We start from the raw sequence: 243,365 nt of genomic DNA, 5'->3' as shown, positions 1-243,365 counted from the left end.
GTTCCTCTTAACCAGGAATAGAACCTGTGCCCTTAGCAGTGACAGCACAGAGTCACAACAACTGGACCACCAGGGAATTCCCTGCCTATTGATTTTCTAACAGAAAATACAATGCAAAGAAAACCTCATCTACAGGGGCATAAGATCTCTAGCACTAACATTAAAGAGACAGGAGCCTCTTAAAGAAAAATTTTTAAGTTTACTAAGAGAAAAAGATGACTTGAATATTCCTGCTAGAAAGACAATGCTCTAAAGATGTCAGTTATCCTCTGTTAGTATTTATACAGATTGAATGCAATCCCAATCCATAGGTCAATGGATATTTGAAAAATGACAAAATATTGTCAGTGTTTTGAAAAAGAATAAACAGATGATAATAGCTAAGAAAAAGGGTTGCAACTGAGGGGTATCTGTCCTGCTGAGACAGTAGAACATTATAGAGCTATAATAGTTCTATAATATGTGTATGCACATGGCTGTATGACTCTGAATGTATATGCCTGTACAATTCTGAATATATTTTTAAAATCATTGAATTGTATGATTTAAAGTGGTGAGTTGTATGGTACGTGAATGGGATGCTGACTGCAACTAACAAGAGGCTGACCTGACAGTGAATCCTACTCCAGGGTGAGGCAGGCTCTGCATGTCCTTTCTTGTGTGAATGGTGTAAATAATCACCATGAGGTCAGCAAGGCCAGAGAGCCCGGGTGGGATGCCCAAATGCAACCATTCATGTACCCTTCAACAAAAACTTGTGGAGGGCCTACTGTGTGTCATGTACTAGGAATGTAGCAGTGAGCAAGACAGATGAGAGATGACCTCAGGATGCTCACAGTACAGCAGGGCCAGGACTACAGTGAGGTGAGTGTCTGATGGCTGCAAAACTTAAGAGAGTGTCAAAAAAACTCAGTATTTGTCTTAGTTTGGGCTGTTATAACAAAATACCACAGACCTCATGGCTTAAACAACAGAAATTCAAATTCACCCTTCCTCCACCTTTTTATTCTATTCAGACCCTCAAACGATGAGATGACGCCCACCCACATTAATGAGGGTGATCTTTATTCAGTCTACCAATCCAAATACTAATCTCTTCTGGGACATCCTTACAGACATATCCAGAAGCTACCTGGGCATCCCTTACCCCTGTCAAGTCGACATATAAAATTAACCATCACACCTTCTAAGAGTCCTCTGAGACAAATATGAATAACCTCCTTTTGCAAAGGAGCAAGATATAGATCTGAGAAACCTAGTAACTTGCCCAAGATCAAGGTTACACAGCTAGTAAGTGGTGATATCAGGTACACACGCAAGCCAGTATTCTTAAACACTGTGCCAGATGCTGGGAAAATGTACCCAGTTCTCATTTAGCAGGTTCTGGCATCATCAGAACAAAAACCTCGCATAATTTTCTCTTTTCTATTCTGTTTTCTTGGGCTACTTTTAAGAGGTTAAACCAGCATTTTGCAACCATCTTAGTAAACACTGCATCAGGCTAGAATCCTCAGTGCATACTGATTCCAGGGTAACATTTTGATGAGGTACAGAATATCTTCCAACAGACTGCATATTAACGGAAAGGAGGAAAAACAGTAATTATACAATGGAGAAATCAGACCAACACCTCCCCATGGGTGGCAAAAGTTAGCATCACCGACAAGGGGCAAACGGACACGGTGAGCTTACAGATTCGCTTCTCTGAGGAGGAAGCAACATCATCTCTGCAGTACTGTGGACAAGAATGCATAACTGGGGACTCCCCTGGTGGCGCAGAGGTTAAGAATCCGCCTACCAGTGCAGGAGACACAGGTTCAATCCCTGGTCCGGGAAGATCCCACATGCCGCGGAGCAGCTAAGTCCGTGCACCGCAACTACTGAGCCTGCGCCCTAGAGCCCACAAGTTACAACTACTGAGCCCATGTGCCTAGAGCCCGTGTTCCACAACAAAAGAAGCCACCCCCCTCCTTGAGAAGCTCGTGGACCACAATGAGGAGTAGCAGCCCCCGCTCACCGCAACTAGAGAAAGCCTGTAGAGAAAGCCTGCGTGCAGCAATGAAGACCCAACAAAGCAAGGGGGAAGGGGAGGGGGAAGGGGAGGGGGAGAGGGAGGGGGAGAGGGAGGGGGAGAGGGGGAGAGGGGGAGGGGGGAGAGGGAGAGAGGGAGAGAGGGAGAGAGGGAGAGAGGGAGAGAGGGAGAGAGGGAGAGAGGGAGAGAGGGAGAGAGGGAGAGAGGGAGAGAGGGAGGGAGGGAGGGAGGGAGGGAGGGAGAGAGGGAGGGAGGGAGAGAGGGAGAGAGGGAGAGAGGGAGAGAGGGAGAGAGGGAGAGAGGGAGAGAGGGAGAGAGGGAGAGAGGGAGAGAGGGAGAGAGGGAGGGAGGGAGGGAGGGAGAAAGCATAACTGGAATCAAATCACCAGGAAGCATCAGACAAACGCAAGATGAACAAGGTGCTATTAATCAAATGGGGTGACAGGGACTGTATTCTTCCCACATGTCAATGTTATAAAGACCAGGAAGTCTGTGAAAAAGTTCCATGGTAAAGAGGCTAAAGAGTCGTGACAACTAACCACAAAACCTGACCCTCGATTAAATCCTGCACTGGAGGGGAAAAGATGCTGGAAAGAAGATGATTTCAGGGTAAAGGAAGCATGAATGATAAAGCAAATGACATAAACTGCTCACAACAGGGGAATCTGGATAAAGGGTACACGGGTCTGCTTTGCACGACTCTCATTCTTGTATGTAACTTTACACATTAAGAAAAAATATATAAAATCATTCTTCCTTTTGACTCCGGGTTTGGTTTTAATATATATTTTTTTAATTTTTAATTAATTAATTAATTTTTTGGCCGCACAGCGTGGGTGCACGTGCGCCGCACGCGGGATCTTTCCAACCAGGGATGGAACACCTGCTCCCTGGAGTGGAAGTGGAGTCGTAACCACTGGACCGCCAGGGAAGACCACCGGTTTCAGTATGTTTCTGATAATTACAAGGCTGATTATACGGGTAATATTCCTAAAGAAATTCCTCAAGACGCTTTCAGTGTTCTGGTCACTGAATTCCAATGTGGGGGGTGGGCTTCCCCCACGTACCGTACAACAAGCAATTCTCAGGGCGGCCCCTGTGTGTCCTACAATTCGTCAGTGCTGACACTATCTACTCAAATCCTACAAGTTAAGGGCTCACCCCACACACTCACACCCCACTTCCGATGCCAGCCCCAAGTTCAGGCTGTTACCTGTACTTCTGGCCAACTGGCTATAAACCGCAGGTTCCCATAACTCCCTCCTGAGGTTCAAGTAACTTGCTAGAGAAGCTCACAGAACTCAGAGAGACGTTGGCACAAAGTCTCCTAATCCAGTCAGTCTCTAAAAGATCATTTCTCTTCTGTGTCTAAAAGAAATTGTAGACTAAGTGATACAGCATATAAAAATAACAAAATGTCCATGGACTGATAAATGGATAACAAATGTCGTATATCAATACAATGTCATATTATTCAGCTGTAACGAATGAGGGAGTTCCCTGGCGGTCCAGTGGTTAGGACTCTAGGACCTGGTGCTTTCACTATCACGGCCCCAGGTTCAATCCCCAGTCAGGGAACTAAGATCCCACAAGCCATGTGGCAAGGCCAAAAAAAAAAAAAAAAAAAAAGAATGAAGTTCTGATACATACTGTAATGGATAAATTTTGGACACACTATGCTAAATGAAATATGTCAGGCACAAAAGGCCACATATTGTATGATTCTATTTATATGATGTGTCCAGAACAGGCAAATCCATAGACCGTAAGTAGATCCTGTGGTTGCCAGGGACTAAGCGGAGAAGGAAAAGAGGAGTGACTGCTAATGGGTACAGAGTTTCTTTGTGATGGTACAAACATTTGCCAGAATTGCGGTGATGACTACACAATTTTGTGACTATTGTAGAACTCACTGAACCGTTTGCGTTAAAAGGGCAAATTTTACGGTTTTCAAATGATAGTAAAGCTGTTATGAAAACAACAGCGACAAACAGGGAAGAAAAAATGAACCACAGAACTAACGAGAAAGCTAAATATAAGAAGATGAGGGAAATGTCTATAAAATGAAACAGAGGTTTCTAGATACGTGGCCAAGAAAACATCCTGCTAAAAAACAGGAGGCGGCTTGAGGTGGTAAAAAAACGTACTAGCTTCAGCTGGCGTTTTCAGTGGATCTAGTCTTAGCTTTCCTCATTGTTTGATTTTTCTGAGCCTTATTTTCTCATCTGTGAAAGTGTGGATAATGATATCTACTTCCCAGGGTTGGCATGAGGGTTCATGAGGTCACATAGCCACAGGCCTTGACACACAGTAGGACCGCAACTCACGTCAACCACGATCGTGTGTATGTGTGTGCTTCCGGCTGCTGTCTCAGTTTATCTTGAGAAAAAGAATAAGGCAGCAGTGACTAGACTGAACGGGCAAAGGTTATAAGGGAAAGAACATTATAGGAGACTGGCGCCTAAAGAGAGGGAGAGAAAAGTAGGAAATGAATCAGTAAGAAAGAGAAAGTGGTGGATAAGCAAATGGGTGGATGAGTTGTTAGAGATGGCGGGGTAAACAGAGAGTAGCTAAGGCATCTAGGTACCACCTAAACTCGGGAGTTGGCTTAAAAAAGACTGAGGTTCATGGAACTCCTACAGCTCTTTGGTAACAGTAGCAAATTCTAACACAGTACTTACTCTATGGCCAATATTGTTCTAAGTGTTTGACACATTTTTAAGCATTTACTCCCTGCAAGAACCTACAAGATAGATCCTGTTATTGTTCCTGTTCTGGAGTTGAGGAAACAAGGTTCAGAGATTAACTTATCCAAAGTCACAAAGCCAGAGTCAGCTGTAGTACCTGGTTCTTCCATACTCCACATTTTCTTAATTATGCCTTCAAAATGTTTGCTTTATGACGTGTGATAAAACCAAAATGTCATAGCAACATGGGTTAGTAACAGACGGAAATAATTTTTCTTTTAAGAGCCATGCAATTATCATAACTGATTTTTCAAACATGTTGTGAAAATGAAGGTGAAAAGATGAAAGACATACACTAGCTTGGGGGAGTGATCCTTGTTGGGGAATTAGACCCTGGGGCTCTTGGACGGGGGCAGCGAGACTGGCATCCCTCCCACTGAGCTTTCTGGGGAAATGAGGAACAGGACACCTTCTCAGGGAGAAATATGGCCAAACACCTCACATCCAATCTTCTTCCAAAAAGTGAATTGAGAGGTATTGGGACCAAAGCCACCAGATATAAGGTCTAGAGAATGTTCTCAGTGAATACTTTTATCGCGATGTGAGCAAAATATTTTCCCATAAATTAGAGACCACAGGGTTACATTTTTTCCTTTCTGCAAGGAGACAAATTTCCCCAGACAAGAGGCACGTGGAGCTGATTTTCGGAGCCATAAACATCTTCTACAGGCGTTGAGGGAAAACAGTGCCTATGCTTGTAGAAGTTAATGACTGCCAATTCGCTGTTACCTCATTGTCTTCTTCAGCAGTAAATGTTCACTGAGTGTCCACAAAACAAAAACTCAGGAAGATCTATGACAAACCCCTCTACTTTATATGGGTGAATCTGCCATCAAAAGACATAGTGCTGGGACTTCCCTGGTGGTCCAGTGGGTAAGACTCTGTGCTCCCAGTGGAGGGGGCCCTGGTTCAATCCCTGGTCGAGGAACTAGATCCCACATGCCACAACTAAAGATCCCAAATGTCGCAACAAAGATTCTGCATGCTACGACTAAGACCTGGCGCAGCCAAATTAATTAATTAAAAATATTTTTTTTAAAAAAAAGACATAACACCAATTCTGACACGTCTACTGGAGAGAAAAAGAGATTTCAGAAGGGATCTCAAACAAGAGAGGATGGCAGAAAATCCTTATCAGGTTAGGTTGTGTGTCTGCTACAGAACTACACTATTAAACAAAAGCAACTCATCTTCAGCTTTGAAACAGGAGCTACACTATACAACAGAGAGTGGAGGAGAGAAATCCCTGCAGGGGGACTGAAGGAACTGACCCCTGCAATACCCACCCTTTCCCATCGCATGGAAGGCCCGTCTCAACCCTTTTCTCTTTTCTGGAAGGTCTTAAACGTTCTCCTGGGGAGGCAAAGCTCATAAAAGCTTCTCCTAAGAATCTTCCTTCCAGGGTAGGCTACCTTCTTCTCAAGAAGCTCTTGGCTCTGAGGAGGGCCTAGACTTTGTGTCTGAATGTTTGGCCAGGCATCTGGGGGCTTCAGAGACCCCCACCCTGCGTGGGCACGCAATCTCTCAAGAGAGATGACCCAGGCTGGATCTCAGACCTTCTTCCTCCCTTGAAAGCAGTCTTCAAAAGGCCCTTCGGAGTCAACTGAGCTCAAGAAGGAATTGTTTGCATCTTGCATTGTTAAAATGTGAAAGCTGGGGCCACCGAAAACTCTAAAAATCACCAGGAGACAGACACTCCTGCAAATTTTCTAAAATGGATTTGCTACTGCAGACGCTGGCGGGTAGTTTAGTAACAGCAGCCTAATAACAAAGAAACACTCACGCAAGCTATGCGAAGGATTATTTCACAGCAAATTAGAATAATTAACAAAAAATGAGTCCCTTGCAACCAGGAAGATTTATCCGTGGCATAACGCCATGCCCAAGGCAGCATGTAAATGATACTTAAGTGAACAGTCTGTCATGTCCAGTATTATAATATTCATTAATTTTGAAAGAAAAACTTCTACTACTGCTACCCACGTTCAAAAAAAAAAAACCAAACGACAGCAAAACAAACAAAAAAACCAACCCTCTGACACAAACAGAGACTGTCCCAATCCAGCGATTATTTTTGGTTTAACAACCCAAGACCACAACCATAAAGCTAGGTGAAAACAAAGGGATGAAAATAGTGTGATTTCCTGGAAATCCCACAATGCAATTTCACTTTGAACTTGCAAGCAAATACCCAGGCATGATCTGCATGCAACTGGGTGGCGTTTTGTTCTAGAACGATGGGCCCCAATTAAAAATAATGAGGCTTGTCTCCAGCCGCCAGACCCAATTAGAAATAATGAGGAGTGATAGCTCTTGAAATAGATTCATTTTTCTCTGATAGACGAATTGGGACAGGGGTCTTGGTAGGGGTCACTGGGATAGGCCTGGCAACAAAGCATGGGTCACTCAGGCTTAAGAAGCCCTTACGAATCCAGTTATTAAATAAGGAAGTAGGAATAACCCCGCAAATCATTCATTCATCAGCCACTTACACCCCACCACATTCAGATCTACAGTGTTAGCCCAACAGGGTGACTATTGATATTAAAAAACTTTTTAATAATGACCATATCATTTAAACAATTGTTTAAAAAAATTCTGACGTGGAAATCTGGCCGACTTCACATGCGTGTGTGTACGTTTATGCTTGCGTGTATGCGCACACACACACGTTTGCGCTTTTTATTTGGAATAATTGTAGACTTGCAGAAAAGCTGCAAAGACAGTACAGGGAATTCTTACATAACCTTCACCTAGTCTCCCTTAATGTTAACGTCTTACATACCCTGCCACGTTCATCACAACTAAGAAATGAAATTAACATTTCTGTCAACTAGACTTATTAGCCTACGACTGGGAGAAGAGAGACCAAGATGGTGTGATGGGATTGAAGTAGGGGGACAGGGATGCAGCAGGAAGTAATGCAGAAACATAAAAACTGCTGGGGCCCTGGGCAGAGTCTTTACCCTGTGATGGAGAACAGTCATCGAGGATGCTAGTCTTGCGAAAGCCTTAAAGAAGAGAAAACTAAGGCACACTCAGGATGATACAGCTGGAAAGATTCAGTATGAATCTATCATCTTCACTCCTGGTTCCCTGACCAAGATTTTAAGCTCTAACAAAACAACAACTTTAATATCTATATAAGAGATATATTGAAAAGGTATTGTGTTTTGTCAAAAATATCATAAAGAGGAAAAACGTTTTAAAAATAAGTTTGGCAGATGGGATTTTCCAAAGATGGTCACAATAGTGTCTCCCATTCCACCTGCTCTTCTAGATCTTCCCATTCCTCTATCAAAAGGTGGAGTTTAAGTCTGCCCTTGAATCTAGGGTTTGTGACTCACTTGTAACCAATAGAATGCGGCAGAAAGGACACTGTGTGGCTTCCGGGACTAGGTCAAAGACACAGCGGCCATCGGAGCAGCCCGGCTCCCCTGAGGCCACCATGTTGTGTGGCAGCCCCGCTACACGGAGAGGCCACCTGCAGCCCTTCTGGTCGGCAGGCCTAGTCCTCCAGTCTCCCCAGCCAGGGGCCAGACATGAGAGTGAGTGAGTCTTCGGATAGTTTGAACCCAGCTATCAAATCACTCCTATCTCAGCCTTCCAGTCTTCCCAGATGAGGACCCGGACATCAAGGAGCAAAGACAAGCCCACCCCACTGTTCCCTACTGGAATTCATCACTCACGGAACTGGTGAGCATAAAAAAGGCATGGCTGTTTTATGCCACTAAATTTGGGGTGGTTTTTTATTCCCCAATAGTAACCTAAACAACGAGGCATATACTCTTTTTTTTTTTTTTTTTTAAGGTACTCAAGTCTCAAATTTTAATAAGATCCTCTATAAACACATTTGTTACTGAAAACTGAAACAGCACATCAAATTTTTTAAATTACGATTCAACATACTGTTCTCACAATACTGTGGCCAAGCCACCCAAATTCTTCAAGTTCCTTCCACACAAGTTAATTTGTTTCACAAAGTGGAACCAAACTAGGTCCAAGTCATTCAAGTGCAAGGTAGAAAGGACACATAAGAAAAAAAAAGACACAGAACTGAAAGGTATTCAAAATACTGGTACACAGTCTTTCCCAAGCTGCTTCATAACGATCTTAAAATTACCAGCAAGAAAAAAAAAAGAGTACAAGAATAAGATTTATGGCTCATTTGACTCCGTGTCATAATTACTATAATACTTCATGTTGCAATAATTCTCATCACTGTCCCCAGAAGGATCTCTATGGAACTGGCAACCACGACAGCTACACCTAAATCTTTGCACTCTTGATCGAGTCTCAACGTCATTCTGCTGTGGTTCTCTTTGAGAGTCAGACTGGGGAACGCCTTTGCCATAGCATTTTTTTAAATAGATTGAATCAGCAGTTCCATCTTATCTCTCCGATCAGCTAACACTGTCCTCACCCCTCTCCTACAGGGTATGTTTTCACCAAGTAACTGCCCAGTAGGTGGAGGTAGAAAAAGTGGCAATTTGATACTGGGGTTGAGCGTCCACTTACTGAGATTCTTGATTAACACCTCAGACCTAGCATGAGAGGCAACTGGAGTTGCCTGGGAATTTTCATAGATGGACATTTGAGGAGACTCCAGGGTCCAGGTTGGGTTAACCTCAGATGCATCCACTGGGAATCTTTTCACAGCTTGAAGCTCCTCTTAGATCTTTGGGTTCAGGTGGAAGGTGATGCTTTAGACTCAAATTGCTACAAAGCACGAGGCATATACTCTCTTGATGGACCTCCATGGACCAAATTCCAAGACTAGTCATTGCTTTCCATCCTCTGTTGATACCTTGAGGACACCCAGGCTTTCTGAACTCTCAAAAGCAGCAGGAGACCTTCTAGAACCTTGCTACATAAGGTCCAGGAACGAGCAGTCTCGGCACCATCTGGGAGCACTTAGAACTGTACCATCTCACGCCCTATCCCAGACTTACAGAATCAGAATCTGCCTTTTGATAAGATCCCCAGGTTAAAATAAAATACAAGATTCTATTTGAGTATTCCAGAATGCATGGCAGACACTGTGCACCAAAGACGAATCAGAGCTCCTTCCTCCCTTGCCTCCTGCCAGGTTGGAAATGTAAAATGCTGGGTTTTCCAGGCTCCCTTGCAGCCAGGGGAGGCAACATGGCCCAGATTTAGCCAAAGAGCTACAAGTGGGAGCACTTGGGAGAGGCTTTCAGGACATCTTTTTAAAGAAGAAAGATCCAACTTATGCGTAGATCTTTCAACACATCACGAGACATTTTAAAAACATATCTGGCCATCTGCTTTTAACTGTCATACGATGTTCCAGGTATAGATCTGCTTTACTCAACCCATCCATTTCCCTAATGACAGATACTTAGGTCACTTCCAGCTCACCACTGCCTCAAACACCAGCGTGACGAACATCTCAGAGATGTTCTCTTTTGAACATATACACAGTTCTCTCAGGAGTGTGTGCCCAGGAGTGAGACTACTGGGTCATAAGGCACACACATACATAATTTCACTGCCTTCTGCAAAACCCCTTTCTAGAATGATTGTAGAAGTCAGTTTGTCCTTCCTTCAATAGAGCATTACAGTTCCTGTTTCTCCGCATCATTGCCTTTCCTTGGTACTTTCAGGCTTTACAGTCTTTGCCAGTCTCATGGCATAAAGTGGTATTCCATTGCTGTTTACTTTGTATTACTGATTACTTGTGAAGTTAGAATGATTAACCACAAATGTTTATTAGCTAGTCAGTTTCACCTTATTAGCCAGTCAGAGCAACTTTTTTCACATGCATGAGTGCATTTCAGGGTCTCCATTCTTCACTGTTCGTGTGTGCTTTCATTACGCCTTAAGAGTATGAATTAATAATTTTGATTGGAATTTTATCAAATGGTTTCATTAAGGAGAACTGACATTTACAATGCTAAATGATCACATCCAAATTATTAGGGAAATGCAAATCAAAACTACAATGAGATATCACTTCACACCCATTATGACAATTATTATTTTAAAAAAAACCCACAAAGCAACAAGTGTTGGTGAAGATGTGGAGAAACTGGCACCCTTGTGCACTGCTGGTAGGACTGTAAAATGGTACAACTGCTATGACAAATGGTATGGAAGTTTTGCAAAATATTGGAAATAGAATTACCATACAATCCAGCAGTTCCATTTCTGGGTATATATCCAAAAGAATTCAAAGCAGGAACTCAAACAGATATTTGTACACCCATGTTCCTAGTAGCATTATTCAAAACAGGCAAAAGTAGAAGCAATCTAAATGTTCACTGACAAAGGAATGGATAAACAAAAAAGTGGTGTATCTACACACACACACACAGAAGATTATTACTCAGACTTAAAAATGAAGAAAATGCTGACATATGCTGAAACATAGCTAAAGCTTAAAGACACTGTACTAAGTGAAATAAGCCAGATTCAAAAGCACAAATGAGGTATACAGTACTCAGATTCATAGAGACAGAAAGTAGAATGGTGGTTGCCAGAGACTGGGAGCAGTTAGTGTTTGATGGGTATAGAGTTTCAGTTGGGGAAGAGGAAAAGAATTCTGGAGATGAATGGTGGTGATAGTTATACAACAATGTGAATGTACTTAAGGATACAGAACTATATACTTAAAAATGGTTAGGATGATAAATTTTATGTTATTTATATTTTACCACCACAAATAAATTATCTCATGCATGAAAAACTGTATCTCTCTCCGTTTATTCTCATCTTGTTTCTAGATCTTTCAAAGTTTTGAAACTATTCTCCATTAAAGTGTTTTGCAGCAATGAACTATTAGAGAAATTAAGAAAACAATCCTATATACAATAGCATCAAAAATGATAAAGTGCTTAGGAATAAAAGTAAGCAAGGAGGTGCAAGATCTGTACACTGAAAACTACAACACATTGAAGTAAATTAAAGACACAAATAAATGGAAAGATATTTCATGTTCATGGATTGGAAGAATTAATAGTGTTAAAATGTCTGTACTACCCAAAGCAATCTACAGATGCAATGCAAAATTCCTATCAAAATCCCAATGGCATTTTTTTACAGGAATATAAAAAAAAATCCTAAATTTGTACAGAACCACAAAATACCCTGATAGCCAAAATAATATTGAGAAAGAAGAACAAAGCTGGAGGCATCATGTTTCCTGATTTCAAATATATCACAAATCTATAGTAGTCAAAACAGTGTGGTATTGGCATTAGAACAGACACATAGATCAATGGAACAAACAGAGAGCCCACATATAAACCCATATGTATATGGCCAATTAATTTATATCAAAGGTGCCAAGAATATATAGGGGGGAAATGACAGTCTCTTCAATAAATGATGTTGGGAAAACTGGAGAGCCATGTGCAAAAGAACGAAACTGGACTTCTATCTTACACCATACCAAAAAAAATTAACTCAGTATGGATTAATTTAAACATAAGACCTAAAACTGTAAAATTCCTCAAAGAAAACATAGGGGATAAACTCCCCGACATTGGTCTTGGCAATGATGTTTTAGACTTGATACCAAAAGCCAAGCAACAAAAGCAAAAATAAATAAGTGAGACTAAAACAAACTAAAAAGCTTCTGCACAGCAAAGAAACTAGCAAGAAAATGAAAAGGCAACTTACAGAATGGAAGAAAATATTTGCAAACCTCCTATCTGATAAGGGTTTAATATCCAAAATATAGAAGGAACTCATAAAACTCAATCCAAAAAACAAAACAAAAAACTCAATTAAAAAGTGGGCAAAAGACCTGAATGGACATTTTTCCAAGGAAGACATACAGATGGCCAATAGGTACATGAAAAGATGCCCAACATCGCTAATCATCAGGGAAATGAAAATCAAAACCACGATGAGGTATCGTCTCACACTTGTTAGAACAGCTATCATCAAAAAGACAGATAATAAATGCTAGCCAGAATGTGCAGAAAAGGGACCCCTTGTGCACTGTTTGTGGGAATGTAAACTGGCACAGCCACTAGGGAAAACAGTATGGAGTTTCCTCATGAAATTAAAAATAGAAGTATATGAGGCCGCAATTCCACTTCCGGTTATATATCTGAAGGAAATGAAATCATTGTCTTGTTGAGATGTCTACACCCCCTTGTTCACTGAAGCATTATTTACAATAGCCAAGGTATGGAAACAACCCACATGTCTGTTGACAGATGAAGGGATAAACTCAGTGTGGTATATAGAAACACAATGGACTAATATTCAGCCTTAGCAGAGAAGGAAATCCTGCCATTTTCAACATCATGAGTGAAGCTAGAGGACATTATGTGAAGTGAAATATGCCAAAGACAAATACTGTATAGTATCACTTATATGTGAAATCTAAAAAAAAAATTTTTAATTAAAAAAAAAAAAGTTAAACTCAAAGAAACAGAACGAAAAGTGGTTGCCAGGGGTTGGGGACTGGAGTTAATAGGGAAAGGCTGGTAAAGGGTACACGTTTTCAGCTACAAAATGAATAAGGTCTGAAGATCTCATGAAAAAAACACGGTGACTATAGTTGATAACACTGTCTTGTATAATTAAATTCGCTGACAGTAGATCTTAGATGTTCTCACATACAAACAGGTAAATACGTGAGGCAGCTGGTTAATTAACTTGATGCGGGGAGTCCTTTCACAACGTCTATGTTTATCAGATCATCATTGTACGCTTTAAATCTTACAATTGTTAACTATACCTCAAAAAAGCTAAAAAAAAAAAAGTTTTGGATTATTTTCATTCTTTTTTTAGTGGCATAGAACATGTGTTTATTGATTGATTGAAGTAAGAACATTTAACATGAGTTCTACCCTCTTAAATGTTTAACTGTATAATACAGTGTTAAATGTGTTTTACTGGCACGGTGTTCTACAGACACCTTACCCCATCCTACACCTTTCCAGGGCCCTCTCCCACAAGGAGCCCAATTCTTTCTTGTTATTTTCCAGACCAGAGAAAATCAGGTGGATAAACAAGGTATTGGTGATGTACCAACTGAGTTTTAAAACACCAACAAGCAATGAGATAGAGCATGAAAGAGTGGCTTCACAACACCCTGGACAACTGGGAGAGAGATTATTCGGAAAGAAAAACAGGCAACTAATGGGACTGCCCTTGTACCCAGGATCTCACCAAGTCTCAGATCCCAGGGAGCTGACAGAAGACCCTATCTTAATGTCTTGGAAAAGAGGAGGAGGAGGAAGTCTGCATTTCCTGATTCTGAGACCTAAAGGTATGTTTGAATAGCAACAGCTAGTTTTTATCTGTCTCACTAAGAAAGGAGAGTAGACATACAGTCCATCATCATCCCAGAACCCTTTCTATGTGCTTATAGGATGTAATCAGCAACATCCAACTACATGCACATTCATTCTACCCTCTGCCCTTGGGACCAACAGACCTTGGCTTCCATCTGCTTGTCTGCTCCTTAGACCCAGCTGGGTGGGAAAGATACCAAGATGGCCAGAATTGGGATGGACTGCTAATCAGGATTATTTTTCAGCGGATGGGGTGGGGGTGGGGCACTCTGTTCTAATTTAAGAGAGGCAAGGAGGAGCTCAGACTGTGATGTGTCCTATGATCACTGACAGGTGGGTAATAGTTTTCTGCTGACTAGGAAAGCGGTGAGCAGGAAATGAGGGGCAGCTTGGTTACCAGTTACCGGCGGGGCTAACGGCGAGTCTGTGCTGTTGTTCACAATCAACAACACACACGTGGATAGCCTGGAAAGGACCTAAAAGTTACACACCCCAAATAAATGAGAAATAATACAGTGAATAAGCTCAACATCTAGATCAGTGCCACCAACAGAACTTTCTGTGATGATGGTGATGCTGACGGTCTGTATCTGCATCGTCCAATGTGGTAGCCATCAAGCACTTGATATGTAGCTAATGAACAAGTCACAAATGTAAATTTCATTTTTAACTATTTAATTTTACACTTAAACAGCCCCATGTGGCTACTGACTACTATACGAGTCAGCGAAGGTCTGACAGTTTTGTTTTAATGGGCTCCTTTCCTCCCCAGTCTTACAATAGCCCAAAGGTTCTCAGCCAGGGGCAGCTTTGCCCCTGAAACTCAGGAGTCATTTGTCATTGTCTGAAGGTATTTTTGGTTTCATGGTGGGGGGTGGGGTGTTACTGGCATCGCATGAGTGCTAAGCATCCCACAAGGCACAGGACTGCTCCTCACCCCCAAACAGAGAATCCTCAAGCCCACACATCAGTGACACCAAGGCTGAGTGTCCTTCTCTAGCCTTCTCTAGGATAAGCAAAGCTTTTCATAATTTGTACAACTGTTATATTCATTTTCTTAATTTTTCAAAAAATGTATTAAGTTACGGTAAAACACATAAAATTTGTGTGACACAAAATGGCAACTACCATTCTACTTTCTGTCTCTATGAATTTGACTGTTTCTAAGTACTGCCTATAAGTGGAAAGATGCAGTCTTTGTCTTTTTGTTATGGCTTATTTCACTTAGTATACTGTCCTCATGGTTCATGCATGTAGCATTGTCAGAATTTCCTTCCTTTTTAAGGTTGAATACTATTAAGTTCTGTTTATCCATTCATCCATTGGTGGACACGTGGGTTGCTTCCACCTCCTGGCTATTTTCCATAACGCTGTGAACATGGGTGTGCCAGTTACTTGATTTAAAATAAACTGGGGGGACTTCCCTGGGGGCGCAGTGGTTAAGAATCTGCCTGCCAACGCAGGGGACGTGGGTTCGATCCCTGGTCCCGGAAGATCCCACGTGCCTCGGAGCAACTAAACCCATGTGCCACAACTACTGAGCCCTCGTACCTAGAGCTCATGCTCCACAACGAGAAGCCACCATGAGAAGCCCGTGCACCACAACAAAAAGTAGCCCCGGCTCGCCACAACTAGAGAAAGCCCGCGTGCAGCAACGAAAACCCCATGCAGCTAAGAAATAAATGTATTTAAAAAAACAACCTGGGAATGATTTTAGTTCACAGAAAATTTGCAAAGATTATACAGAGAGCTCTCATCTACCCCTCACCTGGTGGCCTCCATTACTATTTCATATTACCATGGTACATTTGTCACAATTAAGAAACCAAAAGTGGGGCATTTCTAGTAACTGCACTCTAGACAATTCAGATTTTTACCAGTTTTTTCCACTAACGCCCTTTTCTTCTTCTATGATCCAACCCAGGACACTGTACTGCCTTTGGTTGTCATCCGTACCCAGTCCCCTCTGGGCTGGGACAGTTTCTCATTCTCTGTTTTTCACGACCTTCAGTTTTAAAAGGGTACGGTCAGGTATTTTGTAAAATGTGCCTCCGTTTGGGGTTGTCTATGTTCTTCTCATGAGTAGACAGACGTTAGATATTTTTAGAAAGAATACCACGGGGGAGAAGTGCCTCTGTGCCTTCTCGTCCCATCCCATCCAGGGTTCATGAGATCCACACGACATCACTGACGTTAACCTTCATCACTTGGTTAAGGTTTTATGTGCCAGGCTGCTCCCTGGAACGTGACTATCTTTCCCTCTCTATACACTGTTATTTGCAGGTGAGTCACTGAGACCAGTCCAAAAGGGAAGGGGTTGGAAGGAAAAGAGAATATCCACCTCCTGGTGGAGAGAGTATGTATATACATTATTTGGGGTCTTCCATTAAGAATATTTCTCGTTTCTCCCCCATTTATTTTCTTTTCAATCATTTATTTTATAGTGTCAATTATAAACCAATTTTTTTTTTGTCTTGGCCATCCCTTGCTTTTCTAAACAGTGTATCAACAACGATACATTTTGCACTTGATACTTTAACATGTTTCAAACCTGACAGGCTTTTTCCAAGGAATGAGTCTTGCCTCAGTCAACACTACTAATAGCATTGATATTTATGACAATAAAGGCCACACTGACAAGCTCCCATCCAACCCAGCACCTGAGAAACAGAACTGAAATAAAGGCCAGTTGCCAAGCACCTCTAGAATAATCCTGAGAGGCTTACAAGCATCCCCTGAAGGTGGGGCTGCCAAACCCTTCTGGGAGCGTAAATTAATTGGTCCAACAGAGGACCTGGTCATTATCACTCAGATGGCCCATCACTGTCACAAATCCCTGGGTTCAGGAAAAGCTATGAAACCCATGTGGGGTGCACACGCCTAAAAGCAAGACGCTTTCTGGAGTCAGACATACACAGCATTCACTTGTACTTTTGTTCTGAGCTCTGCAACAAAACGATGTTTGGAAACAATATTTAGGATAAAAAGTTCATTTGGATAAAAGGTTTTGCTTTGTTTTTGAGAAACAAATCCTAAACACCCAAGAGAATTGTCTTAAGTTCTTTTAGGCATTCAGGCTTTTGGGATTTCTTCCGAGACAACTTATTCTCCTGATTGGAAAGTTATTTCTCACCTTTACATCTGAAATCAAACCAGAGATTTGAAGAACTTATGTGGCTTTATATAGACATTGCACGTGAATCTTAATTACCCCTGAAGTGGCTATGCTCTGATTTTAAAATTTTGTGAACAGTTATTTTAAAAATATAAATAGTTTAAAAACAAAACAGCCTTACTTAGTTCAGAGTCCCAAGAACACGCTGGCTGGTGCAACGTGGTCTGTATTCAAGACTGTGTACAAGGGTGTCCTTTTCACGCTCAACCTTACACATGTCATGGGGTTGTTGGTCTGTGGCTCTGTGGACTGACAGTTTCAAAATCAGGGGGATTGTATTGATGTTCAGGAGTCCTTTTCATTTCTGGTGCACATTAATTTCTGAAGCAGAGAACCCTCCCCAGCCCCCAGCCCATGCAGCACAGGATGACTTTCTTCCAGGCAATTAGTGAATAGCAGGTATTGGCTTTGATAATGAGCTCTTTGGGCTGAGCAGCGCTCTCCGGGCTGGGCACGTCTGCCAAATTCCCGCTGCATGTCCCACTGTGAAGTTGCTCTTTCCATGAATCCTAATGGAATTTACAAGAGTTAAAGCTAGGCACACTGAGAGGAGGCTTCTACATATGTACTTGGTAGGTTTCAGAGCACACAGAAAGCACTGCAGAATCGGCACAGGCGAGGTAATGAAACACAGACATTCTCAGGGACTGAGCATCTCAAACAAGTCAGGCGCTAGGACCTCCACTGCATTTCTCCAGGCTGAAGTTGTGGAGGTCTTTTTGTCCGTTACACCCATGCATGTAATCAGCGATTGTTCCTATTGTAAATCCCAGATTCACCATCTGTATGCTCCAAAGGGCTGGGTGATTGTTAATACCCTGTCCCTATGGGATTAATCTGCAATTTCACACTAAATGATTTTTAAGTATAATTTGTTACAATGATACAACATTACCATTTCTAAAACAAATAGCCAGGATCGTTACCTTGCAATAAAAAGCAAAAAGTTTGTGTGCTACTGTTTTACATTCACTTCGCTTTAGACACAAACAGAAAGAGATATGAAAAATAAAACCCAGTCCAGAACCCTGGGAAGGGGTTTTTAGTAAGGGAACACACTGCTTTTTATTCCTGAGGAACAGGATCTGAATGTGCAGTAGCGATAAAAGTGAGAGAGTTCTCTGAGCAGTCTTTAAAAACCACTCAGGGTTGTTTGGTGTTCACAAAATAAAGGAGCTTACAGTGAAAAATCTGAGTTTGGATTCTCTGTTGAGCAAAGAACTGTTAAAAGCTTTTTGTAAACAAATGAGAAGCCTCTAAAAAAAATCAGTCTGTGATATTAAAAAGAGTTGGCTTTAAACCTACAGAGAATATTCTTTCTCATGTCTTGGTTTGTTACACAAAAGGTGTTACTCCTAAGTTTTAATGCTATGAATTTCCAAACAGATCATCCAAAACAGCATATAATTTGAAATCAAGTCTAACCACAGCCAGGATACCAAATACTGAGACATTTTTGTATACTTTACTAAGAATGAAGCCTTTCCACTAGATTGAAACAAATACAGCAATTTTATTTTCCCAATTTTTTAGGCTGATTTCAAATGTTCCCTTTTGCAGATCAGATGGTTGAACTGTTAGAACAAGTTCAACAGCTACAAAGCTTGCTCAATGTCATTTTTATTATACTCTACCCCATAAACTAAATGTATGACATCTATGGGACCTGTGTGGGGACCAGCAATTCCCTGGGATGTAGCTTCATCCTTCTCAGTGGGATGTGCTTTGTCAAGCCATGCATTATTTAAAAAGATGCCTAAAAAGGTCTGCCCATCAGAAACCACTTGTGCAGAAGAGTAGGAAAGTGGGTCCTGCTACCACTTCTTCCCCATCCCCTGACACGATCAGGTAGAACAGATAAACTGAGCCAACTCTGAGTTACTTCCTCATGTCTTATATGGGTGCGATCACACCCACCTCACAGCACTGTAAGGACCAAGAAAGACGTACAAAGCACTTAGCACAACATCCAGCAGAGTAAGTTTCCCAAAAGCATAGATTATTTTTAATAGCTACTGATAATATTTCTGAGGTTCTAACAACATCATGGGCACAAAAACCATTCTGCTTTTGTCTTCAAAACAAAAGCCCATGAAAAACATGGTCAGAGACCAATGGCAAAGACCTTGGCCTTGGGGTCGGACTATAAGGAGTGGTGGAGCCTGTGGCAAACTGGAAAAGCACATGACCATCCCTCTGAAGTGGCGGGGTGGGGGGCAGGGAGGCAGCAGCATTCAGTCCCAGCTGAGGGCTCCCTTTTGGGATTGTGGGCCTACCATGGCCAACTTTTCAGATTTTTCAAGAAAAGCTGGAAATCCCAGCTTGAAGGATTTTAAAATGCTGGCTTCTAATTCAAGTTTTTAAAAAGAAAGCCCATGAGCCAAACAAAGCCTGTCTGTGGCTGCATGTGGCCTGCAGACCCCTGGTAGAGGATGCCTGCTAGAAACCAAAAGAAAAGACACACAAAGAAAATGGAATATAGACTAGAGTGATCACCACAGTTCTGTCTAATAATGTAGACTCAGATTAGATGTGGAATTGTATGTTAATTGCACCCATAACATAGATCTAGAGGCTGTAGCAATATACCCTGTACAATATGAGAAAATATATATACACATGACAAAGAATGCAAAGTGGCCAGCTTAAATCAGTGATAGAATTCAGGGGCAAGGGCTTTCCCCACATGGTGACTGCTGAATGGGATTTCCTGGTGGAGAAATGAAAGTAAGGGCTTAGATTGGGTCAAAGTATGGATTGGGGCAGAAGATAAGGATTTTGGATAATTTTTCATTGAACAGGAAACAGCTGTCTGACTTTTCAGATTATGAGAGAACTGCAGTAACTCCAGATTCTGTTGATTTAAAGGGTTGAGAGAGCTTCTCAGAGTAACTCAGTTGATTCCTTATTTGCTCCAGGAGAATCTAGCTACAGAACAATAAGAACCTTTAGCAATACAAACTCACCTGGAAACACAGCCGTTGTTGGTTGAGCATCTTCTATACATCGGGTGCTATCTCCAAGCTTCACACAGCCCTGAAAGATAGGTGGTGTTTGTTTTTTAGAAACAGGGAAACAGTGGGAAGTTGTTGTATAACAAAGGGAGTCCAACTCGAGGATGGAAGATGCCTTAGAGGACTGGGGCAGGGAGGGTGGGGGGGAATCGAGGGGGGGGGCGTCAAGGAAGGGAGGGAATATGGGGATATGTGTATAAAAGCAGTTGATTGAACCTGGTGTACCCCCAAAAAAATAAAAAAAAAAACATAAAACTCATTAAAAAAAAAAAAAAAAAAAAAGAAACAGGGAAACAAAGTTATGGGAATAACTCACCCCAAAGCTACTCAAAAGGGAGGGGCAGTGCTAAGACTTGAACCCTGGCTGGCCTCACAGCTGAGCCATTACAAAGCCCTCCTAGGGTGCTGTCACCACATTTACACGCAGGAAATGGGTGGTTCTAAATATTCTAATTCGTATGGAATTACTATGCTAAGATGGCTGCGATTATTTACTTTCCAAAAATAAAATATACTTAAGGTCAAGATTATGCTAATTAGATATGTCTGTTTTGATTCAGACAGTATCTCAGAGTTTTTCAGGGCCAGACAAATATCAGTGAGCATTATAATAATGTAGATAGTCATACCAGCCAAGAGAGAACCCAGCTTTTTAAAATATTTTTATTCTAGGAGCTGTTTTAGTCTCCAAATTCTGTTTGTTTTTAAACTTAAGCCAGCTAGAAAGACAACTGCCCAGTAGTTTCAATGTGGTCATTGCCAAGATACATACATTGAAATTGATACCAGATTTTAAGTTTTCTTTTCAAAGCATTTATTTTATGTTTAATCTCCTGTGCATTATCACAATTAGATGTACTTATATTTTTTAAAGCAACAGAAACTTGCCTGTCCACGTTCAACAGAAAAACTGCTACTTGTGTACATGGACTTGGCACTGACATTCAAGGATGAGGTGTAGAATTCCATGGAAGTTCGGCACTCCGTGGGCCTCAGAGTTCTAATCCAGCTTGTCTCTGGTGTGTAAATCCCCCTTCACCTCTTCTCAGTCTCCGCATCAACAGCTGGGTGGAGCCTACTTTCTACCATCAGAGGAGACAGGCCAGCCTAGAGGTGCTCTTACTGTTAGAAAGTTTTTCCTTAGCCTGGTTAAAATAAGCCCTGGAACCTTACAACCCAGTGATCTCAATTTGGCTTGCGGGGAGTCACAGACAAAAAGTCCTCTGGGTTTTACTCTTTCAACACTCAGATTCTCAAGAGAGAAAACAAAACCACTCAAAAATTTTTTTTCGTAAAAGAAATGCTTAGACATTGCCAAAACAACTAAATTAGGTCATTGTAAAGGGGAGGAAAAAGCTCCAACAACCTGCTTGGAGCACATTCAAGGGTCCCACTCATTAAAAGCTTGACTTTATTAGCTACCAACCACCTTTCTGAGGAGTAAGATAGGGCAGTGATTAAATTGGATCTAGGAGGAGGCAATAGGGTATCATCAAGATGCAAAAACCTTAGAGTACTCCCTTCCTGGAGACATCCAAGGGTTTAACACCCTTTTATTAAATAAGACGTATGCCAACAATTATAAGCACTGGTTCCTCTACAAACGTGCTCCCAAAGGACCACAATACACTTATCAGTCATGCTAACAGGAGCAAACGAGATCAACGGCCAGTGAACTTTCATGGTCTCCCACAGAAAAAAAAACCATTCTGTCCTCACATCTGCAAAAGCTGTGTTTTGCTATCAAATAGGGGCTTCGCAGTGCTGTGGAACCAACATTTTTGGAAATCAATCAGAAATTACTTTTGGAGGCGGCGTGAACCTTGGGGAGTGAATACTGGGTAAGCTTTCGTTTGAGAACTTCCTTACGACAAAATACCACCTGACTAGTTTTTTTTTTTTTTTTTTTGCAATTGACAAAGCAAGAAAAACATTTTTTAGGCCTGTAAGAATCCTTGTGAACCAGACACAGCCCAGGCTGCTGTGGCCTAGGGAGGTTGTTCTAGTGTAATCATTCATGAAAAAGCACCTTGACATTTCTGCTTCATAGATATGCGCTGTGGTTCACTATGCTCACCAGTGAATCAGAGTGGGAGAAAAAGAAGTGATTATTTGTGGCTATAAATCATATATTCCTGACCATACTCCCTTTGCCCCCTCACTACCAGAAAATCAAAACAATAAGCAAAGTTAAAGTCAAGAACTTTAGGAAAAAGAAGAAATAGTCATAGCCTGTAATAAAACGGAGCTGCTTCTTGGTCAGAAAAACCTGCTTTAAACTTGCTGAGTGAGTAATTTTTAATCCTTCAATACCTACACTGTTCCTACACACTGACTATGAGGAACTGGTCTTCCCAGTTATGACTGAGTTGGTTTTCAGCTCATCCACAGCATCACAAACAAACATTTCTTACATAGCCATGGGCACCCTAGCTCTGAACAGACCAGGCAAATAATACACCGCTTGACTACCAAAACTTCAGAAATACCAGCCCAAGTTGGAACATTCTCTGCTACATCGAACCAGAGAGTAAGCAGAAAAGCCATATACCTATTGTTTTTGCTCCCTTCTGCCTTTCTTGTACAATCAGAGGACTGATGAACTGTTGAGCCTTTTGGAAATCTTGCTAGCAGGGAAGCAGCTCCGTTTGCAAAATCAGAATGGATCTGAGGCTTTCCTCGGATTGATGAGGTGCTATATAGCCATGGAAACAGGTGAATTTCACATTCTTTCATTTAAAAAAGAAAAAAGGGCAGTATTGGCCATCTTTCTGTAACTCAGTGAGATCACCTGGTACAGGTGCCCACACTTACTAGATCATAGAATCACCTGAGACTCTTGTTACAAAACAAGGATTCCCCAGCTCTTCCCTTTTATGGTTCTAATTTCACCCCAGGTGACTCTTATAATTCAGCAGGCTTGAGAAATACCATACATTTATAAAAGGGAAAAATACATTAACCTAACAAAAGAGGGATTTCTACTAAGTTACCTGGGTTTTCTGAATACCTCTAACAGTAGGCGTCTGACTGGCAATATTTTCACCAACCAATCCTGAAGCAAAGAACTCAAAAGCTCAACTGTTTAGGGAAATGATACACTTGCCAACCAAAAATCCCTACAGAGAGGCCAAGTTCCTGAGGAAAAGGGGGCTTTTGAGGACTGCCCAGGACATCCTGAATCTCCATTTTTAAAAAATGTTTTATTTTCGTGAAGGGTCTTTGCTCTTTTTCTCCCATAGTACATGAGTCTAAAGAACTCAGATTCCCTGCCTTTTATTTTAAAAGCTTTACTGAATCCACCAGTTTTCAGAAGAAAGACTTTCCTCCCAAACCGCTCTAAAGATATAAAATTATACCTGGATGAAAAGGGCTGTTACTTCAAAAGGAGGTTGTCAAGCACCCCCCCCCACACACACACACACAATTTACTGACAACTCCATTAAGGATTAACAGAAATAAACCCAAATGCTTTGAATGTTTACAACTTAACCTCTGAATTAATTGTAGGTCATTCGGGGACATTGAAAGCAATGTAAACTACCCGCAGAACCGGTCAAAATACACATTGTCAATATATGCAGGTCGGAGAGAGATGAAAACCGAGAAGTTTCATGACCATGACCTTAACTAACATCTGTAAATTACACCCCCCCCAACCCCCCCCCCTCCCGCCCCGAGAATGCAAGCTGATCTATTTACTCCTGGCAGAGAAAAAAGGCGCAAGGGCGCCCAGGTGCTACAAGAAAACCATTCGGGACATGGAGCAGCGCCAAGCGCACAGCCCACCTGAATGAAAAATGAAATCCAGGTACTGCACACCCCAGCCGAGGGAGTCCCGGCTCCTGCTGGAAAGTAAACAGCGGGTCGGAAAGGCTTCCTAGCCGCAGGTGCGGAGACGCGTTTCCCCTGCCCGCCACGGGATAAAGAAACCACGTGACGAGAGCCTCGAGAAACCCAAGAAGCATTGGATGCCCGGCCTGACACGGCCAGAGGCGCAGACTTGGGTCGAACATGCACACGCAGGGGCAGCGGCCGCGGAGCCGCCGCGGCCTGGGTTCGAATCCCAACTCTGCCCGTGCGCCCTTGTCCACTCATTACCGCCCTGAAGAGGGCTTCAGGGTCCCTCTGTGCCGAAAGGGGACCAACCATCCTATCCCCGCAGGGGCTGGTGTGAAGGATACACGAGGCGGCAGAAATAAGCAAATAAAGGATGCCCGTGCCTCTCATTGTGATCCTTGCAAATTATCCCAACAGGGGCTCAAGAGGGAGGGAGTCGAAAATGCAGACTTTCTCGGGGGATCACGCCTCACTCCAGCCCCACTGCTACGGCGCCTGGGGAGACCTTTGTCCGCGCTCGACCCCGCCGCCGCCCGCGGGCCGCGCCACCTTTCCCGCGGCGGGCACTGGGCGGGGCGGGGCAGCCGGCGGCGCGGGCCGGGCGGCGGGGAAGGCGGGAGCGCGGGCGCACCGGCGGGCCGCGCGGCCCCCAACGGCTCGGCGGCGCTGCGCTGGGCTCCGGCCGGCCGCGCGGGACCCCGAGCGCCGCAGCCTCCAGCGCGGCCGCGGGGGACAGGGGGGCGCGGCGCGCACCCCCGGGACGCCCCCCCCACCCCCGCCCCGAGCGAGGCGGGCAGGTGGAGGCGCCGGGCGCGTGCGCTCCCGGCCCCGCGAGCCCCCTCCGGCCGCGCGCCCCGCCGATGCGCGCGGGCGCAACTTTCTTAAAGAGACAGGTGGCCCGAATCCGCGCCTACCTGAGGCCCCCCGACTCGGCCTCCTGGCCTGTCCCCCCCGCCCCCCCCGCTTTGGTGGAGAGAGGGGGCTGCTGCAACAGATCTCCACACCCACCCACCTCCTTTTCCCCTGGGCAGGGACGGATTGCACATTTTAACGCACCCTGCATCCTTTTGCAACTTAATTCTTTTGGGCCCAAATCACCCTCCCACGGCGCCTCAAAGCAGGCTCGCGGGCGTGCAGTTGGGGCCACTGCTGGCCAAGTTTGAAGAGGGGTGTCCCTACCCCTGCGCCACACCCCACCCCTAGCTACGGGGCGTGCAAGGCTCGCTGCTGTCGGGAAACGCCCGCTGCAATCCCCTTGACCCTGCCCTGTAACTGACCCTTGGGGAAAAGCCCCCCGCACAGCTACTGCGCATGCTCTGAGCTGGACAGCTCCAGAGAGGGAAATTTAAAAACGGTTCGAGCTGCGACGGCGGCCAAATTGCAGGACGCGAGGGGCGAGCGCGAGGGAGCCCCCCTCGGAAACCCCATCCCGCCCCAGGAGCGCCTGCGGCGGCGGCCCAGCGAGGATCGGCTCCAGGTACCGCCTTGCAGGGTCGGCTTTGCTCCCTCCTCCCGGGCAGTGTCCTGCATTGCGTATCCTGGGGGTGAGACCCGGGGCAGGGGCTGCGGGGGCTGCCTCTCTCTGCTCCCCCTTTCTCCTTTCCAGGCATCCTTGATGACTTTGGGAGAGGATCTGAGAGTCTAGTGGGTTTCTGTGTTCGTTTCAGGCTCAGAGTTTGAGAAACTTAGGGAAGATTTCTTTTAAAGGTTATGTTTGTGTATAGCGGGGGTGAGGGGGTGGAGTGGGGAGTTGGATGGGTTTCCAGCAAGGGCATGTGGCATTTCTGAAGGCATTTCCAGGGCGGAAACCCTGAGGAGATTATTCCCTTTACAAGTGGGAATTTGGCTCCCCCAGAGAAATGTACATGACACATCAAGCTGTCCTTTTTTGTTTATTTTTTCCAAAGTGGTCATACCCAAGCTGCGGTTGAAAATACTAGGCTTGGAAAGGAATCGGGTTTTTCTGATTCCTAGTTTGCAAGTCCACATTTTTCAAGACTTGACATTTGGATTCTAGAGGCTTCCTCTGCCCTTCCCCCATTAATTTGAAAGAACCTGGAATTTCATTCCATTCTCTTCATTTGCTTCTAAAACCCTGTAGAATTGCCCTGGGAAAATGACCTGTGACGCCCAGGAACCCTCTAGCACTTTTTTTTCCTTTCTTTTTTTTTTTTTTTAAAGTGTTCATTGAGCTCCTTCTTTCTGAATTGTTGGAAAACTATGAGTTTCCTGCCCTGTCCACATCGTTGCTGATGGGAGCTTTGTTTTCTGCTTGTCTTTTCCTCAAGGAGATGATAGAAAGTGACATCTCATCCATGATGTCAGGAATTATTCGAAACTCAGGGCAAAATCACCACCCCTCTGCACAGGAATACAGGTGAGGGCTTCAATGATAACAAAGGATATCTTTTGAATTGTTTAAAGTGTTTATGTGCTGGTTATGGTTTTTGAAACTGCCCAAGAACTATGGTTACATTAAATTCTGTGATTTTGCAGGAGAACTAGAAGATCTTGGTTTCAAAGGTGGTCTCTCTCTGAGAATATATGACTTGTGGCGTGGGGCAATGGGACCACTGAAAGCCTGCAGTTTTTCTTTTTCCCCTCCTGGGTGAGAGACTGGGCATCTGCATGGATGTTAAGGTGACAATAGCAGTTACTGCTTCTCCTCCAGTGGTCTTAACCGGACTCCAGGAAATACCCTCCAAGAAAGGAGAAAGGGCTTGTCCAAGGTCACTAGCAAAGGGAGAGAGGAGGAGAAAAAGGAAGGATCCCAGCCTCTCTCCCTGGAGCCACTGAAGGCCTGCTCTGGCTCCCAGTGCCCCACCCCCAAGGCAAACACAGTATCCACGGGTGGAGGGGCCACAGCCCAGATTATGGAGTGGGGACAGGACATGGGGTGCCTGGGAAGAGCAGGCTGTCACCTCAGATCAGCCCTGTTTACCCAGGGGCTGTCTGGCCTCCCGGGGCCACTGCAACTCACCAGCAGTGCGTTTGGAGAAGACTGAAGCCCCCAATTAGAGAGCAGCTGCTTTCAGAGGGGTGTGGGCCTGGAGGCTGCCTTCTGAGACCCGAATGAGGCCACACATTCAAACAAATATTTGCTGAGAGACTACTGTGGGCAGGGCTGGAACCCCAGATGTGGGCAGGCACACAGCAGTGTGTGGGCACCTACTGTATGCCCAGCTTGGGAGGCTGCTCGGATGAGCCCTCATCGTACAATGAGGAAAGCAAGGCTCAGAAAAGTGAAATGGTTTTCCCAAGATCACACGACCAAAGACCTCTGGGCTTCCTTCCTGTGCTGAAAGGGTTTACATCATGGCAAGTAGGCTGGGGGCAGCCTAAGGCTTAGGAGCTCGGCTCTGGAGTCAGAATCCCAGCTTCTCTGGTTGTGTGGACCTCTGAGCCTCAGTTTCCTCATCCATGAAATGGGGACAGAAATAGTACCCACTGCATAGAGTTGTTAGACAGATTCAGTAAAAATTTCAGCTCTGTCACTTGCCAACTGTATGATCCTGGGAAAATCCTGGGGGTCCAGCCTTTCCTTTTCACACGGATTCAGGGCTGCTTTCTTAGGTTAAACAGCATAAACAGAAGGCAGAATAACAAAATAACAACAATTATAACAGCTACTGGTTTCTTAACCCTTTATCACCTGCCTGCCCCGTGCCACGACCACCCTTTGAGAGCAGCACTCTTGTGCCCATTTAGCAGATGAGAAAACCACGGCTCAGCCAGATTAAATGAACGTGCGAGAGGACGCAGCTAGTTATGGGGACAGTGGAGACTCAAACCCTAGGCTGTCCCACCCAGAGGGGACCACGGCTACCATCCCCATGCCCGACTGCTGAAGAATGCATGCGGTTGGAACAGAGCAAGTTGCTCCACCACCTCACAGCTGTGTGACCCTGGACAAGTCACTGCCCCTCTCTGTGCCTCAGTTTCTTCATCTGGGAACTGGGAGCAATGAGAGAGCCCAATGTGCCGTCATTGGGAGGATGCTATGCTTCCATCTAGAAAAGGTGTTCAGCCAGGCCTGGGGTAGAGTGCTTTCTCATGGAGGGGAGATTTTATGATTAAACAGTGACTCCACAACCCCTTCCAACCACTCCCATTTTTTCTCCCCAAATAATAGCCCAGCAGAAGTTTATGGGCTTCTTATTCCCCCTCCCATGTCTCCAGAGAATGGCTCCGGGGACCACTCAGGCTGCTCACTCAGGCAGCCTGGTTCCAGCCCTCTTGCAGCCCTCTATGCAGCCGCCTGCCCCTCCATCCCCAGGGGCTGAGTTTGGCCGTTAACTCTCAATGGTGGTGTGCAGGGAGGGTGGGGGCTGGGGTGGGGTGGGGGGCGTAGCAGCTGGAGGCGGCTGCCCTGTCCCCAGGGAGCTGTCGGGAGTCAGCGGACAGGCCTAGACAGTAAATTGGCAGCAGCATCCTGGCCGCCTGGGGCGGAGGGATGCAGGCAGCCCTGACCTCCTGAGCAACGGCTAACAGCTCGCGCTCAACGTGGGTTAGCTGGTTTCCCCTTGGCTCAAAACTAGGAGGAAATCCACTCTTAGGGGTGCTGGGAAATGATGAGAGTTATTAAGAACTTATTGTGTGCTAACTCCTTATTCTAGAGGTCAGATCCTACAACCTCCTTTTTATAAATTGGAAATCTAAGGCCCAGAGAGGCAAGAGGAGGTAGGCTGCCAGTTCCTCGGACCTTCGGGTTCTCCCAGGGCCATGCAGCTCAGTGGGTATCCTTACAAAGCCTTGTGTGGGATGTTTACTCCCCAAACCCTCAGTCCCTTGTCTAAGAAAGGGGGTGATTTGGGGCAAAACCCTTTCCCTCTCTGGACAGTGGTTTTCTCCTTGGTGAACCACAGTGCTGGGCACCCGGTAGATACTTAATAAACATGCATCAGATGGAGAGATGATAGATAAATATCACATGAGAAACAGCACATCCATGGAAACTCACGGAAGTTTCATGCTTAAGTGATGACAAAATCCTGTCCTGTGGACCACGGCAGGCAGACACCACCTGTCTTTCCTCTTAAGCCTCCCACTGCATTGAGTGTGGGGGATGCTTTATCCCCATTCCAGAGTGGCTCCACCCATCAATTGTAACCTCCTTGGGTGAGGGGCTCACTCTGGCCGGGGCAGTGACCATTTACAACCCTGCACCCTTCAGGGCGTTCAAGGTGGCCAGAATAGCTCCTCAGCCTACCCACGGACAAGGAAAGAGGTAGCCTTGCTGGGGTTTTGTGTTTCCACCCCCAGAAACATGCACACAGCACACGCACGCACACCAAGTCCCGAGCCAAGTTCTAAAAAGGAAAGAGCCTCTTTTCCAAATTCCTAATCAAATCATTTCACATTACCCTCACTCTTGGCCCAGTTGGGAATTTCTGAGCTTGCTAAAATGGCATTTGATTTTCTTTTTTCCTGTAAATGGTTACAAAAGATATTGCAAATATGTTCACTAAATAAACAGCTCCATGAAATGCTTAATCCCTTTTGTGTAAAGGTCGGATTGGAAACAAGAACAGTTGGTAACGATGTAACAATTTCTTATTAACCACATCTGGAGAAGGCAGGTAAAACCTCCCAGTTATAATCATAGTGGACAGACATGCCTCTGCACTGCAGGGATGGTGATCTGACACCCCACTCCCCACAGAGACAATATTTTCTACGCAAACCCCACCTAGTAACCATGAAAGGCCAGAGGAGAAAAGAAAGAAATGTAGTTTTAGCACCTGCCTGGTGCCCTTTCTTACAAGTTATCTGATCTTGTCCTCACAACTGCCCTCTGTGGCAGGAATTCTTAGTCCATTTTACAGATGGGAAAACTGAGGCACAGAGACATGAAGTGACTTGCCTAAGGTCACACAGCCACAAAGGGATTGAGATAGGACTCGAGCCCCAAACAGATGTTCCTGCCACTGCACAAGTGCTGCATCAATTCTAAGAACCTCCAAGACAGGAAACAAAAGGTTAAATATGGGCTCTGGACTGAGAAGGCAGGAGTAGATAAGAGAGTTAAAATTAATGAGTGATCTCAAGAGTCTATGCCATGGGTAGACAATAATGGCACTAGTCATTCCAGGGGATGGAAAAACTGGGAGATGCTGGACTGGTCTGGGAGGGCTTCCTGGGTGAGGTGGTGTCTAAGCTGGGCTGGAAATGGATCGAGATTGGGGAATGCAAGATGTGTTGGGGCTGGACTGGGGGGATCCTTCTTCCCTTTCCTATGCCAGCAGTGTGCTGGGCCGTTTGGTGGGTGCTGAACAAAATAGAGGACCTCTCTATCCTTGCCCTTCTACAGTGGAAAGACTGGAAACATGTATAAATGAATACCTCATGGTAAAACGCTCAATGTTCTGCAGACACTACACAGGAAGGACCACGAGGGGTGGGGGTAACCAGGGAGGACCTCTCAGAGGAGGGAAATTTTAGGCTGTGGCCAGAAGCATGAGAAAGAGCTAGCTGTGAATGAGTGCATGGAACAGCATTCCAGGCAGAGGGAACAGCATGTGCAAAGAGAACATAGAATGTTTGGGGAACTGAAAAATGGACAGGTTTGCTAGTGCAAAGGGGAGAGGGAAGGAGATGGCCAAGGGCCAGATCATGGAGAGGAGCTTGACTCTCACTATCCTGATGGATTTTAAGGACAGTGACAGGTTCTGATGTCCCTTTTGAAAGGTCGCTGTGAATGCTGGGTAAGAAATCCACCCATTCCACAAACACTTGCCTAGCACTCGAGCCAAACACTATACCACACCCTGCGGTGATTTACCTACCCTGAACCAGGAAGCAGGCCAGGGCCTTTTATCACCTCTATTTTGCACATGAGAAAACTGAGGTTCAAAGGCATTGAGTCACCTGCACAAGGGCCCCAATTAGGAGTGGAGCCAGGACTGGAATCCAGGTCTCCTCGGGCTCACCCCAGCCAGTGCCCTGCTCTCCTGGCTCATCTTCCATTCCTCCACGGGATCAATTACCACGGCTGATCAATTAAGGATATTGTTAATTAATGATATCAGCCTGGTACCCTGGCCAGTGCAGAATGGCAGCCACGGACCCCAGTGATATCTCACTTTGCCCAGGGCTACCACAGAGTCCCCTGACCAGTGGCCCCATCACCATGGAGGCACTTTGCAACCTGATCCTTCTAAAAATGACATGATGATGGTTTGCCCTTCCTGCTTACAACTGGATTTATTTCAGCCGTACTGGCAGAGTATCTGAGTGAAGAGGCTCCAGGGTGGGTGGTTAAATCCCAGCTCCTTTGCTGACATGTTGTGTGGCTGACAGGTATCCCTTCCTCTCTCTGGGCCTCAGCTATCCCATCTGTGAAATGGGTATGATAAATAGCCATCCCACAGGCTGTCAGGCGACGAGGGAGATGCAGACCTAAGAGGGCTGGCAGGAAGGTGGGCATGCCATGAGGCAGACCTCCCCTCCTTTGCATCCCTAGGTCAACTAGAAAGTTCTCTCCTTGGACAGAGGGAGATTTGTCTGCCTGCCCAAACAGGGTCTGGCATGTAGGAGTTCAGGAAATATTTGTGGAATAACAGATGCTTCCTGAGTGTGAGATACTCTGCAGGTGGCCATCCCCATGGAGCCCACTTTACACTGAGTCCATACTCTTCGGAGGATGTTTAAACCCTAATCTAAACTGCAGCCATGCAATGCACATTGATGTGCTGGGAGCCCTACCTGAACTATCTCATTCAGTCCTTACCACCCCCTATGAGATGGGTACAGGTGTTAGCTAGCATCCCAATTTTATTTTTTAATGATATTTAATTAATTAATGTATTGGCCACAGCACGCAGCTTGTGGAATCTTAGTTTCCCAAACAGGGATTGAACCTGTGCCCCTGGCAATGAAAGTGCAGTCTTAACCACTGGATCGCCGGGGAATTCCCTAGCACCCCCATTTTACAGATGAGCAAACTGAAGCTCCGAGGCAGATGACTGCAGACCAATCTCACAACTGCTAAGTGGATTCAAAGCCAGGTCTGGCGGACTCCAGCGCCTACACTCGAAACCAACTACACTGAAATGCTGTAAAAAAGAGAAGCCCTGGTAGCCCTGGCCCCAGGTTTTCCAGCTGAGATGGGCTCAAAATGTACCATTACGGAGGGCAGGCCTGGGCCTCCTGATAAGCCTAGAGCCTTCAGAGCAAAACACGTGAGGGCACACAGGGAACACGTGTAGAGCCATAGCACAGAGAAAGCACTTGAGAAACGGCAGCCCCATTATTGCACTGATAGAGAGGGTTATTATTCTCAAGTCGATTTTCCCAAGGTACCACCTGGCTCCTAACCAGGGTCTGCCCCCTCTCAGACACTCCATGCTGCGACCCCCTCAGCATGGGACTGCACCCTTCAGCATCCCGTTTCCCGACAGAGGTGGGCTGCCCACCTCTACAGTCCCCCACCCTGGGTGGCCCTGTAGGCTCTGTGTCCCAGTGGCCGCCCCATGGAGATGGAAGGGGCTCAAGCCCCTTGTGTTGCAGTTGGGGAAACTGAGCCCCGGGGCGGGGCAGGGCAAGCGGGACGTGCGCGGGCTGGTACCTGGGGCCACTGCCAAGAGCTGCTGAGGTGAGTTCACCTGGCTTGGCCTCACCTTTCCTATCTGTGAAAGGGGGTGATGTGTGGGTGTATTTTAACCAGGAGAAGATGGGTGTGGCCGAGCTTTGGAAAGAAGTGCCTCCTGTATGGGCGGGGAGCTGTGAGGGGACTCTGGAGTGCTACCTAGGTCTTTTTCTTTTCTTTTTGCCCCCAAAGCTTTCCATTAACTAATGAGGATCCCCTGCTGGTGACAAACCCCCACTTGGTTTGAAAAGGATACATTGCCAGGGGTCCCCTTTGGAAACCCTGGACTAATGGTTTAACGTGCTTTTTCAGTAGAAAAATAGATGCTTCATCTGATCTGATGCTTAAATGAACTCTTAATGTGTTCTCGACAGCCCTCTTAGGGTAGGTGCTATTATTATTATTCCCATTTTATATACAGGGTAACTGAGGCCCAGGGCAGGTGACGGTCGTACAGCCAGGAAGAGGTCAGGCCCAGGCCCGCCTGCCTTGGGATTCACACCTGCTACTCTGCCTTCCTAGAGCCCTGGGGCCAGTGGGAACATCTACTCTGCCAGTAATGCTTCATAGATGGGGAAACTGAGGCCTGGAGAGGGAAAGGGACTTGCTCAAGATATTAGAACTTTGGAACTGCAACCAGAGATTTACCTGCAGGCTAGCTTCCCTGAGTTTCAGAGTCTTTGTATCAAAAGGAAACTTGGAGGTTGCTTAGGCTCAGCTTTCATCCAATAGGGACCCGATAGATCATCCCTTGGCTCCTACTTGCGTGCTCCCAGGACGGAGAGCTCACTACTCATGAGTTGCCTTAGTACGGGGCTTCCATTTTTACAGAGCCCTTCCCCGTAACTTCCTCACTGGTGCAGGGTGGGGTGGAGGACTCTTTTATATGCAAATCTAATAACACTGCAACTTCCATGAAATCAGCTCCTTAAATGTCCAAATCCAAATCAAATGTCCAGTTGTCTTCAGGCAAGGTAGAAACACTACAGATTGTTCCATCAAGATTGAAGAATGTTCCAGAAGGCTGCCACCTCGTAGGACACTTTGCGATGATGGGAACCTTCCACATGTGTCCACTATGGCACCCACTGGCTACATGTGGCCACTGAGCACTCGAAATGTGACTAGCACAACAAAGAAACTGAATCTATCATTTTATTTAATTTCAGTGAGTTTAAATAGCCACTTGTGGCTTCCTATGCCTGGATTTCCTAGAACTCACGGAGCACATCTCTTCAACCATTCCTGGCAGAGCAGGGAGAGGGTTCGGTGGGGCTGTAATCAACGCACGCGCTGGCTGGGGCATCCTGGACAGGCCTGTCTCTCCCGGGCCTCAGTGTTCCCATCTGGCAAATGGGAGGGTAGCAATGGTAACACACCTCCCTGACCAGACTCTTGTGAGGATGACACGAGATTAGTCGTGTACCCCACTTCTGTTCAGGGCGGGGCGCACCCCAGGAACTCCCTCACCCCAAACCGTGTCCACAGGTTGTAATAACACCCAATTTTATTTAACTCTAAAATTAAATAAAGTTAAGTTGAGCGCCTTTCATCCCTGCCTGGGCCCCAGGTCAGCTGGGGCAGGGCATCTGGACAGCTGGATCTGTTTGCTCACGTGTCCAGTCTGTGAGTACTTATTAAGCACCCACTGTATGCTCAGCCCTGTGATGGGCCCCGCGGCTATAGCTCCTCCCTCAGGGGGTGGTAGGTGCCTGCTTCAGCGATAGGCTCTGCTGGAGCCGCCCGCACCCATCAGTGCATTCAGCCCCTGTCCTAGCCTCCTCCCTGCCTCCACCCCCAAGATCTAGGGGTGCAGCCCCTACCTCCCTGGGGACATCAGCCAGGTTCAGGAGAAGGCGCCCCTTGTGGCCCACTAGGGGGCTCTGAAAAACAGTAGCTCAGGTGGGGGGATGCTGACACGTGCAGAGAAGGAGAAGGGAAGGCATCCTTTGTGAAAGAAGAGAAGGTACGTAGGCGCAATGGAGGCGTGGTGGGGGTGGGGAGAACAACATTTGGTACCCCGGACCCCAGAGCTCATCGCATGCTATGCCGATATCAGAGCATGGGGTCACCTGAGCTGGCAGAAGGGTGCGGCAGGGGGCGCAGCGCCCCAGCCCTGGGTGTGTGGGGATTACCTGGGCACAGGAGCATGGGTTAACTGCTTTCATCCCCTGAAAGCCTGGCTTAGTGTCTTTAAGTAGCGCTGGGGCTGGGGACACAGGAATGATGGGTGGGTGAGTGAGTGTGTGGGATAGAGACGGGTCTGCGGGAGATCTGGGGAACCCGGATCCTGCATCACAGAGAGAAGGGACAGGAGGAGAGGACGGGCATTTACTGAGAGCCTCTTGTGAGCGCTTTGCCTCTGTCATTGTTGCCCCATTCTGCAGGGGAGAAAACTGAGGCTCAGGAAGATTCAGAAGCACATCTGATGTCACCAGACAGGAAGAGTAGGGCCAGGACTTCATCACAGGGCCCTCAGACACACAGAGAGACAGAGAGACACACAGAGACAAGCAGAGACACCAGCAAGGAGAGAGTGGGAGAGAGAACAGAGGGACGGGGTGGGGTGAGATAGGACGGGGGAGTGGGTGGTAGGGAGAATAGAGGGAGAAAATGGAGCTGGGTCTTGGAAGTTTCATAGTTTCATTCTCCTTGTAGCTTCCTCTGGAGGTGACCCTGGTTGGGCAGGCATCAGTGACATGGTGACCTGGGGCTGACTCTCCTCCTCAACCGGAGATGCAGAGAGTGAGCAGGACAGGTCTTGGGAGACCCCAGGGTGATTGGGTTTGCCTCTTCCTTTGCATTGCAAATGTCCCATGATTTTCCAGCAGATGAGCAACCCACTCAGGAGACTGCCACAGGGACAGGGATGGACACACACATACACACACACACACACACACACACACACTCTCCAGGGAATAATCCCAAACCCTTGCAGATGGCAGGATGGTTCACAAAACACTTTGCCTCTATACCAGCATGCCAGTCCTGGGCAGGGTATAAGATATTGCAGCTCTTATCATTTGTGCCCATTTTACAGGTGGGAAAACTGAGGCTGTGGATTAAGTGCCTTTCTGGCGGCCTATGACTCAGATGGCATGGTGGTTCCTGAGCCAAGAAGTCTTTCTCTTATCACAACTGGCAAAGATCCCATGGTTTATGCCACTTAAAATGAAGCACTAGGAGTGAGCAGGGATGGGACACATGGGGGCACCTTGAGTGAGGGAACTCTAGGCACTGGTGAGGGAGAGTTTTGGGGGGCCTTCACGTGCCACCATGGAGAGGGGGCTGTGTGCCTCTCGGCAGGGGACAGAGGAGGCAGGGAGAGAAGGGGGCAGAGATGATCAAGGCCCCGGGCCTGGCAGTGGGAATGGGACACTGCCATTTAGGCCCTAGAGCATCACCTCCTGGTTCCTGTGACACACAGTGAAGAGGTGCCTGGATGACTGGTGAACCTGTGGGCAGCGGGATGTGAGCCAGGCTCCAGGGCGTCCACAGCCATCGCAGGAGACCAGCAGGGCCAACTGGGCCACGCGCCAGGCACACAGACGCAGGCATTCTAGCCCAGGCAGGGGGGAGAACGGACCACCCTGGGATGTGGCAGGGGGAGCAGGGCCCGGCTGCCCACCCCCAGAATGAGCAGCAAACCCCCAAGAAGGGAGAACGGGGGCCAGGCCTGTGCATCTGATCCCTGCAACAACCCAGGGAGGCGTAGTCTGGTCCTCTCCCGTTTTCCAGATGAGAAAACGGAGAAGTGACTTGTTCTAGGTCACACAGACGGGGGTCATAAGGACTTGAACCCAGCTCCGTCCAATCAAAGCCTGAGCTGTGCCGAAGCCCCTGCTACACCCCCTCAGGGCTGTCCCCCCACCGGAGCTTAGGGAGGCACTAAAACACAGCTTCCCGGGCCCCACGGCCCCAGGGTGGGACTCCAGGGCCTGGGCTGCACCTTAGACTCTGCATTTGAACCAGCTCCTGGGTGACGCTGGTTCACACAGCTCCGGCCTCAGGGTGGGGGCATCTCCCCCAGAGGACATCCAGTTCTCCGCCTCTGGTGCCTCAGGTACAGCCCAAGATGGCAGCAGACAGACCCAGGTTTGAGTCCTGGTTGCGATGTTGCTTTCACCAGTCTGGCCTCAGTTTCCCCTTCTGTAAAGTGGGGCTGCCTGTTCCCTGTCCCTGTCCTGAGGCTGTTGAAAGGTCTCAAGGGGGCAGAGGACGGTTAAAAGTGCTGGACGTGACAGTCATTGTCAAGCAGTTCTCTGCGTTGGTGGCCTGGAGTCAGCCTATTTCAACTGGCCAAGCAGGCATTTAAGTAGCACTGTGTACCGGGACACGGGGCAGCCCTCAGCAAGCCGAGAGGCAGGATGCAGGCAGAGACATGGCAGGGCAGGACTCGCTGGCTCAGGGAGCAGTCAGGATGCAGAGGGGTCCTGACTGAGCTTGGGGTCTGGGTGGCAAAGACTTCCCGGAGGAGAAGGTACTCCTGGGCTGGAAGGGGCCCACACGGGGAGCCAGGAGCCCCCGCCCTGGTCCTTTCCTGAACTATGACATTGGAAGCAAATTGCTTCCTTTCTCTTGGCCTAAATTTTCCCAAGGGTAAGATGAGGGGTGGGGTCATGTGATGTCTGAGGGGACTTTGGCATTAAGAGGCCAGAAGACAGAATTTGAAGTGAGCCTCCAGGGATGGGTGCAGTTTGGGTGGGGGAGGAAGAGCCGAAAGGACTTTCCTAGCTAAGTAGTTAAGTGATTCTCAGAGCATTTGTGAGCTCAGGGCCTCAATTTCTCCATCTGTAAAATGGGCATGTCTTGGAGCCCAGGGTCTGGCATACACGAAGTGCTCAGTAAATGGAAGCCACTCGCGGTAGCAGCAGCAGGGGCAGGTCTATGTGACCCCAGAGCCCAAAGCTTTGATGTACCTCCAGTACCCTGAGGAGCTGGCTAATATTATCATTAACATTAATATTGATATTGAGGGCAAAGTCAGACACGGTTCTAAGTCTTTTCACGCAACAATACATTTAATCCTCAGCATACCCTACGTGATAGGAACTATTATTTTGCCCCATTTTACAGATCAAAAACTGAGGCTCAGAGAGGTTAAGTCAGTGGCTAAGGGCACACAGGTAAGTGAAGATCAGGGTTAGAACCCAGAGTCCAAGCTCTTAACTGACATGTAACCTGACTAACAGATTCACCTGCCACCAGAGATCCTGCTCCACGGTGATGCCCAGGAAACTGGTGTATTTACAAGCCTCCCCCCCCATTCAGGGGGCTCTGGTGGGGCCCCCGCCTTGAGAAACCTGCCACCAGGGCCTCATCTCCGCTCCTCCCAGCAGCCCCAGTGCCAGGCAGAGCAGCAAGGGCACTGGGGAGCCACAGCAGGTTACTGAGCAGGAGGGGAGCGCATACCACCGGATGCTGGGAGGTCAGCGGGCCACGGGCTGAGGAGGGGGCTGGGTGGGGGCCGGCCAGGCTCCCCCGGCGGCGGGTGGCACATCACGCCCTGCCCCTCAGCCTCACGCCATGGTCTCCACGGGCCTGAGGGGACAGATGGCATCGCCCAGGCCCGGCCCGTGGCTGTCACTCGTCCAGATGAGTTATGAGCGGGTCGAATGGGCGGCAGCCGGGGGGGCCGTAGAAACAATTGCAGGGAGACCCCAGGACAATGGGAGCCACGTGCCATGGGGGTAACAGTCGTTTGTCACACAATGGGCCGCCGGGGGACAGGAGCCAGGCCAACTGCTGCCACCGACACGGGCCGGCCGAGTTTTCAAATCCTTTCCAGGCCCTGTTTTCCTACGAGGCAGCCAATCGCCAGGGCGGCCAGGCGGTCACCTGATGCCAGCTTGGTGGGCTGAGGGCCCAGGCCCGGCGACAACCGAGCAGCGGGTGCCATGGCAACACTAATTGTGGCCCTAAAACACAAGGAAAGGGGGAGCAGGGGAGATGGGAAGGAGGGGGGGAAGAGAGACGGAGAGAGGGAAGGAGAGACAACACGGGCTTGAGGCGGCCACGCAGATGGCAGGAGGGGGTGGGTGCCCCAGCTGGGTCCACATTCACATGCACGGGAAAGTCACAGGCTGCCTCTCTCTCTTTGAGGACCCAGGACACCTATTTTTAAAACTTGGAGTTTAGAAATTTGGACAGGGGGCCTCTGGGCAACAGACCAGAAAGCGCCTGGCCTGAGGGGCGGCAGGCGTGGTGGGTCTGGCATGGGCCCCTGGCGGGTTTGCAGCCACATTATAACACGGACAGGATGCTGCTGTGAGGCTCAGTGCCATGGAGGCAGGGGCGAGCGTGACTTCAGGGGTACCAGGGAGCCCTGGTTACCCCAAATTGGGGTTCCTGCCCGGTGTCCTCAATGGGCAGACTTTGTCTTTCCATAGAAACTGATGTTTTTGCTTGTGAACCAGTTGAGGGGTGGTGGGTGTGGGTCCTGAGTGAAACCTCCAGGGACTGCCTGGGCTTCCAGCCCCACCACTTCTTGTTCCATGTGGCCTTGGGCGAGTGACTCAGTGCCTGGAGCCTCAGTTTCCCCATCTGTGAAATGGGAATAATAATAGCTTCACCTGCCTCATCAGGTGACTGGGGGTGTTCTGGGGGTTAATACCTGTGAAGGACTGGCCCACAGTAAGTGCTCAACAGACATCAGTGTTTATTATTTGGGGGTAGGGACTAAGTAAGACGTGTTAAGTGAATAAAGGAAGGGAAGATTTAAGGGTGTGCGATCTGGCTGCCAAAAGGGGGTCTCTGGGGGTGATTGGAGGATTAGGGTGGCTTGGGGGAGGTGAGAGGCTAAAGGGGGTGATTCCAGAGGCAGGGGAGCCCCCCAAGAGCTGGCCTGAGCTCCCCGCCCCCGCCCGAGCTCCTGCCCCTCCCTGCAGGCTCCTGGCCACCACTGGCGATGATGACCTTCCCGGGGACCTGCAGTCGCTGTCATGGCTCACGGCTGTGGACGTGCCACGGCTGCAGCAGATGGCGAGCAGCCGGGTGGACCTGGGAGGCCCCAGTGCGCCCCATCTGCACCCAGGTAGGTGCAGGGGTGAGGCGGGGTGGCGTGTGGGTGGTGCAGGGGACGGGCGATGCGCAGCACTGCCATCCACTGCTGTGTGGCCGTGGCCAGCTCACCCTCTCTCTCTGGGCCTCTGTTTCTGCCTCTGTAAAATGGGATTAATTCTACCTTCCTTGGAGGGATATGGTTCTTTCATTTGTTCATCACCACGTGACAGGCCCTGCGTGAGCTAAGGTTTTAGCGGCGAATAAAGACAGACCTTCCCTTACCCCAGCACATCTTGAACACCTAGAGCAGCTGGCAAACCGCGGTCTCCGGAACCAAATGCAGCCTGTGGTCTGTTTTCGTACAGGCTTTGTGTTAAGAATGATTCTACATTTTTCAAGGGTTATAAAAAAGAAGACGCAAAAACCAAGATCACCTGGCTGGCAAAACCTAAAATACTTGCTGTCTGACCCTTTACATAAGTTTACTTCCTTTCCTTCTAAAAAGTAAAGAAGTACCTTGAGGGCGAGAAGGGGAGGAGAGAGAAATTACGAATTTGGGATTAACATATACACACTGCTATGTATAAAACAGATAAACAACAAGGACCTACTGTAGAGCACAGTGAACTATACTCAATATTTTGTATAACCTATAAGGGAAAAGAATCTGAAAAAGAACATATATAGGCGACTCGCTTTGCTGTACACCTGAAACTAACACAGTGTTGTAAATTATACTTCAATTTTTAAAAATAGCTCTAAAAAAGTTTTTAAGTACTTCGACATCTTCAAAGAAAGTGCTAAGCACAGGACCCGGCACACAGTAGGTGCTCAATAAATGGCAGCTGGTCGCAGTCATAGCAAGTGGATTAAATGTTTAGGGACACAGAAAGTGTCGAAGAAAAAGAATCAACAAAAATAACCACCGCATCGCATGTGCTAAACAGTTCCTGTGATGGAGGGTCAGATGTACACAAACGCTGGGTTTACTCCTGTCTTCCGTTGAGTGGTTCTCAAGCTCCAATATTTTATAAAGCTGTACTCTTAAAATAAAACACAGATGCTACAAGAAGGAATGTATTGTTCTCACAGACTTTTGTATTTCTGTGCGAAATTAATGGAACCAGATTTTTTTTAATTTAGATAAGTATAATTTTCTCTCCAGCAGAACAAGTTGTTAAATCTGAATTGAATGCCTATCAGTGATCAAAAGAAACTTGAAAAACGGACCAGGAAGAGGCTTTTGGTATTTAAAGATAAATATACTGTGGTAATTTTAAGCCAGAAAAAAAAAATCACCAAGGTACATTAAAAGTAAGACCCATAGTTGAAAAATGTATGCCTAAGAGTATTTCTTTTTTTCTTCTTTTCTTTTTTTTTTTTGCGCCATGCTGTGCGGCATGTGGGATCTTAGTTCCCTGACCAGGGATCGAACCCGTGCCCTCTGCAGTGGACGCTCAGTCTTAAACACTGGACCGCCTGGGAAGCCCCCGGGAGTATGTCTTTCATCGCACCAACTGTTCTTGGCCAAAACATCAGTAGCAGGGGTCAGCAAACTTTCTGTAAAGGGCCAGTAAATATTTTACACCCTGTAAGCCAGATGGTCTCTGTTGAAACTTTTCAACTTTGCCACTGCCATGCAAAACCAGCCATGCACAATATGTAAGTGAATGGGTGTAGTTGTGTGCCAATAAAACTTTATTTACAAAAACATGCTGTGGGCCAGTTTGGCCTGGTGGCCAATAGTTTGTCAATCTCTGATCTAGAACCCCAGGGGACAGCTGTGTGACCTTGGGCGGGTGTCTTCCCCTCTGAACCTCTTTCCTTATCTGCGATGAAAAGATAATAGAACTGCCCTCATGAGGACTCAATGCACAAAGTACCTTGCACACAGTAGGTGTTCAGTAGATGGAAACTGTGAAATAAGAAAGCCCCTTCCTTCACTGCATCACTGCACACCTCCTGTGTGCCTGTCACTATGCCAGGTGTTTGGAGCACTGTGTCACATAAAATATGGTCGTGGCTCTCAGGAAGCTAAGGATCTGGTCAGAGACAGAAGGACAAGGCAGACAGACCAAAGCACAAAGGATGAGCTCAGGTAGCAGCCAGAACTCAGAGGAGAGCCGAAGGCCCCCGGGCAGGATCATCTTGTACCTCAGCTTTGCGGTGATCAGCAGTGGCTACCTAAAGTCAGGCTGGTGCAGTGAGAGTCTGTGATAGATTAGCAATGTCTGTCACAGGCCCAGCACAGGAGAAGGGGGTACATCTGCTATCCCTGAGCTAATGCTTGGCAGAGAAGCAGGTAGGAACCCACAGCTGGTGGGAACCCACTCTTTACCACTATACCCAGAGAAGTGATTTGCCAAGTACCTACGATGTACGAGACCCCAAGGGTGGGCCTTCTGGAGGTGCCCAGGGACTGGGCTGGCCCTGCCCGCAGCCACTCCTCCTCCAGCCTGGGCGTCTCTGTGCTTCCCTTTTCCAGGTGCCTTGGCCAGGGCTGCTGACCTGCACGTGGGAGCCGCCCCAGGTCCCCTGCTCCACAGCCCAGCTAGCATGGCCCCCCAAGGCATGCTGGGTCTGGGGCACCTGACCAACCATGGAGCCAGCGTAAGTGCCACCACGTGGGTCGGGGAGCCGGGGGGTGTCCTACAGGGCCGGAGTCCCCCTCGACCCTCTGTCTCCTTCTCTCCCGGCCCCAGCAAATGAGCCAGTTCCCTGTGGGGGGCCAGCCCTCTTCCCACCTGCGAGACCCACCACAGCTGTACTCTCCCGCCTCCCAACCACAGTTCCCGCTGCCCCCGGGCATCCAGCAGGTACCGGCCGGGAGCTTGGAGGGGCCCTGGACTCAGAAGCAGACACGCTTGACTTGGGCTGGCTAGGGACTGCTCTGAGCCTCAGTTTACCCACCCGGAACATGGGAATAACATTCTTCACCGCGTCATGGGGGGTGTTTCTTCGGTTCCCCGCGAAACCCTGCGGTGGGCGGAGACAAGATGGCCGGGGTTGTAAAGCCTGCATCGCACTCTTTGAGATGGGGTGGGAGTGAGGTCATCATGAGGGACTGATGCTCTCTCTCACCGTCTCTCTCTCTGCCGCCCTTCCCCGTCCCTGCCTCTGGGAAGTGCGCTCCGGTGGGCCTGTATGGCTCCCCGTTCGGGGCACGGCCTCCCTACCCCCAGCCCCGCATGGCTGTGCATTCATCTCAGGAACTGCACCCCAAACACTACCCCAAGCCCATCTATTCATACAGGTGAGGTCCGGGGTGGGGGGGGGGCTGGGCCTGTGGGGCACTCAGGGAGGAGAGGGGTGAGGGCTGCCCGAGGGTACCTCAGACAGCTGGGTGTGGTGGCCCAGGCTTCCAAGGGGGAGGTTTTGGGGAGTAGGGAAGCCCCAGGTGGGACCTGTTCTTAGGAAGGACCATCATGCAGTCGGTCAACCCGCAGGGCTGAGAACCCACTCCAGACACTGAGCCCAGTGCTCCACCCTGTCACTCACAAGCTGTGTGGCCTTAGGGAAGTGGCTTGGCCTCTCTGAGCTTCAGTTCCCTCTGATGTAAAAAGTCATTAAATAATAGTATTGTGTGCCTCACAAGACTTTGGGGAGGAGGGTCAGCAGCCTAGTGAAAGTCTAAAGGCCCATTAATTATGGGAAAGGGATAAAAGCAGGAAAAGACAAGTGCTCTCAAATTGGTACCAATGGCTGAGCTCGGGGTCAAGGGCAGGAGGCGGGAAAGATGTAGGGCAGTGAAGAGGTATCGAGAGCTAACACTGTGAGCGTGTAGGGGCTGGAACCAGCGGGGTTAAGCAGAGCCAGCTTCCTGGCAGAGGGGACCTTGGGCCGTCAGCCTGAGATGCCTTCACTGCCGTACATTTTGCCTCCAGCTGTCTGATTGCCATGGCCCTGAAGAACAGCAAGACAGGCAGCCTACCCGTGAGCGAGATCTACAGCTTCATGAAGGAGCACTTCCCTTACTTCAAGGTGAGGGGTCCCAGCCAGGGTAGGGGTCCTGGAGTGGCTCTGGCCTCTGCCTGGCACTGCCAGAACCCAGGACTGGTCCTGGGCCAAACTGGGCCACACTTTTAGTCCCCCAGTTTTGTCCATAAGACACCTGCAATGTGCACTCACACAGACGTGGGCAGAGACATCCAGCAAGAGAAGGGGGCATTTGAGCTGGGCTCTGATGGATGAAGAGGAGTTCACCAGGCATCCCAGGGGGCAGAGGGTAGAGGGCCAACCTAGTTATTCAGTACAGACTCAGTAACATAATGATGCAGAACACAGACTTGGTGAGAACCTTCGCTTCTCTGAGCCTCAGTTTTCCCCTCTGTAAGATGGGGAGAATGATACACAGCTGGCAAGGTTAGTAAAGATCTGCATGAAAAGGCACCAGCAGCTCCTGGCACCTGGTTGGCCATTAGTAATGTTATCCTCATTGGCATCAAAGTAAAAAGGGAGCAAGTGATCAGAGGGTACCAAGCTGTGGGGTCCCTGGCCTGGACAGTGTCCTTAGCAGAAATATTACAGCACAGTGGCTGTGTGTGTGTGTGTGTGTGTGTGTGTGTGAGAGAGAGACAGAGAGGGAGCATGGGGCAGGGGGGAGGGGCTGGAAATGGGAGTGAAATGAATAGGGTATGAGGTACATTGCAATATCCGGTTATAACAGTAACTATAAACATCTAAAAAACAATGGGCACTTAATATGCTTGACCAGTTATTCACATATTAACAGCATCTCGCTTACTTCCTGAGTGGGAGAGAAAAAGCGGGAGATGCAACAGCCCTGGGCCTCGCCCTCCTGTCTCAACCACTGCCCAGAGCTGAGATGCAGCTGCCCCTCTAATCAGGGCAGAGACCCTCCTGTTTGCCACAGTCTCCACCGCTCTCTCTCCTCTTCCCAACTCGAAGCTGAGCGTTGGACACCGATATCGTCCCCATGCCCCTCTAGACCTGAGTCTGAGATCCCCCTGAAGAGAGAGGGTTTAGAGGGACGTCCCTGTAGCGGTCTCCCACGTGCCCAATTCTCCCCACAGACGGCTCCCGACGGCTGGAAGAACTCGGTGCGGCACAACCTGTCCCTGAACAAGTGCTTTGAGAAGGTGGAGAATAAGATGAGCGGCTCCTCGCGCAAGGGCTGCCTGTGGGCCCTGAACCTGGCCCGCATCGACAAGATGGAGGAGGAGATGCACAAGTGGAAGAGGAAGGACCTGGCTGCCATCCACCGGAGCATGGCTAACCCTGGTGAGGCCCAGGCGCCCCGCCACACACACACACACACACACACACACGTCCTTGCCTGCACCCTGCCTATCCGGCAATGAGCCCAGCCTCCATGGCAGGGATTCAGGCACCTGGTGACCATCCCCCCACCCCTCCTGTGAAATACACCTCTCCTCCCCACTCCTGCACAGTGGCCGATCCATTGAAGGGTCTGGTCAGAAACATATAAAAAGCTGTACAGTCTTGTTAACAACCCTGGTTTCTCCCACAGACATATGGGAGAACATGTGGGAGAACACGCATAGGAAAGCAGACGTGTGGGAGAACAGACATGTGGGAGAGCAACCACGGGAAAGTGTGGCTTTCTTACCTTTCGTACCACATCGCTACAGATTCCCAAAGTAATAAAACAATAACACCCAGTGTGGGCTATGATGTGGAGAAATTGGCATCATCACGTGCTATTGGTGGGAATGTAAGCTGTGCAGCTTTTCCAGGGCAAAGTAATATACCAAAACCCTGCAAACTTGGTCCCTCAGTTTGGTCCACTTATTCTACCCTGGCAGTTTATGCTGAAGAAATCAAAGATTTGAGCAGAAGGTTTATGAACAACGTTCGCCACCATGAAGTGATTTTTTTGTAGTAAAAAATTGAAAGCAATCTAGATATCCTGCAATAGGGGATTATTTAAACAGTTACAATGTTATACCGAGACAGAAATATTTTTTGAATATAAAGAAATGCTCCCAGTACAATAAGTGAAAAGAGGCAGGTTATGAATCAATATACACAGCATGGTCACATTCTAAAATGCATATATATCCACACCCATTTGTATATATTGATGTGTGTGTATACATATATATATACACACACACACATACACTCACACATATTATATATCTATATAGATATATATGTATACATACACACATGCAGACTGGAAGAAATATACCAACATCTTTACTATGAATGGAGAGACTACTGATAATTTTTATATTCTTCACACTTCTCTATTTTCCAAATCTTCTACCCTGTTCATGAATTACTTTTAGATTAGAAAAAAAATATTGCACCTGCTTTTTTTTAAATTAAGAGATGTGAAGCTGGGGACATACAAGTGACACATGAATGGGAAGAGTGACTTGAGAGGGTAATGCCACCCAGCCTTAGGAATATTCGGCCTGGCCCTGTATCCTCATGCTTGAGGTTTGGGTATGAAGGGGGATGGGAGTCTAGCTCAGAGATGAACAATAAGATGAGGAGTAGGACCAGAGCCAGATTCAGGAGGCCCTCAGCTGAGGACTCTGGGATCTAGCTTAGATCCAGTGTCCGTCCTGACATATTTAGTGTGAGATCTTGGGCAGGCCATTTCACCTTCCAGATTCTAAGTGTCCTAATTTCTAAAATGGGTGCAACCCAAATAGATCCTGCGACCCTAGTGGTCCAGTCTCAAAACTGTTATAGTCAATGAGATAAAAGCCAACAACCAAAAATAACTTAAGAGTAATTTCCATCTTGTTTCTATCCATGAGCCCTAAGGAGGGTCCAATTTTCAATCCACAGCAATGCTTCACATCTCTTTAGTAGCAGGGAGTGGCTAGGACCCCTTGTATGTTAATAAATTTTGTCCCAATCTCAGGGGATTTGTAACCTCTGCCTTACCTCCCTCTCGCAGGGCTGTTATGAGGTTTAAGTGAAGTCCTAGAGTTGCAGGATTGTCCTATAAAGCACTGTCCCCATGAGAGAAGCCAATGTTACCTGAGGCTTCTTTCACTCCTCAAAGTCCCTATGTAATTTGTGATTTCATTCCATTTCCACAATCCCATGCAGAGTGTGTAATGCAGTCTCACAGATGAAGAGACTGAGGTTCAGAGAGTCCAAGAGGCTTGCTAAAATCACTGGGATTTGAATCCAGGCCTGGGCTGGGCCCCGGGAACTGGAGGGTGGCTTCTGATGAGTGACCTCTCCCACTTGCCTGCAGAGGAGCTGGACAAGCTGATCTCGGACCGGCCGGAAAGCTGCCGACGGCCTGGCAAGCCAGGGGAGCCTGAGGCCCCCGTGCTGAGCCACGCCACCACGGTGGCCATGGCCCACAGCTGCCTGGCCGTCTCTCAGCTCCCGCCACAGCCGCTGATGACCCTGTGTCTGCAGTCGGTCCCCCTGCACCACCAGGTCCAGCCCCAGGCACACCTCGCCCCAGACTCTCCTGCCCCGGCCCAGACCCCACCCCCGCACGCCCTGCCGGACCTGAGCCCCAGCCCCCTCCCCCACCCCGCCCTGGGAAGGGCGCCCGTGGACTTCATCAACATCAGCACCGACACGAACACCGAGGTGGACGCCCTGGATCCCAGCATCATGGACTTCGCTCTGCAGGGTGAGACCGGAGGTGGGGCGGGGGGAGGGGAACAGAAGGGAGAGGGCAGGCTGGCGGTGGGGCCGGGGGTGGGGGGCAGCCAGAAAGATCAGGGCGGGCACAGGAGAGGAGAGCATCTGCGTTTACCCCACAGCTCATCCCTTCAAAACACCCTTCCCAGCCACCTAATCCTGGCAAGTTACAGCAAGCATTTAGTTAGCACTTACAGTATACCAGGCCTCATGCCGGGCACCTCAGAGGCATCATCCCGTCTCGGCCTGCAACAGTCCTGGGGGCCACTGCCATTTCCTGTTCCCATTCTGCCCACGAAGAAACTGAGGCCAAGAGAAGTGAAGTCACTGGCCTGAGGTCGCCCGGCTAATAAGTGGCAGAACCGGGATTTCAACCCAGGCCTCTCTGACCCCAAACTTTCAACCAGGAACTGCTTCCACTTGCATGTGCAAACCTCATGCCGGGTCACACCTGGCCCACGCGGTCATTCTCAGTACACGGGCAGTGAATGAATGGATGAACACGGGAAGTTCCCGAGTCATCTGTTCACTGACCCTGGTGCACCTACTATGTGCCAGCCAAGGGCCCAGAAATCCTCTGCCCTCGAGGAGTTGCACGTCTAGTGAGGGAAATGGACAAGTTAGCGGGTTAGCTGGTTAGCAAGTTACTCATAGCTGTGAAATGGGAACGTTTGAACCGCCCTGCCTGTCCGCCTGGTGATTATACTGGGGAAATCAAGGTTTCATCCCCTGGCTCTGACCACGACGGTATCACTTAACCAGGGCCGAGTGCTTCCCAACTCATCCCCTAGTTTGTCTCACAATCCTAGCAGGTGGGTTCGCTGAGCATCTCATTTCCTTCCGAGGAGCCTGAGGCTCTGAGATGGTAGTGACGTACCCAAGGACGCCCAGTGGGGAGGGAAGGGCTGGGGCTGGAAGGCTGGCTCCCCCAGGCTGCCCTGTGACATGTGACTTTAAACCCCACACGTGGTCTTTGCCTTGGCCCTAAGACAGGCTTTGAACTCGGGTCTGTTTGACATGAACACTCTTGTCTTTGAAAGGGAACCTCTGGGAGGAGATCAAGGATGAAGGCTTCAGCCTGGACACACTGGGGGCCTTCGGAGACTCCCCACTGGGCTGTGAGCTGGGGGCCTCGGGCTTGACCCCCGTCTCCGGCGGCAGCGACCAGTCCTTCCCAGACCTGCAGGTGACCGGTCTCTACGCCGCCTACTCGACCCCGGACAGTGTGGCCACGCCAGCCGCCACCTCCTCCTCTCAGTACCTGGGCGCCCCGGGGAACAAGCCTATAGCCCTGCTTTGAGCTGACAGCCTCGGCCGCCCCAGAACCTGGGCCCAGGAAGGATGCTCACCGAGCTGGGTGTTCCCGGAAGAAAGGCCCCCCACCCTCCCACAGGCCTCTGAACCGTCAGTGGGGCTGCTGACTGACAGGGAAGCAGTTCCTCTCCTCTCTGACCTCCACAGGAAGCTTCTGGGGCCTCCCCAAGTCAGAAGGACAGAGGAGAGTGGACAAGCATCCCCATCTCCCCTACTCCCTGATGCTCCCCCAAGGCCTGAGATGCAAAGCCTGGCCGAGCGGAGAACAAGGTCTCTCCAGCCTGCTTCCCCACGGGCTCCCGAACAACCTGTAGCCACTTTGGGACACATTGCTGCACCATGGAAACACCCCGGGGGGAAGGCCTTTAATTTATTATTCTCCTGGGATGAAACACCGGCCTCAGCCTCCAGCAGACAGGCCTTGAGGCCGGGAGTGGGGCTGGCAGACCATCCAACTTCCCTTGGACCAGAGTAGGTTGAACTCTGAGCCGGGCACCCGCCCCACCAGGCTCTGGGCCCCCTTGTCCCGTAGTTTGTTAGGGTTTCATAGTGCAAATCTCTGGGCCACGCCGGGCACTGTGACCCTGCGTACATTTATTTATATTTATTGGAGCCCATCCATGCCCCCTCTTCAAATCCAGCCCGTGGCCCCTGGAATGAGACTCCGTGGTCCCTCCCTGCAGCCCGGCAATGCTAACTCCTGAATTATCCGTGCATCATGTCTCCAACTGGCTCTTGAGCCCTCTGCAGCCTTGGGCTGCTTTTTAGAACAAGCAAGCACTTTTGATGCTGTGAAACATCCTACTTTGTAAAATTAGAGACCAGATATTTTTCTAACTATTCAGTCATAATTCGAATCTCTTGCCATGTGCACCTAAGAAGGGAGACACCCTAGTCTGGAGCTCTGGGGGCTTCAAGTTAGGATGGGAATGGGAGGAATGGCGGGAGGGCTTTTTGTACTGGAACTGAAGACACCCCTGTCGGAAAGAAAGTAAACTGTGAACCGGATAAAGCTCGACCCACATAGTGAGTGGGGCTGTCGAAGCCGTAATGCAGAGTATTTATGGGCACTTGTTGGCCTGTCTCATTGCCCCGTGAGCTTTTGTATTTTTCTTTCTCCCTCTTGTTGCCGATTACTGACTTTCCAGGTGGCAGGTTCTGCAGACAGTTGGGTTAGAGGGGACCCAGGCGAGTGGGCTGGGCAAAGAGGTGGTAGCCCGGGATCGTCCAGCTAAGCCTGAGACGAGAACCTACAGCAGCAGCTTATACCGCTGTCCTCGCTTGACCAACTGGATGTTGGGTTCCTATGTCTGGGAGTTCCCGAACCCTAGAGCCAGAATTTTCTGATTAGTTCACAGGTCTGCCAGCCACCCGGGAGGCTTGGTGTTCAGGCCTGTCTCGAAGGACTGTCTCTAACTTCTTCCTAATTCTGGAACTTTCCACCGAGCATCACCATCATTACACACAGCTCAGCGCTGCCCGTCTGACCGGCACCACTCAGCTGCTTTGTGTGACGTGACCACCCCTCCCCCCAATAAGTTAAGATGTTTGAGTTAATGCAGGTTGTGTTCGGGCGATGCCAGGACTGTGTACCTTAGTGTTGGAGAACTGTCTTCTGTCAATAAAGGCTGAACACAGCTCTGTGGCTCGGGGGTGGGGGTGGGGGGTGGATGGGGGAGGGAGAGGTAAAGGACAATAGTGCCACTCGCCCCTCACAGCAGAGACTCCCCCCTTACAGACGGGAAAACCGAGACCCAAAGAGGGAACACTGAACCCAGGTCTTCTGATGCCAGGTTCCCGTCATGACAGATACTGGGGGGACTTTCTCATTGTTGGTAAAGTTAGCCCAGCCGCCAGTCACCGTCCTGCAATGCCAGACTCTGGATGGGCATTCGCTCAGGCAGGGATGTGAACCCTGCTTATTGCTCAGAGGGCGAGGCTCAGAGAGGCTGGGTAGGACTCGGGTCCAGTGAAGAGGTGGGACTCCAGGCACCGGAGCCAGAGCTCAGCGGTGCTCCTCGGAGCTGCCTCTCTGGTGTCCATCCGGGGTCAGAGAAGGCAGCGAGGTTGGAGGAGGCAGCCTTTTCAGCACCAGACCCTGTGCCAGTCACGGCTGTAAATTAGCTCATTTTGACCCTCCCTACAACCCTAGAAGGTGTCTCTTATTAGTTACTGAAACTGTTTTGCAGATGGAGAAACTGAGGCTCAGAGGACTAATGGAGGTGACTGGCCACCCAAGATAACAGCAAAAGGGCATATTAATTAGGAGTTGGTCTGACTCTTAAGCCCACCCAGGAAGGGGCTTGCTACCTCACTGGGAAGACCAGATTCACACACATGCGACAATTAGCAAGTAGTGAACAGGGAACGCAGGGGATGATGGGGCTGTGGGTGGTTTCGGGACGTGCTGAATGGGGCCCCCCCCCCCGAGTGGAGAACAGGCAGGTGGCAGGGAGGGAGTGTTGCCGTGGCCTGGTTTCTCTCCCTCATTTCACTCCCAAGTGCCCCTATTCCTCGGCTTGGTTCCAGGGTGGCCCTGTGACTCAGCCCTGACCGATGAGAGCATCACAGGCCCCAGGCACCCCCGGTGATTGACTGGGGGGCAAGTGATTCAGGCCATATTGGTCACAGCCAATGAGTATCGCCTGGGGGTTTTGTAGAAGCTCTGAGATGCAGGGGTGCCCTCCTTCTGGGGTGCTGAGCTGGGCGGATGGAGCCTGAGTGACTGGGTCACCACGTGGAGAAGGCCAGAGAGCCCTTTCTGGAGTCTGACATCCATTCCTTACCACAGGCAAGTGGGGCCAGTATGTACAGAGTCAAGGCAAAAATGCCAAAGTCACAGGGTCATGGGCTCTGGGCAAGAGCCCCAGTCACAGCCAGAACCCCACCTGTGCAGGGACCACACTGATGCCGGAAGAAGGCATGGAGGAGATATGGAGGAATGAGGCTTGAGGGTTTCTCTGCAGCTGGCCAACTAATAGGTGAAACATACTCATTGCCACCCTTTGAGGACCTGCCGCGTGCGTCATGGAGTTAAACACTCCCCTGGCATCATCTCCCTGAAACAGCACAACTGGCCACCCAGCCAGTGAGACGGTCCCATTTCCCAGATGAGAAAACTGAGTCTCAGATTGTAATCACGCAGCTTTTCTTCCCCATCCATGAGAAATCACCCACAGTCTAACAACAAAAAGAGCAACACCACCGGCTAAGGAGTAGAGGGGGCTTACTCCACGCTAGGAGTGCACCATGACACAGTGTATCTTATTTTTCCCTGCTACTCCCCATGTAAAGCTGTCAGTCCCTGTGGTGGGCAGAACAATGGCTCCTAAAGGCGGCCACATCCTAATCCCCAGCACCTGTGACGTTCAGGTAGCAGGTGGAATGACTGTTTCTCATCAGCTGCCCTTAAGCTAGGCAGAGCGTCCTGGATTACCTAGGAGGGCCCAATGTAATCACCATCTCCTTAAAGTAAAAGAGGGAAGCCAATGTCAGCTCCAAAAATGAACAAAGTCTCTAGAAGCTTCAAAAGGCAAGAAGACAGATTCTCCCTTAGAGCTTCAGGAGGACTGCAGCCCTGCCAGCACCCTAATTTTAGCCCAGCGAGACCTATTTCGGACTCCTGACCTCCAGAACTCTAAGAGAATAAATTTGTGGTTTTTTTTTAAAGCCACTGTGTTGGTACTAATTGTTACAGCAGCTGTAGAAAACACACACACCCCCATTGTACAGAAGAAGAAACAAGGCTCAGAGCAGCCGAGCAGCTTACCTGTGATTACAAGGGGTAGAGATGGGATGCCCACGGCACCCTGCTTCCCCACGGTCAATGGTCAGTCCCAGAGGGCTCAGGGGACACTGTCTGCTTGCCGGTTTAAAAAGGAGCATAAAAGTCGGAGGTTACGCAGCTGGGGTTTAACCCGGGGTCTGCAGATCTCCTGGCCCCTTCCATGGCGGCACACTGCCTGGTGGAGGGTTTGCTCCTGCAGGGCAGCTGGTGGAGGTCTGGGGGAAGGATGAAAGGTCTGAAGCAGGAGATGAGGTGGTGCCTCTGGATGACGCTGGTCGTATCAACGCTGCTCTTCCTCTGGGGACGGGTGCTGAACCCTCTCCATCCCCCCCTCAAGTCCAGGGTTAGCAGGACAGAGACCAAGCTGGCAGCTGAAACATGGGAAACATCACTGGTGGAAGGAAGGGAGGCAGGGCAACCAGGGGAGGAGCTGCTGAGTGGGCAGTGGAAGCGGAAGGCAACGGAATCGGGAATTTAAAGGCTCGCTGGTGGGGTCTGCACATCCTGCCCATGATGTCAGAGGGATGCAAGGAAGAAGCTTCCATGTCTTTTGAGTTAAAATGACTTCTAGGCTCCACCCAATAGGATGGCTACCATTAAGAAAACAACAGAAAACAACACGTGTTAATGAGGATGTGAACAAATCGGAACCCTGGTGCCCTGATGGTGGGAATGTAAAATGGTGCAGCCCCAAGGAAAACAGTGACCATTCCTCAAACACTTAAACACGGAATTGCCACGTGATCCAGTAGTTTCCCTCTGGATATACGCCCAAAAGAAAAGTGAAAGTAGAGACTCGAACAGATATTTGACATCTGTGTTCATAGCAGCACTATTCACAGTAGCCAAAAGGTGGGAGCAACTCAAGTGTCCATCGATGGGTGATGCATAAAGAAAATGTGGTCCATACACACAATGGAGTATTATTCAGCCTCAAGGAGGAAAGGAATTCTGACACCTGCTGCAACATAGATGAACCGTGAGGGTATTATAGTAAGTGAAATACGCCAGTCACAAAAAGACAAATACTGCACGATGCTACTTATATGAGGTACATAGATTAGCCAAGTTCATAGAGACAGTCGTCAGTGGTTGCCAGCGGCAGAGGGAGGGCGGAAGTGGGGAGTTAGTGTTCAAAGGGGACAGAGGTTCAGTCTGAGGTGATGAAAACGTCCTGGAAGTGGATGTCAATGGTGGTTGCACAGCAACGTGAATGTACCTAATCTACTGAACTGTACACTTCAAAATGGTAAATTTTATGTTACGTATATTTTACCACAGTAAAAAAATATGAAACATGACTTCTAGGCTCTTGGCCTGCTTCTTGCACACAATGCTGCTCGGAGATATATTTACACACGCGACAGGGTAGCAGGAGATACAGAACATCACTGGACTCGGGCTCTCCTCTCACCTTCCAGAAGGGGGCCACCTCTCTACCAATACGCTGATCTCCAAAATCCCTCCTCAACTCAGCAGCCAGAGGGACCTAGGGATCCTCAGGTATACATTTCACTTACAAATCCACATTTCAAATATGTTGCACAAAAGGGGAGCACAGGGGCTGTGGGACCACAGAGGAACAATCCCTAACCCACTGGAGAGGTAGTTAGGGAGAGCTGCCCAGAGGAGGCACCATTTGAATTGGGTTTTGAGGGATGAATAGGAGTTAGCCAGGCAATGGCCAAGAGGGAAGAGTGTTTCTGGCAGAAGAAATCGTCTGTGCTTACTAGGAAGTGAGTAAGAGGTGAACGGACAGTTCGGTCTGGCTGGTGCATGATGATGACAGGCTCGTTGGGTGGGAGGAAGGAAGGGAGGAAGGGGCTGGGATTGGCTCACACCAGCCCTTATATGATCAGGGAGAACTTTGTCCCAGGGTTGTTTGGAGCAGGGAAGGGGCATCTTGGAAAGAGGATGCATTATGGAGGGTAGACTATTGGCGGAGGGTAGACTATTGGCAGAGGGTAGACTATTGGCAGAGAGTCTCGGCGTGGCTTGGGGCATCAGCTGCACGGGCAATGCCCATAAGAGGCTGGGTCTGCCCAACTGGTTGGGCCAGCGGAAACCACAGGGAGGCAGCCTTTCCTGAGCGTGGTGGTCCTTTGGGGAGACTCTCTGTGGTCTGTGTGGGTGAGCCTAGTTCCCTTCTCTCTTGCTTTCCTATCACAGTGACCCTGAAACGTGAACCCAACTCCGAAAGAAACAAGACATTAAAATACGACAAATCCTGGGAATTCCCTGGTGGTCCAGTGGTTAAGATTCTGTGCTTCCCTTGCAGGGACTGTGGGTTCGATCCCTGGTCAGGGAACTAAGATCCCACATGCCACACGGTGCAGCCATACATACATAAATATTTTTATAAAAATACAACAGATCCTGAGCATTTGTGAATTGAACACTTTTAACTAGTTCTAACCCCTTATGGTTAACCACTTGCAATTTCTACCTGTTGGGGATGCCAGATGTCAGCTCCCAAGGGCAGGAGTGGGCTGCCTTGTTCACGGCTGTGCCCCCAACACAGTGCTTGGCACATAGCATATGCTCAATAAATAGTTGACATAAATACTTGGCTGGGGCCACGTGCACGGCGAGGCCGGAGATGCCCTCACCAGCCACACAGCTGGCCGCTTCATCTCAACACAGCTCTGCAGTTCTCAATGCACCCTTGGCTGTAAAAAAAAAAAAAAATCTCAGGAAGTGGCTGAGAGAAAAAAGCTGGTTTTGAAATGCAAAAACAACCCCAGAGCAGCATATGAATGTCTGCAATGTACTCTGAAATGTGTCAAAAGAAGATGGATTCACAAACTGAGAGAGGAATGGGCTAGACGGACAGAAAGGGGCTAAAGCAAATACAAGCTCAGGAAAATAATGGGCGCATCGAGTGTGTGGGGGGTGGTCATTGCATGTTCGCTGTAAATAATTCAACTTCGGGGAGTCTGGGGAAGATTTTCGTAAGAAAATGTCAGGGAGAAAAATGACCCTGGAAGAAAAGGCCCACTAACTACTGGAGCGGAGGAGTAGAATCCGGTGGGGCAGCTACAGGAAGGGGCAGAAGCTGGGGTGACTCGAGCAGCGTGGGGGGAGCCTGGCACCTCACATCCCTGACGTGGACGAGCCTGCTGTTCGTGCAGGGACACGGGGTCCGTCCCAGCGGTTCAGGGGGCTCCAGGATCTGCCAGTCCAGGCAGGGAGAGACTGGAGTGGAAGGAGAGAGGGCAGCTTGCTCCCAGGCATAAGGACTGGCACGAGATACTCAGGTTCTTGATGAGGATCCGGATGGTGACACTGGCTGAATTAGCCGGGGAGGGGATGCAGACGGGTTCTCACATTTCCTGCTATAACCCTCGAAACGCATTTAGGGAACGTATAAAACACTGCAGGGGGACTTCCCTGGTGGTCCAGCTGTTAAGGCTTCACCCTCCCAATGAAGGGGTGGGGGGGCCCGGGTTTGATCCCCGGTCAGGGAACTAGATCCCACGTGCTGCAACTAAGACCCGGAGCAGCCAAATAAATAAACAAATATTAACAAAACAAAACACGGTAGGATTGGGTCTGGGTCAGCCTGGCCCCACCTCTTACCAGCTGTGTGACCTTGGACATCAATTCTGCTCACCTCTGAGCTGAGGTTTTCTTGTTTATGAAAATGAGGATAGGATGGTAGCATCCAGCTCAGAGGCTCATGGGATTGCAGGGGACGAGGCCAGGGCACTGTAGGTGGCCATCACCCTGAGCGTTCAGTTTAGACCCGGGCTGCCCACCCAGGCCTCTGGCCACACTCAGTGGTCCGATCCTTTCTCCCTTCCCTGGAGGCGGCTGTGCTGTCTCCCGCAGGAGGAAAGTTGAGCTCATCAGGGAAGGTCCGTTCAGCATCACCAGCCGGCAGACAGCAGCTTGTGTCCATGTTTGAAACTGAGCTGCAAGGATGACGTGGCTCCCCCCTCCCCTGGTGGCCTTCGGGAGGGGAACTCACATCCGAGCTTTGTCCTCCTGAGATGGGGGCTTGCACAAGACCTCCGTGGTTGTAGGAGCATGGAGAGCACTGGGGAATCACCCAGGGAGGCGGCCTGCCTTCCCTGGTCCAGAAAATAAGCCAAGGCCAAAGTGCTTCCTTCAAAAAAGAAGTTATTTCACACAATTTGTGGTAGGTTCCTCTGCCCACTGTGCCTGGGTAGCAGCTAGTCAACAACTTAACGTCACTCCCAGACCAGCAGGGCTTCCCCCACATAGAAAGCATTCGGTTCCCAAAGCAGCATGGACTCTTCCCCACCCCCACCCGTCTTAGGACGTGACAACGGCTAATTTGTCTTTCTCCCACCCTTCACTGCACCCACACCACCTTCACTGGCCAGGGCTGTCATTGGCCGATGGCCTCAGACATCCTCCAGCATCCCAGCTTGTAGGGGCTTCCCTGGGCAACCCCGCTGGCCTCCCAGTGTGGCCAGGTGTACTGTCTGGTGTCCTCAGACAAACTGCCCGTCGCGGAAGGTAGCCAACTCCGCCGCTGCCATCACCGGCACCCAGGGCCAGATGGACGGGGCCAGCAGGATCGCAGGTCCGGACGCGGTGCAGCCTTCAGAGCTGGGTGCTGGTGGACGCGTCACAAAGCCCTCCCTGAGCGAAGCAGCGTGGTCCTCGTGGTCCACCTTCGGCGATCAACAGCTCTGCCCCCTGGGGGGACAGATCCCACCACGGGCACCGAGGCAAGAGGTGAAAGAGCGAAGGTGACCCAAAGGCGCCCTCCGAGGCAGGGGACGGCAATCACAGGGGTGACACCTAGGAGCAAGCTGCGCTGTGGGTCTGGAGAAGGCCCTCCCTCTCTTCTCTGTCCTCCCAGCCCTGGCTGGAGTGTGTGTGCTGGGGGAAGGCTCGTCCTCTTCTCCTCGGAGGGAAGGGGCAGGCAGAGAGGGCTGTGGACCACGGGCAAGAAGTCTCCCAATGCCCTCGAACCCAGCGCTACGAAATTCTCTGCTAGTGAGAGAACGAAGCCTGGTAACGGGACATTGCTAGTGATTCACGAGGGGCCACGTGGGGAACAAAAGACCATGCTATACTCGATAAAAAATCATTCATACCCTTTCCGGGGTGACTCGACAGGCTCTGAATAAGCATCATTACAAAAGTAGGTTTTCTCTCATCTGGTCTCTATTTTTCTTTGCTTGTTCTGCTACTGAAATCTATGAGATGCGTACCTCAAGAGCTGGTCTTGGAATAACAAAATAATGAGATTCCATGCTCTGATACAACATGAACCTAAAAGAACACCCGGATCCCGGCAGGCAGGCACCAGAACGTGGCTGGAAACGGGGGTGTTTAGGTTCAGTTCAATTCAGGGAAGCAGAAAAATGTCTTAAGAGACAAAAAAACGGACTTCCCAACCACGGAGAAGAGGTGATTTCTGCCTGGAAGGGGGCATTTCTGAGGCTTTTATTGAAACGGGAGGAAGCCGGGGGTCAGCCGCCCTGGAGCAATTTAAAAAAGCAGACCCCCAAGGTCCTGGCGAGGGCCTGCAGCCAGCAGGTCGGGGTGGTTTCCCTTGCTCGTGGTCCTCCGAGTGACGGGGAGGACTGGGGTCAGCTGGAGGCCGGGCCATCCATGGTGGACAGGAGGTGAATGACCTGGGCCCGCTCGGCCGGGCTGATGTGCTGGCACACGTACACCAGGCAGTCCGCAGCCACCTCCGGGTTTTCCTGAACCAGGCTGCAGGGCAGGCAGAGAAGGGTGAGCTCATTCCTGCTGCCGAGTTCGATGGGCCCCACGGCAGCCCCAGATCCCTGTGCAGGGTCCCGTCCCATTCCTGGGTGGGCCATCGGCCACCCAGAGCTCCCGACCCTCTTCCTGCTGCGGTCACCATGGAGGCGACGGTCCTTGGGGGCAGGAGAGAAATGGAACAGCCTCAAGGAACAAGCTGGTCACAAGCTGTGTGACCCGAGACACAACACGCCCCCTGAACCGCAGCTTCATCCCCCAGTGGGGTCCCACATGCTCTGCTACCTAGCCCATGGGGACGTGGCAAGCAAGCTCTCCAGAAAGGCTGATACAGCATGGGAGCCAGCAGCCTAAGGCCTAGGAGCTCAGAGTGTGGGTTCTTTAACCAAACATGCTCTGGACCTTGGACCAGGCGCCCTATATATTCCAACTAGGATGGTGACTTGAAATCGTTGCACACCCTCCTGATAGCATCCCTAGGACCCTGTGCCAGGAGACCTGGCTCGGGGGAGTGGTGGCCTGTTTGCTGGGGGGCTGGGCTGTGGACCTCGACACCGAGGCTGAGACCACGGACCGTGAGATGCGGTGGATTCGAGTGGCCACTCTGGGGTCAGGTGGCTGGACACGAATCCCGGTTCCGGCACTGGCTGACAGATCTGAGGTGGGTGGGCCCGCAGGGCGGCCACTCACCTTCGGATGCTCTTGAGGGCAGAGTCTCGCTTCAAGCATTTGATGTTCTCTCGGATGGTGGAGTGCAGCCCCTCCTCCACCTGCCAGTGCTGCTCCAGCCACTGCACCACCATCTGGTTGTTGTCCCACAGGTAGGCCTGGGGAGGGGGCAGAGGCTGCATCAGGGAGGGACCTTGTGCCGGGCGGGGATCACCCTCACCCCTCCTCGGCCCCTGCCCGCTGGCCCACCCGCGCATCTCGGGCCCAGGCCCACCTTGACAGCCCCCTCTGACTCCACGAACCAGCGGCGCAGCATGGACTGGACGTGCACATGGCTGAGCTCACAGCAGGCCTGCAGGACCTCCTGCTTGACCTGGTCCTCCAGCAGCAGGCGGCGCAGGCGCCAGTACAGGAAGGTGCGGGCGGTCTTCCAATCCACGATGTCCTGCAGACAAACCCCAGGCCTGAGCCTCCGGAAACAATGGAGGGGGACTTGGGAAGCTGCCATAGGCCCGACGCTACTCTGAGGAAGGCTCTGTAACCATTCCCATTTTACAGGCCAGGAAGCTGGGGCTTGGGGAGGATGCAGAGGCAGGACAGTGCCAGGTCTCTAGACTGCCTCCTCCCCCCAGGTACAAACATGCTGCTTGGGACCTCCCTGGTGGCACAGTGGTTAAGAATCCGCCTGCCAATGCAGGGGACACGGGTTCAATCCCTGGTCCAGGAAGGTCCCACATGCTGCAGAACAACTAGGCCCGTGTGCCACAACTACTGAGCCTTCACCCTAGAACCTGCGTGCCACAACTACTGAGCCCACGTGCTACAACTACTGAGCCCACGTGCTGCTACTACTGAAGCCCATGCGCCTAGAGCCCATGCTCCCGTAACAAGAGAAACCACTGCAATGAGAAGCCCGTGCACCGCAACGAAGAGTAGCCCTCGCTTGCTGCAACTAGAGAAAGCCTGCTCGTAGCAACGAGGACCCAACACAGCCAAAAATCAATCAATTAATTAATTAAAAAACAAACAAACAATCTGGAGCCCACCTCTACCTCCAGACACAGAACATGGGCTCACCAGATGTACAGTGGGCTTAGGCAAGGTGGGAAGGAGCACGGGACACAGAGGTAGCAGGACTGGGGATGTCCTCTTGGGGACAGGGCAATAGAGTAGGGTTCTGATGGTCAGCGGTGAGTGAATGCAGGGTGGGAACAATGGTTCCCAAACCTGGCCCAGCGGTTCTAAACACACAGAGGTTAGACTAGTGATTCCCAAACTTGGCTACCTGCCGCAATCTCTTGACAATCTGAAAAAAATACTGGTGCCTGGCTTCCCCCTACCCTGCATATTCTGATTGAATTGGTCTGGAGAGCCACCTGGGCACTAGGATTTTTTTTTAAAGCTCCCCAGGGACTTCTCTGGTGACGCAGTGGTTAAGAATCTGCCTGCCAATGCAGGGGACACGGGTTCAATCCCTGGCATGGGGGGATCCCACATGCTGCGGAGCAACTAAGCCTGTGCGCCACAACTGCTAAATCTGTGCTCTAGAGCCCACGAGCGACAACTACTGAAGCCCGTGCGCCTAGAGTCCGTGCTCTACAACAAGAGAAGCCATCGCAATGAGCAGCCCACACATCGCAACAAAGAGTAGCCCCTGCTCTGCTCAACTAGAGAAAGCCTGCACACAGCAACGAAGACCCAATGCAGCCAATACATAAATAAATAAAATTAAAAATAAAATTAAAAAAAGCTCCCCAGGGGGACTTCCCTGATGGCGCAGTGGGTAAGAATACACCTGCCAGTGCAGGGGACATGGGTTCGATCCCTGGTCTGGGAAGATTCCACATGCCACGGAGCAACTAAGCCCATGCGCCACAACTACTGAGCCTGCACTCTGGAGCTTGCGAGCTACAACTACTGAGCCTGTATGTTGCAACTACTGAAGCCTGTGCGCCTAGAGCTTGTGCTTCACAACAAGAGAAGCCATCGCAATGAAAAGCCCATGCATCACAATGAAGAGGAGCCCCCACTCGCTGCAACTAGAGAATGCCCGCGTGCAGCAATGAAGACCCAATGCAGCCAAAAACAAAAAAAAGAAAGGAAAGAAAGAAAAAAAGTCCATTATTTAAAATAGATAAAGCTTTCCAGCTGATTCTAACTCATCCTGAAGCCCTGAGCCAAAATATCCTCTGTGTGTTGGGAACCAGGTGACCTTAGGGCCATTCACGCAGACCCTAGAGCTGCAGGTTCTTACGGAGATGACGCCCTTCTCCAGCATCCTGGCGGGCTTGTCATGGAGGTCGGCAAACTGCACTGCCACCTGGTGGTAGATGGGCAGCAGCAGGTCCTCCCGGGCCTTCAGCTGGCCCTCCAGCTCCTTGCGGTCCTTGTCTGTGAGCCCAGACATTGCTGTGGGTGAGGGCAAGAACCAGGGTTTGCAAGACAGGCCTGATCTTTAACTATGATAGTGCCCCAAAGTCAAGTCGCTCAAGCAGCCTCAAAAATGCATCCAGATTTGCAAGACAGCATTCAACACACAACTTTAAATTTGTCCCCTTTTATCAGACCCACTACGCTTATAGGACACTATCAGTTACCATTTTTAATATATACGGTAAAATCTTATAAGGGAATATTATAAACAAATCTATGCCAATTTGATAATTTAGATGAAACAGACAAATTCCTTGAAATATACAAACAATGAAAGCTCACCTAAGAGGAAACATATTAAAGTGAACAGTCCTATATATAATAAAGAAGATGAATTTGTAGTTAGAAACCTGCTATTAAATTTAAAGGAAGAATGCCAATTCAAACTCAGAAAATAGGAGGAAACACTTCCCAACTGGTCCTATGATATCAGCATTACCCTGAGACCAAACCAAAGAAATTATACACCCATCATCACCATCATCATAAATCTTGTGAATTTATGATGGCTTAGATCAGTTATAAACACACTGACACCTAATATGGACTTTTAAAGATAATTACACCCGGTTTCCTCCACAAGAGGGCAGACAGCAGTATCAAGCTGTATCAGCAGTATTTCCTCTTGTGGAACTGAAAACCACAGCCACAGAAAGATAGAGAAAATGAAAAAGCAGAAGACTTTGTACCAGATGAAGGGACAGGATAAAACCCCAGAAAAACAACTAAATGAAGAGGACATAGGCACCCTTCCAGAAAAAGAATTCAGAATAATGATGGTGAAGATGATCCAGGACTTTGAAAAAAGACTGGATGCAAAGATCGAAAAGTTTACCAAAGACCTAGAAGAATTAAAGAGCAAACAAACAGAGATATGCAACACAATAAGTGAAATGAAAAATACACCAGAAGGAACCAATAGCAGATTAACTGAGGTAGAAGGGCGAATAAGTGACCTGGAAGACAGAATGGTGAAAATCACTGATGCAGAAAAGAATAAGGAAAAAAGAATGAAAAGAACTGAAGACAGCCTAAGAGACCTCTGGGACAATGTTAAACGCACCAACATTTGCATTATAGGGGTCCCAGAAGGAGAAGAGAGAGAGAAAGGACCTGAGAAAATATTGAAAGAGATTATAGTTGAGAACTTCCCTAACATGGGAAAGGAAATAGCCACCCAAGTCCAGGAAGTGCAGAGAGTCCCAGGCAGGATAAACCCAAGGAGAAACATACCAAGACACATCGTAGTCAAACTGACAAAAATTAAAGACAGAGAAATGTTATTAAAAGCAACAAGGGAAAAACAACAAGTAACGTACAAGGGAACTCCCATAAGGGTAACAGCTGATTTCTCAGCAGAAACTCTGCAAGCCAGAAGGGAGTGGCATGATATATTTCAAGTGATGAAAGGGAAGAACCTACAACCAAGAATACTCTACCCAGCAAGGATCTCATTCAGATTCGACGGAGAAATCAAAAGCTTTACAGACAAGCAACAGCTAAGAGAATTCAGCACCACCAAACTAGCCCTGCAACAAATGCTAAAGGAACTTTTCTAAGCGGGAAACATAAGAGAAGAAAAGGACCTACAAAAACAACAACAAAACAATTACGAAAATGGTAATAGGAACATACATATCGACAATTACCTTGAATGTAAATGGACTAAATGCACCAACCAGAAGACACAGACTGGCTGAATGGATACAAAAACAAGACCCATATATATGCTGTCTACAAGAGACCCACTTCAGACCTAGGGACACATACAGATGGAAAGTGAGGGGATGGAAAAAGATATTCCATGCAAATGGAAATCAAAAGAAAGCTGGAGTAGCAATACTCATATCAGATAAAATAGACTTTCAAATAAAAAATGTTACAAGAGACAAGAAAGGACACTACATAAAGATCAAGGGATCAATCCTAGAAGAGGAGATAACAATTATAAATGTATATGCACCCGATATAGGAGCACCTCAATACATAAGGCAAATGCTAACAACTATGAAAGAGGAAATGCAAGGCAGAAATAGAGACACAGATATAGAGAACAAACATATGAACACCAAGTGGGGAAAGCAGGGAGGGTTGGGGGGGAATGAATTGGGAGATTGGGATACCAAATTGTACACTCTAAATATATGCTGTTTATTGTCTGTTAACTGTATCTCAATAAAAGTTTAAAAATAAATAAATAAATAAAGAGAATGACACCCAAAGTTACAAGTGAAAGCTATCACTCAAACAAAATTAGTAAAATACATCTGATGGAAAAATTCTACAGGGTAATTTTGCTCCCAAAATTCTAATGTTTCTTGGGACTTCCAATCCAGGGGGTGTGGATTCAGTCTCTGGTGGGGGAGCTATGATTCCACATGCCTCGTGGCCAAAAAGCCAAAACATAAAACAGAAGCAATATGGTAACAAAATTCAATAAAGACTTTAAAAAATGGTCCACATAAAAAAAATTCTTATGTTTCTTACTGACTTGAGATACTTCAACTATTATATCTTGTGTGTGCTGAGAAATACCTTCACTAAGGCATTGTGTATATTTTTTAATGTTAAAGGGGTTGATGTGCTATATGTAAACATTGAAAATATCTCACAATTTTTGTTGCTGTGTTTTGGTACGTATTCACTATTTTGAACATCCTAGAAACTTCCAGCAAAGAGTGGGCTGAGCCTCTCTTAACCTCTGAGAGGTGATACACGTCAGACCCACTCACCTAGCTGTTCCACGAGCTTCTTGGAAATTGGGTCGATTCTTCTCATGGTCTTTACCAGATCTTTCTTCCGGTACTTAATCTCCACAGTTCCCTCTGGCTCCAGAACAGCAGCTCTGAAAAAAACAGCAGTGGAGGGTGGTGTATGAGGTGTCCCCCAGCAAGCAACAGCCAGAGGACACGGCAGGGGAGGCAAGACAGCCAGGAAATCTGGTGTCAGTCCTCCGCTCTTTCATTGACTCACTGTGTGACCTTGGACAAGTCACTTCCCCTCTCTGGTCATCTGCTTCTGTATCCACAGAACAAAAAACTAAACCACCTTTTAAAGTAAAGTGTTGGGCTTCCTAGGTGGTGCAGTGGTTAAGAATCCGCCTGCCAATGCAGAGGTCACGGGTTCGATCCCAGCTCCGGGAAGATCCCACATGCCACGGAGCAACTAAGCCCGTGTGCCAAAAATAAATAAATAAATAAAGCAAAGTGTTCTGGGACTCCCCTGGTGCTCCAGTGGCTAGGACTCCATGCTTCCACTACAGGGGGCACGGGTTCGATCCCTGGTCAGGGAACTAAGATCCCGCATGCCAAACAACATGGCCAAAAAGTAAAACATAAATGAAATGAGATGAAATGAAATGAAATGAAATACAGTGTCCAGAAATCTGGAAGGCCCTTTCAGCTCTAAAAGTGTATGATTTTCTCCAGGACAGCATAACCCTCCAGCTCTTCAGCCACATTCTCTCTGGCTTTCCTAATCTCTGCTCTCCTAGGGCCAGGGTCCTGCTTCTGATCCACTTAAAGCCCACAAAGGCACACTGAAGCGTCCAAGGTATGAGTGGCCCTCCCATTTCCAACTCTCTCACTCACCCCTGTCTCCCCCTGCCCCTTTTTCTTTTGATAGCTTGGAAGCCCTGAGCAATACTATATGTAGCTCTGAGCTTCCTGGTGTCCAGAGTGAAAAGTGAATGATGACTCCATTCAAGGCTGTTCTGGTCCTGAGTCTTCCTGGAGGGTGACCTCAGCAGCCTCCCATGAAGGTCTAGGGCTGCCAAAGGCAGGGCAGGTTTGGCTCATAGTGCACCATATCACAATGCCTAACGTAACATCGGAGACATAGGAGGTACTCAATAAATATTCACTGGATTAAGGAGCGAACGAGGGAGTAGTCACAGGAAGAAGGTGGCTGTCTATATTTTGGGCAGAATGACTCTTGAGGCATTTACATCCTACACAGCATTTGGCATTGTCTTCATTTTGAAGGCACTCAAGCACTGAGTTGCAGGTATTCTTGTCATTACCCTTTCTGCAAGAGTTCCTGGGATGAGTTCCTGCTTTAAAAAAAAAAAGTGCCCAGAAGTTTTCACTCCCCTGAAGAACTGGTATCCTCTCATGCAAGTACTCATTCGGTCATTTGTTGGGTCAGTATTTCCCAAGTACCCACTAGGAGTCAGGCACTGTACTAGGCCCTGGGCTATAAAACTGAAAAAAAAACACAGCCTTTACAGGATAGCTTTGGAGAGACTCAGAGTCTAGTAAGAACTAGATGGCTGGTCAGATTTCCCTTTTCATCCTGGCTGCCAGGAAGCTCAGGTGCTTTTGATCTTCCCTTCTTCAACTGCAAACCTCCTTGGGAAGCAGGTGAGTATAAGTTATGAAAGAACAGACAATTCCTCCACCACCTCTGGGCTTCAGCCACTAATTCTACTGAGAAAATCCAATTACACACTGGACAGGAGTTTCAGATTGGTAAAACTGGAGGCTCTCTGTCCCTTTGGAAACTCAGAACACCCCTGCAATCCCTAGCCAGTGGTTCAAAGCCTCAAAACTGGGAGTGAGAACAAGAAAAGTCTAAGCTGGGTTGGGGGCGGCACACCTACCTGCTCTCTTTGTCCACGTACATTTCTATGCACAGTGGGTTGATGCTGGTGTCCATGACTGCCCAGGAGCCTCCCCGGACCTCCGCGAAGGGCGGGATGTAGATCAGGATGGGTTGTTTGTACTTCCGGAGGCTGTCCACGATGTAGGCTCCAAACTTTAGCACCTGGTCGTACATGTCTGAAAAGCAAGGCAGCCACCTAGTAAGGTGACTTCAGGCCCAGCCTTTGCTCTCCTGGGGGTTCTGGGAGAGCACAGTCAGCTAGGAGGCTGCATAGCGCCATGGGAAGACTCTCACTGGGCCAGGAGGCAGGAGCCGGGTCAGGCACAGATCGCTCCCTAAGTGCCCAGGTGACCCTGGACAGGTCCCCCTCCCTGCCTGGGCCTCGGTAGCCCCACCTGGAAAAGGTGTAGGGTGATTTCTAAGATTTCTTCCAGCTCTGACTCTGAGATGCCCGCGGCCTGTCCCACTATTCTTGGAACAGAACCCTTCCCAACAATAACACCAGCCCTTTCCTCCTGCCCACAGGCAGATGGTCCTTATTTTCTACCAAGACGCATCCATCCAGTACTGGGCACCCTATATGGTAACCACAGCCCAGTAACAGAATCCACTGCAATCACACTGAGAGTAGACACCATGTGCCAGTGATGGGCTCAGCGAGTCCTCACCTTGGCCCTCGGGTTGATCCTACTCTTACCCCCCTCACAGAGGAGGAAACTGTGGCTCAGAGCCCACCCAGCAAGGGTTCAGAGCAGGTCTGCCCGGCCCCTGTCCGGCTCTTTCCTCAACACCCCACTGATAGTCACTATATCTTGAAATGAGCTCGGTGGCTTGAAAAACACTTTCGCGACTGTCAGGTCCCTGAGGCTCACAGCAGCCCCCTGGGGAGGGCAGCCACCTTCTCCCCCTCTTACCAAGTGGGGAGGTGACCGCCCAGATCACTAGACAGCTTCCCGGGACCGCCCCTGCCTCCCCTGACACTCAAGGTGTGACCGTGCCCTCCAGCAAGTCACACCGGGAGCCCTCAGTTCCTCATCCGTAAAATGGGCGGCATTACCTGAACGGCACCTGTCCTCAGGGTTGGGGGGCACTCAGCTAAGATGACGATGGGGCCCTGAGGGGGCTGTCCTGGGTGCTGACCCCGAGGCTTCAGGGTACCCACGGGAAGGCCACTTTACCTTTCATGCCCCCTGAGAACCCCCTCCAGTTGGCAAAGATCATCAGGGGCAGCTTCTCCCGGCTGAAGTCCTGGATGGCCTGGGCTGTCTTGTAGGCCGAGTCCGGGAACCACACCTGGCCCGCCTGCTGGATTATCTGAAACACAGGGTGGCCTGGGTCGGACCCATCCGTGCAACGGCGGCCCAGGGACACAGGACAGCCACCCGCACTGCACTGCACTGCGCCCTGGAGGACAGGCACTCTGATCCGAGTTGGCGCCAAGACCGGAGCCAGGGCTCACGGGGAAGGCCCAAAGCTCATCTGCAGCCCTCAGACGTGTGACCCTCATGCTGCAGCCCAGGGAGGTTCCCGCTGCCCGTTGATAGGCGCCAAGCTGGTAGAGGCCGCTCTGAGTGGGGTCCTAGGACCCGTCCTCTGACTTCTGAACTCCTCCCAGTATGCACTGTGCCCCACCCTAGAAATAGCAGCAGCGAAGGGGGCCGGAGGCGGGAGGGATTCTTGGGACACGTCATCCTCCGAGGAAGACAGTGCAGGGCACTACGCAGCCTGCAGAGGGCGTGCTGGAGCCCCCCCAGGGCCACGGACTCATCTGAGTCTCGGAGCTGGGAAGACAGGTGTGTGACCACTCAGGACCCAGCTAAGCCAGCCAAAATAGCAGCCCCAGCAAAACTACATGTGATATCACCTCACACCTGTCAGAACGGCTATCATCGAAAAGTCTACAATAACAAATGCCAGCGAGGATGTGGAGAAAAAGGAACCCTTGTACGCAGCTGGTAGGAATGTTAATTGGTGCAGCTACTATGGAAAACAGTATAGAGGATTCTCAAAAAAATAAAAATAGAACTACCATACGACCCAGCAATTCTACTCCTGGGTATATATCTGAAAAAAAAAAAAAAAACCCACTAATTTGAAAAGATACAGGCACCCCAATGTTCACAGCAGCACTATTTACAACAGCCAAGACATAGAAGGAACCCAAGTGCCCATCGACAGATGAATGGATAAAGAAGACGTGGTATATATATATACCAAGGAACATTACTCAACCATTAAAAAGAATGAAATTCTGACATTTGCAGCTATGTGGATGGACCTAGAGAATATTATACTTAGTGAAATAAGTCAGAGAGAGAAAGACAAACACAGTATGATATCATATGCAGAATCTAAAAAATAACACAGGTGAACTTATACGCAAAACAGAAACAGACTCACAGATAAAAAACAAACTAGTGGTTACCAAAGGTGAAAGGGAAGGCAGGAGAGGCAAATTTGGGGTATGGGATTAAGAGGTACAAACTATGTAAAATAGAGAAGCAACAAGGATAGATTCTATAGCACTGGGAACTATAGCCATTATCCTGAAATAACTTTTAAGGGAGGATAATCTATAAAAATGCTGAATCACTATGCTGTACACCTGAAAGGAATATGTAAGTCAAGGACACATCAATTAAAAAAAAAAACCAGCAGGAAAATAGCAGCCCCAGCTCCCTGGCCCCTAACCTTGGCCTCAGAGTCCAGGTTGGCAGGGTCTGCGGGCACGGCCACCTCCACTGTCCGCGTCTCCGCAGCGATCACTCCGACGGGGATGCCCCCTAGCCTGCAAGGTGGAGCATAAGTGAGCTGGGGCCCCGGGCAGCACCCCAGGCAGATTCGGGGGCAGGTGGTCCAGCCAGTCTGGGCTGACATTCTACAGGTGACAGTCTACGGGCATACGGGCTGGGTCCTGGGTGGCCGGGATGCGGGCATACAGAGGAGAATCCTGATTTTAGTCTGGCAGGTTATTCTATTGGAAGGCAAAGCAGCAGCCTCCAAGCAGTGAAAAGCCTCACAAACTGGCAGGCTGGCAAGGTCCTTTGGGTGCTCTTGTTGGGGCAACATCTGCCGTGGTTGGGGGGAGGGTCAGGCCAGCACAGGGATGGAAGCAGCGCTGTCCACTAGAACGTTCCATGATGACCTGTTCTCCACCTGCCGGGCCAGCGCGGCAGCCGCGAGCTGCACGTGACCGTGGAGCGTATGCCATGTGGCTGGGACAGCTGAGGAACTGAATACGTGTCGTGCTCTTTCACTGTAACTCATCTGAATTTGAACTGTCACACGCGGCCAGCAGCTACCACGGTGGACAGCGTGGGTCCAGACACCGCGTTATATCTGGAAGAGGCCTGAGGGATGCTGAGCCTGAAGGGGTTTCAGTGATGGGGAGGCCACGGCCAGTATCCATCACCGGCTGCCCCCGGCCACGTGCGCCCCTTAATGACTCTCATTTACACTCCCAACAGCTGTACGAGGCAGGGCTGGGGAGAGCCGTCTTCAAATAAAGAGCTTCCTTGTGGAAGAAGGAGTCGATTTCATCTCAGGTTTTAAAAACATATTTAATGCGGGGGACTCGAGGGAGGGTGGGGGGGGGGGAGTTGAGGGAGGGAGGGAATATGGGGATATGTGTATAAAAACAGATGATTGAACTTGGTGTACCCCCAAAAAAATAATAAATAAAAAAAAACATATTTAAAAAAAAACATATTAAAAAAAAAAACACCACTTAGGGAGAAGCAACTAAGGTCCAATACTAGGCTTAGTATTTTCATACTTATTGCAGGGAGGTAAATCATAACAGCAATCATGACAGTAATGGCAGCTGCCACCACTTGTGGAGCATTTATGATTTTCTTAAACGCTTTTTATTTATTTTCTTAAATTTTTTGGCTGCGCCATGCGGCATGCAGGATCTGAGTTCCCCAACCAGGGATCAAACCCATGCCACGTGCAATGGAAGCTCAGAGTCTTAACCACTGGACTGCCAGGGAAGTCCTTGTTTATGATATTTTAAGCGCCTAACATATGTTATCACTTCTAATCAAGACAACAATCCTTTGGGGGGGGGTGCGGTGTAGAATTATTAAGAATTATTATCCCCATTTTACAGATGAGGATGGAAAGGCCCAGAGAGGGTGAGTGACAGAGCTCAGGTCTGTCTCCAGAACCTGGACTTGTAGCAACTACACTGTGCTACAATCTGAGTGGTAAATTACGAGGATGCTGCTTTGGGCTCCACACAAGAAGGAACTTTTGGGCAGCTGGAAAGATCCAAACAGATGAGAGCTACACCGCTAAGGAGTGAGCGGCTCAGCTCTGAAAGCATTCAAGCATGTAAGCCTTCCGCCAGCTGTGGCCTACAACAGGGGTTCCTGCCCGTGGCCCTCCTGAAATGGAATTCACAGTTCTGACTGCCTGTGCGGTTTCCCGGAGAGTACCAGGGCCACCATCTGATTCCCAAAGGGGTCCATGACCCCCCTGTGTAGGGAGCCCTGCCCCGGGGGCAGACACAAGAGGCAACGGTCCTGGCCTCCAGCAAGAAGTTGGCTGAGATGCCTTCTAAAGCCACAGACAAGTCCAGACTCTATGAAGAAGTCCATCATCCACAAAACCATCCCCCCCACCCTCCACTGGTTTTTCTTTCAGAAAATCCTGGGCCCAGGAAGAAAGAATCCTTAGGGGCCACCTGGGAGGAAAGAATCCCTGGCTTGGTGCCCGGGAGTCGCAATGCCTGGGGCGGCCAGACGTGTGCTGCCTGCCCCGTCCTCAGGGTTACCTTGCTCGTCCCGTCACCACGGTCTGGGCCCAGGGCACCATGATTTCCTTGAAACTGCCCTGGTCGAAGAATCCACTCTGCCAGGATCCCTTCAGAGCTGTGGGCAGAAAGCAGAGGCCCAGGCCAGGGGCTGGGTTGATGGCGGCCCCCAGCATCCGCCTGGAGGGGCAGACTGCTGTGCCGTCTAAGGACAGCCGGACCTTGACAGCCCAAATACCCCTTCTCCCGGAAAACTACACAGATACCAGCCCTCCCCCTGTCCCCCAACACACAAAACCAGGGCTGCAAAAAATACACCAAGTCAGGAACTCAGTCCACACAGAACATCCAACTACATCAACTCCCGTCAATGCCAAGCACAAGGAGACCCTAACCACAATCTCTGTCCTTTCTTCCCCAGAGGCAAAGATTGCGGATGGACGCCTTCGGAAGGCAGGATTTCAAGAAGGGACCACCTGCCCCGAAAAACTTATCCCTGACCTGGTGGCTGCAGCTTCAAAACTATTTAACTGGGAAGAAAGGGTGCACTTTTAGAGACAGAGAGAAAGAATGAATGTGAAGATATCAACTGCAGCCACCCCTAGAGAGGACGTGGTGCCTGGAATCCACAGCACGATGTTAATGTCTGCAGTTTGGACACGAGGAGCCAGGGAGCATGAGAGATCTTAAGGTGCAGGAGTGGGAGGCTGGGCTCCTGGGAACTAAGCTGCCCAACCGCAGTGCTTGCCTGGGGGCTGGCCCGACTAGCTGGAGAAAACTGTCAGTAATACGTCAGGCATTTTTAAAATCAAGATAAAGCCAGTGCTTGCAGGCGAGAAAGCCCAAGGGACATGGTAGAGGGACAAGCAGGCCACAGGGCTACTTCTGCTGGCAGAGCCTGGCACGGCCTGGAGGCACCTCCCTGCCCCACGCAGCTGGATGGGGAGGTGGAGTTCTAAAGGGGGCAACGTGTGAAATTCTAGACTTGGGATTGTGGTAACCGGGTGGCTCAGCTTTCCTGTTGTGTCCTGGTTGCTTAGAATGTAATTGAATACCTCCAGGAGGCCAACCTATCCCTTTTAGACAGAGGCAGAGAGAGAGAGAGAGAGAGGGAGAGGGAGAGGGACGGAGGGAGAGAGAGGGAGAGAGAATGTGTACGCGCAAGCATGCAGGTGCCCACAGGTGTGTCTGAACATGTGCGCATATCTATACTTGTGTGTCTGCAACCATGGGTGTGGAAGAGGCTAAGTTGCTTGTCCTGGGTAAACTCATGGAGAGTTACTTTATTAAGATTTAGCCAAATAGATAAAGAAAGAAAGTAAGAGAGGGAGAGAGGGAAGCATTCTTCTCTTTGAAACCCTGATGTTTCAGCACCAGAGTTTCCACCTATGTAACCCCATTTGGGATAATTTGGGGAGGGAGGCTATGATCTCTGGTACCCTTCACCTCCATTCATCAGCTCTAGAAACCGGAGGCTGTTTCCGTGCCTTGTTGGTCAATAGCTCAGGAAAAGCGCAGAGAAAATCTCCACTCCGCCACCCCCTTTGCCTTCTATCTCAGGTGTATCCCTCTGTGCTATCTGACCAGGTAACAGCGCTTCTACCAACACGTTCCTTTATCCCAGAAGCAGAAAAGAAACCCCAAGAGCCAGGTCTCAGGCAAAGCCCTTCAGGACTTACTTGGGTGGGGCCTTCCTGCAAGCAACCACCGGGGGTCGTAGGGCCCGCGAGACGGTTGGAATTCAATCTCTCTGTCAGTGGGGTCAGTGGGTGTGATGATTGGGACTGGGCTGCGATTATCCTAGAAAAGGAAACCAGGTCTCCAACTCAGTCCTCCGTGCTGGTCAGTAACATGTGCGGTCTGCTCTTTGCCCTCCTCTCCTCGCCTGACTATGGTAACGCCTGGTTACATGGCAGAAGCCCAGCCCAAAGCAGCTCATCATCACAATTACGAGTAGCATTTGGTGAGGGCCTACCAGGCACTGGGCTCTACACATCATGCCACTTAACCAACATAATAACACCTTGGGGTAAATGCTATTGTTATTCCCATTTCACAGATCAGGAAACCGAGGCTCAGAAAGATTAAGAGATGGTCCTGAGGACTCATTACTACTGAGGAGGAAGCCAGGAATCAAATCCAGCCTGACTGCAAAACTTGAAGATTCTCTGTTGTCCAATGTTACCTCTTTTGATGAGAGGCAATGTCACCTCTTTCTAAAGGATTGACAGATAGCATCCTTTCAATGGCAAAGAAAAAAAAAAAAGCAAAGAAGAGCAAGTTACAGGGCTTGATATCAGAGAGGGAGGGAGGGAAAAGTAAAGAAAAATTAACCCCAGCCACATTTTCGGTGCTCCAGGCTCCCCACATCTCCACACCACCTGGCAAATGAACTTGATAACAGAGTCTTCCAGGCTCTAAGCTGCAGAGGAAGATACCGCACCTTTGGCATATAGGACAGCCACTCCAGGATGGTACAAACACCCTCGAAGTCATCCAGCACGGTGACATGGGAGACGCCATTGTAATGCATGATCTGCACGCCGCCCAGCTGGTTGTTGGAGGTGTAAACCTCTCTGCCCAGGACCTGCTTTGACACGGCATGGTTAGCAAGGCCCTGCCTGGCCTGGGGCCCTTCCACCTGTTCAGAAGTCATCTCCCGCGGGGGTCCTCGACCCTGGCTGCGTGTTCGTATCATCTGGGGCCTTTCGAAAGTCCTGACGCCCTGGCTGCACCCAGACCGATGACATCAGAATCTATGGTGTGTGTGTGTTTTTTTAACTTCCAGAACATTCCAACATGCAGCCCAATGATCCAGCTGACTACTCTGGTCATCTCCAAAGCAAAACCCTACCTCCTGTTTCTGAGGCAGCGGGTCTGCCGTGGGGCCTGAGAATTTGCGTTTTCATGGTGATCCCTGGTGATGCTGCTGCTTCAGGGGCCGGACTTTGAGACCCTCAGTGGGACTCTAGCAGATGTTAGGTTATGGAGGCTGTATAGCAGTGTGGGAAGCATTTTACTACAGTGAAAAAAGTCGAAACTGCACTCACTAGGAGTCTACCCATGTTAAGACATAAGGTGAGGAGAACACACCAAAATTATAGTAGAAGCAAAATTACTTTTTTGGGGGTGGGGGAGTGGGGTCTTTTTCCAATTTTCTGCAACATGTAATGCCATTTTAGTAATTTTTAAAATCTCAATAATATTTAAAAATTTAAATTACAGAAATACAGAGAGTTAGTTCCACCAGAAGAGCCTACTATATACATATATGTATATATACACACACATATATATATACTCTTTGGGTCATAAGAGGGCCATATAAGTGCAAAATGGAAAAACAGCTCTTACATCACCAGGGATGGAAACGGGTCTCACGTTGAGAAAAATCTCCCACCAGGGACACTGGGAGTGTGAGCATGACCCCTCCCCCGCCATCCCTACAAGTCCACCCCCCGCCCCTCCAAGGTCACCTTGTTGAGAGCCGCTGCCCCCGTCAGGATGATGTGGGAATTCTCCACCTGGATCACCCGTTGGCCCAGCCTCACCAGGTAGGCCCCGATCCCAACGGCTCGGCAGGTCACCTGCGGAGACAGGATGCCTCCTGCATTCCTGAGGGCCACGTGCCCCGCCCCCCCACAGCGGGGACAGCCCAGGAACCCCCTGGGCACCCACGGAAGCTAAGCTTGCCCACTGGCCACCCGACTGGGGGCCAAACAGTGCGGCACGAGCCTGTCCTGCAGGGTGCCCGACCTCAGCCTCCTTATCCAGAAAGAAAGGGGTTAGCGAAGAAGTGTCGTAAAGGCAGACAGCAGACGTGGAATGTTCTGGTGCTTGCTTCAAGAGGCACGTCTGTGACTCTTCTGAGCTCAGTCACTCTCGAGCCATTGCAGCCGTTCACACAACCAAAGGACGCCTAGGAGGGCGTGTGAAACTGCAAAAAATCTGAGCGAGGTCTGTGCTAGCAGTATCGTGGCAACGTCATGTTCCAGTTTTGATCACATCCGATGGTTACATACGATACCATCAGGGGGAAGCTGGGTGAGGGGTAGAGGACCTGCCTGTGCTATCTTGTAACTTCTGGTGTGTCCAGAACTACTTCAAAATAAAAAGATATACAGGCAGATCTTGTTTCATTGCACTTCATGGATATTGTTTCTTTTTTTTTTTTTAACAAATGGAAGGTTTCTGGCAATCCTGTGTGTCTGATGATGGTTAGCATTTTTTAACAATAAAGGGTTTTTTAATGAAGGTACGTACATTTTCAAAAAATATTAACGCTACTGCACGCTTAGACTACAGTATAATGTAAACATAACTTTTACGTGGACTGAGAAACCAAAAAATTCGTATGACTTGTTTACTGCGATATCCACTTTACTGCAACGTTTGCTTTATTGTAGAGGTCTGGAACCAAACCTGCAACATCTCTGAGGTGTGCCTGTCTATATATATATATATATATAAAAATAAAAGATACATATATTTCTATATTTTTGGAACATATAAAAATATACATATCTTTTATATCCTTCAAAATAAAGACATATCTGGGGATAAGTAAATACATGCATAAATCTTTTCATTATGAAATATACATGAAACATATATAAATGACATAAGTAGAAAACAAGCCTAAGGAAGACACTCATGGCCAGCATCTTCTACCTTGGGAACTGAAGATTCAACACTGACGGTAGAAATTAGGCCTTGAGTGACAGTTTACCATTGAAGAGTACTATTACGACGACTCTACCAGAAACAGAAAATATTTTTGAAAAGGTCAGACTGGGGAGTGGGAAGATGGTCACTTAGGACCCGTTAAAACCAGACAGAAATTCTTCTAAATACTTGGTATCTTTTAAAGATAAGGTGACTGGACCCTGATTCAAACCAACCAACTATAACAAGATATTTCTGAGATAACTTCAAAACCCAAACTGGGTTCTGAGGATATGAAAGAATTGCCATTGATATTGTTGGGTGTAACAGTATTGAGGTTATGTTTTTAAAAAAACAAGAAGGGGGACTTCCTAGGTGGCGCAGTGGTTGAGAATCCGCCTGCCAGTGCAGGGGACACGGGTTCGATCCCAGCTCCAGGAAGATCCCACATGCCACAGAGCAACTAAGCCCGTGCACCACAGAAAAAAACCCAAAAAAACACAAGAAGGGGAGCATTTATCTAGTAAAGAGCCACACTGGGGTACTTACAGATGGAAATATATAAGTGGGGGTTGCTTTAAAATAGTCCAGAACAGGGGGCAGAGGGACTGGGGACACAGGAATGGTTACACGCTGGTAATTGCTGAAGCTGGTGACGAGCACACAGGGCCCATTATCAATTCTCTTTAGACCATTTGAAAGCTTCCATAATAAAAAGTTAAGATGGAAAAGGAAATAGGAGGGGACTCACCAGGCTGATGGTGATGATCTCGTCATAATCCAGGGAGGTCTCCCCAGCAATCATGCCAGAGCCCCTCAGATTCTCTATGCCCAGGCCTTCCTCCTTCCCAATGATGTCCGTGATGACATACCTTCAAGAACCAAGCACGAGTTAGAGACTGAGCTCCAGCCCAGAAAAATCCAAGGCTGATGCGTTTCCCAAGGACCCGAGGAAGGAAGGCTGAGCAAGGTGAGGGGCTGGAAAGTGATAAAGCCGCCAGAGGTGAGATGAAGGGAGGGCTCTGGGACCATCATGATTGGCCCTAACGTTTCTAGGAGGGCCGGTACAGCATCAGTAACTACCACCCCTCCAACCGAAGATAAAGTTAGCCTGTTCAGAGGCTGTCCTGATGAAATGTCACCCCCACCCTGCATTCCTCCGGAAGCAATCTAGAAGAGCCTGTGGTCTACAGAGACATGAGGGAATACAAGGAGAAGCCACTTGGTTCATAAGCAGACAATCAAGATTCCACAGCCACGTAAGTACACAGCACAGCCTAACGCATTCGGGATTCACAAGGCATTTCAGTGCATTCGATGTTCTGAGAAGGCCTGCAGCAAAGATGCTTGCTGGACCTCATTTAACCCAATGTTTCCCAAACTTACTTGACTACTCCCTCCCATCCCTCCAAATTACCAACGAACATTCCAGGAAAACTCAGCCTGGGAAATTCTGATTTAAGTCAGAATCTGATTTAAAAAACCCCCACAACCTCCCCTGGAAAAGACAGCCTGTATTGCCCTTGACGTTCTCATGGAGCAGACCCTTGGCCACATCTTCCCAGCTCACCAAATCACCGCTGACTCAGTTTGGCTAATTTGGTCATAAAATGTGAGCCTGCAGCTCGGGGGACACTTGTAGGAATCCGATCTAATTCTCGCTGCGTGATGTGTTATTTTTGCGAAGGACGTGCCTCATTTGGGGATGACAAGGATGGGTTCAAGCTAAAGGATGCCCCAGGTGTCTGAGCTATCAGTGCCCACCATGGAAGCTTGGGGGTCCCACTGTACGACCACCACCGCCTGCCTGATATACTGTCACAAGCCCAGAGGCAAAGAGACAGATGCCCCGTGAGTAGCTGAAATTCACCACAGGCAAAATGAGGGAGCTGCCTGGTAAGTTATTTACCTGGATTCTCCTTCTTCCTCGATGTGTTTACAATGGACGGAGTTCAGGGAGCTGACTGTGGTGTAGTCTTGGGGAGTCAGGTACAGGTATTTAATTCCCTTAAAAATATATACTTCAGTGAGGCTGTGAGTCCAGCTCCGTGCACTCGACAGCCACTGTTTTGTTTTAATGTCAACACTGTGTCGGGGGAGGGGATGTTAATAACACCATGTTAATAACACAGTCTCCTGTCTGATGTTAACACCCTATTAATAAAAGCAATCAACTGAAGGTCTGCTCTGCACTTTCCATTCATCCTTATAACACAACCTCACTTTTTTCCTGGTCTCTCTGATTTAATGTTTTTAAATCATCTTTTCATTCTCTCTCCCCTATAGAGCCTTTTTTTCCCCTTGTTAGGAAGCCCTCAATAAAATTTTATTACAGATACATTGTTTATATAATGTGTGTGTATGTATACATATATGTGTGTGTGCATGTGTGTGTGTGTGTGTGTGTGTGTGTGTGTATTCTTTTAACATGAAAAGAATAATTTTTGCTGCCTTTGGGAGAGCAATACCACCACCTTGAGAACACAAATTCTGATTGCAAAGAATGACTCTGTCTCCTGCATTTTCACATCACAAGATGTGTGCTTTTCTCTATTCATTTTGCCTTTTACAGTAGCTGGTGTCTCTCGGTCTCCTGGATGGTTTTTAAGAACTTCCAGAGGCCAGGGATTACGTATCACTCACCTTTGCCCCCTTGGTGTGCACTGTGTTCAGGAGATGTTCAGTATGTCTTAACTCTGTGTTTATATAAAAAATAACTTTTTCACTATTGTCTCCCTAAGGATCCTTTTTAGACACTTTTTCCTAATCGTCACCCCCTCCCATGAAATTTTAATGCCTGTTTATGTACTTTATGGATATCTATGCTTCCTACACAAAGAGCAAGGAGATTTTTTCCACCCCCTTGCATGTGCCGTCACCGCCACAGAAAATACAACACGAGCTTAGTGGAATCACACTGTCACCCCGGCTTCATGATGTACCTTGTGGGGGTCTTCCCGGTCCACCCAAGCCACCTGGAACATGTGTTTGATCTCCTCTGCAAGGCCTATACAGGCCCCACTGTTGGCAGCGAGGTAGATTTTGGGGATGCCCTCTGCCCGGGCCATCTCCGATGCCCGCAGGTACAGAAGGTCTTCTCCGAGGCCAAAGGATCCCATGTGGAAGGTGATGTCATTGCCGACAAGGATAATGTCGCGCCCTTCTGGGTACTCGAGAGTCTTAAACCTCATTTTGAAGGCCACCATGCCCACCTGGCGAGGAGACAAATGCACAAGAAAACGGGTTTGTTTCTTCAGGGGGAAATTTTTTAAAAGGGTGATTCCAGCCAGGGGCTGGGCTGGGTGTGATTTTTCTTTTTCTTTTTTTAATTGAAGTATAGTTGATTTACAATATTGTGTTAATTTCTTCTGTACAGCAAAGCGACTCAGTTCTTTACCTCGTTTCCTCCAGGAAGTCGGTTCATCTCCACCAGCTGGCCTTGCAGGTCCAGCACTAGTTCGGTGTATGTCAGGATGTCTTTGGGGTACTTGTCTGGGGAGCCCCACATTTTAAAAAGAGCCTACAGAGAGGAGAGGAAAGAGAAAAACCTGAAGTCATCTGGAAGGAGGTACATCTTCTAATGCTTTCTCTATTTTTCAATCATGAACTATTTAAAGCATACAGAAAAAACACATATAAAAATAAATACCTAAACACCTCTCTCGTGGCTTTGCCAAATCATGATTTTTCCATAGTAGCTTAAGATTTTTTTTTAAAGAAATAAGAAAAACGAAGTTGAAGCCCCTGGTGTACCCCTCCCCATCCCATTCCCATCCATCCTCTCCCTTGCTCCCCTCAGGTAACCACTATCCTGAATGACTGTCCATCAGTCCTCTGTGTGTTTTTGCATTTTTATTTCATATGTGCACACATTTGAAACATATAGCATTATTTTGCATGACTTACACTTTAAATAAATGGTATTGCACTGGACACGTCTTTCTACAACTTATTTTTCCTACTCTCCAATATATTTGAGAGATTTCTCCATATTGATAAACTTAGCTCTGGTTTATTCACTTTCCCTGCTGCTCAGTTTTCCATGGCATAAATATATCGCAATTTATTTATTCATAACCCTTGTTAGGAACATTTAGGTTTCCAATTCTACAGTATTGCCAATAATGCTGTAATGAACATTCCTATAGTCTTTTTTTTTTTTTTTAAATAAACAGAGATGAGTGTTTCAATGGGTGTATACCCAGGAGTGGAATTGCTGGGTCCTTCACAGGCTATGTGAAAATTCAGCTTTACTGGATACTATCAAATGCCTTACACTTCCAGTATGAATGAGTACAAGCTCCTTTGCTCCATATACTTGTCCACACTTGGTTCCATCAAATATTTTAATGTTTACCCATCTGCTGGGTGTGAAATTGTACTGTGATTTTTCTTTTTTGTACTGTGACATTTATCTGTACTTCACTGATTATCAGTGAGGTGGGCACCTTAGAATATTGATTGATCTTGTAAGTTTCTTTTTTTGTCAATTTCCTATTTATAACTCTTGCCCATGCTTTTGTAGTTTTGCTTGTTTTTTCTTTTTTTCCAATTGATTTATAAACGCTGTGTAGATAACATTGCTCTAATCCCTTGCTGGAAACAGATATTTAAACATATTCTCTCCATTTGGGGTTTGTCTTTTCTCTTTTACATAAATAACTTTTAAATTTTAATGTAGTCAAATTTATGGGGTTTTCCTATGCTTATGCTTTTAACTCACGCCACGTGGTTTTTATCCTCTTGAAACTTATTTTTGTATACCATATGTGGTAGAAATCAAAATTTCTTTCCCAATTAGATATGAAATTTCTTTGTACCTTTTAGTGACATTTATTCCCTTGATTCAGAATCCCTCTGTGTTCTATCCAGGTTCTGTTTATGAGTGGCTCTGATTCTAGATTCTGTTCTGTTCCATTGGTCATTTGCTTAGCTCCATGACAATAATATTACACACTGTAGTAAGTAGTGCTGCTTGAAAATAATGACTCATTTTAAAGGATGGCTAAGACAAGCCCTCCTGATCTTGTGCTTTATCAAAGGTGTTTTTGGTATTCATGAACTTTTGCTTTCCCTATGAATTTTTAAGTTGCACCAAAACTCCAGAATTATACTGAATGTATTAATTGGGGGGGAGCTATTATCTTTACAATACTGAATCTTCCCATCGTTCATAAGCATGATATATCTCTGTTTATTTAGGCTTAAAGTATTTCCATAAAGTTTCAAAATTTCCTCCACAAAGGTCTTGTATGTTTTTTGTTTGATTTATTCCTAGGTAAACTTAGAGCTGATTTAATATTGTAAATGGCATTTTTTTCCAATTAGATTTTACAATTATTGCTGGTCTATGAGAGTACAATGAGTTTTTGTATATTGCTCTTGTATCTAACAGTCTTGCTATATTATCTAATTGGTTCTATAAATTCTCTCAGATTTCCTGTATAGGCATTTTATCATCTACAGAACACACCACTTTGCTTCCTTCTTTCTAGTCTTTATACCTTTTATTTCTTTTTCTTATCTTATTGCACTGGCCAAGAACTCTAGTAAAAAAAGTTGAATAGAAGGGGTGATAATGGATATTTCTACCTGTACCTGTCTTTGAAGCGAATGCTTCTAACATTTCACCATTAGGTGCTATTGATTTTAGCTTGATATCTTTTATCAAAATAAGCAAATTCCCATCTAGTCCTAGTTTACTAAAAGCTTTTATGATAAATAGATACTATCTTTCCAAATACACTTTTTGCACCTATTGAGAAATTCAAGTTTTTTCTTCATATATTAATATGGTAAACTATATAAATAGACTTCCTAATATCATACAAGCTTCAATAAGATAAATACTAGAGTCTAAATTTTAAAAAAAAAACATTACTGGGTTTCATTTACTAATATTTTCTTTATGATTTATTATGATTTTTGTGTCTGTGTTCATAAATGAGAGAATAAATTTCCCTCCTCCTCATGTTATCTTGGATTAATATTAAAGTAATAATAACCTGATAAAATGAAGCATTAAGAAGCATCCTCTTTTCTTCTATTCTCTAAACAATTTGTATACAAAGGGAATTATTTGTCCCTTGAAGGTTTGATAACAATTGTTGTAAAACTGGGCTCCATTTTAGTAGATGGATGTTATTGAACTATTAATTCAATCTCTTTAATGCTTATAATCTATTTATATTTTCTATTTCTTCTTGAGTCAGTTTTGATAAGATATAGTTTTCTTGGAAATTTTCCTTTTCATCTGTTTTCAAATTTATGGTTTGTGGGGTGGGATGAACTGGGAGGCTGGGATTGACATAAATACACTAATATGTGTAAAATAGATAACTAGTAAGGACCTGCTGTATAGCACAGGGAACTCTATTTTACTTCGCTGCACAGTAGAAACTAACACAACATTGTAAAACAGCTCTACCCCAATTTAAAAAAAGAAAAACAAACACAAAAAACAAAAACAAATTTATGGGTTGCCCACAGTACTCTTGTTTCTTTATCCAAAAGAAAGTGGATGGATTTATTCCTGATGTGTCTGTTTCTTATTCTTATGGCCTGGGACATACATCTGAGGCAAAAGGATACAGACAATGACATCCTTAATTATAAGAATTCCCATTTATTAAGCATCTACTGAATAGTTTGTATATATTTCTTTCCATAACCTTGGGAAATAGGTACTATTATTATCCTCATTTTACAGAGGCGGAAAGTGAGGCCCAGAGAGGTGAAGGAACTTGCCTAGGGGCACACAGGAAGCAAAGGACAGATCTGGGATTCAGGCCCAGGCCTTACGGATGCTTTCCTGCCTACAGCAGAAGTCCACAACCTCACTTTCATGAATGTCATTCACAAGGCAATGGAGAAGACACACACAGGCACCCACATCCCCAGTGCCAGTGTGTTCAGTCTCCTTGAAAGGCCCTTCAATTTAAAAAAAAAAATAACAGAAAACATACTTAAAGGAAATTTGCTAAAATATTGTTACAGTCCTCAATGGTAGACAAATGATTACCTATGAGTGAAATTTTATCTGCTTATTCTTATTTTTCTGTATCCAGTGTGTAGTCAATAATCATAAAAACATTAAACAATTTTTTTTAAGTAGACCAAAAAGTCCTCAATGGCAGTGACCCCATCCTCTTCCTCATGGTCTATCTATCCTTAGAATGTTGCCTGGCATGTAGCAGGCACTTAATATAAGCATTAAAAAGACCAGAAGGAAACAGTAAGTCATTTGTCTTTAGTACATGGAACTAGGAGTCATTTTTTATTTCTTTCCACTCTCCTTTATTTTCCAAAGTTTCTATGTTATATTCTTTTTTATCACTGAGATGAAATTAGGTTTGTTTTAGAAAAATATACTACAAAGTCATCCCCAATATTAGCTTCTTTTCTTTCATGAAGACCATGTTCTTTAGAGTGGGGTCTTCAGAACAGTAACTAAGGGGAGCCCCCTGGTGGTCCAGTGGTTGAGACTCTGAGCTTTCACTGCCGTGGGCCTGGGTTCCATCCCTGGGTGAGGAACTAAGATCCCACAAGCCTCACAGTGTGGCCAAAAAAAAAAAACCCAAAAGACGAAGAGTAACTAAGTATGGCAGGTGTGGATGCTGATGGAGCCTCTACGGGGCCCCTGCACGGTGCTGAGTCTCAGCCTCAGGACTTGCCTGCCTGAACATTTCCGGGAAGTCATACACATAGGTGGTACCCAGAGACTGGGCCTGGAATCGCTTGGCCTGAAGCAGATCCTTGGTGACGTAGGGAGTGTTGATCAGCATTCCGTGCTGTGGCCCTTGTTTGTTGCCAAAGGAGTGAAACATGATCTGGACCAGAAAGAAAGAAAAACAGAGAGTGAGGGAGGCAATTCTCAGAGAACCATGCTCACGCCCAATTGACTTCTTCCTGGTTCTTTTTTTTTTTTTTTTTTTTTGGCACACGGGCTTAGTTGCTCCGTGGCATGTGGGATCTTCCTGGAGCTGGGATCGAACCCGTGACCTCTGCATTGGCAGGCAGATTCTTAACCACTGCGCCACCTAGGAAGCCCTTCTTCCTGGTTCTTAATGAACATGCAATGCGGGAACACTACTCAGCCATAAAAAAGGATGAAATGATGCCATTTGCAGCAACATGGATGGACCAAGAGATTATCATACTGAGTGAGGTAAGTCAGATAGAGAAAAACAAACACCATATGATATCACTTATATGCGGAATCTAACATACGTCACAAAGGAACTTTGAGGAAACAGAAACCAAGAAGAAACATGTACCATAATGTTCATTGCAGCACTATTTACAACGGCCAGGACATGGAAGCAACCTAAATGCCCATTAACAGATGAATGGATAAAGAAGATGTGGCACATATATACAACGAAATAGTACTCAGCCATAAAAAGGAATGAAATGGAGCTGTATGCAATGAGGTGATAGACCTAGAGTCTGTCATACAGAGTGAAGTAAGCCAGAAAGAGAAAAACAAATACTGTATGCTAACTCATATATACAGAATCTAAAAAAAAAAGAAAAAAATGGTACTGATGAGCCCAGTGACAGGGCAAGAATAAGGATGCAGATGCAGAGAATGGACTGGAGGACATGGGGTTTGGGGGGGCAGGGGGTGAAGGGGAAGCTGGGACGAAGTGAGAGGGTAGCATAGACATAAATACACTACCAACTGTAAAATAGATAGCTAGTGGGAAGTTGCTGTATAACAAAGGGAGATCAATTCGATGATGGGTGATGCCTTAGAGGGTCAGGACAGGGAGGGTGAGAGGGAGCTGTGGGAGGGAGGGGATATGGGGATATATGTATAAATAAAGCTGATTCACTTTGGTGTACCTCAAAAGCTCGTACAAGAGTGTAAAGCAATTATATTCCAATAAAGAGCTTAAAGAAAAAAAGAGAAAGAAACAGACCCACAGGCATAGAGAACAGACTTATGGTTGCCAAGGGGAAGGGTGGGTGGGAGAGGGATGGACTGGGAATTTGGGGTTAGTAGATGAAAGCTATTATACATAGAATGCATAAACAACAAGGTCCTAGTGTACAGCACAGGGAACTAGATTCAATATTCTGCGATAAACCACAATGGAAAAGAATATTAAAAAAAAAGAATGTATCTATGTATGTAACAGAATCACTCTTCTGTACAGCAGAAATTAACACAACACTGTAAATCAACTATATTTCAATAAAAAATGCAAAGAGGGGAGGCAGAGCATGTATCACACAACAAAGTGAGTGTCTGGGAGAGTAATCTCAGAATTCTCCGCCCCTGTGGGGAACAGATGTGGGGGCACAGCTCCACAACTGTAACTACCATACCACTAGTGCACACACACACGCACACCCCGCCCCCAAACAAAGCAGAGTGCGTGTCAACACCGGTGAAATCCAAATAAGGTCTGCAGTTGAGTTAACAGACTGGACAAGTGTCAACCTCCTGTCTTGACAAGGTCTCTGGTTAAAAAAATGTCATCACTGGGGAAAGCTGGGTGAAGCACACACGAGAACTCTCTGAACTACGTTTTCTCCTCTGTGCTCGTTTTGCAACTTCTTGAGAGTCTTTAAATATGTCAGAAGAAAACGATGATACATATATATGTAATCTACTACACGTATATACAGTAGTCAACAGGATACCTGATTCTCTTTACAAAAGGCTACTCCAAAACACAGTTGGGGAAAATACCACTTCCCTAACTGAACTAACCTGGGAACTGTATTATAACCAACCACAGTACCCTCAGACACATCTTCTCCCAACCATGGTTCTAGAATAGATTAAACTTTGGATTCATTCTCCTTCCCAGGGGAATGAACACCCGGGATTCAGAAGCTACCACGTGTATCGTAAAACTCAGGGGAGCTGCCCCAATCCAACACAGCAAAGCTTCCAAGTGCCATTTTAACCTACATCTCGCTCTCCGGGCAGCCTGCCCCCACCTTGACTTGACTCCTGTGACCCAGCCCGGCCTTACGTTTCCAGATCTGGGGTCGGTCACTTCCTTGTAGAGGCTGATGTCCAGGTAGTAGCCTGACTCATTGGTGATGAACAGGCGGATGGGAATGGCGCTGTCGGTGGTGGTCTGGCGGATGTTGATCTTGACCTCGGCCTGCAGCACACGGAGTTTCCACAACCGGCTGCCGTAGCGTATCACCATGGCCTGCACTGACTCCTCGATCTGCCGCAGATCACAGTGATTCAGTTTCAGAACCCATTCTGCACAGACTCATACCAGTTCCAGCTCTGATTATAACAGAATGGTGAGATATGCTGAACGCGAAATGCACTGCATGTATACAGGAGAACAATACGTAGCATGTACCCACTCGCAGCTGATAATAATCAAAGGCATCGTCCTAAGCATTTAAGCTCATTGTCTCACTCTGGCCCCATCATTACTCAGAGAGGGGGGCATTTTTGTCCCCCGTTGACAGATGACGAAACTGAGGCTGCTAAGAGCTGGCGCTCCTATGTAACACTGCCCTTCTCTCCATCATGCATCCCAAGTCTAGGCATTTTCTCTCCTGGGAACCATGTGAACTGGCAGAGCCGGGGGACCAGCCTGGGCCTCTGCACCCCACACTTGCCAAGCTGATGGACCAGAACTTCTTTCATCCCAGAATCACCACCGCAAACTCCACCTGCTCGTGAAGAACCAGGCGATGGAGAACGGACCTCAGGCTGGGCCACAGACATCAGGTTCTCACCTCCCTTCCCCCACCTGCATGCAGCCCCCCACAGAGCCCGGAACCAGGGAGAGGACAAAATTTTGTTTTGCAAAAGACATCTTGGGCATCTGTGTTTTCCGAAAAGTGAAGTGTGCCCGTGGCGGGGGGGGGGGGGGGGACACATCCTTAGGGACAGTCCTAAGGGTGGTGGCTGAAATACGGCTCCAGAATTAATCGATGGAAGGTTTGTTCTCCACCTGCAGCAAGTGAGGCTCAGACACGCACATATGCATCCTGGAACTCGGGTCTCAAGCACCAGGAGACAACACCCCGAAGCAGGAAGGTCCCCGTGAAGGTGAACCCAGAGCCTGGTGAGAGCCCCAGCCCCAGAGGGGAGACCTTGGAGGGGTCCATGATGACGGTGGGCACGAAGTTGAGGAAGATGTGGTTGCAGTCGGTGCGCACGCTGGTGTTGTTGAACGCCACCTCCAGCTCGTCCATGGCCTCCAGAAGCAGCCGCTCGCCCTCGTTCTGCAGGTACTCGAAGGAGGCTTCCTGTCAAAGGGCGGAGGGGCAGCCGCTAAGGCCAGGCGCACAGAGCCCAGAGAGCAAGGGGAGAGGAGAACATCTCCCTCCTCCAAAAGGTGTGCCAGGTAAGACAGCAGAGCCCTGCCTGCACAGGTAAAGGGATGGCCAAGGCTGTCGCGTGTATTCAGCACCTCTTTTATTTTCTGTATTCTGACGCTTTGACAGCTGGGCCTTGCTAACCCTGGAGGGACTCCCCCTCCCAGGATTAGCCAATTCCTAGAGATTATAAACAGCTCACCCATGAGCACGCTCTTCATCCAAACCATCCAAACCAACCAATCCAGAGCCCACACCTCAACTACCTCCTTGTCAGGCTCTCACCCTCCAGGCCACTATCCACCGGCCCTACTCACCCCAGGGCCAGATGTCAGACAACTAGAGCCAGTCCCCATGCTCAGAGCCTGCTGAAATTACTCAAGCTAGCCAATCCCCAGCCTGCTCACCCTTCCTCACCCGCTCCTTCCTGCAGAATCCACAATAAGACTCCTGTCCATGTGCCCTCCCCTCCCTCTGCCTCCGGAGCAGCCCCGGTGCTTCGCCATGTGGCCCCCATGGTTCAGCGTGCCTCCTCCTCTTGGGGTCGATGATAACAAACAAACCATCTCTTCAATGGCAACTGTCTCCTGATCTGTTGGCCTTATCATACCTGGGTAATCATGAAAGCTATTAAAATATTTAGGTGACTGAGGCAGCAAAACACTGAGATTAGCTTAACATCCATCGCTAGAGGACTGGTTAAAAAACATCACACACACATGATACACCCGTGCAAGGGAAATGCATGAAGTAAAGCATCTTCATTAACACGGAAAGAGGTCTACAGTAAAAAAAACACACACACACAAAAAAAACCAAGCAAAGAAACAAACAAAACCCGAGTCTTTAAATGATTTGTCCAGCCTGAGCTCCCATCTGTAACATTACACCTACAACCTAATCCCAATACATATATGGAATTAGGCCTAGAAAGGGTCACCAACAGGGCTGACCCCTGAGTGGCAGGATTCTGCGTCCTTTTCCTTGGTTTTTAAAAGCATTTTCAGTATTGTCTGCAATCTTCACAATATAATCATGAATTACTTTTCTAAATGGAAGAAGCAATAGGACATGAGCACGCACTCAATCAGCAAATACAAAAAAACTAGGATCTTTCACAAACTAGGATCTTTCTTTTCTATCCTTCCGATTCTCTCCTCACGCAGAGAGATCCCTGACAGAAGAAAGAATCCACGTGCCACCCCATGAAAACAGGCCACCTCACCATCCACCTCCCCCCCTCCTCCAGATGGGCGTGTCAGTCACAAGGGCAGGGCCGAGTGTGCCCCGTGCACCCTACGATCCCCAGCGTGCCGCCCAGGGCCTGACCCAGAGCAGGACTCAACGAAGGCAAGGCCAGCACGTGCGTGACAAGTTCAGGGGGAGAAAGAAACACCCGGTGACGTCCTACCTTGGTGATCAGGTCCGAGTGCCTGATGATGACTCGGATGAAGAACCTGTGGTCCGTGACCTCTGTGCCCTCTTTCACTCTGGCGGCGCCCAGGTACAGGTGCATCTTGTGGTTGGCGCAGGGCATGGCGGTCACGTCGAAGTTTCGCAAGCGGCTGAGCTCCAGCTGGAAGGCCAGGGCCGGCTCCAAGTGACGGTAGATGCGATCTTCTGCAAACTGTGGGCCGACCGGAGAGAGAAAACAGACAGACACACAGACACAGGCAGAGCTGGACAGTGGTACTGCGTGCCTGCTTGGTCCACGCCCCGTCCTGCATACCCCCTGGTGCTGCAGGTTTAGCGCTCAGGAACAAAGCACTCATGGTGTCCTCTAATCATGAGCTCAAGAGATCTGGGATTTTGTGAAGGTCCAGAGGAGAGCCTGAAGCTGGAATCTCGTGCTGGCATCAGCCTCCCAGCCTTGGGGGAGCCTAGCTAGTCCCCAGCCCCTGTCGGCACCACCAGGCTATTCTCTATCTACCATCGCGGAGTATTTCTCAAGAAGTCGCTAAGCCTTAGTTTCCTTGTGGAAATTGTTCCCCAGAAGGCGGCAACTGACAGTGCTGGAGACTGAGCCCAGGAAAGAATGAAGAAGCTAAAGAAAGGATGGGTCTTAATGGGAATGAAACTTTTTGGTGGTGTCTTGGATCTGTGCTGGGAACAAGCCCACCTATTCTAGAACAGGGATGAACAAACTTTCTCTTAACAGGCTAGAAGACTGATGGAGTATACAGTCGGTCACAACCACAGTCTGCCCTCCAGTTCCACATCTGCGGATTTAACCAACCACAGGGATCCCATCCGCAGTTGGATGAATCTGAGAATGCGGAATCCTCGGACACAGAGGTGCTGACTGTACTTGATTCAGCCGCTGGAGCGAGAGAGCCACGGGATACAGTAAGTGATTGATGGGTGTGGCCTGTGTCCCAATCAAACTTTGATTATAAAAACGGAGGCCAGCCTGCAAGCCACAGTTAGCCAACCACTGTTCTAGAAGGACATAAGAAAAAGAGGTCGGGAGAACCATCTTACAGAGTCACACCAGCAAGTACAAGTATCCAGGTGAGACGGAAACATGCAGTGAAGGCTCAAAGGGTGGGAAACACGAAGTCTGAGCTCCACACAGAAACAGGAGGCTCTCATTGGAAATATCAGCCCAGAGGAAGGCTGGAGTCTACACAAAATTGCATGTTCTAGAATATGGGGGTACCACAAAAACTAGGGACTATACTCTTGCTGAATATCAAAGACCCCCAGGGAAGAAAGAAGCAATTCACCGCTCTTTGTCATACCTCGTCTCTGGCTCTGAATGTGAAAAACTTGGGAAATTCTTTCTGCAAAAAGAAATCCATAGGAAAGACAAATTAAGCAAGACTCATTTAAATATCTGCAGACCTGTTCTGCGATTTTTAAGCATAACCCAGTCCACGTCTAGAATGAATCATTTGGAAAGCCATCTCTTCTCCACCAATTGGTCTTTCCCACCCCAATCCACAGAGTCAACGTCAGATACATGGCACAGAGTCTTGAATGTGAAAAACTTGGACGCACTGTGCATTGGACTGACCTCTTGGGCAATCAGGAACGTGATTCTTCGGAGTCCGTACTCCACAAGGATGTTTTTCTGCATCCCAAAACCAAAAACACAACGGGGTCATATTTGGCAACAAAAAGGAATGAAGTCCTGATACATGTTACTACCTGGGTGCACCTTGAAAGCATGCTGAGTGAAAGAGGCCAGTCCCCAAAAACCTCATATTGTATGAGATTCCATTTATCCCATTTATAGGCAATACCCAGAATGGGCAAAACCATAGAGACAGAAAGCAGATTAGTGGTTGCCTAGGGCACGGGAAAGGGTGTCGGGTTGAGAGAAAATGGGGTGACTGTTAATGGGTACAGGGTATTTTGGTGGGGGTGGTGAAAATGTTCTAGAATATATGATAAAGATGGTTACACAGCTCTATGAATATATAGTAGTCCCTCCTTATGCATGGGGGATGACTGGAACCTCGGATAGTACCAAACCCTGTACATACTATGTTTCTTCCTACATATACATACCTATGATACAGTTTAATTTACAAATTAGGTATAGTAAGAGACTAACAACAACAACAGAATAGAACAATTAGAGCCACGTACTGTAATAAACGTTATGTGAATGTGGGCTGTCAAAATATTTTTGTGTACAAATTTTTTTTTAAAGATTGATTGATTGATTGATCTTTGGCTGCGTTGGGTCTTTGTTGCTGTGCACAGGCTTTCTCTAGTTGCGGTGAGTGGGGGCCGCTCTTTGTGGTGGTGTGAGGGCTTCTCATTGCCGCAGCTTCTCTTGTTGCGGAGCATGGGTTCTAGGCGTGCGGGCTTCAGTAGTTGCAGCACGTGGGCTCAATAGTTGTGGCTCGCAGGCTCTAGAGCACAGGCTCAGTAGCTGTGGCACAGGGGCTTAGTTGCTCCACGACACGTGGGATCTTCCCAGCCCAGGAATCGAACCCACGTACCCTGCATTGGCAGGCGGATTTCCAACCACTGCGCCACCAGGGAAGCCCCGTGTACAAATTTAATGCCTTTTCCATCTTAACTAAGCACTTATCTCTCACTGTGGCCATAACGTTTGCCGTTTAGGGTGTGACAGCAAAAACAGCATGCATTTCTTTTTCCTTCGTCACAATTTCATGGATGGAAGATTCAGTCTTACCATAGATCTCAGCAACTCAGCATACATTTTGTTTCCTTCCTTATCAAGTCAAGAACTTTCACCTTTTCACTTAAAGAAGCACTTTACAGCTTCTCTGCGGCACATCCAACTGCCAGCATCGTTCCTCTTGCACTTTGGGGGTGTAATCAAGTAAAATACGGTGACAACATAAGTACTGCAATATGACAGTTGATGGGCTAACCGAGCTGACTACTAAGTGACAAAGGATGGCTACGCTTGGACCAAGGGATGATTCACATCCGGGCAGGATGGGGCAGGATGGTGTGAGATTTCATCACGCTATTCAGAATGGCATACAACTTAAAACTTACAAATTGCTTATTTCTGGAACTTTCCATTTAATATTTCTGGATTGCGGTTGACTGCGGGAAACTGAAACGGTTGAAAAGGGGACTACTGTACCATGAAGCACTGAACTGTACACTTTAGATGGGAGAATGGTCTGGTAAGTGAATTATATTCAGTAAAGCTATTACAAATATATATACACATGTTACATATATATATCTTAACATTTCATGAACTTTTTAAGGCAATTGGTGGAAAGGGGAACTGTTATTTTTTTTTTTTTTTTGAAAAGAAGATATGCTGAGTAGAAAAGCCTGACACAAAAAAGTTCAAACTGTATGCTTTCATTTATACAAAATTCTAAAATACACAAAACTAATCTCTACTATTAGAAGTCAGGATAGTGGCTGGTCGTCTCTGGCGGGGGAGGGGTAGTGATGAGAATGCGCTTGGGAAGGGGCTCAAGAAGGAGGCAGAATATCCGTTCCCTGATCTGAACACTGGTCACACTTGGGAATTCCCTGTGCAAATGCATCAGGCTGTACACTAATGACGTGTGCACGTCTGTGTATATTCAATTTCAATCCAAAATTACCCAAGAAAAGTACTAAACTGTTTTTAGTTGCTCCCTAAAAGAAATAAATATGAGGGTGGGTTAAAAATTATCCACACTCTGGCTGTAGAATTTACAGAAGTTTTAATATAATCAGAGTGCAGATAATTTCTGAGTCCCCCTCGTGCTGGTATGTATAGTTCTCTGGGGAAAGGGAAAAAACCCAGAAGACCAGAGAATAGGGATATTTAATTTGTCCTTGTGATAAGGAAAATTATTAGGGGAAATGAATAGTCTTAGCCCATTTCAGAAGGAGGTAAGGAGACATACACAAAAAAATACTTAAGAGAATGCAGGTTGGAAAGAAAACAGGATCAACTGGAAAATGAAGAGGATTCTACTGGGAACCTGAGTACTGTTCTCAGTTAAAGGTGTGCGTAAACGTACAAGTGTGTGTATGTGTCTGCAAATGTGTGCATATGTATCTGCTGAGTGTAAAAATTTGCAAATAATATAGAAATATGTAACATTCAAATGTCTCTCCACTCCCTCGTAGGTGTATATCCTGTTAACGCTCCTCTCTTTGGCATGTTGTATATATACTGCAGACACTTACTTGTACAGAGACACATACATTGAATCTTTTCTAGCTCATAGCTATCCTATCTGGTTGATACATAGAGGGCTGTTTCCTTTCCTCCCACAGCCACCTGGCCCCCCAGGGCACAGCTGTTTGCAGGTGATTCTGACACCCCGCCACTGCCCCCTCGGGGGGAGGACCACCAAATATTTTGAGCATCATTTGATTTGGTTGGGGGCAGGCAAACTGCCAACTGCTCAAATGTCACCTTATCTAAGCCATGGGATGCCAAGCTCAAAGTCCAGGAAGGACGTCAGCTGCATTAAGAAACAGGCTGGAGGGAAATATGCCAGGATTCTCACAGTTGCTGCCCTGATGGTGAGGCAAGTGCTTCAGATCTGCCTGTCCCTTCAATATTTTCTTCAATATACATCAGTACACTGTGGATGAATCACGTACGGCGAAGTACATCCCTAACAATAATATCCCTGCGCTTTCACGGCATCATCCGTGCATTATTCACCCAATACCTCCTGCCTAGGCCAGGCCCTCTGAGGGATGCCAAGTCAGAGGAGGTAAAAGGTGTCCCTCCCACCAGGCCAATATGGGGGTTACAACACATATACAGACAAATGCACTAAAAAGCAACAGCTGAAAATTTCCAAGTGTTCTTAAAGTTGAGACCAAGTCAGGAGGGTAAAGAACTGACAGCCATACAGTGTGCCTGGCAGGTGTGATTAATTTATGAGCTTAAGCATCCTATTTTATAGATGTGCAAACTTAAGGATCAGAGAGGTAAAGTAACCTGCTGGAGGTCACACAGCACTTTCCCATTAGTTCTACTACCTACACTTGCCAAGCTGCTCCACATCTGTTTGCAGCTGGGGTCACTGAGCATATGTAACAGCTGTCCCTACTGCTGGGTAAGAATCCATGCTGGCAATGGCCACCACATGTTTATAAAACCAACCCACAGTTATTTGCACACGCAGTTGTTTATGTAAGTAACTATTTTAAAATTGTGAGTTTTCTGGCTTATTCCAACAGAAACATTCCCCCAAACTCCAAAACTATTGAATGTGTGTTCCGTGCTAAGCAGTGTATATACTGTGTCATCTCATCATGGAAACACCCGGGGAGAGAGAAATGCCACGCTCGTGTTATTGGGGAAGAAGCTGAGGTTCTTCCACGTTCAGCCACCTTTGCCCAAGGTCACCAGTGGAGCAGAGCTAGGATGGAGCAGAGCACAGCCAGGTCTGTGGCTCTGAAGCACTCAGCCGAACTCGGGCAAGTGGACCCCTCACCAAGACAGCCCCTCCTCCTTCTCCAGGGACCGAGAACCAGAGGCTGCCCAGTGTACCTTGGACTGCACAAATGTCCGGAAAATCGGCACCAGCTGCTCATCCTCCAGGTGGTCCGCATACTGGAGGGCCACGTTCAGGATGTGGATGGGCTCCTCTCGGGGGCTCTGGGTGAAGAAACCAAGAGCAGGAAGTAGAAGGGCCAGGGCCCCAGCCACCCCCTCCTTGGCTTGCTCCCTGTTCAGACACTCACCTTGTTGTCGTCCTCAGAGTACAGGGAGGTACGGGCCTTGCTGAAGAGGGGGGTGTCCCTGGGCACGTTGGCAAAGCAGGAGACGACCTCGTCAAAGTTCCTGGGGGCATGGGGCAGAGAGGGAGGGCTGAGGGGCCACAACCCCACGAGGTCGTAGGTCAGACCCTGACCCTCCCTCTTTCCCAACCACCACTCTGCACGCTCATCCAAGTCTGTGCAGAATTCCTGTGATTCCTGATTAGGTCCAAGGCCCCACCGATGGGGTCTTTCCCAAAAGGGAAGAACGAACCTATGTGATTTGAGATGGTGAATAAAAGAAATGATTCCAGCACTTTGGGGACATGGCTGGGGTCCCCCTTTTACTAGCTGGGAGACCCCTGCAACCCCATCTCACTTCTCTGAGTCAGCTGAGGCTGACAAAAGTAATCACTACCTCTCCCAAGGCTGTTGTGAAGATATAATTCAGGCATGATGCATAATACACGGGACCAGGTTGGAAAAAAGGGCAACGATGCTGACATTTTTGAGCATGTTATTTAGACATCAATTATAGTTTAAATACAATATTTTATATATATTATCTTGTTTAATTATCCTGGTGACCCTATGAAGTAGGGCCTTCTCTTATGCCCATTATACAGATGAGAAAAGGAAGGTACAAAGAGAAATCCTTTGTTCAGTCTTACAGTCAGGAAGCAGGGCAGAGCCGGATTCAAAAGCAGGAGGCGCTGACACAAAAGCCCACACTTTTGATGATATTATTATTCTATTACTATTCACTCGCCGTGCCGTGTGTCTGGGCCACCCCCACTTGTGTGTGCGACGAACGGGTGGGAGTCAGGAGAAGCTCACTCAATGCCTGTGCATGGGGTGTTTTGGGGAGACTGAGCCACGCTGGGTACCTGATGAAATCCTCGAACCTCTGGAAGGCAACCATGGCCCCCATCCGCTGGGACTTGGGGGAGAAGCCACTGTCCATGAAGAGCTCCGTGCTGTGTCTCAGCAGCTCAGGGTTGGTGACACTGATGGGCACGGTCATCCTGCAGGGGGGTGGGAAACGGGGGTGAGGCAGCGGCCCACAGATCTGGCCCCAAGAGCTGTTCCTGCCCTGGAAGCGTCGGGGAGCCAGGCCCGCACAAGAGCCTTCCCAAAGAGCGTGGCTTAGAACAGGCGCGCAGGAAGGGCCAGGGCTAGAGGCCAGGGGCTCAGGAGTCTCGTCTGATTCCTCAGGACCTGGTACAGACGAAAAGCTCAACACATGAATGAATGAATGAATAAATGATACGGGCATGCATGCAAGTCTAGTCCCAACATGGTCACCCGATAAATCCAAAGTCATGAACTCAGCCACAGAGAAGGAACGCTCTCGGCCCCAGTTTCTCCTGGAGAGCCCCAGCCCTGGGTGGCTGGTGAGGGGTCGGGTTCGGTTCAGAAAGGTACTCCAGGCCTCTGCTCCCCTAACCCCTCCACTCCATCAAGCCTGCCCTACAGACAGGGTCAGAAACCAAAACTGACACCCGGCCAGCAGTCCACTGGCGTTGAGGCAGCCACGGCCCCCAGGCCTGGCTGCGCGCCAGGAGCAAATCCAAACGGGTCCCCTGGGCAGTTAGGATCAGGCCCTGGAATCAAGCAAAGGAGGTGCTGTTTATCAAATGGGGGCGGCAAAGAGTCAACAGAGCAGGCCCGAGGCTGGTCTCCTGGAAAAGAGACCTGCTTGCAAGGCCGGCCCTGGGCTGGTGTCCAGGAACTCGGGGATCCCCCCATTCCCTAAATGACGACGGAGGCTCACTGTGCCCAAACTGTACTATGCGGTTTATGCTGAGCTTTCCTTCTGGACACTAGGATTTTAGTACGTGCTCAGCAGCAGGTGCCCACGTGACCGGCTCCCAGTCGAAACCCTGGTGTGGAGTCTCTGACCAGCGGCTGGACGACACTGCACACACAGCATCACGACGCCCCGCTGGGAGAATGAAGCCTGTCCTGGGTGATTCCACTGGGAGAGGACTGTTGGGACCTTGCGCTGGGCTCCTCTGAACGTGACCCCACGTCCCTTTTCCCTTTGCTAACTGGGCTTTGTGTCTTTCGTTATAATAAATCATAGCCGTGAACGGGACTGCACGGAATCCCGGAAATCTTCCTAGCGAACTGTAGAAAGCACAGATGCTCCTGGAGACGCCCGGTCCAGGTGGGGCAGGGCCTGTGTGCGCCTTCCTGTTGGATACCCCTGACATCATCAGCCAGGCCCCCTGAATGAATGAATCCCAGACAGCTGAATGCAGGGGTAACAGGCTGCTGTGGCGGCACGGGCTGAGCTGGACCCACAGACGGACTCTGCGGCTCCAGACAGACTCTAGTCCATGCAGCATTTTTAATATACTCCTTATACGTGATTACCTGTGCACACTGAAAAGTTAAGGATCTTTTTTTTTTAAGTCTAGATTTCCTGCTTCTCTTAGGAAAAACACGGAAAGGGTTGGCTTCACTGAGCTTTTCTGGAACTAGAACAGCAGCCGCTCCGGCACTGCCATGTTCTCAAGTTCCCCCCTCTTGCGCCCCTTGGGTTTGGACCGAAGGCCTGCTGGCCCCTCGCCTGACCTCCCCCTGGTCCCACGACCCAATCCACAACGTGCCTGGCTCTACAGACCCAGGTGTGGAGGGTCTAGCCAGGCCCTGCTGGGAGGTAGGACCTCACCCCTCATGACCTCCCCAGAGGCCTTGAAGAGCAGGGCTGACGGGGCAGCCGAGGTCACAGGTCCCGAGTAAGCTGCTGGCCCTCCCAGCCAACAGCAACGGTGAGGGCCTGAGACAGCCAGGGGAGCCCTCCAGGGTCCTCAACGTCTCCCTGGCCGATAATAACGCCCTGTGTCGATACTGAGGGTCACAACCAATAGCCCGGACACCCATGTAGGTTCTTCCAAGAAACAAGGCGTGAGTGACCCCCAGCCTTGAGAGAGTGGCCCTCCTTCCCTAACCGGGTTGAACAGCTGTGACAATGAAATCCAAAGGCAAAGAATTCTTCCTCAGGGGCAGACAAGTCCAAAAACTCTTACACCACCCCTCCCACAGACCCCAAAATGATCCCAGGCCCCCAAAGAGTCAGTCCCTTTTTCTCTCAATTGAGCAAATGTCACAATTTTTTTTTCAAAGAAGGCTGAATGAAATAGAGTGTGGAAGCACTCAGCGTAGGTCTCAACCCACGTCATGCCATCAGACAGTAATAATAGCATCAGTCATGACCATCAAAGGGATCCTTAATATTCATCCACTTTCTGCCTCTCAGGCACGGTCCTAAATGCTGTCTTTTACCTTATTTCATTTACTCTTCACCATGGTCTTGGACAACTCTGTCCAACAGAACTTTCTGCAGTGATGGAATGTTCTAGAACCACAACATCCAACATGGCAGCCACAGGCCCATGTGAGCTTGTGACTACTGCACACTTTAAATGCAGCTGGTATGACTGAGGAACTGAATTTTTAATATAATTTTAATGCATTTTAATTTCAATATCCCACAGGCGGGTAGTGGCTATCAGAACGGACAGGGCAGGTGTAGGAGGTAGGCACTGGATCACCTCCATTTCACAGAGGAGAGAGCAAAGGTGTGGGGAGACGCCAAGGTGGGGAAACAGTGTGCCTGACGTCTCCCAGCAGTTCCCAGACATCCCTGCTGAGTCCCTCCAGAGACAGGACCATAGTGGTCATGGAGAAAAGGAACACAAGCTGCCCCTCCCCCGGGGGTGGATACCACTCTGTACCGGTTTGGGTGGGAGGAGGGCAGCATGAACTGGAATTCCACCACGCAGGTGCCGTCTGGGAGCTGCCGGTGCTGCAGGCTGGTTAACTCATAGGCAATGTAGCCCCTCCGCACATAAACCTAAGGAAACAGAAGCACGGCAGACAGAGTGCCCTCAATACCTGAGAAAACTCAGGCTGAAGGGTCCCAGAAACAATCTCAAAAGATGATCCTTAAAGTAGTAGCTAAGGGCAAATTTGCTCACTCTTCAGGATGCTACTTTCTCTGCAAAGGGCTAGACAGTAAATATTTTAGACTTTTGTGGAATATATCTTTATCACAACTACTCAGTTCTGCTGTTGTAGCTCATTTGTGCCACAGATAATATGTGAGTGGGCATGGCTGTGTTCCAATAAAACTTTATTTACAAAACCAGGCAGTAGGCCAGACGTAGCCCACTGACTATAGTTTGCTACCTCCTGCTCTAGAGGAACGCTGTCCAACAGAAATATAACACAGGCCACATAGGCAATTTTAAATCAATCTCAGATTCTCTAGCAGACACTTAAAAAAAGGACAATAGGTAAAAATAATTTAAAAAATATATTTCACGTCATCCGCAATACCTAAAATATTATCATTTCAACATGTGATCAATTTTAAAAAACTGAGATTTTAAATTCTTTCTCCATACTAAGTCTTTGGAATCCAGCATGTACCTTACACTCTGAGCACAGCTTAATCAGACTGACCACATTGCAAGTGCTCAAAAGCCACGAGTGGCCAGTGGCTGCCATACTGGACCACACGGTTCTAGAGTCTAAGCACTGGGAATTTTTTTAACTGAATAGGGAAGCCAGGGACTGTGCGGCAAAAGTTAACACAGCAGACCTAACTGCTATTCTTTGAAAGGCCTGCTGGCAAGGCTGGTCCTTGGCTAGCATCTGAGAACTCAGATTTGGGGAGGATTCCCACCATGCCCAGGTAAGAATGGTTGACGGTGCCTAAACTATGCAAACAATATGATTTATGTTGAACATGTGTTTCCTTTCTGGGAGTTTAGAACTTTGGTATCTGCCAGGCAGAGGGTGCCTATGTGACCAGCCCCCAGTAAAATCCTGGGTGCTAAGTCTTTAACGAGCTTCTGTGGTAGACAGCTTTTACATGTGTTGTCATCATTTGTTTACCAAGGAATTAAAAGTGCCTAGAGGACCACAGGAAGCCTGTGTGTGGTGTCCTCTGGCCTTCACCCCATGAGCCCTTGCCCTCTGCTGACTCTGCTTTGTATCCTTTTGCTGTAATAAATCACAACCGTGAGCACATCTATATGCTGAGTCCTGGGAGTCTTCCTAGAGAATCAATGACCCTGGGCGTGGTCTGGGGGGACACCGGATACATTGCGAGCAGGGACGAAACTCTACACAGCTCAAGAGTTGTTTACAATGCTCATCTTGAGTCAGGAAAAAAAGGTTGGATTCTAGTCAACGAAACTGCCCAACAAAGTGAGGGAATGTGTAAAGAAAGCATCCTAGAAAAATCGCTCCCAGAAATAAATGGGATTTGGCACTTTATTGAGTGGGAAAGGTGAGCTGCTTCTTTCCATCTGACTTAGGACCCCTCGACCTAGAACCCCCGCAATTAGGACAGGTGTTTGGATGCTGGGTGACAGTGCTGATTGATACTCACATCTGGTGCTTACTCATTTACCTTCAAACCACCCTGTGAGGTCGGCATTACTATTCCTATCTAAAGCACAAGAATCTAAAAGTCCAGAGATGGAAAGCAACTTGTCACAGGTCACGCAGCTCAGACCTTCGCATATGTTGTCCCCGTTGACGCATCTTTCTGCCTCTCCTTCCCACTAATTCCTATTCGCTCTTCAGAAGCTTTCACATCACTTTCTCACCAAAGCCTAAGTTGAACCTCCTGATAAGGTTAAGTACTGCCATGCAATTTTTTTTTAATAAATTTATTTATTTATTTTTATTTATCGGCTGCGTTGGGTCTTCGTTGCTGCACACGGGCTTTCTCTAGTTGCTGCAAGCGGGGGCTACTCTTCATTGTGGTGCGCAGGAGGCTCCTCATTGTAGTGGCTTCCCTTGTTGTGGAGCATGGGCCCTAGGCGCGTGGGCTTCAATAGTTGTGGCACATGGGCTCAGTAGTTGTGGCTCACAGGCTCAATAGTTGTGGTGCACAGGCTTAGTTGCTCCGTGGCATGTGGAATCTTCCCAGGGCGGGGCTGGAACCCGTATACCCCGCATTGGCAGGCAGATTCTTTACCACTGCGCCACCTAGGAAGTCTTGCTATGCAATTTTTATCACGGCCTGCATCTTCCCTTTGTGGCCCTATCACGTGTATAACGAAAGAAATACTAAGTTTTTATTTATTTGCCTTTATTTGTCTCTCCCCAACCAGAGAAGCTCCACCAGAGCAGAGACTACAGTTATTTTCTGATGTATCCCCAACAACTGGAATACAGCAGGTCTCAATAAATATTGGTGAAAATTGGAGAGAGAAAGAAGAAAATTGGTAACTACTTAAGAGTTGTATAAGGTCTCACTGCTGAAAACAAAGAGCAGGGCCTGGAGGGCTTCTTGGAATTGAAACCGGTGGGAAGGGTAAAAATTGCAGGCCCAGGAGACAGTGGCTAGAACATGCTCACAAGCCCAAAATGGTCTCCTTGGAGACCCACTCAACCTTCCGGCATCAGGATGTGTGACCCATGGGGTCTAAAAGATGACAGAAGAATGGGGACCACAGGGGGACTGAGACTCCAAGATCGGAGGGTAAAGAAATGAGGCGAAATCACCAGGGGAAGAGAGTCAAGTTGAAAACACCCATCATCTCATATCTCCTTGAAAGGATTCTAAGACAGACCTAATGCGAATCCTGGTTCTGCTACTTTCGAGCTGTGTGACCTTAAGCAAGCCGCTTCACCTCTCTGAGCCTCTGTTCCCCTCTCCCTGAGATGGGTATACGTAACAGGACCTACCTTGTAGAGAGAATGATAAGACTGCGTTTGCCAGGCACGCGGCCCGGGGTCAGGCGTGTGGCGGGTGAGCAGTGGATGCTGGGACCGGCATGGCCAGTATTGGTGCTGTTATGGGGGCCTCTCTCCTACATACCTCCAAGGATGCCATGCAGACGACTTTGTTAGTGTGATAGAAGAAAGTGGGCAGGACATCAAATATGGTCGTTTCTGAGAGTATTAATTTCTACAGGAAATGGAAAGGGGGAGAAAAGGAAAAGGGAATGTCAACAAGTTCTAACCAGCAGTCGGATAAGCGGCAGGGATGGGGGCAGGGTAGAGAGGCTGGTCGTGTTGTTATCATGAAAGCTGCCCACTTCCCAGGCCCACGAGACCTGAACGTGGAGGCAGTTTTGGGGTGACGGGTCCCAGGGCTCCCAGCTCCAGATGCAAAGGAGCTTGTGCATGAGGCAGATGTAGGGGCTGGTGAGGGGCCCTGGGAAATGAAGCCATGACCCAGCCATGTGAGTTTCCAATAAGCTCCATCGCACGTGAATGTCTAACACCACACCTCCTGGGAAAGCCTTACTGCCTCAGGCTCTGTCCATCCTGGAGGACTCAACCCCTCCCAGAGCCTCCCCTGGACCCCCTTGGGCAGCCCCAGCCACGATGGATTAAACCACTGGTGTCAGCGACTGCGCCCTGCACCCAAGCACCAGCCATCGAGGGCAGGGGGAGCCAGCTTCCCCACCCCCATGCCCCACTTGGGCCACAGCATGTGCTCTGTGCCAAGTGGACGGATGGAGACAGCCTCACCTTGAGGTTTTCCGGGCAGAACTGGTGGCCATACAAATCGATGGCAGACAGGAAAATGGACTCCACCTGGTTGTGCCTCAGCTCATAGGAGGGGAGGTGGGAGGCAATCAGGACCTGCAGGGGGAGGGGACGGGGGAGGGCTGGGGTGAGCCACCCTCACAGGGGAGAAGCCGAGGGCCGGGTCCTGCAGCGGAGGGGCCGTGCACGGTGGGGGCCGAGCGTGGGGGAGGACGGCAGCCCGTGACCCCATGCCCAGTGCAGACCACAGCCGGTGACCTACCTGCCTGGCTCGGAGAGCCACCTTGCAGTGCTCGCTTTTGCTCAGCTGAGTCAGCTCATCGAGGATGGAGATCAGCTCGTCGGACAGGGAAGGGTCTGGGCCACAGAGCTCATCCTTTGGGGGACAGAAATAAAATCCAAATGGCTCTGCTCCAACCGGAAGGAAACAGGTGAGCACTCACCCTCGGCTGGGGGTGGGTGCGGCTGCCCCAGCAAATCTGCACAGCGTGATACACATACCCTTAGCCACTCTCCACCAAGTACCCCCCTATTCATTCATTCACCCATTCATCCACCCTGAAACATGCCCTAAATTCCTGGCATGAAGGAAAACAAAACTAAGACTCTGCCTGCATCACCATTAATGGCCAGCACTTAGCAGGTACTTACTATGGCTGGGCAAGCAGCTAGACCCTTTCCATTCATTTCCTCAAATGCCCCCAACCCACCAAGTTACTATATGATCCCCATTTTACAGATGAGGAAACTGAGGCTCAGAGAGGCAATGTGCCTTGCCCCAAGGCTACCAAGCATGTGCAAGACAAAGCCAGATTTCAACCCAGGGCTCTCCTGTACCGAAGGCCCCTCACTCTTTCCCCTGCACATCACTACCTGACTTAAGGGGTTCAGTTTGAGAGAAGAGGGATGAGGGTTAATAGAGGCAGGTATGAACAAAGAGTAAGGGCCACATGGGAGTCTCTGGTGAGGGTGTGTAAGCCACCCTCCGGGAGCCCCGGCATTGGGGGAGCACCCAGAGCCTGGAGAGGTCAAGGGAGGCCTCCGGCCAGAGAGATCTAGAGGCGAAACTTGCAGAAGAGGGAGGGATGAGGGTTCCTGTGTGCATCCTTCCTCTCTGCTTCTGAACAAGGGACCTTTCTGCTGGAGACCAGGGCTGCGTGCAGCTGGTCTTTGCATCTCCTCTTATGTCCTAAGTGCAAGAAGGGTTTGGGCATGGCTCAGAGCTGATGCTCCCTCAGTACCTGCTAAGACAGAACAATGACTGCTGGGAATCTGAATGCCTGGGCATCACGCCCCCCCACCCCTGCACCAGGCCATTCTCCAAGCAGTCACCAGATGGTGGGGTCATTCTTTTCTACATCTGCTTCTGCATTTTCCTAATTAGAATGAGCCCATACTGTTTTTACACTCTGTTTTTATAACCAGAAAAAAAATTTTAAACATATTAATATTTCACACTTGTACACAAACACACAGCATGTCAGTGCCGAAAAAAGCTCGTGGGAAATTATTCTAAACCTTCTCTCCCTCCCGAATTCTGATCCGCTTTGTGTTATCAAACAGCAGTGTTGTTACTCTCCAGCCTTCCACCAGCCTTTGGCTCCAAGGATAGCACAGAATGCAAGTGCTGTCCAACAACCAGGCTAGTGGTTTTCTAAGAGAGGAAAGACTCAGGAGTTCCCTGGTGGCCTAGTAGTTAGGATTCTGGGCTTCTGCTGCAGTGGCCCGGGTTCAATCCTTGGTCAGGGAAGAGTATGCAAAAGCCATCTGGGTGGCCAAAAAATAAAAAACAAATAAGAGAGGAAAGACTCAAGACAAGTTTTGTATGAAAAATTACTAAATCTGGCCACCATACTCTACACACAAAAGTCCAAAATACTCTCTTTCTTGTTAACTTGTGTGAAGTGATCCCATTTTAGTTCACAGCATCCCGTTTTGTTTTCTTTGTTTTGTCACTAACAAAGTCCTATGACCAGTGAATTGACATTCAGAAACCAGGTTCCCTGTAAAGACTCAAAAAAATTTCAAAATTTCCAAGTAATCACTCAATTAACAAGTCTTTGCTCAAAATCTCTGAAGCATCAACTACCATCAAATGCAAAAAACTCACCATTTTCTAGCAAATGGAACCAAGAGATCCAGAAGGACAATGGACCTCACATATAACCCCAAACCATACCTGCTACAACACTTTTAGCCTCCTTCACCAAGAAACCTCCAGCAAGGGGCTTCCCTGGTGGCACAGTGGTTAAGAACCTGCCTGCCAGTGCAGGGGACATGGGTTTGATCCCTGGTCCAGGAAGATCCCACATGCCGCAGAGCAGCTAAGCCCGTGCGCCACAACTACTGAGCCTGCACTCTAGAGCCCATGAGCCACAACTACTGAGCCCCCGTGCCACAACTACTGAAACCCATGCACCTAGAGCCCGTGCTCTGCAACAAGAGAAGCCACCACAATGAGAAGCTCACACACCACAACGAAGAGTAGCCCCCGCTCACCGCAACTAGAGAAAGTCCCTGCGCAGCAACGAAGACCCAACATGGCCAATAAATAAATAAATTTATTAAAAAAAAAAAAGAAGCCCCTGGCAACGTTCTAGTTCTTCAACCTGGGGGCCATTCCACTAGGCTGTCCTCTTCCCCAGGCCATCACCATCTGGTGAACATTATTTTTAAGAACTTCATGCCCAGGACTTCCCTGGTGGTGCAGTGGTTAGGACTCTGAGTTCCCAACGCATGGGGCCTGGGTTCACACACATCCCACAGCTAAGGAGCCCGCGGGCTGCAACCAAGACCTGGTGCAACCAAATAAATAAATTAAAAAAAAAAAAGAACTTCATGCCCCAAAGAGAGTTATTATGTGCACAAAGGGTAGCCAACAGCAGAACAGCCCACAGACCCAAGCCCTGGCCTTCGACTGGTGAGCCGACTGTAAGAAATTACAGGCATCGTTTGCATTACAAACACTCACAGTTAAAAAGACTCTATGCAAAGGAGGTACTTTGAAAAGGGTTATAATTACTTTAGTAATGAAATTCCCCCCTGAGACTAGATATGTCCTTGGTCATAAGTTCCCAGTCCTGGCTGCCTGTTGCACTCACCTGGGGAGCCTTACCCCCCAATTTAATTTTGAAGAACTTCAAAAATATGGGAAATCAGTACATTGAAAATTATCCAGATTCAGCAATTGCTAAACTTTTACCGCATTTGCTTTTCTAGTAAGCAGACAGGTATGCCTGTACACATACCACACACGCACACTCGCTCTCTTTTTGAAAGTCAGTTGCAGACACCATGATCCCTCCCATTACTTCAGGATGTACCCCCTTAAGAAAAAAGATCTTTCCCCAGCTAACTGCAGAACTGTTAAAACACCCCCAAAATTGAACACTAAACCAATAATATTATCTATTATACAGAACCTGTGTAAACTTCCCATAGGAGAAGCTTTCAGAAAGTCCTAATCCCTGGGCCCCACCCCCCAGAAACCCTGAGTTAATGGACCAAGGGTGAGACCTGGGCATCTCTATTTTTTAAAAGCTCCCCCACCCCCACCCCCACCCCAGGTGGTTGTCAACTGCAGTGAGGATTAAGAGACTCTCACATTGCACTAGCAGATTTTTAAATGATCCTTTACAAAAATATCAACATTTGCTTAGGGTGTTAACTGCCCTATAAGCCCAGGGCCAAAACCGCCCCGTTTTGTAACGAAAGTTTGACGGGCACATCGCCACGCTCATTCATTCACACACTGTCTCTGGCCACTTTCACACTACAGTGGCAGGGCTGAGTAGTTTCAACACAGGCTGCATGGCCAAAGCCGGAAATATTTACTCTCTGGCCCTTTACAGAAAGAAAAACCTGCCAGCCCCTTCTGGCTATAAGCCAAGGCCAAGTCTCCGCTGCTGTCTGCTGATCCTGCCTTTTCCAAGTCATGTCAAGGAAAAAAAAAACCTCTAGCTATAAAGCATTGCTAATTATTATCTGGTAGGAGGAGAAATAAGAACAAAGACTCTCCATGCTTCACCAAGAAGGCAAGATGAAAGCCCTACCAGAAGACTTGGAATCCAACATCCCCTGACTAATCACAGCTCGTGACCCTGGAGCCAGGCTGCGGGTTCAAATCCCAGCTCTGCACTTATAAGCTGGGTGCCCTTGGGAAAGTGACTTCACCTCTCTGTGCTCTGTCAAAGGAGGGTGAGAACAGGACCCACCTCCTAGGGCCGCTGTGAGAATTAAGCGAGTCAGTATTTGTAAAGCATGTCAGGAGGGCCCGGCACGCAGCAGGTGCTTAGTCACGGTCCTCCCCAGGGGTCAACAAAACCTACCCACTGCCTAGTTTTGTAAACAAAGTCTTATTGGGACACAGCCACGCCCATTTGCTTACACTGTACCACGGCAGCCTTGAGAGGTCAGGACAGAGACTGTATGATGGGCAAAAATCTAGAATGTTTACTCTCTGACCCTTTCCAGAAAAGGCCGGTGGAGCCCTGAGCTACCCCCAACCTGGGGAAAGGGCGCCTTTTCCTGCTTACAATCAGCATAATCACCAGCTGGTTCTTCTTGGCCACCTGTGCGTGGGAGAAGATGCAGTCCAGCACCTGGGACATGTCTGGCTTCAGCTCCTCCCGGAGGTTTATCACGCACTTGTCGTAGTGGGCTGCAGGGAGACAAAAGGCCACGTGGAGTCAGGCTCGGGGCCCCGTCTGCCCCCGTGGGCTTGTCACCAGTGCCGGTGGAGGCGACTCTTGCCTTGTTGGAAATGGTGCTCGACTAGTAAATATCTTCGCAGGAGATCCAACACCACCGCCTTCATGTAGCCCCGGGTCCCGCTGCGGTATCTGGGGAGGAAGGGAAGGCTGCCTTAGTGATCAGCTCCACTTCCTGGGGCGCCTGAGTGATCCACAGCCAGCACTTTTATGATTTGAAAAAGGAGAAAACACTAATAAAGAATCTGGCAGCTGCGCCCTCTAATCCTTAGGGCTGGAGGGATGTGTGAGTTGGTTCATTTGTGCTAACTCTGCAAGCCGGAGGCAGCAATGACTTGCCCAAGGTCACATATCCAACCAGAGGCCAAGCCTGAGCCTTTGGGTGATGCCTGCCCGTCCCCAGAGAGAAGGAAAAACACTTACAGAGTTGGGATGCTGAAAGGGGTCAGCCTTGCATGCATGGTTGAAAAACAAAAATTTTCAATTAATCACCCAATGGATAAAGACAGATTGGAAAACAAAACTTGAAAGATTTACCAAAAGATCTCTGTGTGAATTTCACTTCCCTTTTAAAACCAAGTGGTATCCTGGATGCTCCTTAAGCCATTTCCTTTTCTAAACAATTTCAGAACACAAGGAATTGAGTTTCTAAGAGAATGGGATGCTGAGTTTTAGGAACATTGAAACCAGCTTTGCCCCAGCATCACCAAATGACAACCAAAGAGTAGGACTAAAATATTCTTTTATTCAAATGTGGTTTTAAACACACACACACACACGCAACATAGGGCAGAGCTTTGGGAGTTATGTTTAACACACAAAAAACCTGCTAGGGAATTTGATCTGTCTGTTCATTTCTTCTAGGCGTTTCCATTGCCAAAGGATGGGTTAGGGTTAGCGGTCAAAGTGTTCTGGGGAAGGGATTCCCCTCCGAGCCCTTGGCTGTGACTCTCACTTTGTGGGGAAACCAAACTCAAATCTCCTTCCTTGGCTGCAATCCTATATTGTCAGTGTGAGTCCCCATGAGCCAGGGGGTGCCCCGAAAAGGACGGCATTAGCCTGTAGTCCTATGTCCTCTGCACCTCTGAGAGTTTCTGGCACTTGGCTAATATGCGCTGAGTTAATTCACTGCAGTCTGAGAATGTGTGGATTCTGTCCTTAGAGGCAAAGCTTTCTTGCTAGGTAAAGTTTTCATGCAAAAGGGCAGTTCTTTTTACCATCAGAATAGTTCTCCCTGCTCAAGAACTACTTAAGATACAATACAAATTCTTCACCAACTCCTCCTTTGCAAGATCCCCAGACCGCAAGGATAATTTGTATAATCCTTTACAACCTATAAAGCCATCTCATCCCATTGTCTCACAATCAAAGCTACCACAAGGACTCCCTGTGTGTCAGCACTTTACAAAAATTAATCTGCTCGTAGCTCAAAATGATTTATGGCATGTGAAGTGTTTTTATTCTCATTCCAACCTCAGACTGGCCACCTGAGATGCACAGAAGTAAAGGGTGTTGCTTTCTTCTGCTGTTAGGAAGGGCTATGCCGGGGCTGTAACTGGGGTATCGGACCCCAGGTACTGCCTCTCGGCTTGAGTCTGCCCTTAACGTAGCACCACACTGGGGCGATACACGGGTGTGACCACCACACCCCACAGAGGGCCCGGGACTCACTTCTGGACCAGCTGGACGATGCTCTGGGTGTTCATGAAGAAGACCTCCCGTTCGGCCTTCCGCTGCAGGGTGGCCGCGTGGCAGTCCAGGATGGTGGCTATCTGGAGGGGAAAACAGGACAGGTCTGGCCACTCAAACCACACAACCTGATCGCCACACAGCAGTAACCAGAAGGACCCATCACAGGCTCCCTTGGCGATCCCACCCGAGACGCATTCAAAATAAAAAATTCCAAGAGCCCTCTGGCCACCCAGAAAGAGCTCTGTGAATCTCGCTCAACCTCAATGTATGGCTTGAGGACTCAGGAGCTCAGAATTACAACAATCACAGAAAGACATGCACATGCGTACCATCCCTCTCCACAAATACAAATGCCCTGGGAAAGAGGAGAAGGGAATTTCCAACCCCAGGGAGCACTGAGGGTATTGGGTGGGGTGGGGTTCTATTTTCACAATTAGACAATGCAACTGGCATATGGTTTGTGGCAACAAAAATATGTTTAATGGAAATCTTTATCAATGACAAATTCCTAAAAGGTTCTAACATGTATTTTTGTCAACTGGGGTCCTTGAGAGATTTGTTTTCATTGTTTTTTTAATTGAGATAGAATTTATATACCATCATAGGTCCCTCTCTCCTTTTAAAGTGTACAGTTAATTCAGTGCTTTGTAGTATACTCACAGAGTTGTGCAACCATGGCCACTATCTAATTTTAGAGCATTTTCAACACGCCCCAAGAGAAATCCTACAGCCATTAGCAGTCACTCCCCATGCCCTCTGCCCCCAGCCCCTGACGACCACGAATCTTTCTCTTCCCCATGAATCTGCCAACTCTGGATGTTTCATATAAACGGAATCAGGCAACATGTGGCCTTTCACGACTGGCTTTTTTCACTGAGCATCACGTTTTCAAGGTTCATCCCTGGGGTAACATGAATCCGTGTTTCATTCCTTTTTACAGCCGAACAATACTCCAACTCTGGGAATAAAGTGACCTACACTGACCTCGAGCTCCCCAAATTACTGACACGTGGGGGGGCTGACGGTGATACAAAGTCCTTCCAGCCAGAAGGCACAAGAGTAAAAGAGAGGGCTCTTCTAAATGCAGGTTTCCTTTAAAATGCCTGATAAAAGCCACCCCTGAAAAAGGAACTAAATGAGGCCCATGTAGATTTATTAGAGATTTTTGATACTACCTGGGAATGGCTTCCATTCTTAAAAAATAATATATGTAGGTATAGCACCGAGATTATGACCTTATACAAAGCAGAGGGGGAGAATCAGGGCTACACACTGGCAGGAAAACCTCACTATGTCCTCTATTAAGTCAGCCAGCGTATTTTTGGAAAATGTTCACTCTATTTGCACAAACTGCTTACTCCTGTTCCAAATCTGCGTTTTACAGAGTGACACCTAATAACTGTTTATGCTCTTCTAGACAACTGCTGCTTTGGGGGAAATGCAGGGACTCTGCAGAGAAGGCATGAAGGAAAGCTCTCAGTCCCCAGCATCTCAGGCTGTACGTGTGCTCACAGAGCCCGGCTTGATCAGAGGCCAGATGCCCACACCGCCCGGGAGCCGAGTGTGGGGCTGCAGTGGGGGTGGGGGTGGCACCCACCTGCTGGCTGGGGAACTGGCACAGCATCGAGGTGATGTTGCTGGCATACTGGGCCATCACCCTGCGGACGGCCTTCTCCACAGGCACGGGGATGCGGCCCGACACGCTGGTCATGATCTCCTGCAGCTCCAGCAGCGGCAGCGTCGGGTGCCGGAGGGCTGCCAGGAGCTTCTGCACCCAGTCCTTCAGCTGCAGTGGGGAGCATGGTGTCGGCCCGAGGCTGTGCTGGGGGCGCGGGCACAGCCCCCCACCACGGGGCACCCAGCACGCTCAGCTTGCCCAGGCCCCACGCACGCAAGAGGCCAAAGGTCTAGACCCAGCGGCCTGTGCAACAGTCCAGAGTGGAACAGCCCCCTGACCACGGCAGGAATGGACACCTAGCTCCCCACCCAGGAAGGCCCCACTCCTCTCCTGGTGCATCCAAACAGCCAACCTGGTGTGAGGATAGAACATCAGGCCCTGGGGACGTCCCTGGTGGCGCAGGGGTTAAGAATCCGCCTGCTAATGCAGGGGACCCGGGTTCGATCCCTGGTCCGGGAAGATCCCACATGCTGTGGAGCAACTAAGCCCGCGAGCCACAACTACTGAAGCCCGAGCGCCTAGAGCCCATGCTCTGCAACAAGAGAAGCCACCGCACTGAGAAGCTCCCACACCACAACGAAGAGTATCCCCTGTTCGCCACAACTAGAGAAAGCCCACGTGCAGCAACAAAGACTCAATGCAGCCAAAAAAAAAATTTAAAAAAAAAGAATATCAGGCCCTGGGAAAAGCGAACGTTTGCGGGACACGTGCTTTGTGCCAGACACTGTTCTAGAAGCTGGATTTGCATGTTCTCCTTTGATCCTCAGAAACAACCCTATGAAGTAGGTATAATCATTATTCCCATTTTCCAGTTGAGGAAACTGAAGCACAGAGAGGTTAATTAAGTTACCCAAAGTCACCCAGCTAGTAGTATGCAAAGCCAGGATGCAAACTGAGGCCGACTCAGAGACTCTTAACAGGTACACTGCACTGCTTCCAGGTCATCCGGAAGCAGAACTGTTGACGGTCTTTGAATGGGGAGGATAACGACACCAACCCCGTAACGTGGTTGTAAGGTTTAAAAATGAAACCATGCACACACAGGCAAGTGCAAAGACTAAAAAATGTTGTAATTCTAGCAATTAGGCAGCATAACCTAGGGGCGAAGTGCATGGACTCTGAAGCCAGAGGGCCGGGGTTCAAGTCCTCAATTTGCCTCTTCATGGGTAAGACAAGGCAAATTTTGTAGCCTCTCTGTGCCTCAGTTTCCTCACCTGTTAAATGGAAAGAATAACAGTTCCTACCTCCTGGGTTGTTGGGAGGGTGAAATGACTTAAGGTTTGAGTACTTAGAGTAGGAGCCCGCACACAGCATGGCCCAGACAAGGCCTGGCCGCTAGTACCTGGACCACCATCACTGCGCTTGGCTTTTCTGGGATGGAATGTGATGTAGCACAGTTTTATAGCCACGGATGTTGAGTGTAGCAGGATGGGTTTTTCACAGAGGTCTGCATATTTGAGGACTTATTTCTCTACAGACAACGGGATCCTGGGGTGATGAATGGGGTTATGTTTCTGGACAAAGTCCCTTCCTCGCTGTCTCTTTAAGAGGGTGGCCCACATCGACTCCTTTCTTAACTTACTACATGAACATTCTCAGTGTTGAGCTGAACCAAACCCCCCAAAACAATGTCACCTTTACAATGGTTTATAATCAGAGAGAAATGTACACCGATGTTTACAATGGAACTGAGGAATTTCCTGAGAACAGGTCCTTGATAGAAACAACAGAGGAAGAATCATTTTCTCATATCTTACTTCAGTAGAGATCTCTGGGGGGACTTACCTGGCAAAGCAGTGGTTATGACTCTGTGCTCCCAATGCAGGGGGGCCCTGATCAATCCCTGGTCAGGAAACAAGATCCCACACGCCTGCCACAACCAAGAGTCTGCATGCCACAACCAAGAGTCTGCATGCCACAACCAAGAGTCTGCATGCCACAACTAAGGAGCCCGCCAGCCACAACGAAGACCCGGTGCAACCAAATAAATTAATTAAAAAAAGAAAAAAAAAGATCTCTGGGATCTTCTGGCTCTTCACATGGACCTAAGCGTGTGTGTGTGTGTGTGAGAGAAAGAGAGAGAGAGACATACCTACCCTGCACACGTGACCCACCTTGATACTAAAAATAGGTTCTGGCAGGCAGTAGCCATTCATAATGTTGGTCAGATTTTCCAGGACACTGTGAAAAACCTGGTGCAGTTTCTCTCCGAGGATGGGCAGCGTTGGCTGGGAGGGGAGCTCTCCTGTGTACGGCTCAGCCTGACGAAACACAACAGGACTCAGAGGTCAAGGCCACTGTGGCCTCTGAATGAGACAGACAAGCCAAGGGCCGAGGCAGATCTACCAACACACAACACACACAACATATACAATATACACGATATACACAAGGCGGTTAGGATGAAGCCTGGTGGGGAGGGGGTAAAAGAAGGAATCATTATTGGAAAGTGAAAATGGCTACATTCACACCCCTGTGTGAGGTTTCCAAATCTTCCTCTTTGCAAATGTCATAGTCAATTATGTACCCCAAATAATTCTGGAGGGCATTAGATGTGATTAAAAAAAAAAAAACATTCCCATGTTGAGATCTGGGAAGTCATTCTGGCTCCTACATGAGTTAACTTGAATTTCACGCTAGCTAGAGCAGCTTGTTTGTAGCCAAACGTACACTGTACATCTGCTTTAATTATTAAAGCAAAGGGCGCACGGACCAGAAGTCAAGAATGTCCATGTTAAAAATAAAGATGCAGGGGCTTCCTAGGTGGCGCAGTGGTTAAGAATCTGCCTGCCAATGCAAGGGACACAGGTTCGATCCCTGCTCCAGGAAGATCCCACATGCCACGGAGCAACTAAGCCCGTGTGCCAAAAAAAAATAAAAATAAAAATAAAGATGCAATGCCTTCCTTCCTGGGATGCCAATGCTGGTTCCCCCTTTGACGACAAGATTCCGTTCCCAGGTGCCTAGGCCATACTGACTCGCTGTGTACATGCTGATCTGTTTGTGTGCACGCACGTGTGTGTGTGTGTGTGTGTGTGTGTGTGTGTGTGTGTGTGTGTGTATGCAGTTTTGTTTTGTTTTTGAAACCTTGAAGGAATGTATCCCTGACTTGTTCCATGTTCTTTGTTCCAGCAAGACATAAAACTGTGCTGAAAACCATGTTTCTTGAGAGCAGTTCCTCACAGTTATCTGAGAGGTTGTCTTCTGGGCTATGGTCCTCAGTTTGGCTCAAATAAAACTCTTTTCTATCCCTAGTAAAGACTGTTTATTATTGTGGTCAACAGATGTGTTTGTTTTGTTTTGCTTTCTAACCAAGATCAACTTCCTATTTTTTCTATTTATTTTCAGTCTCGCTTGAATCCCAAAGATGAATGCCTAGCAGGGTGAAAATTTACGAAACTTTCACTACAAGTGTACATGCTTTTTGTAAATCATAAACATTTAGCCTTAGAGGGTCCCCAAATAAAAAGCTCCCCAAAGGGGCAACACTGACAATGTATTCGTTCATCTGTTAATTCATTCTATAAATATCCACTCAACACCAACTGTGTGAGGCACTGGGACCCGGAAGGTGGGGGCATGCTATTCTGCTGGCCCAGAACCCTCAGCTTCCTGTCCCCTCCACTCCACTCCCAACCCTGCAGGCCCCTCTCACCCTTCATGATTAACTGGAGGGTCTCCATTCCCCACAGTCTGCTGCTGGCTTCTCCACCTGGGCCCCCACAGGCAGCGGCCAAGCGCGGTCCCTCTGACTGCACTTACAGGGCTGAATTACAAAAGCTTATCTGCCTGTCTCTCTCACGGGCATCACTGAGCCTTCTGGGACCCGTGGCCAGGCCCCGTCTCAAGAACCTAGCCCAGGAAACATTTGCTAAAAAGAATCACATGGCAGGCACAGACCTGCCCGGAGATCTACATAGAATAATGAAAAGAAGGAGGAGAAAACAAATGAAACTCATAGAATAGCCTGGAGTAAAAAGACCATTTGATTTTTTTAAAAAATGCTTTTCTAGCTTTTTTTCCCCCCTGGACATATATACTAATTATTGTAGAGGAAAGAAAAAAACACATTACATGCATAAATGGCACGCCACCTCCCCACAGGCCTGCCTTACACGAGGGGGGACTCTAGGAGGGTAAGTCACATCATGTCACAGAGACATGACCGCACCATATAATGCACTGGGAGGATGACATTTGTGTCACAGTTCACAGGAAGTACCTTCTCTCTGTAAATGTCTGGGGGAAGGTTCTTCCGGCAGAGGGAGCTGGCCCCAGGGCAATGGGTCCAAAGCATTCCATTAAGGGAGGGGGAGGGGGAGAGAGGATGAAGCCAGGGAAGAAAGCGGGGCACAGCTCAGGGGGGTTCTTTGAGCTCATTGGAAACACATGGGTTTTATGCTGCGTGGGATGAGAGCTGCTGGGAAGGATATGCGCACAGGCAGGCACTTCCTGCGCCCACCGTGCTGGCTGCTGGGGGCGGGTGGGGTCGGGAGAGCCGGAGCCGCAAGCCTGTCTGGCTCACGGGGCAGCCGTGCCAGTTGCCACGTACCAGCTGCACTTTATAAGGGTTATCGAGCTCCAGCCTGGCCACCACACAGCCTGCTTCCAACATAGCTCCCGGGCGCCTGACATACTTCACCCGGCCACTTTCCTGCACGTTCAGGGTCGTAATCATCTTCATTACCTGTTTTACAGAAAGAAGAAATTAGGTGGAGGCCACCAGGATTGCCCTGTGTCACCCCAAACTAGCAACTCTGGAGCAGGGACCGTGTCATTTACATAGAAGGACTCTGTGGGCAGAGTTCAAGCGGAGGGGAGAGAGGGAACCAGCGTGTATGTACACAACCTGCTGTGTGTCAGGCACACGGATGGTCATAAAGCTTTTCCAGCTGCAAAGCCAGCAGGGAGGCAGGTGTTCATTGTGCCCATTTCACAGACATGGAAACTGATCTTTATTTCCAAAGAAAGGCCTCTCTCTTAGAAATACAGCTAAATCATATGATGTAGGATGACTGACACACATATTCCTAAAATGCAGTGTATTTTGTGACTGGCTTCTTTTTATTAAAGGCAGCGAGAAAACCCCCTGGGGAATGAGGAACGTGCTTGCAGTACAGTCCTCAGCCCCTTGAACAGGTCTGAGAGTTTGGCCGTGTGGACGTGATGAGTTTTGTCTTCATGTGTGGGCTTCAGACAGAGAGGACCGTCCTGCCCTTTGCTCAGAAGTTCACAGCTTGGGCATCCAAGTCAGTCGGGCCTGGACGGGAACCCCTGCAACCCCACCCATCACTCTGTGATCTCCAGCGTGTGCCTTCCCCTCTCTGAGCCTCAGTTTCCCCAACAGTAAAACAGGGGGAAACGACAGTCACAGGGCGCTGATGTGGATTAAGCAGGGTGGCACACAGTAGCTGAGGCCCACCAGCAACACCAACTACTGTTGCTGTATCTTCATTACACAAATCATGATTTTCCTTGGCAGCAGAGAATGGAGGCCAGGTTTGAATTCCGGTTTTGTGTGACCTTGGGTGAGTTCCTTAGCCTGCCTGGGCCCCGTGTCTTCATGTGCAAAATGGGGGTCCCATGTGTGTCCAACTCACATGATTGCTAGGAAGATTAAAGCAGGTAATTAAAGACATAAAGCACTTAGAATAGTGCTGGCCACGTGGTAAGGGCGTTGCAGGTGTTGGCGTACCACGTTCTAATTGTCCGCATCAGTTCTTACTCATTCCCGGGGACGTATACATTTTTGAGATTTTTTTCCCTTTGAATATTGCAGGGAATTGGGGCTGAACCCTACACATTGCTCTCTCAGGAATTTGCAGATGACAGCCCAGGTGAGAGGGGAGGTCTACTGGCTTGGGTGCAGCAGCATTGCCAGATGGCCCTCCCTGGCGGAGGGGGTGTAAGGGAGACCTGGCTGCAGCCCCACCCCTGGGGTCCAGCTCTGTGGTCACCTCTATCTCAGCATAGCTGCCCCCAGTCTCGACGTGGCCCCTGTCCTCTACCAGGTACTTCATCAGCTTCCCAGCCGAAGGGGCTCTCAGGATGGTGAGGTCATTCTCCTTCTCAAACACACAAGTCTTGTTGCCGATGGTGATTCGGTAACTGGAGAGAGAAGCAGTGGGGAGGTGGCGGGGAGAACAGAGAAGACCATCCACCCAGGCGCCCAAGTGCCTGAATCAGGCTTTTGATAGCATCTTCCCTTCCTAAAGGCAGCCACGAGCATCACCTTGGGTGTGGTTTGAGGGACTCACTCAATGCTTCCCAAATGGTAGCATTTGACAGCTACCACAGAGACTTTGAAAGTGAGCTGGGGTGGGATGCTTTTCTGGCTGAAAACTAGTTCCTTTTCCTGACATAATTCTAACAGGCCCTGGCAGAGAGAAAGCAACCAATCAATATTACTCAATAAATATTGACCCACTGAAAGGCTTCCTCTTAGAACCAGGAAGAGCATGCCCATGGGTGGAGCCTATAATCACCTTGAATGTTCTTGGCAGATAGAACATGGCTTAAAAAGAGCTAATAAGGACTTGCTAGGTGGCACAGTGGTTAAGAATCTGCCTGCCGGACTTCCTAGGTGGCGTAGTGGCAAAGAATCTGCCTGCCAATGCAGGGGACATGGGTTCAAGCCCCGCCCTGGGAAGATTCCACATGCCACGGAGCAACTAAGCCTGAGCGCCACAACTATTGAGCCTGTGCTCTAGAGCCCATGAGCCACAACTATTGAGCCCATGTGCCACAACTACTGAAGCCCATGTGCCTAGAGCCCATGCTCTGCAACAAGAGAAGCCCCACAATGAGGAGCCTGCACACGCTGCAATGAAGAGCAGCCCCTGCTCTCTGAAGCTAGAGAATGCCCGTGTGCAACAATGAAGACCCAACACAGCCAATAAAAAAAAAATAAATCCAATAAATAAATTAATTAATGAACAAAAGAGGTAATAAAACGCTGATCTGGGATGAACCCAGTCTGCCTTCCTCCATCAAGGACTGGGAAGGAATCTGCATTCCCTAACTGGAGCTTTTCCAGGCATGGGGCCTCTGAAACCCCCACGCACCCCTCCCCATCTTATTCTCCTTGGTCGCAGTTCTTTGTCGCCTGTTCAGTGGCGGTGGCAGGTGGGGGGCAGTGTCTGTGTCTCACTGTGTGAGCTCAGGGGGTCAGATACCCTGGAGCAGGAGGGTCTCTGCGTCTACCTCATCATGCCCCATGCTAAGCACTTCCGGATCATCCTGTAGGCCACCCATCCAGACACAGAGCGAGCTCTCCTGTCGCCATCTACCTGTTCCCTGTGTCTCTTCCCCGACAGATTCCAGGAGTCGTGACCATGGCTCTATCCTAACACCTAGAACGACACCTGATGTAAGTAGATGCTCAGTGAATAGTTGCTTCCCTAACTAGGCGGCCGCACCTTCTCCAAGCCTTGATCTGATGGGTGTGGACACTGCAGCTCAGACCCGGACCCGCTGGCACTCAGCACACACCTCGCAGGCCATGCAGCTGGGAGTCACATGCCATTCAGCTCTGAATCCTCCCACGTCACTAGCAAAGGGCCTCCTGGGAGCCTCCCGTAAATGCCCGCCAGCTGCATGGAGTTCCAGCCAAGAGGGGAACCTCTCTAGGAGCCCCACTGTTCCAGAGAAGGTACCTTAGCTAAGACCCTCAGACCGCACTCGGACCCCATGGGGGAGAGCTGGCTCTGCGTGCCCCCCACGGCCACACACCTGTCGATCTCTTCTTTCAGGTAGGTGGTGTAGCTGTTGCCATTGTAGGACAGCAGCAGCCCCCCGTCATTCAGCCGGTGGGCATCGATCTCGATGTGACAGCCATTCATGATGAGGACGAACATGGTCGGAGACTGCCGGGCCACCTGTAGGGACAGGTTCAATGTCCCCACCTGAACTGAGGATGCCTGCTTGGTCCTGTGCCCCCAGAGCACCACCTGGCCCCCCAACCACAAGCAAGGGCTAGTGTCCAAGGTGTGAGTGCCAGGGTGGACACGTCTCCTCTCGAGGCCCAGCCCTCACTCACCCCAGGGGAGCAGGGATGGGGCGGGAGCCCAGAGTCAGTGAGCCACACCTGACCCGTGGGCGGACTAGGAGCTGCTGGCCGCAGGTGCAGTCCCAGGCTGGGCATCCCTGTCCACTGTGTGCCCTTGAGGGCCGGGGACTTTCTTCTGATCCCGTCTCCAAGCAGGGCTGCCCCGGGAGCCAGGGAGATAGGGATCTTACGCTGGGTCAGACAGCCCTGGGGCCTCCATCAGTGGCCTGGACGTGGACTAGGGCTCTGTCCCCTAGACCTGGCCCTGCCCAGGGACATAGAGTAGATGTGGGACACTGGAGGGAGGCATGCACGGCCAGGCCCTGGCCTCAGCTCTGCGTTTCAATCTGAAATACAAGCCCCACCTGGCCCTCAGTTCAAAGCATGTGTTCTCTCCCAGAAAACTAACACCCTGCAGAGCCCTCAACCTCTACACTATATATTTTGTGACAAAAGACGGCAAGAAATAGAGGAACATTTATTGCCACATTATTGATGGTAACGGGAAAACCCAGGACCAACAAGCTGTCCAACAATGGGTATTGCCATGGAATGTGCTGGACCTGCACTGTAGCCCCAGCCAGACATGCTTGTTCAAATGCAAGCTGATTAAAATTAAATGAAAGGTAGATGATTGAACTTGGTGTACCCCCCCCCAAAAAAATTTTTACCAATACCAATTAAAAAACAAAACAAACAAACAAAACCTACCAGTGAGCCTGCTATACTCAAAATGGATAACCAACAAGGACCTACTGTATAACACAGGGAACTCTGCTCAATATTATGTAACAACCTAAATGGGAAAAGAATTTGAAAAAGGATAGATACATGTATATGTATCACTGAATCACTTTGTTGTACACCTGAAACTATCACAACGTTGTTAATCAACTATACTCCAATATAAAATAAAAAGTTAAAAAAATAAATTAAATGAAAGATAAAATTCAGCTCCTCAGTTACAGTTGCCACGTTTCAAACGCTCCGTAGTCCCAGGTGGCCCATACCAGACAGAGCAGATCTAGAACATCTCTATCCCTGCAGAAAGTTCTCCTGGACCGTGCTGCAGACTCTAAACTGATGTTAAAGAAAACTTGTTAATAAATAACAGGGGGAAACTTGAGGCCATGATGCTATCAGAGCGGTAAAAACATATTTGCACTAAGACCTCACCTTTATAAAATCCATGTATAAGAAAACAAATAACTGAAAACAGGTCTGCTAAAATGTTGACGCATGGTGGATTGTTTTCATTTTTTTATTTTTGTTTTTTTGGCGGCGCCACGTGGCTTGCAGGATTTTAGCTCCCCAGTCAGGGATTGAACCCACACCCTCAGCAGGGAAAGGGCGGCGTCCTAACCACGGAACAGACAGGGAACGGCCCCGTGATGGATTGTTTTTCTGATGCTTCACGCTTGTGCGCTGTGTTGAAATTTTCTACAACAAGCATTTGTCATATTTAAAATCAAGATGCGGGGACCCAGGCCCCCACAGGTAGCCAAGAAGCATCAGGGGCAAAGGGGAAGCGATTTGACACCCATCCCCACGGATAACACACTCGTTTGGCTGAACGAAGCCTGAAAATCTCCAAAGCTGAAAGTTCAATGCCTGCTCAGCAATGTTAAAAATCAAGTAAGAGAACATAAAAACTGTTGCCTCTTCCCTGGAACGTGAGGCTGGGAAGTGCGGGGGAGGCCTTGGCTTCCGGAGGACACATCGCTCCCAAATGTTACCCCGACTTGGACCCGGGAGCCTCATCTTGTGCCCGCACATCCCAGATACTCTTCGCTGTTTTGCTGAATTGGCCTGGGATGGCTCAGGACGGGTAACTGGATACTTCCAACAGAGGAGAGCAACCCTGACAAGCTCCGGGGTGCCGGTGACAGACCCGGAAATAGTCGGAAATCCACATACTGATTCTTGGTGCAGAGATGCTGGGCAAAGCCAGCCTTGCAGCCCGGGAAATGCACCTAGACATGCTGACCTTGAGCGATGGTCCTACTCACACTCTGTAAGGGGTTGAATAACGTCTTCCCAAATTAGATCCTTCCCGGAACCTCAGCTTGTGAGCTTATTTGGAAATAGGGTCTTTGCAGATGTAGTTCATTAAGGAGGGGTCATGCTGGATTAGGGTGAGCTCCAAATCCAGTCTGACTTGTGTTCTTGTTAGAGGAGAAGAGACCCAGAGAGACAGGCACAGGGGGAAGAGGATGTGAAGACAGACAGACACAAACTCAGAGAAGATGGCTGTACAAAGCCAGAGACTGGCAGAGATTGCAGTGACCACCTACAAGCCACGGAACACCAAGGATGGCCCACCACCACCAGAAGCTAGGAAAGCATGGTCCCTGGGAGGCTTCAAAGACACCACGGCCCAGCCAACACCTTGATTTTGGACTTCTGGCCTCCAGGACTGAGAGACAATAAATTTCTGTTGTTTGAAGACACCAGTTTACGGGACTTCATTATAGCAGCCACGGGAAATCAATACATGCTCTATCATCTTGTGCATGTGGCCCAAGCCTATGGGTTCTGGAACCCAAAGCCCTTAGGTTTCAAGGTCATAGGACTGCATGGAGAGTCCTGGGACCAAGTATGAGAAAATCTACTGCAGGGATGGCCCATCGCAGAAACAAAACTCCCTTGAGCCCCCAGGGTGTTGGAGACATCCAAGAAACAGGGACCTTTACCTTGAGAATGTACTTAACGCCTCCGTGGATTAATTCCACATCCACAATGTTCAGCAGAGAGTCTGCGGGGAGGACCTGGCCCCTGGGAGAGAAGACAGACCTGTGGTGAGTCTGAGTGACCAAGAACTCCTGGATTTGAAAAAACCACCCACTCTTTGCCTCTCCTAAGTATCAACACATCCGGTTGATAAAAGGCAAGGGATGGACAGTCCCAAGGAACCTGATATCCCTTAGAACGTAAGGAAACTGCTTTTGCTGCGGGATGTGAAATTTCAAAAGGGCTCGCTAAGAAGCAAAATCCACGTTGCTTCTTCTTGGAAAAATTCCTTACGTGGGTATCCTGCCACCTGCTTATGAAAGAAACCAGCTCACAGATTGCGATTCTATTATTATTCACAAGCATGCTACCCCAGCATTAAAAAGTTTCATCCTTCTATTTCCCTTTTAGTAGTTTCCTTTGCCTATCACAGTGGTTTTCAGCACGGGGGTGGGGGTTGCCTCTACCCCGGGGACACCTGGTAATACCTGGAGACACACTTGATCGTCCTGACTTCCGGGGGGGAGGGGATGCTAGGGATGGGGCCAGGGATGGTGCTAACTTCCCACCCTGCACAGGACAGCCCGCAGCCCATAAGATGACCCAGCCCAAAATGTCAGCGGTGCTGAGGTTGGGAAACCCTGGCCCATCCTAGGAGGGAACTCCTGGCCACTTCCACGGGGTCTGTTGCACGGGTCACCTGATTCAGGTGAGGGTCTGGGAAAGAACCATTTGCAGAGGTGACCTATAACCCGCTTTGCTTCCCAAACCCACCTCCTCCTCTCTGAACTCCCGAGTGTTAGGGCGTACCTTACGCAAGTCAGCATGAATAAGCACGCTGCGGTCTGTAGGGTGATGGCAGCCTTGGCCTTGAGAACGCCTGCCCCGCTCCGTTCCATCCCCCCACCCCCACCCCAGCCTCTTCTAGGGCAGCCCAGGTTTATTCAAGGAATTCCACAGAAGCAAGCACTTAGGAGAGGTTCGCTAATTGCTTGGTAACTGATTTACACCCAAATAAAGCATGTTTCTGCCTTACTTGTCACCAACACGTATCCCAAGAGGGGAAAGGAAGTACCCAGGGCCCCACCTTTCCAGCGAGTGTAGGAAATCCGTCATGCAGGTTCTGAACATCGAGTCGGCCACGTTCAAGGCTCCGCACACCACCCCCAGCATGATATCCGGTTTCTCAGCCTGGAAGAAACCCTGTGCGTCAGGATCCACAGTGACCAAGGCCACAGGGAGCTGGGGGGGCTCCAGGACCCCCAGGGCAGATGTGTGCAGCTCCCCACCTGCACTTTCTCGGCAATGAGATGATCCAACCAGCTGGTGTCAATGTCGTTGTTCTGGAAGCTCTCGGTCTCCAGGAGGTTGGTGAGATATTCCACGGTGGTCCTGAAGTCGCCCCGGATGGACAGTTCCTTCAAAGCCACCACCAAGTTCCTTGAGGGGAAAGCACACAGATTGTTTCCCCAGTTAACACACGTGACATCAGAGTTCCGGCGTGGTTCCCAGTGAGCACAGAAGTTAAGGGAGGGCTCTGAATCGGACGGCCTGGGGCAACTCAGCTCCAGCACTGACTGGTCAAGCAAATCTTGGGCCAGTGACTTAACTGCCTGGGCCTCAGCTTCCTCATCTGGACAATGGGGGAATAACCCTGCCTTCACACAGGTGCTTGGGGATTAAAATGAGGCAATCTGTATGAAGCACATGGTCACTGATCAATAAACGTTAGCTGCTAGGAGATGATTAATTACAGTGATTATAACTGTTATTAACCACGCCAGTCGCTGGACCGAGCAAAATCCCCTAGTGTCCCAAGTAGGAGCCGCTCTCTAGCTGTCCACTGAGCTGTCCGGTGTGCCTGGGGTGCATGGGCAGATGGCTAACACTGGTAACCCCCCCGGGGCATGGTAGTCACCAGCCCACACGTGCTTGGCTGAAGCCACCTCCCGTTTCCCAGAGGGGCTGCCTCCCCTCAAACAGGGTGTCCAGTCCAAAGGGCAGAAACCACCAATCTCTATGAAATCACAGGGAGAATGTTTTAGGGGAAATGTTTTAGGGGAAATGCACTGGAGGAAGAGGGGGCATAAGAGAACTTCCTGGGAGAGGAGAGCCTTCACATCTGTTAGGATGCTCCTGCGTGCTGTCAGCAGGTGCAGCGACAGGGCTGTGAGACCCCAGTGGGAGGGTGAGAAGATGAAGATGCACTGAGGTTAAATGAGGGTGTCCAACAGGCTACTGCAAGTCAGGTGTGGGACCCGAACTTGCACCCACGGGGTGAGCCGCTGGACTCAAAGGTGACCGACTTGTCCCGGCTGGCTCAGGGCTTTCCCAGTTTCAGTACCGAGAAATCCCACATCCAGGGAAAACTGGGACAGTTGATCCCCCTCCTGGACACTGACGGCAACAAGAGCTGGAATTTCTCCTCGCTATTCTGCTGAAGTGACTGCTGGCCATTCACAGGGTGGGACAAGCCACAGGTCACTTCACTCAGAGACGGCCAGGCTGGCTGACCACTGTCCCACCTTCTCTTAATCCTTATTTGCTCCAAGCATCTCGATCTTTCACTAAGACGAATTATTCAAAGCTGGCAAAGAATGTTTGTTCCTCAAAACCACCAAATTCCATTTAATTCATAGCTAAATGCCCCAGGCCAGATATACTTTAATGCTTTTTAAATGAAATGTCTTCAGGATTTTTCACTCTAAAAGACACCCCCACAAGAATGTTTAGTTTTACAAACTGAACTGGTGTTTACCTTTTTGTTCCCAGGTCCAGGCAGGAGAAACGTTTAGATGTGGGTGTTTTGATTCCTAATTATTAGGAAAATGCAAATCAAAACTACAATGAGGTATCACCTCACACCAGTCAGGATGTCCATTTTTTAAAAGTCTACAAGTTACAAATGCTGGAGAGGGTGTGGAGAAAAGGGAACCCTCCCACACTGTTAGTGGAAATGTAAGTTGGTGCAGCCACTGTGGAAAACTGTATGGAGATTCCTTAGAAAACTAAAAATAAAATTACCATATGATCCAGCAATCCCACTCCTGGGCATATATCTGGAAAAAACTCTAATTTAAAAAGATACATGCACCACTATGTTCATAGCAGCACTATTCACAACAGCCAAGACATGGAAGCAACCTAAATGTCCACTGACGGATGAATGGATAAAGGTGTGGTACTTATATACAATGGAATACTACTCAGCCATAAGAAAGAACGAAATAATGCCATTTGCAGCAACGTGGAAACTAGAGATTATTGTACTAAGTGAAGTAAGAAAGAGAAAGGCAAATACCATGCGGTATCACTTATATGTGGAATCTAAAATAGGACACAAATGAACCTATCTATGAAATAGAAACAGAATCACCAACATAGAGAACAGACTGGTGGTTGCCAAGGGGGAGGGGGTTGGGGGAGGGATGGAGCGGGAGGTTGGAGTTAGCAGATGTAAGCTTTTATGTGTGGAATGGATAAACAACAAGGTCCTACTGTATAGCATGGGGCACTATATTCAATATCCTATGAGAAACCATAATAGAAAAGAGCATTGGGGGGGAATAAATTGGGAGATTGGGATTGACATATACACACTACTATATATAAAATAGGTAACTAATAAGGACCTAATGTATAGCACAGGGAACTCTACTCAACACTCTGTAATGGCCTATACAGGAAAAGAATCCAAAAAGAGTGCATATCTGTACCTGTATAACTGAATCACTTTGCTGTACACCTGAAACTAACACAACATTGTAAATCAACTATACTCCAACAAAAATTAAAAAACAAAGCCAAACCAAACCAACAACAAAAAAAGAACATTAAAAAAAAGAACGTATATATATGTATAACTGAATCACTTTGCGGTACAGCAGTAATTAACACAACATGGTAAATCAACTATATTTCATTAAAAAAAAAAAGATGTGGGTGCTTTGGAATTTGAAGCTTCTTTGTCACTGTGGGTTTCTCTAGGAATCACTTATGAGATTTAAATTTAAAAGAGCTCCCACCCCTACCCCAACCAGCACCACCTTTTTTAAAAAAGCTATAATTCTCAGCACCTTTTAAACTTGTGGAACCACCTTGAACATTCTTTGGATCTCCTTCAAGTCTGACCTGTGATAAGTTCAAGACCAATGCCCTTGGTGAACTGATTTCATGTACGTCATGGATCTCAAACATGGGAAGAGGACAGACTGTGTTCTCGGACTTCAGCATAGGGTATTTAAAATAGGGTCTGCTCTTCATCTCCTAAAATGCTACTGCACCTGAAGCAGCAGGCTAACTTTCAGTTTCTCAAGGGGAGGGAAGGGAGGGAGGGAGGGAGGGAAGGAAGGGAGGGAGGGAGGGAGAGAAGAAAGGGAGGGAGGGAGATACTGACGAAATGGCCTCTTCCCGGTTCTCTCCCCAGGAGAAGCAGTGCCCAAACTGGGAGTCCGCAAACTCGTGTAAGCCACCAGCAGCGGCCACGCTGAAATAACCCCACACGTTCTTGTTGCTGCGGAAATTCAATTCCTGGACCGTTCCGGAGCTCGGCTTAAACCCCTGGAGCCCACATAGGAAAAGCAAAACGGAAGAAATCGTTACTCCAGATCCATTGTCATCAGAATTAAATCCTAGGAAAACCCAAGAGCCCCTCCCATATCTAAGAGCTTCGCATGATCAATAAAACATGGATACTTCTCATTAGGGGTACAGGCGTGTGTCATTTTTACTTAAAAAAAGTCAAAAAATAACCACGTTGGGACCGGTGATCATTGATGGAGCTGAGTAAAGGTACACACTGATTTTAAACGGTTGCCATTGTTGACAGTAAAAAGTTTAAATAAAAGAGTTGGTGGGATTTTCCTGGTGGTTCAGCGGTTAAGACTCTAGGCTACCACTGCAGGGGGCACAGGGTCAATCCCTGGTCAAGGAGCTAAGATCCCCATGCCATGCAGCATGGCCCCCCAAAAAAAACAAGAAGAGAAATTGGATTTCTAATTCCAGATTATGAAAATTCTAGCAGATGAGGAAACGCAGTGTTATGCCTTGCTGATGCTCACACACACATACTCCCCTTTGCGGGGAACACCCCCATCCCTTCTGAGTATAGTTGTGGTAAAGGTGGGGCGGTGGGTTGGATCCTCTTGCTGGGATTAGAACCCTTGAAGCCTGTGATGGAGGCATTTGTTCCGGCAGACATGCCTGGGGGGCGAGAGATGGAAAGTTCCAGGTGCCTGGGGTATTTCCACACATGGTCCTCCATCCTCCCAGGCACCTGTGAACAAGCCATCAGCTCTCTGAAATTTTCCCATTTTGCTTGTCCACCACCAGAATTGGTTGTTCGCCTGCAGCCAAAGATCCCAAACTAATACAGTCACCATAGTTTAAAATTCTTTCATTAAACAGGAAAGGGGGATTAAAAACAAAACAAAATTAAAAAAACCCCAAAAACCTCTCTTATCCCAAGTTTCTTGAATGTAGTCATTATACAACTAGATCATGGTAGATTATGGAAATTATGTGACAACCAACCATTAGCATGTAAACTGTGACAGATGCCAGCTGGTTGGTATCTTAAGCCACAAGTAAGAACAAGCCACATAGGGACTCCTTAGAATGAGCCAGACTGTACATTGCAGCACAAAGTTCACGGGGCCAGAAACCCAAAGATCTGTGCCCTAAACCTGGCTGCTCATCCCAAAGATGGACACGGCCGTTAACGTCCACCAACGGGGCTCGGCATGGCCTCAGCAGGTCCCAGGCATGAGGCAGGTCACCCCAAGCTCTCGAGCTGTAATGTGGGGTCACAATGCCCATCGGTGGGAATGTCATGTAACTGACGCGTGAAGGCATCTGCCCAGTGCCTGGCACACATCATGTGTGGCTAACCCGTGATGTGTCCCTTCCTGCATGTCAGTTTCCTCGCCTGTAAACTGGGAAGCCTGGGTGTCTCATCCAGGCTAAGGTTCAGGGTCTGCCCCACGCTGGGAAGTCGGAGATGGTGGAGACGTAGGGTCCCCAGACTTGCCTCATCTGGGTTTTCACTGGTGATTCTGGCCGCAATGACATGGCCTCGGGCGATGGGAGGGTTGGAAGGGGTTTCAAAAGCAATGGTCGTCACCCCCCAGGGGGACTCTCCGTACAGAAGCCGGATATCCTTCAGCCTGTGCAGTGGCACGCCCATGGCGATCTGAAATCAAGAACCCCATCCCGTGAGAGGGTCAGTCCTAGGGCCCAGGTTCAATCCCTGGTAGGGGAACTCAGATCCCACAAGCCACGAGGCTCAGCAAAAAACAAACAAACAAACAAAAAACCTCTCAAAAGATTGAGCCAAAAAAAAGAAACAAAACTGTACAAACATACAAATACAGAGAAAGCAAATACCACTTGATAGCATCTGGCCACATGTGCTTTTTAACAAATGGTAGATTGAGGTGCAGGATGTGGGTGTTAATTGTATTATTCTTGCGGCTTTTCTGAAAATGTTCAAGGTGAAAGAAATAAACAAAATAAACAAAATAAAAATTCTGGGAGAATTTTTAAGAAATTAAAGTTAAATTCTAATTAAATTAAATGTAAACAGTTTAAATTTAGTTAATTGATTTAAATGTAAACAAAATTTAATTAAAAGAAATTTTTAAGAAAGAAAGGAGAAAGGAAGCAGATGTTAATAAAAAAATTAAAGAGTTTCCATTAATGCAACAGTTCCTAACTCTGGGTGACATGTTCTTAGTGGGGGTGATATTGCCCTCAAGAGGGCAAACATTTGTTCTTGGGGGTGAAAAAAATCTTACTCTTTCTATGTACAGGCAGACCTTGGAGATACTAGGGGTTCGATTCTGACCACCACAATAAAGTGAATGTTGCAACAGAATCACACAAATGTTTTGGATTCCCAGTGCGTATAAAAGTTACATTTACATTACACTGTAGTCCATTAAGTGTGTAACAGCAGTATGTTTAAAAGAACAATGTGCATACCTTAATTAAAAAATACTTTATTGCTAAAAAATGCTAATCATCACCCAAGCCTTCACAGAGTCTTAATCTTTTTGCTAGTGGAGGGTTTGAAATATTTCAAGAATTAGCAAAATGTGACACAGACACGAAATAAGCAAATGCTGCTGGAAAAATGGCACCATTATACTTGCTCAACACAGGGTTGCCACAAACCTTCAATTTGTGCTAAAAGAAAAGACCCTGCAATAAAGCAAAGTGCAGTAAAATAAGGCGTGCCTGTCTACCGCACAACTACAGCTACAGCATCTAAACAGACAGACAGTATATCTGTGCTATTAACACTCCATGGGGGAGAAATTAGCGGGGGAAATGTCTAAAAGGACAAGCCACAACGAGAAAAAGGTTTATGAATGGGTACTGGGGAGGTCCACAAATTCCCCGAAATTGTATAAAATAGATTTCTCCTGGGAGAAGGTCCACGGCTTTTGCCAGTTTCTCCAAGGGCTACATGGCCAGACAAAGGTGACAAACCACTGCATGGCTCTCCGCGTACCCACACACCAAAACAGTCACTCCCGGGGACACCAACCAAGAGACAGGCTGCCTGAGCAGCACAGGGGACCCCAGTCTGGGCAGCAGCCCCAGGGTTCAGAACCCGTTTCCTTGCCTGTAGCTGGGCAGCTGGCAGATTGACATCAGCGATCATTTCCGTGCAGGGGTGTTCCACCTGCAGGCGGGGATTCAGCTCCAAGAAGTGGAAGCTGCCGTCCTGGCTGTAGAGGTATTCAACGGTCCCCGCGCTCATGTAGCCCACGGTCTTGGCCAGGCGCACGGCACACTGCAGGGAGACGGGGGTGGGCGAGGGGCTTCCAGTGGCTTTCTCGGGGAAAACGTACTAGATCCCTCACCAAAGGCAGGCTGAGGACCTGTTGTGTGTAAATTACCTTGGGACCTCCGAGATCACACTCTAATAAACCTGCGTGAGGCTGGAATCCTCTCTGTGATGGGCCATCCCCCTGCCAATCGGTCTCTTCCTGGACACCCACCCCCACTTTGGCAACTTGGAGTGTTGAGAGCTCTTGCTGGCTCTGAGTTGAGATACCCCCCACCCCCGTGGCTGCCCCTCCCCCACAGCTCCCCAGAGCCCACCTGCTCCATGTATTCGAACACGGCCGGCATGGCAATGGTGGCCGGCGCCTCCTCTATGATCTTCTGATGCCTCCGCTGGATGGAACAGTCTCTCCCAAACAGGGACAGGGCGTTCCCGTACTGGTCGGCGAGGATCTGGACCTCCAGGTGACGGGCGTGCTGGGCCAGCTTCATGAGAAAGATGGGGGAGCCGGGTATCTCGCTCTGCACCTGGGGGGATGGCAGGGTAGCTGGCTCTTCCCTGGGGAAGCAGGGCTGGAGCAGGAAGTTCTCCAAAGAGAGTGCGAAACGATGGCAGGGATGCCCATGGTTTTGCCGATCTTTTAGTTGTACCTCTCTCAGAGACATTACATTCTCATGGTTTTTAAGTCAAATATGATGAAAATACATAATGTCGAAGATAAAGTAAAAATAAATGTTCACATGGAATAATGTCTAAGACAAATTCTTTTTAAAAGCAAGTTGCAATAACATATGGGATGATCCTGCTTATGTGAAAAATAAGAAAACAATTATATGAAGGTCTATGCAAAAGTATACACTACAGTAAAAGTACTGGAAAGAAACCCGATGGCTAACAGGGGTTACATTTGAAAAGGGGGGAGAGTGTTGAGGAAGGGATGTGAAGTTGTGAAAGGGACATTTCCTTTTTTATTCTTAAGATGTCACTGAACTGTCTGAATGTTGACACTGAGAACATTTTCATATTGCACTCATGTAATTAAAAAAAGCAAGCTTGGAGAGCCTGTGTATGGGATAAGGGAATAGGGGGTATATGGGAACTCTGTCCTTTCCACTTAATTTTCCTGCGAATGAAAAACTGCTCTAAAAGAGTAAAGCCTGTTTTTTACAAAGAAAGAAAAAAGCTTTAAAATCTGTACAACCCCTAAATGCAAGGTAAGACCCAGGACTGGATCCTGAAACAGAAAGGGGATATTAGTGAGGAGAAGTGGGGTGATCCAAACTAAGTCTGAAGTTCACTTAATAGAAATGGATGAATGAAATTCATCTCTTAGTGACAAGCATGGTATTGTTACAAAAGATGTTAACAATAGGGGAAAGGAGGTGAAGGGCAGATGGGGACTCTGTACTGCTGTTGTGACTTTCCCTAAAATATAAATTCGTCCCCCCAAAATGCCCCCAAACCAGTACACCCCGATTGGGACATGTGGTAGTGAAACCACTACTTTATATAACACTCACACATGGCCCACCGCTGTATAATCAGTAAATCTTTTGAGAAATCAATTTACTGGTATGTATTTGTCAGTGCATGTAACGTACATGCTATTTAACTAAGTTCTTCTTCCCCCATGGTCTTTACCCAAGAAAATAATTCAGAAGAAGGCAAAAAAAAAGCTAAATATTATTTACAGTATTAAATACCATATTATACTATAGTGGCATTGTGCATAATAACGAAAATGGAAGCAAGCTTAACACTTCACAAAAAAGGAAAGTTTGATAAAGAAGACGATGGCCACATAGGGAATACTGGACAATCATCCAAATAACTGTAAGGACGGGAACAGGGTAAAAATGTTTATGATCCACAATTTGGATTTTTTTTTTTTTTTTTTATAAATTTATTTATTTTATTTATTTATTGGCTGCGTTGGGTCTTTGTTGCTGCACATGGGCTTTCTCTAGTTGCTGCGAGTGGGGGCTACTCTTCATTGTGGGGTGCAGGCTTCTCATTGTAGTGGCCTCTCCCGTTGTGGAGCACGGGCCCTAGGCGCGTGCGCTTCAATAGTTGCAGCACATGGGCTCAGTAGTTGTGGCTCACGGGCTCCAGAGCACAGGCTCAACAGCTGTGGCACACGGGCCTAGTTGCTCTGTAGTATGTGGCATCTTCCCAGGGCAGGGATCGAACCCGTGTCCCCTGCATTGTCAGGTGGATTCTTTACCACTGCGCCACCTAGGAAGTCCTGGAATTTTTTAAATGTAGAACAAGATATCGTGTAGGCCAAATATAACTCTTAAAAATACACATGTGAATATCTGGTAATAACCTACAATGGGAAAGAATTCAGGTATGTATGTATACCTGAATCACTTTTCTGTACACCTGAAACATTGTAAATCAACTATACTTAACAAAAAAATAAAAATTTAAAAAATAAAATTAACTAATTAAATATACACGTGAGCAAAGTCTATTAGAAAACCTAGAAATATTAAAATAGTTGGGTTAAGAATGGGAAGATTATCAGTATGAATTTTTATAAACATTGCCAAAGATGGGCATGATTGTTGTTGGTTTTTTTTAATCTATAGTTAGGGGATCTTTTAAAAAAATTTTTTAATTGACATATAGTTGATTTACAATACATGTAAGTTTGTGTACAGCACAGTGATTCCGTTACGTGTATGTATATTTTTTCCTTTTCAGATTCTTTTCCCTTATGGGTTATTACATAATATTGAGTATAGTTCCCTGTGCTGTACAGTGGGTCCTGTTGGTTATTTTATACGTAGTAGTGTGTATATGTTAATCCCAGCCTCCAAATGTATCCCTTCCCCCACCCCACCCCCGGGGCATAATGTTTTAAAAGTGGAAAATCAGCTACAAATAAGTAAACAAACGATTTGTTCCAACAGTAAGAGTCAGTTGTCTAGAAATGTTAAAAATACTGAAACTGCCAAAATGTACAAAATATCCCACCTCTCGATAAACAAATATAGTAACAGATATTCTCACAGACAGATACCCCTGAAATCCTTTATAGACACACTGATTCACAGAATCAAACAGCTAAGGAAATACTGTACAGATTAGCACAAACCTTGTTCTGCGAGTAACAATGTATACATTTGCTTTGCAATACAACCAAACACAGCAATACCCCAGCTCCCACAACTGTCCTCTTGGTTGTAACACAATGTTAGTGGAAAGAATCTAGTGGCCACCAAGTGAATAAACACAATTCCCAAAGACATATGGAAAAACACGTGGCACAAACAGCTCACCTGTCTGAAAAGCATTGGGAAGTCCTCGGCAGTTTCCGCCTTCCGGATGCCTTTCCCTCCAACGCCTTCGGAAGCTTTGATCATCACGGGAAAACCAATTTTTTCTGCTGCCTGGGACAAAGGACAAACAGACCTCTTTAGAGGTTAGACAGTTTCCAGAGCTACCAGGATGATGAGAAGTTTCTGGCACCTGGTCCCCCAGGTGCGCTTACCTCCAAGCCCTCATCTACATCTTTCACGCAACCATTGTTGTAAATGTACTCCGGGATGCTGATCCTTTGTCCCTGCTGCAGACTATCTTCCACCCACTCCACCATCAGACCTGGAGGGTCACAAAGAAAACTGAGTCTTCCCCAAGACAGCACAGACACAGAAACACAGGGCCTCTTCCCACCTAAGCCACTCTAGACTTGGCCTCAGAATTCAGACACAGCCCTTCAGCTTCCCACAGTGGATTTTAATTTCCTTAAGGACTGATCCAACCTGAATGGGAAACCAAGCTGAAGAAAATTCAGCCTGAGTCTACCAAGAACAGCCATATTAATCTGAACCCAAAATTTCCAACTCTACCCTATGGAGTCATTTGCATGTGAATCATTACTTTCCAAAAACCTGTGAAGATTTAAAAAAAACAAAACAAAAAAAGAAACAAACTTTTCATTCCAAATTTAAAATTCAATCTTTGGAGGAAAAAAATCAAACTAAGAAACTTTTGAGATCTTTTCTCTGTTTATTTTTTAAATTTATCCTAGAAATTCCACTTTTAGGAATTGATCTTAAGGAATGGTTAAAATGGACATAGGATTATCAAGGTTTTTAATGTTTTCAAAATTGGAAAAAAATTCATTGGAAACAATCTAAATGTATAACTATAGAGGACTCTTTAAGTCAATTACGGTACATCTGTATAATGTAATCCTATGCAGGCATTTTAAATGTTGTAAAGCATACATACTGACATAGAAAGATTAGTGAGAAAAAACAAGTCACAAACTATTAAATATAAGAGCTCTGGTTCTTTAAAGGAGGTGCCTAGAAAAAAGGCTGGAAAAATATAACAAATGATCAAAACCAGGTCATCAGATTATAAACAATTTCTATTTCTTTTTTTATACTTCTAAGTTGTCTATAATGAAATATACCACTTTCTTGATAATTTTTAAAAAACTGCAATGAAAGAATTAAAAAAGCATACACCTGTCACCCCCTCTGCTCACATTAGCAAGACTGGGCCCAGGAGTTCCCTCAAAGCGAAGCTCGGGGCCCCTTACCGCTTCCGCTCCAGGGCAGTGTCGGGATCTGCAGTGTCTGGGCCACGATGGTGGAGGCGATCTTATCTCCTAGCGCCCACATGGCCTCGCTGGGAGGACCTGAGGGATCGGGGCAAAGAGGAGAGGCAGACTAGAGTCAGCCACAAAGCCCTGGAAGCCAGGTGCCAATCAGGTGCACAAAGAAAAGTCCCCAAGTCCCAGCTTTCAAGGATTTAACATCAAGTTGGGGAAGAAAAATATCCATTAGTCTGCTACTTTATCAGTCAACTTTCAATACATGTGGATTGTAAACACGATTTACAACCTAAGCGATGTGGCCTACACAAAGTTCACTAGCAAAAAGCTAGACCAAGGAGGCAAGCCAGCGCCTCAAAACACTACACCACAGGTTAGCAAACTTTTCCTATAACGAGCCATAGGCAATACATAAATGAATGGGCAGGGCCGTGTTTCAATAAAACTTTATTTACAAAAGCAGGCAGCAGGCCAGATTTGGCCTGTGAGCTATAGCTGGCTGGCTCTGGGGCTGGACCATCAACCTCCAGAATTAAAAATGAGAGACCCATGTGACAGCCAATCAGAGGCCACAGACAAAGAACACATCAGCAAGCACAGATCACCAGGTAGACCCTCAGGTGAATCTCAGGTATTGATTTTGTACCAAGCTGCTTTATACACAAGTCTGTGTGTGGACCCAGAGGTAAGTAGCAGCAACAAGGATTTATTGCAGATGGTAAATGATTCCCATCGCACACAAGAATGATAGATAGTATAACTGAGTAAAGTTTACAAATTACAAATCTGAATCCTGAAACAAACAGATGCCAAAGATAATAAGTATCACTTTACCTAATAAGTAGTGGAGATGAGGGGCTCTGGTCCCAGTGGGTGAGAGCATTCCTAAGGTGTGGCCTTATCAGAAAGGTTTCCAAACCTAGTTAGAAATCTGAACATGGCTGGTATCTCAGTACCAACAGGAACACCAGCAGAGGGCTCTGCTTGCCCCAGCATCATTCTGCTATGGTAACCATGGTAATGGCTCCTCTTTCCCTGGGCTGGCTGACCTATCCATGTGACCTCCCACCCCTGGACTCCCCTGTTCCTGACCATGAAAGTGTAACGTGGGACTATCAAACCAGCCCCCTCCTTATAGGGCTGTATTAGGGAGAATCTGACCCACCGAGCATCCCATCAACCCCCCAACTCCCACGTATCTGATGGAGGCACACTCTACCTAAGAAAGAAATCTCGTGCTTGTGCAGGAGCTCCGGAAGTTTGGGGTTTTCAGAAGCATGGCCCCAGCCAGCCCACACCGCCTACAAACACAGAGAGACATGAACAAAGGTCTTTCTTCAGGAACCCACCTCCGATCACACCCCAAAACTCTTCGCTGGGTCACATCAGCCCTGGATTTCAGAGTCTCCTAGGACCTGGCTCCTCCATCCCTTCCAACTTGCGGAACTGGGTTGCTCCAGAGCTCCGGGCATGACCACCGCCGTGGGAAGGCTGGGGTGCCCCATCTGACTTACGTGCACAGGGATCCTCTTGGCAATGTCCACAATCAGCTCCACGTTGGCGTAATTGTTGTTGTTGGGCCCTCCTGGGACGGGGACGTACTGATCTGCCATCTTGATATACTCTGGGATTAACCAGGAGAGAAAAAGAAAAGAAAAGAAAAGAGAAAAGGATGAGAGACCAAAGTCGAGGACAGGACATCTGCAGGACACAACCACATACGGCCACTGAAAGGATAGCCACGAAGATTCTAGGGCAACAATGGACAGATGATATGATAGTTCAAAGAAAATCGAATATGACCTTAATTGTGTGAAAATACATGTGCGTCTGGGGACTTCACTGGTGGTGGTGGTCTGGTGGTTAAGACTTCACCTTCCAGGAGGAGAGAAAAAATGGCAGTGAAGTAGAAGGACGTGGAATGCATCCCTCTCCACAGATGCATTAGGAATACACCAAAAGACGCAATAATTCCCACAGAGAAGCAGCTGAACACCAACAAACGACCTCGGACACCAGAAAGGACTGCAAAGATCCCAACATAACTGGGTAGGACAGAGGGAAAAAAAAAAAAAAGGAGAAAGAGGAGGAGAAGAAAGGAAAGGGACAGGTCCCACATCCTAGGGTGGGGGGATTTGAAACAGAGGGGAGATTGCTGAATTCGGGGAAACATCCCTTATCTGACAGGGAAACCCCTTCTCCAATGGGGAATTTCCTTGGGTCAGTAGGAAGGCATTTACAACTGTTCAAAGAAGGTGAAGTGGCTGAGCTGTGGCAGACAGGAAAGAGGGAGAAACACACGGAGGGTCTGCACCATGGCTCAGTGTGCCCGGACTGAGACATTGATTCACAGCTGAACAGGGGGTCTGGGAGCAGGAGCGTGGGAACCGGAGAACTGGTTCAGGGTGAGAAACATTGTTGGCAGTGGGGAGACGACCGAGAGGACAGGAGGGAAGAAATCTGCAGCGGAGGGTGCCTACTGCAGAAAGCTGAGCAGCCATAGTGGTGGCTGGATACTGCTGACTCACAAGCAGCAGGGAGGAGCTGCAGGTGTAGCCTCTCTCTCGGCGCCTGTGACAGACAGAGGAAGGACCCCTGTGGACCTAGCTAAAGCACTCAGGGATAACAAAGGCCCCCAGGTGGGGCTGCCCTAGAGTGCCTGCAGCCGAGAGTGGCCCAACTCTGAGACATTCTGTTTACACCTGAGCCACCAGCGTTCCTCTGCAACAGGCACCACCATGGCCGACTGAACCACCATGACCCAGGCAGTGCACCCGGCGGAGTCGTAGCGGGGGCAGGAGCCACGGTTGGAGGCGCTCTCTCGGCCCGAGCCGCCCAAGCCGCCGTGTCCCAGGCAGGGCAGCACTGCTCACTCACTCCCAGAGGAAGGAGCCACTATTGTACCCTCTCTCTCCCCACACACCTGTGCTTACAGACAAACAATAAAGGAAGCTCGGCTGGTCACAGAGTAATACAAAAAGCCCAAGGCGGGTAGAAGGATACCTACAGCTGAGACCCCAAGGAAACAGAAATATTAGTATTAATTCTGTTGAACTGGCCCATTCTGGGGTCAGTTCTAGTTTTGGTTTTTTGTTTGTTTGTTTGTTTTTATTTTCTATTTTTTTTAATTAATGACAATCTTAGTCCTAAGAGATCTACATGTTTTATAACATATTTTTATGCTATTTTTATTCTATTTTTATTTTTAGCCTTTTTTATAAATTTCTGTTTCTAGCTAAGTTCTTTGTAGTGCTGACTGTATCTCTCCTACCTTCTTTTCATCTCTATCTTTTATACATTTCTATTTCTTTCTTTTTATTTTCATATTTCCAGTCACACTACGCTCTTCTGTTCCCATGTCCTCTATCCTTTTTTAGTTAATTTTATCTTAATATACTTTTAAGCAATATTATCAGTCTGCTCTGTCTCCTTGTGTTATTCTCCAGACGACACACTGCTTAGGTATTTATTATTAGGTTTTTGTCTTTAGCTTAGATCTTAGTATAATTGTCTGATTTCATACTGAGAATCTTCAGTCTGTCTGGTGGTACTCTAACTCTTTATTGTATTTGGTCCTAGCTTTCAATATCTCCCTGGATTTGTGTTTGTGTGTGTGTGGTGTTATTTGCTGGTTGGTTTGTTTGTTTTTGCTTTTGTTTCTGTTTTGTTCTGTTTCGGTTTTGAATTTCTGTTGGTTTTCTCTTTGAATGTCTGATAGCATACTGGGGTTCTTCTGTCAGGTCTTTCTAGTGCCTTATGTTCTATTGGAGTCAGTATTTGTGTGTCTTATACATGTATGTGTTTCCTTGACTTAGTATTTGTTTGACTCAGCACTCTGCCATTAATCTGGGGTTTGGACAGTCTCCTTCAAACCCCTTTATTGCCGGGACAAGCAACCTCTGAAATTTGGACTACCACGAGAAAACAAAGAAACACCATGCAGGTAAAGGAGCAGGAAAAAAACCCACAAGACCAAATAAATGAAGAGGAAATAGGAAAAATGCCTGAAAAAGAATTCAGAGTAATGATAGTAAAAATGATACAAAATCTCAATCTCAATAACAAAATACAGAAAATACAAGAAACAGTTAATAAGGACTCAGAAGAACTAAAGAACAAACAAACAGTAATGGACAACAAAATAACTGAAATTAAAAATATTCTAGATGGTATAAACAGCAGAATAACTGAGGCAGAAGAACGGATAAGTGAGTTGGAAGATAGAATGGGGGAAATAACTGCCACAGAGCATGACAAAGAAAAAAGAATAAAAAGAATAGAAGACAGTCTCAGACACCTTGGTGATAACATTAAGCGCACCAACATTCAAATCATAGGCATTCCAGAAGAAGAAGAAAAAAAGAAAGGATCTGAGAAAATATTTGAAGAGCTTATAGTGGAAAACTTCCCCAACATGGGAAAGGAAATAATTAACCAAGTTCAAGAAGCAGAGAGTCCCATACAGAATAAACCCAAGGAGAAATACGCCAAGGCACATATTAATCAAACTAACGACAATTAAACACAAAGAAAAAATATTAAAAGCAGTAAGAGAAAAGCAACAAATAACATATAAGGGAAAACCCATAAGGATAACAGCTGACCTTTAGAGCAGAAAGAGAAATTAAGGAAACTCTCACATTTACCATTGCAACAAAAAGAATAAAATACCAAGGAATAAACCTGGCTAAGGAGGCAAAAGACCTGTATGCAGAAAACTATAAGACACTGATGAAAGAAATCAAAGATGACACAAACAGATGGAGGCACATACCATGTTCTTGGACTGGAAGAATCAACATTGTGAAAATGACTGTACTACCCAAAGCAATCTACAGATTCAACACAATCCCTATCAAATTACCAATGGCATTTTTCACAAAACTAGAACAAGAAATCTTATGATTTGTATGGAAACGCAAAAGACCCTGAATAGCCAAAGCAATCTTGGGAAGGAAAGATGGAGTTGGTGGAATTAGGCTTCCTGACTTCAAACTATACTACAAGGCCACAGTGATCAAGACAGTATGGTACTGGCACAAAAATATAAAGGAAGGGCAATGGAACAGAATAGAAAACTCAGAGGTAAGCCCAAACACATATGGGCATCTTATCTTTGACAAAGGAGGCAAGAATATACAATGGAAAAAAGACAGCCTCTTCAATAAGTGGTGCTGGGAAAGTTGGACAGCAACATGTAAAAGACTGAAATTAGAACACTTCCTAACATCACACCCAAAAATAAATTCAAAATGGATTAAAGACCTAAATGTAAGGCCAGACACTGTAAATCTCCTAGAGGAAAACATAGGCAGAACACTCTATGACATACATCAAAGCAAGATCCTTTTGGACCCATCTCCTAGAATAATGGAAATAAAATCAAGAATAAATAAATGGGACCTAATGAAACTTAAAAGCTTTTGCACAGTGAAAGAAACCATAAACAAGACAAGAAGACAACCCTCAGAATGGGAGAAAATACTTGCCAACAAAGCAACAGACAAAGGATTAATCTCCAAAATATACAAGCAGCTCATGCAGCTTAATACCAAAAAAGCAAATAACCCAATCCACAAATGGGCAGAAGACCTAAATAGACATTTCTCCAAAGAAGACATACAGATGGCCAACAAACACATGAAAAGATGCTCAACATCACTAATAATAAGAGAAATGCAAGTCAAAGCCACAATAAGGTATCACCTCACACTGGTCGGAATGGCCATCATCAAAACATCTAGAAACAATAAATGTTGGAGAGGGTGTGGAGAAAAGGAAACTCGCCTGCACTGTTGGTGGGAATGTAAGTTGCTACAGCCACTATGGAAAACAGTTTGGAGGTTCCTTCAAAAACTAAAAATGGAACTACCATATGACCCAGTAATCCCACTACTGGGCATATACCCAGAGAAAACCATAATCCAAAAAGAAACATGTACCACAATGTTCACTGCAGCACTATTTACAATAGCCAGGACATGGAAGCAACCTAAATGCCCATCAACAGATGAATGGATAAAGAAGATGTGGCACATATATACAATGGAATATTACTTAGCCATAAAAAGGAATGAAATGGAGCTATATGTAATGAGGTGGATAGACCTGGAGTCTGTCATACAGAGTGAAGTAAGCCAGAAAGAGAAAAACAAATACCGTATGCTAACTCATATATATGGAATCTAAAAAAAAAAAAAGAAAAAAAAAGAAAAAAATGGTACTGATGAACCCAGTGACAAGACAAGAATAAGGATGCAGATGCAGAGAATGGACTGGAGGACACAAGGTTGAGGGGGTGGGGGGCGAAGGGGAAGCTGGGACTAAGTGAGAGAGTAGCACAGACATATATATACTACCAACTGTAAAATAGATAGCTAGTGGGAAGTTGCTGTACAACAAAGGGAGATCAACTCAGTGATGGGTGATGCCTTAGAGGGTGGGGGGGAGTTGCGGGAGGGAGGGAATATGGGGATATGTATATAAACACAGCTGATTGACTTTGGTGTACCTGAAAAACTGGTACAAGAGTGTAAAGCAATTATATTCCAATAAAGAGTTAAAAAAAAAAAAAAGACTTCACCTTCCAATGCAGGGGGTGCAGGTTCCATCCCTGGTCGGGGGAGCTAAGATCCCACATGCCTCACAGCCAAAAAACCAAAACATAAACAATATTGTAACAAATTCAATAAAGACTTTAAAAATGATCCACATCAAAAAAAAGAAAGAAAGAAAGAAAGAAAACGTGCATCTGGACAAGGCTTGGAAGGCAACAAAAAAGAAGGAAGCAAGCTATCAGGATAGTCGGATTAGAGATGGGTTTTAATTTTTTTTTTTTTTTTTTTTTAACTTTTGGCAGCACCGCACAGCTTGCAGGATCTCAGTTCCCCCACCAGGGACTGAACCCTAGCCTTGGCAGTGAAAGCCTGGAATCCCAACCACTAGGCCACGAAGGAACTCCCTAAAAATTCTTGTTTAAGATTTATCTTAATATTGTTTTGCCATTAAACAATACAATGTTTGTTTTTAATCATGGTAAAAAAAAAAACGCATAACAACGTTTACCATCTTAATCACTTTTTAAGTGTACAGCTCAGTAGTGTCAAGTATATTCACATTGTTGTGAAACAGATCTCCAGAACTTTTTCATCTCACACATCTCAAACTCGATACCCATGAAATGACAACTCCCCATCCCCTCCCCGAAGCCCCTGGCAACCACCATTCTACTTTCTGTCTCTATGAATCTGACTCCTCTAGGAACCTCATATAAGTAGAAACATCTGGTATCTGACTGGCTTATTTCACTGAGCATAGTGTCCTTAAGGTTCATCCATGTTGTAACGTGAGACAGGATTTCCTTCCTTTTCAAAGCTGAATACAATACTAAGTTTTGATTTTAAAATATTCATGGTCTTTAAAACCAGAAATCCCAATTCTAGGAATATGTTCTAAAAAAAGACTCATCAACGAGGCCAAAGACTGATGTAAGAGGGTGTTCACCGGGCAGCATTTTGAACTGTGAAAAGCTAGACTCAATCAAAAATCAGGAATTGGGAGGGACTTCCCTGGTGGTCCAGTGGGTAAGACTCCGGGCTCCCAATGCAGGGGGCCTGGGTTCGATTTCGATCCCTGGTTGGGGAACTAGATCCCACATGCATGCCACAACTAAAGACCCTGCATGTCGCAACTAAGACCTGGTGCAGCCCAAATAAATAAATATTAAAAAATAAAAGTTAGGAGTCGGTACATGTGCACTATGAAATTCTCTAAGACCCTGAAAAGGAACAATGTTGAACTTGATGTGAAGACTTGGAAAGAAACTCAAGAGCAATGCTTCCTTCCAGCTGGCCTGCCTCCGATGTTTACCCAAAATGGTGTGCCAGCAATTGGAGACGTCCCAGAGATTACAAAGCGAGAAGTCGGACCCTGATCCTCTCCTTGCTGAATTTTACTATCATGTTGGAGAAGATAAACAAGAAAATAAACACAATGACTACAGACTGTGGGCAGTGCCAGGGCTCTCTGAGAGGGATGCCCAGGAGGAAGGACCATGAGACCCAAGTCGTGCATGGAGGGGTGGCAGCCTGCTGTGCAAAGAGCTTCCGGAAAGCACTGTCAGCAGAAGGTCCAGAACATTCCAAGCCTCTGCAACAAGAAAGTGCAAGGCCAAAACTGATGAGGTCAGTGTGACTGGGACCCAGGGAGGGAGGCTGAGAGGCAGGAGATGGGTGTCCAGGAGGTCAGCAGGGGCCAAGTCATGTGGGGCCTTAACTGGCTGAGGTTCTGGAATTTTAGCCTGAGCGTGATGGGAGACCCCACAGCATAAGGCTGTGGACTCAGCCCATGGTTCCAATCCTGCCTGCATCACACACTCGTTGCATGACCCTGGGCAAGTGAGTGACATCCTTGTGCCTCAATTATCTCATCTGAAAAATGGAGCTAACAAGGAAACGTCCTCACTGTCGGGAGCAAAAAGGAGGCCACGTCTGTGCAGAGCAGAGCCCAGGGCTTGAACTCTGGGGAGCCTCAGGGGGCGAGGTAGCTGGTGCTAGACATGGACAGGGCTGATGGGACCTGAGCTGTGTTTTTAAAAGATCCGTTTGGCTGCTGTGCGCAGGGTCTGTAAAGGCGATTGTTCGGGGGAAAAAAAGCAAACTGTCTGTTATTAATAGAATGATCTGTGTTAAGAGATATGGAGAGGTAAATAAATAGAAAAATGAAGGAATGATTGAAATATAGTATAGTCACGTGCAAGAAAAAAACATCTGGAGGAAGAGACCCCAATCTACTGTAACATGGATGTTTCTCAAAGATGAGATTTCCACTTTGCACGTTAACCATTTGCATTTTTATAAGGTATATGCGTCACTCTTGTGATCAGCAGATGTTTTAATTAAATAAAGAAGAAAGGGGAGTAAATATGGGCTCAGAAGAGGTACCCTGCAATGCTGTTTGGGGTCCAGGATGGACTTGGCCCAGGTGGGATGAAGGAGGTGAGGGCAGGTAAGGACAGGACACAGCAGATGGGGAGAAAGTCAGGGCCCAGGTATTAATACCTGCGTTGGCTTTGAGGTCCTCAGGGGTTACCATGACTACAAACCGGATGGCCCGCTCATTTCGGAACATCTCATAGGCCCACCTGCGGATGGAGCGCATGCATTTCACAGCGGCGATACCATTGTTGGCAATGAGCACCTGGACAGGGGAAAACAAGGAAGGGGCCAGAGATGTACATCCACCTGTGGTGGAGGCTGCATGCTACCCCAGGGTTCATCTCACCTTTGCGAGCCTCCCATGGCGCCTTTTTGTAGTTCCAAGGCACTCAGCCCAGCACAGAGCAGGTATTCAACGTCTGCTGGCTGCGTGAATGGATGATCCGATGGATGGATGGTTGGATGAATGGATGGACAGATGGTCCAACGGATGATCAGATGGATGGATGGATGGATGATGATGGGATGGCTGATCAGATGGATGGATGGATGGATGGATGATGGTCAAATGGATGATGGGACGGATGATCAGACGGATGCATGGATGGATGGATGCATGGATGATGATCAAATGGATGATGGGATGGATGATCAGATGGATGGATGGATGCATGGATGGATGGATGCATGGATGATGGTCAAATGGATGATGGGGTAGATGATCAGATGGATGGATGGACGATTTTTGATTCCTCTGTTCGGCACCATCACGATCATATAACATTTTTTGAGCATTTAGTATGTACCAAGCTACAGAACAATTATTTCACCAACATTATTTTATCTCAACCTCACAACAGCCATTTGAAAGAGGTTGTATTATTATCACTATCTGAGGTTATAGACATAAAACCCAGAGGAGTTAAGGCACTGCCCAAGGTCACACAGCTAGTAAGTGGCAGAGCTGGGACTGGTGAGCCCTCCGAAGTATGACCTGTGCTCTGAACTGTCCCTGGTGGCTGCTTCTGCATCCAGAAAGTTAAAGGTCCCAGATTTGGGAAGGAGGAAAGGCAGTGATACTTGCTGTCCCCAGCAACGAAGGGGTCCTAGTTTCAATTCTCATTGTGATGTGAACTTGCTGTGTGGCATTAGGCAGATCCCTTCCCTCTCTGAGCTTCATCTTCACATGAGGAGCTCAGACTGGTAAACCTCCTGGTCTCTAAGAAATAAAACCAAACTCCAGTTTTCTTGTTAAAAAAAAAAAAAAATTAGGTGCATGGGTCCAAAGCTCCAACTTCTACACCCAGTCCAAAATTTTAAGGCCCTTCCATCGCTAACTAAGCTCCATGACGGCCCTGAAGGACAAGTCTCATTGGAGATTTGTGATGTGATCGCCTCTATTTTATGGAAGGGAATGCAAACCCAGACAGCACATCCCACGAGTGGCCACAGTAGTTTCTGCGTTCCTTCTCCCCTTTCAAAAATGCCTCCCAGGGAGTGAGGGAGGACTGTCTGGGCTCTGGTTTCCTCGACCTTATTACCCGAGCAAGGCTTGGTATGGGGGTGGGGAGGGTTGAATTTTCAGCCAGGGAGACCGGTAGCAGCCGGGTTTGGGAATCTATATGAGTCTCTATGGCTCAGTGCTGTACTTAGGACCCTGGGATGAGGGTGTGGGCTCTGGGTTCAAATTTCAGTTCCGCCACTGACCAGCTGTGAGACCTGGGCAAGCCACTCCCCCTGTCTGGGCCTCAGTTTCCTTGTCTGTAAAATAATACCCACTGACAGTGCTGTGGGGATGGTTAAATGAGATACAACAATGTAAAGCAGTTAACAGGATGCCTGGCCCAGAGGAGACACTCAATAAGTGGTAGCTGCTGCCCTTGTTGTTGCTGTTGTATTATTATTACCACCACTCCCAAATAAAATGGAAAAGAAAAAGGCCTTTCAGTCATACTGACCTGGGTTCAAATCCTGGTTCCAGCACTTCCTACCTCCATGACTCGAGACAACCAATGTCAAATTCCTGAGCCCTAGTTTCTCCGTGACTACAACAGGAATGACCAAACAGCGCGTGGTCAGGGCCTTAACCAGATGGAATGGGAAACGGTGTGAAAAGGCTTCACAAAACACCGAGTTCAGCTGTTTCCTTTCGTCACTGTCATTCTAGCACCTGGGTCTGCACTCCTGTAAGGAGCTATACACCTCGAGAGGCCAGGGCTGGGTTTTAGGCTCCCCTCCCAGAAACCTGGAAAGCAGCCCTCTGCATGAAGGGTCTTTGCAGGAGCCTCCCCACCCTTCTCAGAGGCCCCAGTCTCCTCCTCTGTGACATGGGGGTCACGCACCTGCCACTTAGGCTGTTGTAAGGGTGAAAAGCAGATGAACTCCAGCACCCAGCCCTCTGCAAATGCTCATGAAGGGCCTTTCCCTGCAGCCTGAGGCTGGTTAGCCCACCCCACCCCAAGCGCCAGGACCCCAACTGTACCTTCTCAATGACCCGATCCCCCCCAAAGCGCGTGACAAACTCAGCAGGGGAAGCCACGGTAAAGTCTCTGTGCAGGTCCAGCTTCTTCTGTTCTCGGCCTCTTCTTGCCAGGTGAAGCCCTGACATGCTGGGCCTGCCAGGGAACAGGAAAGACGGGTGAGCAAACACGTCTGGGACGCGCAGGGAGGGGGATGGAAACCCTGCAACTAGGAAATCCACATCCACAGAGAAGCCAAAGCCCATCAGACCCCTGCTGGTTTGCAGTCCTCCTCTGGGGACCTTGAAACACTTTACAAGGAGACTCAAGAGGTCAGATCACAAATGAAGCAGGAGCGACCCCCTGACCTGCCCCAAGCTGTACATTCAGATTTTTCATCTTAAATTCATTCTTACTTTATATGCACATAATTTAAGAACTCAAATAATACAAAAAAGCTTATAGCAGGAGTGCAAGTTTATGATCAGGGAAGTTCACACATTCTAATACTTCACATTTGTTAAACAGTTTGTACCTTTCATGTGCTTTTCTGTGCATGTATGTCGAATTTTTTGAAAAAACTAAAAACAAAAAAAGTATAACAACAAAATAGAGGGTCCTGGCCCCATCCCCCTTCTAGAACCCCACCCCAGAGGAAATCATGTTTGACTCTTTCTGGCATTTACACATCTCCATTGTTCTGAACAATATGTGTCCGTTATCCTGTGAGTCATCCACTTAAGACACCATCCATCTATGAACTTATTTTCTTGACAGATGTGGAATTAGTGCTCTTAAGTGCCCATCCCATCTGCTCCCCTTTCCCCAACCTCTCAATACAGGTATACTGCAATTTGGTAAATTCAGTATTCGGTGTTTTATGAGTCTGGGATCATTATTCACAGGTGAGGGCTGTGGTATACCAGATGTTCCTGTTTTGTTTTGTTTTTCCTGGAATTAATTTTTTTTTTCCATTGACTTGGTTTTCCTTGCACCTATTGCTAAATTCATCTCACTCCTCAGTATCCTAGCACAATAAGATAATCGATCGATTCCATTATTTTCCATTGGCCTCATCATTCCTGAAGGCCTTGACTCTCCTTTCATCTGGACGCTATTCTCTAAACCTCTATGCAACCATCAACTGGGACTTTCCTTCACTGACATCCTTAGGATTCCCTTTGCCTTTCCTGGGGGTTTGATCCTGAATTTGGGGGACCACATGGCTCCCTCTTTCTTGATGGACTCCCTTGTTTTGCTGGGGCATATCCTCCAGTAGTTTCATCTGGTTAAAAAGATGGTACAATGGCAGGACACTGACAATAATGGTCCCAAACATGCCTGTCTTGATCTCGGCTGCACAGGGTTCGTTTGCCACTGTCACCCTGGAGACTCTTTTTGGTTCTCTCGGATCCCTGTTGTCTGTCCTCCATGTCTTGCTCTTCTTTGGTTTACTCTCTTGTTTCAATGGAAGACATCCTTCAGTAGCTTTCTAAGAAAAGGTGTTCAGGGGAGTAAATGTTTTGTGACCTTGCATGTTCTAAAACTGTCTTCCTTCTGCCCTCACATTGGACTTGATCATTTGACTGAGCATGGAATTCTAGGCAGGAAAACCTTCTCCTTTAGAATTTTGGAAGCCTTGTGTCATTGTTGTTGTGGCTTCCAAGAATGCTGGAGCCAGAGCCATGCTGATCCTTGATCCTTTTGTAGGTGACCTGTTTTTTCATATCCAGAAACTTGTAGGATCTTCTCTTTGCCCCAGTATTCTACAATTTTAGGGAACAATTTTAGGGATGTGCTGAGGTATGTGTCTACTTCCATCAGTAAGGCTGTGAAGCTGTCAGCCTCCTTCTATCTGGAAACTGAGATCTGGGGATTTATCTTCAAATACTTCCTTCGGGGACTTTCCTGGTGGCACAGTGGTTGGAGTCAGCCTCTCAATGCAGGGGACACAGGTTTGATCCCTGGTCTGGGAAGATCCCACATGTCGTGAAGCGACTAGGCCCATGAGCCACAACTACTGAGCCTGTGCCCTAGAGTCCATGAGCCACAACTATTGAGCCCACATGCCACAACCGCTGGAGCCCATGCTATGCAACAAGAGAAGCCACAGCAATGAGAAGCCTGCAGACTGCAATAAAGAGTTAGCCCCCGCTCACCACAGCTAGAGAGAGGCCAAATGCAGCAACGAAGACCCAACGCAGCCAAAAATAAATAAATTTTAAAAAGTTTTCCTTGGTGACTTCCCTGCCTCTTTTCTCTCCATTCTCTCTTATTATCTGGATGTTGAAGTTCCAGGACTGGGCCACTAGTTTATGTATTTTTTTTCCCCTCTCCTATTTTCTCTCTTATACTTTCTGGGCGATTCCCTCAGCCTTACCTCCTAACTGTTCAGTGGAATTTTTTACTTCTAATATCATGTTTTTAGGTCCAAGAGCTTGGTTTTGGTCTGTAAACGTCCCCTTTTCCATGCATCCAGTTCCTATGTGTGCAACCTCCTCCCTGCACTCATGAGGATACTTATGATAGCTTTTCTAAGTTCTCTCCTCCTGATGTGGTTTCTGTTTCTCCCACATTTCCTGTGTCCCCTTTGTGTGTTTGGGGCCTGCCTTCCATCTTAGAAACTGCACCCAAATGTTTAATAAGCCGTGGTTGATTCCTCAAGACAAAGCGCAGGAACTAGAGGGCTGAAGAGAAGTACTGAGCATGTGGTAAGGTCACTGGACCCAGAGCTCAATGCAGGGTGATTTGGGAGGGCTGTGTGTTGGGAAACCCCAAGTATTTTTAGAGACACCCTCTCTGGCTGGTCCAATTCCCCCAGCAAGGAAAAGTTTTGGGGTCTCCTTCCTGGAGGATAAAGGTTGGCCAGGAGGACTTCCTAGGTGGCGCAGTGGGTAAGAATCCACCTGCCAATGCAGGGGACACGGGTTCGAGCCCTGCCCCAGGAAGATACCACATGCTGCGGAGCAACTAAGCCCGTGTGCCACAACTATTGAGCCTGTGTGCTCTAGAGCCCGTGAGCCACAACTACTGAGCCCATGTGCTGCAACTACTGAAGCCCATGTGCCTAGAGCCCGTGCTCTGCAACAAGAAAGGCCACCGCAATGAGAAGCCCACACACCACAATGAGGAGTAGCCCCTGCTCGCCGCAACTAGAGAAAGCCCGTGTGCAGCAATGAAGACCCAACACAACCAATAAAATAAATAAATAAATTTATTTAAAAAAAAAAAAAAGGTTGGCCAGGAGCCCAGGGGCTGGGGGGAAGAGGGGGAACTATTGGGACAGGTCTGGGGGACAGGGCAGCTTTTAGGATTCAGCAGCTACACAGCACCCATCCTCTGGTTTGGGATATAGACTCCACATGCTCCACCAATGCCCATAGGTCTCCAGCCCAAAGACTCTCTGCTTTTTCCTCTCCAGAGATCAAACCGCCTGCCTGCTACTGGGGTAGAAAAGGGCAGCCCCAGCCAGCTGGAGCAGATGAGGGGATCTGGGATTCTTTCACCCAGTCCTTCTCATGTTGGTGCCCCCAGATGCAGGGGCAGGCAAGGCTGCCAATCCCTGCGCCTTTTGGGCTACAGGTTCTCAGCTTTCCTCACTGCTGCCTTGCGGCTCAGCCCTCTTGGTTCTGCTAAGCCAGTGACTGCTTGTTCATCTGCTTTCTGGCTTTCTAAATGTGGCTGCTAACTTCCCCTCCTGTTCTGCCAGGGCTTGAGGGGTTTCCAGCTCTTTAAGAAAAATCTTTCTGCTGTCATTTCATGGGGTTTTGACAGGTACAGAATCAGGCCTTCAGTCCACTCTCTCAACCCGGCAATGGACTCTTCAAGCAGGGAGACAGCCATCTGCCAGGCATTAAGTTAGAGGTTCGCCACCCAGGGGTGCATCCAGTAACTGTGTCACCAGGCATTTTGGGAGGCCAGGGCTGAGCGGGTTCAGGGGGCCAAAAGTTTTGATGAAGAACTCATAGACCCGGGACTTCCCTGGTGGTCCAGTGCCTAAGACTCCACATTCCCAATGCAGGGGGCCTGGGTTCAATCCCTGATCAGGGAACTAGATCCCACATGCCACAACTAAGACCCAGTGTGGCCAAATAAATAAATATTTTTAAGACAAACAACAAACAAACAAACAAAACTAATTGACCCTGAGGAACACTGTCAGCACGTCACTGGGAACCGGGAACAGCAAAGCTGGAATCCAATAAGCCATTGTGGGAAGAGAAATCCCATTTTGCAGATGGACAAACTGAGGTCCCGCCAGGCAAAGGGAATCACCCAGCAAGTCAGCGGGACTGGGGCTCTTTCCATCACACCAGGAAATGCTGGGTCTTGGCATTTTCTGCTGTCTAAAGTCTCTGCTGGATTCCAGGATGGTTCCTTGTGGGTAAAGCCTTCTACAAACCTGCAGTCTGTCCCTGTTGCCCCCCACCTCGCCCCAGGCTCTGCCTATCAGAAGTGAAGAAATGGACTTGTCGGCCGGGGAACAAAACCAGGAATGAATGACAGAAACCCATCGTGATGCAATGCCACAACAGGACTTGTACCTTCAATGAAGACTTTCTCCATTCAACTGGGCTTACACGTGCTGCCCGAAAGAACAAACAAAAGAACAAACGATTTCCGGCCCCCAAACTGGCCTTCCTGCCTCCCATAAACTGCAGGCAGCTTTTCTTCTAAAACCTCCTTGGACTGAACAGCTGAAACGAAAGAGGATTTAGAAAAGGACTCTGAAGGTCAGTATCATCTTGCAAATGTGAATAACACTTTCATCATAATTATATTCCGTTAGCCAGCGAGCAGTTGTTTGTTTTTAAGAACTTTATTTCTTTTCTTTTCTTTTCTTTTCTTTTTTTTTTTTGCTGGTGGAAATGGGAATTTAATTTAATTTTAATTTTTTTAAGCTCTTTCTTGGAATATAATTGCTTTACACTCTTGCACCAGTTTTTCAGGTACACCAAAGTCAATCAGCTGTATTTATACACATATCCCCATATTCCCTCCCTCCCATGACTCCCCCCCACCCTCTCCATCACGGCCCTCTAAGGCATTACCCATCATCGAGTTGATCTCCCTTTGTTATACAGCAACTTCCCATTAGCTATCTATTTTACAGTTGGTAGTATATATATGTCTATGCTACTCTCTCACTTCATCCCAGCTCCCCGCCCCGCCCCCCCAAACTCATGTCCTCCAGTCCATTCTCTGCATCTGCATCCTTATTCTTGTCTTGTCACTGGGTTCATCAGTACGATTTTTTTTTTTTTTTTAGATTCCGTATATATGAGTTAGCATACAGTATTTGCTTTTCTCTTTCTGGCTTACTTCACTCTGTCTGATAGACTCTAGGTCTATCCACCTCATTACATATAGCTCCATTTCACTCCTTTTTTATAACTGAGTAATATTCCATTGTATATGTATGCCACATCTTCTTTACCCATTCATTTGTTGATGGACATTTAGGTTGCTTCCATGTCCTGGCTATTGTAAATAGTGCTGCAGTGAACATTGTGGTACATGTTTCTTTTTGGATTATGATTTTCTCTGGGTATATGCCCAGTAGTGGGATTACTGGGTCATATGGTAGCTCCATTTTTAGTTTTTGAAGGAACCTCCAAACTGTTTTCCATAGTGGCTGTACCAACTTACATTCCCACCAACAGTGCAAGAGAGTTCCCTTTTCTCCACACCCTCTCCAACATTTGTTGTTTCTAGATTTTTTGATGATGGCCATTTTGACTGGTGTGAGGTGATACCTCATTGTGGCTTTGACTTGCATTTAAGAACTTTATTTCTTTAGAAGACAGGCAGATTCGGCCTGAGGGCCACCATTTGCAGACCCCTGATCTCGGGAAATAGACACCAAAATGTTAAGAGCAAATTTTCTCAAATGGTTGAGTTGTGGGTGTTTTCTGTTTTCTTCTCTGTGACCATATTTGTTAAATTTTCTGCAATGATACATTATTTTCAGTAAGAAGAAAAAGCTATTAACTTTGCAATACAGATGCTGAAAGCCATGGCCACTTTGGTGTCCACTGGGTGAGGCACTCAGTATCCACCACTGTAAAATGAGGATAATAACATGTACCTCATTGGATTGTGAGCATTAAATAAGCTTATATCAATACATAGAAAGTTAAAGACGGCATCTGGCACACAGTAAACTGTACATTATTTCAATGCGGTGATGCCAAGAGGATCAGGGACTACTGATCTCCCAATCTAATCAAGAAAGGCATCAGGCCATTCCTCTGCCCAGGGCCTCCTCCCCAACCATCCACTCTTCCCCCTCTGTCCATGGCCTTCCCTGACTGGCTAGCTTGATCCTTGGGCTTCAGAAAGCCTGAGACATCCCATTTTCATACCCACAACATTAAAACTCAGCAATCTGACCTAAAGAGCAACAAAGAAAACTCAACCATTAGAAAAATACCACCCTGTGGCCTGGGAAAAATTATTCATGGCTGCCATTTTGATTTCAAAACTAGTGACACAGCCCCTGCACACGGAGGGTCCCAAACCCATCACAGCAAAGTAGGTGGGTGAACACACAATGCTGCCAGTGTGGCTTTGCTTCGGCAGGGCCGGCCTCAAGGCTAGTGGCTATTTTTATCTGTTTTTGACAAAGCTGGAGGCCAATCAACATTGGCTCTAGGGGGCTGACCTTTGGCCGGCATTCGTTCCAAGGCGAGTGTGGAGGCTGAAATATTCCACGGTGACTTTGGAAATGGCTTCAGGTGCTGTCAACTACGCAACAGAGCTGTCAGCCAAACACCAACACCATCAGCTGCCCAGGCACAAGACCAGGCAGGACAGCACCGGGAAGGAAGAAATAAACATCCTCAAATGTCACCACAGATTGGGCCCGGGGGGGGGGCTCCTCCCTGAACCCCCACAGCCTTCTGCAGGGGAGACCATCGCTGCCTGTTCACGATGAAGAAACCAAGGCTCAGAGAGGCCCACTGACCTCAAGGCACACAGCTGGCAAGCGGCAGAGCTGGGCTTCTTCCAGTCCAGTTCTATCTGACCCCCAGAATCTAATTTCGAGGCAGAAAGCTATCTGAGATAAATGGAAGTAATTCTATGGTCTGGACTTCCAAAAACAAGCACTTACATTTGAGAGAAAATATGGTAATCCAGGGTTCTCAACTGGGTGCAATTTTGCCCCCTTGGGGACACACAGCAATGTCTGCAGATATTTTTGGTCGTCACAATATGGAGCATACTCCTGGCATCTAGTGGATAAAAGCCAGGGATGCCACTCAACATCCTGCAAAGGACAGGACAGGACAGCCCCCCACAAAGAATTACAGGGCTCCAAATGTCAACCGTGCCCCAGCTGAGAAACCCCAGTAGACGAGAACCATCCTCCCAGGCTCTGAATCTGAAATCTACCACCTACGACCTGTGTAACCTTGGGAAAGTTGCTTCACTACTCTGTGCCTTGACTTCCTGATAGGATATAAATATTAACAATCTTAATGGGATCTGCTTCCTAGAGCATGTGTCCAGGGTTTAGCACTGGGCCTGGCCTGCAGGAAAGAGCTGTAGCTGAGGTGCTTCTCTGCACAGGAGCCAGTATAAGAACCCCAGTGTGAGGCCATCAGGCTAGGGTGCTGGCATTCACCAGCTCTTAAATCCTTTATCCTCCCTTTTCTTTTGTAAAATCGGGATGGTCACTGCTTTGAGTGGATGTCCCGATGGAAGTAAAGGCCTTACTATTATCACCCAGCAAGTAAGCAAGAAAGGACACTGCATAGCCCAGGAAAGGCTGATAGCTTTGATCTCATCTTTGGACTCCCAGGTAAGTGGACCCTTGGAAACTTCTCAGGCCACCTACCCCCTCAGCACCTGCTGAGATGGCCACTTTGACTGGGCCAGGGGTCAGCGAACTAGGGCCCAAGGGCCAAATCCAGTCGGCCACCTGCTTCTCTACCTCCCACAAACTAATATGTTTTTTTTACATTTTTGAATGGTTGAAAAAGAATCATACCTTGTGATACACGCAAATTATATGGATATCAAATTTCAGTGTCTGTAAACTGTGACTGGAATACACTCAGGCCCATTCAATTATATACCGTCTGTGGGGGCTGAAGCAGTAAAAGGCAGGGCTGAGTAGCTGTGACAGAGACCATAGGGTCATGACGCCAAAAAATAGTTACTATTTGGCGCTTTATGAAAAGTTTGCCGACTTTGGTTTATAACACCGACTGTATACTCCATCACGTGAGGCGCTTTAAAACATACTGATGCCCGGACTACTAAGGAATCGGCATCCCCAGGGTCTAAGGGATTGGGGAGGGGGCACCCAGGCATCTACATTTTTCAAAAGCCCCCCAGGAAATTCTCATGTGCACGACAGAGGAGTGAGACCCACCCACAGATCAACAACCAACATTTCAACATGGGCAGCTGGCCTTGGTCCTGAGCAGGATTCCCTCGGCTGTAACGTCATTGTGGGGCTTCCTGAAGACCAGATTCTCCTGCCTTCCCGTCCTAACTTTATTTCATCCCATTGAACTCAAGTCTCTTCTTGAGACACCCTCCTCCAACCACTCTGACCCACATTCATTTCTCCGTTCTCTGAACTCTGGCTCTGTTTGCACACCGAGAGGTGCTGGCCAGCATTTGGGACCATCCCTTCTGTTATTTCTGGCTCCTTAGCAGATGGTCCAGGCCTTCAGGACAGGATCCCAAATGCTTCTTGACTGCATAGGCCTCTTTTGCAACAGAATTCTGTCATCACTGTTAGCAGTTGTGCGAATGTGTGTGTTGACTCAGGACAGCACTCAAGGTCCTGACTGCTGGGTGTTAAGAACGCTGGAAAGGCCAGTTAGGACCAGCCCCATTGAAAGATGAGGAAACCGAGGTTCAAAGGTTCATGGCATTTGCTCAAGGCTACACAGCTTAGCGGCAGAGTGGCGCAGTCTATCTCCATCTTTTTAGCGACTTTAAGCTAAGAGAGGAACCATGCAGTGACCCAATAAAGCACCTTCACATTATTACCCATACAGTGATCACATGGCCTGAACTTTGCTGGCACAATTCCAATTTCTTGCAAGTTCATTGTTTCAGATTAAAGTCATTTGTGATGGACTTCCTTGATGGTCCAGTGGGTAAGACTTGGCATTCCCAGTACAGGAGGCCCAGGGTTCGATCCCTGGTTGGGGAACTAGATCCCACATGCATGCCGCAATTAAGAAGCCCTCATGCCACAACTAAAAATATCCTGCGTGCCGCAACTGTTGGATTAAAGTGTACAATTAAATGTAATTTAAGAGTTATAGGTTAAACTTTTTGTGTTAATAGTTTCATAGATCAGGAAAAAATGTATCCTTCGTAGAGCAAGTGGCCTGCTTTCGTCACCCTAGGACTTGAGCGTTTTGGCCAGACAGGTTAGATTAGGGCTCCAAATGTAGAAGAAACGTGACTACCATGCTCCACAAAAAACTCAGCGCACAAGAACAACCGTGATCCAAACCTGGCACTCCTGCCCTTCTGCAGACCCTTTGCTCAGACATGCTCTGAGCACTCCAAGGAGGGTCCCCCTGAAGTCTCCTCTGCAGAAGGACCAAAAAACTGGAGGGTCAGCCTCCCTCCTGGTGGGCTTGCCACACATCTGGGACATGTCTCTTGCCCTCTCCGAACCCTGCATCTGAGAAACTAAGCAACCACAGGCCCTTCTGGCTCTAAGAGTCTTCACATCCCTGGCGTGCTCACCAGCCACAGTAACGAGTTACCAGCTGAGTCCTTTAGTCTTCTGACTAGTTCAACACTAGGAAGGGCTTATGTTTTGAAAGAGTCTAATTCAAGCACATTATGCATTAGAACCTGGCTGCCCATGGAGAGCGCTTTGGGCAACAGCCTAAGTGCAAATTCCGGTTAGCCTCTCAGCACTGACAGCCTCAGTTTCCTCATCTGTAAAGTGGGATGACAGCACCCACTGAGTGTCCTGGCTGATGCTGCAAACCTGGCATGAGATCACACATATAAAGCATTCAGCCTGCCATCCTGAAGGCACCCCACAAAGGGTAGCAGTTAATTAGTGTTGCCCATATGGGCATTGAATTTGAATTACTAAGAAAACACCGGCTTCCCCCATTAGAGCAAGAGTTCCTAGGGACTTCCCTGGTGGTCCAGTGGTTAAGACTCTATGCTCCCAATGCAGGGGGTCCGGGTTCAATCCCTGGTTGGGGAACTAAGATCCCACACGCCACAACTAAAGAAGCCTATGCTCTGCAACAAAGAGCCCGCAGGCCACAATGAAGACCCAGCGCAGCCAAGATAGATAAATTTTAAAAAAAGAGAGTTCCTAGAAGGCAGAGGTCATGTGGTCATGTTTCCCAAACATTTTTGTGTCCCTTCCTGCTTCCAGATGCAGGCCTCACACTCAGGAGATACTCAGGGAATGTTTATGGACTAGGTGGATACATCCTGGGAAGAGAACAAAGGATAGAGAGAGACTTAGCTACAAGGCTGTTCTTTGCTGTGCTAGTTATAATAACAAAAAGGGAGAAAGAGCCCAAATATCCACTCTTTGTAGGAGACTGTTTATTCCTTTGTAAAGTGTATTCATTTAAAAGAACCCTATGGACCTGTAGAAAGCACGGTGCAGAACAAGGGTTGGCAAATGCTCTTGGTAAAGGACTGGATAGTAAATACTTTAGGTTTTAGATTCCATTCAGTCTCTATTCCACTACTAAACTCTGCCCTTGAAGCACAAAAGCAGCCAGAGATGATACAGAACGTGGCTGTGTTCCAATAAAACTTTATTTGTAGACACTGAAATGAACTTCATGTAATTTTCACATCTCACTAAATAGTAGTCTTCTTCTGATGTTTTCAACTCCCCCCCCTCCACCCCCCGCACCTCTTGAGGGATTTTAGTACTCTGACCAGGGATTGAATCCAGGCACTGCAGTGAAAGTGTCCTAACCATCGGACAACCAGGGAATTCCCTCATTTTTTTCAACCATTTAAAAGTTAAAAGCTATTCTTTGCTCGCAGGCCACACAAAAACAGGTTGTGGGCCACAGTTTGAGTTTGCTGAGCCCAGTGGTGGAATACTTCATGCCCAGTGAAAAAGCGAGTTACAATATAGTATGTTCTGTATGATTCAAGTTCATAAATTAAAACATACCTGCACCAAAAATTTAAAAAGTCTGCAAGAATATACAGCAACCGTTAATAAAGACCAAATGGGGAGGACGAGGATGGATAAGTTTGTTCTTCCTTTTTGTTTATATCTACAATTTTCCGAATTTTCAACAACAAAACATAGTTAGCATCAGTTTGGTGATTTTTAAAAATGCAATACAATGAAGACAAAAAAGAAAAGAAATGAAATCAAGCAGGTGGCACTAAGAAGGGCTCAGGCACAGAAATGCCTACACTTAACCTGCTCAAAAAATAACCTTAATGGGATGCCTGCCCAGGGGCACGTGGATTCGCCCCGGGCTTCACGATCACGAGGCGACCTGCCGGGGCCAACCATCACTTTTATCAAGGCTAAGGGCAGGAGGAGGAGGAAAGCGTGGCCCCCGCCAACCAGCCAACCTTGAGGCACCTGTGCGCTCCTGAGAGCCCTCCTCCAGTCAACATGACGGCCAAAGCTGGCCTCCACTTAAACCGCAAGACCAGCTAGAGTTTGCGGTGCGGGCTCCATCTCCCCAGGGGCCAAACTGAAGCCAGCGTTTCTTTGGGTGGGGCGGGGAAGGAGGGAGGGGTGCAGCCTGTCTTTACTGGAGGCTCGGGGCTGGGAGCGGGGAGTGGTGTGTGGGAGGGAGTCTGCACAAGTTCATGAAAGATAACTTGCTTGTACACCTGAAACTAACACAACATTGTAAGTCAATGATACCTCAGTAAAAATTAAATAAGAAAAAAAAAAACACAACTTAGAGGTCATTCAAGTTGCAGCCTTACTTACTTTATGTTGCGATCAGGGAAACAGACCTGGCACTTGGCAGGACTCATGTTGACCGTCCTGCCGCCCACCAGGCTCCTGCTGGGATGCACAGCATGCACCCTCCACCTCTCTGAAGCAGACCCCGGTCCCGGGGCCCAGCCAGGTCGGCACAGTGGGGCGCAGGCGCGGTCCTAGAGCGCCTGGAGCACGGTGGCTCACCACCCGCAGGAGCCCACCTCTGCGCTGGGCTTCCTCCATCCGGAAATGCGTCCTGCGCGCAAGGGTCCCGGGAGGACGCGCCCGCCCAGGCCCCGCCCCCACCAAGCGGACCCCGCCTCCTGGGAAGGTCCCGCCCCCTGACCGGGCCCGCCTTCTGTCCCCGGACAGGACACGGACCCTGCCATCTCCCACACCGGGTCCCGCCCCCACTCCCCCACCCCGACCCGGACCAGCCTGTAGCGCAGCCACCGCTGAGCTTGGGCGCCGGGAGAGTGTAGCTTTAAAAAACTTCTTGGCTCCGCTGCTCCCCCGACTGGAGTAGAACAATTCCAGCATGGTATCCCCCTACAAACTGGCAGCTGGGAAAAACGTGCAAGCAATTCACGTGCTGGAGTACACACACAATAGGGAAGTGGTGGAAGATATGGGTTATTTAAAATGTGAGTCAGATGTCACCACAGTCCCTGGTAAGAGCCCCCACAGCTAAGTCAACTTTTGACTTCCAAGTTCCTGTTTTTGCTCATTCTTTCACCTATTCTTCCAGGGATATGTCTGCTCCATGCCTCCCCTCCCCCTCAGTGAGCTTCTAGCACACCCTTGGGACCACCTGGGTTCCCAGCTAAAATGAGGGCCTCCAAGACAGGAAAGACGCAGCTGCCCTGTGCCCCTAAGTTTCCTTCTGATAAGACCCTTACAGAGTGCTCTTTGGTGCCTCTGTCTCGTTTAATCGTCGCAGCAATCTTACTGTTTTATTTCCATGATGCAGATAAGGAAAGATGACGCAGAGGTGTCTAGTGCGCAAGATCCCAGAGATGGCGACTTGAACCCAGGCAATCTGATTCCAGTTAGAATGAATGAATGAATGCTTCTCCAAGTAGTTATAATAAATAAAAAGGATCCAAAACACTGCCTTCCCTGGTGGTCTGGTGGGTAGGACTCCCACTCCCAATGCAGGGGGCCCAGGTTCGACCCCTGGTTGGGGAATTAGATCTCACATGCATGCCACAATTAAGAGTTAGCATGCCGCAACTAAAAGATCCCCTGTGCCACAACTAAACATGAGGCAATGAAGATCTTGTGTGCCACAACTAAGACCCGGCTCAGCCAAAATAAATAAATAAATAAATAAAAACTGCCTAGCAAACATTGCAATAATAGTAAGTGTAGCTTATGTTGATAGCAAACCCAAAAAATTAGAAATAAAATAAGTGTTGGCAAAGGAATTCTCTTCTAAAGACACAGCCAGGGCCACACCTCCAGGGGGCGCCATCGAGGCGGCCACAAAGTGAACAGTTGACCTTTCCCTGAAGTTGTGTAAGCAAGCCTGCCTGAGGGCACTGGTTAGCTAGCCATATATTCAACATTTCAACAATAATTTTAAAGTATATATATATTCAGTATCTTGTAATAATCTATAATGGAAAAGAATGTGGAAAAGAATAAATGAATATATGTATAACTGAATCACTTTGTGTACACCTGGAACTAACACAACATTGTAAATCAACTATACTTCAATAACAAAAAATTTTTTTTCGTAAATAAAACAGGTGAACAAAATTCTCAGTTCTTCAGAGTTTCTGGAAGCTTCTTCGTGGCCTTTTTATCTTCTGTCCCTCCAAAAAGAAACCTGTCTTAGGATGATTTTTTTTTTTTTAATTTCAAATAAAAACCCAAAAGTACTCATGCCCCAAACGACCCAAACTTCCATGTAATCACCTCAAAATAGGGAAAACAAATGAAAATCAAGAAATGAAGGTGTTTCAAAACACCCTACCCTACCCAACGTCAGTGAGGGTCTCCAGTTTACTTGTGTCGCTCTAGATATTTATTCTCTGTTGACAAAACCCCAATATTCATTGACATTGTGTGGATATTTCAGCTTCTCTGCTTTGCATTGTATCCTTTTATCACAGACACTTCACCTGCCTCTTCAATCCCTCTTCCTGTGTGGACACAGGTTGCTAAACCTTAAAGGTGTATGCCTGCTGGGTCTTAGAAATAGCCGTGGCCACAGGGGGCAAGAACTTTGGGAGATGCCTATTCAAATGATGGCAAGTGAGGGGTGGACTGGGAGTTTGGGGTTAGTATATGCACACCATCATACGTAGAATGGATAACTAGGTCCTACTGTACAGCACAGGGGACTATATTCAATATCTTGAGATAAACCATAATGGAAAAGAATATAAAGAATGTATATATATATACGTATAACTGAATCACCTTGCTGTACAGCAGAAATTAACACAACATTGTAAAGAAACTATACTTCAATTAATTAAAAAAAAAGCAAATGATGGCAACCGAGTCAGCCTCTGAGCTGCCCACCCCCAGCACTTCCGCCCTCATGAATGATCTCAGCACCCTTCTGAGGTAGACACTGATATTAACCCCCTTCAACAGAGGAGGAAATTGCAGCTGGCCTGAGATTTGAACCCGGACCTGTCTAACCCTCCACACACAAAGAAACAAAAGCAAAGACTATGAGAGCCACAAAGGACTTAGAGCATCCAGTCCAGCCACAGAGAGGGGAGGTGACATCCCCAAGGTCACACAGCTGAAGGCTGCTTGATAAACGGTTCCATCTCCTAACTCTTCCCGTTAAGAGAAAGAACAAGTTAGGAGGGTGGAGGTGCCCAGGTTAGGAGGCAGTATCAACACAGGGAATTCGACGATCACCTTCTGATCTGTCTGCTGAGGGTCTGGGTTTGAATGGCTTCAGGGCCTATGATATCTTGCTGGGAGGCCTCAGATAGACCCCTGCACCTCTCTGAGCTTCAGCTTCTTATCTAGGAAGCAAGATGACGGATTCGCTTTTTCCTTTCAGTAATTTTTATACTGTTTTATTATTAAACATCATTAAAACTTCTTATAACAATGATATTTACAGCAGAAAGTTAGAAAATGCAGAAGAAAATTTACATGACTCAATTGTACCACATAATTAGACAATTATTGCTATAGTTAGACAATGATTACTATTTGGAGACACTCCTTATAGTCTCTCCAGCCACACACACACACACACACACACACACTTATTAAGAATGAGCATTTTTGCGCTTACTATGCACCAGGAAATATTCTAAGCACATTACATACATGTGCCCACAATCCCTTATCAGAAATTCCCAGGGCCCAGTGTATTTTAGAATTTGGGAATTTTTTTAGGAAGTAAAGCCTTATGTGACACATTACGGTGTGAACATTTCACGAGCAGAAGGCATAAATAGTCACACAAAATGGGACAAAAGAAGACTATAAGTAACTTGGCATCAAGGCAGGTTTTGCTGGTGAGTTCACTGCCAACTTATAAACTTAAGTGCCAGAACTTTAAATTTCAGGACTGCAGTTGCGTGATCCCGAATGCGTCCCATCGTACTCAATCCACGTAAGCACCCCGTAGGGTAAGATTATTAGGGTAACATGCTAGTAAGAGGTGGCTTTGAACCTGGCATCTTGGCCCAGGTCCATCGTGGACCTGGTCCAACCACTTTGCTGCTTACTAAACATGTGGGATTGCCCTGTCACCTTCATTTCACAGTATGTGAGCAACTATTTGGCTATGATACATCATGTCATGTTCTCTTCAGCTCTGTTTTGAAGAGTTGCATGGGAATTCCAACCATGGGGGACTGTTTCCGAGTCCAAGAAAAGGCCAAGTTCCAACTCCTGGCTTGAGATGGGCCCAGAAGGAAAGAGACAGGAGGGGAACCCTGAACAGATGGCACAGTCATTGGATCGATAATCGTAGCCAGCCCTTGTCCGGTGGGAAAATGGAAGGGAAGAGTGAGGTTGCATAACTGTACTAAAGGCAGAAGAAATTTGAAATTGGAGTTTAACCTCAGAGCTAGTCTACAAAATCACAAGATTCATGCAAAAATGATTTTGTGAAAACAGACATTCTACTGCTGCTAAAAAGGGACAACAAAATGCCTAGTCATCTGTTCATACATCCATCCATCCACCAACCCACCCATCCATTCGTCCCTTCATTCATTCATCCCCAGACTCATTTATCAAGTGTCTTGCCTGCCCCAGAAATTCAGAATTCTGTCTCTGGCAAGTCTGGGTTCCTTGTTTCATTCATGCATTTGGTGAGTATTTCTTCAAAGTCTACCACAAACCCGCACTAGGTTAGGCAGTGGGCAAAAGGGGAGACCCCATAAATATGGCCCTGTTTTCATGGAGCTTGTGGTCCAGTGCAGGAGACAGGTAACAACCAAGTAAACAAATAAAGACATGATCTCAAGGAGTGATTGGGTTTTCACGACACATCAGACTGATCGATCAAGAAACTAGGGGCACATGGGGAATACTGTAAAGGTGAGCCTTGACTCCCTGAAGACACTTCCACATGTGATTCTCATGCCACTTCATTAGAAACAACAAACATGTGTGGGTCTCCTCCAACAGAGGCCCCTGATCCAGGGACTCTGCTGGGGCTGGAAATGTTCCTCATGGAAATACCAGGTTCTTGGGAGACACCAGCAGAACTACCTGAGTTGCCCCTGGTGCTAAGATTCAAAATTCTCAACTCTGAAAAGTACATGTATTGGGGGCAAAAGAACTGTGTGCCCAGTGAGGTTTATGACCATGGGTCACACCTCAGGAGTCTAGTCCAGCCTCCTCATACTGCAGATGAGGCACTAGAGGCTCAGAGAGGGGAAGAGGCCTACCCAAGGTCACACAGCACTTTGGTCCTCCCTGTGTCCCATCACCCCACAATGCTCCTTCATCTCTACATTTGATGCCTCCAGTTTATAAAAACCAAGATCCCTCTGCCCCTCCCCCAGTCCTTCGCTGGGACAAGGCAGGAAAAATATTTAACCTACCATGCTAAGTTTTATGCAGTGAAGATACAGGGCAGAAAATTCACTTCCTGTTTTGGTTCACAGCCATGCAAAGATGGCCTTTGGCTAAGTATTGTTTACCTTTATAAATTTGCCAGCCCAGAAAAACTGTTTTTTTAAGCACAAACCAGCAAAGACTCCTCAAAATAGTGGAAAGTTGGGAGTCTTGCCCCACCCCTACACTTTAACCTACAATTTATTAAGTGCTTTATTTTCTTGCTAAGTACCTTAGAAATATGAGTTGATTTAATCTTCACAATTTACTCAGAATCCAAGACTCAGGAGAAAGTAATAATATAATCATTTATTATTTTGGCAAGCCTATTTGCTCAATAAGTTCTTAATTAGCACCAGGAGGAAGAATTCACACAGTTGTTTCCTTTTTATCCATTAGGGCTGGGTCTGTGCCATCCAAGACACCACCACCAGCCACAGGAGGATATTGAAATTTAAATCAATTAAAACTTAAATTTAAATTTCAGTTCTGGGAATTCCCTGGCAGTCCAGTGCTTAGGACTCCACACTTTCACTGCTGAGGACTTGGTTTTGATCCCTGGTCAGGGGAACTAAGACCCCACAAGCCACGTGGCACGGCCATAAATAAATAAATAAATAAATAAATAAATAAATAAATAAAATTCAGCTCTTTAGTCACACTAGCCCCATTTCAAGTGCTCAGTAGTCACATATGATGAGCGGCTGCCATACGGAACAGCAGAGTTCTAGAACATTCCATTCTGGGACATTCCAACGTGGCAGCAAGTTCTGCTGGACGGCTCTGGTCTGGCTTGAAAGTGGCCTCTTCCAAGAGCTCTTCCCTGACCTGACCACATCTTTCTAAAATAGATCCCCACAGGTATTTCTTCTGTACCCTGTTTCCTTCCTGGCATTGAACACACTTGGAAACAAGGTATTTTAGCAGTCGACCTGTTTCTTTGTACACTTCCCATCTCCCTGCTAGGGCTCTCTGTCTTGTTTCCTCCTGGAGCCAGCATGATAAATGTAACTGCCCATCCTTCCGCCTTAGATAATGCTCAGCAACCCCCCAGTGGACACCCACATCTAACACACTCCCTGACGCCTGTCCATTTGGGTGAATTGGTTTAATAAACTGCTTTTCCCTAATCCCTGCTGAAACTGTCATAATACGGGGAAGAGTGGGGTCTGAAAGGGAGCGAGCGTTGGAGATTACTGGAGAACGCACTGTGATTCAGTGCAATCTGAGTCCTGCCGTCCAATAGATCTGGCCTTGAAACTTGGCTCTGCCACTTCCTAGCTGGGTGATCTTGGAAAAAGTACGTTGCCTCTTGTTTTTAACCACTTTTTAAAAAATTGAAGTATAGTTGATTTACAGAGTTGTGTTAGTTTCAGGGGTACAGCAAAGCGATTCAGTTATATATTTATACACACACACACACATTCTTTTTCAGATTCTTTTCCATTATAGGTTATTACAAGATAACATAAGGTCATTCCCTGTGCTATATCGTAGGCCCTTGTTTATCTGTTATATATATAGTAGTGCATATTGATATATGATAATCTCAAACTCCTAATTTATATCCCCTCCACCCCCCAGCTATCCCCTTTGGTAACCATAAGTTTGTTTTCTATGTTTGTGAGTCTGTTTCTGTTTTGTAAGTAAGTTCATTTGTATCATTTTTTTAGATTCCACATATAAATGATATCATGTGATATTTTTCTTTTTCTGTCTGACTTCACTTAATATGATAATCTCTAGGTCCATCCATGCTGCTGCAAATGGCATAATTTCATTATTTTTTAAGGCTGAGTTGTATTTATTTCGCCTCTTAGAGCCTCAGTTTTCTCATCTGTAAAATAGGGATCCACCACCAGCCTTGTACTGTTGTTGTAAAGGATAAATGGGTAATTTATATAAACCGTAGGTAAAGAGGGGTAGGTAGAAGTGCAGAAGCTCTGGGTAAATATGAGTGCTGGGTGAAGTGGGTGCTGGTGGGAAAGAAGCTAGGGAGGAATCTAATGCTTATTAAGCACCTACTGTATACCAAACTCTTGCGTAGTTCATAAACATTATCCAATTTAATCCTTCAGAATTTTACAGATGAGGGACTGGGGCCAGGAGAGGTGACAATGCCATGCCCCAGGTCACACAGTGGGGGGGTTGCAGAGCCAGGGTGGAGCTCAGCTCTGAAGTTTGACTCTTCCTTTAACCCTTCCAGAAACTCAAAACAGTCTTCCCCTAAAGATCATCAGTATAGGGAATATTTGCATTTTTTTCTTTCCTCTATCTCCAATTTCCAGGAAACAGGGTTAAAAATTAAGCTCACCAGGAACATGGTGCCTATGGAAGAGTTCATCTCCTCGTCCAGGTTTTCCTCATTTTGGCAGAGAGCATGCCAGAGATGCTTAAAAGAATAGCGAACAAGATTCTACTCCCAGGGGACTTCCCTGGTGGCGCAGTGGTTAAGAATCCGCCTGCCAATGCAGGGGACACGGGTCCAATCCCTGGTCCAGGAAGATCCCACGTGCAGCGCCAGAGCAACTAAGCCTGCGAGCCACAACTACTGAAGCCCGAGTGTCTTAGAGCCCGTGCTCCACAACAAGAGAAGCCACTGCAATGAGAAGCCGCTACGTCGCAAGGAAGAGTAGCCCCTTCTCGCCGCAACTAAGGAAAGCCCGTGCGCAGCAACGAAGACCCAACGCAGCCAAAAATAAAATAAAATAAAATTTCCACTTCCAGGGCAGAAAAACAGATTGGAAGCAGGAAGAAATACTAGAACACAGCAGAGGTTCTTTCTGGCTGGCGAAGTTATGGTTGGTGGCTCTTTTCTACTCTCTGCTCTCCTGTATTTCCCACCTTTTCTACCCGGAACTACTGTATTCTATTTGTAATTTGGAGTGGAGGCGGCAAAGTCTGCTAACAACAAAAACGAAGCCACTGACTACACTCCTGGGACAGTCCCCCCTGTGATGGACCTGCAGGTATTTGTTCCCAACAATAGACTTGATGGATGTGGTTACAGTATTTGAATTTCTGTCCCCCGCCCTTTTTTTTTGGCTGAGGTGCATGGCTTGTGGGATCTTAGTTCCCCAGCCAGGGAATGAACCCAGGCCCTCAGCAGTGAGGGTGCAGAGTCTTAACCACTGGACAGCCAGGGAATTCCCCTGAATTTCTGCTTTTAAGGCATCACTGGCGGAAGGCATGTTTTACAGTTGTTAATTACCTATTGGATGAATGAACGAATGAACAAACAAGTAAATGAATGTCTCATCAGGAGTCAGGGAAACTGTCCCTCCCTTCCGGTTCCCATCATCACTTTGGCTCTTGCCAACCTGCTTAAATTATAACTAGTTGTTACATACAAGGTCATCCTCCCCAACTAGACCGCATTCTTCTAGAAAGCCAGTTTCCTGGCATGGGGCCCTGTACACGCAGTAGGTGCTCAATAAATGATTTTGATAGGAAGTAAGGGAGGAAGGAAGCAGGGAGGCTCATGTCTTCTGCTTGTCACATAGCTACCCTCAAAGCATTGGCATCAGCTGGTGGCTTGGCTGAGCGGGGAAGGGTGCGGACCCCACCCTAACTCTGCGCCTCCTGGTTACGAGGACAAAAGGTACACTACCTTATAGTGGGTACGAGGGTCTCAGTCTCGCCTGCAGTCTGAAGAGCCTCCAGGGACAGCGTCCCCAGGCTGGCCCGGCTGCCCTTCCGGGAAGACTGCCGGAACAAGCCAGTGCCAGGGTCCTCATCGGAGGAGTTGTCATCAAAAGAGCCCAGGATGAAGTTGGTCATCAGCTGCTTCTTGATGTGCGCCTGCTTCCTGTCTTCTTTGGAGAGGGTTTTGGCTGGCGCGGACAGGCCACTGGTATTTGGGACCTCCAGGCCTTCAGTCCCTGTCCTGTTGGCTTGGTGTGCTGGGGAGGTGTCATTGGAGGAAAGGGGGTCTTCTTGGGGATTTTGCTCTGGGGGTGGCTGGGAGGTTCTTTGCTGGCAGGTGTCCTTGTGACCTTTGTAGGAGGCTGGCTCAGCCTGGCCAGGGGTCTCTGGCAGATGGCTGCTGCTGCACTCTTCCTGAAGTGGCTCCTGGGAGCTGTCTGAGGCTGGAAGAGGCTCCTGACTCACGATGAAGCTCACTTTTGATTTACTCTTGGTGACTTGCTTGGAGTCCGTCATTTTCACCCAGATTTTTAACCAGGAAAAGGTCAGGCAGGAGAAAATCAGACAAGATAGAAAAAGAAGCAGGATCATTCAGCAAATCTGTAAGGGAACAAGAGAGATGTTTGAGGATCTGTGTGATCGTGTTATCTGGCTCTTCCAGGAGCTGGTGGAGAGAGCCCGTTGGGGTTCTGTGTATTCAGCTGAGAGAGCCGGAGGGGAGAAGCACTAGACAGGGAGCAGGGAAGGGCTTCTCCTCCTGGCTCTGCCCACGACGCGCTCTGTGGCCTGGGGCATGTTTCATACCTCTCTGGATCTCATTTCTCACCTCTAATTTAGATAAACCAACACATGCTCACCAAAAATCCTAAACATGCATGTGAGAGAGAACTAAACGCGAGCAGGTACACTGGAAGACTCTGTTACAGCATCATCGTTCATGATATCCCCAAAGCGGAAACGATCCAAAGGCCCAGTATCTGATGAACGGCTAGACAAGAGGGGGGCCATCCACATAATGGAGCATAGTTCAGCCACAAAAAGGAATGAACCACACGCTACAACATGGATGAATCTGAAAACATGATGCTAAGTGCAGGAGGCCAGTCCCGAAAGACCATATATTGTGTGATTCCATGTGGATAATATGCCCAGAGTAGGCAAATGCATTGGGATAGAAAGATCAGTGGTTGCCTGGGGCTGATGAGATGGGGGTAAAGACTAAAGGGTATGAGGTTTCTCTTTGGAGTGATGAAAATGTTCCAAAACTGATTGTGGTGATGTTTGTACAATTCTGTGAATAGACTGAAAGCCACTGAATTGTGTGCTTTACGTGAGTTATGGTATATGGGTTACATCTCAATAAAGCTTATCTTAAAAAAAGGCTTCATTATATTCCAACTTGTAGATGAAAGGGATTGTTGGCTTCTATGATCATCATCTACATCACTACCAGACCATCAGCATCACTGTGTTATCATAACCATCACCATGGTCTTGGAAAGAGGAAGGGGCATCTTCTTGTATTTTCTTCACAGCACTAGCACACCTGATGCAGGTATGCTCGTAGATAGAACGAAAGTTCAGCAAGACCAAGGAGGGTCTGTTCTGTTTCAGGGTCTAGAACAGCCCCCGGTACAGAGTGAGAGCTTAACAACGGACAAAAATTCATTTTGTTGAAAACATGAATTCAGATCTTCCGATTTCTAACCCATGTCTCTTCCCACCACACTAACTCTACCCTATTAATAAGTAGATAATTGTTATTTGCAGGAAATATTGTTTAAAAAGCAATCAAACAAAAACATGACCTGAACGTATTGAAATTTCTGACCCAATTTTGCCGTAATTATCCAATAGAAGCATTAAAAAAAGGACCACAAAACTCAAGCTTATCACTTTAGTATCTAAAAGGCATTTTCTTTTTAAATTTTAACACAATGCTCCGAAGGGAAGTGGAAAAGCTCTCAAGATTTCCCAGAATGGCATGATCCAGTACTTCTTGCACAGCTTGGGCAACAGAATTTGCTGAAATGTTGTCAGGGATATTTTCTAGGTGATACACAGGATCAGGAGTTTTTTTTTTCTTTCCTTTTATGATCATCACACTTCCTTTTGAAGAAAAGTCAGTCAAGGGTTGTTCAATGTCAATCAATGTAACAAACCACATTAAAAGAACAAAGGGGAAAAAACACATGATCATCTCAATGAACACAGAAAAAGCATTTGACAAAACTCCAACACCCTTGGGAATTCCCTGGTAGTCCAGTGGTTAGGACTTTGCGCTTTCGCTGCCAAGGGTCCAGGTTTGATCCCTAACTAGGGAACTAAGATCCCACAAGCTGCACAGTGAGGCAAAAAATAAATTAAAAAAAAAAATCCAACACCCTTTAATGATAATGACATTCAGAAAAGTAGGAATAAAAAGGAACTTCAATAGAATGACGCACATTGATGAAAAAAAAAACATAGAAAATATATACTCAGTGTTGAAATATGGGATGCTGTCCCCTAGAATCTGGAACAAGACAAGGATGCCCACTTTCACCACTGCTATTCAACATCGTGCTGAAAGTCCTAGCCAGAGCAATTAAACAAGAAAAAGAGATAAAGGGCATCCAAATTGAAAAGGAAGACATAAAATCATCTGGATTCACAGATGACATGATCCTATATATAGAAAATCCTAAAGGACCACCCAAAAAACCCTAACAGAGATAAGACATTAAACAGCTGGTGGATACAAGATCAATATACAAAAACCAGTTGTGTTCCTATACACCAACAATGAACAATCTAAAAAGGAAATTAAAAAAATAACTCCATTTACAACTGCATCCAAAAGAATAAAATATCCAGGAATATGTTTAATCAAGAAGGTGAAAGACCTATAGACTAAAAACTATGAAACATTGCTGAAAGAAATTAAAGACCTAAATAAATGGCAAGACATCCCATGCTCATGGAAGACCTACTATTGCCAAGATGGCCACACTACCAAAAGCAATCTACAGATCATATGGAACCGCAAGGGGCCCCAAATAGCCAAAACAATCTTAAAAAAGCAAAACAAAGTTGGAGGACTCACTCTTTCCAATTTCAAAACTTACTACAAAACTATAGTCAGTGTGGTATTAGAGTAAAGACAGACATATAGACAAATGGAATAGAATTGAGAGTCCAAAATTAAACCCATACATCTATGACCAATTGATTTTTGACAAAGATGTTAAGACCATTTAAAGGGGAAAGAGTAATCTCTTCAACATATGGGTCTGGGACAACTGATTTCTACATACAAAACAATGAAGTTGGACTCCTAACTCATCCCGTATACCAAAATTAACTCAAAATGGATCAACGACCTAAATATAAGCGCTAAAATCATAAAACGCTTAGAAGAAAACATACGGGTAAATCTTCATGACCTTGGAGTTGGCAAGGGATTCTTAGCTGTGACATTAGAAGCATGAGCAACAAGATTAAAAATAAAAATAAATCAGACTCATCAAAATTAAAAACTTTTGTGCACCAAAGGGCATTATCAAGAAAGTGAAAAAACAACCTACAGAATGGGAGAAGATTTTTGCAAACCATGTATCTGGTAAGGGCCTAGTATTCAGAACACATGAAGAACTCTTACAATTCAACAACCAGAAGACAAACAACCTGATTTTAAAATGAGCAAAGAACTTGACTCGAAATTTCTCCAAAGAAGATATACAAAGAGCTCATGAAAAGATGCATCCTTAGTAATTACAGAAATGTAAATCAAAACTACAATGTACCACTTCACACCCACTAGGATGAAAGAGAGAAAGGAAGGAAGGAAGAGAGGGAGGGAGGGAGGAAGGAAAGAAGGAGATGGGAGGCGGGGAGGGAAGAAGGTAGAAAGAAAGGAGGAAAGAAAATATCAAGTGTTGGTGAGGATGGGGAAAAATTGTAAGTTACCAGAGGGAATGTAAAGTGATTCAGTTGCTATGGAAAATGGTTTGGTGGTTCCTCAAAAAGTTGAATGTAGAATTACTATATGACCCAGGGATTTTACTCCTAGGTATATTCCCAAAGAATTGAAAACAAGGACGAACAAAATTGTTTCTATTTCTTACTCATCTCTTGCAACTAGTAAATTCTCGAGAAAAGTTTAAAAAGCACCAGCGGACTTCCTAGGTGACGCAGTGGTAAAGAATCCGCCTGTCAATGCAGGGGACACGGGTTCGAGCCCTGCTCTGGGAAGATTCCACATGCCATGGAGCAGCTAAGCCCGTGCGCCACAACTATTGAGCCTGTGCTCTAGAGCCCGTGAGCCACAACTATTGAGCCCATGTGCCGCAACTATTGTAGCCCACGCGCCTAGGGCCCATGCTCTGCAACAAGAGAAGCCACCACAATGAGGAGCCCGCACACAATGAAGAGTAGCCCCTGCTCGCTGCAACTAGAGAAAGCCCGTGTGCAGTAACGAAGACCCAACACAGCCAATAAATAAATAAAAATAAAATAAAATAAATTTATAAAAAAAAAAAAAAGCACCAGCAAGAAAGGTCAGAGTCCTGAAATGACTGACTTACACATGTCCTCAGGACAAATTCTGACATTGGTAATTAACAGATGGCACTGGCACAAATAGTGCAAAAGCTATCATGCCCTCCCCAGAGGCTCGACAGCTTAAAGCCCTACATCCTCCCCAGGCAGAAGGTCATGGCAATGTGTAAAGGTCATTCAAGACCCTGCCAAGTGGACACGTCCCCTCTCACGCCTTCTGCAGGCCACGTGGGCCAAGTGCTCTCACAGCTCCACAGCCCACCCACTCCAAGTCAGCCAGTAGGTACAGACCTCCACCATGGAAACAGCCTGTTCACTGGTCTTCCCTGGTGGACTCAGAGACCTTTGGAAACATGGGCCAACTGTCACTCATGTCTGGGTCCTTGTGCCCAGGCTGGTGCTTGGTGCATAGTAGATGCTCAAAAAGTATGTGCCGAATGAATGATAAATTCATGCACACCCACTGAGCATCAACAGATGGCTTGAGGCAGGCTGGAATTCTGATTTTGGGATCTCATTTCTGAAGCTGCATTCAGGAACACCAGGGGGACGAGCTAGGTGTCTCTGCGGCAGTTTTGAAGTACAGTGCCAAGCAGAAGACCTCATACAAATGTGGCCAACTTTGGGTACACTTTAAATGAACACATTGGAAATTCTGAGAAATAAGAAATAGTATGTACATAGAGGCAAATGGGGAACTCTCTGAGAAAGCTTCCAAAGAAACCCTCTGAGCCTCAGTTTCCTCATCTGTAAAATGGGGGTACCAAGTCTTGCCCCATTTACCTGCCTCACAGTTGCTCTTCGAACAATGGACAGAGTGTGTCAGTGCTATCAGAAGCATCGAAGGGCCATCAAGCAGGTACAGCGCCTTCCAGCTTCCAATCCCCAGCACAACCTGGTGGATAATATGACTGCTGTGGTCCTTATTTCGGTCCCATTTTACAGTTCGGTAAACTGTGGCTCAGAGAAGTTTGGTTCCTTGACTTTGCTCACATCCAGGCCCAATGCCCATACCTTTTCCACTGCCCCACCACCGAAACTGGATATAAATAAATTCCACACAGCTGAGGATAGTCCCACGCGCACCTGGATACGATCCTAAAATCAGACACCTGGCTGTGTACCTGGAAGGTCGAGCCAGATGGATGCAGCGGTCTAGAAGGAGCGCTGCGCATGTGGTTCAAATCCACGGGCAGTCAAGGCCAGAGAAGTCCTTCCAATGGACGCTTGTGGACATGCCACGCCGAGCTGCTGCCCTTCACTGAAACAACTCAGCTGAGCTGCAAACCGAGCCGGGCCCAAGCTATTTTTATTTCTTGCAGACCCAACTCACGCAACAGCTGCCTGCTGCCAGATCAGTTGTGGCCCTGACCTAACAAATGCAGGAAACCACTCACTCGCTGCCAGTGGCTGCGGCGGGTGGCCAAGCAAGGGCTGGAGAGGGAGGGGGCTCAAGAGCTTGTTCTCCAGCCCCCCCCAACACACCCACCCACAGCTGGCCGAGCCTTCGAGGGGAGAGAGGGGGCAGAATGTCAGCGTTAAGCCAGCCATCCGTTCCCCGCTTGAGTGTTTCCGCCCACCAAGATGAACTCCCCGGCGCTCACTGCCACTCACCATCACTGAGGCTGTGGCCACCGGCTCCACTCTCCCGTGGGTCCGACAGGCGCCCACAGGGTGACGGAGGGAGCCGGGCCGTGGAGTGTCACCTTTCAGCAGGAGGCTGGTGTCATGCATCAGGCCACAGGGGAGGAGTTTGGACCAGCCCGTGCTGGACACGAGTGAGTTTCCCCCCGAGTCAGGCGCCCTTATCTGTCATCCACAAACATAAGCCATTCGCCAAGGTCCTCGCCCTTCCCCCTCCCCCAGCTTCAAGCTCAGCTACTTCCGTCTACGCTCCCTGGGGCTCTCTGGCCCACAGGGCCACCTCCCTGTGGCTCGCCACGTTCCTGGACTTAGAGCCTCCTTCTCTGCTCATGCAATCGCCCACCCCCTTGCCCAACTCCGAGCCTCTAGAGTTTTAAACCCTCCTGTAATCATCATGCCAGCCTCCTCTTCCTGTGTGTTTATCTGTCAGACACCTGCTAGGAGGGGAGCGTGAGTCCCAGCAGAACCTGGGTTTGGCCAAGGTGAGCTTGATGGGAAGAGAAGCAAAGGCATCAGGATGAAGTCAAGGACCCTCTGGCAGGCAGGCAATGGCACAACATTCCTCTGCAAATTCAGAGATCATTAAAGTGATAGAGGAAGCTATGCCAGGCTTGGACGTCCAGTGTCCTTGCTTTTCAGGTGAGCAGAGGCCAGAGGTCACATGTGAAATTTATGACACAGCCATGACTAGCACCAAGGTCCCCAGCTCCAGGTCAGTGTGGGGCGATATTCACAGTAAAGATCCACTGCCCTGGGCTTCCTAGGTGGCGCAGTGGTTGGGAGTCCGCCTGCCAATGCTGGGGACACGGGTTCGATCCCTGCTCTGGGAAGATCCCACATGCCACAGAGCAACTAAGCCTGTGTGCCAAAAAAAAAAAAAAAACAAAGTAAAGGAAGAATTAAAGTAATTATTTACACAGATTAAGTCTAAATAAACTGATTAAAAAAAAAAATCCACTGCCCTTGGGTACCTTCTGGGTCCCCTGGACACTGATCTGGGTTTCTTATCGTGGCTCTGCCCTCTATGAGCGGGGCAAGCCTTGGGCAAGGGAGCCTCAGTTTGCTCAACTGCAAAGTAGCGTAAGGACGCAGCTCCCAGACAGAGTTGTCAAGAGTCCAAAGTGGTCACCCACACAGGGCGCTGAGCACAGGGCGGGCATAGCTCATCTCAGCGATCACCATTAGTGATCTGAGCCAAGAACCTCGGGCAGGATGAGTCACCACATGGTGACACTCTGCTACCCACAGCATGTTGTCTCTGATAAATCGTGTCCCCTCTCTGAACCTCAGTTTCCCCACCTAGAAAAGGAGGGGACATCCCCAGCCTCACCCCACCTCATAGGATTATTGGCAGGATCAACTGAGATCTGTTTAGTCGCTAAACACCACCTTCCCCTTCTTGGTGAGCCAAAACGGAAAGAACGAGGCTGGTGACCGTGAGTAAGGAGCCTCCTCCATGAAGGGACAGACACGGACTCACGTGGGTGGTGGGCGCCCGGCCGACTCTGGTCAGGTGTCTGCATGGGACAGGCAGATCCTCACATCAAGAACAATCCCTGGAGACTTCCCTGGTGGCACAGTGGTTAAGACCCCATGCTCCCAATGCAGGGGTCCTGGGTTCTATCCCTGGTCAGGGAACTAGATTCCACATGCATGCTGAAACTGAGCCCACGTGCCGCAACTAAGACCTGGATCAGCCAAATTAATTAATTAATTAATTTAATTAAAACAAAAAAAGAACAGTCCCTGGACTCACTTCAGCTTTTCAAGACCAGCAGGGCAGGTGCTTTCCCAAACGGGAGGCATCTCTAGGGCTTCTGCAGCCTGGGTCAGGCTGAATTAACTTGTTAATTAAATTCTGTCTGTTCCTTGATTCATTGGAGATGGTCCTGAGAACTCTGTGTGTGTGTGTGTGTGTGTGTGTGTGTGTGTGTGTGTGTGAGACTTTTTATGTTTTTCAGAGAGATATTCTTAAATGCCAACACAGGGGTTAAAAAATGGAAGAAAGGAATGGAATCTATAAGAAAAAATAAAACTAAAAATGAGTTCAGCAAAGAAAAGGGGGGGTTGGGGGGAGAAAGGATAAGTTAAGGAGAAGAGGGTGGTAGGGGAAGGAAGTTATCCCTAATAAATCTGAGTGAGTGTTTTCCTGCCACCAGCGTTTTCTGAGTGCACAGCCACGGTGCTATGAGCTTTGCACGTGTGCTCTCATCACCTCCTCCCGGCAGCCCACTGCAAGAGGTACCACTTCTTCCTCCACTTTTATAGGCTCCATCACTCCCCAAGTTCACACTTTTAGAACACAGGTGGCCTCCCTTCAGAGCCCATGCTCCTAATTTTCATGCCCTCTGCTCTCTATGCAGAATCTCCCTGTATAAACCCTGAGAAAGGTCCTAAATCAGTGAGCCTGAGAAGTGACTGTCAGGGGATACCGCTTGGTGTCTTAGAGCCATGGGTTTGTTTTTAAATCTCTGTGTCCAGGGACTTCCCTGGTGGTCCAGTGTGTAAGACTCCGAGCTCCCTGTGCAGAGGGCCCGGGTTCAATTCCTGGTTGGGGAACTAGATCCTGCACACATGCCGCAACTAAGAGTTGGCATGCCACAACTAAGAAGCCCACAGCTGTAACTAAAGATCCCGCACACCACAGCCAAGATCTTGCATGCCCCAACTAAGACCCAGTGCAGCCTAAATAAATAAATAAATAAATAAAAATTAAAAAACAAGAGAGAGAAGGCAATTAAAAAATATCTTGGATTAAAATAAATAAAGATATATTGTAAAAAAAAAAAAATATCTTGGACTTCCCTTCTGGCACAGTGGTTAAGAATCTGCCTGCCAATGCAGGGAACTAGGGTTCCATCCCTGGCCAGGAAGATTCCACATGCCACGGAGCAATTAAGCCAGCTGCAACTACTGAGCCTGCTCTCTAGAGCCCTCGAGCCACAGCTACTGAGCTGTGTGCCGCAACTACTGAAGCCTGCACACCTAGAGTCCATGCTCCACAACAAGAGAAGCCACCACAATGAGAAGCCTGCACACCACAATGAAGAGCAGCCCCCAATCACCACAACTAGAGAAAGCTCGCATGCAGCAACAAAGACCCAACACAGCCAATAAATAAGTAAATAAATAAATAAATATATTTATTTATTTCTTAAAAAGATCTCTGTGCCCACTCCCCTAATGTACTAAAATGTAACCAAAAAACTACTTCTCTAGCCTTGGGGTTTTTCTCCTGGGAAAGGCTTTGGGGGAGACAGGAGAGTTCTACCCAAAGGATAAGAAAAAAAATCTTTTCAAATCAAGATTTAGCCACTAGAATCCCAGAATTAGGAAAAGCCACATCTGGAAGGCAGTTCAGAGAGAACTCCTTCCAGGGGTGGAAAGGGACAGGAGGGAAAGTGAAGAGGAGACATCCGCTCTGGGCCTTTGAAGGCTGAATAGGAGTTCACCAGCTTGCCAAGCCAAGGGGGCAGGAAACCTCAACCAGAATTTGCTCCCAGCACCTGCTGGATGGCGCGTTCATAACTCTACTGGCTAAAGATGGGGACTTGGCCGAAGTTACTAAACCAGGAGCAGCAATTAGCAAATTGGTTCTATGGTGAAGGATAGCCATTTGTATGCTTTAGTATTTTGACATCTGAAGAAGATATGTGACAGCTTTGGGTGACAGGAGAGCGAGGTGTAGCCCCCTACAAACTGAGAGACTTGAGAAGTCACACACCCTGGGTAATTCAAAAACCTCGCCTTCCCCTGCGATTATGGCTGAGGGCATTGGTATAGTGCCATGTTTCCTTACCCCAGAGGAACCAATCAGTGCTCAGAGACACCAAGAGAATTGCAACCCTCACCTCTAAGAACAGACTCTGTTCGCTGTTATTCTCTAACTACAAACATTAACTAACAAATAACAACAACTACACCTCCCATTATAATGAGCATCTTGCACTCAGGATCTCATTTACTCCTCACAGCAGCCCTACAAGGGAAATAGTATTCTTATCCTGTTTCACAGATCAGGTGTGAGAATGCAATGACCAGAGAGGGGGAGTGAATATCCTAAAGTCACACAGCTTTTGAGGTGCATGGAATCCAGCCCTGCTCTGCCTGACTCCAAAGCCTAGATTCATTAAGAGGTGGAGGTGAGCAGACTATTGATTCAACAATCAATCGGCTACCCTTTTGGATGGGTGGAATTAGCAGCCTGGAAGAGACCCAGCGAGGGTCAGCAGTTTTGAAACTTATCACGTCAGAACATCCAGGTCTCCGGAGAATCCCAGAAAATACTGCTAGAATAAGCCAAAATAATCTACACCCACTTGATCCTAGAATCGAGCAGGTGTGCAGCCTCAGGGGCCACCGATTTGAAAACAGCTTCCAGGAGGAAAACACATTTGAGAAAAGTCTGTGAGTTTCAGTTCTCCCCCAGTCAAGAAAAGGCACAGATACCACAAGTCCCAGGGTCCTCCGGGAGTGCTGACCTAGAAAGGGGCACTTCCCCAGTGACTGTCGCATTGCAGGTGCTTGATTAACACCTGGGGAGCCAAGCCGAGCTTTTGATGGGGTTGACCTGTGCGGGGGCCCAGGCGAAACCAGCCCAAACGGTTCCAGACTGGTTCCTGCCTTGGAGAAATGTAAGAAGAGCGGGTCCCCCATTTCCAATGGAAAACTTATTTTTGGCTCAAAGGGCTACTGGGCTCATCTGTTCTGATCCTGTCTCACTTGAGTCATCCCTGTAGAAACTGCCAATGTCCACTTGTCCCACACGCCCAAGGTCCTGGTCCCCTGCCACCTTCACAGATGGAATTCTACCCTCCTTCCCCTCTATTCCTTCCGTGCTGGGAATTTGTGTTCTTCAGCCATCACTCGTTCACAGGTGGGTAATTCCTGGGCACCTGCCAAGAATGGCGCCAGCTGCCCCAGACACGGGGCAAGCAGTGCGGGATGGTCCTGCCCACGCAGGGTTTACACTGTCATGGGGAAGCAAGTAAGATCATGGTACCACCTGAACGGCCTTCCTGACCAAAGAAAAGATACCTGGGGCCAAAAAAGGATGATAACTGCACTGGATTGAAATACATCAAATATATTTTCGAAAATCATGAGGTCAAAATGTTACTCAAAACAAACACAAAAACCACCTCACTGACACCTTGGAAGTCTGCCATGGCACCATTTACTACTTTGGAAATTAACTTACAAAAAAAGGGACGTAGGGACTTCCCTCCACCTGCCAATGCAGGGGACACAGTTTCGAACCCTGAGCAGGGAAGATCCCACATGCTGCGGAGCAACTAAGCCGTGCGCCACAACTACTGAGCCCACACACTGCAACTACTGAAGCCCGCTCACCTAGAGCCTGTACTCCGCAACAAAGAGAAGCCACCACACTGAGAAGCCCGCGCACAGCGCAACGAACGAGGAGTAGCCCTGGCTCGCCACAGCTAGAGAAAGCCCACGCGCACCAACGAAGACCCAATGCAGCCAATAACTAAGTAAATAATTTTTTTTTTTTAGAAAGGGATATAATCAAGCACTTACCCTGTCTTTCCTGTAGGAAAAGACCCTGTATATTTCAAGGTTACCAAACCATGGGTGAACGTTGTAAGAGATAGCTAATACATGCAAAAGGATTAGTGGAGGTAGAAAGCCACCATCCACCATCAGCAATGAAAAAAAACATGTTCTAGGCTTTGACCACCAGTGGCTTATAAAACCATCTGGTGAAAGGTTGCTGGGGAATCTCACAGTGCAGATCAGGCTGCCATCCCCAAACACTATGAAGAGTCAACATCACCGAAAGTGGGATAAGACATTCTGTTCTTCTTAATGTGACACAATGTTTTGGATTTGGATCTGAGTTGATTCAAACCTCTAGACTTAATACTTATTAAGAGATGGACAGAGGTGGAGTTCCCTGGTGGTCAGGATCCTGGGCTTTCACTACCATGGCTTGTGTTCAATCCTTGAAATCCCGCAAGCCACACAGCGCAGCCAAAAAAAAAAGAGAGAGAGAGAGAGAGAGACAGAGCTAAATGACATTTGGAGGATGCTTAATCAGCCAAATTCAGGATGCAGAAAATTCTACAGGACGAATGACTCCATTTCTTCAATAAGTAACTGGCATTTAATAATGGTGGCGGTTATTATAAGAGGGTGAGTCAAAAATTATCCTCATTTTTGGCTGAGTGCGGATAATTTTTGACTCACCCTCGTAGATTGAAAGAGACTTAGTAGGGCCTTTTCTGGGTCCTGATTTGAACAAAACAACCTCAAAGACACCTTTGAGACCATTGGAGGACATTGAGCGTGAGCTGGATGCTAGATTAAGGAAGTAGTATTAATTGTGCTGGAGGTAGATAATCATGGCAATGGCTTTTTAAAAAAGTCCTCATCTCTTTTAGAGATATGTACTAAAGTATTTATGCAGCTCTGAGATTTGCTTGAAAATACTCCAGAAAAACAGAACTCAAGTTAATGATACGTACTCTGAAGTATTCAGGGGCAAGGTACTGATGTCTGCAACTTATAAGAAATGTGTAAGGGACTTCCTTGATGGTCCAATGGTTAAGACTCTGTGCTTCCACTGCAGGGGGCATGGGTTCGATCCCTGGTTGGGAAGCTAAGATCCCGCATGTGTGGTGCAAAAGAAAAAAAAATGTGTAAAAAGTGTAGATAGGGACATCCCTGGTGGCACAGTGGTTAAGAATTTGCCTGCCAATGCAGGGAACACGGGTTTGAGCCCTGATCCGGGAAGATCCCACATGCCACAGAGCAAGTAAGCCTGTATGCCACAACTGAGCCTGCATTCTAGAGCCCAAGAGTCACAACTACTGAGCCTTAGTGCTGCAACTACTGAAGCCCATGTGCCCAGAACCTGTGCAAGAGAAGCCACAGCAATGAGAAGCCCATGCACTGCACACCTGTGCAAGTAGCCCCCCTCTCTGCAACTGGAGAAAGCCTGTGTGCAGCAACGAAGACCCAAATAATTAAATAAATAAATAAATAAATTTATTTTAAAAAAAAAGTGTAGATAGAGAGACGTGACAAAGCAAATACAGTAAATTGTATGGTGGGTGTATGGGTGCTTGCTGAAAATTCTTTCAACATTGTTGTATGTTTGAAAATGTTCATAATAAAATATTGGGGGGAAATACAGAGGAAAGAGGTGTATGTGTGAGTAGGAGGAACTAGAAGAGCAGAAAAGTTGATAGTTATTGAAGGTAGGTGGTGAATATGTAAGGGCTTGTGCTGTTCATGATACCTCTGAATATGTTTTTCAAAAAAGTTAACTTTCTATACTAAAAAGTTAACAAATACAAAATGCAAGATGTAAGGCACCAAGCCTGCTGATTAGAACCTGAATACTAGTAGCTAATACTTATTAACACTAACTATGTGTCAGGCTCTGTACTGAGCATTTTTTTCTTTTTCTTTTTTTTCTTTTTTTCTTTAATTGAAGCATAGTTGATTTACAATGTGCTAGTTCCTGGTGTACAGCAAAGTGATTCAGTTTTTATATATATATTCTTTTACAGATTCTTTTCCATTAAAGGTTATTACAAGATACTGAATATAGTTTTCTGTGCTATACAGTAGGTCCTTATTTATTTTATATACAGTAGTGTGTATCTGTTAATCCCAAACTCCTAATTTATCCCTCCCTGACCCTTCCTCTTTGGTAACCATAAATTTGTTTTCGATATCTGTGAGCCTATTTGTTTTATAAATAAGTTCATTTGTATCATCTTTTTAGGTTCCCCCTCTGCATCTCATCTCTATTTGCAAGACGGGAGCACACCCCTCCTAGAGTTTTTGCAGAATTTTAAAGGGATAATAAATGTTATTTCACAGCAGAAGGGCTCTGAAAGCCCTGCTTTATTGGGAGTGTGGAAATAAGAGAGCACGGCTTTCCTTATACAGAGTGGGAAAAGCCTGCTAAGAGAGGCATCTCCAACAACCGATTGTTCTAGTTAGTACTGGAACTTGAGACCAATTTACTTCTACGAGGTTGAGTCGAAAGTTATCCGTGCTCTGGCTGTAGAATTTATTCTAATTAACTTTTAGAAAAGACAAATACATCATTTTCGACATAATCTCCTTGATTTTCAATACACTCTGTCCATCTGTCGACAAGCTTTCGTATTCCCTCATTAAAAAAAAGGTTCTAGGCTGAGCTGCAAGCCACAAATGCACCGCTGTCTTCACGTCTTCCCCAGAAGTGAATCTTCATCCTCATAGAGCTGCTTTCAGGGGACCAAACAGGTGAAAGTCTGATGGAGCAAGGTCAGGCGTATAGGGAGGATGCTTTAACACCTCAGAACGAAGTTTTTGTAGAGCGTTGACAGTGTAGGCAGAAGTGCATGGACGTGCACACCCTCAGACCACAAAAAACGAATCACTGCACGCTGCTCTTCTTTTGTGCAAATCACAAGGGGGGCATCCATTTTTGCTCCCACCACAGTTACAAATGAATTGATGTAACACGTTCACACCTGCACAGCAGTGACTGGGGACACAGTAGCCTTGAACGAAAAGTGCTGATAAGACAGGGCAGCCAACAGAAATTTTAATATAACCGGAGGGCGGATGATTTTTGACTCACCCTCGTAAATAGAAAGGAGGGTGTGTTCGAGGGGTCCCTCGAATATCACTGTCACTCATGATTTAATTTGACTTGAAGAGGTGGCACTTTAGTGAGTCCAACAAGACTGGCACAAAACCCCGGAAGAGTACTTGCTTCCTGAGGCCCCAGCACAGGTCGGGGTGGCTAACGTGTGCTTGGGTGCCCCAGAGGTGCAGAGAGTGGGACTTCTGGCGTGGGGTGACCTGGGTGGAGGCTCTGCCATTTGTCACCTGATTGACCTGAGCCTGTCATCAAAATTCTCCAAACCTTGGTTTTCTGGTCTGTGAAAAGGAGTAAATAATATCTCCTTACCAGGAGTGTCCCTGTGGGTAATTAAACACCTGGCATGTGCCAACCACTGCATCATCCATACCTCGGTGCCCTTGCTGTGCCCAGCAGCCCTGGAGCCCTAGAGGAAGGGGTCACAGCCTATCTTCCTGGAGAACCATCTTACTCTATGGTAGTAAGTTTATTACTATCATAACAAAGAGATCTATTAGAACAGAATGTGAAATGTATATGACACTTGCAGAGAAAATGCAAAACTTCTGACCATGCTCCCAGGCCTTCCCAAGGAACAGACACACTCTCCACCAAAGTAAGATCCCTGAGTCAAAACTCGGAGGAAGCTTTAGAATAAGGTATCCCAAAGTTTCTATGGGGATAGGACTTTGAGGAAACCTCCGCTTCAGAAGATTAAAGTGTTTATTTCTGCATGAAGATCAAGTATCTCACATAATGTCATACTCTAAATTCTGTCTCAGATCTGAAGGTGATAAGAGGCTGAGGGAGTTTACACAGCACCAGAGCAGGAATAAATAAAAGCCTTTTGCATGACCATAAAATGCCTTCCGAGAGCTCCTCAAATAATGTCACGATTTGGGGATGTTTGCACTACCAATGACCTGACTTAGGATCGGCTGAGTCTTTCCATTTAAAACCTGGAGAGGTCCGTAAAGAAATCACATCTTGTAAAGATCTCCCAAGACACTGTTAGAAGGAAAAATTACTTAGAAAACAATGTCTATACCTTTCAGCTTTTAAATTGAAAGACCTGCATCCCGGGAACACCCCCTCGGTCCTGCCTGTTTATGTTAAAATAACAGTAACGACTGATGTGAGAGAGATGATTGCGCACACAGTGAATGCCCAGAAAAAAAGTCTGAAGGAAACAGGGTCTGGGAAGTTTTATACCAAACTGTGGGCTGTAAATGTAAGGCGAGAGCGCCTCCCAGGAGGAGGAGGGACAGACGGAGGAGGGTTCAAGAAGACGCCCCATTGTACTCTGTGCTGCTTCGAGACTTTCACTTTGTACTACGCTTTTTAAAAAGGGAAGAAAATCGTGTCTTTCTAGCAACAGAGGACCACCAGAAACGCTTTACTCTTAGAGTCTGCTTTAAAAAAAAAAAAAAAGAAAAAGAGCAACAGTTTGAGAGATTCGACATCTATAAGAAACAGAATTCTCTTCCTGAAGACAGAAGCTTTGGGGGCCAAAAGCTCCCAGAATTGCCTTGTGGATAAACCTAAAGCCTAAACTTTTTTGGTTTGTGGAGCTGATGAAAGTTTGCACAGAGATTCCCAGCAACATAACCATTTATAGAAGCAAAGAAAAGGTCCTTCATCTATGTTACAATTCGAGCCCTTTAGATCAGCTTCCCGCAAACAGCTCTGCCTCTGTGCATAGGGCTGCCCTCAGTACCTGTTAAATTCCTGTTCACGTGGACGCAGGCTGTATGGTCAGTGACCTCAGGGAGGGGAGAGCTCACTTACCACTTATCTCTCCACCTTTTCTTTCCCCATGTCCTCTCAATTGTGCATTCAGGCTGAAGTTTTCCTGGTTCCTTATTTGCCGCGGACCTGAATCTCAGCCAGCTAGCTGCTCACTGCCGTGACTGTAAATATCACTTTTAGATTAACTAGTCCCTACCATTTAAAAATATCTCTGGAGTGCTTAACTGTCAAGACTCTGAAGAGGAGGCATAACCCAGGCGAAGTGGGAGACGTTCCGCCTCCCTCCTTTTAATCCCATCACTTGCTTTACTTCAATATCCCCAGATATCTAAGCCACAGGGCATCTAAAGTCCAAGCTGTCGTCAGCAATACAAAGTCATTTTGGCCCTCCTGTGACGCGATGAAAATTAACCCCGGGCAGGTTTTGAGTGTTTGAGAAACGGCTTCTGGAACAAGCCCGCAGTGAAGGCTCAAATGGGTTAAGACCATCACTACCAAAAGATCTTCTGGCTCCTCTCCCTGGAGGAGGTTTTGTAAAATCCTCTCAAGGAAGATGCCACTTGATAAAATGTTTCCTATTTTTTGGAGCTTGGGGGGAAGAAACACAGGACCAAAACAGCTCAGTTCCCATGTAGGGTCAGCTGGCTCTCGCTGGAGCTGGCAGAGAAGACGGACATCCAGCAGATACCACGGTTACAGAGTGTTCTATAGCTCAGGGAGAGCCGGAGGCATGTTGGACAAAGTTCACGTCCAGGTGCAAGCTGGAGCGGGGAAGGCAGAGGCCACACAAAAGGGCACTGCATTGTGCTCCGAGAAAAGATAAGGGGACTGCAGTTCAGTGGCTCGGAAAGTGAAAAAAATCTGTACAGGCGCTGAACTCATGCAAAAATGATTTCAGCGGTGGCCGTGCCAGGTGCAGCCTTGGCCCTGCCAGAGCGACTTCATTTCTGGGCTTGTTTTCCAAGAAGGAAGAGTTATCAAATAGTGGGCTTCTTCACTGGACTTGTAAGCAGGAAGCGTACTTCTCACCTGCTGCCATGTCCTCTTGAAGCCTGGGTGTCATCAGTGGGAACCTGGGATAGGAGCACATGCGTTTTATAGGAGTTGGGGATGAATAATGCAGATGGAGGACTCAGCTGATGATGGTGTGTAGATTATTTATAACCCTACTTCACTCTAGAGTAGTTCACACAATCCTTTGGAAGAAGCATCTCTCAAACTATAGGCATGTCCTCCTATGCCCTTGGGGAGAGCCATCTGTTACCCAGGGGAATTTTTTAACACTCCATTGAAAAATCCCTCCCCAGTGACTCCAAATAATTATGATCTGGGCAGAGTGTCAGTAGCGGCAAGACTATTGGGCTTTGAAATCAGGTTGACTTGAGACTGAATCCTTGTTCTGTTACCTGTGACCTTGGGCAAATGGCCAAGCCTGTTTCTTCATCTAATTACTTCACCATATGGCTGAGCAAATGAAATGAAATGGTACGCACTGAACTTCTGGCATGGTGGCTTGCTCACAACAGGCAGTTAATAATATCTTTTTAATGAAATTCCTTATTCTCAAGAAGATGAGAAACACTTCCCCATCCTGCTCCACACACAGATGAAGAACTCCTTCTGTGGCTCCGTTCTTCCTGGACACACTGTTTATGGCCTAGTATTTTCTAGAAGCCAGATCTCCCCCTCTTCGTCACCCCAAGTACCACTAACAGAGAGGGACACAAGGACACAGGAAGTACACAACTGAGCAAAGTATTGATCTCTCGGGCTGCCCCACTCACCAATATTTGCATTTCCAAACATACTACAAAAATTTTAAAACTGGTTCCCACTGAGATCATCAACAAGGTCATTTACCAGGACCCTCCTCCAAGTAGCCCAGAGCCCCCACCTGTCTTTCTTGTACGCCTTGAAGCTTTGACCAGGATGAAAAGCCACTGTCACACACATAGACACCAATCCAAAACTCTAAGACTTTTTACACCAGGAGCAAATTGAAGCCGAAGGGGAATTTTAAGAGGGAGAGAATGTACTGTCTAACAATGAAAGTGTACCCACAACATGCTAAAGTTTAAAAAAAATTCACATTCCCTGATCCTGCCCCACTGGACTTAAATGACAAATAAGATAGCAGTTTTCACATGATTATTTTATAACTTGGGGTTCCCCGAACAACATTTTGCATAATCGAGTGTCTTGTGTTTCCAAAAGCCCTCAGCAAATATATACTCCTCTCCTTGCCTAGAGGAGTATTTTTTCGCCAGGTTCTCACAGGCTCCCACAGCAAGCCTCGCGGAACTGGCCAGACAATGGGAGGACACAACAGATGGGCCCCGTCATTGCTGCATCTGAGTGGAAGCACTAGATCAGGGGGCCAGAATCTACAGCCCAAGTTGCCGGTTTTCCTATGGCTTCTGGGCTGAGTGGTTTTTAGATTTGTTAAATGCTTTACAAAAGAAAAATCAAAAGATCATGACACTCACAAATCATATGAAATTCCAATTTCAGTGTCCATAATGTTTTACTGGAACACAGCCACACCATTCGTTTACATTTTGTATGTGTAAATGAAAAGTTGAGTATTTCCCAGAGATGGGATGACTGCAAAGCCTAAAATATTTACTATCTGCCCCTTTATAGAAAAAGTATGTTGGGGACTTCCCTGGTGGCATAGGGGTTAAGAATCCTCTTGCCAATGCAGGGGACACAGGTTTGATCCCTGGTCCAGAAAGATCCCACATGCTGCAGAGCAACTAAGCCTGTGTGCCACAACTACTGAGCCTTCATGCTGCAACTACTGAAGCCCATGGGCCTAGAGCCCATGCTCTTCAACAAGAGAAGCTACCACACTGAGAAGCCTGCACACCACACCAAAGAGTAGCCCCAGCTCACCACAACTACAGAAAGCCTGCATGCAGCAGTGAAGACCCAACACAGCTCCCCCCCAAAAATTTAAATTAAATTAAATTACGTTAAATTAAGTTAAAAAAGAAATAAAAAGTATGCTGACCCCTGCCCTACAAAGCCAAGATTGCCTTAGTAAGAGGAAACCTCAACTGAAATCGGAAGGCCAGTAAAGGGAGCTCTCACACCCTCCCATTCCTCATCAATTACCCTAAACAGGAAGACATCAATTACAGATCCCAACCAGAGGAGACATACTTCAGCAATCCCAAATAGGAAGTACAACTACTTTACTACTCCAGGAGGAGAAAGGTTTTCTTCCCGCCCAGCAACAAGCCCAGCCAATGGAAATGGCCACAGCTCAGCCAATGGAAACAGCCACAGCTCAGCCAATAAGAAGCCGTCATCACCTGAACTCTTACTTTCTTCCAATGAACTTTTAATTTTTCTCTTGATGATTCTCCTTGTCCCACCCCACTTTGTATAAAAACATTACATTTTATACAACCCCTTGGAGAATCCTTTGTTTCCTAGATGAGATCCTGCCAGATTCGTGAATTGTTTAATACAGCCAATTAGATCTTCAAATTTACTCAGTTGAATTTTGTTTTTTAACAGATTGGTGGCAGTGAGGGGATCCAAAGCAAAGCACACTTCGGATGACATTCAGGGACAATGAGAAACCCTCTGTGTTCACTGTCTTTCTTGCTGTTTCTGAGGGCCACTGGTAAGTTCCTCTCTGAGCTCCATCCTCTTTGCGTTCAAGTTCCCAATCTAATTGGGTTTCCTTTACCCAGCAGGTCAGCTTGAACTGGCAGATGGTCCTGCCTGGAGCTAAGCCCCTAGGCTTTAAGACCACAGTTTCCCAGATGGAAAAATCCCAGCCCTTAAACCCGTTCTGGATTCCACCTTGGGAGCTGCTGACGGTTTAGTCTGCAATTCCCCATTTGTTTGGAACCCTCCGCCAGATTCCCCCTTGGGAACTACTGATGCCAGCTGCAGCTCATTTGTTTGGAACCAACCCGTGATCCCCATTTTCTGGGGTCTAGAGGTTAAACACTTTCCCTACTTCCCAGATTATGAGTGAGGCTCCAGGAAACCCAAGGACTGAGCTAAAAGAAACAGACCTTCAGGAATTCCCTGATGGTCCAGTGGTTAGGACTCAGCGCTTTCACTGCAGAGGGCGCGGGTTCAATCCCTGGCTGGGGAGCTAAGATCAAGCAAGCCTCGCAGCCAAAAAAACCAAAACAAATAAACCAAAACCAGATCCTTTATAGCCAAAGAGGTGAGCTCACCACCTTCCAAAACACTTGCTTATCTTATGTCTAACAACTGTGGTCCCAGAAGCTGTATATATCTACAAAAATGGCAAAGTCTTATTAAAGACAACCTAGGATTAAAATGGCCATCATGGGGAATGTTCTAATCAGAGAAGATTATTCATTTAAGAAATACACTAGAGAGAAAGGGGTCCCAGGTTGAACAAACAGATGGGACACCTATTTTAAATAGTATGTGGAAGCTACCAAAAGGCTTCAGGATTCCAAAACAGTTTCATTGGAAGATCCATCGCAAAAGGTTAATGAAAAAAATAAAGATGCAAAGCATATCTAAAATAACACCTAGGCCTCCCCTATTTCACCCTCTTAGAGGTTCATCCTCAAAACACTGGCCCATAAATTGATGTCTCAATTGTAACCAACTGGGACAATGGAAAAGAGATTGTCCTTAAGCTCTATGCAAAGTCTTCAACATCAACTTAAATGCCCCCATATGGGCCCCTCCCAAAGATGACAGGACTCTTGAGGGATTTTCTGGTAAACTATATTATTCCCTTAAACAGCCAAGGGGAAATGGCAAATACAATTCATGGGGTTGCTCACACCGCCTATAGTATTCGCTGTTTGCCCTGGCCAAAACTTGACAAGAGATTTGAAAGGACTGAGTAACTTTATGAGCAGAAAATTGGAAGTGGATATTCAGAGCCTGATATAATTTTTTTAGGCTCCTCCCCTAAGTTAAAATGAACTATGTACCCAGAGAGAAAGAAACAGTCCAACAATAAGTGGATGGGTCTGTCAATCCTTTCTGCCAATCCCCAAACCTCCCCTATCGTAAAAGACCAGGACATTAGATATAGAACTGTCCTGCACAAAAAAAAAAAAAAAAAGGAAAATTTATAAAATCTGTTTGCATCTTTTTATATATTTGTGTGAGTGTAAATTGGATATATTCAGAGAGAGATACAGATGTTACATGTGAGATATTTTTCTATTTCTGGATGGTACTGCTTAAATTATTTTGTAAAAGAGCTCTATTTAGTTGGTTTGAACGTCAAGCGCTTAAAAGGATTGGGCATCCTAAATGCTCAGAAAAATAGAAACTAACCCAAATGCCTCATGTGATCTGGGATAATCTTCCATAAATAAAAGCTAGTTTAAATTTGTTGGCTTAATTAAAACAGGCATGTCTTTAGAGGTTTTAGCATTAAATATAATACTTTTATTCTACCTGGGCTTACAAATTTGTCAACAAGAAAAATAACTTGGTGTGATTAAATTTTCATAAGTAATCTAAACATGACTGCTAAGAGCAAGTAAATAAAAGTAAGATTAAAACTTTTCAAGTGTTTCCCAAATCTTTTTGGCAACCTGAAACTTTAGAATGTTGCTAAGTTAAATTAAATGATAGAAACTTGTTGAACATGTGGATCTTTCCCTAGCAAGATAAAATATTGAGTATTAATTACTGATCATAGGTTTATCTGCTTGTGAATTCCCACTGCAGAGAAATGAATCTATTAGTAAACATGTTTTAAGCCACACTGAAAAGCATGTCTCTGAAAATTATTAGAAGTGTTTATAAATTTGCCAAGCCACAGAATGCTAGTATTAAAGACAGTTCATAATTACTTGCTTCTCAGTTTTCACTAGAAATTAAACGTTTTTCAGAGCTAAAAATTCTAACATATGTTATTGAAGGTACTAGAAATAATAAGGGAAACAATTCTGTATGCAAGGAAAGTAGGATGTCTTTTGGGTAAGAAAAGGCATGAAAAGTGAAGATGCATTTTTGTTAAGGGAAGTCAGTAATTTTGTCTAAACTAGAACTTCTGGTTATGAAGGACAAATTACCTTCTGTAGTCAAGTTGGTTAAGATTTGGATTGCTACTACAAGTGTTCTGGAAATAGGCTTTAATATTATGTAAAATTAAACCTTAATTTCCTTTCATCTGTGGAAAGAACAAGTTTTCTGGGACTGATGATCTGCTCCTGATAAGAGATTATAAAAGCTTTTTCTTTAAAAGTAATCTGCCTAGAAAGCAAAGATGTTGTGTTTAATCACAATGATCTCCTGTGCTCTTAGTCATTAGGTCCTTGATTACTTAGGAAAACTGAGTCTTCTTAATATTAGAAGAGCTAAAGTTTTGCTAACAGCTGTATAACCTATATTTGCCTGTTAAATTTTTTATTGTCACTTTGGTTAAATAGATAACTAAGTGATGTTTCACAGTGACCTGTGATCCTATCTAGGCAGTGTTTTTAAACCTTTTTTTGATTTTTTTTCTTTTTTACAAACTTCCCCAAATCAAATTCTAAATGAAATCTTTTTGACCTGGAAGGAACTTTGGGATTTTCCCACAAGGCCCCTGGAACTTACCAAAATATGTGTTCAACTAATTAGGCTTATTCGATATGTTAAGTTACATGAGAAGCATTGTCAAATAAGAAATAGTACTAAGCCTTTTTTACGTTGTGTTTGTATAGGTATACAAGTGTTTCAGAAATTGTGTCAAATTCCTGGAAATCTGATAGGTCCTGATACAATGATATCACTTGTTTGCGTTATTATCTTAAAATGTTGTGTGACGTCTTCTGGGACCTCAATAAAAAATGGGCAACATGTAAATGATCTTCTTACTACTATTCTCTTATTTTTGAAATTGCTGTCATCAAAATTAAGACTCACACTAAAAAGACTGAACCTGAGTATCAGGGAAATGTCCTGGCTGACTCTCATGCAAAGGCAACAGCAACAGAATCTGTAAAGAATCTAAAAACACGTGGATGCAATCCATTCTGCTTCTGCAAAAAATCATCGCTCACTGCCAGACTTCTGCCATCCTGATGTCCTTGTAACATGGCAACAGTCTGGTCCTGAATCAGAGGAATTAAGACGGGTAAATAATGGCTGTAAATTAAATAAATGGTCAGGCCTCTGGGAAACCCATGACAGCTGCCTGGTTCTTCCTGGATTCCTGGCAAATCCCTTTTTTTGTTTGTTTGTTTTTACATTCTTTCACCCACCATAGTGCACTTAAGATGACTCAAATTATGAATCACCATTGGTGGAGAGACATCTTGCAAAACTGCAAGAACAGACTACCAACGCTTTGGATCTGCCGGTCCATAATCCTGGAAAAACTATTCTTGCTCCTGGAGCCCTCAGACCCTTGAGCACCTGTAGCTGGACTTCATTCAACTGCCACTTGGCCTGGCTCCACCCTAGAAGTAATTTCAGTGAAATCCCAAATGTCACTAAGTGTTTACATTGTTCCAAGGGCCCATTTTATAAAGTGAGGGTACTAAGCCCACCTAACCTTGTTCCTCGCTTCAATCTAACCCAGCCCTGGGATGGGAAAATGAGATCTCTCGAGCATCTATATAAGAAACTCCGTGGGACGACCAATGTAAAAGCTGGGCCATTTGTTAGCTCTACTGACATACCCATGTATTTAGACAGCCTTCCAATATATTGGGTTGGCCAAAGAGTTCGTTCTGGCTTTTGCATGTTACGGAAAAACCCGAATGAACTCTTTGGCTGACCCAATGTAATACAGTATCTGAGCCTTGGTTGCATGATGCTGACGCTTCTGTGACAATGAACGGGTCCATAGATACTGCCACTTACGCAGGAGCCTTATGTGCACCACCTGGCTACATCTTTGCATGTGATGGTTTTGGTAATGGCCTTTACGCTTGGGCAACTCATTGCCCTGACAGCTGGAGGATAAAAGAACATTGTGCCCTTGCTGGAGTCCTTGAAGTGTTCTCCCTCCATAACAAAACAGAAGCCTCTCATTGGTCCATTCCATTCAACCTCTATAAGTGCCTTAAATGACAACTTCCAGGAGGCATATGTGATGCTGGGTTACCTCCGCAGGGTGGGCTTTCTTTCCGTGGAGTGGAGTAAGTGCCAATGGACTAAGGATCGGAAACCTCAACATTACAAGAGTTGGCTGATTCCACAAAGAAAGTTCGGCTCAGTTCGTTTGACTTGTTGGCTTAAACTGTTTGGGATCATTGTATAGGCCTTGATTATCTACTTGCTGAGCAAGGAAGTATCTGTGTGATAGCAAACACCACCTGCTGCACATGGAGAAAGGCCTCTGGAGGAGGAGAAACCCAACTGCATAAAATTAGGGAACAAACACATTGGCTCCAACACATTTAACCTATCCACAGGGTTTTCTGTGGGGGGGGGGGGTTGTTGGTTTGCAGTTTTTTTTTAAAAAGCTCTTTATTGGAGTAGAATTGCTTTACACTTCACAGGACTTTGATTTGTTTAGTTGGTTATCTTTCGTTCTGCGTTTAGAACCATCATAAAACCTGGGTTTATGTTGTTCTTAATTCTGCTCTGCATGCTTCAGTTCTCTGAGTTGTTGGACCTTAGTGAAAATGATGTGTTTAACGGGGTGATGCTAGCTCAGCGCTCTGAGATGATTTCCAGCACTTACAATCTTGACAAAACACAGACCTGGGATAAGAAATGCCTGAGCGTTCTCCCTACTACTTTCTCTTGTTAACTCAAATGTGGCCTCAAGCAGTTTCTGGCCCATGCACTTTCCCTCCAGTGTGGGACATGACACCCAGGAATGGTCCGTCCTGGCCCCAAGGGGTGAAGGCTGAATTGGGAAACCTGTCTCTGGATCAGTGATGATTTTGGAGAAAGATCTTGATCAAAAGGGGGCAACTGTGAAAATTAGTAAAAGGAAACTTCAACTAAAACTGGCGTTGGGAGGGCCTGTAAGGGGAGCTCTCATGCCCTCTGGTAACTGACTGTGGTCAATCACCCCAGTCTGTCAATCGCGGACCCCAATGAGAAGACACTGTCACTTGAACTGACTTTTCTCCGGTGAACTTTCATTTTTCTCAATGATTTCCTTGTACTGCCCTCCTTTCTACAAAGGCCTTCCATATTGTACAACCCCTCAGAGCATCTGCTTGTTAGATGAAATGCTGCTTGACTCATGAATCTTATAATGAAGCCAATTAGATCTTCACCTGTACTCAGCTTCACTTGTTATCGCCTTTTACTCATCTGCATACCCAGTGACCCAGCGCTATAATCACAGCTAATCTGAAAACATGTGGGAAAAGTTACAACTACATAGCTAAATGTTCATCAAAATTAACCTTGTTTCTAAAAAATCAGTGATCAAATTTGTTTCTTTTTCGGGGTTGGGGGGGTGGTCATAGACCATTTAAGATGCTGCTCTGTGTTCTGTTTCAAGTGTCACTACACTTCCAAGGTTCAATATAATTTTTTTTTTGAATAAAAATGTCTTTATGAAGAGTTTTCTTGTGCCTATTATCTTAGGGTGGAGTCAGGGACAGAGATAGAGGCAAAGGCTGGGTGAGGTCTGGGGATCTCTTAGAGATCAGAATTTGCCTGAGAAGCACAGAGCCCATAGTTCACCCAGAAAAGGGGCTATGTCTAAAGAGGACAGGGGCTGGGATGGGCTAGGCTGAAAGTTTTCTTCAAGGATGAGGATAAGGACAGCTAAAAATCCATTCTCCTTCCTCCCCCACACCTTCCCTCACTTCCATGTAGAAGGGTAGGGGGCTCCCAGGCAGGGAACAGAGTCACAATTCTCTAAAGGTTTCATCTGTGGTTCCCAGAGCTTTGGGCAGGCAGTGAGTGGGGCATATCCCCTGGTGCTGCATGACCCCTTCCCCCGGCTCAGGGCTTCTCTCCGCCTGTGAGCATCAGGGCCTGCAAGATGTCAGACAGTGATACAATTCCCTTGACCACATCATTCTCATCCACCACTACAAGTCGGTGAACCTCTGCTTCTACCAGCCTGTTGATGATGGTTTCCAGAGTCTCATGCAGGTAACACTTGAGGACTCCCTCAAAGTAATGTGATCGATGTTGTAGGGCTTTGGTCACTGACACATCTAGGTTGTTGTAGGTCTTTTCTGCTGCCAGATTGATAACATCAAACTTGGAATAGATGTCCACCACACACCCTTTCTCATCCACCACTGGCAGGGCTGAGACTCGATGCTGTACAAAGATGCCCAGAGCCACGTAGACAGGGGTAGTAGTGCGGACCATAGCAATGTTGGCATAGGTGCCAATCTGTAGCTCTTCCAGAGACTTAGACATGAACTCTGGCTTGGGGAACTCAGTGATAAACAACTTGAGGAATTTGAGGATGCGCTTGTGGGTGAGGATGTACAAGGTGTTGCCTGATTCTGGGTCAATAACTGGCAGCCTGTGGATCTTGCTTCGAATTAATGAAGAGACAGCATCAAACAAGCTGGCATTAGGAGAAATGCAGACAAGTGGTTTAAAGGAGTCCTGTAGGTACACCTCTCTCCAAGTTTCTATCTTGTGTTCTTCCAGCTCATAGATCTGTACCAAGGCTGATTTATAGTAGCAGTGCAGGATATTGATGAAATCAGTGATGGTGAGCATGCCCACAAAACTTTGCTTCTTACTATCCCACAAAGGGGCAGCTCGGACACCATTAGTCACCAAAGCAAAGAAAGCTTTCTTCACCTGAAGGGAAGTATCAAATACAACCAATTTTGAGCTTGTGGGAATCAGGTCATAGCATCGATGAGACTTCATGAAGGAAGTATACACACTATTGTTGGATTCTGGAGTCTCTAGAGGATGCTCATTTTCCAGAGCTGAGTAGCTATCTGAAGAAGTCACCGAAGACAGGCACGGGCGCGGCCCAGTCCTAAGAGATGCGCTCAGCGAAGGAGCGGAGGGGCAGGGTCACGGGATAGGACAGACACCCTGCTTCTCGTTTACCGGGCACCAGCGCCGGCCCCGGCTTCCCCGTGCCCTGACGGGGGTCTCAGGCTCCACATCTTCCCCCCCGCTGCCCTCCCGCGTTCCTCACCGCCTCCATCGCGAGAGACGCCGGCTGAGTTCCTTAGCTTTAGGAAGCTCGCCCGGGGCCGGGGGCGGAGAAGGCCCCGCCTCAATATAATTTTTTAAAAATTAGTTTGCTTTTTGAATTATCTGTGGTCCTTCAGAGCTTTCTGCTTCCTCCCTACTCACAGCACTGCGTTGGGAGAGGTGTTAAAGCCTAACTGATAAAGAAACAGTATTCTCTCACTTCTCCTTTGGATAAAGGGAATCCATTGCAACGCTTAGGGGAGGACCCCAAAGTTACCAGAGGGAAAACTGCAAATGCATCTTCCTGCTGATTTTGCACAATGTGGGATCATAAACCCCTTCTTTTCAGATACGAGAACACGCAGGCCCAGAGGGGAAGCAATCTTCTCAAGCAAGTGTCCAAATCCCTGCCCTCCTAAGACACGTGCTAGACTGGATGTTCTCACTGGACGCAGTCCTTCTCGCCCACTTAAACACGAGCACCCGCGTTCCCAAGCCGCCTTTATTCTTTTTGCTTCCCTCATAAGACAGGGGAACCCAACCTCTCCTCTGGATGGTCACCCCAGCTACTGGAGCCTAGTGCTGCCAGGTCAGAGGGCCATCAGGGCGTCTTCCCAGATTCCCAGGGAAGAGTCTGGAAACAGTAGCTGAGGGTAGGGAAAAGCTGCCCTTGCACTGTCACAGGGCATCCATGGTGGGCGTGCTAAGACCTGGGAGAAATGCTTTTTCAAGCCCGAAGAAGTCCTTTAGGGTCCCAGAAGACCCCGACCCCGTCTAGCCGCCACCCCGCCTACAGAGTGCCCGGGATGCTGCTCAAGTCAGAGCACGCCCTCGCCGCCTCCTGCTTGTCCCCTCTCCTGGGAACGCGGCCCAGGGCTTACCGGGTCCTGGCGCTCCGTCAGAGCGGAGGGGCGGGGGCGGGGGCGGGGGCGGGAGGAAGCAGGCCAGCGCGGAGGCGGCCCTTCCTACCCACAATGGTTGTCATGGCGACCTCGGCCGCCCCAGCCCAAGAGCAGCCCAAGGGCGCCCGCCCAGGACCCAAAAGGAATAGGCAGGCACAAGTGAAACGTCAACAATCTTTTATTACCATACTCTCGCAGGGTTAACCCTTTCACCCAGCTAACAGCAAAACAGAGTCTCTAACCGGATCTGGGATGGAGGTGTACACCTAATAAACACTGTCTCTTAAAAAAAGGATTAAAAAAATATACATATATACACATCTGCACATCTTTTTTAAAAAGCAAGATTCACCAGTGTTGCAGAAAAAAAATCCCAGCGACTTCAGCCCACCCCACCCCCCACCCCCACCCAGAAAAAACAGCTCTGGCAGTCTATGCTGGCTCAAATACCCTAGGTGGGATGCACCTAAGAAAAAAGCATTTCTTTCCTCTTAAAAAACAAAAACAAAACAAAACGAACTTTCTCCTCCTTCCTGTTCATCCTCCACAGCTTATTCCTAAAAACACCCACAGAATTACAATATAAACTAGACCTAGTTCAATCTCCCCTGCCTCTGCCTATCAGAAGTTCACACCAAGCATGGTTCCTCAGCAAACGTCACCTCAACTACAGCCAGGAAATCTCGATCCCTAATCTCTGGGAACTTGTAAAACGTCCTCAGGCTTCCTGAGGTCTCTGTGAAAGACGACAGACCAGTGTCCGTGACAGAGACTGGAATGCCAAGCTGGGCAAAGAAAGGGGGCCTTTCCAAATAAAAACACCCAACACCACAAAACCTAAAGTCTAACCTACCAGGTAAAAACAAGTAGCAGCTGGCTGTACCAAAAAGGTGCTTACCCCCACTCTGACCATAAAAGTAACAAAGGGAAAGAGAGTCCAGAGTATCTGACCTCATCTCCCTTCCAAGAACCTAACCCACAGAGGGCGTATTCCAGGCCAGAGGTTGCAGGGTGACCTTTGTGTTTCTGGCGGGGTAAAGCTGCCACCATGGGGCAGCCTGGCTCACGGCTGCTCCACAGAAAATGTGTTCCCTTGTGCAGGCAGGGTGCTGAAGAATTATGAGAAATTGTTTTTTGACTTTGATGTCATAAATGATGGGTACTTCAATGGCAGCTTCTAGCAAACCACAGAGACCCACGACCCTCAGGGTCAAGGTCACAGATCCTTCCAGTTGATGGGTTCTTTGCCAGACTTCTGCAGCAGCTCGTTGGTTTTAGAGAAATGCCTGCATCCGAAGAACCCCCTGTACACTGAAAACGGTGAGGGATGCGCGGCCTGCAGGACGTGGTGCCGCCTCTGAAAGAGGAGGAGACAGGGAGTGAGACTGTGGCGGCACTTTCAGGACTTGAAAAACGACTGGCTGTGGTGCTTTCTGTCAGCTCTGCTGCTCCCCTGTGGCTGCTCAGCCCACTTTCCTCAGCGTGGGTTTACCCGTAGCATCACGAGGGTCTGTGTGCGCATCCTCCACGGGGTGGTAAAGCCACGCCCTGGGCTAGGCTCAGAGGATGCAGAGTACCCGTCTCCGCCCTCCACCGGGCACCCCCGAAAGGACCCATAGGTGCCCGTGTCTTATGACACAGCAGTCCCACTGCTGAGACTATTTGGTAAAGGACGCCACGATGCCCGCATCTCCACAAAGATGCAGGGACGAGTAGGTGCACGGCTCCTATCAGGTAAAACCTACTATAAATCCAGTGTTATGCAACCGATTACAAATATTTTTCTGTTCTGCCAAGGCAACACCACATAGCTACTAGAACAAGGTCAAGCTACATATACTGATACGAGGAGACCTCTAAAATATGTCAAGTGGGAAAAAAAAACAAGGCAAAGTGATAAATGCATTAGATTTAAAAAAAAAAAAATTCTTGGGCTTCCTAGGTGGCGCAGTGGTTGGGAATCTGCCTGCCAATGCAGAGGACATGAGTTCAATCCTTGCTCCAGGAAGATCCCACATGCCACGGAGCAACTAAGCCTGTGTGCCAAAAAAAAAAAAAAAAAAAATTCTTTGGCAAGGTGGGGGGTGGTGGTGGTGAGGAAGAGGGGAGGCACAAGACACTACAGTACTTCCTTTACGGGAAAGAGTGGAAGGCATATCCTTTCTGCTTTGTACCTTTCTAAGAAATGCGGTCTGAGTTACCTCACCACAAAAATGCAATACTTAATAATATTTTTTAAAATATCAACTGTAGTTAACTGAGCAGGAAAGTTCTGGTCCATTTTTGTTTTCTTCTTTATGCTTTCCTGTATTTAGATAAAAATCACCCAACAAATAATTGTCTTTCAAGACACCCCTGCCTTCAAGGAGCTGGGTTGAGAAGGGGCCATCAGTGAAGCTGGGCTGCCCAGTGTGGTTCAGGGCACAGAGTCTGCAGACAGGTGGCCTGGGTTCAGGTCCTGACCCTGCCACTCAGTAGTGGCACAGTCCCAGGGAAGTTGCTGACCCTCTCTAGGCCACAGTTCACTTTTCACCTGTGGACTGGGAGTAACAGCAGTGCCAGCTCAGGAAGATCCGAGAAGAACAGAGGATGGGTCTGTGCACAGAGCTCATGGCCAGGCGCTCAGCACGGGGTCCAGTGTGCAGCCCAGGCCCCTGAACACGTCAGCTGTGTGCGCTCTGAAGGGCAAGCCAGCCAGCCTCCGGGGCAGGAAAAGACCTCTACATGCTGGACAGAGGCAGGCAGGGGAGTGGGGCACGGAGAAGTCCACGTGGCTCAGGGGGGTTGGAGTTCAGAGAGGGTGAGAAGCAGGCCCGGGCCACCCCCAAACCCCAGCTCAGGAGCCCAGGTCAAGGCCTTCCAGGGAGAAGACGTCTGAGCACTCTGCTCTGGGAAGATGAGATGGGGCTGACCCTAGGCGAAGGTGGGCAAGTGGGGAGGGGCTGAGAGAAGAAAGGCTCTGAATGACTGGTTGGGAGAGGGGGGAGGATACAAAGGATAGAGACGGGGAGGGAGAAGGGGGAGGGAAAGAGAGAGGTCAAGAACATCCGTGATTTCTGGTTGGGCACCTGGGTAGACAGCAGTCCTTTGGATCCCTGGGTATCCAGAGGCACAAGTTTAGTGAGGGATAGACGAGGAAAGGAGAATTTTGCTTAGAAAATGTTGCATTTGATGTGCTTCTGGGTCCCTGGTAAGGAAGCGGCTGAATATATAGATCCAGTGCTCAGGAGACACCCTGGGTTGGAGATGTGCACCTTGGTTTTTAATGGTCAAGCTACTTTAATAACTGTTTACTTTCAAACTGAACCATGTTTAATAGTAATAAAGATTACAGATGTACTGAATAAGGGTGCTTCTGACCACAAACCTCCCTAAGACACAGACTGGAAATCACTCCCATACATGCTTCATCACCTAGAGAACCAGATGTTAGCCATTAGTTCATTCATGCCAGGATCTACTCCTACTATTCCCTTCCCCAAAAGAAAAACACCTGAAAACAGCCTGTTCATTCACACAGAACCTTTAAAGAGAAAGAAGCTGTCCCATCTGACCTACATGCCCCCATGTGGTTTGTGTCCATGAGTATAAAGACACTGGAAGGAGACAAAAAAATCCAGCGCTTATCCAGGCCAAGAAGAATCTGAATGGATGGGATCTAGGAGGGGAGATGTCTCACCACCTACTTAATAGCCTTTATTTTCTACTCACATGAATCTACTACCTTAAACAATGAAAAAAGACCTAAACTACGAAATAAAGACTCCACTTACGAGAAAATGGAGTAGATAACTGACATGTGAGTCAAGTCTCTCGACCTGATGGCTGGCTCAGAACCCTGACACTCTCCCCCGTGGGCTACATGGACCTCCCCGCAGGCCCACTCAGGTGAGCGGATTGCTCGGATCAGAATCTGAAGCTCCATTCACTGCAAGTCGGCAAGGGACCTCGCCTCCCCGGGCCCCGGTAACAAAGCGGGGTCGATGTATTCCCCGCCTCACAGCCTTTGTCAAAATCAGGTGAGATGTGTGAAAAGTGGTGGACTTGCTCCTGACAGGGGTTCAGCGTGTCTGTGCATCTCTGATATACCACAAACTACTGCAAGTCACCTCAGTTAAGCCCTTACTTCACTTATTGAAGAGCCCAATCATCACTGATGATGTTTTCATGGGGGGAGTTAAATCTGCGATTAAGTGCAATTCATGTTTCCCACATACCCTCAAACTCGTCGAACAGAGACTTACCTTGCTCATCATTTACTACATCATGTTACACGAATGGAACCCGGGGACCTGTGTGTCTCTCTATGTACATGGCAAGTTCATGCCAGTGTTACCAACTGCATCTAAGCAGGAGTTGGCCAGCTGCTCTCCTCATACACAACTAATCATTTCTGTTCAATTTTCTTTTTTTTATAGCATGTGGGATCTTAGTTCCCTAATAGGGATTGAACCCGGGTCCCCTGCAACGGGAGCACGGAGACTTAACCACTGGACCACCAGGGAAGTCCCCGAGCTGTGTTCAATTTTCCTAATTATCACAGTCCTAAGGGAAAATTAGCTTCATTTTATGACATGGATTTTCTAGGACCACATAACAGGGATTCCTAGAATTCTCTAACCTGGTTTAAAGTATTTAAAAAAAAAAAAAACATACCCTATCAATGGCACTGCCTTTCTTCTGAGCATAAGATCCCCAGAGCAAGAAAACAAGGCCATTCGAGTTCTGATTGAGCCAGGACACAACGGCGTCGGTGAACTGCTCCCAACCTCTCTCTTTATGAGAATTGGCCTGATGCGCCCGGACTGTGAGGACGGCGTTGAGCAGGAGAACACCTGCGAACACACAGTGAAGAAGGAGTTTCAAGGGAGGCTGAAACGTGGAATCTAAAATATGACACAAATGAAGGTATCTGTGAAACAAAAACAGACTCACAGATAATACAGAACAGACCTGTGGTTGCCGGGGGGTGGGGTGGGAGTGGGGGGTGGGGGTAGGGAGGGATGGATTGGAAGTTTGTGGTTGGCAGATGCAAACTAATATATACAGGATGGATAAACAACAAGGTCCCACTGTGCAGTACAGGGAACTATATTCAGTATTCTGTGATAAACCATAATGGAAAAGAATGTGAAAAAGAATATATACATATATAATGGAATCACTCTGCTGTACAGCAGAAATTAACACAACAGTGTAAATCAACTATACTTCAATAAAATAAATCTTAAAAACAAAATCTTAAAAAAAAAAAAAAAGGAGGGAGGCTGAAACGAGTGGGCCCAAACACCCAACAACGAGCTCAATGCAGAACAAAATCATCCTGTGATGGATGGTGGAGAAAGCGTTACAACACGACTGGTGTTGCCTCTGGGTGAGATTCATTTTCGCCCCTGCACTTTCCACACCTTCTGAGTTTGCAACAGGGACCATGCATTACACCCATCATCAGAAAGAATCATTTAAAAAATATATATCCTAAGTGATATGAAATAACCCCAGAATGTAACACAAGGAGGCCAAGACATTTCACTGAAACAAAAATCTCACTGCAAGAAACAAAGAGTAAATATTCTTTCCTTTTCCTGGTTATAGTTTATTTATTTAAAAAGAAAGAAGTTCCATAGCTAGGTATTATACACACACAACACAATCTACGTATTGAAATGAGAAAACTGAGGCCTCCTCTGAATGGTCAAAGTGGGTAAACGTAAAATATGAACACCAAGGAACCAATTTTCTCTTTCACGTGATGATTAAAACATGAAAAACACTGGCTGCAGGATGAGATACATTTCTTGATTTAAATAAGCAGCCATTTTATTAGAGCTCTCTAATTCTTCACGGGTACCTTTTAAAAATATAAGCAAGCCAGACAGAAAAGAGAAGGAGAAGACTGTTGAAATCATTCAAAACACACCTAGCTGTGGTTGGCTTACCCTGCTTGGCCCATCCGGATAAATCTCCATGACCAGGGTGAACAAAACCATCTATGTCTGTAGACAGCTCTTTATAAATGTTTTCCAAACTGAAAGCAAGCCGGAAGAAAAACAAAAAACCAGAATCTTAAGCACAATTCTGAAAGTTCAGGACTCTCCAGCACACATTACAGCCTGCAAAGCCAGCCCTCGGGGCAGACGGCGGGACACACCCCACGGATTCAGGAGAAAACGCTGCCCTTCCTTCTGACAGGCACACCTGCCAAACACCTTTACTTCAGTCACTGCTTGGGTTTGAGGAAGAGAACTTTGGAAAACCTAAGCAAATCAGCCCAGGTGTTACCAGCCCCCTCCCAAGTGATGGTGTGGTTCTTGCGTCAGGTAGTAGCTGCAGCACACTGGATCTCCATTGCGCATGCGTGTGGGAACTCGTTCCCTGACCAGGGATCAAACCAGGGCCCTCTGCATTGCAAGCATGGAGTCTTACCCACTGGACCACCAGGGAAGTCCCCCAAGTGATGGGTTTATAGTTTATATCTTTAATATGTTTATTATATTTACAAATGGTATGTAAAATCCTCCAAAGCAGGAGTCCTAACCAGGGGTGATTTTGCCCCCGGGGGACTTCTGGGAACGTCTGAACACATTTTTCGTCACAACTAGGGGGGCAAGTGCTGCTGGCATCTCGAGGCCAGGGCATCCTACAACGCACAGGGCAGCCGCCCACCACAAAGACCCAGCCACAAATGTCAGTAGTGCCAAGACTCAGAAACCCTGCTCCAAAGGCCAGTGAAGGTCCCACAAATAGGCGCACCTGTAATTTGCAAAGCATACATCTGAGAGTAATCAGTAATCGCGACTGGAGCCGAGCCACCCGTAAAGCATGCTTACCTTGGCGGGGGCGGCACAGGTCTTTGAACACTGAAGCAGAGCCCGTGAGCTTGATTGGGTCCGTGATATGGATCCTGTCCCAGGATGACAACCTTCACCTGTGAACACCAGATGGTGAGGCTCAAACACTGCAGCCCAGGCAGTCTGAACAAACACGTCTGGCTGATAACTTATACAGAGGGACACTGTGAGGGCAAGGGCAGCCCCCCGCCCCCAACCCAACTAAGAGTGCCCAGAAGGGAGTAAGTGACTTGGCACCATTACATTGCATAAGCAAGTTATCCTTCCCTCGGTCACCCGCTGCACTGCCTCCTCCTTTCTCTGACCCGAGTGTCTGAAACAAGTTGGGGTCAGTTTTGCTTTCAACCCCTTCATTTCTCAAATTATCAAAGAAAATACTACGACCATCCAGAAATATACCAAGTGGTTAACCATCTCCCGGTCGTTCCTATCCCATCCTGATTCAACCAATTACAATCACCTATATAATTAGGGTCACTGTACTCCTCACCCTATATTTTTGTGTTTCTCACATCATACGCCTGTGGGCTTCCTTTAAATCAATAGAGCTCAATCGTTGATGGGCAGTCAGCTGGCTTCCCAATTTTCTTCCTTGCAAAAAATAACCCAGTAAACATCCTACTACATGTGTCTCGATATACTGTTGCTTTCATTTCTATGGAATAAACTCAAAAGAGTGGAGTTGCTGGTCAGAGGATAAGTGTATTTGCCTTCGACATATGCCAAATTGCTTTTCCACGAGTTGAAGAAATTGCAATTCCCCACCAGCAGCATATGAAGTGCCTGTTGCCCTGGACAGGTACGCCGCGGGGATACTATGGGTTTGGCTCCAGACTGTCTCATTAAGCGAACATCGAAATAAAATAAGTCATGAATTTTTTGGCTTCCTAGTGCATACACTACACCGTAGTCTATTATGTGTGCAACTGCATGATGTCAAAAAAAAGTACATATCTTAATTAAAAAGTACTTCCTTGCTAAAAACTGCTAACCATCACTTGACAATGAAGGGTTACCACAAACCTTCAGTTTGTAAAAATCGCAGGATCTCCTTAGCGCAATAAAACAAGGTCTGCCTGTATCCTCTTAAGGGACGGAACCAGAGGATAAGGTCACTGTCAGGTCAGTGTTAAAATACTACCAGGCCTTTTGATCGGGTGCCCACCCACATCCCATGCTTCTGCCGTGTTCCTTCTTAGACTCTTCCTCCATAGCTGACATACACTTTATTCTTCAAAATCCAGCTTCAGATGCCCCCATGATCAGGCAGCTTTCATGGGCCTCTGTTCCTCCAGCTCGTACTCACACTGCCCCCAGCATATTCGCCACCGTGAAGCAACCCATCCCAGCAGGGAAGCTTTCCGGTTCTGGTCCTGGATAAAGGCCTTGGAGGAGCCAGGTATGGTCCCTGACCCTCCATGCGCTCATCGACAGAGAAGCCCCCCTGGGCCATCTGATCCTCAGACGCTTCATGTTCTTTTCTTATTCTTTCTTTACAATATTGCTCGCTGGTATTCAAAACAGGACATACAAGGGGCAAACTAGTACTGAATTTAACAGGACTTAGTTTTGTTTTTAAACTTTATAAACAAGGAGCTATTTTTGAAGTGATTGCTCTAAAATGAAAATTATGACGTTTGCTAGGTATTAGGAGTGGCAGCCTATCACAATGGCTTCTTCAACAATTTTGCTTCTCTTTAACAGAAAGTTATTAAATCATGGGATCCCTGCCCTCAGCTTACAAAATCAGTAAGGGAAAAAGAACACAAAATGGAACACCTCCAATGCAAGCAGATACCAAAGGTTTCGAGGAAAACCACATCACAAAGGTAGTGGGGGACAAGCTTCCTTACGGGAGGTGCCAGAGACAGGTCTAGCTGGTTTTCAAAAGACAGAAGCGAGGAGAGGGTCACGGCCCAGTCCAGCTCCAAAGTAGGAGAATGGAAGGTGGAGGTGAGGCTGGGAAGCAGGATGTGGCAGTATTCACGATCAGTTTTCAGTCTGCACTATGGGAAGCCACAAACAAGCTTCTGGCGTGACCAGAGCCGCCAGGGAGAGGCCATTGTACACCATGAACCAAAGCAAAGGGATGTGTTAAGAGATGTGTCCAGGCCAGAAGTCAGGAGCTTGAAAGAATCAACTAAAAAGGACAGTGTGGTCAGAGAGACCACTGAGCTACAAGTCAAGGTGGGGTCTCCGACAGCTAGTTGAAAAAGACTTAACTGCTTCATGTCTTGGCTTCCTCACCACCACAATAACACCTCACATGGGGTCGGTTTCAGGAGAAAATAAAATACAATAAGTGAGAGCACACAGACATATGGTCTGTATACACTTTTCTCTCTTTGCTGCATAAACGGCACAGAGTAAAAGTTAAAAATGGTACACATAGGCTAAAATATAGCTTGCCAAACCTCACAATTTCAGTATTTTATTTATTACTTAATTATGGACAGTGGCTTAACTCCGGTGTCCCTAATTAAAAAATACCATTTGAGTCCTACTCCTCTTTTGGTGAAATTCATCCACAACTTGTACTTACATCTCTTATGTCACACATTTGGGTCCATGTGAAGACTTGGTGTGGGGGTGGGTAAACAGTGTAATGTTTTCTTTCTTCTGCAATAAATCCCATGAGCTGATGGAAAGATAAACTAGCTTTACAATCACGTTCTCACTGGAAAGCATAAGAATTCAATAAGAAAGCTTCTAATGCAAGCTACTGGAAGAGCTATCATCTAGCTCTTTGCCAAGTTTTATATCTAAATTCTGGGGAAAAACCAAATCCCGGCTCCCCACCGACATTTCAATTCCCTTCCCCCTTCTTTGGGCTGGGTCCTGGCCTGGCGGCCCTGATCTCCGGCGGGTGCCAACCCCTCCCTCTTTTCTTACAGGGCAGATTTCCCTCAGTCGGGTTTGTGGTTTTTGCCAGACCACTCTTTCCTAGAGAGCCGTCTAGACAAACGGGTTAAAAGAAACTACGATACCGTCTCATAGGCTTTTAAAAACCTTACACTGTGCAGATTCAGAACACCACGACTGCATTTTACCCTCTTAGCGTAGAAGGGACACTGAAGGAGGGAAAGGAGGCGGCCACTAAAACAAGCATCCCATAAACGGGGGCTTGGCCCGCCACATTCACAAGCGCGCGCCGTCTCCAAGTTTACCTTTATAAAATACGGTTTCCCGAACTCCCCGCTCAGGTGCTTCCTCCAGCTCTCACCGAAACCCACGGGCACATTGCGCGCCGCGAGCCTGAGCAGCGCGGCGGCCTTGTTCCTCTGGATGCGCACCAGCTGCTCCGGGCTCAGCGGCGACGAGGGCGGCGTGCCGGGCTCCTCCTGCCCGGCTCGGATCTTCTTGGCGGGGCTGGCCTGCAAGCGGTCCCCGCAGAGGCGGCTCACCAGCTGCGGCGGGCCTCTCCCAGGGGCCCACAGCTTCCGCCCCCAACCCAGAGGCCAAGCGCGGAGGAAGCCCATTCAGGCGGTTTCGGCCCCGCTCGGCGGGTCCGTGCAAAACCGGACTCAGGGCTGATCCCGGCCCGGCGCTGACACGCCGCGGCCCCAGATTTCGAGCTCGGTCCCCAAACAGTAAGCGAAAAAAGGGCTGTGGGCAAGGCTCGCTGCGCCTCGCGAGGGGTTCCCGGGAGGGGAGAGGGCGGAGCACCGAGACGCCACGCCCCCCGCGGGTCCCGCCACCAGCGTCCCCACGCTGCCTTTTCGCGGCAAACACCCTCCCCTCCAGGTCCCACCCCCCGCCCTCCTCTGATTGGAGGGCGGGCCGGCCCCTCGCCTCTGATTGGTGCCGTGGGCCCCGAGGTTCGCCCCCATTGGCTGGCCTCTCAGCATGGCCGCCGCTGAGGCGCCGAGGCGGCTGTTTTGAACACGTGGAAGCCCCGGTTTACCCAGTCAGCCGCACATGCCCGTAACCCCTCACAAGCACAGGGTCCGCCGCCCTCCTCATCCTCGTCACCCTCCTCACCCCCCATCACCCTCCTCACCCCCCATCACCCTCCTCACCCCCGTCACCCTCCTCGCCCCCAGGCCCCACAAGCGGTCCCCGCCGCGCCTTTACCTCCACATCCCCGCTCGCAGCTACAGCCGCCGCGCGGGTCCCCGGGTCGGCCGGCTCATGGCTGCAGGCACTTCGCTTCCTGGCGGGGTTTGGGGAGAAGAAGGAGTAGAGCGTCTTCTGGCCAATCATCCCGGAGCCGAGGAGGGAGCGAACGTGCACCGCCCGGGGGACCGGCGAGTTTGGCGCCAGCTGCGGCGTTTCGGCAATTGGCGCCAAGCGACCCGCGCATGCTCCGACCGGGGGTCTGGGCGGGGGGCGGGTGTGCCTAGTGCGCATGCGCGGGAGGGGCTGCTGGGCGAGGGCCCTGGGGAGAAGTGGGTTTCGCGGCTGCCTTGGGAGAGGGCGGGGTTCCTTAGGTCGGTTCCCTGGGCTCCTCACCCTTGCATTTCATTAGTCTCTCCCATCTTACCTCTGCCTTGGGCAAGTCCCTCCACCTCTCAGTGGGTGAAAAGAGCTTAAAGGTACCCGCCCCGTTGGGTTGCTGCGGGAGTGAAACGAGCATTAAGATAGTAATCGTTTTGCTTTTAGATACGTTATCCGATTTCCACCACCTGTTTTGCTGACTACAGACTAAGGCCAAAAGGCCTAACCTGTAAGGTTTGGGGGAGACTTTAATAGAGGTCATGAAGGTTAAACGCCAAACTAGTCATCCTCCGAAAGGCATCACAGTACCCCACGTACACCTGGGATTCTTCTCCCCTCCCACATCAAACCAAAGACAGGTCCTCATGGGTCTATCTCCATAATAAAGCCCGGATTCAAATACTGCTCTCGGCCTCTGTCTACTGGCTACAATCCCAGCAGGTCTCCTCTTTTCCTACCAAATCATCTTTATGAAATGTAAATTACGCCATAATAATCCTCAGGTTAAAACCCTACAGTTTCCAAATATGCTTAGAATAAAATTCCTGCTTCTACATACATACAGATGGCCAACAGGCACATGAAAAAGTGCTCAACATCGCTAATTATTAGAGAAATGCAAATTAAAACTACAATGAGGTATCACCTCACACCAGTCAGAATGGCCAATATTAAAAAGTCTACAAATAGGGACTTCCCTGGTGGTCCAATGGTTAAGACTCCGGGCTCCCGGTGCAGGGGGCACAGGTTTGATCCCTGGTTGGGGAACTAAGATCCCACAGGCTGCACTTAAAGATGAATAATAATAATAATAATAATAATAGTTTATAAAGGTCTACAGATAATAAATGCTGGCGAGGATGTGGAGAAAAAAGAACACTCCTACACTGTTGGTGGGAATATAAATTGGAGCAGCTACTATGGAGAACAGTGTGGAGGTTCCCTAAAAAAACTGAAAATAGACTTACCATATGCTCCAACAACCTGACTCCCGGGCATATATACAGAGAAAACTCTAATTTGAAAAAGTATATGCACCCCAATGTTCATAGTGGCACTATTTACAATAGTCCAGACATGGAAGCAACCTAAATGTCTATCAACAGATAAGTGGATAAAGAAAATGTGGTATACATACACAATGGAATATTACTCAGCCATAAAAAACGAATGAAATAATGCCTTTTGCAGCAACTTGGATGGACCTAGAGATTATACTGAGTGAAGTAATTGAGACAGAGGAAGACAAGTATCACATGATGTAGTTTGTGTTGGCATCTAAAAAAATGATACAAAAGAACATATTTACAAAACAGAAATAGACTCACAGATATAGAAAACAAATTTATGGTTACCAAAGGGGAAGGGAGGGAGATAAATTAGGAATTTGGGATTAACACATACATACTACTATATATAAAATAGATAAACAACAAGGATCTACTGTATAGCACAGGGAACTATATTCAGTGAAACCTATAACGGAAAATAATCTGCAACAGAATATGTATAAATGTATAACTGAATCACTTTGCTGTACACCTGAAACTAACACAATATTGTAAATTAACTATACTTCAACTTTTTAAAATGGTTTGAAAAAAAATCCCTGCTTCTTACCAGTTGGCAAGGCTTCTTCACCCTCTCACAGAATCCCAACTGCTGTGACATGATGAGTCTGGTTCTTAGCACAGTCACCAGGCATCCCCAGCTTGTCCCTTGTGTGGTCTTTACACCTTGCACTCACTGTCACCCTGCCTGGAAAACTTCAGGTCTAAGCTTGAGACCCTTCCTTTGAAGGACCTTCTCCTCCTGCCCCACTTTCTAGCAGATCACTCTATTTATAGATTCTATAGCATCTAAAATGATCTTATTGGGACATCCCTGGTGGTCCAGTGGTTAAGACTCTGCACTTCCACTGCAGGGGACACAGGTTCCATCCCTGGTCAGGAAACTAAGATCCCGCATGCCTCCCAGCTCGGCCAAAATAAAATAAAATGATCTTATTTATTCTCTCTTTATTTCTGTCTCCATCTCCAACATGTAACCTGGGAGAAAGCAGGGACTTGATCCTTGTTACTGTTTTGTTCCAGCACCTAGAACAAGCAGCTTGATGTGTAAGAAGGAGAGATGCTTATAATTTTATTTTATTTTTTAATTAATTTATTTTTTTACACTTTACTTAAAAATGGTGATAAATTTTGTGTTTTGTGTGTGTGTGTAATTTAATTTTTTAATTTTTTGACATAATAAACTGCATATATTTAAAGTGTACAACTTGATATTTTTCTTATTAGTAATGTATATATGGCAATCCCAGTCTCCCAATTCATCCTGAATTATTTTTAAAATAAGAAAATAAAAGCCACTTTGAAAAACAGTTTGGCAGTCTTGTATAAAGTGACACACACTCTTACCCTGTGCCCCTGCGATTCCACTCCTACACAAGTGAAATTAGAATCTACAGTCATATGAGAGCTTGTACATGAATAGATATCGTGACTTTATTTGCATTTTCCCCAAACTGGAAACAACCCAAATGCCCCTCAAGTGGCAAGTGGGTGGACAAAATGTAGGGCATGGGTACCTGGGCAGCTACTGGGCAATAAAAGGGAATAAACAACTGATACAAACAACATGCATACCTCTTAAAAGCATTAGGCTAAGTGAAAGAAGCCAGACACAAAAGCTGTATATGGTATCATTTCATTTATAAGAATTCTGGAAAAGGTAAAACTCTTGGGCCAGAAAACACATCAGTGGTTGGGGGGGAGGGGGGTCAGGGTGCAAGTTGATATGTAGGAGACTTGGGGGAATTTTAAGGGATGATGGAATTCTAGATCTTGATTGTGGTGGTGGTCACACAACTGTGTACATTTGTCAAGAGTTGCAGAGCTGGACACTAAGAAGATTCAAAACACAAAAATTGGTGATGATAAAAGCTGACATTTGTTTGGAGCACTGAAGCCCTTCCCACGCATCCTCTCATTTCATCCTCACGGTGTTCTCATGGCGTAGGTTTTGTAGTCCCCACTGTTTGGAGAAGACAATTCAAGCCGAGAGAGAGAGGTTAAGTGACCTGTAGGAGCCACACAGCTACAGTAGAGGAGACAGACATGGACGTTACAGGGTCTGATGGCAGAATCCGTGTTCCTGTCTGCGACAATATGCTGGTGGCCCAACTCCCTGTCAGGACACCAAATGAATCCCCAAGGGAGAGAGGACACGGAACAACAGCAGCTCCCAAGCCACCGGGGATGGCGCGCTGCAGCGGAGCAAAGCGCGCTACCCAGACGCACGGCGGTGCTTGCCACGCGCCCCGAGGGCCGACAGGTGGCGCCCGGAGGCCGCCCACAGCTTCCTTTTGCAAATTCGCCTGGATTTTCTCCAGCTCGGGGCTGAAATCTACCCGGAAGCAGTTCTGTGGGGCCGGTAGGTGTTTTCTCCTTCCCGCCAGCCATTTCTAGGGTGTCTGCAAGACTGGGAGCTTCTTCGCGGCTGCTGAGGTTTTTTTTTAAAGAGAACCCTCGGCACCGCCACCCCACGCACGTGTTACAGTTCCTATTTTCCATCAGAATTCCGGGTGCGTGTGTATGACCACGTCTAACCGTTGTTACATTTAGATTCTGAATCCTGTCGATTGAAGGATCGCAATACTTACTATTTTAATACTTGCGTGGGAGGCCGGACAGTTATCTACCCCCACTCCCCCCGCCCCCTCCATCCCGTCCTTTGCAGGGTGGAAGGGAGAGAGAGAGAGAGATGCTTTTCAGGGTGACTTTGGGCAAACCTCTCTCCCTCTCATGGTGTCAGTTTCCCCATATGTGACCTGAGGGTTTGGATCGTAGTTTCCAGGTTTGCCAGCTGCACGCGAATTCCCGGGGCAGGGGTGGGGGGTGGGGGGTAGATTTCTTTAAAAATTCAGATGTTTGCCGTGGAGGGCAGGCACACGTGGGTTTTGCAAGCTAGGCAGTAGATTCTGATACCTACCCAGGTGTGGGAGACCCCTGACTAGAACCCTCGGGAGGGATCCTTCCAGCTTTAACCTCTGCTTACTTCCTTTCTAGGACATGGTGTTAAACTTTAAAATGGAAGCTTAAAAACAGGAGGAATGCCACTGTGAGACCACTTTACAGAGTAGATTTTGGCATTTGGGACAGAGCCTGAGCAGTCTCTCTCTCTCTCTCTCTCTCCCTCTCTCTCGGCCTGGCCACCGGCTCCCAGGTCTTTGCTTTGTGGAGACAAGATGGACAGATTCCTGGTGAAGGGGGCTGTCAGGGGCCTTATGGGAAAGAGGGAAAAAGAACAGACCGGGGCTGGCCCAGCAGGGTTGGCAGAAGAGGAGGGAAACAGCAGGAAGAAGCCCAGGAGAGTAGCCCTGGAGAATGGAGTCGACGAGGAAGGCCTCAGCTGGAGGCACATTCGAGCCGAGGGCCTGGACTGCGATTACACAGTCCTGTTTGGCAAAGCTGAAGCAGACGAGATTTTCCAAGCGTTGGAGAAAGAAGTGGACTATTTTACAGGTGAGCAGGGCACGGGAGTGTGTGTGTGGAAGGCTCATTGGATAAAACCATTGGTCTGTGTTTAGAGAGATCTGAATCCAGGAGCCATTAATTACAGATGAGTTTGTTAATAGACTCAACACGTATCCGGGCACCTCTGGGCCAAGCACCTTGCTGGGCACTTGGGATACAGACTTTGTAACAGGGATCGCCTGTCCGCTGAGAGCTGAGAGACGGTAAATTACCAGGTAGTTCCTGTGCACGAGGTTCAGACTTTGTTGCTTGTGAGAACTCCATTGCTGGCCCTGCCCGCGAAGTCTAGTGTCTAGAATTTCCGGGTGCTGCTGATGCCCCTGGTCCAAGGACCACACGCTGAGAAGTGCTGCAAGGTGGCAGAGCACAGGGAGGTGTAGAAACGCCCATGGGAGACCCAGCCTCCGTCCTGAGCTGCATCAGTGCCATCTTCCATGGATGCCCACGCCCTTTGTACTCACAGTTGGCAAAATCACTGTGCTAGCCCAGCATGTAACCTAACTTCATTTTGCTTCGGTTTCAGCCTCTTTATATTCCAGTTCTGCTGAGCAATTTTTTAAAAATAAACCTGTTTATTTTTTATTGGCTATGTTGGGTCATCGTTCCTGCACACGGGCTTCCTCTAGTTGTGGTGAGCAGGGGCTACTCTCTTCGTTGCGGTACACAGGCTTCTCCCTGTGATAGCTTCTCTTGTTGGGGACCGTGGGCTCTAGGTACACAGGCTTCAGTAGCTGTGGCTCACGGGCCCTACTGCACAGGCTCAGTAGTTGTGGCGCACAGGTTTAGTTGCTCTGAGGCATGTGGGATCTTCCCGGGCCAGGGCTCGAACCCGTGTCCCCTGTATTGGCAGGTGGATTCTTAACCACTGTGCCACCAGGGAAGCCCCTCTACTGAGCAATTAAGTTACGATGTTTTTGTGTTGTTTTTTTTAAACATGGGCTGTGTTTCTCTAAGTGTTGGGAAAGAATCACTGTCCTCACGTGAATGTTTTGGGCGAGCCTCAGTGATTTTTGAGGTTGGGGTATCAGATATTATTCCTGTTTTCCTTTCTTTCCTGAATACTCAGGGACCCAAGTGTGGATTTCTGAGGCGCTGCCATGTTTCCCCTGCACAGGTGCGCTGGCCAGGGTCCAGGTGTTTGGGAAGTGGCACAATGTCCCGAGGAAGCAGGCGACGTACGGTGACGCTGGGCTGACCTACACCTTTTCAGGCCTCACTCTGTCTCCAAAGCCCTGGGTCCCGGTCCTGGAGCGCGTCCGGGATCGCGTTTCTCTGGTGACTGGACAGACCTTCAACTTCGTGCTCGTCAACAGGTGACACACTTTTCACCTTTTACTTTGGGGACTGAATGTTATGAATCTTCTGTCTCTTCCAAAAGGAAGAGTTTAGGATTCCACTGTATTTTACTCATTTGTACAACAGATAATCCTTTATTGTAGTTAGGGGCGTAGTAGTGGAACATGAGCGACTAGTCTGTGTGTGTGAGAAACAAGGCCACTTGTCCGATTACCAAAGAAAGGACATGGAAGCCCAGAGTACAGCAAAGCAAGACTTTAAAGTTGATCTTGCAAGGGTCGGTGTCTGCCAGACAGGCACATGCGGCACGGTTATAGCAGGCATTTTACCTCTTACTTCGCAAGTTCCTCCCCTGGTTCCTCACTGGCTGAGTACTGCAGGGTTCACACTGTTTGCGGGACATCGCCTAAGCAGTTTTTGATCCAATAAGGTTAAAATCAGTACTTTGTTGCTATCTGATCGGAGGGTTTAGACTTCCTTTAAGACGACGTGACTGTTACCGTGCCTCCCTTTGTTCTGTTACTTTTTGGCGTGAGCCTTTGGTCATGTCATGTCAGCAAACTTTATACCATTTCCTGGAAATGAATCATAAAACGTCTATTGTCCCTCACAGTATGGAGCTCTTACCTTGGCTGGGAGGGACAGGCCGAGAAGTGATGAACAGGTGAACAGGACAACTTCAGATGTTGATAATATCTCGTAGAGAATTAAACAGGCTGGAAGGAAGGAGTCTGGGTTTCTCAGCAGCAGCACTCTTGATGCTTTGGACCAGATAATCCTCTTCTTGGGGCCGACCTGTGCATTGCAGGATGCTGGGCGCATCCCTGGCCTCCACCCACCAGATGCCAGTAGCACCCTGTGAATGAACAATGTTGCCTGCCTTGTCAGTAAACAAAGGATGCTGGCTCCTCCAGCCACTGTAGCCGTCCCCCAGCGGTGAGCCCCAAGGGAACTCGGGATGGAGACATACTCATCTCCAAGCCCTCAGCCACTGCAGCCACCCCCCAAGGGGCACCCAGGGGGACTCAGGATGGGAAAGAACAGGATACTGGCCCCAGATAGCTGAGATGCATATCAAAGGAATGATTTCAGTGAGTCCAGACTGTTGCATCTTCTCATACACAGAAGAGCGCTAAATTCATTAACTTGAGATGTCTGGTGTTCTTTTAATTAATGGTAACCTATATTTTGATGTTCCGACTACCTGGTCTTTGTTGCAAAAAACCCTCTATATCCTGGCTGCTCCCGTACCTCTTCAGAGCAGTCCCTTGGAGCTATCTGAGAGGCTGCCTCCCGGGCTTAAGTCCTCGGTTTTGTCCTCAGACTGAAACTTAATTCTCAATTTTTTAGGTTGTGCATTTTTTTCAGGGGTCCCTTGGATCAGAGCAACCAGAATGTCTCCAGACATCACCTAGTGCTCCCTGGGGGACAAAATTGCCCTGGTTGAGAACTTTGGGTTTCGGGGAAGATGATTAGAGGAGAGTTGACAGAGGGGTGATGTTTGAGCTGATAACTAAACAGAGAGAGAGAGAGAGAGACTGTGAGCTACACAGGCATCTGGAGGGAGAGCAGAGGGAGCTTGGCGTGTCTCTGGTGGTGCCGGAAAGCAGTGAATGAGGGAAGAGGGTATGGGGTGAGCTCAGAGGTGGGCAGGGGCCAGGCTGGGTGAGGAATACAGGTTGTATTCTAAGTGTAGGGAGAAATCATCTTATGCAATAAAGGTTTACACATACAAACCAGGAGAATTTTAAGATGAGTGTTTGGCCTCAATTGGTGTGCTTTGTTTGTTCGTTTTGTCTTGACTGCATGGCATGGCTTGTAGGATCTCTGTTCCCCAACCAAGGGTCAAAGCTGGGCCCCCTGCAGTGGAATCATGGAGTCCTAACCACTTGGCCACCAGGGAAGTCCCTATTGATGTGCCGTTTTAAAGCATGTGATCAAAGAGGGCTGATAACAAAGTGAAAGGCTGCCTCATCTGTAGACCAGATACTGTTTCCCTGCAGGCAAATGAGGATTCTGGGTGTGGGCATGTTGCCAGGGAGGGCTGCTCTGTGAACTCTGCTTGTTTTCTCACTGCAGATACAAAGACGGCCGTGACCACATTGGTGAGCACAGAGATGACGAGAGAGAACTGGCTCCCGGGAGCCCCATCGCCTCTGTCTCCTTTGGGGCCAGCAGAGACTTCTTCTTCCGGCACAAGGATTCCCGAGGGAAGCACCCCTCCCGGAGGATGGGGGTCGTCAGGCTCCAGCTGGCCCACGGAAGCTTACTCATGATGAACCACCCGACCAACACTCACTGGTACCACAGTCTCCCCGTCCGAAAGAAGATTCTGGCCCCCAGGGTCAATCTGACATTTCGGAGAGTCCTGCCTACTACAAAGTAAAAACAATTTAACAGCTGGTACTTCTGTTAGCTCCTTCCCTCTGCTCCAGGAGGGAGCTGGAGTTTCCTTTAGCAACAGGGAACATGGAAAATGTGTAACCCAAGCGCAGGGCTTCTTACATAACAATGCTGAACTCAGAAAGAGGATGTTGGCATCAGATCGGTGAATTATCAAGAATACCAGTTGATGTTTTTCCTAACAAAATGATTCTTTTATTGCTATAATACACAGCAGATACAAAAGGTACCTTTAGCAAATACATAAGTCAGTAGTTATTATGGCATAAACTATAAGTTTAACTTAGGTTTTTGCAAAAAAGAAGCGACTTTGTAAATAACTTAAAGCTAGAAATAAGATTATTTGGCTGCTACTTAATGCCTAATAATTTACAAAATGAGGACGTTGCCTTTAAGTCAGGTGAAGAGACTTTGCATGGAGATCATTCACATTTACAACCATGGCTCCGTCCCTGGCCTCCGACCAAACATCTGCTTACAACTAAACGTTCAAAGGATGAACCCCGTTCACGCCCGGCATCTCTCTCTTATGGCAGATTTCAAAGCGTAAGCAGTGGCAGAACAGCAGTTGCTCAAAGCTACAACTTTGCCAGGCAGGCTAAGGTCACACGATTGAGCATTTGTTCCCCCAGACTCGGGTATCACGGGGACGCGCCTTGTACCATCAAAGCCGGGGTCTGTAACGGAGTCAGAAAGGGACGTCTGCCGTGAACACATCAGAAGCTTTGCACTGCTCCTTCCTCCCTGATGTTTGCGGCCTGGAGAACCTTCACAGTCTGTTCTGTCGGTAACGCGTTCCGAGGTCTCAGGGTGCACATGGGCCCCAGTGGAATGGGGCTCACCTGGGCCTCTAGCGCTTTCAGCTGACACCAAGGCCGGGGAAGCAGGGCCCTCAGCGTGACCTTCTGGATGCGTCTGATTCCAGATCTTATCGCTGAAGAGTCCGTCTGAATTTGGGATCCTTTTTTTTTTTTTTTAAATAAAATCTAGCCAAAACGTAAATACTGCTGTGTCATCAAAGTTCCTTCGGCCCTGGGCTGCCTTCATGAGACGTACCTGAAGGGAGGGGAGGATGCTCAAGAGAGGCCTTTTGTAGGAGGCCACTGGCAACGAGTCCATTTAGAATATGGACCTAGAACAGAATGACAGTACTAGATACCAGCCATCGTTGTATGTCTGGAGAGTTTTTTTAAACTTCTTTCTTCTTTCTTTTGGTGGGAAGGGCTGGACTTTGATGGTCATGGAATCTGACTCTTCACTTTACAGATGAGGAAACTGAGGTCCAGAGAGGCGGCAGCCGAGGCCAGTGCACTACCTCCTGAATCCAGCTCTCCAATGGAGGCCCCACCTGTCTTTCTGACACAGCCCCTGGCTCCACCTGTAAACCTTAGGAGCTCTGCGTGGGCAATAAATAGATAGATGAGAATAACTGTCCACGGTGGGTCCTTGTGTGAGAAGGGGTTTCTACAGAGTGCAGGAGGTGTAGGTGTGGCACAGAGGCTGCCCGGTTCTGGCTGTTCACGCAGTTTTTTGTGTGTGTGTGATTTTTTTTTTCCAATTTATTTATTTATTGTCTGTGTTGGGTCTGCGTTGCGTTTCTCTCTCGCTCGTTGCAGCGATGGGCGGGGAGCTACTCTTTGTTGCAGTGCACGGTCTCCTCATTGCCGTAGCTTCTCTTGTTGCAGAGCACGGGCTCCAGGCGCATGGGCTTCAGTAGTTGCAGCACATGGGCTGAATAGTTGTGGCTCACGGGCTCTAAAGCGCAGGCTCAATAGTTGTGGCGCAGGGGCTTAGTTGCTCCACGGCATGTGGGATCTTCCTGGAGCAGGGATCGAACCCGTGTCCCCTGCATTGGCAGGCGGATTCTTAACCACTGCGCCACCTAGGAAGCCCCACGCAGTCTTATAATATTTGAGAATCACACCTCAGAGTCCAGCATACAAAAGATAACCGCACAGAGAAGGCTGGTCACTTGTAACTGACAAAGTAGAGAAAGAACTTCCCCGAGGGGCAGATCTGGCAAATGAGCTTTTACTACATATAAAGAATTGAAAGGTTAGAAAAAGACATACAAAAAGGGAAGGCAGGTGCGCGTCAGGCGTCTTTTAATGGTTCTTTTGCTCTCCATCTGGTAACTTTGGAAGGAACAGAGCTTTAAAAATTGTTTATGTGACTCCCAGACGAGGTGTATTTTCCAGAAGGGATGTGCTACAAAAGCAGCTGACAGTGAAAGGCACTTTTTCTTCTAAATTGTTGCCTTTAATAATTTCACTAATTCAACCATTTTTATGGGACTGCTTATTAAAAATAAAACATCTATGCTGAAACATTGGAGGGTCAGACAAAGTTAACGCCCCTTGGAGAACACCTAATGTTTCCGAATATAAAAAAGGTGGCTTCCGGAGTCTGGTTTCTTTTAATTACCGGTATCAGGTGAGTGACGAGACACACTCTAGACACAACGACAGCTTTCCCAGCCAGTGCGGCGCCCTGGTGCACACAGCAGAGCTGTGCGGGGACCGGGTCGGGTTTGCTTCGGGGCCACCGGCTCCTGTGTGGAGCCTGCTCTTAGAACACACCAGAAGGCTGCAGGACTCTAGTGGGGCTGCTTGCACGCACACACCACAAACACGCGCGCGCGCGCACACACACACACACACAGAGTTTGGACAGTGCCATCAGCTCTAGCTTTGGGGCCGGGGCAGAGTCACTCTTCAGACTTGTACTCCCGACTCTGGTGCTGCATCTTGGGAAGAACCCGCTCGTAAAACAGCAGGTAGGCGCTGGAGGACAGCACCTCCTGCAGGCTGGCCTTGCGGACGGTGTCGTCAGAAATCCACAGCCACTGGTTGCTGGTGGAGAGAGGGTTCTTGGCCGAAGGCGGAGACCGTCGGTAGGTCACGAAGTGTCCAGAGTGCATGTCTCCATGGTGGACGACAACTGCCATCAGCTGGAAGAGGTACGTGGAGGAGCTGCATGGTGGGAACAAACGCCAGTGGTTTACAAATACAGCAAGGAAGTTTCAGAGGCAAAAGCAATGAGTAAGAGCATCCTAGATGTTCAACAACAGGGAGCTGACACCATGGCACAGCCATACAGCTGGATACTATACAGCCATGAGAGTGCGGACCTGTCTTTACCGGCCTGGGAAGCTGTCCGTGCTGTGTGTGTATGTGTGTCGCGTAGCATGCGTACACACGCACTCACCTTTATAGAGTGGAAGACAAAGATGTAACTGGTGATCTCTAGGTGGTGTCCCAAGAAATTTACAATTTTCTTTCTTTATACTCTATGTACATACATTTTCATACACATGTACATGTGTACACACAGACATGTAACATTTACATTTCATGGACTCTATAACTTATTTCTAAAGTGATCAGTGAATGAGGCATGTGCATATAAAGAGCGTCTCACCTGTAGTCAGGAACTGCTGGGAGGGGGAAGGGCACCGGGGTTGGCAGGGTGGGCAAGAAAGACGGGGAGCAGGCGCCATTCATGAAAATCTGTGTTTTGGGGGCCACCGGCTGGTTCCGAACTGCAAGAGAAAGAGGCCCGAGGCAATGACCGTGAGCAGCAGCTCTGGGTAAACAAAACATGGTTTTGATTAGCTTGAAATTTCACTCCCCAATACGGCTACAAAGGAAAAAGACATTTTGTGCTATGTTGAGTCATGAAACTTCCTACCTTTTTGTCTCTGCCTGTTTTAATTCCAAATAGGACAAATGCACCCAGCTCCTGGCCACCTGCTCACTTTGACAGCTTGGTGAATCTTTGAGATTCCACAGCCCTGTTTGCTGAAGACACGTGTCAGAGTCAAGCAGTAGCCAATTTACTGGCATTTTGAACTAAACCAAGGTTTTGCGGCCTTGACGCTATGGACACTCGGGGCTGCAGGAGCCTCAGGGGCGGGGGTGGGGCTGTCCCGTGCGGAACGTCCAGCAGCCTCCCTGGCCTCCACCCACCGGATGCCGGCAGCCCCTCCTCTCCCAGTTGTGACACCAAACGTGTGACCAGCCATTGCCCAGTGTCCCCAGGGCGGGTCACACACCCTGTTGAAAAGCACTGATCCAGATGTTCTCTCTTCTTTGGATGTCAGCTTCTAAGAACAGCTGCAGGTGACAGCGGTGATAATGTTTACAGGTGTAGATAAGATAATTAAGGAGATGTTTACATCTCTCCTCCTTTCAAGTGTCATATTTGGGGGCCTTTCATACCAGGTAGTTCACTGTTGGCCTCTTTAATCACCATACTCTGAACATTAGCAGACCTGCACTCCCACCAGGGAAAGGAGGAGGCCAAGGCAAAGAGCCCCTTGATTTAAAACTGGGCCCTCTTCCCACCCCAGCTGCTCTTGATGTTAATCTATTGATCTGCTGAGAAAGGACAAAATTCAGTCTCCCTGTGAGCGAAGTCCTGCCAGGCCATGCAGCTGGATGTAAGAAAGAATAAAAGCAGCAAGGGACGCTGAGTGGGGAAAGTCCAGGGTGCAGGGAAGACAGTCCTGGCTTGACTGGGAGCAACGAACAGGTGGCGAGTTCAGGCTTAGAGCCTTGAAAGTCTGTGGGTGTCCTCATTTATAAAGAACTGAACATATTACAGACAACACCTTTACAAAACCGCCCCGACACTTCATTCCAGTGCCAGATCCCCTGTCTGCTATTTGCCCCTGGACCAATCACTTAGTCTGTGGGAGCCTCGGTTTTCTCTTCAGTGAGACGAGCGTGATAATAGCTACCTGGCTTCACTGGGTCCTGATTTAATGATTAACCTCAAAGGACGATGGTAATGGGATCAGATAAATAAGCAACTCAGTAAAGAAGAAGTATCAACCCAAATAAGATGCTCTGGGATCTTCAGCTGCAACATTGCCTCCCCACATTTTCTGTCTAAAGAGATGACTGTACTGGGGGAAAAAAAGAGAAGAAATTCACTGGAACGAAGGTGAGCCAATTATTGTTTAGTCAGAAGACCAGAAAGCAATCTTCCGCTTTCCTGCCCATACGTTTCCATCTGCCATAGTTTTTAAAAACTACACATCTCATTACTATATCATTTTAACCTCTTTTACGAAACCCTCCCTCTCGCACCCTCAATCCTGCAGTTCTCAAGAATTTAAGCAGCCGTTGGGCAAGCCTGGCCCTCGCGGCTCAAGGGGCCCAGAAGCTCCCTCTCTGCTGCAAATTCCGACTGCATCGGCCCCTCGGGCAGGCACCTGGCTTGGGGGCTGCCGACCCGTCCTGCAGCTCCAACGCAGTCCCTGCCTTCTCGCGCGGCTCGGGGCTGCGGCGCCCAGGCCTGTGTCCCAGGAGGTGATACTTGTAGATGTCCATCATCAGGAACTCGCCGAACTGCACGTGCTCGTGCCGCTTCAGGGGCGCACCGTGGCTGGACCAGCTCAGCCGCTGCAGGTGGATGCACAGACACTGCGGGAGCTGCGGGGGGCGGGGAAGAGATGGGAAGAGCCGCGGCTCGGAGGCGGGACCCAGGGGGCCCTCAGGGGCAGAGCCAGCCAGGCGTGCAGCGTGGGCTCACCTTCCCTAACTTTAACTGTTTGACAAACGTGGTCCTCTGGTGTTCCACCTTCTCCCCGTTCAGCGTCCCTTTTGCTTCAATCTGAAATAAAGGAAACATCTCTCTGCAGAAGTTCTTGAAACAGGAACCCTAGGGAGAGCTGCGGGTCAGGTTGGCATTACACCTGCCTTCACTGGGCACTTGACGCCTACCTGCTGAAGGAACTCAGCTGCCCAAATATTTGTGAGTTGCTTTCAACTCTTTTAAGTCATTAACTAATGGTGACCGTGGAGGCAAGAGACGTGAAGAGGCCGCACTGAAACTCTGACTCTGGCATGTCATCTGTTTTGTTCTACATCTTCAAATATTCTGTCCCACACAGTTCCTCTTAATTCAGAGGATGACATTCAATTGCTCGGGGGAGTTGGGCAGGTAGCTCAGCCGAGGCAGGTGTGAGATAGGCGGGTGTGGAGGGGATTGCAGCAAATTGGAGCAGGCCTGTCCCACCTCAAAGCATGGTATTCCAATTATTTTTCTTTAAACATTTTGTGGATGAAACAACACTCATCTGGGAAAAAGATGTGGTCCATGGGCTGCCGATTTCCTAACCCCGTTAGGTGGATGTGGCTGTGGCTGCTGAGAGCCTCTGGGGGTAGGCAGCAGAGCGTGGGGCCGAGGGCGTGGGGGGCGCTATGCCAGGACACGAGAGCCAGCTCAGGAGATGGCGCTTGGGGTTAAAGCCACACCTTTGTACAGTTGTCACATACGACATCCCGCACGGATTCCGACGAGATGAAGTGGTGAAGGCAGTGGTCCAGGGTCAGTGGATGACCCTACAGCATAAGAAGAACATTCACGATTACCGTTCAAGGAGAGCTGGACTGAAACTATGAACAGTGTGAAGCCCAGAGCTTTATTCTGCTTAGGTAGGCAGTGAAGCTTCCCGAACAAACGGGGAGCTCAAAGCACCCCAGATTTGCTATTATGGATGGATTCAAGGGTATGAGGATGTAACACTGCAGAAAATTATGGGCTTCCACGTTCTTTTAGATATCTTTGAATTTGATGGGTGTGTGTTCAAAAAAGCCAAAATTTTTGGAGCAAGTGAGAAACTGCCCACCTCCTTCTCCCCTCAGACAGGCCACGGTACCACAGATTAAAACTAAATCGGGTTCAACCAACCACGTGTCTGAGTCACATGTAGTACCTGAGCTACACAAAATGCCTCAAAGCCCTTTCAGAATCAAATGTCTCTGAAACAGACCACAAATAAACCACAGGTCAGTACGTACCCATGTGGCGGCTGGAATACTGAGTGAAAGGCTATCAAAGGTGTCAAATCGAACGGGGCTCTGAAACACATAGTGCAGAAAATCCAGAAAGGACTTAGGTTCAATTCAAAGCTTTACAGGTGGGAAGACATATGCCTATAAAACAGTTTAATATTTACAAGCCCAAGATTAACATAGTCAAACATAATGTATGTACCTGGAAGCAAATTCTATTAAGAACAACCGTGTACACATAAGAACTACAATAATACTAAAGGATATCTTAGAAAACCTATACAACAGCATATCTGACTCAGCAATTTTGGGGATTTTATCCTAAGGAAAAAACCATGGATAACATAACTACCAGGATGTAGTTATCACAGCATCATTTATGAGAGCAAAATGTGAATGGGTGAAACTTCTAGGGAATGATTAAATAAGTTATATCATGTCCATATATTACAGAATGGAATACTATATTAAAAAGAGTGTAGTAGAAGTATACATGATTATATGAAAAGATGTGCATGTTATATTATTAATTGCAAAAAACCCCACAACAGATAATAAAACAGGGTTAAGGGTTCCTGCTTTTGTTGATCACAGAGTGGTTGCCTAGACTAACTCCTTGATAAAGCAATGATAAAATCTGGACCAGAACAAAACAATTTGAACAACTGGAGGGCTACCAAAAGCAGGCAGAAATGTAAAAGAAGTCAACTCTTGGAGAAACAGAGCCTCCGTGGGTGAGATTTGCATTGTGGGCTTCCTTGCCTGAGGGAACCCCTTAATCCACGCAGTTCAGTGTTAGGTGGGAAAAAGCAGCAGTCTTACAGGATTAAGGTATCAGAAGACAAAGTTCAGGGCTGGCACAGAGGCTGGAGGAAATCCCAGAAAGAGAGGAGCCAGGAGAGAATAAGCTCTGGAATCTATGTATAAACCCTGCTCAACTCCACGGCTGATCCCTGAAGCACACACACACGGAAGAGACTCCAGGGACTTGGCAAAAAGCTGCGGCTGGAGACTGAAAAAACTGAGCAGAGATTCTGCTGGCCAAAGCTAGAGAGACAGGGCTTGGAGTCTGAGCTCAGCCAAGTTAACTGCCTGCTAGAAGAGAGTTCATTATTTCTCAGAATCCAGAGTCTCTACGACAATGTCAATATGCAATAAAAAATTACTAGACATACAGTACAAAGAAAGAAGAAAGTGTGACCCATGGTGTAGGGAAGAGGAGATGATGATGAGCTGGATGGTAAAATTAGCACAAGGACCCTAAAGAAGTACTATAAATATGCTCAAGGATGCAAAAGAGAGAGTTATTTAGATCTCGTGGTGGAGAAATAGAGACTCTCAGCAGAGAAATGGAAATAAAGAACCAAAAGAAGTTATATAACTAAAAGGAACAACAATTAAAATGAAAAATTCACCAGGCAAGCAAACAGAGGTTGAAGATGGAAAAGAAAGTAAAATTGAAGATAGGTCAATAGAAATTGAAGGGCACGGAGGAAAAAGAGCGAAGAAAAAAGAATCAAGCCTCAGTGACCCATGAGACAATATCAAATGGACTAACAAGTAGAGAATGGGGTGTACATTTTTTTGAAAAACATAATGGCCAAAAAAATGTGTAAATTTGGTGAAAAACGTAAGTGTACATAAATGTAACCAAACCAAAACAACAGCAACACTGTCAGCCAAACCAGTCTTCAAAAAGAAAAAGGGCAAAACAAAAACATTTTCACATAAATGAAATCTAAGTGAATTTGTCAGCAGACCTGCAAGAAACGTTAAAGGAATATTTTTAGGTTGAAGGGAAAAAAACGTCAAATGGACCTGGATCTACAGAAAGCACTAATACTGAAAATGGTAAATGTGAAATCTTTTTCTTTCAATTTTTTAAACACATATAACTGTTTAAAGCAAAAATTTATATGACAGTGTTGTGAGGTTTATAATGTATGCAGATGTAATATATATGACAAAGACAGCACAAAAGATGAGGTAACAGAACTATACTTTCATAATGTTCCTACATTTTACACCAAAGGAATAAATTAACTCTAAATAGACTGTGATAAGTTAAAACTGCATGATGTTATCACACATGCAAATGTAAAAAAGTGTAGCTAAAAAGCTAACAGAGGAATTACAATGGAATACTAAAAAGTATTCAAGTAACCCAAAAGAAGGGAGGAATGGGGGAAAAGAAGAACAAAAACTGTATGAGACAAGTAGAAAACAAATGGTAAAACAACAGACCTAAATCCACCATATAAATAACTACATTAAATGTAAATGGACTAAACACACCAATTAAAAGGCAGATAGGAAGATGGATAAAAAGGCAAGACCCAATTATATGCTGTCTACAAAAGCCACACTTTAAATACAAAGACAAAGGCCAAAAATAAGAGCGCAGAAACAGATATACCACAGAAGCACTAGTTAGATGGAAACTAAGCAGACAAAACAGACTTCAAGACAAGGAGTCTTACCAGAGATAAAGAGGGACATTTTACCATGACAGTAAGAGTTAACACATTATAATTAATACATGTGTAAGTGCCTAACAGCAACGTCTCAAAAGAAATTCAGCAAAAAATAGAACTAAAGAAAGAAAAAGAAACAAATTCTAGCAAACACTTAAGGAAGAAACAATACCCGTATTAGCCAAAGACGTTGAGGAAATAAAGGAGGGAATACGTCACAGCTTATTTTATGAGGCTAGCATAATCCTTACAATAAACACTGACAAAGTTATTACAAGAAAATCATAAACATAAGACACTAATAGCCTTCAGAAAATGTTAGCCAATCAAATCTAGTAATATATAAAAAGAATAAGACATCACAATAAAATGACGTTTATCCCAAAAACACAAAAGTAGTTTAACATTAGAAAAATCAAACACTGTAATTCACCATATTAACAGACTAAAAGAGAAAAAAAAAGATCATCTCAATATATGCAGAAAAAGCAAGATGAAATCCAATCAGTCATGATAAAAACTCTCAGCAAACTAGGAATAGAAGAGAACTTTCTCAGTGTGATAAAAGGAGTGTATAAAAACTCAAAGATAATGTAGTACTTAATTATGAAACACCAAATATTTGTTTAAGATTTGAAACAAGGCAAAAGTGGAAACAACCCAAACATCCATCAACTGATGAATAAACAAAATCTAGTCTATTCATACAATGGAAGATTATTTGGAAATAAACAGGAATGAAGTACTGACACATGCTACAACATGTGGAAGAACCCTGAAAACATTATGCTGAAAGAAGCTAGCCTCAAAGCACCTTACATGATTCCATTTATATGAAATGTCCAGAATAGACAAATCTATAGAGACAGAAAGGAGATTAGTGGTTTCCTAGAGCTGACAGTATGGGGAGAAATGAGAAATGACTGCTCATGGGTACAGGGTTGGGGTTTTTTGTGGGGGGGAGGGGGTGGGTGATGAAAAATCTAAAATTGACTGAGGTGACAGCTGTACAATTTTCTATTTTTGTATCATGTTCAAAATTTTGCATAATAAAAATTTAAAGTCTCAAAAGCAAAACACACACACACACACACACACACACACACACACACAAAACAAAAAAAACCCAGCCCTAGAATCTGCTGTGTTCACCATGGGTATAGATCCAACTTTAGGACTCAAAACCCTGCCAGTCCACAACGGGTCTGCTGCTCTTGGTACAGAAGACGCCACCTGAGAATCAACTGATATGTCAGCATTGGCCAAAGGCAGGCAGTCGGTCCATTAAGCATATAGACTCCAGAAAAATCACAAAAGCCAGACACCGATGTCAGTCCACACTCTCTGGATCCTTCATGAATCTTAACATAAATAAAACCTTGCCAGAAAATATGATGTATTGGTATTGTATTTACCTGGTGCTCACAGTGTTTGCAGACCATGTTACTAGTAAGTCTTCCATGAAAAGGATGCTGAGACTTCCAGTGGTTGGAGGTGGGATGAGGTGACCCTGGAACACAGAGCACCTTTTGATAGGCCACCTCTAGCCCTTTGGCACCAACCTCAAAACTCACCCTCCTTCTTAGCATGTGGTAGAAACACCTTCTTTGGAAAAAAAAAGTTCCTAAAAAGGAAACTGAAAGAGCTTTCCTTATTGACATCCATCAAAAAGACAACAGGTTCCCTTCACAGGACAATTTCCACAGGTCCTTAAATGTGATTTCTGTAAAATGGGTACAAGCCACATTTAAAAAATAAATTTGTGTTTGATAACGTCTTTTTTTCTTTTTTTGATTTTTATTTATTTGGTTGTGCCAGGTCTTAGTTGCAGCAGGCAGGCTCCTTAGTTGTGGCTCGCCGGCTCCTTAGTTGGGGGACGCATGTGGGCTCCTTAGTTGCGGAGCACATGTGATATCTTAGTTCCCTGACCAGGGATCGAACCCAGGCCCCCTGCATTGGGAACACAAAGTATTATCCACTGCGCCACCAGAGAAGTCCCTTGATAATGTTTTTTTACAAACATTTGCTTCAAATATTTGAGATGTCACAAGAAGGAAACCACAGATAAAGTGGTTCCATAAAGTGAGATAAACTTCTGAAATCATCAGAAATATAAGCAAGTTCTGAAAAATGCGAGGTTTTTGGGGGGTTAGTGGAAAAAACACAGCTGGGTGCTGTGCTAGTTAGAACCACGGGCTTGAAGTCAGGCCAGCCTGGGCTGGGTTCTGGCTTTGCTTCTTATTAGCCTGGTGATCTGGAAAGACACTTCATGTCTGTAAGCCTCAGTTTGCTGGAAATGGGGGTGATTATGATCCCATTATCCCCCATACCATCAACTTCATGGAGCTGCTGGGAGGCTTCAATGAGAGACTACGGTCTCTGGCACACGGTACACACCCCAAAAGAGAATCATTCTCATTACTACCAGTGTGCAAAGGAATTGATACATCATTTAAAAAATATTTATTTGGCTGCTCCAGGTCTTAGTTGTGGCATGCGGGATCTTTGGTTGTGGCATGCGGGATCTAGTTCCCTGACCAGGGATCAAACCCGGGCCCCCTGCATTGGGAGCGAGTAGTCTTAACCACTGGACCACCAGGGAAGTCCCCATCATTTTTTTTTTAAGTCTTAAGAAAACAATAATTTCCTTCTAAGGAGGAAGGGATCGTTCGCAGGAACAGTTGGCCAAAGTGGAAATGCTGAGGACACAGCAGTTTCAGCTTCTTAAGTTCCTCACAGGACCAATTTGAGAAGGTATAGAAAAACCCTAGTTTGAGGCAGAAGCAAGTCCGTTCAGAGGAAAGTGAGCAGGGCTCAGGTGTGATGAAATGATTCAAGATGTTCACCAGGGGAACAGTTTAACGCTGTTTCCAAAACACTATTTCCTTTCAAGTACACACTTCTTTCAAGTCTGGATGGATGTCACCAGAAAAAAATACTATTTTTAGAGAACATAAAGCAAATTACTGTTATATCTAAAAAGCACACATCTGGGGACTGCCTTGGTGATCCAGTGGTTAAGAATCTGCCTTCCAACGTAGGGGACGCGGGTTCGATCCCTAGTCAGGGAACTAAGATCGCACATTCCGCGGGGCTGCTGAGCCTGCGAGACACAACTACTGAGCCCGCACGCCCTGGAGCCCACACGTGTGCCACAACTAGAGAGAAGGCTGCGTGCCACAACGAAGACCCGATGCAGCCAGAAATAAATACTAAATAAATAAATACATGTTTTAAAAATAAATGAATAAAAGGTACACATCTCACATGTTACAGTTCAATAGAAAATGACTACCTCTGGTGCGGCAGGCGATCTGTCTGGGAGTTACTTCTGACTGCTGCTGCAGGGAAGAAAGAGGAAGAGGCTGACAACACTGCTGCAGTCCCTCTGACCACCCGCCCTCACCCCCTCCTGAGCCTCACAAGGGTCTTTGCTGACCGCACTGTTCAAAATCAACTTTAAGCCAAGCTTCCCCAAAGTAGCCCCAATTACGCTCTCTGGCTGGTTGCTGTACCTATTCCTTCACCACATGCAACTCAACATGTTTCCTCTCCGGCGTATCCCGACCCCCCACCTTTCACTAATTAACGTTTATCAACTCCTTAACATTCACAATGTGCCAGGGAAATGAGCATTCCTGTGGCTCCTTGTTCGCCTGTATTAAACAGAGAGACAAAAAAAAAATTCTCTCCTCTCAAGGGCAACACAAATTGCAGCAACGGATCGTTTTTTTAAGAAACCTGACACCCCTGACCAAAGTCACCAACTGCCGAGTGTGACATTTAAGGCCCTCCCCCAGCCTCGTTCCCGCTATTTTACTGAATCTTACTTTCGAGTTTCAAGTTGTACGAAAATTACACTGTGTTCCCTACACCTGTTCAGTGCGCACGGACCACATCCAATGTACTGAGAGCGTCAGTGGCTTACCTCCAGGGAGTGCACGTCAAACAGATGTGTGACCCGGGGCTGGTGGTCCCGCTCGTCCTCCAGTGACGAGGTGATGACGTGGAACAACTCGTGAGCGTCCTGTCAAAGGGCAAAGCATCCTTCAGGGGGGCCGAGGGGGCTGCGGCAACCTCAGAACCACCCCCATGCGGACCACCAGGCAGAACCCCTACGGCTAAGGTGGGCAGAATTTGCTTTCCACCTTCTGAAGGCGCAGTGTGCTAAATCGAAGCAATCACATCCTAGACATTCTCGCAAGGAAAGACGGAGAGGCCCAAGGAGAGAGAGAAGCAAAGAACGCAGGGTGGGCAGCCTTCACGCGGACCTGAGCCGCCTCTGAGCCTGTTTCAGCCTCTGCTGAGGTGGCCCGGGCCTCCACTCCACCCGATTACTGTTTTTTGTAATTGTGATAAAATACGCATCCAACTTGCCAATTTAAGCTTTTTACGGGTACCGCTCAGTGGTGTTAAATACGTTCACTCTGTTGTGCGACCACCACCACCGTCCATCTTCAGAACCTTTTTCATCTTCTCAAATGGAAACTCTCTGCCCACTAAACACTAACTCCCCAATGCCCCTTCCCCCTTGGCAACCACTGTCCTCCTCTCTGTGTCTACGAATCTGGCTGCTCTAGGAACCTCAGAAAGTGAAGTCATACAGCATCTGTCCTTTTGTCAGTGGCTTGTTTCACTTAGCATAATGTTGTAGCACAGAATTTCCTCCCTTTTAAAGGCTGAATACTATTCCACTATGTATACCTACTGCATCTTGTTTACCCATCACCCATCGATGGACAGGTAGGCTGCTTCCACCTTTCGGCCACTGTGAGTAACGCTGCTAGGAATAGGGCTGCACACATCTCCGCGTGCCTGCTTTCAGCTCAGCTGGGCACACACCCGGAAATGGAATTGTGCATCGTATGGCTGGGAACTACTCTTTAAGGATCAACTCAAATGCCCCCTCCCAAAAAGCCAAAGCCACCCCCACTCTCCTGGGATGGGGGGCCCGTCTCCCCTAAACTCTGACGGTGCTGATCCTCACTGGGCTCCAGGCATACCCTGACCTAACCTCACCCCAGCGAGTTCAGCAGCAGCCCTGCAGGCTCTCCCTCCAAAACACCCCCTGAATCCCCGAGGTTTCTGCACCTGCCCTGCCTCAGCCCCAGCTTTCCTCTCTGCTTCCGTCTGGCCCCCTGCGTCCCTCCTGTGCACAGCAGTCAGCGTGGTCTTGTTCACACAAAGCAGTCCCCTGTCAAAGCTCCGAGTGGCTCCTCCTGCACACGGAGTAGAAGCCCAGCTCCTGCCCACGGCCTCCCAGGCACAACCTGCCCCACCAGCCCTGCAGCCCCCTCTCCTCCTCTACGCGCCCCTCCCTTCCTACCCTTCTGCAAACCCTGCGTCCTTGCAGCTGCTCAAGGCTTCCGCCTGGCTTGCTCCTCCTCCGGCGAGAATACTCTGCACCCACACCACCCCAGGCCTCACTCCTCTTTAGACTTCAGGTCTCAGCTGAAAGCTCAGGTCTGCAGAGGAGCCATCCCCTCTAAAGGAGCCCCCTGTTACTTTCCTCTCATCCTCGGTCCTCCCCACTCTTTGTCACATCACTTTATTAGCACATATTAAAATCACCTGTGGACGGTCTGCAGTTTCCCCCATCCCTCACCACACCGTGAGCCCCGTGAGCTCCGTGACCCCTGCAAGTCAACGAGCCCCAGACATGCAGCTGAGGGAGGATCAGCTCTTCCTGGGAGCTCAGGAAGCTTTGACAGACGAGGCACGTGGGCCAGCCCGTGAAGCAAGAGCAGGGGCTCACCTCGGAGAAAACTCCCAAGGCAGGATGCAGTTGGATCCAAAACCTATTCTGTCACTGTCAGCCATGGGACTACTTGGCCTTGAGAAAAGGAACAATTATCGCAGAAGAGCTTAAGAGCGGCCTCTTTAGTGCCAGACTGGCTCGAATCCTGGCTCTGTCACTCAAATAGCTATGTGACTTTGGGCAAGTCACTTGACTGCTCTGAACCTCAGTGTTCTCATCTGTAAAATGGGGACAGTAACAGTAACTCCTTACAGGGCTGTGGTGAGGATTTGATCAGATAATTTATATACCTGGCCCAAAGCACCCCACAGCTCTAGCCTTAGACACTGAAAAGTGGTTGTTGACCTGATCATTAGTAGCGAAGGTGTGGACAAGGCCCTGTGCTACATGCTCTGGATGCCTTCAAAGAGGAGAACCACAGACAGATGTACTTTTCTCTCCCACGTACACTACAGCACTATGCAGCTCAGCGTCGACACTGGAAATACTCCAGGAGCAACTGGGACTTAAGTGGGTCCTTGACAGAAGAGCAGAACTTAGAAAAGGAATGTGGACAAAGAATGCCACCTGTCCTATCAGTAAACAAAGGGTGTTGCTGGCCACCAAGCTGTTAGCCCCTCCAGCTGCCCCCCACTGTGTACCCTGAGGGGATTCAAGATGGAGAAAAGCAGGATGTCGTCCCTAGATAGCTAAGGTACATACCGAAGGAATGATCTCAAGGGACCCAGACTCTTGCATCTTCCCTTACACAGAAAAATGCTAAATTCATTAACTTGAGATGTCTGGTTTTTCTTTAAGTGACATTAATCTTTTGCTGTTCTGACTACCTGTTTTTTGTTTGTTCGTTTTTATTTTTATTCATTTATTTATTTATTTGCAAACACTTCATATACCCTGGCTCCTCCCGTACCTCTTCGGAGCAGTCCTCAGAGCTATCTGAGAGGCTACCTCCCGGGCGTAAGTCCTCCGTATGTCTGTCAAATAAAATCGAATTCTCAACTTTTAGGCTGTACCTTGTTTTTTCAGCCAACAGGAATCTGATGTCCTTAAGGACTAAATCTCAGTCACTCTCTCAGTTTAGAGAAATGTAAAATGTAGCTAAATAATTCCAGTTACCAGAGAAGGATTAAAAAAGTATTTTCTAAATGGAAAAATATTTCAACATATAATGGATTAATCGAGAGGCATGGTAAGAAAGTACAGATTCTATCAACATCATGTTTAAAAAGGAACACATACATGGCTTCAGAGTAACGTAGAAACAGAGATCATCTTTAAAGAAAAGGGGAGTGAGAAAGCCTTCCCACCACACTCTTTAGAGTTTTGAAATGACTCTCACTTCAGCCCCAGAGTTTCAGGAGCCCAAAGGCTCTGGTCCAGGGGCTGGCTGGTGGAGGCAGAAGCAGCCAGCACAAAGCTGGCCCTGGAAATGTGGCAGGGGAGGACGTACCGCCAGAAGCGTACACCAATGGAAGCGAAAGTTTTAGTCCCTAGAACTTTACTCTCTCAGCCTCAGTCTGGTCCTCTTGGGAAGAGGAGGAGGGTGGCTGGTACCAAAGAAGACAACGAAGCTATAGTTGTGGAAAAGGGAGGCAGGAGTGGCTGCAGGAAGGCCCTGGGCCTGCATATGACAGCTGCTAGAGGTTTGGGGCCACTTTAAGCCAGCCTCTGAAGACCAATTTTTTTTTTTTTTAACGAAGGCATAGTTTAAAAAAGAGTCTCACCTGAACCTCTGAGCCTCTAAGGTAACGCCACCTGCCTCTCTCTAAAGGCCCCAGATGTCCCCACCATCCACTGAAATGTAAAGTCACTCAAGAAATAACAAGATGTTCCCTCTTTGGCAACTGTGTGCTCACACCCTATCCTGTGAATCTTCCCTCCCCCCAGATCATGAGAGCAGGAATAAAGTTCATGATCTGGTCCCGGGACACTGTCTAAAATGTCACAGAAATGTCCACGCAGGCCAGGCAACTGCACGGTCAACGCTGGCGTTTATTCTTCCCACTGCAGCAATGCAGCTGTTTTCTAGCCATCCTTGCGAGCTCAGCCCCCAGCTCATTAGCGGGAAAGATTCTCCAAGGAAACCTGCTTTGAATGTTGTGTTCACCTGCTCTTCAAACGAAGAGATCTGCCACCTGTACATTCTTAAGACGTCCAGCAAACAGCTTGCATCCAAGACCTCTTCATCGGTGACTTCTTGGCAGGATAAAGCTGGGAACAAAAAAGACAGTACAATTAAGTGAACCAGCACAACAACTAACCAGGAAACCTGTGCAGCACAACGTGTCAAAGCTAATGTAAAATGTAAGGACTGCAAAATTCACCTTGGAATCATATCTCTTTCACGATTCTTCCCTGTAGCCTTACCCAGTCTTAGTACACTAGCAGACACTTCGCGTTTGTCAAATGAAAGTAATTTTTCATAAGGCTGCAGCACTCAAACGAAGTAATTGACTTTCAGATATCTGAATTACTATCGTCAATATACAGTTTTTTGGTTGCAAGATTTGTATTGAGTAAAATGATTTAAACTCACAACTCTGAGGGACGGGAGGGCCCGTAAACGTTTACCTGGTCCAACCCCACACCCACTGCCTAACCACTCTCTGCAGGACACCGGCCCGGGGCCATAATGCCTTCGCTTGGATTTGCTTGCAACTTGAGTTTCTGATTATCACCGCAAAGCATCAAGCTCTATGAGGCAGCCTGAAAGGGTCTTCTGAGTGGTTTACTTTTCAATCAAAGTAGAATCAAGCCTAGTAGACAAAAATGAAAGTTCACGGGGCTTATGAATTTACATTACAATTACATCTAGATCAAGGGTTGGCAAACTTTTTCTACAAAGGGTCAGCTAGTAAACATTTTAGGCTTTGCAGATGTCTGTAGCAACTACTCAACTCTGCCACTATAGCACAAAAAGCAGGCATAGACGACAGACAGACACTATGTAATATTACATGTTACACAGATAATATGTAAACAAATGGGCATGGCTGTGTTTCAATAAAACTTTATTCACCAAAACAGGTGTTGGGCCAAATCTGGCCCAAGGGCCATAGCTTCTTGATTCCCTACCTTGCCCATCCCCCTTCCCGTAGCATATTATAATGGACTAGTATATCACATTGGACCAGTATGGACCAGTACTGCTAGTGCAGGGGAGATAAAAATACAGGAGCCTGCCCGCTCAAGGCAGTTTCTGGGAGTTCAGTGATTCTCCAGATAAACTAAGCCAGCCTGTGTCTCCTCTTTGATTTGCAGTCGATGAACTTGAGACATGGCTCTGAATACTTCAGGCTCTGACACTGGAGGGCCTGCACACCGCCACCCCCACCCCTGTCGGAACACAGCTAGTCCCATGGGTGGTGACCTGTGGAGAAGCAGCAGCCTTGGTCACCAGTCGCCAGTTAATAGCAAATAAACCCTGAGGCCAGACCTTCACCCTCCAGTACGAAGGGGACCTGTCAGGAGAGGTACTCTTCCTTCCTTCTTCCTCCTACACTCCCAGGCAGCCCTTCTGTTAGCTTTTACTCTCCCAAGGAAAATGTGAGCGTCCCCTTTAGCCCAATTTTGCCTACAATGCTGTGGGGCAAAGTGGCAATGTCTACTAATTTTCACAGCCTACAATCCAGCAAGCTGACTTTCTCAGGATCTACCCCAGGGAAACACATGCCTACGTGCACGACAGGCACATACAGGGACATTCACCGCAGCCTGTTGATGTAGACAAGGCACTGGGAGTGAATGGCTAAGTAAACTGGGGTATGTTGATATTACGGATGCTGTGCAGCCGTCAAGGTGAGTGATGTTTGTAAATCACATATTTGATAAGGTATTGAGATCCAAAATATGTAAGGAACGCCAAAAACGCAACAACAAAAATGCAGAAAACCAAATTTAAAAATGGATGAAAGATTTGAATGGACATTAAAAAAAAAACCCATAGAAATGGCCAATAAACACATGAAAAGATGCTCAACAAGACCTATGATTAGGGAAATGCAAATCAACACCACAATGAGATATCATTTTCACACCCATTAGGATGGCTGTTATCACAAAGACAGACGATAACAAGCTCTGGTGAGGATGTGGAGAAATGGAACATTTGTGCACTGCTGGCGGGACTGTAAAATGAAAAAGCCGCTGTGGAAAGCAGTATGGTGATTCCTCAAAATAGCAAAGAGAATTACCATTTGATCCAGCAATTCTGCTTCTGGGTCTATACCCCCCCAAAACTAAAACCACAGGCTTCTGTACACCAATGTCCACTGCAGCATTGCTCACAATGGCCGAAAGGTGGAAACAACTCAAACATCCATTGATCTATAAATGGATAAACAAAATGGTGCATATATACATACAAACATACACAATGGAATATTACTCACATTCAGCCTTAAAAAGGAATGAAGTTCTCACACATGCTACAATGTGGATGAACCTCAAGGACATTACGCTAAGTGAAATAAATCAGACACAAAAGGACAAATACTGTATGATTCCACTTAAATCAGTACATAGGGACTTTCTAGGTGGTGCAGCGGTTAAGAATCTACCTGCCAATGCAGGGGATGTGGGTTCGATCCTTGCTCTGGGAAGATCCCACATGCCACAGCACAACTAAGCCCATGCCCTACAACTACTGAGCCTGGGCTCTGGAGCCCATGAGCCACAACTATTGAGCCCATGTGCAGCAACTACTGAAGCCCACCTGCCTAGAGCCCATGCTCTGCAACAAGAGAAGCCACCACAATGAGGAGCCCGCACACCACAACGAAAAGTAGCCCCTGCTGGCCACAACTAGAGAAAGCCCATGTGAAGCAACAAAGACCCAACACATCCAATAAATAAATAAATAGATACATTTATTAAAAAAAAAAAGTACAGTACACAGTCAAACTCATAGACACAGAAAATCAAATAGTAGTTCCCACGGCCTGGGGTCATGAAAATGGGAAGTTATTGTTCAATGGATACAGAGTTTCAATACGGGGAGATGAAAATGTCCTGGAGATGAACAGTGGTCATGGTTGCACAACAATGTGAACATACTTAACACTACAGAATTGTTTACTTGAAAATGGTTAAGAGGGTAAATTTTACATTATGAATATTTTAAAAATGAGCAAAGGATATGAGCTGGCAGTTCACAGGAGACAAAATAAGTGAGACCAGTAAACTCACAAAAAGAAAGAAAAAAAGGTGAATGAGGTAGAGCTACGAGTACTGAAATGGCCATTTCTCTAACGCATACTACATTATTTGGTCATGAAAAAAACAAACAAAACAATTTATCATTTCTGTGGGTACTCAGAAACATAGTTAAACCTTCCATGGTCTGGAAGGTTACACTCATCTTTTCCTTTTGGGAAGGAAGGAGGAGAGCAGCACTTGGTAGTGATGGAGAGAACTTCAGCCTTATCTGTAACGCTTTAATTTTCTAACAAGAAGAATTTACTCATGCGTTACTTATATAATTAAAAATTACTGGGCTTCCCTGGTGGCGCAGTGGTTAAGAATCCGCCTGCCAATGCAGGAGTCACGGGTTTGATCCCTAGTCCAGGAAGATCCCACGTGCCATGGAGCAACTAAGCCGGTGCGCAACTACTGAGCCTGTGCTCTAGAGCCACGAGCCACAACTATTGAGCCCATGTGCCACAACTATTGAGCCCGTGTGCCACAGCTACTGAAGCCTGCACACCTAGAGCCTGTGCTCCACAACAGGGAAGCCACCATAATGAGAAGCCTGCGCACCTCAATGAAGAGTAGCCCCCACTGGCCACAACTAGAGAAGCCTGCATGCAGCAATGAAGACCCAATGCAGCCAATAAATAAATAAAGTTATTTCTAAAAGCCAAAATATAAGACACTGAGAAGCAGAAGCAGAGAAGGAAGGATATAGTGGTAGGACAACACCTAACCCTACGTTATGACACCTATGCGGACATGTTGGTTCTTCACACAGTCTTTGGGATGATATATTTCTTTTTTCAACAGGGCAGTAAAAGAAATTTTCAAGTTGCCTCTGACACAGAAGAGCAGAACTTGCTTTGCATAAAGGTTTCTATATCAAGCTGACATCATACCTCAGGGAACCAATATTTAGCTGAGTGTTTTTAAAATCCTTTTCTTTTTTTTTCTGACTACAGGAGTAATAGATGCTTATTATTGAAAGTTTTGGTAGTTTTTTTGTTTGTTTTTTTCATGTTTTTAAACTGTCACCTGCACCATACCAAAATGGCCACGGCTAACATTTTGTTTTCTGTCCAGCCTTTATCTGTGGAAAGTTTTGCTTTGGCTGAAGTAAAATTATACCATATTCTGTATCTGGTGATGGCCAATGCCCTCTCCCAAATTAACAACAAAACAAAAACACTTCATAAAGATGATTCTTAAAGGCTATGTAATGTTCCATTGATTGCTTAATCATTCTACTGCTGGATAACCATATTCTTTCCTTTTTTCTCCCCATTACAGCTAGATGTTGGAGATCTCTGCACAAACAGTCAGCCACCCACACCCACTGGTTTCGCATCCTTGGACTCAACCGACTGAGGATCAAAAATCCTCAGGATGGGAATTCCTTGGTGGTCCAGTGGTTAGGGCTCCAAGCTTCCACTGCCAGGGGCCTGGGTTCAATCCCTAGTCATGGAACTAAGATCCCATAAGCTGCACGGTATGGCGAAAAAAAAAAAGAAAAAGAAAAAGAAAATACTCAGAAAAACAAATTTCACAAAGTTCCCCAAAGCAAAACTTGAATTTGCCAGGCACTGGCAACTATTTACGTAAGATTTACATTGTCTCGGGTATTACAAGTAACACAGAGAGGATTTAAAGCTTATGGGAGGACGTATGTAGGTTACACACAAATACTATGCCATTTCACACAAGGGACCTGAGCACCTGCAGATTTTGGTATCTGCGTGTGGGGGTGTCCAGATGCTATAGGAGGAAAAACGAGTTCCACAGTCAAAAACGTGGTTTAAAAATGAAGTTAGACTGGTGGCTTCTTAAAACCTTGACCAAGCCTGTGTACACTGTGACTCTCCAAGCTCAGGGCCAATATGTGGCCATTTCCACAATTGTTTGCCCTGAGAACTCCATTGCAGGCTAGTGTAAATCATGGTCCACCAACTACTAGGTCAAATGGTACTGGGCATTTTGCAAGCTATTGTTGTGTGGTTCCAAACTGCTTCCCAGGAAGGCTGCCCCAAGTTGCACCTCCACCAGCATGTGTGAACATGTCACCCAACAGCTGGTCAGGACTGTGGATTTTCTTTTTCTTTTTTTAAATTTATTTATTTATTTATTTATTGGCTGTGTTGGGTCTTTTTTGCTGTGCGCGAGCTTTCTTTTTAGTTGTGGTGAGTGGGGGCTACTCTTTGTTGTGGTGCACGGGCTCCTCATTGCCGTGGCTTCTCTTGTTGCAGAGCACAGGCTCTAGGTGCGTGGGCTTCAGTAGTTGCAGCACATGGGCTCAACAGTTGTGGCTCACAGGCTCTAAAGTGCAGGCTCAATAGTTGTGGCACACGGGCTTAGCTGCTCCGCAACACGTGGGATCTTCCTGGAGCAGGGATGGAACCCATGTCCCCTGCATTGGCAGGCGGATTCTCAACCATTGTGCCACCTAGGAAGCCTAGGACTGTGGATTTTCCAATCTTTGCTGACAGGCCAAAAAAATGGTATCTCACTATTATGTTATTTATATTTCTTTGATGGTGGCCAAATTGAACATTTGAGTCTTTTGCTTGTTTTGTTTGTTAGGTGGACTCTGTATCCATCTAAATACAATTTGTATTATTTCTTCTGCGAATTACCTCATTTCCTAGGCTGACACTTTTTTTTTTTAAACTTTGATGTTTTTGAAACCAGAGTACTTCTTACAATCAAAACGCTTAAATGGCAGTGGATTTTTTTTCCTTCCCAAAAAACTGTTACTAAACTGACAATTTTTAAAATAAATGATTACATCTTTGATTTAAAAAAAAACAAAAACAAAAACCTGTCTATATCTCTTGGGCCCTTAGTGCTTTTTTTCATAATGATGTGTGTAATCTTTTTCTGCATGAAGATTATTAACCCTTTGCCTGCCACCTGGGCTACTGCTTTGAAAATGCACACAATCCCCGTTACGTTTCCAGGTAGGTACCTTTCAGGAGGTGCAGCAGTGTCAGGGATAAGTACTGGTGTTGGGGTGGCTCCTTCTGATCCCTGGTGTACTGGGTGGTGAACTCTTCCAGCCACTTGATGAAGGTGGGGCAAGCAGACAGACCTTGCAGCAGGGAGTTCATGAAGCAGGTGTTCCCCAGGTTGACAAGGCCAGGCACAAGCCCTAAAAAAGTGGTGGGTACAAGAGGACAGCACATCACATCAGACCAGCTCTTTTTCCCTCTCCCACTTGGGACCCGGGGTTCCTGCACCGGGGCTTTGGACTGGAAACACCAATCTCGGAAAGTCCTCATCCACAGAGAGCAGGGGGCCAGGCATTCTGCCTTGGCCGAGGCCTGGTCCTTGCACTGCTCCTTCAGGAGACCAAGAGCCAGAGAAGGACAAGCCCGGGCCATGTGTGACTTTTGAAACATGCCACAGTGTCTGGCACAGCCTGGCTGGCATCGAACGTACAGAAACACTCAGCCACCTCTCTCGCTTTCTCTCCTGCACTCTCTCCCTCTCTTCTTTGTGAGACAGCAATGTTTCTCACAATAGAAGAAAACAATTGTTCTTTTCTTGTTCCCCAGGACAATGATTTTGTTCTTAAAATCAGTGGGAAAGACACCACTACTCTGCCATTCTGATCAGTCCTTCTGCAAAGAGATTAACAAAATCTTTAACAAAATCTAACGTACTTCCCTCTTCCAATGAAATTAAAAAACAAACAGACTTTTTATTATGAGAGTTCTCAAACATGCACAAAAGAAGAGAAGAGTGGATCTCTAACAGACCTCAATTACAACCATCCCCAGACTTAACAGTGATCACCATCTCACTACATCTGTCCCTTTTCTGTATTTATTTACTTTGGCTGAATTTTAATCAATATAAGTAGAGCAATATTGACAAAAGGGGGCATTTTTAAAAATAAGGACATAGATATTTGTGTTAATGAAGAAACGAACTTGAAACATTTACTAGTGACTAGCGGCTATTCAGTGGAAACACAAAGGCATCACACATTTAGGCAGCTGTACAACGGAAAAACACAATGACCACAGCAATGAGAACACTTAGACAATTAAGCCACTTGAAGTTTTTCATCACAAAGCATGTCTCAAACTCATGACCTTAGTGGGGTGAAATATGAATCTTTTTACTACAGGGTATAAAATAATGAGTTACTAAAATTAACTTCTGTTTAAAAGAAAGTACTATTGACAAGATTGACGATGTAAGAGCATCAGAAATGCCCCCTCCCCTTTTCGTACTGATTTTGAACAATAAGGGTTTGGGTCCAGTCGATACACCATGATGCAAAACCTTCATTCTTACCTTTTCTACGCTTCTTTCTTTCTGTAATGGGACCCCAAATAACATATATTCCTGCTGCTAGAGCTGCGGCAATTCCACCTATAACACCCCAGTTCTTCATGACTTTATATCTAAAAAAGAAAATAAGTTTACTATCTTTCCTCATGACAAATGGAATATGTATATATACAGGTATAGGTACACAGAAATAACACCTCATCAAAATAACCCACTGGCCTGCCAAATACCTGGCTTTCAAATTAAAGTAACATACAGTATAGAATTATGTCTTGAAAATCAGCATATTTAGACTTTAGGATTTAAAACCTAAGTCAGAGCACAACCTCCCCAAAGCCGCACAGGCCAGGGCTTTCCTCCTGCTCTGCCTCTCGTTCTGCCAGCATACTGGCCACCACCCTGGCCACAGCCACACTCCCACCCCAGGGCCTTTGCACTGCCACTCCCTCGACCTGGGATGCTCTTCCCCCAAGTTCCACTGCTTGGCTCACTCCTTCCCCATCCCTCCACTTCTTACAAAACTACTAGAAAACTGCAGTCATGGTCCTTTTATGCAGTTCTACTTTTTCTCTTTACCACAGCGCTCACCACCTTCCAACATAACTTTCACTTATTCACCATGTGTATTTTCAGTCTCCCCCAACTGAAATGCAAAATCCCCACAGGCAGGGATCTTTGTTTTACACACTAACATATCCCAAGTGTTTCCAAGTATTTAGATCACATAGTAGGTTCTCGATAATATTTATTGAATGATTGGGAACTGGAGAAATACAGAAATAGATTTATCTTTTAGGTTATTAAACAGGGTGGAGGAGAGGCATACAATAAAGAGATCTAAATATTTATTAAATTACAGATTTCTTCATTTGAGGCTTGACTCGAACACTGAAGTTATTCTTTTACTACAAACAAAGACATTTCACCAGCAATTTAAAACACTGCCTTCATACACAGTTACGTATTTCCACTAAATAAGGCAAATATATGTACATACAGATATATGTGCAATATATACCTTTATATATGTGTTAGCTACATATATGCATATGTGTGTTTAAAATATTCTTATCCCAATATGTGGATCACGTGAATATTGTTTTGATCTCAACTCAGTCAACATTAACTCAGGGAAGAGTGACTGATGATACTAGTAACTCTGTCTACGACAACCACATAGCTGATGACTGAATTTCTAATCAATCTTTGTTCTCCCAAGACAGCGTCAGTAGAATGTGCACAGAAGTTGGTTAAGAAAGTGGAACTGCATAATCTCATTTGGTTCTGGTTCTGCTATTCCCTAGGGCATCATTTCACCTTCTAAGCCTCAGCTTCCTCGTCTGTTCAGTGGGGGCGATTGTGAGACCTACCTTACAGTATTGTGAGGACTGAATACGTGCTAATGCATGGGGTGAGTAGTCAGAGCTTAGTAAATGTTAGCTGCTGCAACCATTAAGTACTACAATCTTAGCTTCATTCATGAAAGTTATTCTTGAAGTTTCTTTTTTTATATATAAATTTATTTATTTATGTATTTATTTATTTATTTTATTGGCTGTGTTGGGTCTTCGTTGCTGCACACATGTTTTCTCTAGTTGCGGTGAGCGGGGGCTACTCTTCGTTGTGGTGTGCAGGCTTCTCATTGCCGTGGCTTCTCTTGTCGTAGAGCATGGGCTCTAGGCGTGTGGGCTTCAGTAGTTGCGGCACATGGGCTCAATAGTTGTAATTCACGGGCTCTAGAGCGCAGGCTCAATAGTTGTGGCGCATGGGCTTAGTTGCTCCGCGGCATGTGGTATCTTCCTGGGGCAGGGATCAACCCGTGTCCCCTGCATTGGCAGGCAGATTCTCAACCACTGCGCCACCTAGGAAGTCCTCTTGAAGTTTCTGAATGCAACATTGTGGTGATTTTTACACAATAGGTATATTCACAAAAGTGTCTCAAAAGGTTAAAAAGGACCATCACTGAAATTCTAAAGTACTTGACACGTGCTTTAAAATCCTCTGATCACACACTAATTTCCAAGGCTGCATACTCCATGCTAGACACTGTGATTATTGCATCTCACCCTCAAAAGCATCCCACAGAGGCAGGTTCATTTTTATAGATGAGGAAACTAAGAAACGTTGCCAACTTGGTCAAAGGGAGTGAGGCCGCGAGGATCTGAACTCATGCCTGTCGGCCTTCAGTCTGTGCTTCAAACCAGGAAGTTCGTGGGGAAATTGAAGGACAGAATGTCAAAGGGATGGGAGGGAGGGCTTGCCTAGGTCCTAAGCAAGGCACGGGTAAGAAACCCAGGGCCAAGTGCTGACTCTGGAAATCCCACAACACGAGGAGAGCAGTGGGGCCTGGGAATGAAAAGATCTGGTGGGGGGTGCTAGCAAGCTCCGGGCACTTTACAGGGTTGTGAGAACCATGGCAGGATTGGGGAGCTGGACAAGGTTGGGGAACCCCAGCAGGACTGAGGGGTATCCTGGAAGGATGAAGGGGTCCTGGCAGGCCTGCGAGGCGCTGAGAGCCCCGAGGGGCCACTGACAGAATTGGGGGCCTTGACAAAGCTGAGGCTCCCTGGAAGTTCTGGGGACACTGACAGGGTTGGAGGAGGCACTGGCAGGCGGAGGAGGGGGGCACTGATAAAACTGGGGGCGCCAGCAGCACTGGGGAGTGTCGACAGAATCGGCGTCGGCCTGAAGGCCCTGAAGGCCCGTTGCCCCTACCGCCCCAGGGCCTGGGCCTCCAGCCCTGCCGAACGCAGAAGCCTCCGGAATGCTCACTCCGGCCCCTGTGGAGCCTGACCAGGGCGTGAAAGGCCAGCGACGGGCCAGCCTGGGCACCCCGGTCCCAGCCTCCTCGGCCGCCCCGCCCCCCAACAGCTCACCTGACGGCCGCCCCAGTCCGCAGGAAGCGCTGAATGGCCCTGTCGGCCGCGGTCATCGCCGCCTCCGCCCGGGGACTCAGCATCGCGGCTGCGCGGGAGGCCCGCCGCCGCCCCCGCCGCTATCGCCGCGGCAGGACCCAGGGCTCCGGGGGCTGCGGAGACGGCGGAACCCGCGGCCGAAGTCCCAGCTCCTCCGGGAAGAATAGACCAAAGGACGGGCTCCCCGAAGAACCGGAAGTGGTTCTCGCCGGAGGACTAGAGTCGAAGGACCACAGCCTTGTTCTTCCTTTTTCCCCTTAGCAACGGCCGTCGGCGTCGGTTACTAAGGGAGGCCCTGCTGTCCCATTTGCAGAAGGGACCCTGGGTCATTTTTATTTTTCGATGTGAAGAGGGCGATCCCCACCTGAAAGCGGGATTACGACCTGGCCACCGTTAGTTATTATTGTCCTTGGAATGGAAATAGGTCGCAGAGGAAGGGCCTTTAATGAACACATGGCCCATCTCTGACGGTATCTATAGAGAAACCGAGACCTTTAATAATAGCCACGAACTTATTGTTTATTTAAGTGCATTGCTAAGTACTTCGCATACATTATTCACATTCAATCTTCACACTAACATTACCCACATTTTAAATCCCAGGAAACACAAGAAGTTTAGAGAAGTAGTAAGTCTTTCGACACAGTTTGTAAGTGGTGGAAACAAGATTGGCAGGCAAGTCTGTGTGTCTCCGGAATAGCACTGCCCAACAGAAATATATAGAAAGCCACACTTTAAATTTTCTAGTAACCAAAGTAAGAAACAACAGATAAAATTAATTTTATAGCTTTTACTTGACCCAATATATCCAAAATAGTGTCATTTTATATGTGGGAATTATTGATTTGATAATGTACATTCTTCTTTTGTACTAAGTACCTCTCAATTTGAACCAGTCATTTTTCATGTACTCAATAGCCACATGTGGCCAGTACCATACTGGACAGTATTGAAGAGAATTTGCCCTCCCTTTTAATCACTTCCCCCAACTCCAGAGCAAGTAATTGCAACTGCTTTAGTAAAGAAATCAAAGTTTTAGCTCAGTGGCTCTCAAAGTTTTTGGTCTCAGGACCCCTTTATATGCTTAAAAATTATAGAGAGCTTTCGTTCTTGTGGATTATACCAAACTATACTTATACTATTAAAAATTAAAATTGAGAAATATGGAGAATCCTGACTAGTACACTGGGTTTCACACTTTCCTTGCCTGTAAATGTAATCATTGAAACCACTTGCCAAACATTTGCTAGCATCCCTGTGCTAAGTACCTACGTGCACTGTCCGATTTCATCCTCCCAACAACCCCACCAAGTAGGTTCTATTAAAATCTCCACTTCATAGAAGAAGAAAGCCCAGAGAAGTAAAAACACTTGGCCAAGGTCACACAGGGGTTTGTGACCAGACAGGATGTCAGACAGATCTGTGTGGATCTCAGGTCTGTGTCAGGCTGGACGGTTCTGCCTCAGACTTCAGCCCATTAGGATGGGACCAGCACTACCCCACACTGTGATCAGCAATCCACATTGTGTTGGTTTCAAGTACCCACTTGGGCACGAGGCAACATGACCTTGATTCCGGGGGGGGGGGGGGGGGTTAGTTAGGGAGGAATCATAACAAGCTCTTACACCTTTGAAAAGATTCTCCACCTAACTTGGTAATGAAAGGAATGCAAATTAAAACTCCAATCAGAAAACATTTTTTTCCACCCATCAGATTGACGAAGCATGAAAAATATAATACACAGTGATGGTAAGTATATGGGGAAAGAGACACTCTTGGGCATCCCTATGGGAGAATAAATGGGTACCATCTTCATCTTGGACAATTTGGACTATTTACAAACATGACTAATCTGTATACTCTGTGATCTATGTATTTATCACACACATGAGAATAAAGATGTTGTAGCATTGTTGCTAATAATAAAAGATTAGCAACAACCTAAATAACTAGAAAAATTATAGTAATCCCATAGAGTGGAGTACTATGTGCTATGAAAATAATGCACCAGGTCTTGTGTAATGATAAGGGAGATTCTAAGATGTGTTGTTAAGGGAAAACAGTAAGGTGCAGGGCAATGGAAGAGAATGCTATTACTTATGTGAGAGAATAAGATTAATTGTTTATAAATATAGGGATAATTAAGAAACTGGGGACACTGCTGGTCTCTGGTAAGGAAACTGTGTGACTCAGGGCCACCTTTTGTCCTTTGGGAATTTTGTGCCATGTGAATGCATTATTTATTCAAGAAATAATTTAAAATTTTAAACTTGAAAAGTATCATCAAAACAGGGGAAAGACAGCATCAAAATGGACATTCCTTCTGGTAAAAAATGCTCATTAGAAGCTCATGAAAAATGAAAAAGTAGTCCACCTAGTAGGATAAATATGATCCCAAATTTGTAAGAAGACATCTATGTATAAGTGTCCCTGCATTTAAAAAAAAAAAAAAAAGGCTGGAAGGCTATATATCCCCAAAATGGTAACTCTGATTATCTCTCTGTGGGAAATTAGTAAGTTTTATATTCTTCTGAATGTTTTCCTGTATTATCTGGATTTCTACCATGATCACTTATTTCTTTCATAATTAGAAACATTTTAAAGAGATGACTATATAAGTTTATCTTTCTTTATGCAGGAGTTCTGAATTGTTGCAACCTTTGTAATTCAAACCCCCTTTTTCCGGTAGCTCTCCAATCTCCAGAGAGATCCTAAAACCCAGCTCACCTCTCAGATCCTAACAATAAACCCACATTTAAGCCTTCCTAGGTAGCTCTTCAATATAAATCCTTTATAAAAATAATTTGCAGGAAGTAATTGTGGGAATTATTAGCTGATTTATATGCTTGATCAGTTCATATTTCACACATATTCACTTTCTTAAATCATTCAGCCCATGCAAGCTTCCAAGAACTTGGGTATGTGTTTTTGCATGTCTCCTCTTATTTGATATTAACTTACATGTTGTCAAACAGTGACTGGATTCCTTTTTTATTTTCCAGTAAGAATGGCATTAGCTTCGAAGTCATTTCCTCCTGTTCAAACAGAAGACCTGTAAAACTTTAGCACATTGCTCCCCAGAACATCGGATCATAACATCTTGTAGGTCACAGTTGTTTGTTTTTCTAATCAGGAAGGGCCTTAACTGAAGAGGCCATCAGAGGCCAGTGTGTTTGGTAAGGAAACCGAGGCCCAGAAGAGTTAATTGATAGCAGAATTAACTGCTTCCATCAATTAAACTAGTCACCCCATTTCTCTACTGCCTTTTCTGAGAGTCTCGAACATGAGCAATAATACAGAAGGGAAGCTGTGTGTAGTAGCCAGCCTCCAAGATATGCCCCAAAGACCCCTTATACCCTCGATTCACATCCCATATTAAATAAGGCTGACATGTGACCAAAAGATTATTGTGAGAGGGATGGTATGTAAATTTCAAGGCCAAGTCATAAAAGAGTTCCTCACATCCACTTTG

At 47.1% G+C, this 243,365-nt stretch overlaps 6 protein-coding genes and 1 pseudogene across 9 annotated transcripts; 2 read left to right on the top strand and 5 right to left on the bottom strand.

The window, feature by feature from the left end:
* Window positions 1–8,936: 8,936 nt before the first annotated feature.
* LOC130859126 (developmental pluripotency-associated protein 3-like) lies at window positions 8,937–14,650 on the bottom strand (annotated as a pseudogene).
* An 11,725-nt stretch (window positions 14,651–26,375) lies between these two features.
* Window positions 26,376–48,584, top strand: FOXN4 (forkhead box N4). The gene is made up of 9 exons (XM_057746791.1): window positions 26,376–26,461; window positions 39,562–39,707; window positions 42,162–42,286; window positions 42,379–42,492; window positions 42,802–42,929; window positions 43,561–43,657; window positions 44,710–44,917; window positions 46,881–47,273; window positions 48,325–48,584. Exons 1-9 carry the CDS (start codon window positions 26,376–26,378, stop codon window positions 48,582–48,584), a joined length of 1,557 nt encoding a protein of 518 aa, XP_057602774.1.
* Window positions 48,585–57,138: 8,554 nt separating this feature from the next.
* ACACB (acetyl-CoA carboxylase beta) lies at window positions 57,139–170,704 on the bottom strand. Its single transcript, XM_057745912.1, is given in 53 exon segments — window positions 57,139–58,082; window positions 58,782–58,918; window positions 59,035–59,205; window positions 61,015–61,169; window positions 63,926–64,038; window positions 65,794–65,971; window positions 66,974–67,109; window positions 68,487–68,583; window positions 70,573–70,669; window positions 72,231–72,351; window positions 72,995–73,138; window positions 74,028–74,138; window positions 75,968–76,088; window positions 77,126–77,223; window positions 78,159–78,428; window positions 78,614–78,736; window positions 82,890–83,045; window positions 85,206–85,409; window positions 86,299–86,454; window positions 87,935–88,150; window positions 89,265–89,306; window positions 89,540–89,596; window positions 93,476–93,583; window positions 93,670–93,769; window positions 94,572–94,709; window positions 97,428–97,546; window positions 100,532–100,621; window positions 101,191–101,304; window positions 101,471–101,584; window positions 105,744–105,877; window positions 105,880–106,049; window positions 107,589–107,689; window positions 109,207–109,395; window positions 111,402–111,548; window positions 113,840–113,974; window positions 115,245–115,395; window positions 117,019–117,164; window positions 120,028–120,109; window positions 121,152–121,255; window positions 121,354–121,504; window positions 124,461–124,624; window positions 126,093–126,254; window positions 127,692–127,862; window positions 128,174–128,383; window positions 131,144–131,254; window positions 131,356–131,465; window positions 132,415–132,513; window positions 133,649–133,730; window positions 133,944–134,053; window positions 141,489–141,627; window positions 143,848–143,980; window positions 164,413–165,047; window positions 170,601–170,704. Coding segments are annotated over 52 exon segments (7,440 nt in total). The 5' UTR covers window positions 165,039–165,047; window positions 170,601–170,704; the 3' UTR covers window positions 57,139–57,955.
* A 19,751-nt stretch (window positions 170,705–190,455) lies between these two features.
* On the bottom strand, window positions 190,456–191,844 carry LOC130858682 (5'-AMP-activated protein kinase subunit gamma-1-like). The gene has a single exon (XM_057745538.1). It carries the CDS (start codon window positions 191,752–191,754, stop codon window positions 190,858–190,860), a length of 897 nt encoding a protein of 298 aa, XP_057601521.1. The 5' UTR covers window positions 191,755–191,844; the 3' UTR covers window positions 190,456–190,857.
* Window positions 191,845–193,106: 1,262 nt separating this feature from the next.
* On the bottom strand, window positions 193,107–204,053 carry UNG (uracil DNA glycosylase). Its single transcript, XM_057745847.1, has 7 exons — window positions 203,861–204,053; window positions 202,954–203,160; window positions 202,329–202,424; window positions 199,766–199,863; window positions 198,875–198,963; window positions 197,592–197,770; window positions 193,107–194,292 (listed from the first exon to the last, which is right to left on the bottom strand). The coding sequence occupies exons 1-7, from the start codon at window positions 203,987–203,989 to the stop codon at window positions 194,152–194,154; spliced, it is 939 nt and encodes a 312-aa protein (XP_057601830.1). The 5' UTR covers window positions 203,990–204,053; the 3' UTR covers window positions 193,107–194,151.
* A 3,635-nt stretch (window positions 204,054–207,688) lies between these two features.
* ALKBH2 (alkB homolog 2, alpha-ketoglutarate dependent dioxygenase) lies at window positions 207,689–213,432 on the top strand. 2 transcript variants are annotated; one of them, XM_057745973.1, is made up of 4 exons: window positions 207,689–207,806; window positions 208,291–208,746; window positions 209,873–210,071; window positions 212,134–213,432. In XM_057745973.1, the coding sequence occupies exons 2-4, from the start codon at window positions 208,470–208,472 to the stop codon at window positions 212,438–212,440; spliced, it is 783 nt and encodes a 260-aa protein (XP_057601956.1). In that variant the 5' UTR covers window positions 207,689–207,806; window positions 208,291–208,469; the 3' UTR covers window positions 212,441–213,432. The 2 variants fall into 2 exon arrangements, with proteins under 2 accessions (XP_057601956.1, XP_057601955.1); XM_057745972.1 differs by having other exon boundaries at window positions 209,825–210,071.
* On the bottom strand, window positions 212,634–240,036 carry USP30 (ubiquitin specific peptidase 30). 3 transcript variants are annotated; one of them, XM_057745971.1, is made up of 13 exons: window positions 239,855–240,036; window positions 236,982–237,091; window positions 235,645–235,827; window positions 229,600–229,703; window positions 225,663–225,761; window positions 225,030–225,075; window positions 223,150–223,244; window positions 219,267–219,326; window positions 218,721–218,807; window positions 217,996–218,076; window positions 217,676–217,865; window positions 215,878–215,998; window positions 212,634–215,429 (listed from the first exon to the last, which is right to left on the bottom strand). In XM_057745971.1, exons 1-13 carry the CDS (start codon window positions 239,935–239,937, stop codon window positions 215,165–215,167), a joined length of 1,524 nt encoding a protein of 507 aa, XP_057601954.1. In that variant the 5' UTR covers window positions 239,938–240,036; the 3' UTR covers window positions 212,634–215,164. The 3 variants fall into 3 exon arrangements, with proteins under 3 accessions (XP_057601954.1, XP_057601953.1, XP_057601952.1); XM_057745970.1 differs by having other exon boundaries at window positions 212,674–215,429; window positions 217,676–217,895; window positions 225,030–225,072; XM_057745969.1 differs by having other exon boundaries at window positions 212,676–215,429; window positions 217,676–217,895.
* Between the last annotated feature and the right edge of the window lie 3,329 nt (window positions 240,037–243,365).

This window comes from Hippopotamus amphibius, chromosome 8 (assembly GCF_030028045.1).
Source record: "Hippopotamus amphibius kiboko isolate mHipAmp2 chromosome 8, mHipAmp2.hap2, whole genome shotgun sequence".
NCBI classification, from domain to species: domain Eukaryota; kingdom Metazoa; phylum Chordata; class Mammalia; order Artiodactyla; family Hippopotamidae; genus Hippopotamus; species Hippopotamus amphibius.
Note: the sequence above shows the minus strand (reverse complement) of the source record. Positions and strands in the feature narration are given on the sequence as shown.

Excerpts from the sequence above, each read along its gene's own strand:
- FOXN4 (XM_057746791.1), top strand. The coding sequence starts at position 26,376 with ATGATAGAAAGTGACATCTCATCCATGATGTCAGGAATTATTCGAAAC. Across the intron at positions 42,493-42,801 it reads TGCCCCCGGGCATCCAGCAG|TGCGCTCCGGTGGGCCTGTA; the intron begins GTACCGGCCGGG and ends GCCTCTGGGAAG. Across the intron at positions 47,274-48,324 it reads CATGGACTTCGCTCTGCAGG|GGAACCTCTGGGAGGAGATC; the intron begins GTGAGACCGGAG and ends TGTCTTTGAAAG.
- UNG (XM_057745847.1), bottom strand. The coding sequence starts at position 203,989 with ATGATTGGCCAGAAGACGCTCTACTCCTTCTTCTCCCCAAACCCCGCC. Across the intron at positions 202,425-202,953 it reads GGAAACCGTATTTTATAAAG|CTCATGGGATTTATTGCAGA; the intron begins GTAAACTTGGAG and ends TCTTTCCATCAG. Across the intron at positions 199,864-202,328 it reads AAATGTGTGACATAAGAGAT|GTGAAGGTTGTCATCCTGGG; the intron begins GTAAGTACAAGT and ends TGGTGTTCACAG.
- LOC130858682 (XM_057745538.1), bottom strand. The coding sequence starts at position 191,754 with ATGAAGTCTCATCGATGCTATGACCTGATTCCCACAAGCTCAAAATTG.
- ALKBH2 (XM_057745972.1), top strand. The coding sequence starts at position 208,470 with ATGGACAGATTCCTGGTGAAGGGGGCTGTCAGGGGCCTTATGGGAAAG. Across the intron at positions 208,747-209,824 it reads AGAAGTGGACTATTTTACAG|GGACCCAAGTGTGGATTTCT; the intron begins GTGAGCAGGGCA and ends CTGAATACTCAG. Across the intron at positions 210,072-212,133 it reads AACTTCGTGCTCGTCAACAG|ATACAAAGACGGCCGTGACC; the intron begins GTGACACACTTT and ends TTCTCACTGCAG.
- USP30 (XM_057745969.1), bottom strand. The coding sequence starts at position 239,937 with ATGCTGAGTCCCCGGGCGGAGGCGGCGATGACCGCGGCCGACAGGGCC. Across the intron at positions 218,808-219,266 it reads GTATTCCAGCCGCCACATGG|GGTCATCCACTGACCCTGGA; the intron begins GTACGTACTGAC and ends CTTATGCTGTAG. Across the intron at positions 215,430-215,877 it reads CCAGCAGTTCCTGACTACAG|CTCCTCCACGTACCTCTTCC; the intron begins GTGAGACGCTCT and ends CCCACCATGCAG.